Source organism: Tamandua tetradactyla, chromosome 5 (assembly GCF_023851605.1).
Source record: "Tamandua tetradactyla isolate mTamTet1 chromosome 5, mTamTet1.pri, whole genome shotgun sequence".
In the NCBI taxonomy this organism is placed as follows: Eukaryota; Metazoa; Chordata; class Mammalia; order Pilosa; family Myrmecophagidae; genus Tamandua; species Tamandua tetradactyla.
Genome location: NC_135331.1, coordinates 34,785,378 through 35,072,882, shown reverse-complemented (window position 1 = coordinate 35,072,882; position 287,505 = coordinate 34,785,378). Strand labels below are relative to the sequence as shown.

General features: G+C 48.9%; 4 protein-coding genes, 1 long non-coding RNA gene and 1 other non-coding gene across 16 annotated transcripts; 2 read left to right on the top strand and 4 right to left on the bottom strand.

Moving 5' to 3' along the window:
* Positions 1–48,746: 48,746 nt before the first annotated feature.
* On the bottom strand, positions 48,747–57,983 carry CRYBB2 (crystallin beta B2). Its single transcript, XM_077159127.1, has 5 exons — positions 57,930–57,983; positions 54,884–55,002; positions 52,153–52,285; positions 50,533–50,675; positions 48,747–48,915 (listed from the first exon to the last, which is right to left on the bottom strand). The coding sequence occupies exons 1-5, from the start codon at positions 57,981–57,983 to the stop codon at positions 48,747–48,749; spliced, it is 618 nt and encodes a 205-aa protein (XP_077015242.1).
* A 9,111-nt stretch (positions 57,984–67,094) lies between these two features.
* CRYBB3 (crystallin beta B3) lies at positions 67,095–72,650 on the bottom strand. Its single transcript, XM_077159126.1, has 5 exons — positions 72,576–72,650; positions 70,976–71,094; positions 69,512–69,644; positions 68,487–68,629; positions 67,095–67,358 (listed from the first exon to the last, which is right to left on the bottom strand). Exons 1-5 carry the CDS (start codon positions 72,648–72,650, stop codon positions 67,193–67,195), a joined length of 636 nt encoding a protein of 211 aa, XP_077015241.1. The 3' UTR covers positions 67,095–67,192.
* An 8,078-nt stretch (positions 72,651–80,728) lies between these two features.
* Positions 80,729–270,034, bottom strand: KIAA1671 (KIAA1671 ortholog). 11 transcript variants are annotated; one of them, XM_077160676.1, is made up of 13 exons: positions 269,981–270,034; positions 219,076–219,215; positions 215,628–217,220; positions 213,759–213,846; positions 208,737–211,544; positions 198,760–198,873; positions 97,034–97,152; positions 93,880–94,135; positions 90,335–90,509; positions 89,337–89,461; positions 86,015–86,157; positions 82,795–82,877; positions 80,729–81,443 (listed from the first exon to the last, which is right to left on the bottom strand). In XM_077160676.1, exons 3-12 carry the CDS (start codon positions 217,163–217,165, stop codon positions 82,799–82,801), a joined length of 5,445 nt encoding a protein of 1,814 aa, XP_077016791.1. In that variant the 5' UTR covers positions 217,166–217,220; positions 219,076–219,215; positions 269,981–270,034; the 3' UTR covers positions 80,729–81,443; positions 82,795–82,798. The 11 variants fall into 11 exon arrangements, with proteins under 11 accessions (XP_077016791.1, XP_077016795.1, XP_077016794.1 ...); XM_077160680.1 differs by having other exon boundaries at positions 269,977–270,024; XM_077160679.1 differs by lacking the exon at positions 269,981–270,034 and adding an exon at positions 267,355–269,210.
* Positions 106,551–106,622, bottom strand: TRNAE-UUC (transfer RNA glutamic acid (anticodon UUC)). Its single transcript has one exon. It is a non-coding gene; the product is annotated as a tRNA-Glu (tRNA).
* On the top strand, positions 242,284–243,372 carry LOC143684031 (uncharacterized). Its single transcript, XR_013175794.1, has 2 exons — positions 242,284–242,577; positions 243,254–243,372. It is a non-coding gene; the product is annotated as an uncharacterized LOC143684031 (long non-coding RNA).
* A 4,899-nt stretch (positions 270,035–274,933) lies between the features above and the next one.
* LHFPL7 (LHFPL tetraspan subfamily member 7) lies at positions 274,934–284,206 on the top strand. The gene is made up of 4 exons (XM_077159125.1): positions 274,934–275,002; positions 280,498–280,715; positions 281,640–281,778; positions 283,902–284,206. The coding sequence occupies exons 2-4, from the start codon at positions 280,515–280,517 to the stop codon at positions 284,162–284,164; spliced, it is 603 nt and encodes a 200-aa protein (XP_077015240.1). The 5' UTR covers positions 274,934–275,002; positions 280,498–280,514; the 3' UTR covers positions 284,165–284,206.
* Positions 284,207–287,505: the final 3,299 nt, after the last annotated feature.

The following is a 287,505-nucleotide window of genomic DNA, read 5'->3' as shown; positions in this document are numbered from 1 at the left end:
ATGGGCAGGCACTGGGAATTGAACCCTGGTCTCCTGCATGGCAGGCCTGCTGAGCCACCATGACCCACCCCTCCTTATTTTATAAGCCTTCTTCAGTGGCATCCCCTGGCTCTGTTGGTTCTGGTGGCTCTCATGGATCTAAAGCTTTTTCCAAAATGGGTCCCTCTTAAGCAACCCCACCTTGAATGGGTGGAGACACATCTCCATGGAAACCATCTAATCAAAAGTTACCTCCCACAACTGGGTGGGTCACATCTCCGTGGAAACATTGAAAAAGATACCACCTAGCAATACTGAATGAAGATTAAAAGCCATGACTTTTCTGGGGTACATGACAGATTCAAACCGGCACAGAAGTCACATACATACTTGTGATTTAGCAAACACTCAGAAAATTGTGGCTGCCACCCTCATCACAGCTATTGATTTTTCAATAGGGAACTAAATCAGGGAAATCCTACTTTCCTCGCCAATAATAAATGAGGAAATAATTGTCCCCAGTAGGTTGTGCATGCTGAAAATTAAAAAAATAGTTTTAATAGGCATTGATATAAAGTTATGGATATGAGAGTTAGGATGGAGTGGTAGGCAGTATTCTTTGTTCAAGATTTTTCCCCTCTCTCGCACCCTAGCTTAGGTAAACTGGGTGACTGATGGTGTCTTTTTCTTGAATAGGGAGTTCTAGGGGAGGGATCTGTTTATACATCTGTTTACTGGAGGGGGAGTTGGGGAAGAGAGTTTTAGATGGGTTGAGTTATAGGTATCTACAGTGGATTGGATTATGCCCCCAATTTAGACATACTCTCAATCTTAGCCCATATTCCTGTATGTGTGAACCCATTGCAAATAGGGTTTCTTGATGATGTTATTTTTAATTAAGATATGGTACAATTGAATGAGAGTGGGTCTTAATTCCTATTACCGGAGGCCTTATAAAGGGAAGAAACTGGAAGCCAGAAGTTAGAGAAGGCCATAAAAAATATATACATGGTTCCCAAGTAAAAAAAAAAAAAAACCCACACATGAAGATATTTTCAGATATTAGTATTTTCATGCCTTTTTTTTGCACAGGCAGGCACCAGGAATCGAACCCGGGTCTCCGGTATGGCAGGCGAGAACTCTGCCTGCTGAGCCACCATGGCCCACCTCAGATATCAGTATTTTTAAATGCATCATCTATGTTTCTCAGAATGCTTTTTATTATTACCTGGAAAATCAAATGTAAACCTACCAGATGAGATGAACAAATACTAAGCGTTTCAGTTTTCTGGCTGCTAAATCAAATACCATGCCATGGGTTGGCTTAAATAATGGGAACGTGTTGGCTCAAGGTTTTGAGGCTAGGAGAAGCCCGAAATCAAGGCGTCATCAAGGCGATGCTTTCTTGTGACGTTCTGGGGTTGGCCGCTGGAGATCCTGGCTCCTTGGCTTTTTCCTGTCACCTGGCAATGAACATGGAGGCCTCTCCTGGCTTCTCCCTTCTCTGCTGCGTTCTGTTGACTTTTCATCCTGGCTGCCTCCTCTGGCTTTCTCTCTCTCACTGTGACTTTCCTTATGAGGGTTTCTTTATTCTTTTTTTTTCGCACAGGCAGTCACCGGGAATCAAACCCCAGGTCTCCGGCATGGCAGGCGAGAACTCTGCCACTGAGCCACCATGGCCTGCCCCCATGAAGATTTCAGAAATAAGATTAAGACCCATCCTGAATCAGCTGGGCCACAATTAAACTGAAGTAACCTCACTGAGAGGTCCTGTTTACCAGGGTTTGCACCCACAGGAATAGATCAAGTTTAAGAACATGTTTTTCTGGAGTACATAGCTCCAAGCCACCGCAGAAGCGTCATTTAGACTTTTAGAAATGATGGGATATTCAACCCTGAAACTTGGAACCATTTTGTTTCCCTTAACAAGGGCTCGCCTGTCAATTTTCCACAGTTCCTAAACCCCAGTGCACAGCTTAAATTAAGCACAATGTCATTACAATTACTTAAATCAGTGAAATACGAGGTTTTTCTGTTTGTAGGCAGCTTCCTTTAGACATGAAGGCGTCTCAGAAAATCTTTATTTCCTCTGTTTTTTTTTTCTTCTGTAAAGTGTTTATAATGAATGTGACAGCACAAACCCTCGCCATGTCTGAAACCACCTTCCACAGATACACAAATAGAAGGTTCCAAGAGTAAACCTGCTTGTGGTTTTGGGTGACCACACCCCCAGCTAGAAACCTCTACCTTGCCTTGCGTCCTCTCCCCAGGTTCTCCCTCGTCGCTAGTTGTCTCTATGTTTTGTTGATTCAGGAGCTTAAGATCTCAGGGATCCAGCCCCTCTCTCCTCTCTACTTCGCCTCATTCCTCCACCAATGCGTTGCATCGCACACGACAACAGCCCCCTTCCTAATTTCCTTGCCATTCACCCTTCTACCACTCTCAATACAGCAACTGAAACAATCCTAGGAAATCACAAATCTGATCATTTTAAAATCCTGCTCAAACTTTGATGATGTGGTGGGATGGGGGGTGGGAATCTTTATTGTATGCATGATTATTCTGCAAACACACAAATTCTCTTAAAAAAAAAGAACAGAAAAAAAAAGCAGACATACTCTAGGTGCCATTATGAAGTCAAGTAATTAGATACTTGCTCATAAAATTACATCACCAAGACTGCAACCTCTGCATGTATGAGCTGTTAGAGGAGGGTACCTGGGCAACCGTATGTGCAGTTGTGATTGATGATACAATGTTCTAAAATAGAGAACTGTGGGCAAACTGGACAAAATAACAGCAATAACATTTCTACAGAAATTATCGTGTGCCCGGAACTGTTTTAAATACTACATACACTAGCTCATTTAGCCTTAAGACACCAAATCATTGCTGCTATTATCATTTTATATATGAGGAATCTGACACTCAGAGAGGTCAGGTAACTTGCCTAAGGTCACACAGCAAGCAAGTGGTAGAGCTGAAATTCAAATCTTCATAGCCTGGTTCCAGCATCTGTGCTCTTAATCATTAACCTGCTTCTTTTGACGTACACTGATAATGCATTTCTGGAGAATTCTGTGTATATTAAAACTTCCCATTAACAAATAAATGTGTATATGTGTGTAGGTGTAAATGGAAATCGATTCTAGTGTCAAAGAATTATAAACAGCTTTTTCAACTAATAAGAGTCTGATAGGGGATTCAAAACTTGAGTAAGACATAGCAAAATCCTTGGTTGGTTCTGACATATCTTAGGATCTCTGGTATCTCTGCATCCACCCACTAATTGCCAATCGCCCACCATCCCCCCATTCATTGGAACAACCTTAAAAAGCTCCCAATAAAATTCCGAAACATCTCCTGCCTGCGGTACCACATGAGATGAAGGTCACCAATGTGACCTGTAATCCTACTTTTGCCTAACGAGTTGCCTGACCTTGGACAAGTCACTTTCTATCTCCGGAGCTCAGTGTCCTAGGCTACTATTGGAAGGAACTGGGTTAGATCCAGCGTAGCCAAGTTAGATGCCAGCGGGAAAGGCAGGTAACATCAATCAAGGGGCGAGCCAAGTGTAAAAAAAATCACGTGGCCCTCTTGGTTCAATTCCTAGAATCCTATTTTTTATAGAGACATGGGTGGAGAAAAATAATTACTATTTTTTTAAAACAGCCACAACAATATAAGGCAAAAAAAAAAATTGTTGATGGTTTTCACCAATCTAGGAAGAAAAAAATCCTTCGCACGGTAAAAACACCTTTCCTAACAGTGCCCCCACTCCATTTTTTGTTGGTTCACAGAACTTCTAAGTTTTCCCCACTTCCTGCTGCCAGAGTATGCCAAGCACTTTTACTCCTTTCTGACTTTGCTCATACTATTCCCTAGTTGGAATGCGCTTCCCTCACCTGTCCATCTAACCAACTCCTACTCATCTTACAATACCCAAATAGCTTGAGGATTATCTCTTCTATTAATCTTTTTCATCTCCCCAAACCCAAAGTAATCCCTCCTTCCTCGATGCTTCTGCTACACTGCAGTCGGGTTTTAGTTTAGTATCTATCCTTCACAGTGGTGAAGCTTTAAATATCCACTTCTCATAATAACTGAGTCTCTTTCTTCTTTGCATCCTCAGAACCTACAAAGCCTGGCACACAGTGAGAAGTAACAAAAAAGCTTCTTTTTTTCATGGATGATTTAAACAATAAACCTGGAGAGGATTGTCTAGCTTGACAGGATTTGAATCCCAGGATAGTTTTTAAGTGGTTATAGAGATCTCGCAGGGAAGATCCTTTGGGAACAGGGAGGGAAGAAGAGGGGTTTCTTTGCTTCTCATGTTGGCTATAAAATTATTATATCAATGACCCACAATGTCACCTTTACAATTTAACCATATAATGCATGCCATCATTTTCCAATCAAGAAGGTTGGTTCTTTGTGATTTCCAGAAAATTAGAATGATCCTTGGATGTAAAATAACATGGTTTCTACATCTACTTTAAGGATGAGGAAACAGGTCCAGAGGTGTTAAGCAACTTACTTAAGGTCACACAGCTAGTTAGTGCTGGAGCTGGGATAGGAACCCAGGTGGTCTGACCCACACTTCAGACCCCCATGCTGCCTTAGGTTCCTTCACCACCTCCGGGGGTCTCCCACCTTCTTTTTTTTTTTATACCACTCTCTGTATAATGGCCAAAGAGCCTATGCCTCTGCTTCTCCATCCCCCTCTGCTCCCAAGCCCAGCCCTCCTAGCTTTAATGGTTCTAGGGGTGGAGGGGGAAATAAATAAGGGAAATGGCAGGGAAGCTTCAGGGAGTGCAGAGTCAGTAGGGGTGGGTGAAGGGGGTACTAATGGAGAGGCAGTTTGGAGGTGAGGACTGGAGAGCAGGACCTCCTAGCCCTGGTGAAATGACCACAAATGGTTCTTTCAGGTTCCTTCAAGATCCATGGACATTCAGAGACTCCAGTGGTGCCAGGCCACCAACTCCCAGGGGCTCTTGCCACCTCTCCATTCCTCCACTTCCCTGCTCTTGAAGCACACAGGCTGGGTCTATTTAGGCTCCACTCATGTTAGCCAGTCATCTAACACTTTTACAATGCATCCCAACCTCTGCTAACTATGTGCAAGTAAAGTTCCATTAATGGTAATCAGTTAATAAACACAGAAACCCCACAGTTTACTGACTTGCTTCCCCTGACACACACACTGGTTCCTGCAGGAACTCAGCTCCTTCTACTGTCCTCCACAGCGAAGTATTTCTGCCTGTCCCAAGGGTTGTGTTGGACGGGCTTACAGGTAACACGAATGTGTTCAGACAGCGCTGTCCTCACCAAGCCCCTTGGCCTTGCTGGGTCCAGCAGTCTCCATCTTTTGGTCACCGTGGAGACCCTGGACCTCCCAAAGGGGCAGAGAGGGGGGCCTGCCTCTCCCCCCTCCTCCTTGTGGTGAATAGCTCCCCCAGCAGTGCTCCTTGGGTCCCAATTTGTCACTGGGGTCAACCTGGAATCCCTCCCACCCCAGCTCTCAGTTGCTGCCCTCTCTCCCCTAAGCCCCAGACGTGGGTCATGCACTGGCCAGAGGGAAGAGAGCAGAGAAAGTCATCACCTTGCACTCAGAATCACTCCTGCCCTTGACCCAGAGACACGTAATTTGAGCCAAGCACGTTCTGCTGGTATCAGACCTGCCTGGATATGGCTGGACCTCTGCATGGGGCTAGCTTAGGGCTCACCCACAATGACTGTACTGGCAAGGGGGCCTCAGTGACCAGTACCTTCCCGATGGAGCAGAGGATGGCCATTGTACCTTGACTTCTTTGAGCCCTCTATGGCTACATCGGAGTGTGTGTGTGTAGGGGGCACCTTTTAAAATTCTCCAGGGAAATGAATGAGATAAAAGGCTTGGAAGTGTACAGATGAGAGTTCTCAATTTTCAAGTTGACTTAGGACCAGCCCTCTAGCCCCCTGCAGTACCTAAAAATATCTCCCTAGAATACTCCTAATTATCTGACATGACTAATTTTCCCAGGTCACATGTACTTTCAGTCCCCAACATGGCGAATTCCAAGAAAGCCTTGGCCTAGGGAAGCCTTGGCCTACATCTTAGTCCTAGCTCTGTCATTAATCAGCTGATTAATGACAGACCTTCAGTTCAGAGACTCAGTTTCCCTATCTATTTAACAAGAGGATTGTACACAAATAGCTTCCTTGCTGGTTTTAAATCTGTGGTTCTACTAGGAATTTTGGAGGAGGGGAGGAGAGAAGGTAGAGTAGAGGGAAGGGAGCAAATGGGGTGCTAGAGCCGGGTTGTATCAGCTTGTAAGAGCTGTTTGTACACATCCCTTCCCAGTTCTGCATCCTGCAATGTAGTATTGGTAGCATGAAATTGGCCATGGTGAGACTATTTTACACCATGGAAACTGGCAAATGCTAAATCAGAGCTTTTTTTTTTTTGAGAGCATATTGTTAAACCACTGGAAGGGGTTGAAAATTTATTGAGCACTTAGTGTGTGCAACAACCTTATGTACCCTCTGTCTTCTAGCCTCATGCCCAGACAAAAAACTTGTAAGGCTCCAAGAAAGGGAGTGTCTTGCCCAGTGTCACCCAGCGGTTAGGAGATGAGATTGATAGCCAAACCAGGGAGTGACTGAATCCAAAATCCCATGAGCACACTTGCCTCTGTGACTTTGGAAAGCCAGATGTGGTAAGAACCCACAAATTTAGCTAGGTCACACCCCTGAAAGTTATCCCAGGGATGGACAGATGTTGGGTAGTATTAGATGCTAGTACTTGTTCCTCTGCTCAATAAAAATCTCATGATAATCTCAATTTCCCTTAAGATTTTCCAGCTCACAGTGCTAATACAGAATTGGCCCAGACTTCACTTTTTCCATTCCACTCTCCTGGCAGCTTTGCATTACATGAACTTGCAGCCAAGTTATTTAGAGCCTTTGGCAAATGTCAATTTATGGGGCTTGCTTGAAGGTCAGTATATACTGTAATTTACTGCTGCTCAAAGCTGTTGGATATATGTCTCATAAGCCAATCAGATGGCATTTCCATGCAGTCTGACCCTAGATCGTATCCACTGCTAGTGATGGAGGGTTTCACATAAGCTAATTCGGGGGCAAATATGCAATTTCCTGTAAGCACACCACCTCCTCAGTTCATTAATGACCTCCCTAAAGAACCTTCTTTCTTCTTCCTTCACCAAGAGGAAATAGCTCTTGACTGGGTATTGCAACCCAGGAGAAACAAATGAATGATGGGGTCCATTATCAAAGGTGTTTCAAATAAAAGCAACATGCCCTGATTGAGATGAATTGAATGCCCAGAAAAGTGATCTTTTTTTTTTTTTGCAGTGGTCCCTGCAATTTCATGTCTGCTCATGCTCTCTCTCTCTCTTTTTCACAATTGAATCAAGGTGAGCTTATTGATTTTTCTGTGACCACAGGGATACCCTTCTTACTCCACACATGACTGACTTTTAATCTATGGCAGACATTCAGTGACTTTCTGGGGAAAATGGTTTCAGTGATAAGTCAGGTTTCTCTGGAAGGAAGTGTCTCTCTGGGCACTTACTGGTAATAAAATTGAGCAACATAAATTTTTCTCGTGGCCCCCCTTCCTACCCCTTAAACTATATTCCATTAAGCCCAATGAGCCCCAATTAAGTACGTGTGGGTAGAAATCCATAGTATTTAGATGCTCTCCCAGCCAGTGTGGCTGGCATCCTTGTTTGCCTCATTCAGCCACCAGGACAGAGGATTGCAGAGTGATACGTTCTGGCTCATTGGTAGCTGGTGTGGAAAGATTCCAAGGAAAAGATCTCTGTTGAAGGGTGAGTGGCTCAGGGGTGAGAAGGGCAGTGAGCTTCGTAGAGTTAGAAAGTGAAAGCCCAGGCATCTAAATGGGTCTGACCCTGATTCGCTCATCTGGACCTCAGCTTTTCTATTTGTAAAATATTGTGGTTGGGCTTAGCCAGGGGTGGAAAAAGTAAAATAGCTTCAAAAGCCAGGCAGGTAGAATAAACGAGTTTAGAGGGGTGGACTAAGCTGTTCGGGAAACCAGTGTGTGACGGCCCCACCTTGTTGGAGATTGGATCATGCCTCCTACAAAAGGCATGCTCAGCTCCAAGCCCTGGTCCTGTGGGAGTGACCCCATTGTAAACAGGACCTTTGAGGATCTTCTCGGTTCAATGAGGCCAAACTGAACGAGGGTGGGCCATGAGCTACCTCGTGAAGTCCTTATAAGTAAAAGAAATTGGACGCAGAAGGAAAAGGCATGGGGAGCAGTCAGAAGTTGGAAATCAGCAGAACCCGGAAGAGAAAGGACTGTCCTCCCTCCTGGGCCAGTGTGCCGGCTGACAGGTGAAAGTGGACTGGACAGATGCCCAGGCAAGAGGCAGGAAGGGAGAGGAGGCACAGGTGATGCTTGCCAAGTGTTTCCCAGTCCCCTGTCTGGGCAGGTGGTAGAACTGCTCTCCCCCAGACCCCACTCTCAGTACCAAGCTGTATTAGTCAGGGGTCTCTAGAGAAACAGAACCAACAGGAGAGATCTGTAAATGTGAGATTTATAAATATGACTCACACAAACGTGGGAATGGAAAAGTCCAAAATCCATACGGCAGACTGTGAAGCTGGCAGCTCTGATGAAGGATCTGAACCAATTCCATAGGAGAGGATCGCTGGGGGGGAGAAACAGTGAAAGAGCCTCTCTTCTCCCTTAGACACCTTCACCTGATTGGATTGTCTCATTGGGAGGAGACACGCCTTAGTTGATCACAGAGGTAATCAGCCACAGATGCAATCAACAGACTTATGATTTACTATCCCAGCCTTCCAAGTGATGAACCAGTCAGGAAATACAAAGAACCCAGAAGAGAAAGGACAGTCCTCCCTCCTGGGCCAGTGTGCCGGCTGACAGGTGAAAGTGGACTGGAAATAAAAAGAAAAAAGAAAAAATTCATAACTGTATCCCTTACCCATCCCTCTCATTGACCACTAGTATTTCTGATTATCCAATATATATATATTTTTAATTTGAACATTTATTCCGCCTATTATTTATTTATTTTTAATCCACATGTTTACTCATCTGCCCATACCATAGATAAAAGGAGCATCAGACACAAGATTTTCCCAGTCATGCAGTCATATTATATATAAAAAGACAACTGAAAAAAAATTCATAAATACCATACCCCTTACCCCTCTCTTTCATTGATCACTAGCATTTCAAACTAAATTTATTTTAACATTTGTTCCCCCTATTATTTATTTTTATTCCATATGTTCTACTCTTCTGTTGACAAGGTAGATAAAAGGAGCATCAGACACAAGATTTTCACAATCACACAGTCACATTGTGAAAGCTATATCATTATACAATCATCTTCAAGAAACATGGCTACTGGAACACAGCTCTACAGTTTCAGGCACTTCCCTCTAGCCTAATGCATCTTAATCTAAACAGGGGATATCTACTTAATGCGTAAGAATAACCTCCAGGATAACCTCTAGACTCTGTTTGGAATCTCTCAGCCACTGACACTTTGTCTCATTTCACTCTTCCCCCTTTTGGTTGAGAAGGTTTTCTCAATCCCTTGATGCTGAGTCTCAGCTCATTCTAGGATCTCTGTTCCACATTGCCAGGAAGAAGGTTTACACCCCTGGGAGTCATGTCCCATGTAGAGGTGGGGGTGGTGGTGGTGCAGTGAGTTTGCTTGCTGTGTTGGCTTCAAGAGAGAGGCTCCACATCTGAGCAACAAAAGAGGTTCTCTGGGGGTGACTCTTAGAGGCCTAATTTTAAGTAGGCTTGACCCATCCTTTGCGGGGATTAGTTTCATAGAAACAAACCCTAAGATTGAGGGTTCGACCTATTGATTCGGTTGTTCCCTGCTTGCAAGACTGTCAGTTCTCCAAATGGGAAAGTTGAATTTTCCTCCTTTCTCGCCATTCCCCCAAGGGGACTTTGTAAATACTTTTTTATTCACTGTTCAAATCACTCTGGGATTTATTGGGGCATCCCTCTGGACAAACCTACAAAATCTCACGCTCTATTCAAGGTTCCATATACTTATGTTGTTCAATTAACCTGCCCATATAAGTTATATTAGGAAATGCACTAGTCAAAATTTAATTTAATTTTTTTACATTCATTTTTGTATTGTGGTTTCACTTTTCTGAAGAGAGGGTACATGTGCCTTTCAGCAAATTTTCAAGAGACCAGGGATCCCAAAAAAAAGTGTTTAGAGTCACAAATTTACTTCAAAATCCTCTTCATTCTCAGTGGAACCTCAGGTTCCAGGGGTTGAGCTATATGAGTTTTCACTGCCCTTCCTGCTTCTTAAGATGCAAATGTTTATTTAATCCTTAAATTTTAAGGGGTCCAGGTTGAATGTGCTACAGGAGCTCTGAAAAGGGGGCCTAGGTGATGGTCTTAAAACCTCTTCTCAAGAGTTCCAGGAAGATGGCAGAATAGGATAGGCTGAGTTCTACCCTCCTCCAAGGAACAGCTAGAGAAGGGACAGGAGGGTGATGAGACAGCGATTCCAGGGTGTAAGTGACCTGGGAGGGTCTTCTATACCACATAGGGTGGTCCTGGTTGCAAAGCTGAGGAACTGAGATGCAGAGAACTGGAGATCATCTGGCTGGTGCAAACAGCCTAACGGAAGCCCAGAGCCCTCAGGCATGCATGGATGGGAGATGGGGTCCAAGAAGTAAGCCAAGCTGTATTCCTTGAATGCATTACCCTCCTAGCACAGCTCTGTGAACCACGACCCACCCCACACCCCGTGCACCTGACCCCTCCCTCCCCAAACTCCAAGCGCAACTGCCCCACCAACCCCTCAGGTGCATACTGGCCCCATACATCCCTGCCCCAGGCACGCACGCATGCCTGTCTCAGCCCAGCCCACCTCTCCTGTGCAAGTGCAGTCTCCCCTCTGCCCCTCCCGAGATTTACCTCCAAGTCCCAGCCCCCTGTAGGCAGTCAACAGTGCATAAAGGCTGTGGGCATTTTCCTCCATCCCTAGACTCCACCGCCTTCAGCTCAACCCCACCCCACTGCCTGTGAGCTCTGAGCACGTGTACATCAGTTTATGGCCCTCCCAGATCTGCGCATGTGCGTTCCCCCAAGTCATGCCACCCGGCTCTGGGCAAGCGCGGACCTGAACAGCCAGGCCACCTCCACCCCCAGCCCACACAGGCGCAAAGCAAGTGCACAAAGGGCCATGCACGCTAGACCAGCGCACACCAGGCCCCGCCCCCGAGACCTGTGCACCCGCACAGCCACTCCTCCCCGCTGCTGGACACCCACACTCACAGGCACCAGCGTAGCATCTCCAACCAGCACCTATACCTGTGCTGCAACATCACGGCACAGTCGCGCCCCACCCGGGGCCCTGCATCCTGCTCCACATCCATCCCACAGATACAAGGCTTTAGACTACTGAGGGAACTCAACTTCCAAAGTAAACCCATCAAGATGTTTATATGCCACGAGGACAGCAGAAGATCACAAGCACATCATGAAGCAAACAGACTGCGCCCTAATGACCAAGTTAAAACACCAGAGGACAGACAGATGTTGAAACAATTAATCAAAGATGTTCATACAACTCTACTAAATAAAATAAGTGGGATGGCTAATGATGTAAAGGAGATCAAGAAGACATTAAAAGAGCATAAAGAGGAGTTTGAAAAAATAAATAGAAAAATAGCAGATATCACAGAGATTAAAGGTGCTGTACACCAAATAAAAAACACACTAAAGACACACAACAGCAGATTTGAAGAGGCAGAAGAAAAAATAAGTGAACTAGAGGACAGGACAACTGATTTCGAACACTCAGTAGAGCAAATGGTAAAAAAAGATGGAAAAATTTTAATTGTATCTCAGGGAAATACAAGCAAATCAAATCCAACAACACATTAAGAGAATTATACCCAAAACCAAGTGGAGCTTATACCAGGAATGCAACAATGGTTCAACACAAGAAAATCAATTAATGTAATACAGCACATCAACAAATCGAAAGGGAAAAAATCACATGATCATCTCGATTGATGCCGAAAAAGCATTTGACAAAATTCAATATCCTTTTCTGATAAAAGTGCTTCGAAAGATAGGAATCAAAGGTAATTCCCTCAATATGATAAAGGGAATATATGAAAAACCAATAGCCATCATCATGCTCAACGGAGAGAGACTAAAAGCCTTTCCCCTATGATTGGGAACAAGACAAGGATGCCCACTGTCACCACTATTATTCAACATTGTGCTAGAAGTTCTAGCTAGAGCAATCAGGCAGGACAAAGAAACTAAAAGGCATCCAAATTGGAAAGGAAAAAGTAAAACTTTCATTATTTGCAGATAGCATGATACTATACTTGGAAAATCCTGAGAAATCTACAGCAAAGTTACTTGAGCTAATAAAATTGAGCAGGGTGGCAGGATATAAAATTAATGTGCAAAAATCAGTAACATATCTATCCACAAGAAATGTCAGTTAAGGGAATAATTCCATTCAAAATAGCAACTAAAATAATCAAGTACTTAGGAATGAACTCAACTAGGGACATAAAAGACTTGTACACAGGAAACTACATAACATTGCTAAAAGAAATTGAAGAATGTCTAAATAGGTGGAAAGACATTCCCTGCTCATGGATAGAAAGGTTAAATATAGTTAAGATGTCAGTTCTCTTTAAATTGATCTACAGATTCAATACAGTACCAATAGAAATTCCAACAACCTACTTTGAAGACTCAGAAAATCTAACTACCAAATTCATCAGGAAGGGAAAGAGACCCTAAATAGCTAAAAGCATCCTAAAAAAGAAGAACAAAGAGGGAGGATTAATATTTCCTGACTTTAAAGCTTATTATAAAGCCACAGTGGTCAAAACAGCATGGTACTGGCACAAAGACAGAAGCAGTGTCCAATGGAATCAAATCGAGAGTGCAGAAATAGACCCCCAAATCTATGGTCAAGTAATTTTTGACAAGGCCCCCCAATCCTCTGAACTGGGACAGAATAATCTTTTAATAATTAGTCATGGGGGAACTGGATATCAATAGCCAAAAGAATGAAAGAAGACCCTTACCTTACACCCTAATCAAAAATTAAATCAAAGTGGATCAAACACTTAAATATAAGAACTAGCCCCATAAAGCTTGTAGAAGAAAATGTAGGGAAACATCTTCAAGACCTAGTAATAAGAGATTGTTTCCTAAGCTTTACACCCAAAGCACAAACAACAAAAGAAAAAATAGATAAATGGGAACTCCTCAAAATCAAATGCTTCTGCACCTCAAAAGACTTTGTCAAAAAGGTGAGGGGGTAGCCAACTCAATAGGAAAAAATATTTGGAAATCACACATTGGACAAAGGTTTGATGTCCTGTATACATAAAGAAATCATACAACTCAACAACAAAAAGAACAAACAACCCAATTATAAAAGGGGCTAAAGATATGAATAGGCATTTTTCTGAAGAGCAAATATGGATGGCCCAAAAGCACATGAAGAGATGCTCATTTTCATTGGCTATAAGGGAAATGCAGATCAAGACTACAATGAGATACCACCTCGCACCTATAAGAATGGCTGCTATTAAACAATCAGGAAACTATAAGTGTTGAAAAGGATGTGGAGAAACTGGGACACTTATGCACTGCTGGTGGGAATGTATAATGATACAGCCACTATGGAAGACAGTTTGGTGGTTCCTTAGGAAACTAAATATTGAGTTGCCCTATGACCCAGCAAAAGCACTATTTGCTATATACCCAGAAGAGCTGAAAGGAACGACACAAACAAACGTTTGCACACCGGTGTTCACAGCAGCGTTATTCCCAATCGCCAAAAGATGGAAACAATCCAAACACCCATCGACAAGTGGATCAACAAAATGTGGTATATACATAATGGAATATTATACAGCAGGAAGACGAAACAACATTCTGAAGCACATGACAAGATGGATGAGCCTTGAGATGATATTGCTGAGTGAAATTAGCCAGACACAAAAGGATAGATATTGTATGATTCCACTTTTATGACCATGGTAGAGGTAAAATCAGAGGCTTATAATACAGACTATAGGGGACTTAGAGATACCCAGAAGCTACAGACGGGTGAACCGTTAGTTAATGAGGTTGAACTCAAATGTAAGGGAATAGATAGTGTGTCTCTAAGTATCATTACCATATTGAAGATGAACTAGATTGAAAGGGGTTGCCTAGACCTACGTGTTCCACTGATTCACACTAGAAATGTAAAAGTTCTTGCAAGAACTACTCCAAATGTATGATTCATGTACAAAGAGTGTTTAAGTCCGGGGGATATAGAGAGGAAACTGCTGTTGCGTGCTATGAGCTATGTTTAATAGGAAACCATCAGCACTGCCACCGCAACAGCAGAGGTAAATAATGGGGGGAGGGACAAGAGTTAAGAGGAGGTTTAGATTTCCTATTTGGTGAGAGGGTGTTTATTGGTTATCTTTCTCTTGGGAACAATGAAATTATCTAAAATTGAGAATGTTAGTGGACTTTGGGCATTAGACATGATGCCGAATGAATGCAGGTGGCTGGAGGACACACCGACTGAGAAGTAGATTGGCAAACAATGGTATATATATATCTGATCGAATATTGTGCTGCTACTAAAAGGAATGAAGTCATGAGGCACGCAACGATGTGAATGAACCTCTGGGACACTTGCTAAGGCAAAGTAAGCGAGAAACAAAAGAACAATTATGGTACGGTCTCCTTTAGAAAATGCTTATAAGAAAACAGGGGCCTAGATTGTAAGCTCTTTTAGCAATCACATTTATTTCTGGATTTTGAGAGGCTGCATTTAAAATACTTGGTATTTGGAGATAAAAAGGAAGCTGATCCGGTCAGGATTAAGGCAATTCAGAACACAGGGGTCAGGAAGATATTGTCTGTATTTTAGAACAGCACTTAATCTTTGAGACCAAAGGAAGAAAGTTTTATTTTGTCTGGAAACTAAATTTTCTATAGCATATAATCTTACTCAACCTGTCTGGATAGCTCATTTAAACAGTTGAAACACAGGGAACCCAGAATAAAAGTGAGGGTCTTTAATCCTGTATAGCTTATTAAGCTATAATACCTGGATACATCCTAGAATATATTAAGTAGCTAATCAAAAGGTATTGGCAAAATCCCTTAGGGATGGGGGGAAAAAATGGAACCATTAAACTTAACCATCAGGGAATCCCCTGATACTGTGTCAAACATTAGGGACACCCAAATCAATAGGCCAAGCCCTTGATCTTGAGGCTTACTCTTGTGAAGTTTATGTAGCTAATGGAGAAGCTTAGCCTACCTATAGGTATGCCTGAGAGTTACTTCTGGAGGACCTCTCTTGTTGCTCAGAATTGGCCTCACTCTCTCTAAGCCCAACACTGCAAGTGAAATTACTGCCCTCCCCCCTACGTGGAACATGACATCCAGGGGTGAAAGTCTCCCTGGCGGCGTGGGAGAGGACTCCCAGGGATGAGTCTAGCTCTGTACCATGAGATCAACAATTCCATCCTGACAAAAAGGGAGAAAAGAAGTGTAACTAATAAAGTATCAATAGTTGAGAAATTTCAAATAGAGTTGAGAGGCTACTCTAGGGGCCACTCTTATGCAAGCTTCAATTAGACATTGCTACCTACCATAACTTGCCGAACCATTCCAGCCAATCCTAAAGAACACCTAGGGCAATATGTAAGATTCTACAAGGGTTCCATGCACTAGGGTAACTTTCCAGAAACAACCTCCAGATAAGACCCTGGACTAAACAAGTCCTGAAACCTAGAGGGACCAGCCTTTCCAGAACATCAGCTAATTCCATCTCTCTAGCCTATATTACTGACAGCCCCTTCCAACATGAGAAAGTTAGAATGGCCGTAGCCCAAATACCCCTAAAGAGTGAGATAGAAAGATCAATGGTGATGGTGGAGTTATACAGAGAAGGTAGGATTTAACAAGCAAATACAATTGCTGAATCATTAAATTGATATTTCTTTTAGTCTCCAGTATCTCAGAGCAGCTAGAAGTAAAAACCTAAAATTGTGGAATTGCAACCCATACCAAACTCTGAAATCAGTGCTACAACTAATTGTTGTGTTGTGCTTTGAAATTTATTGCTTTTCTATTATGTTATTTTTCACAAAAAAGAAAAAAAAAGTTGATTGTGATAATAAAAAAAAATATTTCTTCCTCTAGCCTCCTATGTTCTGGAGAAGCTAGAAGGAAAAATCTGAGAGAATGGTATGGTAGCTCATAATAAACTCTGGGATCTGTCCTATAACAACTTGTTGAAGAGTGTTTGAAAACTATTGTTTTTTTCTTTCTTTGCTTTGAATATATGTTATATTATACAGTAAAAAAAGTTTAAAAAAAACAAAACTCAAAGGAAATCACATACATACACAAGCTCTCCTCAAATCCTTGGACTCTTAAAATTATCACTAGATACCAAAAAAAAAAAGAAAGAAAAAAAAATATGAAAGAGGGCAAAATATTAAAGTACGGGGAATCATTTTATAAAAATTTCCTCCTCTTGTACTTTATAACTTATCCATTTATCTTTCCAGTGGAAAGAAATTTTCTGTCCATGTCTGTGAAATAAATAAAAGCAACTCAATGTTTTGCTAGAGACATGAAAAATTAAAAATATTGTGCCCCAGTCTGGGTTGGCTTCTAGGTAAATAAATAAATACAGAATCTATATTCAACACCTCAATTATGAAAATTATATTAACATGTCACAGGACATTAAATTTCAAGACCCCTGGGCAATATTTTTAGGAATTTGTGAGTACACAGTTTACATCTTTGGGTCTGCAAGTTGTGAAGAAACAGCTCCAAGGACCTTTGGCAGAAGAAGCAAAGCCCCTGAAAAGGATGTGAAATGACCCAGCCAAGGCTCCATTTGTTTTATGCCACTGCTCATAAATATATTATTCAAAGCTGGAGGCCAAGTGAGCTACTCCGTCAGCAGTGCATTCTCCTGTGCGGAGCTCATCCCCTCGGACCTTATCTGCAGAGTATTTCAACACAGATGGCTCCTGCCCAGTCAGGGTGGCACAACTGAACTTGAACCAAGTCCAGCTGGCATGATTTCTGATTGCAAGATAGACCTGTGACTTTCAAGGACAGCAGAATTCAAATGGTAGTGAGGGAAGTGATTGGACAGGGAGGAGAGTGAGAAAGGGCACAGACAACAATAGCTGACTAATACATCTAAAATTGTATACCCTATAGTGTGTATTTCATTTTTGTATTCTGGGTTCACTTTTCACGCCATAATCCCAGGGTACATTGGCATAGGAGTGGGAATTTCTGGCTTATCCCACTCCACCTCCTTCCAATTAATGGCCAGATTCTTTGTCCTCTTGGGTTTTGATGCACCTTTTGTTCATCAGACAGCCTGGATTTGGACCCCAGCTCCACCACTTATTTGCTGTGCAGCACTGGGGAAATTACTTAACCACTCTGCGCTTCTATAATTCCACTGCAATATGGAGAAAATACACCTTAAATGTTAAATGAGAAGTGAAATGGGCAGCAAGTGTAGAGGTTAAAAATGGGCTACAGAGCCTCTGGCTAATTCTGAATCCCAGCTACAACATTTGCTTGCTGTGCAGCCTAGGACACATTACTTAACCTCTCTGTGCTTCTGCTTCCTCAGAAGTAAAATGGACAAGATAATATTTTTTACATTAGGCACTGCTGGGCCTAAGTCTAGGATCTTACAGGTTTAATAAGCTCACCAGGTAATTCTCCAGGAGGGAGGGGGAGCAGGGCATCCTTTTGAGAAAATTTTCTGTGCAACCTCAAATAAATGTCCTCCCTTTTCTGTACCTTGGTTTCTACACCTATAAAATGGAGGGATTGGGTTGAATGGTCTCTGAGTTGCCCCTCTAAAATTCTGTACTGTGTGGGCATGTACTGCTTCCTGCCTCTGTGCCTTTGTAGAAGTTATTCCTTCCACCTGCAGTGGCCACACCCATCCTGTCCATCTGGGGAATATCTTGTGCCTACCACGCTCCAGTCCTTATGTCTTTTTCCTCTGCAAACCCTCTCCATCCCAACCAAGTAAAGAGGACATAGCTTGGCTCTGGGCCCTCCACTCTTCCTTGGACATCTGGCCCCTGCTACACGCGCCTGCCTGTGCTGAACTCACGTGATACCTGCGGACCAGGTCTGTTTGAATTCCCGCAGCCTCACCCAGGGGACTTCCTTCAGGTGGGTTTAGCTCAATAGACATAAGTTGGACATTCCCCAGAGGCTGGGACCAGAAAATAAGTAGGGGTGGTGTAGGGAAAATGGTCCAGTGCTGAGAGAAGGGTAAAAGGTTGGGAGGGATGATAGTGATGAGATTGGCTTTTCTAGCTTGGATGAGAATGCAAAACTCTGTTGTAATCTGTTGTCAGGCTTAGTATACAGTAGGTATTCAATAAATGTTTGTAGAATGATGGAAAGAGAGACTGAGAAGTGAATAGATGGATGAGTGGAAGGGTGTGCACATGGATGGATGGATAGATAGATGGGTATGCAGATGGATAAATGGATACATGGATGAATGGGTGCACAGATGGATGGATAAATGGATATATGGCATATGAATGAATAGATAAATCCAGGGAGTCAGGCTGAATAACAAAGATGCAGACAGCTATCAGGGCACAGGGGCAAAGGTCAGAAATCTAGGAGGCCAAGATACAAAGGAAGGATTATTTATAATTGCCTAAAGACAGAAATTAGGGGAATCAAATGAACTGATCCCAGCATCACACATGAGCATTTAGGGTTTGGCATTGATCTGGAATGAATATGAGGTCTAAGCTTCTTCATAGCCGGGCCACACAATGGGATAAAATGTTTTCATGGTGGGAGGCCTGGTCACCATTTCAAACAGAGAGATGATGGCAGAAGGAGAAGACAGGGCTTCTGAAAACACTGTTTTCTCTGCCAAGAATGCCCCACCCCTCTCGGATCTCAGCTTTCATGTCTCTGTCTCCCGGAAGCATTTCCTCACCACCACCAGCCCCCCAAAGGCAGGTGAGGTGTCTCTCTTATATCCCTTTTTACATCTTTGTCACAACCTTTATCACAATAGTAACTATTGCATTTTTATCTCAATTGCTTTCCATTTTACCCCTTGCAACAAAGGGCACTCCATGAGGTCGGTCCCCTCTGCATTGCTTCCTGCTGCATCTCTGGCACCTAGCACCTGCAATCTGGTAGACATTCAATAAATACTATTGCGAATATTAGAATAAATAGCCAGACGAACCAGGGTAGTATAGAGTGGGGAGAACAGAATTGTGATTCCAGCTGAGTTTTTATTTTTTTCAAAAATCCATCCCGCTTGTCCCACAAAGCCAAGATCCCCCGTGAGCAACCCACCCACTTGTTAAAGTTCAAGTGGTACTCAGCTTTGGCTGCATGCTGGAATTTCCCAAAGAGCTTTACAACACTGGCACCCAGTCCCCACCCTAGAGACTCAGATATAGTGGGCTAGGGTGCAGCCTTCAGGATTTTTGAGAACTCCCCAGGTAGTCCTAATGGGCAGCCAGGGATGAGACCCACTTGGCTTGAAGGCATATAATCTCTGCTCCTCCTACTTCTAAAGCATTTTAGAATATCTATTTTAGAGAATCTGGGGGGTCTCATATTACTTATTTGCTTCTTTGAGTATCAAAGGCATGGAGCAAGGATTGCAAAATGTGCCGTGCCCAGTTTAATGCCTTTTCGATCTGGACGCATGATAGCGTTTCAGGATTTTTTTCTGGGGCAAACAGTCTCCTTAAATAAAAATCTACCTCCCTTCATTCACTTCCATAAAAAGACGCTGCTAAACCCGCTCCGTGGACAACCGCAATCATGCTCCTTCAATTTGCATATGAAATTGCTGAAATCATTCCAGCATCTTTCATCACAGTTGGGAAGGAGGCAGCTGCAGACACAAGAGCAGAGATTGTTAAATAACCACTCGCCCAGTGCCATGCATTCATTCAGTCCTCATAAAGGTCTGACCAAGTTCTGGCTACTAGTGTGTTTAACAAATCACCTGAGACTTAGAGGCAAAAACATAACAAAGAGTTTTGCGCTGCTCACGGGCTCTGTGGTTCAGAAATACAACCAGCACACTATGGGCTGTTTTCTCTTGCTCGAAGACACTGGAGGACATGAACACCTGGAGCCTGGAACTTTCTGGAGGCTTCTTCACTGACATCTCCTGAGGCTGGGCTGGGATTGCCTCGAAGGCAAGACACAATGGGGGAACTTGGACCAGAGCACCTACTGGGGTGGTCCTGGGGTCCAAGAGGGAGGTTTCCAAACCTAAGCATCAGAAGTCAGACAGCTTGATCAGAAAACAGTCTCAAGCCTGCCAACACTCTAGGGGAGGGAGCCCAGAACCCACCTGTCCACTAGAAGAGCATCAAAGAATTTGCAGCCACTTTCAATCATCACACTGGCTTACATAGTGCCATGTTGAGAACTCACAGGAGCCAGGGGACAAGGCTCAGAATTTTCTTATGGGATCTTAAGTTCATAGGGGAAGCCTAGGAGAAACGACCTTAGCCCATGGTTTTGGTTTGCTAAAGCTGCCAGAACACAATATACCAGAAATGGAACTGTTTTTAAAAAGGGGATTTATTAAGTTGCAGGTTTATAGCTCCAAGCTCATTAAAATGTCCAAACTAAGGCATCCAGATAAAAATGCCCCGACTCAAGAAAGGGTTGATGGTGTTCAGGGTTTCTCTGCCAGCTGGGAAGGCACATGGTGACATGCGCCAGGTTTCCCATTTCAAAAGGCTGCCCCAGGGGTGTTTTCCTTCTGCATCTCCAAAGGTCTCTGTGTGTCAGCTCTGAAGCTTATTCCAGGACGGTTCCCTCTTAAAGGACTCCAGTAAGCAACCCCACCTTGAATGGGTGGAGACACATCTCCATGGAAACAACCTACTCAAAAGGTCCCACCCACAATTGGGTGGGTTATGTCTCCATGGAAACAACTTAATAAAGAGGTCCCACCACAAACACTGTTGCATGTGGATTAAAATACATGGTTTTTCTGGGGTACACAACAGCTTCCACCTGGCACACTCCTCCAGGCCAGTTCATAGGTAACACATATCATTGGACACCTGCGTATTACCACCCCAAGACCCAAGCCTTTACAGGCATTTGGAGATGACTCTAGTGCAGGGTATTTCCCTCTGCCTACTCCAATACACCATAAACTAAAAAGGGATATCCATATAATGCATAAGAATAACTCCAGGATAACCTCTCAACTCTGTTCGAAATCTCTCAGCCATTGACATTTATTGTGTCTCCTTTCTCTCTTCCCCCTTTTTGGTCAAGAAGGCTTTCTCAGTCCCTTGATGCTGGATCCTGGTTCATCCCAGGATTTCTGTCCCACATTGCCGGGGAGATTTACATCCCTGGGAGTCCTGTCCCACGTAGAGGGGAGGGCAGCAAATTCACCTGCCGAGTCGGCTTGGAGAGGCCACATCTGAGCAACCAAAGAGACCAATGAAGATTTGAACATGTCTTTTGTAGGGCATGCGACTCAATCTCCAAACGGTAAAGTTTTGTTGACGTCTAACATACACCTGAAAGTATACAAACAAGAGTGCAGCTCCTTGCATTTCCACAAAGCAAACACACCCCTGCAACCAGCGCTGAGAAAAAGAAACACAGCATTCTGGTACCCCCTTTCAGAAGCCTCCTTGGGCTCCCAGGAGTCAGTGCCCTTTCCCTCTGTTCTGACTTCTGTCATGTAGGCCATCTTCTTGTTGTCAGCCTTTGCATAAACAGAACTCTTCAGTATATACTCTTCCACGTCTGACCTCCTTCACTCAGCTTTCTGTGGGTGGTATTTACCAAGTTGTTCTGTGAAGCGCTTGTTTGTTCATTTTTATTTTTGCATGGTATTCCATTTTATGAAAACACTGCACTTTTCTTACCCAATCTAATACTGAGGCACATATGATTTGTTTCTAGACTTTAGCTATTAGAGGAAAAAGCTGCCACAAGCATTCATGTGCAGGTTTTTTGGTGAACATATGCATGCATTTCTGTTGGGTAGATATCTCAGAGTAAAACCGCTGGAGTAGGTATGTGTGTCCAACTTTACTACCAAGTGCCAAACTGTTTTCCAAAGAGTTCCAGTCGGTCCACAAACTCAGGACACTTGGTTTTGCTTCTCAGGCATTTTGACAACCAAAAATACTTGAAAACTTTCCAAAACACCCCCCTAGAGGGTAGTACTGTCTTCACTGAGCAGTCCCAGGTCAAAGGATGACAGATGGTCCTGACTCCCTCCCTAGTTTCATCTCTCTTCCAAGCTTCCCACTGTCCCTGCTCCACCCTCAGACAGGCCTCCTTTGTGTGATGGCCAGACAGCTGTCAGCAGATGTAGGTTTTCATCTGTACAGCACCAAGTCTGATGGAAAATGAGGCTCATTTCTCTCCTTTTCCAGGATCTCCGGCCTAAGTTGAGGAATGAGCATTCCATGACATTTAGCTGGCTATCTGTCCATCCTTAAGCCAATCAGGGATGCTGCGGAGGGTACCACCCCCCTGCTTGCCCAAGTCTTGGTTGCAGGCTTATCTTGGGGTGGGGGTGGAGTCAATTGCATCCAAAGCTCTTATATGAAGAGGGAGGAAGGGGACTTTCCAGAGAAAAATCATACTGCTGTTACGTTGTGAGAATATCACATGTCCACTGCAAAGGTCAAGTGCTAAAATGTGGGATGTAGGCAGAGTTCTAGGAGAGATTGAAAATATGAAGGATTTCAGAATCAGGATCCAAACAGAAGTTAGGAGGCAAATCTTAGACGATGACATTTATAAGGGATAAATATGAAGCTTTATACATAGGTTTTAAAAAATCGCGCAAGTGTAAGATGGATTTTGCAAAAGCTCCCATAAGTAAAATGCATGGGTTTTTGCTCAGAGCAGATGCAGTACAAGTCAAGTGTGCGCTGTCAGGGACACAAAGCTAAAGTCTTCTTAGGCCACATTAACAGAGGCAGAGGGTCTAAACAAGGGAGGTGATGATGCCGTACTACTGACACTGAATTCTGTTTTGGCCCTCCTCACAATACACAGGAGAGCATGACACATGAAGGGAATTTGAGACCAGTCTGCTAAAGGTGGTTGAAGAAAGGGTGCTTTGCTTAAAGAGGAGAAGGATGGGACCTAGAGGGCAGAGAGACATGATAATTGTCTTCAGATCTATGAAGAGCTGATATTTGTGAGAAAAGATTAGACATGTACTGTAGGATCAAAGGATGTAAGCTTATGGATGCAGCTCTTAATATAAGGATGAAGGTCCTACCTGTTGTCAAAATAGAAGTTTTCCAACTCTGGGTCAAGGCTGGCTGACCACTTACCAGGAATGTCATAGCACACCAGAGGCATGCTTACGCTCTGGTTCAGCTTTTCCCAGAGTGTATCCCACAGAACTCTAGTTAAAAAGAGGTCAAGGGCGGGCCATAGTGGCTCAGCAGGCAGAGTTTTTGTCTGCCATGCTGGAGACCCGGGTTCGATTCCCAGTGCCTGCCTATGCACACAACACACACACACACACACACAAATGAGGTCAATTCTTCTTCGAAGACACTGGACACTCAAGCACTGAAGTGCTCCCTCTCACACTCACAACATATAATGGGCAGATGAAACATACCAACAAGACGTTCAATAAAGGGCCCTGTGTAGCTGTCATTATGATGGTATTTTCCAAAATTATTTGATTAAAAAAATTGATTCAAGGGGTGGGGAAAGAGGCACCACATCTTGATGGGAGGTGCTTCAAAGTCTCTTGGCTAAGGGCGTGGCACCTGGAGGCAATGAATTAAGCCATTAATGAGCCCAATCTACAACAAACATTGAGAAAGAAACAAAATTTTCCCTTTGTTTCCTTCAGAATTCTATCTATTCTTTTATCTTTCAACCATGCTATCATTTGTTACCCAGGACCAAAATTTGGAAGAAGCCTAAGGGTGTCTACCGTGCGGCAAGCATTAGCTCATGCTCAGGGATAAGAAGATAATAAAAAGGGCCCCTTCCCTCCATTCTGTGGCAGAGCCAGGTTTGCAAAAACCAAGTGATAACCACCATGGCTGAGCCATGATCAAAATTCTGTGGCAGAATCACAAAGGGAGTGTGTGATTAACTCTGTTCAAATGGGTCAGAGAAGGGGCCACAGAAGAAGAGATATGTGAACTGGGATGAATGAGGATTTTCTGGGTGAGCAAAGAGGGGAACAGCATTCTGAGACAGAGGGAACAGCATTTGCAAAGGCATAGGGAAGTGGTGGGCAGCCAGAGATAGGATGCTGTGTTCAGAACACTGCAGGTGGGAGCCGGGGAGGGGAGGGGAGATGAACTGGGGTGAGGGGCTTGTGGAAGGCTTTGGGTGCCCTGCAAAGAAGGTGAACTTTATCCTCAGGGTCCTAGGAAGAGGCTGAACGAGGGTATCAAGCAGGGGTCAAGGGGAGTGACATTGTCAGGTTTGCCTGCTGGGAGGGTGACTCAGGCTGCTGGGCTGGGGAGAGGCCAGAGTAGGAGCTGGGAGAGGAGTAGGGAGAGGGCAAGAGTTCTGTTTGGGGCTTGCTGAGTTTGAGGTGCTGGGGGGGGCATCCTTGGGGGCTAGTGGAGATGGGGGGGGGGGGTGGAACTCCTTGGATCAAAATGCAGGAGGAGGCTCTGAAGCCAGAAGCTGCTCAGTGCATGGGGGCTCTGGGGGCCAGGAGCACTGATCTTGTCCTTTGTAGGACTGCTTCACTCTGTTCTGGATCTCTCGCTTGGCATTTCTCTCTCTACCCCATGCAGGCATCCAGAAGGCAGAGCCCAATCCTTCCCCTACACTGGGAGAGAGGGAGCTAAAAAAAAAAAAAAGAAAAATCCACAGGGGGAAAAAAAGCAACTGCTCTCTGATGGACAGTCTTGAAAAAGTAACAAAGCCTCGAATCCCAGCCAAGAATCCTTTCCTTGCCCATTTCCCCAATACACGCACACACACACACACACACACACACACACACAAACACACACCCTCTCCCACAGTCTGAGACGCCAGTGTTTCGACATCTCCTTGCAGATCTGTGTTTTTCTCTCAGGGCCATCTGTCGCTGACTCTGCTATAAATCTTGTTGTGTTTCCTTGCCATATGGCATAATTAATTATATCAAGGCACAAAGGACCCCAAGGCTCGCAGGCTGGGAGCCAGCTGGCTCATGGGGGAGCAATTTGCCGTGATGGGGTCTGGCCCAGCTACTGTACCCTATCAACCAGCTCCCAGAGCAGGCCCCGAGCTGGCCAAAGCCCCGGGACCCTGTGGCAGCATCTGCCACCAGCTTGGCGGAGGCGGGACCCTGCAGTGACACGGAGGGCATTTATAGACGTGAAGGCCACACACCATCCATTGCCACGGAAGGCAAGTGTGCTTCTTTTAACTCAACTGGGATCCTCAAGAACATTTATCTTTGTCACTTCACTGCTAAGTCAAAAACAGTCTCTCTATTCCACTTGGGCAACAGTTTATTGAACTCTCAAATCTTTGGAAGACAGCTAAGGAAGGAAAAAGTAAAGTAGCTAAACACAACTGTGGAAAGCTGTGACCGCAAGTGACCAACTCCCTCCCCACCCACCCCTGAACTTTTAGCTTCCATATCTGTAGACAAGGATGGGATAAGCGCTCGGTTGCCTTCCACCTTGAGTGTGCCAGGCTTCACTTGAGCAGCCAACAAATATTCAATCAACCAACCCTGTGCTGAGTGCTGGGGATGGAGTTCTAACTAAGCGGATGTAGCCTCTGCTCGCACAGACCTTGCTCCTGGAATGGGAGAAATATGCGCATACCCACATACATAACACACACTGTACATAAACGGATCAAATAGTTGCAGGTGGCAGCCAATGGGATAAAGGACCGAATCAGCCAGGAGCTGGATTCGAGACCATCATGGCACTGCCATCAGAGAGAGAAATCACAGAAGATTTCTTTGAGGAGGTGACTTTTTTTTAAGTTGCCATATTATGCTATTATTATCATTGAAGTTGTAGCTTTACAGAAAAATCATGCAGAAAGTACAGAGTTCCCATGCTCCCCCACACACATGTAGTTTTCACTATTAATATTTTGCAACCAATTGATGAAACCAAATTATTATAATTATACTAATAATCACAGTCCATAGTTTACATGAGAGTTCACTATTTGTGTTGTATAGTACGATGGTTTTTAAGAATTTTTATTCTGGTAGCATATAATACAACCTAAAATTTCCAATTTCAACTACTCTCAAATATACACTTCAGTGATATTCATTGTATTCATAATACTGTACTAGCATGAGGAGGTGACTTTTAAAATACAGATTCATTAAGATATTCACCTACTATAAAGATCACCCTTCTAAAGTGTACAATTCTATGTTTTTTAGTATATTCATAGAGTGGCACAACCATCACCATAACTTAATTTAGTAAAATTTTCATCACCCCCAAAAGAAATCTCACACCCATTAACTATCAATCCCCCTTCTCCTCTTCTTCCTTACCCCTGGAAACAGTCTACTCTCTGTCTACATCTCACATTAACAGGAGCATAGAATATGTGATCTGTTGTGACTGCCTTCTTTCATTTAGCATAACATTTTTGAGATTCATCCATGTTGTAACGTGCATCAGTACTTCATTTCTTTTTGCATGGGCAGACTCTGGGACTTGAATCCGGGTCTCTGGCATGCAGGTGAAAATTCTGCCACTGAGCTACCGTTGGCACCGCTCCATTTCTTTTTAATTGATGGACAATATCCTGTTGCATGGCAATACCTCGTTTTGTTTACCCATTCATCAATTGATGGGTATTTGGGTTGTGTCCACGTGTTACCTGTGGGGAATTGTGGTGCCCTGAACATCCATGTACAAGTTTTTGTGTAGACATATGTTCTCATTTCTTGAGGAGGTGACATTTAACCTGAGCTCAGAAAGGTAAGAAAGCTAATTATGCAAAAAGTGGGGAGAAAATTATTATTGACTGTGGGGATTACGCATGCCAAAGTCTGGAAGTGAGATGAACTCTAAGACCCTTTTAGTGTCATGCAGATTTTAGAGAAGTTAAAAGAATATCTTATACGAGCTGCACAAATGTAACCCTTCGCTAAACTGTGTATACTCTCTTAGGTTTTGTCGCTTCCGCTTATTCTCTCTAAAGTTTCATTGTGAACTCAGAGGGAAATTCCTTGGGCAGGGTGGTTCTTTCAGGACCCAGGATTTGGGAGAAGCACAGGGGATCGTGGCCAGAGGAGTTGAAAGGAGTCATTCAGAATTGATTCAGAATAACAGCATGCATTAGAGGGGAAGAGATTTTAATGGAAGACCCTGGCACTGACATGCAAGCATGAAGCTACCCCTCAACTGCCGCAAAGCACATTCTGGTTGCCTGGCAGCGCATATTCCTCCTAGGCTCTCCTACGGTCTTGGCCACCGGTGAGATCTTCTTCACTCACGGGCATCCTTGCGAATGTTTTTAACCTGGCTTCTGGTCAACCAGGCATTAGGATCAAGAAGCTGAGCCCAGACTGGATTAAATACCCATTGGGAGGGTCCAGGGAGAGCAGTTTGTCCAATGCTGCCAGAGTGAGGGTCTCCCAGGACTGTGTTGAGACAGTAAAAGAAGGATAAATCCACTCGCCCCGCAGGGGTAGATGATGGGGCTGAGATGACAGAGCCAAAAAAAAAAGGGAAAAGCTGGCTCTTGAAAGTGGGTTTTTAGGTTTTTTGCAGCAACCTGTGGGCCCAATCCGTCCACCCATTTTCATGGTTGATACTGTAGGTAACTTTCTCTAGGTGCTCACAGGCAAGTGAAACTGGGCAGCATCCAAAATTCTGGACTTCAGGTTCCACAGATCTGAATTCAGATCCTGACTCCTTCGCTCCATGCTGTGTGAGTTTGGGAGAGACCCTAGCCTTTCTGAGCCTCAATTTCCACATCATAAAATCCCATCATATATTCTCACAAGCAGTGTGGACAACCAAAGCTATAGGCTGAGCCCCCAGTCTTGGGGTTTGTTCACATGAAACTTAACCCCACAAACGATAGGTCAAGTCTACTTAAAATTAGGCCTAAGAGTCACCTCCAAGAGAACCTCTTTTGTTGCTCAGATGTGGCCTCTCTCTCCAACCAACACAATAAGCAAACTCACCACCCTCCCCCTGTCTACGTGGGACATGAGTCCCAGGGGCGTGGACTTTCCTGGCAACGTGGGACAGAAATCCTGGAATGAGCTGGGACTCAGCCTCAAGGGATTGAGAAAACCTTCTCGACCAAAAAGGGGAAGAGTGAAATGAGACAAAGTGTCAATGGCTGAGAGATTCCAAACAGAGTCGAGACTTTATCCTGGAAGTTATTCTTATGCATTAAGTAGATATCACCTTGTTACTCAAGATGTAATGGAGATGCTGGAAGGAACTGCCTGAAAATGTAGAGCTGTGTTCCAGTAGCCATGTTCCTTGATGATGATTGTATAATGATATAGCTTTCACAATGTGACTGTGTGATTGTGAAAACCTTGTGTCTGATGCTCCTTTTATCTACCTTGTCAACAGATGAGTAGAACATATGGAATAAAAATAAATAATAGGGGGAACAAATGTTAAAATAAATTTAGTTTGAAATGCTAGTGATCAATGAAAGGGAGGAGTAAGGGGTATGGTGTGTATGTTTTTTTTTTTCTGTTTTCGTTTTATTTTTCTGTTGTCTTTTTATTTCTTTTTCTGAATTAATGCAAATGTTCTAAGAAATGATCATGATGATGAATACGCAACTATGTGATGATATTGTGAATTGCTGATTATATATGTAGCATGGAATGATCACATATTAAGAATGTTTGTGTTTCCTGTAATTTTTTTTAAATTAATAAAAAAATTTTTTTAAAAATCCCATCATACACAGGGGGGAAGAAGTGAAATAAAATAAGGACTCAGTGGCCCAGAGAGATTAAATAGAGTCAAGAGCCTGTCCTGGAGGATGCTTTTTTTTTTTTTTAATTTATTTTATTTTTTTGGAGGATGCTTTTATGCTGGCTTCAGTTAGATAGAGCTAATCGCCATGGTTTCCTAAACTCCAACCAACACCACGCCTGTTGACTGTTAAGAACAGCTAGGGCTCGAACCAAGACTCTATAAAGATTTCGTGCACTAGGTTTGCTCTCCGGGAACATATAATTCCCAGAGGGTCCCTTGGTCAGATAAATCCTGCAACTCAGAGGAACCAGCCTCTCCAGGATTATCAATTAATCACATTCCCCTGTCCTGTAGTGTCTATACCCCTTCTCAACACGAAAAAGTCAGAACAGGCATTGCCCAAGGATCCCTATAGACTGGGAGAAGGATTAGAGGAGAAGGAGTTGGTGTTACAGAAAAAATGGGATTTAACAAACAAGTCTGGCTGTTGAATCACTATACTAATATTCCTTCTAGCCCCCAGTGTTCTGGAGCAGCTAGAAGAAAAATCTGAGAGGGTGGGATGGTAGCAAATGACAAACTCTTGGATGTGTTCTGTAACTGCTTGTTGAAGTGTGCTTTGAAAATCATTGCTTTTTTCTTTCTTTGCTTTGTATATATGTCATATTATACGATAAAAAAGTTTTAAAAATCCCATCATACAGGTCACTATCAGTTAGCAACTGCATTCAGTAATAGGGATTCAAAATAACCATGGCACAAACAAGATGGGGGATTATTTCTTTCACCCCAAAAAAAGTTCTTCACGCAAGACCAGGTTCCTATTCCCTTCTGTTCTTCCTTTCTTAGCATTTTCCTCACAGTCCTAGATGGCTGCTAGAGCACAAGCCATCACATCTGTTATTACAGGGGAAAAAAGGATGGAAATGGCAAAACTTTTCTTATCTTCCAGTTGAGCTTGTCCATTAGAAAGAACTGTCTGGGAAGTTATATCCAACAACGTTTACTTGCCTCTCACCAGATACCTCTATCTGCCAAGGAAGGCTGGGAAATATGCTTATGAAGCCAGGAATATTGCTGAACCCTGCAGTAGAGAAAGGTCTGTCACTTGGGTAGAGGGAGGGTGGCAACTAATGGTTGCCCTTAGTCTTAGTTAAATGGCTTTCCTTGGCCACCCTTTCCAAAACAGCACCCCTGACTCTAAGCCTCTGTTCTAACAGGTTTCATAGAACAAATCACTCTTGGGGATGACTTACTTATTAGCTTCCCTATTTATTGATCAATTTTCCCCATTAGAACATAAGGTCCATGACAGCAGAAATCATATCTGTCTAATTCATCGTTGGCTCCAGTTCAACAGCCCGTGCAGACCTGCTGGGTGAGCCCGAATGGGTCCCCACCCAGAGCGGGGCTGTGATGGGATGCTCAGTGCACAGCTGAGGACAAAGCGCCGAGCCCCCCTTCGGGTACTCCCTGGGGGTGGGACCAACCAGTTGTTTGGAATACCACCTCCATCTTCTCCCGGGACAACCGCGTGGCCTGACAATGGGATGGGTCCTGGGTCAGCCGTCAAGCCCGTGTCCCCTCATTGGCCAAGGATTCAGCAGAGGTGCTCTAGACGGTGGCGACGCTAGCATAGAGAGTGGACAGCCCAGACCCTCTCGATGTCTGAACGACTACAAGGAACAGAGCCCCCTCCGCTCCCCCATCACCAGCCTGGGATGTGAGTGAGATACGGACAGTCATGGGGTTGAGCCGTTGAGGCTTGGGGCAGTTTGTTACAGCAGCATGTCATTAGCTTTTGTTGCATCTCAAACCACCCCCAAAATGTGTCTTAGAGCAACAACAACATCTTACGGGTCTTGAGTCTTTGGGCTATCTTCATAGTTCCTTGACCATTTTTCTCTGGGTTCATCCACAAGGCTGCATTTGGTCGGAAGATTGGGTCGCCTGGGCTGGAGGGGCGAAGACAGCTCACTCAGTGTCTGCCCGTTGGGCCTGGCTGGCAGCTGTGGCATCTCGAGTACCCTCCCTGTGGCCTCTCTCCTTTGCCACGTGGGGGTCCCAAATTCCAAGAGGGCAAGAGCAGAAACCGTAGCACCCCCTAAGGCTCAGCCTCAGAAGGCACAGAGCATCACTTTTGCCACATTCTACCAGCCAAAGCAAGTCGCACTTTCAAGAGGGTGGAGAAACAGCTGCCGTCTCTTGAGGCAAGAAGCAAGAGTAACATATTGCAAAGGTGTATGGACCCAGGGAGACTCCTTGAGGTTTCGTATTGGGTTAATCTATCACAAGGAGTTAACTTACCCTGATGCATATGATTACGCATCTCTCCCTTTTGCTCTTGTTCCCCAACCTGATGTAACTTTTATTTCTGCAGAGTCCTCATTGCACACATTTGGCGGCAGCAGGGAAACCAGTGGGAATGGAATCTCAGCAGGACAGAGCTGCCTTGACAGAGCTCATGAGCAAAGGGAACTGCCCTCTTGGGCTTGGCTCAGAGTCTGGAGCTCAGAGGAAAGGTCACTCGCTCCCCCAGGCAGGAGGTCCGAGCTAAAGACCTGTTAAACCAAACAAACACCCACCTCCACCGCTGCCCACGCAGACGTGACTGATGCTTTCCTTGAGAGTGAAAAGACTTCTCTTTGTGTTTGCAACTGTGACCTCAGCACGGGAACTAAAAATAATACCCATGGCGAGAGTGCCGTATGCTTCTGCTATTGTTCTTTGTTCTCATAGCTACCTCTGCCAGGGACAACCAAATGAGAGGGGAAAGAGAACTTGGGGATACGAGTGGAGGGGCAGGCTTGGGAATCAGGTCTTTCCGCCCAACACACTGACCTACGTCACAATATTGCCAGGAGCTGATTCTGCAAGAGCACACAGGTTAGCCAACGAGCCCTAAACTTGCAGTTAGAATCCCCATCAATTCCAGTTAGCAGAGAACCTGACCTGAGAAAAAGCAATTTATTGACTCCTGCATCTGACTAGTCCAGAGTCAGACCTTCAGGTGCGGCTTGATCCAGGGTCTCCAGTGATGTCACTGGGACCCTCTTTTTCATTCCTGGTTTCTCAGCTCTACCTCCTTGAGGTTAGCTCCACGTTTGGATCCCTCATTAAAAATGGCTTCAGCAGCCATTATACTGTCATCCCTCAAAGGGCATTCAGAAAAGAGATCCAGGCTCTTTCCTGGACCTCAAACCATGCAGCCAACTCTAATTGGCCCATTCCAAGACCATTCAGGGAGCTGGGAGATAGAATATACTAATAGGCTTTGCTTAAGTCACATGCTCCACCACTGCCCCCAGGGGAGGAGGGAAAAGGCTTCCTTGGAAATGCAAAGCATGAGTGTCAACACGAGGGGCATGCTCACCCTGACAAAAGTGGGGTGCAGTTGGTGCCTGAAGGTGGAGTAAAAGCTGGGTGCTGGGCGAGAAGAACCACACCCACCCACACACAGAGGGGCCTGCAATACCCTGGAGGGGAGATCCTCCTAGAGGCCTTTCTGAAGGGGATGGAAAAGGGGTGTTTTAGGGTTGATTGGATCTGAGACAAGGGGTGATGGGCACTGGTCAGGCAGGGGAAAGGGTCAGAGAGAAGCACAGTCAGAAGAAGACAGAGAGCTGGAAGAAATGTGGCAAGTGGGGGGGCTCCCAACATGCCTTGAGTGTGAGCACACAGAAATGAGAGCAGGAACCTCACACATCAGAGGGAGAGCTGCTCACACCGCACCAGGCTGATGGTGGGGAGCAACACCCTCAATCCAATCCCCTCCACACCCTTCAAAGTATCTGGGTGGGGAATTCCTCTCCTCTACCTGCCAGCTCATCGGTCTCCTGGCGGGATGTAAAGCATCCTAGTGTGGGATGGGGGCAGGGGGGCGGGTCTCAGAAGATCAGCAGAAGGGCTGGGGCTCCGTCTGGCTGGGCTATGGACTACCGAAGGCCTTTGTTGCAAAGTTCCAGGAGCACAAAAACCGGCCACCATCTACAGGGCAGGTGATACAAGTTTTGCAGGTACCCAAGCCGTGGCTTCCCAGCCGTCCTGCTCTCTGTGCATGAACCTGCCATTTCCTGGGCATTAGCTCTGCTCCCTGACCTCTTTCCAACCCGTGCATCTGCTTTCCTCACAACTTTTTTTCCCCAGGCTTCTGTGCTATCAGGGTGACCAGATGTCCTGGTTTATGTCTTTCTTTTGTGTCATTCATGACACCCCCATTCTCCTGGTGTCAGGGTCTGGATGACAATTTTATGGTCACTCCATGATAACTCTTAAAACCTGAAGCCACATTATTAGCTCCAGAAAAATCTATTCTCTCTCCAGGACAGTAGAGGAGACTTAGTCTTCAAAAACTAGAGTTACCATATCCCCGAGGTTTGTTTCCACCCCGTGCTGGGAAGGTGCCCTACCTGCAAAGACAGCTGGAGTGATTCCTTTTAAAGGAGCAAAGAAAAGTTTCCACATCAAAACAGCTCCAGTCCCGAGGGTTTTCCTGCCTCCACCCGCTCCACGTATCTGGCCTCATTTTGTCCTCACAATAAGTCCCCTGTTTTACGGTAACTCAAGTGGGTCTTTTTTTCCTTGCAACAAAAAGAGGTGCAACCAAAGTAGGCCAGGGCCTGGCCTGTGGCCAAATTTGGATGAAAATCTGGGTCAGGCAGGGGAGGGAGCAGCAGGCCAGGGTCCTTAAGGGTTGGGACCAGAGCAGCTCCTGCTGACGGGGCATCTACTCCATGACATGCATAAAGCTGTGCATTTTACAGACATTAGTATCTTATTTAATCCTCTCCCTTTGCTAGGTGGTGGGTACTATTATTTACAATTTTCGGAGGAGGAAACTGAGGCTACAGAGTTGGGATTCGGGGCTCAAATCTCACTCTTCTGACTCCAGTCTCTGTACTTTGGGGCACCAGGGCAGGAAGCTCAGCCTAGCCTGGCCCAGGCCAGAGCTCCTTGGCACAAGATGCTTCACTGATTTTTGAGTAAGTGTTAAAAGCAGGGAAGAGTCACAGACCATTGTGTCAACTCAAACTGGCTGAAATGGAGAAATGGGCTTCAGGCATGGCTAGATCCAGGAGCTCCCATGACATCATCATACTATAGAGCTGGCTCTTCTTTGAGGCAGGAAAAACAACCACAGGCAATCCCCAACTCTCATCCCTAAGGTTTGCAATCCAAAAGGAAAAGGGACCCTCTTGTCCTCAGCATCCAGTTAGGAATCCCAAAGAAAGGTTTGCACTGGCTCTGCTTGGCTCACATGCCTACAGGAGCAATCCCTGGGACCCAGAGACTATGAACCTGGGTGTTAGGACTAGCCCAGCATGCTAATAGGCCCTCCCCTGAGGTGAGGAAAGTGGGGGACTGGGGTTAACAGCCTGCAGGTTCCATGTCAAGTGGAGGAGGCGGGGTCTTATCAAGCATGGGATGCCAGTAAGCAAGAAAAAATGCACACATCATATTTAGAAAGACCTGTTAAAAGTGTAACTAGTTTAAAAGCTTTTCATGCATTGGTCTCTTTGCTCCCCTGGGTACAGCTGTTGATTGGCTTTGTCCTAGGTATCTATTAGTCTGGGAGAAATGATAATTTATTACAGAAAATACAAAGAGAAAGGGGTGCTGTTCTGCTTTTGACATTCAAAATCAGGTTATGCCCCAGACAACAGCCTTAAGGAAAGGTTGTCCAGGTTCCTTCCTCCTTTTAGCTTATCAGTAATTGTGCCCAAAGACTCACATCAAAGACTTTTGCCATGGGACAGAGGAGCTGTCCGTCCACTTAGGACCATGGGGTCAGCTCTATGGTGAAGAGAGGATATGATGTCATGGAAGTATGAAAAATGTCAACCCCTTTCCCAACTTGGGGATTATAGGAAGAAGTGGGAAAACAATGGAGAGCTCTTGATCCCATGATGCTTCTCTATAGCATGCATCAGTGGTTATCATTTTTTTTTTTTTTTTTAAAGGAAAGACAGAGAGAAGGAAGGAAGGATAGAAGGAAGGAAGGAAGGAAGAAAGGGAAACATCTTTAAACATTTTCTTGTTTTATTGTATTCTGTTTCTCCATTTTTGTTACATGGGCTGGGGCCGGGAATCGAACCGAGGTCCTCCGGCATAGCAGGCAAGCACTTTGCCCGCTGAGCCACCGCGGCCCGCCCCAGTGGTTATCATTTTTTGAGCACTTATTATCTACCAGGTGCTGTGCTGTGTCGGAGCTCATTCATCCTTTCAATATCCCTTATGAAGTAAGCAATTCTGTCAATCATAACTCTTGCCTCAATCAATTGCTACTAACTTAAAAGTGTTTAAGACAAATAAGAGAAGATATTGGCATGCACAACCTGGAAAACCCAGGACAAGTTCTCATACAGGCTTCAGGTATAGGTGGATCCAGGAGCTTAATGTTAATGAAGCTTGTCATCTCTTTCAGGTCTTCTATTTTTGGGGGGTGGGGTGCATGGTCCAGGAATCGAACCCCATTCTCCTGCATGGAAGGTGAACACTCTACCACTGAACTACTCTTGCCAGGTCTTAAACAATATTTCTTCACAGCATGCATATAATAATTGACACTGGCAACCTTGGCTTATATCCTTCCACATTTAGCACTCCAAAGAAAAACTAACATCCTCTTACAGCTGTGATCAGCCTCACTTGGGTCATGTAGGCTGTTCTGCCACTTTGGCCAGGGAGATGGCAGGGCTGCTATGATTGATAGGACACGTGAAGTGGGGCAGGAGTTCTACAAAGCTCCAGGCCACTCCAGGCAGGTGCTGTTATTTAAAGTAGCCCAGGATATATTCAGTGATCAGTCACTTACAAGCCTCAGAATTAGATAACATCCTGGCCAGAATGCAAACCCACATCTGTTCATGGGCCCTTAACCCTCACTCCACACCTCCTCTCACCGTTGGGTTCTGGTCACACAGCCAATAGTTTTTAACTGCCCCAACCCCTGGCTCTCACATACAGGGGTTTAAATGCCTACTGTGCACCTGACATACAGTAGGGCTTGAGCAATGTGCCCGCTTCCTTTGCCGCTGGCCACAGCCCTCAGAGGCTCGCTACAGGCAGCTCTTTTTAATATACTCCAGCCGGCCATTGTTGGGCTTCTCCTCCCAGCTCAGCCCCAAGGAGGGACTTGAGTGACAAACTCAGTCTGCCAGAGGGCTGCTCTCAACCCCCCACAGCTGTCCCAATCCTCTGATACACTTTCATTCTCTTTGAGCACCACCCAATTCGGGCAGCTGGAGAGCAGACGTTTCTTAATGACCACAGTTCACCACGGGCACTTTTGGTCCCCTCACCATGGCGGACAGTTGGGATTTGCTGGTTCTCCTCTCAGCACACAAAGCAGTTTCCGTCAAAGCCTCACTTGGTAGGATGGGCCCTGAAATGGCAGCAACAGGTTGCAGTAAAATCGTTAGACATCATATTGGTTTTCAATGGGTGCATCTCCATTTACCCCAAAGCTTGGCAGCTTCGATCAATAAACATTTGTCGTCCAGATCCTCTGTGGGTCAGGAATTCAGGAGCGACTTAGCTGAGGGTCTCTCATGAAGGGTGAGCGAAGCAGGAGGACTTCCTTCCCAGCTGTCGGACAGTGTCACCCTCTCCCCCAGACTGCCCGCGTGTCCTTAACGACGGGTGGCTGGCGCCCCCAGTCAGTGATCCCCAGGAAAGCCCGAGGAAGCTGCAGCGTCTTCTAGGACCTGCTTTGGAAGTTACCCACGTCACTTCCGCCTTGTTCTGTTCATTAGGAGGGAGTTAATAAGTACAGCGCACACTCAAGGGGAGGAGAATTAGGCTTCGCCTTTGGAAAGGAATCTCAAAGAATGCATGGGTATATTTTAACTTGCTCCAACCCTTTACCCCCTCTCCGCAGTCACACCTTGAGCCAAGTGACTTGGCAATTCCTCTGGCCAGTGGGATGGAGTTCATCTCCCCATCCTTTGACTTTGGGCTTGTCATGTGGCTTGTTTGGGTGAATAGAAGGAGGCAGGAGTGACTGCGTGTGTCCGGAGCTTAGGTCTCAGCAGGCTTTGCATTGTGCTTCCGCTTGCTTCCCGGCACTTTTGTCCAGACTATCCCACTAATCCCAGGAGACAGTGAGAGACACATGGAGAACAGAGCTGCCCAGCTGAGCCCAGCCTGGCTCGCAGTCCATGATAGACACATGAGCTAAAGAGATGTTTATTGTTCTATGCCACTGAGATTTGGTGGTGGTTGGAAATGCTGCAGTTTTGTGACTGTACTTTTCTAAGACAGGCACTGTGGGCTTAGGAGCCAGACCATCCTGGGTTCAAATCGCAGCTTCACCACTCCCAAGCTGTGTGGCCTTAGGCAAGTCACTTCATGTCTCTGAGCATCAATGATCTCATCTGTGAAATAGGGTTAATGATATCACCCCTCTAATGGGAGTTTTGGGAACATTAGGATCATGCCTATAAAGTGCTTAGAACAATGCCTGACACTGTTGTTGTTATTAAAAAAACAGAACTGACGGGTAGTCAGGGGTAATATTGGACTCTCCAGCTCTAGTACCTGCTGTAGCTCCCTAGGATCAAGAGTCCCAGTATTATCTCAAGGCTTCCTTCCTCCTCCTGTCATGTTTGCTATCGCTCTCTCACTTGCATAGGCCAAGTGACCGTTGCATATCTGAATACAGACCTCCAGTTTCATACCCCACCCTCCATGAGCTTTTCTCCACACCAGGTGACCACTCTGTCCTGGCTTAGCTTTTGTGTAACTGTGGGGCAGTCCTGGGTCACATAGTAGTTAATGTAGCAGGCTATAGAATCAGCTGCAGGAGGGTCTAAATTCTGGCTTCACCCCTCACTTGCTGGGTTACTTTGGGAAAGTGACTATGCCTCTCTGTGCTTCTATTTCCTCACCTGTAAAATGGAGACCATCACAGCACTGTGATGAGATTGTTGTGGGTACTTGAGCCTTTCAGACCTGTACATGCTTATCCCTATGCCCGATGTGTTTAAAGTGCCTGCAACAATAGTTAGCTAATAATATTATGAAGACTAGATTCGCCATCTGGAAATGAGGGGGATAGATTTATCCTGAGGTCCCCTAGGACCTTGGAAATGGGTGCCTAAGGGCTCCCACAGATTGGGGGACAAGGTGCAGAGCGCCCCGTGGGCAGAATTCCAGGCCCCCACATCTACTCCAACCTCACAGCTCTCTCCTCTGTCTTACATATTAGGGTGCCTCATGGTGGATTATCCAGAAAACAGTTTTCTTGCTTTAAAAAAAAAAAAACATTTGGCAGGCACGGCATATGACTGTCTTCCAAAGCCTTCTCAGCTTTACATTTGGGGATTTTATTGCAAGAAGCTGAGCAGGGGCTGAGCAGTGAGTATGAGGGGCCTCGGCACTGACGTCCAGCCCCAGTGACTTCAATGGCCAAGCTGCAGCCACTCCTCTGACTTAAGTCATGGCCCGGTGCCCAGTCTAGTCGGCCACCTCCAGAACACCCACTTGCTAATGGTTCCTCTCCTCCAGACCTAGCCATGCTCTGTTTCCTTTTGTATATTTTAAACTCCACTTCTTGGCCCCCAGCCATGGTCTGCAAGAGGAAAACAACTTGTGGGGGCGGGAATTCCTTTAAATTTGGAGAGACACCCCAGACCAAATCAGCTCCATGCACTGAGAGCCCAGGAGTAGGAATCTGCCGGAGAGGTGGGCTGCTTTGGGGGGAAGGGGTTCTACTTCCCTGTCCTTTTTAATCTTTTCTTAAGGACTTGTTTTGACTCTACGATTGCCGTGATACGGGAGTATTTGGTGGCTGCTTCTGCGAGGCTACGTGGATGGCTGTCTGTATCAGTTCCATCTTGTGGCAAGAATACTCAGGTGGCCAAGCTTTGGGTCTAAAAGGGAGTGGGGGCCACAGGAGAAAGAGGACTGGCCCTGTGGATCTGGAGCGATGGCCACTGGGAGCCAATTTAAGGATGATGCTAGCTGGGAGCCCATTTGCCTCTGACATGCTGTGTGACCTACAGCAAGTTCCTCCACCTCTCTGAACCCTGGCCTCCTCTTCTGTCAAAGGGATAGCTTTAACGTAGCAAGAGTAAGGAAAAGGAAGTAGGGAAAGTGAAATGAATTATTATTGAATGCCCCCTGCATGCGATGCGTCATCTCATCTCATCCGCACAACAACCCCGTTTTACAGATGGGGAAACTGAGACCCAGAGAAGTACAGTGATTTGCCCAAAGTCACACAGCCTGGAAGAGGAGGCTTTTATACAGCTGCACTCACACTTTCTCTTATGCTCCACTTCTAACAGCATAATAATGTCAAACACTTGCATTGCACATAGCTGGGCATTATTCTAAGCACTTCATGCATATTAAATTGTTTAATCCTCAGACAGCCGGGACTGCTATTATCCCCATTTTATGGATCAGAAAACTGGGGTGCTTTAAGTAAGTTGTTCAGTTACCCAGCCTGTAAGTTGTAGAGCTGGGATTTGAACCCAGGCGGTTTAGCTGCAGAGATCTTGCTGAAACCACAAAGCCAACAGGATGCTCAAGAAGAGATTACATAAATAGCTCTGACTGCACCAGATATCCACTGAAGCATGGTGTATGGTATTACACAACTGGAAGCAATATAAACGTGCGTCAATACGGGACTGATTAATTCACTTGCTTTATATTTATACAGTGAAAAGCTAAACACCAGTAAAGATTCATTGATCTAAATCTATTACATGCTGCAACAAGAATAAATCTAGTGAACATAATGTCGACGAGGAGGGTAGGTTATTTGCAGAATGATATGCAGAGTATAACATTCATGGAAAGTCTAGAAACAATACTACACACTGTGGATACCCCCATGCGTAGTAAAAGCAAAAGTAAAGATATAGGTGGTTACCTTAGGGCAATAGGAGGAAAGGGACTGGTTTCAGGGGGTACACGGTGGGCTGCCACACATTTTATGCCTTATACAAAACGTTGGAAGCAAAAAACGAACAAATGTGTTTTGAGAAGTATGAAACACTGGACGCCATGGAGCACTGGGCAATGAGGTCCCCAGGTCCACCATACAAGGAACAGATAAACTGGAGAAGTCCCTTTCCATAGCTTAGCATAGTCCACATGCTGAGACTGCAGGCTGCTGGCTCTTACTCAAAGACAACAGCCTCCAGCCTCTGGCCCTCCCTTGCTCAAGACTCTTCCATGGCTCCCCAGTACCCTCAGGATCAAGCCCCAACTCCTTTCTATGGCCAGCATTTCCCTCCACAACCTGGGCCTTGCAACCTGGCCAGCCTCACCCTGCACCATTCTTATCCCCTGCCTCCACTCCTGCAGAAGAGACAGTTGACTCATGCAGAACCATCACCACTTCTACCTACCCACTTAATTTTGCACATGGGATCCCCCTTGCTCTGAGAATCCCTCCCTCCCCTACCCAAAGCTGAACGCCTAAATGCAGTATGCAGCGTCCTGGGAGAAGCCTGAAGGGATGTGCCAAAAGGTTCCTTACATAACTCTCTCTGGCTGAAGGGAGAATGGGCAATTCTCACTCCCCTTCCTAATAGGGTCCTGTCGTGGTTTTCTGTTAACAATTCACATATAAAATCTAGGGTACAATTCAGCTCTTTCCCCAGAGCAGTGGTTCTCAACTGGGGGTGAGTTTTCTTCCTAGGGAGCAGTATCAGAAGACCAGCTTATAGGGTGCTACTGGCACGTAGTGGGTAGGGGGCCAGGGATGCTAAAATTCCTGCAATGCACAGGACAACCCCCCTCCACAGTGTCAGTCGTGCCGAGGTTTGCTTTTGCCCTAGAGTGAAAGAGTTTATTGGATATTTTTCTTTACCCTCTCTGGACCGAGGTACCTGGAATGCCCTGATGGCACCCATGGTAGGAGAGAACACTGAAAGTTTAAGAAAAAAGAAGCTACATCTATTCCATAGCAGCCAGGCACCAGGTCCTGGGCTTGCCACCTGGCAGACTCCTTCTTCTGGAATAAGCCTCGCTCACCCTGTTTTCAGATGAGAACTTTGCGACTTAGGTGCTTAAGGCACATGGCTATGAAGAGCTGGGATTCACAGCTTGACTTGACAGAGCCCCAGGTTTACGGTCTGGAAGGGACTGTGGACTCAAGGAGGAAGAAGCCTTTGCAGTGAAGCCTGAATAATGAGTTGATGTCAAAAGAAGGAGGGAGCAGCACAAGCTAAGAGAGCGAGACAAGATTTTGGGGCCCGCTGCCTGATTTTCACCCAATGGGCAATCTGGTTTCTCTGTGGCCTTTTGCCTAGACGGAATTCTAAGGGAGCTGTCCTGTTGGTTATCCTTTAAGTGCTCGGTCTGACCACTCATTCACTCATTCAGTAAACATCTGTTGAGCCTCTGTGTTGGAGCCTGTGGGCACGTGGTTCACAAAATCAGGACTAGCTCCTACCCTTGTGCAAACTTCAGTCTAGAAGGAAAGATGGAAATGGATCAAGAGTCAGACAAATAAATATTAAACTACACATGCGAGCAGGGCTTTAGAAAAGAGATGAGCAAAGCAGAGTGTGCCTGTCACAGGGGACCAACCTGGCCAGATTCTGAGCTGAGATTTGAAGGCTGCATAGGATCTAATTAGGCAAAGTGAGACAAGAAACATTCTAGAAAGAGGGAACGGCATGTGCAAAATTCCTCTGGCTGGAGGGCTCATGACAAGTACAACGGATAGAAAGAAAAGTCACATATGTGCTGGGAGGCTCAAGAGAAAAGGCAGAGATTATGCCATTGCAGGCCTTGCAGGCCAATGTGTATTTATTTGAGGGCAATGGGGAGCCACGGAAGGTTTAAGCAGGGGAGTGTTATGAACAAATTTGCACTTAGAGAACTCTATGGCTGCTATGTGGAAATAATTAGTTGAGGGAAGACCTGTGTGGAGGCTGCTGGGGTTGTGTGAACAAAAGAGAAGGTGGCTCTGGAGCAGGGGATGGAGTGGAGGTGGTGAAGAGCAAGTAGTTTTAACAGAAATGCAGGCAGTCAAAGAGTGATGGAAATGCAGGAGGTCATGGAGAAATCAGACCCTTTTCCATGCAGGCATCAACTTGAGGCAGCCCTCCCAAAGCTTCCTGCTGCCCGATTCCATCGCCAGATCTACTCCGCTCTCTGAGATGGGAAGCAAGCATGTAGCTTTAGGAAGATGCTGGTTTAATGGACTCTGCCTCTGATCTGGCACCTGGCCTCGCGCCCACCTCCCCCGCACAGCCAGTCCAGAGAGGTTGCAGGACATTGGGCCTCCCTGGAGCAGCAGCCCAGCCAGCATCAAAGGCACAGCGAGGAGGAGACACGGAAGGCGCTATTTCGGGACCCCTATTTTTAAAACCAGGGTCAGAGCATCCAGCCCATAAACATTTCCAACACCGGAGGCTTTAAAAGGCATCCCCTGCTCTACCGCCAGCCCGGCACCTGGGAGAAGCACGGGAGGTTGGAGGGGGAGGGGGTAGTTTGCACAATGACCATGGGCAGCTGGGATAAGGGACGCCAGAGAGGTTGGCAGAAGTTTTGAGTGCGGACCCACGTCAGCCCAATAGGCTGATGACAGGGGGTTGGAGAGAGTCCTGGGTTCAAATCCCAGCTTCTCCAGCCTCAGTCGGCTCATCTGTGAAATGGAGATAATGGTTGTTACAGGTAAGAGATGAGTAAAGCAACTAGCAACATCCTAAAGCACAGTACGAGGTGGGAGGGATATACCAGAGAACAAGATGCGTCACTGAGCTGTCATCCTAAGGAGCAAACCGACTCTGAGCAAATCATTCAACTGCCATCCAGAGTGCTAGGAAGGCATCAACATTTTGGGGAGGGAGAGGAATTAAGAAGGAATCCTGCATCTGTCTGTGCAGCCATCTGAGCGCTCATTTATAGGGTCAGCCACGAGGGAAGGGGCAAGCAGAGGGGCCACCGTCCCATGTGCTCGGTACAGACAAGTACACAAGAGCGATTTAAGCAACTGAGGGTTACTTCCCATTCCATGGGCTATTTCCAGGGCTTCCCCGCGGGACGGAGGTGAGTCACTGGGACACACGCTCAGATAGTGAATTTCATGCACCTCCTGTGTGTCAGGGGTCATGGGGTCGGGGTAGTGAGCAGACCCTGTCCTGGTCCTCCCGAGCTTACCGTCCAGGAGGGCAGCAGGGCCAGAGGAACTGGGAAAAACTACGACTGCACCTGCAAAGAAGGAGAAGGTCCGTGGGTAGGTATAACGGTATGTGTTTGTGAGTGTGTGTGCATGTGTTTGTGCATGTGTGTGTGTGTGTGTAACAGTTTGGTGGGGGCTCCCGGGGATAATAATGACGACCAAAAAACTCCTTCTCTGTTCTTGGAAGAAAAGTGGGATTTCACCAACAGCTGCTCCCTTCCTCCCCAACTTTTGGACAGAAAGTGCTGCCCCGGAAAGCAGCAGTGTGGCACCCAGCTGGCCGCTCCTCCCTCCCACCTGGATGAGTAGAGAAAGTCGGGGTATATACAACTCACTTGATTTCACTTTCTTTAATAGAAAAAGAAAAATACTGTAACTTCGGGCAATAGGGCATAAATCATCGACTATTCTCCGAGAGTGAACATCCTTTTAAAGGAAGCAAGGTGCAGAAAGGGAAACAGCGTGAAGAAGTAGCCGAGGGTGGGGATGCTCAAGCCCCTCCCCCACTTTCCCAGACATTCTGATTCAGTGGGGCTAAGGTGGGAGCTGAGAATGTGCATTTTGAACAAGCTCCTGGGTGGGTGCCACTGCTGCTGGCCTGGGGATCCCCCTCTGAGAAGCACCTGCTAAGGGCCACGAGAAAAACTTTGGAATTTGGAATCTGGTCTCCACACAGGAGGGTTGGGGGGGCGGGGGTTGAAGTACATTCCCCCATAAAAGCATGCTCAAGTCTTCAGTCGCTTTCTCGGGCATGTGAACCCCTTTGTCAATAGGACCTTTGAAAATGTGGTTGTGAGTTAAGCTGTGGACTCATTTGTGAATAGGACCTTCGGAGATCCTGTTTAGATGAGGCCAAGTGGATTCAGCGTGGGCGTTAATCCCTATGACTGAGGTCCCCAGAAGCAGCGGGACAGGGGATGCAGCCTGTTTCAGTTTGCTAAAGCTGCCAGAATGCAATATACCAGAAATGGATTGGCTTTGGCAGAGGGGATTTATTAGGGGACAAATTTGCAGCTCTAAGGCTATGGAAATGAATGAATGAAGGCATCAAGAGGGAGATGACTTCTCCGAGGAAAGGCTGCTGGTATGCGGGTATCCTCTGTCACTTGATAAGGCACATGGCCACTTGTGCTGGTCCTTTGCTCCTGGATTCTGGTTTCAAAATGGCTCTCTTAGCTCTGGTGCATCTTTCTGGCTTCTACTGGGGCATTTTCTTTCTCTGAGCTCTCTCTAAGATGCCTCTTCCCTTTATCCTCTCGTAAAGGATTCCAGAAAGGGGAGTAAGACCCATCTTGAAATGGACGGATCACATCCCCATGAAAACAACCTAAACAAAAGGTCCCCCCACCACAACAGACCTGCACCCACAGGGATGGGTTAAAAAAAAAAAGGTTTTCTGGGGTATGTAACAGATTCAAAGCAGCACCCAGTCCATCGGCAGGAGCCAGGAGTCCAGTGGCAATCAGAGGAGCAGACGTGAGGTGGGGGAGCTGGCCGTGTGCTGGACACAGGCTCCCGGAGGAAGCAAGTGCTGCCAGGACCCCGATGTTAGGGTCCAGCCTGCCCCACAAATCAATCCCTATTGTTTAAGCCCACCCACCATGTGGGGCTTCTCATAGCAGCCCTGGCAAACTAAGACAAGCAGAACGGAAGCCACTCACCTTATCATCCATTCCCTAGGGTCAGAAGCCTCTGGGTTCCAGTTTGATGCTGGGAGGAGCTTGGGATGCTTGCCTCCCCAGCCAGCTGCCCTCAGATTCCCATTTTTACCTAATCACTGGAAGCTCGCATGCACTTAAACCTGCAGAGCACGTGGCTCTCACCTGCGGTGCGTGTTAAAGCACTTCAGCTAAACCATGCCTTTTCCTGGACCACAGCAGCTCCAGAGTGCTGCTGCCTCAAGGTGGGGGGGGGGTGGGGGGCCAGGTGGGAGAAGCGGAGGGGGTAAAAGGGGGGAACTTGCACCCCATCTTCCCAGGGGATTCTGAGGCTTTGTGGTCCTGGTGGGTGCTAGTGGGACACCCTCCAGAATAAGCACTCATCTGAAAGGGCTCCTCCCACTTTTTTTTAAAACTGCCCCTTCAGCTCAGTTCAGCTTCACCTGGGCTGCTCAATTTACTGAGCTCACCTTTTGTAGGTTCCTTGTGAAATGGGTTTGTTTACCAAAAAAACTTCAAACAGCCCCCAGAGGCCAGAGATGGCCCCATGAAGCAGAGAATAGAAGCCCCTCCTAGAGGGCTAACGATGGGGTCTTCAGCTTCCCCCTGTGGACGGACACCCCAACTCCACTTCCATTTTCCAAGGCTCCTTTGTGAGGTGGGGTGGCCTGCAGATCTCCGCCAGGCAGGCTCCAGAACGGCTGCACATATCCTTCCAGAGTTGTTTGCTTACGAAAAAATTAATTTCCTGGAAATTTGAAAAATGTGCACAAAGCAAAAGAGGAATAACCACTCTTTTCCCAGCACCTCAAACTAACCATTTTTAAGAACCTGGTACATTTTTCTAGTCCTTTGTTAGAATGGTATGTCATATACTAACATATACCTTTTAAAATGGTATGTCATATACTAACATATTGCCCTTTTGTTTAAAGGAACAAATAGGGCGTTACAGATAAAGAGAAACCTCTCTGTGATTTTAACCCCAATTAGAATTGTCCCCTTTTCTTAGAGGGAGAAACTATGAGGAATGCTTTTAGAAAAAAAACTACATTCACTTATGGGTAGCATCAGACCATTGATATCTCAGGCACCTAGAGCAGCGTGCTGCTGCCGAAAAGCTCCCCAAACATTCATTGGTGAATGAATGAATGAGTGAATGAATGAAAGAAAAGTGAGAAAGGAAATGGACTGATATTTATTGATATACTTAGCACCAGTTGGCTCTTAGGGGTTGCTGTGTTATCAGGATGTATGTGAAACAACACCTGTCAGCCTCATTGTTCAGATGAGGACACAGAGGCTCAGAGAGGTAAAGTCGTTTGCCTATGGTCACACAGCAAGTGAGGAGCAGACCTGGGACTTGAAACTAGATGTTTCTGACTTCTCCTCCTTGTGTGCCCTGCCTGTCCTAGCGATGCACTGCGGCTCCCTCCCCGTGCTGCCCGGACTCCAGCACCCTTCACAGGGCTGGGCCAGGCTCCTGCTCAGTCCAGCTCAGGATTTCCGCTCCCTAGAACCCAGGGCTCCTAAGATGGACTGCTCGCCCTCCTCAGGCCTGCTTGGACACAGGGGTCTGGACACGTCCGGAGCCCACCTGCTGCAGTGGCTCCACCCCTAATCGCACTGCCCCTGAGGTGGCCAGGCTGGCTCCCCGCTGGGTTGCTGGCACTGAGCCGACTCTGGGATCATGGCAAAGAAGAGGAGCCAGAGAAGAAGGAAGGAAGGAGCAGCAAGGGGAGAGAAGAAAAGTGGCCAGAAAAGAGGAAATCAGAGGGCTAAGGGGAGAAGCTGAAAAAATGAGGGGAAGAGGGGAAAAAAAGCAGCAGAAGGAAAAGAAAGGAAGGGAAAGAAAAGGCGAGGAAGAGGCACGGGACTGAGACTTTGCGATGCCTCCAATGACATAGCCGGTGAAAAGTGCTGAAAGCGCTTTCCCAAGGCAAAGAACTGTTGCTTTTTAATTATTATTATTGCTTTTTTAAAATCCTCCCATCAGGCTACGGGACGGAGAAATGCAGCAGGAGACGGGACCCTGGTGGCCTGCCCAGTCTCCAGGAGCCGCCCCGCAAGACCACGCTCTGTCTCGGTGCCTCGGTTTCCCCGCCTGCGGGGGAGATGTTCTGGGGCTCCGTCCAGCTCTGACTGACGGGGCTTGGCTCCAATCAGGGCCGGGGCAGCTGGGCCCGGCGGCCCGGGAGCCTGGAGAATGGTGTTTGGCTGACACCTGGTGGCCGTCGGGGGAAGTGGCGCCCTGAGGGCGCTAAGGCTTGCAGGGGCCCGCGCCGCCCAGTTGGAAAGAGGGGGGAGCTCTTCTTGGCACTGAGGGGAGGTAGAAGAAAGGGGAGGGACCGACAGAGAAATCCCCCCACCCTCACCCCCGTGACAAAAGCCTGGGTTCCCATCCTGGCCCCTGCACTGCCAGCTGTGTGGATTCAGACAAATCACTTGACCTCTCTGATCCTCACTTTCCTTGTATATCAGATTGCATAAGGGTTGTCTATAGGACTAAGTGAAGTAAGAAAAAGTCCCGCACGCAAAAACAGAAGGATGGGGAGGGTTGAGACAAAGAGAAACGAAAGCATCTTGAGTACTTACTAGAGGCAGGGCCCAGGGGTGATGTAACCTGGTTAAGTATGATAAGCCCGTGTATGTATGTACATGTGTGTGTGTGTGTTGTGAGCACGTGTGCGTGTGTGAGTAGGATATACAAACAGACTAAAGGAACAGGAAAGAGTGCCCCCAGATGTATGTAACCCCCCTATATTCGTGGCAATCTAATATATGACATTTCACCCCAGGACGGGTGACTGTGCTATTCAGTAAATTATTCCAGGACAGTTGTGATCCACCTATGAAAAGTGAAAAAGAAAGAAAAAGAAATTAGATCCCTAGCACACACCATACACAAAACTCAGCTCCAGAGGAAATAAGAACTTAAACGTCAAGAGTAAAACTTTGGAATTTTTAGGGGAAAAAAATAGAAAATATATGGTTAGAAAGAGCTTCTTAAAAAAGACAAGGAAGGCACAACCCCTGAAGGAAAAGACTGATGTTTGACTGCATTAAAATTTGAAATGTCTGCATCAAAAGCTACCTAAAACAAAGTGAAAAGAAACCACATCCTGAGAACAGATATTTGCACTACAAATAACGAGTAAAGGATTAACCGAGAGAAAGAAAACACCCAGATTATCTCATTTCACCCTCACTGCAACCCTATGACTAGATACTGTTACGTGCCCATTTTTCTAAGTGAAAACACTGAGGCTCTGGGAAGTAAAATGACTGCCCAATGCGCCCGGATCAGCCCTTGGAGCTCAGGCTTGTCTGGCTTTGGAACCCTAGTTCCATGGCTATGCTAAGTGATCAGGCCAAGCAAAGTGTGAATGAAGGAACTAATGAGCACACAAACCCAACCCTGAGGTGATGGGCCCTCCCCTGGGGTGCAGTGGGGGCTGCACAGCTCTCGGCTGATCTGACAGATCTGCAAGGCTCAGGGTGAGGACGCAGTAAAAGGGTCATTGCAGGCAGTGGATAAATGTTTAAGGATGGGACACCCCTGAAGGTCTCAGTGGCCATCTAAGAGGGACGGAGTCCCGGAGGTCAGCCTGTCCTGACACCCAGGGGGCAGGGGGCATGGAGGTCAGGTGAAGAACAGGCCCAGAGAGGGTGACCGAGGTCACACAGCGGAGGAGTTGTGAGACTCAGCGAGGGCCCTCATGTCCTATCCCAAGCCCAGACACTTCCTGGTTCTGTCTCCTTTACACACACACACACACACACACACACACACACACACTCACAGCACCCCAGCTCCCACTGAGGAAAGAAGACGCTGCAGCAGACAAGTTGCAAGTCACACTTTATTCACCGGTGGGGAGGATTTTTAGGGGGTACATCCCAGGTGGCAGACCTGACCCCCCTCCCCCGGGAGGGGGCTGCGGGAGGCACTAGTTGGAGGGGTGGAAGGAGCCTCGCTGGTGCCACTGCATGTCGCGGATGCGGCGCACGGACTGCACCTGGGGGTGGGGGGCCCCGAAATCCCCACTGTCCTTGTACTCTCCCTTCTCCAGCAGGAACTGTAGCCCACGGTAGCCAGGGTACTGGTAGCCCACCCACCTGCGGCACCAGGGCAGGGGGAGGGCAGGGGTGGCAGGCAGGTGGAGAGAGAGGGAGAGAGAGAAAGTGGGAGACAGAGACAGAGAGGATCCTTAAGTCACCAGGAAGAGCGGAGCCCCCAATTATTTCACAAGTCTTCAGGGCTGAGCCGATACCTCTGTCCACCCACCTCTCCAGTTTCCAGCCTCTACTTTCTCCCTTCTCTTGATGGAGAGCTCACTCCCTCCTAAAGAAGACTGGGACCTTGTTCATCTCTGCCCCCATCCATTCCAACCCCAAGCCCAGCTGTAAGGCCAAAAGAGATTGGGGGAAGTTCTGGGAGTCCTTTATAAGCCTTTCACTGTTTGAAGTCCTAACCATTTAGATTCACTAACTCCTTTGAACATCTGCTGAGAGGCACAGGCCTTCCATCCAGAAAACATCACAGAGTTTTTACCTGGCCAGCCCCTGGGGACCCCTCCAGCTCTACTTCTCAGTCTCATGCTCCCTACATCTCTGTGCTCCAGCTGCGCTTGCCTTTATCGAGTCCCTCGAACTCACCAGGCTCCTCTCACCCCAGGGCCTTTGCACATGCTATTCCCTCTGCCTGGATGTTTTTATTTCCACTACGTCCCTTAATTCCAATGTTCCTTGAGATCTCAGCTCGAGTCCTTTCTTCAGGGAAGTTGTTCGGATGTGTGTGGTTTTTCAAATCATTCACTATCTCCCGACACCACCCCACCCCACCCCCACCAGAGTGTAAGTCCCACAAGACAGAAGCCGGGTCTCTGTCAGCACCCTGAGCATCTAGCACAGTGCCTGGCACAGGCAGCATGCAATAAATTGAATAAATGCATGAGCAGATAAATGGAAAAATGAATAATGAATGAATAGGCAAATGAACACAGAACTTTGCACCCTATGTTAAGAGCTTTCCAGACCCCTCAAAGCCAGTGTGTTCTGGTAAACTGGCTTTCTTGGGTGTGGGGGCAGGGGGAGGAGAAAAAAGGCCTTATTGGTAGAATTTGCCAACTTTCGTGGCACAGATGCTCAGAGCACTACGGCTGGTTTCAAGTCACCGACAACTGAACAACGAGCTCGCAAGAATCCTGAGTATTTCCCATTTGTGCAAGCTGGCATGCATGCTCTAGCTCCAGCACACACTGCCTGCAACCCAGCTGAGGGCCCCCAGGGATGCCCCCCACCCCCACCATGCTGATGGCCAAGGTCGATGGACCTTGGACCAGCGGAAAATGGCACCTCCTGTTTCCAAATTCAGGAAACCCATGCAGCGAAAGCCCACCGTGGGCCGGACTGCCTGTCTCTCGCGGCTTCCAGATAACTCAACTCATTCCCACGCTCCCACGACCTCGGCAGCCACCTGAACCCGCCCCCGGTATTTACGGTCCCACCCTTGGGGTCTCTGTCCTCTGAAGACAATGCACTGTCCCCAAGGCGGCTCTGGACGGAGCCACAGGGCCCGCAAGCCACATAGGGGCTGATGGCTTCTCAGGCCACCTTCCAATGGGAAGGCCGAGGTCGGGTGAGTGCAGACGGCTGCAAGACCCCCGGCGGCTGCAGGGCAGAGCGGGACTGGGGACCCCCGAGTCGGGGCTGTGGGGCGGGGGCTGCACTCACGTTCCACTCTGCACGCGCACGGACGACACCTTCTCCTGGTAGCCGTGGGCGTGGAAGCTGGGCACGTCGTCGTCGGTGACCTCCATCTTCTTCCCCGTGAAGTTGGGGTTCTCATAGAGGATGATCCTGTGCTCTTGGCTGTCCTATGGGGGGGGGGCGCGGAGGCATGGGTGTGGGTGAGGCACCCGGGGTGCCATCGGTGTACCCCACCCAGGACACCCACCGCGGAGGGTCTGTGACAACCGCTGTCCGCCAAGAGCCGTTGGCTGAGTGCCTTCTGGACTATTTTTTATATAAAACAGATTCCCAGAATAAAGGTTAAAATAAATTGAGTAGATTGAAATAGTAGTGTTCGGTGAGCGGGAGGGGTAAGGCGTGTGGCATGCACTGAGTTTTTTCTTTTTTCTTTCTTTTGCTGGAGTGATGCAAATGTTCAAAAAAATGATCGTGGTGATGAATGCACAACTATGTGATGATATTGTAAGTCACTGATTGCACACCATGTATGATATTTGTATTTCAACAATGATTGTATGTCAAGAATGTTGGTATGTTGGTTTGTTGTATATAATAAAAATATATATATATTTTTTTTAAAAAGAGACTCCCAGAATCTGTGCTTTGGGGAATATTTGATTTTGAAAGCTCATTTCCCATCACACAGCCTGAATTTCCTTTATAAATGGTGGCCATGATACACACACTCACACTCACAACACACACACACATATGGGTTTATTATATAATTTACCTGGTTGCATTCAGCCCTGGGCCCTGCCTCTAGTAAGCACTTGAGATGTTTTGGTTTTCCTTCGTCTCATCTCTTCCCAGCCTTCTGTCTTTGGGTGCCAGACTTTTTTCTTACCTCACTTAGTCCTTTAGACAACCCTTATCCCATTTGACATACAAGGAAACTGAGGCTCAGAGAGGGAAAGTGATTTCCCTGAATCCACACAGCAGGCAGCGACGGGGCCAGGCTGGGAACCCAGGTCTGTGGAGTGCTAAGCCCAGTGTTCTCCAATCTTCCATGAAGCTCTTGCAAGAGGTGGTGCACGCTTGGGAGGTCTGAGGGCGTAACTGGGCATGGCTGGGCCCTCTGCCCTCCCTGGGAGTTTACACACTGGCCAGAATCAGGGCCAGAGAAGCACAGGAATCTCACATGGGCTTGAGTTTCAGAGAAGAGCTAAACCATCTTCTCCCCCGTCTCCAGAACCCAGACTTTCTTTCCATATTTATGATAGCCACCGTTTATTGAGCAATTACTCAGTGACAGGAGGTGCAAATCCCAGTGGGGCACCATTCACACAGACTAGAACCTGAAGAATGCCCCCCCTGGAGCATGAAGTCCTGTGAGTGGCACCCCCTGGCATTGTGCAGCGTGGCATCCTCGGGCTAAGCACACTGGAATCTCAGGACAGTGAGGGCTGATGTTCCCATTTCACAGATGAGAAAAACTGAGGCTCAGGGAGGTGAAGTGACTCGTGCAGGGTCACAAAGCAGGGGATACCCCCACCAGGCAGGAGGGGTTTAATGCTAGAGGAGAAGGTGCCTTCCTGGTCCTCAGGCCTCTGACACCAAAGGTGGTAAGGAGAGGAGGGAGGGTGAAAGGAAGGGACTTACCACTTTGATGGGTCTCAGGGAGCCGAGGGAGTCCGTCCTCCGGCTGCTGGTCCACGAGTCCCAGCGGGGGTATTCCCCTTTCTCAAAAACAAACTGCTCGCCTTTGCAGTTGGCTTGTTCAAAGCCCACCCAGCTGTGGTTGAGACACACACACACACACACACACACACACAGACACAAACAGAGCAAGTCAGGACCACGCCAAGCTTCCCTTGGCAGGACTCTGGCTACTTGCTCAGGCCCCAGGACTCACCGCCGTCCATCCCAGCAAGGAATTGGAGCCACGTCTAACCCAGACACAGCGAAGCCAAGTGAAGAATCACCTCCGTTGTCAAGAACTCAGCATTGTGCCGTCGTTAGCCCACTAGGACAGGGCCAAGAGGAACGAAGGAGGCCCAAAGGATCGCCCAGCAACAAATACAGAGCTATGGAACCCAGGCCCTAAAGCCAACGGGACACAGTCTTTGCCAGTTCCCTGGGTGCAGGCCCACCAGCCCTGGTTTCAAGCTACCACCGTCACATCACTGGATGTAGCACTGGGAAGAGAGCTAGAAAACCACTGTATCTAGAGCTCCAGAGCTTTATTCCTACAAGGCCCTCTCTTTCCATCTATTTCCTCCTTCATTCTTGCTGTTAGTCTATTGACTCATACTTTACACAGAACTCTCAAAGTATTCCATATTTGCAGCGCAAGATATAGAGTGTGCTAAAGGGTGTAGGATTATCTTCAGGTGGGGCATTGCTAAAGGAGGAGAGGGGAGACCAGGAAAAAGAAGTCCCAACTCTCTAAGTGCCTGGCATTGGGGCCATTCAATGGGGGGTCAAACCCTTTAGCATGGTGCAATGATGACTGATTAGAACCACATGCTAAGTCATTCTGGAAGGGGGAATCACATTGATTGCCCTGTTCTAGGAAAGGAGATACCCTTGATCCAGAAAACCTGCTTTAGGGTCCTGAGAAAGTTACCAGGTGCTCCCAGCCACAGGGATGTCCCTCATGGTGTTGTTTATAATACTAATAACCGAAACAATGTAAACATCCAACAGCCCGGACCTGGTTAAATAAAATAAATTATGGCACATCCAGTAATGGAATGCTACAAAACCATGAGAGGTAATGAGGTGGGACACTGGTTCTCAGACTTAACCGGGCATAAAGATCACCACGAGAGATTGTTAAATGCAGACCCCTGGGTCCAGACCCGCGAGTTTGATGGGGGGGAGCTGGAGCGGGGCCCAGGACCCTGCACTGCCCTTCTGATGCTGATTTATTTCAAGCCAACTCTGAAAAACACCAAAGTCAATGCTATCTAGTGGCATGGAGCGAATTCACAATAATAACATGGGCAGAAATCGCCGTTTTTCAAAAAATGAGTTATAAAATATTATGTGTACTGCCATGCAGGAGACCCGGGTTCGAGTTCCGGCCCAGGTACTCACCACCACCACCAAAAAACAAAAATAGCAAATGGTGCTGCAATCATGGGACGGTCACATGGAAAAGGAATGATATATGACCCCCACCATACAGCATTCAAAAAAACATACCATTATGTGTAACGTGGTCCAATTTTGGTAAAAATAATAAATAGATGCACAGAGAAGAATCTAAATTTATACCAAAATGTTAACAATGATTGCTCCTGAATGGTAATATTAGGATGACATTGTTTTGTTCTTTGTTTCTCCTAAACGTTATTTTCTCAATTTTAAACAATGAGCATGCATTGCTTATTTATAAATGGTATGTAAGGTATATTTTTAAAAAGAAAGCTGAGGAGTGTAAGATCCACTTGGGGAATTCTTCCATCACATATAACAAAACTGAGAATCAGACGTGGTGCTTACATGGTCATAACTTAGTTATTCAGAAAGGAGGCTCTCAGGCACAGCAGACCCCCCGAGGGTCAGCTAGCTCAGGCTTCGCAGGGCCGTTCCTTTGGCTCTGTTCCACATGTCCCCAGACCCTGGTTCCTGGGAACTCCTGCACTCTGGAAAAATCTGTGAGATGCAAATCCCCCGAGAGCCCCCGGCTAGCCCAGACGCACTGACCTGTGAGGTGGGGTCACCAGTTGGTCACCCTGATTCCTGAGCCTGCTATAGACAAGGGGTTCACAGGAAACCACAGAGAGAGTCCCTGCACCAAAGGTTGTGCCTGGGGCTGACTGCTCAGCTATGTGACATGGGCAGGGCAGAGTCAGTTTACATCAGCTCCTCCCTTCCTCTCTCAGGAGAGACTGAGTCAGGGGTCCTGGGCCTGCCCCATGTGCCAGACCCAGTATTGCTGGGACTTGGGAAGGAAGGGGAGTGACACAGACCTGGCTCATTCAATCTTAAACTTCTCAGGAAGGTAAGGACACTCCCAGGCCAGAGGTGGCTAGATCTGCAAAGATCCATAAGAGGTCACCATGTCCATCCCCCTGCCTCGAGGAAGTGGTTTTTCACAGGGCTTCTCTCCCATTATCCTCAGGAGGACATCATTATCCTCACTCTATGGAGGAGGAGACTGAGGCTCAGAGAGGGAAGTTCCAGGCCCAAGGTCACACAGCCAAGAAATGGTAGAGCCAGAATTCGAACGCAGCTCTTTCAGACTCCCAAATTCAAATTCTCGCCTTAAGCTGTCAGCTCCCAGATCCTGGTCCCCTGATGGCAAGGTGTAGAGGTACAAGGAGGCCAGACCCTCCCAACCTCACAGTCCGATTGCTGCTGCCCCAGCCCCCCAGGTACATACGGTCCAGCCTGCACCAGGACAGAGCCTGCCTTCTCCATGCCAGTGTCCTTCAGGTTGGGACAGGGCCCGCTGAGCTCATGTGAGTGGCCCTGGAAGTTCTCTTGCTCAAAGATGATGATCTGTAACAGGAGAAAAGAGTCAGACTTTGTCATGCTGGGGAGGAGTGTGAGCAGGGCAGTGGGGGTGTGGGGGGAGCTCAGAGAGCCTCAAAGGAGGCTCAAGGACTCTACTCTTCAGAGTCTAACTACACCTAAAATCCAGCAAGTCTGGCTTTGCCATTTACCAGCTGTGAGAACTTGAGTCAGTGCTTTGCCTCTCTTTGCCCCAGTTTCCCAAGCTGTGAAATGGAAAATAAACCCCCATCTAAGGGATTGTTAGAAAGAATTGCGGGAGCATAACGAGCCAGTAGATTGCCTCTCTGAGCCTCAGTTTCCCCATCTGTAAAATGGGAACTAAACCTCCTACTTAAAGCTTTGTTGGAAAGATTCAGGAGTGCATAATGGTGAGCCCACAGGATTTATTCTGTGTGTTTATGTGGGGTAATTATATTCACTAAGGATACAGACTGCAAGTGGGTACGTGGCAGAGCTGAAATTGGAGCCCAGGCTACCGTGATGCTGTTTCCACTAGAGCAGCACTTCTCAAACTCTAATGTGCACACAAAGCACCAGGGATCTTGATAAAATGCAGTTTTTGTTGTAGTAGGTCCTGGGTGCAGCCCCAGATTCTGCATTTCACCCCTCTCTCAGGTGATGCTGATGACACTATTCCATGGACCACATTAGGGCTTGCAAGATTCTGGACCACATTGCTTAATGTCTCCTGCTCCCATTAGAGCTGAGTCAGCGCCCTCCAAACATGTTCCTCACCCCCATTTCACCGGTAAAACCACACATATCTGGGCTGTTTCTTCAAGCCCCTACAGGACTTACCAGGTCTCCCTTATGACCTCCCCACTGGGATACTTCCTGGGGGGACTTCACTCCCTTGGTCTCACCTGGTCCTCTCACCAGCCCGAGGGACTGGCTGGAGCCCACCAGGGAGACCGAAGCTCTACAGTGTGGAGGGACCCACCCAAGGTCTCACAGTCAAGTGTTAACTGGGAGGCCAGCTGCCACCTTCCACGATTCTCGTGAGAATTCCAAGCAGGTTGCCCAGCCCCTTGTTTCTGGATGAAGAGGTGGGCTTAGGGCAGTGGACACCCAGGAGGAGCAGCTCCTGGGTGCTGACCATTTGGATTCTGGGCCACATGGTCAGTACCAGGCTGGGTAAACAGGTCGTTCTCTCCCAGGCCAGGGATTGGCTTGATAAAGGCAGGGAAGGGGGCAGGGGACCCAACAAGACTCAGAGATAAATTCCATGGACTCAAGTTAGCCTTCACGGTCACTGACCCTGCCACAGATGGGATCAGGAGATATGGGTTCTGACATCTCTACTGCATTCGGCTGAGCTGCCCTAGGAAGTGACCTACTTCATTGCTCTGTTCATTGGCCCTAAAATTGGGCATCATGCTAACTTTGCAAAGAGTCAAGGCTATGGAAGTGAGGGGCTATTTATTATTACCTGGCCTGGAAGACAAAGGAGGGTAAGGAAGGCTGGCCTCTCCCTGCATTTGGAAGGCCTCAAAAAGCCCAGGAAATCACATGTTATGGTGATTATTGTTTTATTATTATCCATCAGCATAACGAGGCAAAATTCCATACATGTCACATATGTGACATTTTAAATATGGTTACATATGGCTATTGAGCATGCGCAACTAGTTTGAATTCAGATCTGCTATAAGGATAAAAGTCTTTCATATTTTGAAATTTTAGTATGAAAAAAGGAATGTAAAGTATCTCACCAACAGTTTTTATATTGGTTATATGTTCAAATGTTCATACTTTTGCTATGCTAGGTGAAGTAAAATATAATATGAAAATCCATGTCCTCTGTTTCTTTTGCCTTTTTGCATGTGGCTACTAGAACGTTCTAAATTACACATGAGGCTTACATTGTGTTTCTACTGGACAGCACTGCTCCGTGCCACGTTACGCTCACTTTCTGGCTGTTCCTCAAATTCGTGCCCCTTGTTCCTGACTCTGGGCCTTTGCACGTGCTGTTCCTCTGCCTGGAATGCTCTCCCCACCCCCACCCCACCCCACCCCTTTTCACACGGCTGCTCCCTCACTTGATCCAGGTCTCTGCTCCAATGCCACCTCCTCAGGAAGGCCCTCCCTGACTACCTTAGCTAACACAGCCCTTCCTTGTACACGCTTACTCTCATGAACCCCCAACCCTACTTACTTCACATTTCTTCGCAGCACTACTCATTACTTTAACGCATATATTTATTTGTTTGTGATCTGTCTTTCCTCTAGAAAATAAGTCCCGGGAGGGACGGAATGGGGGTGAGGGCGTGACAAATGGAGAAATGGGCCTGGGGCTCCGGGCAGAGGAGGCAGCCAGGTGGCAGGTTGGAGGCTTGGGTACAAATCAGTGTGATGAGGCCCTGATGTTGAGTTAAGATCCCACGGCCCTGAGGGGGCGAGGACAATGAGAAAGCAAAGAAGACGCTGGGCTAGGGGTGATGCTGAGCCAGGTTTCTTTGCCTCTTCATAGCCACCCTAGGCCATAAATCCCACGACTCTCCCCATTTTATGGAAAAGAGACATGAGGTTCAGAGAGGTCTAGTGGCTGACCTCAGGTCACACAGCAGGTGCAGGGCTGGGATTCACACACATCCCCCCCTATCCACAAGCCCATCTCGGACAGAGACTGAGGGTTCATGCCAGCCTTGAAGAGCTCCCATGGGTAATGGGATGCAGGGGATGGGCACAGCAGACAAAATGCCTCTGGCCTGGGACTCTCAGCAGCCAGTTCTGGGTTGGAGGTGGGCAACCAGAATCAGCCCAACCACACGCAGGTGGGAGAGACCAAGGCCTAGGGAGGAGCAGAGGTGCAGAGGGGAGCCCCAGGAAGGAAGACATGAACCCCACTTTGCAGAAGAGGAAACTGAGGCTGGGAGAGGGGCACCACCCGGCCTGCCCTCTGAGGTACCCACCTTGGGGTTGAAGGGCTGAGGCTTGCTGGCCTGGGTCTGGTGATCTGAGGCCATGGCGGACTTTCCCAGGCAGGAATCACCTGGAAGATGTGGGAGAGGCGGCGGTTAGGATCCTCGGCCCAGGGGTGAGGGGTTCTCGGGGGTACCCTGCTGCAGTCCCAAACCCTGTCCTCTCTCCCTGGTTTCAGTTCATCCTAGAGCTGAGGGGTCTGCAGGTGGGCGCCTGAACGCCCACCATCAGCTCCACTTCTTTGCATCGAGGTCAGCTCCAGGAGAAAAATAATGGGGCCCCCACCAGAGCAGTGTGATAAACTGGAGCTCAGGCAGGATCCTGAGCAGACCCAGCCACGCAGCTCCAGCCAATGGAGGTTACCCAGAATGCAGAGTAACGAGACCAGAACTTCTGCCCTGATGCAGAATTTCTTGATTAAAATAAAACGTAGGTGCTCACAAAACCCACTCACACGCCTCCTGCGGCTTGTGGCTCCCAGTTTGCAATCACAGTCAGCACCCCCGCACCTTGCCCCCACAACCTCCTCCCCCAGGCCCCACTCCCCATTCCCAGTTCCCAGAATTCCCCTCTCCACCATCGGTCTCAGCCTCCCATCAGCGTGGGCATCTGTTATGGAAATCTCCATTACAAGAAAGCTTCAGGAAGCAAAGGGATTGGGTAACAGTGGAAGTTCAGGCATGGGAGAGAATTTCTTAGTTCTTGAGAACATCAGAAAAGTTTGGAACATTATCAGCCTCTTCTCACTTCCCCTGGGAGGGGCAGTCAAGGCAGGCTGCAATTTCCCAGAGGAAAGAGGGGAAACCTGGCTTCCTTCTCCATAAATAGCGCCCAGCTTCCAGAATCCCTTTCCCCATTAAAGGTCAGCACTGGATGTCCCCCAGAAGAAAGAAATTCAGCTGGGCTGCTTGGGGGGGGCCAAGCCTTCTCCCCCAAGAAACCCGTTCCCCAGGCCTACCCTATGGCTCGCCCCAGTCACCGGCATTCTTAGACTAAAGATTAAGCTCAGTGGGTTCAGCTCAGGTGCGAGCTCTGCTGCTTTCCAGCATCGAGGCCTCCTGCTGTTTCTGAGCCTTGATTTCCTGTTCTATAAAATGGGGAGAATAATGGTGCCTGCTAATACCTGGGCACAGGTTGCAAGGATTCAATGACATGAACTGGGAAATGCATGCACTTAGCCCAGCTCCCGCTTGGCTCTAAGGAAGGCATTTTTAGGGACATTTCTATCAGGCATTTGTGGCCCTGAAATCACCTGTCGCTGGGAGCTCCCTGAGAGCAGAAGCCGCTTCCCATCCCCCGAGGCTCCCCCAAGCCTGGGCACAGAGTGGGTGCTGGGTAGTATTTGTGCCTATGGAAGGAGCGGCCTCACTGCCCTAGAAATGAGGCTGAACCTTCGTCTGATGGATTCCTTCCACTTGTGAACCTCCGAAGTCAGTCTCCTCCCCAATTCCCAGTAAAATGAAGATGCAAAAGTTCTGTTCACTAATAATAAAGAGCATCACCCAAGCACGCGCTCTGTGCCAGGCAGCGTGCCGTTATATGTAATCCCCATGACAAGGGAGGCTTTCAACCCCTCTCCCCATTTAACAGAAAAGAAAACTGAGGCTTAAGTCATCGAAAGGTCACCTTGTGCGAAAGCAGTGGCACCGGCTTTGCACCCAGCGTTCCCACACTTCCCATCAGGGGTGAGACTGAGAGAAGAAGTCAAACAAGCAAGAGAGGCTTTCTTACCAGCGATCCCAGAGCCCGCGAGTGGCCGTGAGGACCGCCTGGCGGGAGGTGGCATTTATACCTTCTCCGGGGGTACCAGTGCCAAGACGGGTGACAGCCGCACCCCCGTGGAAAGCAGAGCAGAGAGAATGTGGGATTAAGCTCACACCAAAAGCCTGGGTCAGCGTTTGCCCACAGACATTGCGTCTCTGCACAATAATGTCATTAGCTTTCAGATTCGGTCGCGCCAGGGTGGTCAGGCGGCTGGGAAAGGAGGTGCCCGTTTTGCATGCATCAGCCATCCGGCTGCCAGGACTGGGGGCGCGCGGGGTTCACGGGCGCAGCCAGACGGGGCCCTGGGGCAGGTCAGGGATGGTGGTTTGGGAGGACCTGGTTTTCATTCTTCCATTCCTTCATGTCTTCAACAAATAGGCATCAGGCACCTGCTAGGAGACAGTGTCTACCCCACCTGGGCCATCGGGCAGCTCCTGGGGGGTCAGGGGAGTCAGCCTGCGGAGACAGGTGGAAGAGAGTTCCAGCTCAAGAAAGGGACACATGCAAGGGCCTGGCCTGTGAGGTCAAAAGGAGACCTGGAAAGAGCTTAATGTAGCTGACGTGTGGCCTGTGGCACAGGGGGACAGGGGCTTGACTGTGCAGGCCAGGCAGGTCGGTTGAGAAGGGGGACTTCAGGGGCCGTGGCTGACCTGGCACCAGCCGTCCCTCAGCACGAGTTTCCTAAGATCGAGAGAAAGTGCTTAGCTCCTTGCTGCCAGCCCGTCGCCTTCACTCACGCTCCTCCAGATGCCCCGTGTATGTTTCGGCTAAATCCAAGATCAGGCAGGAGAGAGAGGAGAGTGCTGGGGTTAGAAACTGGATTTGAGGGTACCCATTTCCCCCACTTTCCATTCCCCCTATTGCAAACACACACACACGCGTGTGCAAACACACACACACACAGAGTGCTCTAGGTAGGAGGTATCTCTCTGCAGCTCTTCTCACCACCTGACAGCATATTACATGTTTATCTTCCTTCCTTCCAATTGGAAGATAAGGACCGTGAGGGCAGTTATGTTGTCTGCCTGACATAGTAGGTCCTCAATTAACATCTGTTCGATGAGTGAATGCACTCAAGACCTGTGTCTCCTAATAGCAATAATTATAAAAAAGAATTCCTGGCATTCAGAAAGTGCTAGAGCTTGCCGTGAACCAGTCGCTTTCCATTCTTAATTCTTTTCACCTTCCTGACAAGTCCAAGAGATCCGGTCATCCCATTTCACAGATGAGAGAAAAGTTGAGGCTCAGAGAAATTAAGTAACTTGGCCAAGGTTGCACAGCCAGCGAGTGATAGAGGGTGTCATGGCTTCCCACGGGACCTTTTATTGGTCTCTCACTTAATTCAATCCTCACAACCACGGTTGAGGTAAGTGTTGTTAGCATTCACCTGACACAGGTAATGAAGCTAAGGCTCAGAAAGCCTGGAAGTGACGGGACCAGGACTTGAGATCAGTCTGACTTCAAGGTCAACGTATGTGTTCTTAACTCCTAAACACTTCCCACTAAGCTGTGCAGGACGGGGGTCAAGGCCGCTCCTTCTCCAGACCTCAGTTTCCCCATCAGAAATGAGGTTCATGTCCCTGAACCCTTAATTATTCCCATAGATAAAGCATTGTTAGGGCTCCCATCAGCTGATGAAAGTAGCAAAACAAACAAACAAACAAACAAACCACTAGAGAGTTTGGTCATTATTTCTATTTTTAAAGATAAGGAAACTGATGCTCAGAGAGGGACAATTTCCTCCCAAGAAAACACAACAAGAAGCAGTGGCGTTGGGACTTGAATTTAGAACTCAGGACTCACTGATTTCAAAGATTTCAACCCACGCTCCTTCCCACCTCTTGCCAAAGTTTTCTTACCTGAAAAATGAAGCCTCCTTCTCCTTCGTGCTAGAGAGGATCTAAATATTTTAGTCCGCAGATACTAAGGCATTCTTTGTCATTTTAATTACATTCTTTGTAACACGAGTCAATCTGTGGGAAGTCCTCAATAGAGTTTCTAACCCATAGACAGAACTCAGTAACTGCAGCTTGTCTCTTGTTACTCATACATCTGCGTGACTGTGATATTTTAAAAACCTTTTCTATTTCTTTCTTTGTCATCCCCTCACTCAAAGAAGGTGCCAGACTAGGGAGAGAGAGAGTCATCTAGGTGTTTCTCTACACTGTTCATTAATTTATTTCTCCATCCAGCAAATATGTCCTGGGCATCTACTGTCAGCTGGAGGCTCAGGGCTGAGTGACACAGGCAGGGTCCCTGACCCACAGACAGGGTGGGGCCGCCAGCCTATGCGCTGTTAAGATCTCAGAGGTCTCCCCTTTGGGGTGTGGTCGGGGCAATCCCTTATCTAGACAGTGACCTCCGGGAGGGGTGGACCAAGACTCACACATCTCTGTATCCCCAGAGACAGCTCAGGGTCCTGCCTAGAGCATGTTTGCTGGCTGATGGAATTAATTAATGAAGAAGAAAGGAAGAGAAGGTGAGGCTATCTTAGTTCGGGCTCTACCAGAAGCAGACCCGAAGACAAAGGTTGAAGTGCAGGTGTATTTGGGAGGTGATCCCAGGAAGCATCCACAGAGAGTGGGAAGGAAGACAGGGAAGGGAAGGGAGCTGCACAGGGTGAATTATAAGCAGCTTCCTACTGGCTCATTCAGGTTTATGGATGCCAAGCAGATGTGACAGGTGGAATTTCCAGGTTGAAGCATTTTACTGCAGGAGACAGACTTTTGGGGCTCTCTTCTCTTCCCTTGTGCTTAGATGGCAGAGATGGCAGGTGAGGCGAGGACGCCTCCAGCAGGCTGGGTCCCTGAGTCACTATGTGGAGAAGAGCCCCTGCCGAACTAGAATTACACATGTGCCATGAGTGAAAAACGAAGCTCTGTTGTTTCAGACCACTAAGACTCAGTGGGTGTGGTGCTGTTTGTTACTGCAGCATAGCCTGACAGATACAGAGAGACAAGGGGTTCAGATCTTTCTCTCCACCTCACCTTCCCACATAAGCCTTGGTGTCCCCTTGGCCAAACAGAGTTTAGTCCTTAGACATAAAGGAGCCAGAGCTGGGAGGAGCCTCTGAGTTCACCAAGTGGGAGAGGTTACCAGCTCTATCAGAACCAATGCTCCCTTCTTATGATAATTCTTCCTGACAGCTTATTTTATTTTTCTAGCTGCTAAAACAAATACCATATGACAGGTTAGCGTAAATGATGGGAATTTATTGGCTCGGAGTTTTGGGACTAGGAGGTGCCCCACATCAAAGTGTCAGCAAGGGGACACTTCTTCCCCAAAGCTGTGGTGTTTGGGGGCTGCCTGCAGGCCATCGTAGGTTCTTGGCTTTTCTGTGACGTGACAGTGCCATGTGGCAGCATCTTCTCCTTTTTCTTCCTGGTTCTGTTGATCTCTCTGGCTACTCCCCGTGACTTCTCTCTCTCTCTCTCTTTGAATTTCATTCTGCTTATAAAGGACTCCAGCCATCTGGATGAAAGTCCAAGATGATCCAGGTGGGACATAGCTTAACCGAAAGAACACCTAGAAGAGATCTTATTTACAATGGGCTCATACCCACCGGGATGCAGGACGAGACCAAGGACACATTTGAACTAAGGTGTACAATTTAATCCAGGGCACAGCCTTTTTACTCTCAAAACAAAATTGATAATATAATCCACCATTTTGGCTTATAGTGCTCCCCCCCCCCCCCAAAAAGAAGATATGTGGACGTCCTCATGCCTGAGAACTGTGAATGTGAACCTTATTTAGAAATAGGATCTCTGCAGATGCCATCAAATTAAAATGCGGTTGTTCTGGGGTGCACGGTGGGTCCGTGGTAGAAAGCTCACCTTCCATGCGGGAGACCCGGGTTCGATTTCCAGACCATGCACCCCTTCCTCCCAAAAAAGAAGTTGTTCTGGATTACGGTGGGTCCTAAATCCAGTGAGCAGCGACCTCATAAGGAGAGGGGGGATTTGGAGACATCAAGACACAGAGAACGCACAGGGAATAAAGATTGGCTTGATGCTGCTACAAGCCACCTAACATGAAGAATTGCTGCTAGGATGAGGCCAGGAAAGAATCTTCTCTAGAGGCTTCAGAGGCAGCCTGGCCCTGCTGACACCTTGATTTCCTCTTCTATCCTGAAGAACTGTGCAAGAATACATTGTTGCCATTTTAAGCCACCAAATGTGTGGTACTTTGTTACGGCAGCCCCAGGAATCTAATATATCCACCTGCATACATGTTTGCAAGATAAATTAATAATAAAATGCCTTAATGATAATATCTAACAGTAATATAAAGGAATAACAAAAGGAAACATGTAATAATAGGTATCTTAATATGAAAGGCTTAAATACAATAATACCAGATGATGGAAGGGTCATCTGTGCCTGTATATACTGGACAACTTTGCATAGGAAGCTAATATGCAAATGAATGTGTGTCTGCAGCTTTCATTCTTCTAGCCAGAATCACCTTGAACTTAATACAACTACGCGTGTAGACTGGCACAGAGGCGATGTGTTGCTAAACCTGTAAAGCGATTTCCTAGCCCAGAGCCTTGCCCTCCTCTAATTGAGAAAAGCTCTTGCTTTACTGTCATCTCAGGCTCTGTCCCTGCAGACCGAGTCAGTACCTAAGCAGGGGCTGAAAGCAGGGTTTTGGGTGAGACAGGCCTGAGGTCATAGCCCAGCTCTGCCCTTCCTGGCTGTGTGACCTTAGCCATCAGCATTCCCTCTCTGAGCCTCCTGGGGCGCTGAGAGGATGGAATGAGATAATACATGCTGAGCATTTGCAGAGAGAAAGAGATCCCTAATATGGACAATTATTACGGAGCTGAGGCTTTGGACAGCCCCTTGGTTGTCACTGTCTGTGTGGGTCAGTGCTAGATCTGGAGGCCAGTGGAACCTCTGCCTAGGGTCGGTGCAGTGCCAGACCTGGGAACAGATTTTGGCCCAAGGGAGGGAGGGGACCCTGCGCTGGCTGGGAGTCAGTGCCTTCCCTTGATCTGGGCTACCCAGAGGCCGGTAATGGACTTTCCTTGTGTTAACTAAAATCAGGAGCCTTGGCCCAGTGCCTGGAACATAGTAGATACTCAAGAAATGGTGGCAGTCACTGCTGCCACCAGCACCATCAGCAGCGGGTGCAGTAGGTTGGCCGGCACGGTGACAGCAGCCTGCAAATGAGGGGGTGAATGGCTGGGCATGGGTTTGGGAGCCAGACCTGAAACTGAGTCGTGGTCCCACCTCTGACAAGCTGGGACTCTGGGGGACAATTTACTTTAGCTCTCTGGGCCTCAGTTTCTTCATCTGAAAACAAGCATCGCTATTACCTGGATTTGAAGATAATGCTGTAGAGCACACAGTAGCATGTTTAGCACCCCACAAAGGATTTAGGATGGTTGGCTATTACTATTATTTTTCTTATTTTATTATTGATTTCCGTGGTCAGTTCCTATCCTGAACGGATCGATCTGGGTGCATGAGGCTAAGGAATAGATGTTCTAGAGTTGGCATGCAGGATTCAAATCTCAGCTACCACTTTGTATCTGTGGGACCTTGGGAAGGTGAGGCTGCACTCTGAACCTCCGTTTCTTCATCTAGGAAATAGGATTAATATCCGAGCCCACCTCCCAAGGCCATGCTTAGGATGCAATGAGACAATGTACAGAAGGGAAGCTGTTAGCACTGAGTCTGGCATTCAGTAAGCAGTGACTTATAGAGCAGAACAGGGAGGAGGGGATGGGTGCTGGAGGGAGGAAGGGGTGGGGAACTGGGGCTTATAGTCTGCCAGACCTGCTGCCCCTACACGGACCAAGTCACCTCTGCCTTACCCCTGCCTCGCTGCTGGGCGCCTCTCACCCACCCGGCTCCAGGCACTGCCCCACCCGTATGCCAAGGTAAAAATAATTCAAGATGATTTCTCAGCAGTGCATGCATTTTTTTAATTAAATATGCACGTTGAAGTGTCTAATTGCCATATTCTTTTCAACGTCTTCCTGAGTTCCCCGCACACCTCCCACACAGCAGCCATAGCAGCCGCCTGGGGAGGCTGCAGGTAGCTGGGGTGGGTTCCCAGGATGAAGGGGAGGGGGTGGGGACAAAGTCAGGGAAACGATGTGGGGACTGTGTGTGGAAGTAGGAAGGGTGGGGACAGGTCACTGGTGGCCAGGCCTGTGGGAAGCCAGTTGTCACCCTCTCCTCTTTGTGCTGAAGGGCAGAGGGGTTGCACATTTATGCCCCACCCTGCCGTGAAATCCCTATTGACTTTCCAACAGCCCCCAGTGCTCAGATGACGCCACGGAGGCTGAGGGCACTGATGGTCAGGGTTGGGAGGTGAGACGGGGCTCACTCCCTAGCTAAGGCTGTGTCTGCACCAGGAACAGAGACACTAATACATGGAAGGGAGAAGGTCAAGGGGAACCCACGTTGCCCATCGGATCACTGCAGTAGCCCCCGACTGGTCTCCCCGTTCCCCCTGGATCCCCGTGTCTGTTCTCTGCACCACAGCCAGAGCCATGCTTTATACCCTAAGGCGGATCACGTCTCTCCACCCCCCAAAGTCCCCCACCTCCCTTGGAAAAGTGCCAGAGTTTCCCACATTGGCAAGAACCTAAAAGACCCGCCCCCCCAGTGCTCTCTGAGCCCCTCCCCTGCACTTCTCTGCCTCTCACTTCCTCCATCCCCAAACCTGGCCTTCTCGCTGCTTCTCCATCACCAGAGCACATTCCTGCTTCGGAGTCTTCACGCCTGCTCTTCCAGAGCCTGGGGTCGTCTCATGTCGCATTCAGGCCTCGGCCGCAGTGTCACCTCCTGAGAGCAGCTGTCCCTGGCCTGCCGCCCCGGTCCCCTCCAACCCCCTTTCCCCACTTTATTGTCCTTCTTAGCACATAGCATTATGTGCCATTATACACAAAATCTGCTGGTTTCTGTCTTTTCTTGTCTCTTCCATAGAAGGTGACCTCCTTGAGGGCCGGACTTTGTTTCGTCTTCTGTTGTGTCCTCAGGACTTGTACATTTGTTGAATGAATTAATGGAAAGAGACTGATGGGTGGATGGACAGAGTGGGAAACAGACACGATAATGGATGGGTGGGGGGAGGGAGGGGATTATGGAGGGAGTGAGAGAGAATCAATGGATAGCTGGAAGGACTGACAGACGGAGAGACAGACAGAAAGAAAATCAGGACAGGAGGCATGCGCGGCTCCACGGGAAAGAAGTAGCGCCTGCAGAATGGACACAGCTCTCAACCCTCTCTTGGGGCTCTCAGAGCCCCCCAAGCCCCAGAATCCTTGAGCCCCCCTCCCAGCAGCCCCCCACCAGTCCCCGCCCCACCCCGACACTGAGTGACTCAGAAGAGCATGGCAGGTGTGGGACTGACCCCAGGCTTTATTGGGCAGATTCCAGGGAAGGGGGGACAGGCCGCTTGTCGCCCCAGGCCTGGAGACTCCTCTTGTCCGAGCTGACCCCGGGGGGTGGGGCCGGACCACCGTCGCCCTTCAGTTGCTCAGGAAGCAGCCTCGCTTGTGCCACTTCTGGTCACGGACACGGCGCACGGACTGCAGCCGTGGCTGGCTGGCATCCCACTCGTTCCAGTGGCGATACTCTCCCCGTTCCAACACGAACTGGCGCCCGCGGTATCCGGGGAACTCATAGCCGACCCACCTGCCGGAGGTGCCAAGCTCAGGGTGAGTTTGGTGAGCCTGCCTCCAGCTACACTCTTTCCCCTGCCTGAATTCCTCCTTGGCTCCCCAGTGCCCTCAGGATGAGTCCAGGCTCCTCGCCCTGCTCATAAGATATTTCCCAAAACATGGCTAACTTCACCTCTCACTTCTTCTCCTTCACACCCTGTGCTCAAGGCACTTTCATCCTGCTTTCTTCGAAACTGCTAGGTCTCTGAGCCTTTGCACACACGGTTCCTTCTTCCTGGAATCCTCTTCCCAACCTCATCGTCATCCCTCCCCCATTTTCACTCCCATTTTTTACACCTCAATCAGAGGGCTTCTCTTCCAGGCTGCCTCAAGCATCTCTTCTGGGCTCCCAGAGACCCTTGTGCATCTCTCATTACAACCTTGCTCACAGTGAATTGGAACACCTATTTCCTTGTCTGTCTCCCTGCCAGACTTGAGGGAAGGGGCTTGCACTCTACTATATCCCCGACGTAGATGCTCAGTAAAAATCTGTTGAATAAATTATCATCAGGGGGAGTTGGTGCCTCTCAAAATTCAATCCCAGATCACAAGCCCCCAGGTGAGATGAAGCCACTCACAAAGGGAAAATGAACCTAAGGTTGCATTAACAATGATATTAAACCTAGAAGGAAGGAGGTGATGAACTTGCTCTCTTATTTACCATCAGGCCATGCCTAAAGAACTACATACATCTTGGACCCCCCAGTAAAACAGAGCAGGATTGCGAAGGGACCAAGCCCAAACAAACCCCACCCCCACCCCCAGAATCAGTTCAAGGGCCTGGGGGTGTTCAGAAAATGAGTGAAGGCTCAGGTAGGGACAAGCATGGAGAACAGATTTCAGTTGATAAAAAAAAAAGAAATAAAAAATTAAAAACTTTCTACAAGGCAAGGCTGCCTGGAACTCCTGATGGCCCAGGAGTGCAAACAATGGGACATCCTCATCCTGGGGGCTGGGGGGTAGGGATGGGTGGAGGGGCAGCTGACTCAATGGTCCCTCTGGGTCTGGAGGAGCCGCAGACACCAGCCATGTAAGAAACTGTGGATGGAGAGGGTCTGGAGCCAGAGGCAGGACAGGGGCAAGGCTGGGCTGTGTCCCTTACGTCCCGTGGATGGCCTGGATGCTCGCCACGCGGTCCTGGAAGCCATGAGCCCAGAGGCTGGGCACGTCGCCCTCCACTATCTCCATCTTACGGCCGCTGAAAGCTGGGTTCTCAAACAGATGCAGCCTGTGATCTGGACCATCCTGGGAGCAACATCAGTGGGGTGAACCGGCTGCTCCTGAACCCCGAATGGGGGCTCAAGGAGGCTCCAGATGCAGGAAAGAATCAGTGAGCCACCCCGAAGTCCAACAAACAAATCACCCCCACCCCCAAACCTGCTAACTGAGTGATGCAGAGACCCAGGAAACTCCTCCATCCCCAACATGCTGCCAGAGTGATGGGGCCTCGGGAGTTTCTGCCTGAGCTGGTTGAATCAGGAATCCTAGAGCCACAGAGTATGAAACCAGGAGGGGGGCTTTCGGGTCTCCTTCAAGCCCATTATTTAACAGTTGAGGAAACTGAGGCCCACAGCGGGTGGAAGGAAGCCAAAACTGTTCGTGCCTGAGCATCCCTCCTTTCTAAGGTGGATTCTGATTTAAGGTGGACTCAGCTTCCCTCTTCCACTGCCCTCAAGTGGGAGTCGGCTACAGGGATGCAAACAAAGGGCTGGAGCAGCTGGCTGGGGGCCCCGTAGGTGGGAGAGAAGAGGTAAAGCTTCCCTGTGCAGTGTGCCCCTTCCAGGTGTTTGCAAAATGCAAGTGAAGCATTTGAGCTATTTCAAACTTATTTTTTTAAGCTATTTTCTGGACTCAATTTCTTTGACCCACAACTGGACTGTGAGGTTCGGGGTTGCAATAGTTACAAAGGGAAGCTCCGGGGTGGTTCATGCAAGATGTGAACCTGACCCCAAGCCCGGCGCAACCTCTTGTCCCACATCATCATTTAGGTTGGAAATAGGAAGGCCCCTCCCAGGCCAAGTCCTCAGGGGTCACGCCCTTGGCCGAGCTGGTAAAAGAGCTTGGCTGAGCAGCCCCCGGCATGCCCTGCTTCTCGGAGCTCCCTGAAGGGGCGGGGGCTGCACTCACAATGTGCAGAGGCCGGAGGGACAGGAGGCTGTCGCTGTGGCGGCTGTTGGACCAGGCATCCCAGCGGGGATAATCCCCCTTCTCCAGGACAAACTGCTCCCCACGGAAGGCCCGGCGCTCAAATGCCAGCCACCTGGGGGAGGCAAGAGGCTGGGGTCATCTCAGCTGCAGCTGAGACAGGACCCAGGACTAGTGAGGGGTTGGCCCGCGAACTGCTGGTCTTTGACTTCGCACCCTTCCCTGCCACAGGTCCTGCGCTTGTTACTGAACGAGCCCCTGGGACATCCTGGGAACCGTCTGAGCGTCTGGGTCAGAAAAGGTCCCTGAGAAACTATTGTCTGTCCAGCCTCTGGATACAGGCTCAGAAAAGCCCTGAGCATAAGGCCTGGCACACCTTCTCTTCATCTTCCTTTCCTTCCTCATATTGTTATTGTTATGATTATTTTGTTATCTGTTTACATAAAACGCTGAGGCAGGTACCACTATTATCCCCATTTTACAGATGAGCAGACAAAGGCCTCGAGTGTGAAGCACCCTGCCTGCCATCACCCAGATGGCCAGTGCCAGAGCCCAGACGTTCAGTCTGAAGGTGACAATCAAGAGCCATCCCCCAGCCCCCAGCCCTGGCCATCTGCTGGCCGTGTGGACCTGGACAGAACAATTAACCACCGGGCCTCAGTTTTCTCACCTGTGAAATGAGGCTAATAAGAACGGGCCTCTTCCCTGGGGCTATTGTGAAGGCTCAATGATTCAGTGCATATTAAATGTTCACTACGCTAAGTTTTAGCTGTTATGATTGTTATTTATCCTATTCTATTTATTTATTTTTATCTTTTTTTTTTTTTTTTGCAGGCTGTATGGCAGGGTCACATTTCATTCTTTTTCCATGTGAGTATCCCATTATTGCAGCACCATTTGTTGAATTTCTGTTTGCTTGTTTTTTGATTGCTTGTTTGTGTTTTGGGAAGAGCTTGGACCAGGAATTGAACCCGGATCTCTCATATGATAGGCAGGAATTCTACCACGGAACTACCCTTGCACACTCTATTTGTTTTTAAATAAACGCAGTATTTATTTAATTTTGGCAGTCAGAAACTTGTTTTCTATTAATAAACACTGAATATCTAGATTCTAAATAAGGGACTTATTCCGTAAACAAATGTAACGCACCATTTGACTTGATCCTAACTGTTATTTATATTTTTAAGTACCATTTATCAGGCACGGGGCTGGGTGCGGGGTTGGTCAGCCTTGTTCCCTTTCCACGGAACCCTGCTCTTCACTACAGAAATGTACAGCACTAGAGGATTCTCTGGAATCCTTCAAGTCCCTCCTTTTACAGATGGGGAAACTGAGGCGAGAGACGGGAAGAGAGTTTCCATAAGACCCCACAGCCAATGGAGAGCGCAAGCCTGACCCTCCTAACTCAGGGCTGGGAGGCGGGGCTGGGCTGCAGGTACTCACGGCCCCGACTCCACCTGGATGGATCCCACCTTCTCCAGCAGGCTGTCCGTCAGGTCGGAGCACTCAGCAGAGAGCTCACACCGCTTGCCCTGGAAGTTCTCCAGCTCGTACACGGTCACCTGCAAGGCCAGCGTCCTGAGCATCCCGCCCGGGACCGGCCCCCAGTCCCAGCCCTTGCCTCTGCCGGGTGGAGTCTTCCCTGGGGCGGTAGAGGAGGTACCAGCTTCTCCGTCTGGTCTGCTTTGAAGTTAGCACGCTGCAGGCCTGCACTGCCACCTGGTGGCCATTGTGGGGATGCCTCCCTCCCCAACCAATTAATCCATGGGAACTTCCAACCAATTAATCCAGGGGTTGCAACTCAGGCAACTGCAGGGGCCAGCCGGAAACCTCATAGGGTTAAGTGACCCAAGAGTGGACTGTGGGGAAATGGAATCATTTCTGGTCATAAGGGAACACGGACCCCATTTCAAAATGTTTAAGAGACGCCAGAACTGCGTCTTTTCCTTAAGATTCCGTTTCCCCATTAAAATAAAACTTTGTGCAGGACAATTGAAACATCGATTTGCACCCTCTGGGTTGAGCCTTCCACCTGCCCCAGGCTTGGGAGAAACGGGCCTGAAAGCACAAACTGTCATTGTACAAGGGCCCAGGAGAAATCTGCATTGATTGTTTTATATGAACCAGAGAGGATCAGAAAAGGTAAGTCACTTGCCCCAGGCCACACAGCAAATTAAATGGAGGACCTGGGATTCACTCTTTTTCACTAGCTCTTTTCTCTCGCCCATTGAAGCCCATAGATGACAAAAGGAGGCAGCAAGGGACAGTAGGAACACCTTCCCAGTGGGCAGCTGCCTCTGGGATTTGCCACCTCCTAGCACACCAGTAGTGGCCTTAGAAGCCACTACTCTGACCCTGCGGTGTTCCTACAAGGAAATCAGGGGGCAGGCAGGGCAAGGCTTGCCCAAGTCACTGGAGAATCATGCTCAGAGCCAGGCAGTCCTCTTCGCTGCCCTTGCCCTCAGCCTCCTGCCTGGCCTCATCCATTCTCATTGAAGGCACCAGAACATTCTGAGAAAATGCCCCTGCCCCTATTTGTCCCCTTAAGTCCACCTATCCTCAGATCCTGTCTCAAATTCAGGCCCCCAGGGATGCTTTCAAAAGAGCAAAGCCAACAAATTCGAAGTAGAACTCAATTTCTTGAGCACCTCCCTGTGTTAGCTGGCCACGTGAATAGCATTTTCATTCAGCTCTCACATCAGCTTTGGGGCCATAAAGATGAGGCTGCTGAGGCCTTTGTAGGAGGGCAAGGAACTGGACCGAGGTCAGAGCTTGAAGCCACAGCTCCGGAAACTCCAGAGCCTCCATGCTCCTGTTGAGGCAGACAGGGTGCTTGTGAACAGTCTCCTTTTGCAGATAAGGGGAGAGAGGAGGGATGATGCACAGCGGGGGAGGGACCCAGCCAGAGCCGTTTTCTGTTCTCCAGGCCTGGCTGGAAGGGCTGCTGTTCCCTTCCTAAGCGGCTGCTCTTGGCCGTGAAGCTGTGCTCTCAGGTTCAAGGGCAGCCTGGCCCTGGTGCCCCTGGCTCCACCCTGACCAGTACCTTGTAGCCGCCCCCAAGGCCTCCATGGCTCTTGCCAGCTGCAGCCTGCTCCGGCGCTCCGTGCTGCTCCGCCATCTCCTAGGAGCACCTCTGCCTTCGAATCAAAGGAAATGCGTCGCCAGGTCCGCCCCGGGAGAAGCCCGGTGGATCTGGAGTTGAGGAAGGGCTATAGGACCTTGCTGTCTGTGGGACACGGTTGGACCTCACCACTTACGGTTGGTCAGTCATTCAGCAAACACCCACTGCACACCCAGCATGAACCACGTGGACTGGGGCTGCCACTGCAAGACCCCCATTTGACAGAAGGGAACCCAGAGGTCCTGCGAAAGAAAGCCACTTCCCCGAGGCATGCAGGGAAGAAGCAGCTGGGGCTGGACCTGACTCCAAAGTCCTTTCCTCCCTACCTGGCTGCAACTGCAAACAGGGTTCTGAGAGCTCTATGCGGACACGCCCGCTCTGGGCCCTGGTCAGAGAGGGGCTCCGGGGGCCTCATCTATGAGGCCACTCCCACCTCACGTTCCAGCAGTTCCAGTTTGGTTCATTTATCCCATCACTCACCAAAGATTCATGAGCACCATCTCGGGCCCAGGCCCTGCGCTGGGTAATGGGACGAACCAGGAGACCACAGATGGTGGGGGATGGACAGACAGACAGACAGCTAGAGAAAGCATGACACAGAACCAGGTCCTCAGGTACCTGTTCCAGCCCAGTTTCCATGCACTCAGTTATTCATTCCATAAGCACGTGTTGAGCACTTACTATGCACCAGACATTTAGAGGCACAGACAGTCACCCGTCCTTGTCACGGAGATGTGACACACGTACCAGGCTCCTGCAGTCACGCCTGAGGATTCTCATGATGGTTGCATGGGCAGACACATGAGGATGGTTCTCCAGTTTATCAGCATGCACACACATAGACACACACAAACACACCTGCCCATTCCAGACATCTGCAGTTGTCCAAAAGGCACCACGTTTATGCCCCCGAACACCCCGTTACACACACGGCTCTCTGGCACGCGCTTCTGCTCTGCACAGCCATGGCCCATGCAGGAGGTGTGACATCTGCATGCATGAAAAGCCTGTGGGATGTCTGTGCCTCCGCAGGCGACAGGGCTTGCTCCAGCTCATGGAGGGCTCTTGGGGGAACTAGGCTGCCCCCAATTTCCCCTCTTCTTTCTCATGCATGATGTCTTCAGAGACCCCGGCCCCAAGCACATGCCTAAGCATTCACAGACCATGCTAGTCCCCAGCTCCTCCACCCCACGCTGGGCTCAGAGACCATCTCGGGTCCTCTCGCTCAGCTTCAACTCTTACGTGAATCCCAGCATTTGCAGCGAGCCAGCAGGGCATGCCCCATTGACGCTCGCCCAGGTCTGGGTAACTCCTGCCTCCCCACCAAACCACCCATCCTGGAATGAACCTGCTGCTGTGGCCTCAGGAAGAAGAACAGAGCGACCAGGACCGTCAGGAGACTCAGCCTACCCCTGGAAGGAGCGTCCTATTTATGGGTGCTTTCTGACAGCCCAGCACATCCTGGCCTGCTGAGGCAGCACCCTGTCCTCCCGATCCTCTCCGGATCATTTCACTCCAATAGCAGCTTCAGGGCGGCCTCAGAGCCCCTTTTCCTCAGCCACGGCCCCTGGTGACTCCCTGGGGACAGATGGACCTCATCAGCTTTGTGGGAAGCTGGATGATGCTGGGTGGCGGGGGGGGCATTGGGGTGCACGGCTCTCCTGTAGCCCCCCAAATCCATCCTGCGGTTTCTCGGTGCCACCATCTTCCTGCCGGAGTGCACAACACCCTTAGCAAAGCTCCAGTTCTCCTAATGAGGGGGCCCCAGAATCCCTCAAAGTGAGTTTTCCATGTGCCACGTGGCCTAAATTTTAAGTCAAACACATCACCTCCAAATTGGGTGTAAATCTAGCCAGGCATTTCCACGGGATGCTGGTACAGATGCCCAGCTTTAGTTCTTCCCCACGGAAGGCAGGTAAGAATAACAGCTGCAGTTTATTGAAGACCGGCTACATGCGAGCCGCTGTGCCAGCTGTGCGGGCTGTGTTTCACCCTCCCAGCCCCCTTTAAGGGAGGAATTCAGATCCCTCTTTTGTAGATGGTGAAACCAAACTCACAGAGATGGAGTCACTCACCCAGGGTCATGCAACGGAGAGGAGGATGGTGTGGCCTGCTCCACGGCCCTGCACTTAGCCACAATAGAAATAAAGGTGATTGCCACCGTCAGCTTACTCACGGCCAAGGGAAAAAGGATTCATGCATATTTATTTATTATTTTGGTTTATTTATTTGGGGGGCATGTTCCAGGAATCGAACCGGGTCTCTGGCACGGCAGGCGAGAATTCTGCCCCCGAGCCCCCATTGTACTATTCAATTCATGCATTTTTAAAGTGTCAAGCAATGTATAATTTTGCCTGGGATGGGTACTTAATAAATAATCACTGAATGAATAAAGTAGTGAGGGAGTAAAGGAATGAACCATTCAAGCAACAGGTGTTTTTTTGGTTGTTGTTGCTGTTTGTTTTTGGCTAAAAAAAATCCTTAAGTTGACCTAAAACCCAGGGATCCCACATCTACCAGGGGCAGGGTTTTGGGGGCGACAGCTGAACGCTGGCCTCAGACTGACCTGTATGATGTCTTGGGGGAGGTTCCTGGAGATGTCCGAGCCATGTTCTCTTCGTTCGTAAATGGAGAAACTTCTCTCCAGGCGAGTTATAGAGAGATGCTGAAGGCATCTCAGCACAGTGTCTGTTACTTTATTATTTTGATTCCCTGTGGAATCTAGTGAACATCAAGGAATGGACCACTTTCTGTGGAGGTCATGGGAAGCAGAGTTGGTTTTGACCCCTTACGTTGTGGTGAAGATGCCACCTGCCAGGAGTATCGGAAGGAAGATGGAGGTGGGGACAGCATAGCAGGTAGAGTCTCTCCCACCGGATTCTGGGCACATTCCCTCAAACCACGGTTCCCAACCTTGGTTCCACTGACGTCTGGGGCAGGACAAGTCTCTGTTGTGGGGGGGTTGTCCTGTGCATTGTAGGATGTTGTGTGGCATCCCTGCCCCGTGGCAACCAGTAGAACCCACCCCCTTTGTGACAACCAAAAAGCTTTTCTAGACAATGCCTCTAGTCCCATTTGAAAACCACTACCTTAAACTCTTGCCCAGTGTGGTAGTTAGATTCAGTTGTCAACTTGGCCAGGTGACGACACCTAGTTCTGTTGCTGTGGACATGAGCCAATGGTACGTGAACCTCATCTGTTGCTAATTACATCTGCAGTCGGCTAGGAGGCATGCCTGCTGCAGTGAATGATGTTTGACTTAATTGGCTGGTGCTTAAATGAGAGCCCAATGTAGCACAGCCCAAGCAGCTCAGCATTCCTCATCTCAGCACTCGCAGCTCTGCCCAGGCCTTTGGGGATGCAGCAAGGAATCACCCCGGGGAAAGTTGTTGGAACCCAGAGGCCTGGAGAGAAGGCCAGCAGAGATCACCCTGTGCCTTCCCACATAAGAAAGAACCTCAGTTCAAAGTTAGCTGCCTTTCCTGTGAAGAACTAACAAAGTAAATCCCCTTTTATTAAAAGCCAATCCGTCTCTGGTGTGTTGCATTCCAGCAGCTAGCAAACTAGAACACCCAGTAATGTCCATATCCCAATACGTTTTTGGTTGAGAACCAGGGCTCTGAGCTACCACACAGCCAGGAAGTGCTGGAATGAGGACCCAACCCCGCGTCAGAGTAAACTGAAATTCTGCCATGATTTCACAGTTTCCCATTGTGGTGGGGCATTCTCTCCCAGGGCACAGCCGCCCCTTCCTGCTTCCCCACCCGGGGCTCGGCAGGGACAAGGGTTGACTCAGCCGGCCAGGGGCTGTGCCTGTGGGCAGTCAGCCACACATTGATACACCAACGCCTCTGGTGCAATTTGCATCAAAGCTTTATTTGCTATTTTCATAGTCTGAATGCAAACACTTGTTCATGCAAAGGTCATCTTGTTTCCTTGTGGCCGACCAGCTTTCCTATTGCACCTCTGAGCATATGAAACCTTTTTACAGTTATAAAATATAAAAGCACTTGTAGACATCCAATACTCTGTGGGGTCCAGGAAGCTCCCTTTCCTTTTAACATGAAAAATATAGGCTTTTATAGATGAGTCCTCAGTCACAATTCTTGGTGGGGTTGGATAAAGTGCTTCTTGTCTGCCTTCCATTCAAACTTCGAGAGCTTGAGAGTTCATAAGGCAATTCCAAGAACACCAGCAGGCAGGAGGCTTAGCTTTCTTACGCAAAGAACTTGAGTTCATTTTCTACCCTGACTCAGATATCTGAGGAAGGAACCCAGAATAATGATTAGGAAAATATATACTCTCTTTATATATATATTTCCCATCTTACAAAGCATTTTCAGGGTCACAATCATCTGAGAAGTATGTAACTTCTAGGATATTGGTCTGATTTAGGAAACAACATAGTATAAAATTATCTTCCATAACACAATATATTACTTTTGTGAGTCCCTTATTTACAGGATCTCTAAGGCTATGTGGAGTGAGATCATTAAAAAGCTCAGGTTCGTCTTTAGACAGCAGAATCGTTAGTGGACGAGATGCTGCCAGATGCCGCCAGGGATTGTCAAGAAAGGGCCGGCCTAAGTCATGGGAAAAAGTGTCCGGCACCAGGTGTGAAGTTAGCTATGTTAGGAAGCGGGTTCTGGGAGGGCCAAGGGGAGAGGCTCAGAGGAGTCCATTTCCATCCAGGGCTAACTTGCTAGACACTTCAGCCTGCCTTTCCCCAGCAGAGAGCCTGGATTCTTGCCTCTGTCCTCCTACCCTCTGGCAGAGATCAACCCATGAAATAAAGAAGACTCTGGAGAGGTGATGGGGCCATAGGCGACGCAGCCTGGCTGAGACCCTGCATACGATGTCTACTTGCCTTATCGGTGGCTTTATGAGCCCAGAACGCCAGTGAGTGACTCTCAGGAGCTTCTGGGCACAGAAGCTTGGCTCCCTCATGCCCTAAGGGGATGGAGCCCAAGGCAGGTTCCCTTCCGGGTGAAGAGTGGGGGTCCTGTCCGCTTCACCAGCCTCCCTCCACCTCAATACTGCCCCTCCTACCCCAAGGAATCCCGAGACCATGGGACTTTGTTTTAACACATGGTGGAATGAGAGGGGAAGTGGGGAGGGAGAAGGCACATTCAGAGGCCAGAAGATTTCTCGATTGCCGTGGTGACCTGCCACCGTGTTAGCTTTTAAATTAGGGGACGAGGATCATTTCTCAGTGGTTGGAGCCTATCCCCCACTTCTGCTGTTCCTCTCAAAGCTCGCCCCGAATCCCACTTTACACGAAGGCAACAGTGATTCTGGCTTCCTGTGTTAAGGGACAGGGTTGCGTGGGTCCGAGGGGCGACAAGCAGTGAAGGAGAGGCTAACTGCCTTCCGTGAAGGCCGAATCACCTTTAAGAAAGTGTTTCGTTTTGGAGGTGATCAGATGGCACATGTGTGGATTTTCAGCTTTGAAATTATGCCTGACTCCCAGAGCAATGAAAATCTTGGCAGAATAAACCAGCAAGGCAGCTCTCGGCACGCTAAGGGATTTTCCAAACCTCTAGCTCAGCATCTAAGGTTTTGTGCCTCAGGCTTCTGCCCACGTCTAGCCTCTCTCCTTAGCTAGGCCCTGCAGCCTGCCTCACATCTTGGGATGCACAAAGGAAAAGACATTTGTCTGAAAGCATGTGACCTAACTCACAGCCCATGGAAAACACCTCCACCTGATTGTCGTTTCCCTGAATCCTGGACAACCTGAGGCTGTCAGGTCAACTTCACTTGCAACTTCCAACATTCTAGACACCGTGATTTCTCATACCAGGACTTCTCCGGCAGAACTGAGGGATTCTCCACAACAATGATTTTCAATTCCTTGCCACGGAATTTCACAGCCCAAAAGGCTCTGTTTCATCAGGCAAGATGAAGAAGGATATTTACTGGAGGGGTAAATGAAACAGATTTACGAAATGACAAGTGGCCAAAATGCTGATGAGCAAAGAGGAGAGAGAGAGAAGAGAGAGAGAGATGGTACATGGGTGGGAGTTTGCATTCTGTAAGACTCTCATTTAAGGAGACCAAAGGCCCAGGGAAGGAGAGTTGGGGGCGGGGGGCAGTGCTGGGAGCAGGTGACTTATGATTGCACACAAATGATTAAGGCATATTAAGTTAGTTTAGGAGACAATAGATTTCCAAAGAAGGCTCCAGGCATACTCAAGAAATCAGCACATGACACCTTGCTTAGTTCTTTAGAGCTCACCCAGTTTAGGAAGAGGAGAAGAAATAGGTAAGCTGCATACCAGCAAAGGTCCCTGGTATCAGTTACCTCTAACTTCATTGCACTTATCATAAGGGGGATTCCGAGGTCATAGAAAGCACCAAAGGGGTTGCTCCTAACCCATTTGATTTGCAGTACTGGAGGAGATGATGCTGCTAAAAATAAAAGGAGGGGCAAGGACTTCCAGGGCTTGCCCCAGTCAGTTTCAAGAAAATTAAATGGAGTTTAATTTCTAATCAAGGTGTGAGCGGTTAGGCAAAGGGTCACTAGGTCAGTCTCATTTCCAAGTGTCCTTTCCTGTCAGAGATGCTTGGGCTAAGACAGGACTAATTAAGAATGCACACGTTTGCATGAAGAGTCTCAATGCATTCACCAAACGGAACAGGTCCTTTACCATGGCCTTCCCACCTGAAGGAAAGAAAGAAGCAGCCAAGAAAAGAATTTGGAGTTGAAATACTAGGAGAGTGTCTTTGAAAGGGGGCTTATTGATTTCGAAAACCACCACATGAAAATTGTTATAAAGCATGAACTAGAACTTAAAAAAAAAATCAACTAAAGCAGTCCTTGGAGCATTTAAAACCCCAGTGGCCACCGAGAACGTATTACTAACTTAGGGAATGATCAAAATACAAACGATTATCAGTGTCCAAACGCAGATGCCTGAGGTGTCCGGCTGCAAAAGCTGAGCTAATGACAGGTTGTAAGGGCAACAGGGCTCAGTGGGAAACACCCGGCAGCCGCTGTCCGTGGTGCTGAACCGCTCTCCCCACTACCACCCACGGCACAGCGTTTTGGCAAAACTGGAGATTGCTGCTGACTCCAGCCTCTCAACTCCAAGAAGGTGAAAATGTGGAGAAGGGAGATAACAGAGGGGGAGAAGAGACAGGAGGACACATGGAGACTCTTGGAGAGGTGACCAGGAAGAACAAAACCATAGTTTGATGCCATTTGCAAATAATGGAATTTATCATGAAAGACTCTCCCCTTTGGGAAGTTGGGTGGAGGAGGAGTGACCCCCATCCAGCCAGTGCTGTGCCTGTGTCTGTTAGGAAATTCATCGCCGGGACCCCTCAGCAGTTATGAGCTTCCCCGTGAACTGCCTAGGCATATTTCTCACCTATGGCAGTCTCCCAGGCAAGGTTGGCACAGAGTATAGGACAAACTACAGGCATGGTGGGGGGCCAGTCAAGCAAGTCGGGGGGTGTTTGCTGGAGCCTTGGACATCAGAGGTGGAGGAGGCTGGTGTTGCGGATTTTCCAAAAGAAGGACAGTGTAGAGAGTGCCTGGAGGCCACAGGAGGTCTCAGAGATTCCTAGGAATGAGTTTATAGCTAGCAAGGAAAAAAAAGAAGACAAAGGCAAGTTTACCCTTCATCATCTAGCAGCTGGCACTTCTCCCCAGAGCGTCTGATCTGAAGCTACCCTCTTACCTGAATCTGAACCCCAAAAAGCATTTGGCCAGGTGGAGTTACAGGAATAGAAGAAAGAGGTGAGAAGAAAGAGAAAATACCCTTTACTCATGCATTTGTTCTGAGGCCAATTTGGAGTCTGCAGCCCAGGTGGGTGTTTTAAAAAAGACCCTGGTAGAAGAGAGAGATTGTCTGGGTGGGTCTAGTGAACCTATGAGGCCAGGGGGCAAAGGTCACCTCATAGAAACCAGAGTTCAAATGAAAAGAAATTGGGAAATATATACAAGGGTGACAAACGAGCCTTTTGTAAAAAACTAGGGATAAGATAACCTGAGGTGATTGGATACTTCAAAACAAACGATTCACACTTCTCCCCTCCCATCCCTTAACATAAAAACATATAAACATATCAAGTTTCAAAGGAAATTGGCTGAATTATTGCTTTATCACCTTCTAAAGCAAACAAAAATGATTTACAATGAAACAGGCCAAGGATGCCAGCAGCCCCACCAAAAGGATAAATAGGAGAATGAAGATGGGATGTTTAAAAAAAAAAATCAGAACTGCTGATTCTTTGAGGGGGAGGAAGCAACTTGCCAAAAAAACAAAAAAAAGCAATCAGAAACTCCGATCCGGGGGTGTTGCCTTGGTCTGAGGGTACAGCAGGAAACATTTGAATGGTTTGATCTTCCTTGGAAATGGCCTTTCAAGGGAGACCTGCCCCGGGATGTGGGGGCAGAGGCGCGATCCCAATTTGGGCTGTTTTTCAGAACCCAGAGAGGCAGTGCAGCTTTGCACTGATTTTCCAGGAACTGCTGACAACGTCTACGGTGGTTAGAATTGCAGCTTTTTGCTTCAAGTACACAACCACCAGCATGGACGTTCCGGGGAGCCTGGCTGCTCTCTGGGGGAGAGTCCAAGTGCTTGTGGCAGGGTGGCCTTCCTTTCCTGATCTGGAAGAATCTGTCAGGGGTGGGGGTTGCGGGGCAGCGCCCCCACCCCCCGCCGGCAGGTGGGCGGCCCCCAGGCAGATAAGCACTGTGCAGGTAGGGACAGCAGCGGCGCGGCCTCCTCTCCGGGGTCTGTCGGTTAAGGCTTCTGTTAATTGGACGTGGGCAGCGTGCCCTGTCTGCAGAGAAAGGGACAGTCTTCGTTCAGCAGTGAGAACATTTGGCCCCACCTCTTTCAAAGATTCGGCCTCAAAACCTTTTCTGATATTCTCCTTGAAAGCCAAACCCATCAGCGATGGTCTGGGGGCTGGGGGGAGGAGGTGTTCTGGGGAGGGTTTGGGAGAGGAAGGTGATGGGAACCCCGATACAGGGGACTGAACGTGCAGTTTAGGGTGAAATCAGGGTTCCAGACCTGGTCCTGACCTTAAGTTTCCTCAAATGGATTGCTGGAGACATATGAGCTCTCACTCCTGCAGAATACAGGATAAACAGAGGTCTATGAATCTTGATCAGAAACCCTTGAGAAGTGATTTGTTTGGGAATTTAGAATTTTTTTGGAGTTTTATCTATATCTATCTAAATCTCTATATCTCTATCCATCTCTCTCTCTCTCTCTATATATATATATATATGTATATACATACACACACATACACATACCTATTATATATATGCATACACATACACACACATATATAAAGCAACATACGAATAGATACACGTATATTATGCGAAACCTCACAGTCAGCTCATTATGAACCTGCAGTATACTCTGTGAATATTCATATAAAGTGCGGGAAGGGAAAAGAGTACAAATAGCATTATGTCCGTCCAGGTCATGTTGGACTGAGTTATAAAGCTGTTTTCAGAGCTTTTTGCATTTCAGGATTGAGGATAAGGGACAGTGGGTCTCTGGCGCTAATCATGTCCAAGCTGATATTTACAGAGCCTGCACCATGTGCCCTTATTCTGAGGACTGCCAGCACGACACTCGGCCCCACAGTTCACATGCATTCACACTGAACCCTCACAATCACTCGGTGACATGGGCACTGTCACCCCATTTTACAGATGAGGAAACTGAGGTTCAAGGTCATTTGGAACCTAAACCAGGGAGTATCTAAAATGTTTGATGTCTCAATAATAGTTATTCACAAATTAATTTCTAGTTACACAGGCTCTACATGAATACATTGCCCACATAAGCATTTGAATATATATGGATTAAATGAAAACTCCTGTAGATGCCCCTGCCCTTTCATTTTATAGAAGGGGATTGAGACACAGGGCTGGGCAAGTGGATGAGCCCAGAGCCTGAGTTATTTAATTTTCCCATTCAGGGCCTTTGATCTATCCCAGGCTACCCAACTTTGTTTTTTTCCCTAAATGGAAACAGATTATCGCCCCCTCTCCCCTTTCTGTAGCTTCTCTGTCTAGGACAAAATCACTGAAGCTTTGCCTCCTGCCTAGGCTCCCTGCTCCCTGGATGGCAGGCTCTGCACAGGTTTCCTCACCAGAGCCCCTTCTCACCTCGTCAAGCTTGATTCTCATACAGGCTTTGCCTCTTCTTGGATTTCAGCTCCTTTAGCCACTGGGGAGAGGGCTCTTCTGACCTGAAACCACAAATCCAGGGAGCATCAGGCATGAGCTAGACTGAGGGCTTCTTGTGGGTAGGGCTTTGCGGTGCCAGACTCGCCATCCTCTGTGACGAGCCTGCCCCACCCCACACCCCAAGTCCAGGTACTCACAGGTGGCCACGATGCTCACCTTAACAGGAAGGAAGGATTAACCAAGGTGCCCAGCAATGGGGGATGTTGAATAAATCATGGTACATCATTCTATGAAATATTCTGCAGCTATTAAAAATCACATTTATATAAAACTATTCCCATCTATCTCTCTGTCACCCAAACAGTCACCCTTCCATTGCCCTATCCATGTAAATGCCCATAAGACACTGAGGGATAGCATGCTTACCAAATGTTCATGCTGATTATTTTGGGGAGGTGAGGTCATCTTAAACTTATAAAATCAAAGTACAACATAAACACGCAGAAAAGTACTCAAATCCTATGTGCACAGCTCAATGAAGTCTCTCTAAGTGAATGCTCTTGGGTCACCACCATCTAAATGGTAACATTTTTGAGTGTCTTTTTTTTACTTTTCTTTTGATTTTCTATGTTGTCAGAATTTCTTGTAGTAAGAATGTATCATTTTAATAAAAATAAAACAATAAAATCATTATTCTTAAGATTTTTTTCCAAGGAAAAAATCATGCTTACAAAGACTGTTTAGTGGGATGAGAAAATGTTCACATGCAACATGAAACGTAATAAGGAAAAAGCACAGAGACATTGTGATATCAACTATGTCACAAACAAATGGAAAGCAAGCAAATAGAGCGGAAGGAATGATACCCAACATCAACAGTGGTGGTCTTTGGGTGTAGGAGTATGGATTTTTTTCCTGCTTTAATTTTTAAAATATTTTCTAGATAGGTTCTACTTTTGCAGTCAAAAACAATCATACAGCAGGCCACAGTGGCTCAGCAGGCAGAGTTCTCACCTGCCATGCCGGAGACCCGGGTTGGTTTCCCGGTGCCTGCCCATGCAAACAAAAAGAAGCATACACAGGTCCGGACTTATTTTGATCTCAGAGAAAGTTCCCAAGGCTGCAGACCTGGAGGGCTCAGGGATGGGCTGGCCGGTTGCAGAGGGGTGGTGGGGTGGTGGGAAGTGGTGACTACAGCCTGGGGGCCCAGGAGGCCTTGGGAATGAGGATGTGTAGGAGAGACCCCCTGGGCAGACAGGGGTCTAGGGTGCCCCAGACTTCAGCCAAGCCTTGCCTGAGGGTGAAGTCACAGGCCAGGCCTTCAAGGTGCCTCTGGGACTCTGGCCTGGGAGCTTCTCCAGCGGGGGAGGAACGCAGAGCACCCCAGGACTCTGGAGCTGGCCTTGCAATTGTGGCATTCCCGGAACAAGGGTGGTACCATCTCAGATGTGGCCCCAGCTCTCTCTCCCCTCCTGTCCCACTGCTTCTCCCAGCCTGTCCCATGCCCTGGGAATGTGCAATGCCTACGGCTCCCAGGCATACCAGGCCTCGTGCCCTGGGAACCTTCACGCTGCCCCTTCGCCCAGCCAAAGCCGACTGGCCCATCGTGACTCAGCTTGGGCAGCTCCTTCTCTGCAAAGCCTTTTTTTTTTTTTGCTTTTTAATAAAATGGATTTACTATAAACATATTTAGTTAAGGCAGCATATAGACTGAAAAATACAATTCACCATCATACATTTCACACAAAGGTATAAAAATAACTAAGTTCAATAGTTCAGGAAAAATAAACATCACGTAAACTACATCATGAAAAATGTCCAAGGAGTTCTGATCCATTAAAATACTCTATTTTTAGTCATTATTATATATATATAAAGGGGATCAAAGTTGGGCAGTTATATAGTCCTAGCGACAGGTCTCCTTCTTTCTTCATCTTTCTTCTCAGAATTCCTCCACCCTCAAAACCTCAACCCTGAGAGCCACTTTCAAAACTCCTATGACTCCACTGCATCTTGTGTTTTTGCTGTCCACACTTGGCAAAGCTTCTGCAAAGCCTTTTTGACATTGTGTTTGATGTTCTCAAGTCTGGGTGAGGAGTCTTTCCTCTATAACCGGGGTCAGCAAGTTTTTTTCTTGAAAGGCCAGATAGTAAATTCTTTTGCCTTTGCAAGTCATACGGTCTCTGCTGCAACTTCTCAACTCGGACGTGTGGTATGAAAGGAGCTACAGTTGTAGTGTGAAAGGCAGTATGAAAATGAACACATGTGGGTGTGTTATAGTAAGATTCTATTTACAAAAACAGACTTAGGCCAAATTTGAGGTGCAGGCTGCAGTGTGTCAACCTATCACAGCACTTACCCTATTGCAACACTAGCATCATGATTAAATGCTAAATTTTACACATGAAGAGGTAAATCATAATAAGAATCCCAGCTATCCTTCAGTGAGCACTTTCCCGTGTCAACCCCACTGCCAAAGACTTTACACACACTACCTCGTTTCATCTTTACAACGACCCTGGGAAGTCAGGATGGTTAGCAAGACCCATTTTACAGGTGAGATAACTGAGGCTCAAAGAGGTCAAGTGACTTTTTTTTTAAGGTTATGTAACTTTTAGGTGGCACAGCTAGGATTAAACCCCAGTAGTCAGATTTTAGGGCCCAGCTCTTAACCTCCACCCTAAGTTGCTGAAATGACCTGGTCTGAGAGCCCCAATGGGGCAATAACGCTGCTATGCTCATCTCTGCATCTAACAGGCCAAGCTTGAGGGCACCTGAACTGAACTAAGCTTGTGCAACCTCGCTGTGCCCTTCCATCCACCTTCCCACATCTCCGGGTTCTCTGGAGACAAAGTTGCTTTCCTGGAGAGGAAGATGAGAGAGAACACTTTAGCTTCACCTCTCTCTTGAGAGGCTTGGATCTCTCAGTCAATTTCCCAACAGCAGGGCTCTGGATTTCCATGCGGGTGGAATCAGGGAGGATGGAGGAAGTGATTCCTAGCCCCCTTTCCCCACCCCCACTGTATTCTTTAGATATTAGAGTATGGAGAGTTCATTTTGAACAAGGCTTCTGCAGCTAGAGAAGAAAAAAAGTTGAAATTCCCCTTCCATTCAGCTCTAAAACCTACTCAAACACGTTTGCCACAAATACATCCTGAGTTTGGGAGGGGAGGGGCCTTCCTGCCTTAAGCTCCCTCACCTCTCGTCTTTCTCCATGCTGGACGGCAGGACGCGGCTGCCCAGCACCCCAGGCTGGAAGGGGGACTTGGGGCTCTTGGGCTGGGAGTTCCAACTGGGGGTCTCTCCAGGACTGTCTGCTTCGTGCCTCTTGTGCAGCTGAGCCTGGGGAGAGAAGAGAGGCGAGTCTGTAGACTGGTCTGGGAAAGGGGCCCATGCATAGGACTGTCACTGCACGGCAAGCCCTCTGAAAAGGAGCAGGCCCCAGAGTCATTATAGACTAGGCAGAAAACAGGGGAAGTGGGGTGGGGAGATGCCGTCTGACCTCAGGGGCTGAGAAAAATGGGAGTCAGGCTCCCGTTCTAAGCAGCCACCCTTGAACACTGAGCTCAAATAATAACAACCCCCTGGAAATGTGACACACAAATGGAGACAGTTATCTTTTGCCAAAAAGTCACTATTTATGGTGTTCTGGCACTTGCCATGCCATCTCATTTAATTTCATTAGAATCCCGAGATGGAGAGAGTGGACTCATCTCAGAGATGAGGTCCAGAAATATTTTTACTTTTTCCTATATCCACATAAATGAAATGAAGGTTTTGACCATGCTACATTCCCATAGGAAAATGGATTTTCACCCATTTATGGAGGGTGTTTGGGGAATGAAATAACTTAAAGTGGTAGACACAAAATTCCATTTGGTGCTTACAACTCAACAACAAAAAGACAAACAATTCAATTAAAAATGGGCAAAGGACTTGAATAGACATTTCTCCAAAGAAGACATACAAATAACCAAAAAGCATGTGAAAAGATGCTCAACATCATTAGCCATCAGGGAAATGCATATAAAAACCACAATGATTTACCACTTCACGTCTTCTAGGATGGCTATTATAAAAAAAAAATGAGGTGGAGAAAATGTATTGTTGGTGGGAAAGCAAAATGATTACCTTTGCGGTAGAAAAAAGGTTTGGTGATTTCTCAAAAAATTAAATAAAGAATTTCCATATGAGTCAACAATTCCACTCTTAGGTATATCCCCCAAAGAACTGAAAGCAGGGACTCAAATACATACTTGGACACCAGTGTTTCCAACAGCATTAGTCACAATAGCCAAAAGGTGGAAACAACCCAAACGCCCATCAACAGATGAATGGATAAACAACATGTGGTATATCCACAGCAAATGAAATATTATTCAGCCATAAAAAGGAGCAGAGTTCTGATACATGCTACAATATGGATCAACCTTGATGATATGCTCAATGAAATAGGCCAGGCACAGAATGATAACACTTTTATGAAATACCTAGCATAGGTAAAGTCAGAGACAGAAAGTAGATTAGAGGTTACCAGGGGCCAGGGGAGGGGGAAAGAGGAGTTATTACTTAATGAGTACACAGTTTTGGTTTTGGGGTGATGAAAAAGCTTTGGTATTAGTTGACAGTGATGGTTGTATAGTGAAATACTTAATGTCACTAAACTGTACATTTAAACATGGTTAAAGAGGCAAATTTTATATTATATATATACATGTTACCATAATAAAAAGAAATGAAAGGAAAGGAAATTCGCTTGTGGGGGGGATCTGGAGAGCTAGGGTGGCAGCAATTCTGGCAATGCTGGGTTGGCCCCAGAGATAATAGAAATTTTCATCATCATCACAAACCTGACATCTCCATGTGCCCAACGTCCATTATTCATACTCTACTGGATGCTTGGCATTTGTTAGCTCATTTTTACATGCAAAAGACTCCTCTCAGGGTAGATACTGGTTCTCCCCATTTTACGGAGCAGTATGCTGAGGCTCAGAGGTTGATCAAAGTCACACAGCTTTCAAGAAGTGGGATTTGTACCAGGCCCGAAGGACTCCAAACCCAGGGTTCTTCCCAATACAACCTCGGCCAGCACCCTTCCACTGTTAACAAGTGCCCAGTGCTGCCAGGTGCTGCCTGCGGCAGAGAACAACCTGAGCAGACATGGCTATTTGGAGGAGAGGAGTGAGTAGGGACGAATGGACATCAAAAGCCTCATTTTCATAGAGGGCAGTGTATTTCAAGCTGCATTCAGGGATGCAGGGAGCTGCCTCAGGAGCTACCTTGGGGAGTCCAGATGGGAGCCCCAGGGCCCCTGTTCCCCCTATAACCAGGACTTTTTCTTTGTCTTCTAAGCTAAGCTGTCTTGTACGATTTCATTTCAAAGTCAGAGAACCTCTGGCTTAGTGGTTCCAGCATGCTTGGTATCGAGGGTCTGTATAATAAATTACAGAGACAAGCACTTTTTATTGACTTCTTATTCTTGCAAGAAAAAGACCTGAAAAACAATACTCCTATCTACTAAAGAAGCTATAAACTCGTGACCCTAACACAGGAGGTTTACACTGCCTGCATAGAATTTTAAGACTTGAGAAATTTCACAAACAACCCAGATTTCTCCACCTTAATTTCTTCCTCAATAAAATGGGAGGAAAGAACGACCTTTTGCAGGGTTCCTGGGGGCATAATGTGAGTTTGCAAATGCACAGTACCTGGCATAGAATATGGGGGCAAAGAGTCCCCTTCCTTGCTAAAATTAAATGCCATTTCCTTTCCAGGTATGTGGGAGATGCTTGGCAGAGCTGGGGGTGGGAAGGAGAGGACCAGCCCAGCCCATTCCACAAGGATTCTAAAATACAGTTGGGATTCTTATATAATTCAAGAGAGAGTCGAATCATGAGACTCTGGTGCTGACTTATGTCCTTCTTGGTATTGAAATGGTCTTTTTATGTGCCAGCCTCTCTGTTGCCCAGCAGGTGGAAATTCCTTCAGGCAAGGGCAGGAGGCTGGCCTTGTTCACTATTGCGTCCCTGATGCCCAGCTCAGGTGGGTGCCATATTATCAGCCCACTTTATGGATGAGCTAAACTGAGGCTTGGCCATGAGACCAATCAAGCAGCAGATTTGGGGGCTGAGGAGAGACAGGAGAGTGGAAGTTAAGGAACACAGAGCCACTGGTGAAATCCACGTAAATTAACAGTGTTGTTCATAGTTTGGCACCAGGGCCAGTTTTCTGGCTTTGACAAGGGACTGGGCTTGTGTGAGATATTCTCAATGGGGGAAGCAGGGGGAAGGGTACATAAGAGCTGTCTATGTCTTTGCAAACTCTTGTGACTCTTGCAGAAATAAGACACAGAAAAAGAGACAGAGAGAAAGTAAGAAAGACAAAAAGAAAGAAAGGAAGGAGGGAGGGAAGGAGGAAGGAAAAGAGGGAAAGAAAGAAGGCAGAAGGAAGGAGGGAGGGAGGGAAAGAAGCATGGGGTCATTCTCTTTGCTGCTGGGTGGCTCTGGACAAGAGGTCAGTACCTTCAGCACAGCCGGATCCACGCCGGGGAACACGGGCATCCTCTGTGGATGGCTGCTGGGTGTCCTCTCAACCCGGGACGGCTTCTCCTCTTCGTCGGACTCTTCCCTCCTGGGGGATTTCTCTTCTGTTGCAAAGAAAAGGGCACTGAAGTCATTGAGTGCTTCTCTTTACGGAGGGCCTACTATGTGCCAGATGCTTGGCACTGCATCCCCCCTGCCATCCTCCCAGCAGCCCTGTAGGGACGCAATTGTGACCCCAACATACGATGAGCATGAATCTGGGTCTGCCTACTTTCAGGCTCTCTCCATTTCACAACTCTGTCTCTTGCCAGAAGATACTGGCAGTAAGGCAGGGCAGGGTTTTCTCCTGGGAGAGGGCACGAACAGACCCACCTCCTGGGCTCCTGACTCGTGCCAAGTCAGGGAAATAGAAGCAAACCTTTGGCAGAGAGAGGCAGGAAACAGACTGAGATGCTTTCAGTTAACAATGCTTTGGGGGTAGTGCTCTCAGAAGAGAGTGGAGAGAGCTCTGTGTGTTTTGTAGAAGGGCTGCCCCAAAACTGAGTGGGGAAGCCATTTTTCTTACCCCCACTGAATTCCCCTCTCAGGACTCAACCCCATCACCATGCCTCAGTTTCATGGGTGAGCTGGGCTGTCCCAGAAAGAGACTTTGGGGCACTGGATTGTCCCTTCCCAGTGGCCCAGGAGTTAATGGTGTGGGGTTTCAACCACCCTGAGACCTGGATACCAGCGGGGACACTATGGAGTGGACAGGGGTGTGTATGGAATGGACAAGGCGAGGCCTGATCCTCTGGAGACCCCCAGCTCATCAAGGAGCTGGGCTGTGTTCAGGAAGTGCTCACCTCCGCAGGATGGGAAATGACAGTCTGCCATGGGATTCTGTTCTGATATCCTACAGCCTTCAGAGCCAGGAAGGTCTTCCCAGTATTTAAGCCAAAGCTCCTGCTGGTCAATGGAGGAGCAAGGGTGGGGCGTACCTGTTGAGTCCTTGAACATCCACCTGCTGCTGGCCTCCTCCGCCCAAGGGGACCTGCTCTCGGACTCGCTGAGTCGGCTGCGCCGGAGGGAGTGGGAGATGGGGGCCCGGCGGCGGCTCCTCTTGCTGAGTTGCACACGGGTCTTGAGGGCACTTGAGTCGAGGACTGAGGTTTGCTTTGGGGGCAGTGGGGAGAAGGAAGGACAAAGTAAGGGGACCATCCATTAGGGGAGGTCTACACAGCCTCTTCGATCCACCAGATACCTTTAAGGAGATCCATGGGCCAACATCTCCATATTTTAATGGTAATCTAATCATCCTAAACGCGGGTTTCTCCATGGAACATGCCATGCGGGCTGACTGCAAGGGTTGAATGGGACCGTGAAGCTGGGTTGTCCCCAGCATATAGGCGGTACATGATGAATGGAAATGCCTTCCCTGTCTCTCACTCAGCACAGGGTCCGTGAGCTGAGAGGCTCTCACCCTCCTCTACCCACAACAATTTAAGGCGCACGTGGGATAAGTGAAGCAAAGTCCTACCAAGCACCAGGCATTCATTTCCTAGCCTCCCAGATGACCCACACTCTGAGAAGAGGCAGGTGGAGTCAAAGTGACGGTTTCTCCAGTGATAGGGCTGAGATCACAAATGTCCCTGGAGGTGTGGGGGGGGGGGGGGTAGGGTTGGAGTTAGAGCTCTGAAACTATGCAAGTCAGCAGTACCCCATACAGGAACTGCTGAAAAAGCTGTAAAACTGATCAGATTGAGTAGAGATACGAATGAAGCTGATGCAGATAGGACTAAAGCAGACCAGAATGCAGGGTAAAGGATGATATCATCCATACTTCAAAGCTTCAACTTCTGTGTGAAACTAAAGGGAGAGATGTTTATTGGGTGTGAAATTTAAAATTTGGGTAGTGCATTTCCTAATTTAATTGTATGGTCAGTTTAGCTGAACACAGTAAGTACAGGGAATCTTGAATAGGGCGTGAGATTTTGTTGGTTTGTCCAGGTTAGTGTGATGCTCCAGTGAATCCCAGAGTAATTTGGGCAGTGAATAAAGAAGTATTTGCCAAGTCCCCTTGGGGGAATGGGGAGAAAGGAGGAAATATTCAATTTCGCCATTTGGGGAATTTCTGATATTCGCACAAGCAGTGGGAACAACCAAATCAACAGGCCGAGCCCTCTATCTTGGGGCTTACCACCTTGAAGCTTAATCTTGCAAAGGATAGGTGAAGCCTACTTAAAATGAGGCACCCAGAGAACCGCTTTTGTTACTCATATGTGGCCTCTCTAAGCCTACAAAGCCAATGAACTCATTGCCTCCCCCCTACGTGGGACGTGACTCCCAGGGATGTACATCTCCCTGGCAACATGGGACAGAAATCCTGGGATGAGCCAGGACCTAGCATCAAGGGATTGAGAAAACCTTCTTGATCAAAAGGGGGAAAAGAGAAATAACACAAGATAAAGTTTCAGTGGCTGAGAGATTTCAGAGTCGAGGGGTTATCATGGAGGTTATTCTTATGCATTATATAGCTATCTCTTTTTAGTTTATGGTGTATCGGAGTGGCTGGAGGGAAGCACCTGAAACTGTTGTGCTGTGTTCCAGCAGTCTTGATTCTTAAAGATGATTGTATAAAGATAAAACTTTTACAATGTGACTGTGTGATTGTGAAAACCTTGTGTCTGATGGGCCTTTTTTCCACGGTGTGGACAGATAAGTAAAAAATGTAGATAAAAATATAAGTCGATAATAGGGGGGATAAGGAGTAAAATAAATTGGGTAGATGGAAATACTAGTGGTCAATGAGAGGGAGGGGTAAGGGCCATGGTATGTATGAGTTTTTTCTTTTTTATTTCTTTTTCTGGAGTGATACAAATGTTCTAAAAAATGATTATGGCGATGAACACCATATGTGATGATACTGTGAGCCACTGATTGTGCACTATGTATGGACTGTATGTGTGTGAAGATTTTTCAATAAAAATATTTAAAAAAACAAATCCTGCTCAATTTGCATCCTAGCTGTGAGCACTCGAGCATTGGAGGTCAATGACCTGGCTTGGGTGACCTTGTTTGTAAAAAGGGGATAATGACAGAATTCACCTCATAGAGTAGTTGAGAAAATTCAGCAAGCTTGGGGATCGGAAGGCCTTGTTTCAGATAATACCTGACTAAGGCTCAAAACCCCAAGCTGTGACTATTCTTCCCAGCAAGCTCCTGTTCCATCTCAGGGCCACTTTCGAGAAATTGCATCACCCAAGGCCTTTTAAATTAGCAGTAATGGGCTAATTTCAGTGAATCATCTCCTAGCATTGGTAAGTGACAGACAGTGGGGGCCGGGAAAGGGAGCTGATATTTGCAAGCTGTTTCCCAAACACCTTGCCCCAGGGGAGTCCAGGGTGGGGACGTGCATGGGACCCGGGGAAGTGGGACACAGCCATGCATCATGAAGGGTCTGCTGCCCCGAAGAGGGGGCCATGCTTCTCTGACAACTTAGTAGAGTCAGCTTTTCAGGGTTAGAGCGTGGGAGTGAGCCCTGTCAGCCGAGGGTCTGGCTTGGGTCCTCCTAGCTGACGCGAGGGGGAAATGGATCCATCTCCACAAGACCAGCCCTGCAGCCTCAGCCTGGTACAGGGAGTGGATTCCTCAGTGCCTTGCCTCCTCTTTCAAGCCCACACCCTCCAAACAGTTCCCACGGGAAACCCAAATCATGGTGAGCATTACCCGAAAGCCTAGGTATTGCTAAATAAGCAGCAAGTCCCAGGCTTAGGGTCAGTGGCACTTGGAATCACTCGAGGCCCACTTCAGTTTCCTAATCTGCACAATGGGGTGGTGAGCTTTGCCTCTCGGGGCTGCTAAGCAGGTTCGTGGGCCAGGGGCTGATGCTCGAGGTGGATGGCTATTTACTGCTCTAACGAACACTGCGAAGGTGCAGTTTCAGGGTCTGGTGGTGGTGAGGCGGGGAGCCTAGCACGCTATGGCACAGTAACATCATTTGGGCATGTAAGGTGGAGCGACACCCAGCACATGTGGGAGCTCCATAATGTTTGTTGAATGAATATAACTGGACCCAGCACATACAGGAGCTCCATAATGTTTGTTGAATGAATATAACTGGGCACATCATCTCACTCAATCCTTACAATAACCCAGAGAGATGGGCATGTCTGTGCCCATGTTATAAAGCAGCTGGGTTCTTCATGCTTGAAGTTGTAAAACTTAGCCCAAAATCCCAGGGAGAGGAGGCCAGACTTCCTGCTTGCCTGGCAGGTGAGGACTCACACAGTTTTAATTTGAAAACACGACTGTTTTTGAGGGTGTGGAGCCCAGGCTCAGAGAGGGGAAGACATCTTCCCTAAGACACACAGCAGGTCCAAGATACATGTGCAAGGCAGTCTTGGCTCAAAGATACTCTGTCCCCTTTTCACCTGTGATAGGGATCCCTGACATATGCACTGCACCCCCAAAGGGGATATTTCCCCAGATTCAGGGCTTCCCTTTAAGAAGAAATCACTGTTTTCATTCTCAGCCAGCAACTTACATCGATGAAGGAGAAGTCGTCTGCTTTCTCTGGAGGGCAGGTGTCCAGTGGGGGCAGCCCCTCCGCTCCGTCCATAGACTCCTGGTCAGTGCTAGAGTGGCCCAGGCTGGTGCTCCGCTGGTCCCTGGCACTGTCATACTGACCCCCAGCAGAGGCGGGCTCCGTTTGGGAGGACAGGGAAGACAAGCGGCTGTTTGGGTGCTGTCTTCGCACGGAGGTGGTACTGCTGTCTGGAGATGGGGACTCGGGAGCTAAGCTAAGAGAAAGAGAGGGACGAAAAGACATGGTCGTGTTTAGAGAAATGCATTTTAGTAATGGCAGCAACAGGAAGCATCGTGTGCTTTTTACTCCAGGAAGCAACAGATAGATCATCCTGGCTAGAGAACCTCTCTGGAGACAGCACAAGCCAGGCCAGGCAGGCGCAGCCGGGCCGGGCACAAGTCAGCCTGGCTCGAGAGCCTGGTTCTCTCCATTGTGCCCTGCAGAGCGGTGTGGACTGGTGTGGAATGGGGGGGGGGGGGGTGAGTCCCGCCACCTTGCAGTAGCCCCTAACGCTGTGCTGTCCACCAAGGAGCCTCTGGCCACAAAAGTCTATTGAACCCATGCCATGCAGCTTGCTGAGCTTGCAAGTGGGAGCTGTACCCAATGGATTTCCAAGACTTTGAACGAAAAGAAGAAGGTAAAATGTCTCATCAATAACATTTTATATTGATTATATGTTGAAATGATACTTTGGATCCATTGGGTTCGATAAAATATACCGTGTAAACTAATTTCACCAATTTTTACTCCTGTAACGTGGGTGCTAGAATTTTAAAATTAGATGTATGTCTGACATTTGCAGCTTGCGTGGTATTTCTGTTGCATATGCTGCCGTAGAACAAATGATTACCTGGGGCGGGAGGATGGTGTGCATTGTTTTCATTCATTCACTCATTCATTTAATAGATATTTATTGAGCACTTACTATGTTCCAGGCACTTTGTTAAAACCATGTCACTTAATCCTCTCCATGACCTTATAGGGAGTACCCTATCATCCCTCAAATTCTATGAAATAGGATTAACCTTATTTTAAATATTAACCTCATTAAAGATGAGGCAACTGAGGCACAGAGATGGGAAGTAGCCAACTCGAAGGGGCAGAGCTGGACTCAAATCCATGCAGTCACGCTCCAGAAGGCATGTCGCTGCCCCACCCTACCTCTGCAATGTGTTGCCAACATAATGTGTTCAGGCTCCTCTTGGAAAACTGAACCCGCCAAAGACAAAATTTTTAAGAAGTAAGTCATTACCTGACATCCCACCCGTTCAAACATGCAGACATAGAAAAGACATAGAAGTTCAGGGCACAGAGCAGCCTCAGGGACTAGGAAACCTGTATTCTGAGTGAGGTTAAGGGGCATGCCAGCCACTACCTCCCTAGCAGGTGGGCCTGCCCTAAAAGGCCCCCGAGATGGACCTTTGAGCAGATCCTTCAACCGTTGTGTAAGGCAGTAATGCCTTTTTACAGCTTGAGGATGGTTTTATTAGCTGCAATGGGTGGGGTTTTGGGGTCGTAGGGTGGGATAGAGCCAAACCCAGCTGAGGATGAGGGAAGTACCGCAAGAGGTCAACAGATGGCGCCACTGGCCCAGGACTGGGCGCATAGAGGCTCCTTGAAGGTGAGCTGGTGGGGTGGCTGCAGGGCTTCTGGAAGACACGAGGGGGCGCCTACCCACGGGGAAGTCCTGGGTCTGAGTAGCCAGGTCCCACCAGGGCCCAGAGAGAAGAAGGAACTGGGTTTCCAGACTTGTAGTCCAGAGCTCTTGCAGGGCGTTCTTATGAAATTTAAGAAACCTCATTAACCACTTATATTTCAAAGGTGGTGGGCAGGGGCTTTCCCAGTACTACCAGAAACTGCTTCTTCCCTTTCTCTTTTGCTAGCCCACTTTCAATTCCATCAGTCTCAACTCAATTTCAGTATCTGCAATTCTCTGCGATGTAATCCAGTGGAGGGGTGTGGCCACTCCGGAATAAAGAGGGCCTGGGTTCAAATCAAGAACAGCTGTGGACGTGCTGTGTGACCAGGAATCCCTACCTTTCCATGAGGACACTGAGTCACAGGGTGACACGGCTTGCAAGTGGCCATGTTGTAGGTCCAGGCCAGCTCTCCCTGACTGCAAACATCACACGCCTCACTCTGCAACGCTGCAGCCATCAGCTGGGGAGGCGTGAGCTAGAAGCACAGGCAACGTCCCCCTGTTCACAAGGGAGGGTCTTGCCAGGTATCTAAACCACAATAGGCACATTGCATAAGGAACTATGCAATCACAACATGGATATCCTCCTAACAACCCCCTCTGGTGGGGTATCTCGGTTTTCTCCTCTGCCAAATGGATCAACAGGACTAAATGAGTTAACACATTCATGGGCTGAGAACACTGCCTGGCACACAGGCTCAATAAGCATCAGCTATTTTTATAAGCATCATTTCCTTTCTCTAGGGAGGAGGAAAATATAAGTAATTTACCCAACATCCCATAGCCAGTGAGGGTGGGGCTGGGATTCAATCTCCGACCTGCCTGTTTCCTGAATCTGGGTTACAATCAATGACCTTCAGGCTTCCACGGTAGATGTACTCTTCCCTCCTTGCTAAGCTGACATTTGAGGGTTCTAAAAGTCGCTGACGGTGGTGATGTCAAATGCAGATACAGCTTATAAAGCAACATGCATACTATGTTCCTGCATTTGTATGTGTGTGTTGTGTGTGTGTGTCTACCTGCTACACACAAATACAGACAAAAAATCTAGAAAGACAACAGGAAAGCTTAACAAAGGTATGTCTGCACGCTGGGTTAGAGGTGGCTGTCATTTTCTTTATTTTTTTTTTTTTTTTTACTTTTTAAATTCCTTTTTTACAACAAGAATGATTATGAACGCACAACTATATGATGATACTGTGAACCACTAATTGCACACTTTGGATGATTATATGGTATGTAAATATATCTCAGTAGAATTGCATTTAGAAAAACATATCGGGAAGAATAGAATGGCTTACTCTTATAATTGTGAACAGAAGAGGTTCTAATAATATAGAAATCAGGAGGTGGGGAGCCACACTGCTTCCCGCTCCGATGCCCCTTCCCGCAGCCGGGGTTCCTGCCACCTACCTCTCCCCGTTCTGGTGCTGGTCCGTCCAAGTTCCATACTGGCTGTCAGCCTCCTGCACTAGGGTGTCAGTGTCCTTGGCTTCGGGGGGCCGCCTGGAGAAACACTGCTTCAGCTGGTCCTACAAGGACAAGCCAAACGAGAGGTTTCTATGGGGGATACTTGGAACTCGAGATTTGGCTCACACAGATCACATAGTATCAGCCCCAGCTCCTACTGTTCCCAGAAGGGGGTCTAAACATCTTGGCTGGGCACCAGAATGACCCACCCAGTTTGTCTAAGACTGAGGTGCTTCAGAGGGTGCAGGCCTTTCAATCCTGAAACCAGGCTAACGGTCACCCAGCCAGCCCACAGGGCCTGGTTGGTGCTGCCCCCGCCCCTTCACTAAGTGCAAGCAGGCCACACTTCTTTCAGTCTCCAACCCTGGCCAGCAACGCTGCCCAGACTCATCCATCTGATGTGGGCACCCCTCACCCCACCAGGTTTACCACCGGCCTTTCCCTCAGCACCCCGAACATCCGTGGAGCATTTAACTTGTAATCTGGCCAGGTGTCAGGCTAAGCCATCCACACAAATCACCCCGCTCAACTCTGGTCCCACCACAGCCCCATGAGGTGGACCTTACCGCAATCCCATTTTACAGATGAGAAAACTGAGGCTTAGAGAGGAGAAGTGAGGCATCTCAGAGCAACAGTGAGTCAATGGTGGGTGGAGGCCAAACCTAAGCAGGGGGCTTGGACTCTGAGCCCAGGTAGCACTGCTGTCAGAGCAGCCCCCGCCTGTCTAGTTGTGGGTCTCGTCCTCGCAGGGGGACGGGTGGGCAGTGGGCAAGTGTCTTGGCTACCACAGAACTGGCCACAGGGCCCAGCCATGGCCTGGCTCACTGTGGGCAACCCATAAATCTCCATTAAATGACTGTCCTGCTTGCTTCCCTAACTCATCTGCTCAGCAAATTAAAGGCCCATTCCATGTGACGTAATCACGGAACCGGCTACCACTCAGGCCCTTATCTTATAGAGTGGGGAGAAGCTGGGGCACATGAGGCCATCACCCAACAACCAATATAGAACCAATCTTCACCATCTTCATCACCAATCTTCACCATCCTCATCTTTAATGGCTGACAAGCACGACCCTGTACAGGTCACAGCATCTTCCATTTAATTTATCCCCAAGTGTTGGACATTTAGGTTGCTGAATTTTTTCACAGTTATAATCAACCACAGGATGAGTATCTCAGAGGCCAAATTGTCTCACCTCTGTGATTATTCCTACAGGAGGAATTCCTATGAATCATGGGGCCCAAGGGCAGTACATTTCTTTAGGCTTTGGATCCTAATGAGGAAGCCAGCCTTGGAACAATCTGCCTCGTTTCCAAGTCCACGGGCAGACTGTGGGGTGGGTGTTAGCATGTTTCAAGGATGAAGTCAGTTCCCATTTGGGGAACCATTTTTTTTTTTCTTTTTTCTTAACCTCAGAAGGTCAGTTGATACATGAGGGCACCACACCCTTGACAGAATTTCCTGGGACCCAGGATTGGAAGTGGCCGTCTGAACGTGGTCTCAGCTGCTCACTGCTTTCAAAGCTGGGATGGGATCGGCCGTTCTCTAACTTAATTCCTTCCAGGGGTCAGAGTCAGAGGCCAGAGGTGGGCGCCTCAGGGGTTGGTTCGGGCAGTTGAAGGGGGGTGCATGTGGGATACTGGGCTGCTCCCAGGGTGAGCTAACTCAGTGGGGAGCAAAGGGCTGGGGGCTCCGGGACAGGTGTACCTGTCACTGCCCCGCCCTAGCTGTGTGGCCTGGGCAAGTGACCCCGCCCCTCTGAGCCTCAGTTTCCTCATTGGAAAAATGGGAGCTGCTTTGAGGCTTCCATGGGAAAATCTTTGGAACACGCTAAGTTCAGTGCCTGTCACGTACGGGTTTTCAGGAGACACGAGCCACTGGGATCGAAGCTATGATCATGGCCCTCTCCAGAGGCAGGCAGCGAAACGGGCCCTGGCAAAGCCAAGCCTGATCTCCTCCCAGGTCTTCAACACCCTGGAAATCCAGGGATTCCTCTCAGAGCGCAGTGAAAGGAAGGAATTTGTAGGTGTGGCTTTTGGAATTAGGAATGGCAGTTCTGCAGGATGCTGAGGGTGAGCTGCTTCCTGAGCTCCTGTGGACGGCGCCAGGTGGAAAAGGTGTTCAGCAGAAGTATGTTGGCTTCAACCCATTTCCTGTGGTTGGGTGGGTCCACCGCAGAGGTTTGTGATTCAAGCTGGGATCTGAAACCCCCACAGGCGCAGGTGTGTCTTCTCCCTCAGCAGCCTAACACTAGACTCAAGATTCCTGAGCATGGCCTCCTTGATGCCTCTCTTGCCCTTACCCTCTCACCAATCTGATCCCCAAGTTCTCAGAAGATTCCTTCCGCAACATTCCATCCAGCCCTGGCCAGCACTCCATCCATTCCGTGCAGCTTCTGGGTCTCCCAGCTTCCCTGACCCTCTGGCTCCCTCCCATATGCTCTCTTCCCATTCTGCTTCCTAAGACCCAAATCAAAGCCTGCAAGTTCCCACGGCCCTTGGGGTAAAACCTGAACCCCTTCAGGATGGCCTGCAGGACCTTCATGAGTGGGGGCCCTGCTGAAGTCTGCAAGCTCCTTTGACAGCACCCCCCTCCTCTACTGTACCTCCATCCCCAGGTCCCTCATAGGCCCTCCCACCAGCTGCTCCAGACCCTCTTTCCTCCCCTTTCCTCAGGTCCCTTGACTCATCTCCAGACCTGCTGGAGCAGCTGACACTTCCTACTTGTCCTTCAGGGTTCGGTTTTGTTAGCTTCTCCTCCAGGAAGCCTTCCCTGAATCCCTATCACCACTACCACCAACACACTGGCTCAGGAGCCCTCAGGCTCCCACAGTCTCCTAAACATGCATTACCCAATAGGTAGCCTCTAGTCACATGTGGCCATTTAAATTTAATTTAAATTTAACATTTAATTTATAACATTAAGAATTCAGTTCTTCACTCACACTAGCCACATATCAAAGGGTCCATAACCACCTGTGACCAGTAGCTACCTTACTGGACAGCGTAGATTCAGAACATTTCCATCAGCATACAAATTTCTATAGACAGCCCTGCTCCAGAACTTCCCACAGTATAATAATTTTAATTATTATAATTATCCTATTCATTATCATTGTCAATCTCCCTTAGACAAGTATTGGATTTGAATTCAGGCTCCACTACAGAGTAGCTGTGTGGCCTTGGGCAAGTTTCTTCAACTCTCTGTGCTTCAATGTCTGGCAAAAGGAGAGGTGCAGTCATTACTTTTTAACACAGAACTCCTTATTTGGTAGAATTTAGGGATTAAGGTTGTCTAAGGGAATTCATCTTATAAATGAGGCTTAAGAAAGGAAGTTGTTTATCTGAACTTTTCCCAGTTAGCATCCTGGTAATCTTGTGTGCATTACAAATTATTCAGGTCTCAGCACCCCAGCAGACCTTAGTAGCCTTTCAGATTGGCAATGCTTTGGCTTAGCTCCCAGGACAACAAGGCCTGGAGATCAAAAACCAAAAATATGCCTAAAAATCTTCTAGAAGTTGCTAAAAGTCAGTTCTTCTATTAGATTTAAGGGGAGCTGTTCTTCTAATTCGGTATCAGATCACAGCCTGCTCATAAAACCCTCATCGCCTACCTGGATTTACAAGGTTCTCTGAAAATGCAAATGATGAGCCATAAGGAATGCAGAAGAGCTGCTTAAGAAACACCCCATTTGGGCCACCTGCTGATATTTTTGGACATGCATCTTTGATCTGTATAAGCCGGCCCTAATCCAGCTTTCAGTTCTGTGGTTTGTCCTGTGACAATAATTGAATCGTATAATTTAGAGCCGAAAGGACCTTTGTTTTTGCATGGGCAGGAACCAGGAATCGAACCTGGGTCTCCGCCATGGCAGGTCAGAACTCTGCCTGCTGAGCCACCGAGGCCTGCCCTGAGAGGGCCTTTTGAGTCCCGTTCATCAGCTCTTCCTCTCCAGATGAGGAAACTGACACCCAGAGGTGACACTAGCTGTGTGGCTCTCCGACTTCACAGCCAATGAATGGCAGAGCTAGGGCGGCCGGGAACCAGTGCCCTTCCCAGTCCCCAACATCCTACCTGCCCCTGCCTTTTTGATGATGCTTCAGGAGGCTTTGATGGGGAAATGCATGTAAAAAGGCTCTTAAATCCCAATGAATGTGGCAGGTTTCAAAACCACTTGCTTAGACTAGCTCACCAAGCCCCAAAGCCACTGGTGGGTGAAAACTCTGATCCCTTGTTTGATTGAGTCTTGCAGGCAAAGACACCTGTCTTGGCCTGCAGCCTACAATGGACAGCTTCGTGACACCCGTGCTAGCTGGAGCCTTTAAGAATTGTGTTCAAACAAGCCTTAACACATGTCCTGAAATTTAAAATGTATACTCCCTTTGTTCAGCAAGTTCGTTCCAGAAATTTATCTCAAGGAAATCATTAAATATACTTGCCAAAACCTAAGAACACAGATGCTCCCTGTGGGATTGGTTATCATTGCAAAGTATTGGAAATAACCTGAATATCCAATAACAGGGGATTGGTGAAATCCAGTATAGTATATCCCCACAATGGAATAAATGTAGTCAATTAAAATGAGGTTCAGAAAGAATATTTCCCGTCACAGAAGGATGCCCGCCGTGTATTAGCAAATGTAAAAAGAAAAGGCAATGAAACAGTGTCTTTGGGTTATGATACCAGTTTTGTTAAAAAAATGCATATAAGTAAAAAACACCAGCTGGAAGTTCCCATAGTAAATTGTTGGCAGTGGTGCCTTCCAGAGGTGAGATGGGCTCTCTTTTCGTGTTGGATGATGATTTTATTTTTTGATACACTTGGACTTTATAGTTCCATATAATCAGATGATAAAACGAAATAAAGTTAATTAAATCATACTTTCTAGGACTACCTTGTAGTATTCAACATGAATTAAGAACAAACCTGAGGGGGTTCTTTATTTGTTTATCTATACCAGGCACCAGCAAATTTTCTCTAACCCCAGCACTCAGAACGATGCCTGGCCTATAGCAGTTGCTCCATAAATATTTGTCATATATGTTTCTGACATTGTGGTTGTGTTTTCGTCTGCAACGAGCAGGAATTAGCTATCTAACCAGAAAAGCCAACAGTAATGAAGAGGGTAGAGGAAGGTGAAAACCATTACGCCTGAGTGTATTTCGGGGTGTTTAACACAGCTCCCTAAGAGAGAACCCTGAGTCAGACCAGGCTCAGGGGCCCAGGGCTGACAGAGCAATTCTGAGCAATTCAAGAAGGGTGCCCCACCCCACCCCCACTCGGCAACTCTATCCTGCTGGCCCAGGCTGCTGTGGGAGACACCGGCTGCGTCTCAGGGCCCATACCACGAGGCACCTTCCATCCTGTGCCAGGGTTAGACCCACCCAGTGGCCAAGCAATAACAATATAATATTGAGGGCTAACCTTATTGAAGGCTGACTATGCCACTTAAGGCTCCCAACAGCCCTGTGGAATAGGAAGCATTGTGGACCCGTTTTTACAGAGCAGGAAACTAAGACCAGAGAGGCAACCTGCCCTGACCAAGGTCACGGAGAAAGGGGTGGAGCTGGGGTTTGAACCCAGATTTTCCTGATGCCCAAATGCAAGCCCTTCTGAGCTGCCCTTTCTCTTGGCTCTGACTTAATGAGAGCATGTCCCTCAGGGACCATTTTACAGGTGAGAAAACCAAGGTGCAGGAGGGGAAGGGATGCTGGACCAGGCCTAGAATCCCCTGACTCTCTGGCCACTCTCTGGTCACAGCGCATCCCTAAATTGGGGCCAGGGAGGGGAGCAGGGAAGGGGGGCAGCAGGCAAAGGATTGGCGGTGTCCCCAGGTCTGTCTCACATCCACCCTGCACCCCTCAATCCAGTCTTTCCCAGCTGTCAGGATGGTCTTTTCAAAAGTCAAGATGACCTCATCAGCCATCTCTGGAGGAAAGAGCTCCCTTCCCAGGGTCCTCAAGAGGAAGTCCAGTCTCCTTGCTGCAGCCTGTAGGGTCAGTGGTCCAGTGCCTGATCTCTTCTCCACCTCATCTTACCCTTACTCCCCCTCACCCCTTCTGCTCCAGCCACATTCACCCCTAAACACACGGGGCAGCTTCATACCTTCAGATCAGTTTGAGTACTGCCTCTTCCGAGAAGCCTTCCCAGACCCCAATTCAGGCCAGATGCACCCCTTTCAGAGCCCTGACCCCCGTCTGCGGTTCTAAGATCATTTGTGTGATTTGCTGAATGCCTGTCCCTCCCAGGACACATAACTTTCAATCTGTCACCACTGGATCCTCAGTGCTTAGTTACACTGCCTGGTGAACAATAAGTGTTCAACAAGTAGGAAGGAAGGAAGGGAGGGAGGAAGGCAGACGGGCTGGAAAGAAACAGCCGGGGAACAGGGCTGGCAAGGCTCTCTCCCAAATCTGCCAGCAAAGACTCGCATGACGTCATCTTCCTGTGGACTTGGGCCCCATCTAGGAGAGCAGTCAGGGCACTGGATAGCGTCTGGCTACAGTACAATCCAGGCCCTGCCCCTGCCCCGTCCTGGGGGCTGGGGGTGCTTCCCAGGGAAAGCTGGTGGGACAGCAATTCCTGAGCCCTCTCACTGGGCCCCAAGAACATGAACGCAGGTGTAGCCAGGTGTGGCTGGGCCACCTGGGCTAGTCGCCTGGTTGGAATCAGCTCGGGATGTGCCATTGATCAGCTTGAGGTCGTCTCTGAGGTTGGAGGAGAGCTTGGGGTGCAGAAGGGAGGGTAGAGAAGGAGAGATAGAGAGAAAGGTGGGCAAACCAAGGCAGAGAGAGAAGGAGCAAGAACAAGGCAGGAGAGACAAAGAGAGTGAAGCAGAAACTGAAAGGATGAGCCCAAGACTGTGAAACATAAAAACGGACCCAGCAATGGCTCAGAGAGAGGGAGAGGGGGGAAGAGACGGTGAAAGAGATGGAGAGGGACATGGAAAAGGGATGGAGAGAGACATGTTCAGTGCATGAGGGACAGAGAAAGGTGAAGGAGGAGGGTGACCCGCTCAGACGGGTGAGGCTGGCCAGCCCACCGGGATGGTGGCTCTGTGACTCTGCCCACAGAAACACACCTGCATCCACCTATGCATGAGGCTGGACTCCCTCTCCTTAACCAGGAGACTATGTCCGAGCACAGGTACTAGTCCCAGCTCTGCTCCACTCCCCGGGGGGCCTCTGGCAAAGTCCTTTCCTCTCCTGATATGTTAGTAGCCTGGGTTCCAAGGCTTCAGTGCCCTTTGCAGCACAAAAGCTCACCTTTGGCTGCTGGCTAATGTTCACTGTGGACAAAGCATGCCTGCTTTGTTGTTTCCAGTGGGAAAGGGCCTGGCTCAGCTCTGGAAACAAGAGAATGTTTGGACCATCTAACACTGCTTGCCCATCTAACTGATGATAGAATAATGGTGTTTACTCTTTGGGGCTTGAATAAAATCAATTTTTTAAAAAATACACTATGGCTAAGCTAACAGCTCCTAATGAAGCCACCTGAAGATGAGCAGCTAAAACCACAAACTTTCAGGTCACAGATGCAAAATGAACCTACGCAGAGCCTCCAACACACTGGAGCTCTGAGCAAGGGTTCTGCAGTCGGGCAGGCCGAGGCAAATCCAGTTCTGCCATTTGCTAGTTGTGGCTGAAACCTCTTTAATCTCTGATTTCACCATCTGCAAAATGGGGGGGGGGGGGGGGGGAATACTGAGAGGTGTCGGGAGGACGCTGTAAAATGCCTGGCAAAAGATTGCACATGCCCGTTTAATTCCCAATTTTAACGAATACTGTAATGAGATGCTAACACACCCCGAGAAGCGCAGCAGTCCCGCAGCCTGGCTGAGAGCCCAAAGGCTGCCTAAACCGGAGATTCATGAGTATATCTCTTTGACCTGGACATCAGTCGGAGTCTGATCAAAGAGCACCCAGAGGAAGGCCCCACAGCATAAGATGGTTCTGGGCCCCCAGCTCTGCTGGGCAGACTTGTCTCATCCAGGCCGGAGTCACCATCAGGGCCCACAGGCTGCCAAAATGATGGCTCTGGCAGACATGCTGTCTCCATGGGGCAACCATTACCCAAAGTGACGGGATACACATTTGCCGCTGGTCTGCAGAAGTCATGTTTGGATTCACAATGTTAGATGCTGGCTGGGGGCACCCGACCAGGCTGGGGTGAGGGACAGCTCTGGAGTGGGGCTTGCTCCCTCTTCTGACAGCCTCAGATGCTATAAACAGAAACGACAGCTGGACGGGACACCTTGGCTCCTTGGGCCTCAGAGGCTGGGCTCTCTCAGGACCAAGAAACCTAGTAGGCACGCTGGGGCCTGTGCTCTGGTGTCAGAGGTAGGCGAGAAGGTGCTAGGAATAGCAGTAACAGTGAACACTTATGGAGCACCAACTGTGTGCCTAGTATCTCATCAAATTCCTTACGTAGACCATCTTGTTCAGTTCCCATAAGAGGTACTATTAATACCTCCATTTCACAGACGAGGGAGCTGAAGCTCTGAGAAGTTAAATCATGAAACCAATAATAGACACTTATATAGCATTTATGGTGTGCCAAGCATGCCACACCGAGTTCTCCCCCAAACCCTAAGAGGTAGGTACTGCTATTATTCCTCTTTCCAGAGGAGAAGACTGAGGCACAGAGAGGTGAAATAATTTGCCTAGGGTCTCGCTAGGAAGTAGAGCAGACTGGGTTCCAAATCCAGGAGTCAGGCTCGGAGCCTGCAGTTTGTAACCCCCCACTCCACAAACTCCTACTGCTCTTTCTTCCAGGAAGTGTTCCTCTGGGATGCTTCCTGTCGGCCAGCCACTGTCAATGCTGGCCCCTGGCCTGCTTTGTACTTGTCCTTGAAGCATATCATAAGCATCACCTCCTCCAGGAAGTCTCTCCTGATTGTCCCAATGCTGGGCTCATCAAGGTCTCTCCTAGGGACCACCAGAGAGCCGCCTGGGCCCACCCCATCTAGAACTTATCACGCTGGCATGTGATTATTGTTTGTCTCCTCCAAACTGGGAGCTTCCTGAGGGCTGGTACTGATGTCTCTTCACCCTCAAATTCCAATGCCAAGTTTAGACAACCACAGAGGGGTCAGGAAGCCATTGAGAATGAATGAATGAACAAATCCATAAATAATCCCTTCCAACTTTCTAATGTCTACAAATGATTCTGCTGTTCACTCAAACCCTCTTGATAGTGCAGTTGCCATGGTTTTTTTTTTTTTTCGCATGGGCAGGTACCAGGAATCGAAGCCGGGTCTCCAGCATGGCAGGCGAGAACTCTGCCACTGAGCCACCATCACACCACCCATTGCCATGTGTTTTTACATATACTTTTAATACTTACTTTAAAAAAAAAAAAGTTAACCCATTTTTTCTTCAAATGCTATATTCAGTGTGCTCACAAGCAGTAAACACTAGCGTGGCCCGTGCGAATTTTTTTTTTTTCCTCTGGGGGGTGCATGGTCCGGGAATTGAACCCGGGTCTCCCACATGAAAGGCGGGCATTCTAACCACTAAACTACCCATGCACCCCCGTGTGATTTATTTTTTTCAGGTGCAAACAGAAGAGATTAATTATTAGGAAAGAGGGACTCTCCCCCAAATAATCAGGAGCCTTCATGCAGGGAGAGGGGACAGGTTTAGAACATTCCAGAAACATACTCTAGTATGGAAACAGAAAAACTCAATTTTCCTTTTAACTCCAAAGTTCTATTAGCAGAAGGAGTTCTACGTTTGTGAGGTTAAAATGAGCCAAGAGAGGAAGGAATTGTGTGGATTTTAAAATATATTTAACTTAAATTACAGAACCATAATGTGGAATCTGGTTTGTTAAAAGGAATCATTGAAAGGAATGAACCAGATATATATGTTTTGATAGGGAATAACCTCCAGGACATACTGGCAAGAGAATAAAGCAAGGTGCAAAACAATGGATGGAGTGCGTGACCATTTGTCTGTGAAGGAAAAAAGACGTTAATATTTGGAAATGCATAAAATATCGGAGAAGTTTCCAAGAAAACTGTAATGACTCTGTTTTCAGGGAGGGAAATGAATGGCCAGAAGGGGGGAGAGAGGGAGACATAATTTTTACTCAGTTGCCTTTTGTATTTTTGTAACATTTGCTATTCATAATTTAAAAAAAATAAAAATTAAAAATGTGCGATTAGAATTACACATGTTGCCACCCAGTTCATTCTAACATGCTTTCCAGCATCTCCTCTCGGTGGGATCCCTCTGACCCTGAAAGGGCTGCTCTGGGAGGGATTCTTTAAAACAGCCCAAGCCAAACTTGACTTTCTTTTTGGAAACATCATATGTCAGGACATCACTCTCACAGTTTATTTCAGGCAAGGGCTCAAAGCTGTCAGGTGGCAGAGCTGCGGCCCTGAAGCTTAAGTGTGAACTGGTGAGCAGGCAGGGAGCTGGGTGGGTCTCTCTGCAGACGCAGATCCTGGACCTTCCAGAGCGAGGCCTGGCGCCGTTTCCAGGCAGGACACGGCCACAGTCTCGGCCGCGATTGGTGGGAGTTCCCACATGCAAAGTCACAACATGGTCCACACACCCTGCTTCTGGTAATTCATCCAGCAGAAAAATGTACACACACACACTCAGATATACACACATACAAATAAAAAGACATACATGCACACAAAACACACAATACATACACCATTATACACGCATAGAAATGCACGCCCGTAAAAAACGCACAATACACAAAAATACAGGTATGCACACAAATATAGATACACAAGACACTACTTATACACAAACGCAAATATAAACACATACAAATGCATGCACACACAAATACATATACATATGCCAAATACAAAACACACACAAATACACATGCACACGAATAGACACACATACACACAATTACACACATACACATACATAAATACACACAAATGCACACACAGGGATGTTCACGGCAGCACCATTTTTGTGATGGCACAAATGACCCAACTGCCTTTCACCGGGGCATCTGATCATTAACCCGTGCTTTACCTCTGCAAGGGAATACCTTTAGTGTCTCTACGAAAACAACCAAGGAGAACTGATGTTGATGTGCTGATGTGGAAAGATGTGTTTAGGAAGAGCAAGGAGAAAAAAACTGCCTTAAATCCACCCCCATGCCCATCTCCCCCGAGCTCCCCTGATGAATGAACATTTCCTCTCTCAAGGCTCCAAGGACACGGTCTGGCAGAAGAGGGAGTGGGCACAAGGGGCTTGCAGCGACGGTGATGGGGGGCTCCGTGGAGGGCATGTCCCACGAGTAGGCTTGCCAAGTGGGTCAGGTTCGGGCAGGTGAGGAAAGCAGGGAAGGCAACACAGGCCTGGGTGAAGGAGATGGGGCGGACGGGGTGTGTCGTATTTATTAAGAGCCTGCCCGGTTGCGGGTGCCAAGCTAAGCACCTGCCAGTCCCTGACCCACCCACCCTGCAGGGCAGCCTGCGAGGCGGGCACCTGACCCCACCTGGTGGGTCAGGAGACTGATGTGCAGAGATGGGGCCTCTCTAGACAGGCCGGGCAGAAGCACAGGAGGCAAGAATTCGGGGCGCCTGAACACTGCGCCTCTTCCCTGGGTGGGGCCCCCCTGCCTGGCTGGAAGCTCACAGGTTCAGTAAGCATGGTGGCTCCTTTGGGGACTAATGCCCAACCCAGGGAAAGGAGGAAAACAAAACTGGTCGGTCGTGCTGACATTCCAGTGTCTGAGACAGAGCCAAGGGCTCCGTTTCCTTCTGCGCCCAGCCGGCTGGCAGCTCTGTTAGAATACCCTGCCCAGGGCCCAGGGAGGTGTCTGTTCTAACTCACAGATGCACCCTCCTTTCTTCCCAGGCCACCCCTCATAAACCAGAGAGGCTCCTGGTAAACACCGTGTGGATGGGGTCTCCTTTGGCTGACTTTTAGCACCCAGGCGGGTAGAACTGCCCTCTCTCAATGGTTGCCGTCCGTCCAAGGGAGGACGGCTCACTGGATCATAATTTGGTCACTGCACTCCACGGAGCCTTTGGAAACCCCAAGTCTGAGCTCCAGGAGGCGGGACCAGGCCCCACTGTGTCCCCAGGCCCTGCCCTGCTTATCAACCCAGAGCTCCATTTACATAGAAACCTACAAACGCGACAGTAGATCCACGTACAAGGATGTGTAGCTCACGCAAGCTTTGGGGAAGGTGGAGAAGCCCCAGGGGTTCTCAGGGGCCACTTCTTACTTGCTGGGGCTTCGGGGTCAGACCGAGGTGGCTCTGAAAGTCAGCCAAAGCTGCTGGATGCTGCAGATGGGACACCCAGGAGCCCGGGGAGTGTAGGTGCCGGGTGCTTGGGCATTTTGGTTTCACTTGTGCGACCTGCACCAGTCTCTAATGGGCCCCTCCCCAACCCTGCCAAGTGGGTCTGAGTGTCACAGCTGGACGCTAGATTGAAGCGCCGGGGCCAGGTGGCCTGATTAAAACTCTGGGGCCAGATACATCTGAAACTTGAAACTTTTCAGATCTTAGAAAGGCAGTAAGTGGACAGGCTGTACATGGAGAGAAACCCTGGGTGGAGGGGGTAGGGGGTGGGCAGGTGGGGCGGGGTTTCTCAGCTCTGTCATGGGGACTGTTCTGGGCATTGTAGGATGGTCAGCTGCAGCCCAGGTCTCTGTCCACTAGGGGCCAGTAGCACACCCCTCCCCCACCCCCAGCTGTGGCCACCCAAATCGTCCCCAAACACAGTCAAATGTTGCCTGGGGGCAAAAATCAGCTCTGCTTGAAAACTACTGGTCCACATCATGCTTTCTCTACAGGAGTGATATTGTCCCCAAGGGGATGCAAATTAGTTCTTGGAGGATGAAAAAAAATCTTACTCTCTTTGGGTCTAAAGCACAGTTACATACACAGCACTTAAATAGTCTATCTGTGGCAGTAAAATTTTCTGGTAGGGAGCAATTAGAAAGGAAAAAAAGTTTAAAAGTTTCCTGGTGGGGGGTGATAGGGAGAAAAGAGTTGGTCACCCAGCTATATGGCCCTCCCCACAAGCAAACACGTTACTATTTCTGCAGCGACATGTTCTCGAACAGTCACATCTTGTGGGATGAACAAATACCCCAAATAACCTCGCATCTGTACAGGGAAGTTCTGCCTCAATGAGAGCTCTGGATTTCTGAATGGTGGACAGAAAAGGGAATGCGAGACTGGGGCTCCACTTTGAAATAGAGGAGCAAACAGAGCAGAGAAGTTAAATAACTGGCCTCTGTGTATATGCCTGGCTATGTGTTGGGAAGTCAAATAATGTTTTTCTCTTCTTCTTTCTCATCTACAATGCCATATTTCTCTACAATGAGCATGTTTCCTTTGTGTAATTGTTTTAAAGCAAGAAAAAAAGAAAAGATCCAAAATGCACCCCCATACCCAGTTAGGCATGTACCTGGGGTCAGGGGAGCTAATATTGCTTGTGTGCCGTGCCCATGAGTGTGAGCTGGTGCTGGGCCTCTCCCAGACTCAGACCTGCTCCCACCCAGGTGTGCAACTGCAGTTGGGCTCTTTTCTCAGGCCTTGGTGTCACATGAGACCTAGTTAGGCAAGGGCTGACAAGCTGCGTTGGGGGGGAGGAGAAGACAGACTAGGCCTCAGAGAAGGCGGTGGGTGGCAGAGGGGCGTTGGGTGGGCAGTGTCTCCTGAGAATTTCCACTGCCCAGTGCAGCCAGGCCTGCCCTGCACCCCTGCCCCACCTTGGGTTGGAGAAGGGGCTTGGGGGTCAGCCAGACCTTGCTTTCCTGGCTATGCTTCTTATGAGCTGTGTGCCTTTGGGTAAGTCACTGCACTTCTCAGGGCCTCAGTTCTACCCCACACCTACCGTAAAATGGGGTCATCCCTCGGTAGCGGGGGGCCTTGCTGTCAGGCAGGGAGCAGCAACTCTTTCACACCAAGTGTTGTTGCTCCCAGTGGGACCCTATGGTCTACAATACAATACAGACAATACAATACATACAACACAACACATGGGTGTGCCTGGAGAAAGAGAATGTCACATAATCACACTGGAGACTTTGGAGCAGAAAGGGAGCTTGGAGGTCACCTGGAGGTATACCCGAATAATGAGCACTTATTGAGCACTTACTGTATGCCACAATTGTGCTAAGGGTGTTGAGATACCTCAGACATCTGCCCTGGGGAAGCTTTGAGTTGGGGAGATGGACCTATAAGCACATGATTCCAACAGACACGGGAAGGACACTGCAGAGAAGGGGATGGAGGTGGTTAGGGAAGGCTTCCTGGAAGAGGTGACTGTTGAGTCTTTTAAAGAGTGGGAGTTAGCCAGGAGCTGGAAAGAGGTGGTTACGGCAAAGGCAGAGGGAGTGAAATTATAAGGAAGCTACATATAGGCTAATGTTCATGAGCACTGAGCGAGAGATGGGGGAGAAAAAGGCAGGCACTGGGCCAGACAGATTTGGACTTAATCCTGGGGGTGATAGAAACCACTGGTGAGTTTAAGTAGGGAAGGGATAAGGTATAATTTTTATGGAAGAACTATTATTCCAAGGGCACGAAAACTGACACTCTAGCTGCTGGAGGGATAAGATAGGCCCTTGGGTGGCCAGTGGGGAGGCCACTGCCATTGTCCAGGTGAGAGATGACAAAGAGGCAAAGGGATAGAGAGAAACAGATGCATTTAAGAAAATGTAGGGATATAAAACTGGAAGGACTTGGGGCAAAGGAAGCAGGAGAGATGAGCCCAGGCTTCCAGCTTCAGCAACAAGGTGGAAGCTGGTACCAGCGGGGCTGGAGAGTGTCAGCAGGGCCTCCAGAGGCCAATGTTAGGGGAGGGGCAAAGCCGAAGGTCGTGGAGGAGGGAGGAGATGAGAGGGTAGACGCCAGGGCAGGAAAGAGAGCTCAAGGCAGGGGAGGTGACAGGGTTCAAGGCAGAGATGGTGACCAGCTCCTGGAAGAGTAAAGCCCGACCTTCCCCCTCCCATAAGCTTGTCTGCACCACTGATGAATTCCTGAAGGAGGGAAGAGGGACGGACAGCTGGTTCAACCTATGCTGGGATGCCAACTGCACGTCACAGGGACCCCGAGACAGAAGACAACAGGCTGGCAAACTCCAATCCTGGCTCTGCTGGACTTGGAAGCTGTGTGGCCTTGGGCAAGTCCCTTTGCCTCTCTGAGCCGCAGTGTAGCATAGAGTTGCAGCAGTGGCCAGGAGTGAGGCCAGCACTGCATGAGTTAATATAAAGGGCAGGCATTTAGGAAGTGACTCTTAAGTCAGAATCACAATGCCCAAAAGGGAGAATGACACAAGGCCTGGGGGTGGGGGGGAGTATTCAGAATTCTTGGTATATAGCTCACCCCAGAGCCACCTCCCGGGGCCGGGGTCGAGTCGGCACTCCCGTCAGAGGGGCCGGCAGGACTTAAAGGAATTGAAAGAATCAATGCAGGCTGACTGCACTCGGCTTCCAGAAACTCAAGTCTGAGTGATAAACGAAGTTCTCTGGAGGATAGACCAGAGCAATTGCGGGAGCTAAGATGCAATCAAGACAACACGAAGAGGCAGAATCCTGGAAGGGCAGAAACCTTGAGAGCCTTTGCTTAGCCCCTCCTTTTACAAGGTTCCAAGGGGCAAAAATCCCAGGCAAGTCCTAAACTCCTGGGCTTACATCATCCCCCAGTGACCGCATGCAGAGACAAGCAGTGTTGCATCGTGTCGCTGGGCCCTTCTGTCAGAATCCCCTTCCTTTCCTCATCTGCTGGGGGACTCCTACTTTACCGTCAAAACCCAGCAGTCCATAGCACAGTGGCATAGGCTCTCTTTCCTCACAACTGCCAATGCACTTGGGACCCTGGACAGCCAGGTTTGAGCTCAGCTCTGACAGCCCCCCCCACTCCCCGACTTAGTGCCTCTGAGGACCAGGGTCTCCTGTTTATCTTCCAAGGGCCAAACCCAGGGCCCAGCAAAATGGAGATGCTCCGTGAATGTTTGAGGAGGGAGAGACAGAGGGGTGGAGAATGGAGAGAGGTAAAGGAAGGGAGGAAGGAAGAGAGAAAACGAGTGAGTGAATGTGGACGGGAGGGAAAGAGAAAAGAGGAAGATAAGGATGAAAAAACAGAGGGAGGAAGAAAGAAGGGAAAGAAGAGAGAAGGAAAAGAGAAGGGGAGAGAAAAAAGGAGGGAAGGAGGAAAGGAAAAAAGAAGGGAAAAAGGGAGGGAAGGAAGGACTGCCATGCCCCTGGCTGTGGATGACATAAAGGTATAAGGACAATTTTCAGTGCCCTCATCTGCAAAATGGGGACAACAGAACTCACCTCTCCAGATATTACAAGTGAAAGGAAACACTCAGTGCAAAGCCTGTGAAACAAAGGAAGCCCTTCTTTTTTTCGCTCATTCATTTGAGCACCTACTGTGTGTCAGGCACTGTTCCAGGCACTGGGGAGAAAGCAGGGAGCAGCAGGGCAGGTAAGTCCTCCCTCTTGGGGAATTGACATTCTATGGGATAAAGAGAAGAAATTCACAACAGTGTAAATTACAAAGTGGGCTGCCAGGAGATAAAGGCTATGGAGAAAAACAAAGTAGGGAGGGGCAGAGCTGGACTCCAGTGAGGCCACGATTTTAAACAGGGCCATCAGGAGAAGTCTCTCTGGGAAGGTAACATTTGAGCAAAGACCTGAAGGGGGTGAGACCATAGCCAGAAGCTGGTATCCAGGAGGAAGGCACCGCAAGAGCGGGGAGCAGCCAGGGCAAAGGTCTTGGGGACCGGAGCTAGGGTTACAAAATGCACCATTTTTCATATTTGGCAAGCAGCGTGGTCCTGCCCACCCTTTCCGCTTTCCATCCCCCTGTCCCAAAGTCACATTCTAAACCTAGCATTCATTCCCTTGGCTGACTCTTAAACATGGAGCTTTCCAAATAAAATCATGGCTTCAGCTCACACAAGTGTTAGTTGCAGGGCAAAAGATAATCCACCAAAGAGGAGGCGGGGCGGGTCCCAGCAAGAAGAAGGCAGGAAGGAGGCCAGGGACGAGCTCTGCCCGGGTCACCCAGGTCCCTGGTTTCCACTCAAGTTCCCACTGCACTTTGTTTTCTAAACACGATTGGCATCTGGTCTACATGTCAGACCCTTTGCTTGGTGCATTCATAAACGTGGTCTCTAATCTCTTGGTTATTCCAAAACCAAATTAGGGCACTTTAGACATTCTGCTCCCCATGGGGTGGTGGAGCACATCATTCCACTGCCAGTACCCCATTTTCCAGATGAGGTTCTAAGGGAAGTGACCTGCCCAGGGCCATGGCTGGCTGAGCTGGGAGTCAAACCCAGACAAGCCCAGTCTCAACCATCACCCTGCTTCCTGTTGCCCCTTACATGCTTCTGCTTATTCTAAATAGCTCCCAGCCTGGCTTGAGCCAGCTTTGCCATGGAACTGCTATTGTTTCCAATATAAGTAACATTTCAATGACCTGCCGATAAGGCCTTTTCCCCGGGTTGGGAAAGGCAGGGTGACTTTTTATTTTAAACAAAGAATTGCAGGCAAGGGATTTGTTTGAACAACATGACAAAGGCTACGTGATGTGGAAGTCTGGAGCCAGAAGGATGTGGGTTCAAGTTCCGGCTCTGCTGGGTACCAGCTGTGTGACCTTAGGGAACTGGCTTCCTCTCTCTGAGCCCCATAAATGGGAGCAACTACTAGAACTTTTATTATGGTTGTTTCTGTGATTCTTAGTAGATTCTACCATTGGTGAGAAGTTGACTTTCCGCACAGGTAACTTCACAGGTAACTTGGAAAGTAAGTCATGCATGCGTATGTGCACACTTTCACACGCTCACTAGCAAAAGGTGTCTCTACTCTGCAGCCTGGGCTTTCCACTGAGTGCCTTGGAGCTGGTTGGGACCTCATTTTAGAGACAAGACTCCAAGGCCCAGAGAGGAAGAACGTCTGCACAGGTGACACAGACTGAGCAGCAGTGTTAAAAGGGGATGCTGGAGGCTGCTTCCTGCTGCCTCCCCCTCCTGAAGGGAGCACAGGTCTGTGTCGAGAGGATGAGTTCCTCCTAACCCCAGTTTTATGCCATGTGCCCCGGGGGTATGGCAGGCATGGCCAAACCAGGGCCACAGCAGGCCCTTGGGGAAATCATAATCACCATCATGTCCCAAGGGGCAGGTGATAGAAGGACTCTCATCTCCAAAATCCAGTTTTGCAGCCGGTGCTGCTGATGGCAATGGAAACGATGGATAACCTGGCCATGCCCGGGGCCACTCTGAAGTTTCAGATGCTGTGGCCATCTTGCCCTTTGGAGATTCCCAACTCTGTGATGCTGATATCCTGATCATTTTTTTCAATTCAACCCACCCCCACTGGGGAAAAGAGCCGGTGGCTATTTTTCTTCTTCCTCCAGCTTCCTATTTATAGTGTGTTGACAAGGCAAGAGACGGTTTCCAGCAATAATTAGGGAACCCACACTGGGTCCCAGGATTCAGGTGGGCCCTGCAGCTGGCAGGTGGCTCTGAGGACCACCAGGACCCAGTGTCCCTAAAGGAAAGGGATTCCCAGCAGCACCTGGGCAGAGGTGGGTCACACACTGTGAGAGCAACAAGGCGACCTCCCTGAATGGGGGGAGGGTGACTACTTTTCCTGACTACTTTTCCATTCTTGCACGGAAACATCCTCGGATGCTAACATGCAGGGACCCTGGCAAGGTCGGGGTTAAGACCGGTGCTGGAGGTTTGTGTGGGGATTCCCAGAAGAGCTAGGTTCAGAGTGGGATCCCCTGGTGTGGACAGGTCTGTATTCCAAGCCCTGCTCTGCCCATGCCCGGTTCCCTTAGTCCCTTCACCTCACCAGGCCTCAGTTTCCTCATCTATACAAAAGGGATAATAATCGTACTCGCTTCATTCAGCTTTTGGGAAGCTGGGGCAGATATTTGTTTTAGGTTTGGCAAGATTGACTCTCCTTATATGGGAGGAGGGGTGCCATGTGACTCTGAAAAGTGCTCCAGCCTAAAAGTCCACTCTCTGTTTTGCCAAAGCCTGCAACTGCTCTGAGTTTGCCCAGTGACCTCAGGGGGAAACATCACCTGTTGAGCTGGGCCCAGTGGAAGGGCAGTAGGGCCCTGGACTTTACAGGGAGCTGGGGGCTGCCAGCTGACGCAATGTTTACCAAGCAGGACACTGCCCCCTTCCAAGGTGCGTCAGCGGAGTGGGATGCATCAGCAAACCACTAGAGCCTGAATTACATGTAGTGAGTGCATTTGCTTGAGGGAGGGAGGAGCAAAGCAGGGAAGGCTACCTGGAGAAGGAGGTATGTGAACTGGACTTCAAAGGATAGGACATATGGGGGGTAGCAAAGGCGCTCAGGTAAAAGGATCAGTTGGCAAAATGATGATGTAGTAACACTTGAAGCATTAAAAGACTAGCTCAGACTACTTTATGAGAGAGAAAGACAGAGCATGACTGCACCTATGGACTGTTTTCTATATTCCTGTCAAGTCTTTCATAAGAATCCCCTCAAAAACCCTATGAGGCAAATACTATTATTATCTTTGCTAATTTACAGATGAGAAAACGGTGGTTCAGAGTAGTTAATTCATGTGCCCAAGGTCACACAGCATGTAAACGGCAAAAATAAGATAAACTTAGTTCATTTGAAACCCAACCAAGTTTTCTAGACTACCAGGCTTTCCTGTACAGACAGGGCTTGGGTCAATTTTGGCTCAAGAACAGAGAAAATGGGACAGATGATGGTTACAGGGGTGGGTGTGACAGTGGCTACAGTATGACCCATTAGAGGCAGATGTGACTGTCCCACCTTGGGGCTTCGGGGAACCCTGTCCCCCACTTTAGGCTTGGCTGGCTCCTTCCCATGTACAAAGCTTCTTCCTTAACATCTGGGAATTAGCTAGGACCCACCCATCTGTTTCCTTTCTAGGACCTTGCTGGAATTGTTTGGTGGGTTTTCTTGTTTCAAGGCTTTCCCCCTGGTCAACTGGAAATTTCGTAAAGCAGAGATTATGTCTACTCCACTCACCACTATCTCGGGGCACCCTACCTGGTGCCTGGTGGAGGGGAGGAGTGTGAAAAATATTCATTAAATGGATGGATGTTGGAGGAGAGTGGAGGGTCCGTAAAGAGGCCATCTCACACCTCACCCGGCCGGGCACTGGGCTTTGGAAACCATTTGCTCACATGACTTTAACAAAGCCCCTCCCATTGGAGGATTCCGCTGGCTGGGTCTGCTCCCCTCCCATACCCCACTTCAAAATTTTATTGTGGCAACACATTTACAACCATATTTATCAGTTTAACTATTTGTTAAGTGTACAGTTCAGCGGCATTAATTACATTCACCAGCACCACCATCCATTACCAAAACTTTTTCATCATCCAAAACAGAAACTTTGCAGCCATTAAGCAAAAACTCCCCCACGTTCTCCGTTCTCCACAGCCTCCAGTACCCTCTAATCTACTTTCTGTTTCCATGATGTACTTTCCTAGATATTTAATAAGTGGAATCAGACAGTATTTGCTCTTTTGTGCCCGGCTTCTTTCACTGACCATGTTTCCAAGTTCCATCTGTGTTGTAGCATGTATCAGGGCTCCATTCCTTTTTATGGCTGCATAATATTCCATTCTACAGACATAGCATATTTTGTTTATCCGTCCATCTGCTGATGGGCACCTGGATTGTTTCCACCTTTTTGGCTATTGTGAATAATGTTTCCCTGAACATAAAATACATACAAATATCGGTTGGTGTTGGCTGGGTCTGCTTTGGAAGGGCTGTTCCCCACCTGGTTTCCAGGTAAAGCATTGGGGGCACGTTGGGTGTCATCCCCAGTTTAACCCAAACACGGACAGATCAACGTCAACAACACCCTGTTCATCTCAGACCCTGTGGGCCCTAAAAAACCATTTCCAAGCCAGACCCAAGAACACAAACCTCTAAGGATTTCTCACTGCCAGGCAACCAGTGGCCTCTGCCACTGTATACATCCCGCCTGCCAGTATTTTAGCATGGCTTCTCGGGGTGTTACCGATGCTAAAGGTCTGTTGTAGAAACGCCTGATAGAGAAATGCGCAGCTCATTAATTCCTAACCTTGAACAAATAACAACCATGGCTTGTGGTGTTTTATAGCTTACATGGTGCTTCTCCTTGACTCATCCATCCCATCCATTTTCCCCCTGCCTCTATGAGGTAGGGGCTGTAATTACTCCCATGTTACAGCCAGGGGAAACTGAAGCTTGGAGAGGGAAAGGGGCATGCCCGAGGCAACCCAGCTCATACACGGTGGAGCTAGGGCTCAAATTCATGTCTACTGAAATCCTAAGTCTTGGAAGATGTCAGACACTTGAGCCTGTCGTTTAAATCAGAACCACTAGACCTCAGCTTCAGGACACTAGAGAATGCAAATCCAGCTTAGTGGACCATCCCTTTAGATGAGATATATGTAGGAAGACAGGTAGCCCCTAAACAGTTATACCCAGAAGGCTGGGGTAGAACAGGTAGAAAAGGGGTATGCCACCAAAAACGCTCTGGCACATAGGGTTCTTTTTCTTCCTGATTAGAGAAGTTATACATGTTCACTGTAAATTATAAATATAGATATAAAGAGTCATAGAATAAAGTCAGAAATTTATAAAGAAGAAATTAAAACTCACCTACAATCTCACTATCATGAGAAAAGCACTGTTAAAATGAGGGTTAATTTATTCTCCATAGGTTTTCTACACATTTTACAAAACAGAGATCAAACTGTAGGGGCAGTTTACTAGTGTGCTTATTTGTTGAGTGTTTGAGCTTCCCAGTAAGCTGAGGACCTACTATGTGCTAAAATAAGCTCTGTTCTCATCTTTTTACAGTCCCCATGGTCCAGATGAGGGATGGAGGCTCAGAGAGGTGAGGGTCTTACAGGAAGATCACACAGCAAGTCCCAGGAAGATCCTGAAACAGACAACTGGCTGCCCTTGGCTCCTCCACTGCAAGGAACTGAATTCTGCCAACAACTAAGTCTTGGAAATAAGTGTAGCAGCAGCTTCTTCCCCAACTGGGGCCTCCATAAAACACAGCCCAGCTGATATCTTGGTTGCAAACAGATAAGATCCTAAGCAGGGAAACCGTTAAGCTGTGCTGGATTCCTGATGTACAAAAACTGTGAAATAATACATGTATATTGTTTTAAGCCACTAAGTTTGTGGTAATTTGTTATGTGGCAACAGTAACTAATACACAGCCCCCCGCCCCTCATTCTCTAACTCTCCCTCTCATTCGCTGTTCCCCCAGCTACACAGGCCTCCATGTGATTTCTCAGGTGAGCCAAGCACATCCCTGACCTCTGGGCCTTCATACTTGCTGTTCCGTATTCCAGAATGTTTTTCCTCCAGATATCTGCATGGTCCCTTCCTTCACTCTATTTAGGTCTCTATTTGTATGTCTGTTCTTGAAAAGGGTTCTGGGCTGACCCTGCGTAAAGTGCACATATGCCGCCCATGCCTCTCTACACCCCAATCTCCCTTTATGTTCTCCGTAGCGCTTACTGCCACGTGACACTAGATATCATTCGTGATTGTGGCTTATTGTCTGCCGTCTCCATCCCAGCTACAAAGCAGACTGCATGAGAGCAGGGACCATGCCGGAAGTGCTCTCTGAGGTATCCCCAGCATGTAGGCGGCTCACTGCGGCCATTTGCTGAATGGATGAATGGTCTCATGAAGTCCTTTCAACACCTTTGATGATCAGAGCGTGCCAATGTTGCTCTTTTAAAGGGAGGAAACAGGCTCAGAGAGGCAAAGTGATTTACCCAAGGTCACACAGCAAGTAGGTTAGCAGAGACAGGATTCAAATCCAAAGGTGTCAGACAACCCCCTTCCGACCATAGCACCCGCCCTGCCACTTTGTAGGGCCTCCCCCGGTACTCCTCACTAGAGCAGGGCTTGAGGCAGCAGGAAGAAGCCTCCATCTTCCCGTAGCCTCTCAGGGTGAGCCATATTGAGGGCTCCCCCTCGTTCCTATGTAACTGCTCTGAGTACCCCAGGGAATGCATGTTTCTTTTATAGATATCTTCCAAGCAGCATCCTCAGAATCCCCAACTGAAAAAAGAGGAGCATAAATACACAGGAGATCCTTTAAAGACTCTGTCTAAAACCCATGTTACTTCTTCCTTAACTGCTTGGTAGGGGGGCTGGGGGAACAGCTGGCTGATGCTTCTCCCTGCTGAAGCACTAAAGCTGGCTTTCTTTTTCTCTTAGAGGAGAGAACAGGCAGGGGGTGGGACTTCTAAGTCCCCACAGACATCCCTGAGCTCTCAGGAGCCCTCCCAGAGCAGCTGTGTAACCACTGACACGCTCGTTCCGGCACGGAAGCATCTGGCACACAGCAGGCAGGCAGTAATTAACACCGTCCACCTGGACTGACATGGGCCCCAAGGGCCACTCGGCAGCACTTCACATGGTGGAGAGGTACAGGACTGCATTGCTTTAAGAACCCTGGTATTTGAAGGCCTTTCACCACTTCAGGTTGGCAGCCCACCTCTAGGTTGAACAAAAAGATGAATAAACAAAGTGAAGATAGTGCTGTCCTGAGAATGGGTTCACGTTCGACTCATGACTCCTTGATAAACCCAAGAAACAAGGGCAGAATTAATCCAATAGGGTGGCTCGTACTAGAGGGGAAAACAGGTAGACTCGTGCAAGCTCATTTGTACACGTGATTCCACATAGGGCCCAGAGGGACTGCGGGAGCAGTATAAAGGGACATACACATTCGCTGCCTCTCCCTATGGAAGGATTTATGCCCCTGTTGAGCTCTGACATGGTCGTGTGACTTGTCCTAGTCAATGAGACGTGAGTGGAAGTGACGTGGGTGATTTTCAGGCATGGTGAGCCATGTTCCATTGGCATGTGGCACATGGATGGCCATGTACCAGGCAGGCTGCTTCACTGGCCTGGGTCCCAGAGTGAAAATGACTTGGAATCTAGAACTAGCCAATGTCAGTGAACATATAAGCGTGCTTGAGAAATACATCTTTTTTTTTTTTCCTCTTTTAAGCCACTGAGATTTTGGGGTTTATTTGTTACTGCGGCATAACCTAGCCTATCCTGATAGACACAATATTTGAGACAGTTGCATGAAAAACGAACTTTCATGTACTGGACATCTACGGTGAGAGGGCCACATGCCTGGCCTAGTGACAGCAGGAGCTTCTGACTCCCCACTCTGTCACTTCCAAGCCGTGTGATCTAAGGGCACAAGTTACTTAGCCTCTCTGGGTCCCAGTCTCCCTCTCTGTGAACTGTTTACTTGCTACAGGAGGACAAACTCTCCCAGAAGTATTGGGAAACTTTCATTTTGCTTTGAAAGGAAATCATTTGATAAGGTTCGGCGGCTGATAACAGTAATTGAGCAGAAAGAGAAAAACAGACTTAAAGAAGTTGAAAACTACACCCTCCTTGACCCCACGATTCATACCCAGTTCTCCTATAACCAGTAATACACTCTGAAAATGAGGCAGCTTTAGAACAGTGCCTGTCAAGACACAGTAGAGGTTGATCTTAAATGTTCTTGTTTATTGCCTGCTTCTGTTAACTTCATCAAATGGCTCTTGTCAAATTCTCCCAAACTGAGAGAAACGAAGGACGGGTTTCATAAAAATAATGACAGTTCCATGATTCCATGTCTCTTTCCTAAAGCCTCTGCCTTCTGAAGAGAGGCCCTGTAGGCCTGGTAATGTGGGAAGCTGGTGGCTACTACGGTTGCTGACACGCATGCCCTCTCATACTGTGATTTAAAAAGAAAAAGAGTCATAATTTTGTGTTGGAAATACAAAAGATTACTTTTTAGAAAATAGCAAAGATAAAAGCAGAAAGTTAATAACTACACTTCCGTGCCCGTGGCAGACATCAGTAATCAGTTACAGAACTGAGCCCAGACAAGCCCTGAGAATCCCACACACAGCACCCCAGGCAGCCACTCACTGTTACTTGGAGTTAGCAAGTGGGTAGAAACATATTTGATCCCCTGCTAGAGGTTCACAAGGTGGTTATCTTTGATCAGAATCACACGGCTACAGAGCTGAAAGTTACTTGAGAGGACATTCTAAGTCAGCCTTGCATCTAGAGCATTGCCTATACTTGCTTACCTCCAGAGATAGGAGACTCACCACTTAACATTCTCTAAAGTTGGTAGTACCTATATAACCATGGATGGCCATAGTTTCAAAACTGTATCCCAGTGATGAGACAGTTACCACCTGTCTACTCCACCACTGGAGGAAAGTTTTTCTTTTGTTGATAAGTAAAACAAGTAAGTTGTGGTCAATCTAGGTTCTGCCTTAGGAGACAAACAGAACCTTCATCCTTCCCAGCCCAGGGACAACCTTTCAGAGGTCTGTATGTCTGCTCTGAGCTTCACCTTCTCCAGGACACACATATAGACATCTTTTGATATAATCAGGATACACATGAAATGTTAGCATGGGGTAGAAAAGGGGACAACCAGTCCCCTTCTTGCACAAATGGGTCAATGGAGATGGATAATAGGGACAGGATTTTCTCCACCTGAGATTCTGCTACAACCAGGACAAAGGGCCATGCTTCCTGAACCCTGATCTAGGGTTGTTTCCATGATGCCAAGCTCCTGAGTCACAATATTCCTCCCTCCTTTGTGGGGGCAAGATCATAAATACCATTGGAAAAAAACATGAGCTTCTTTGGAGAAAGCATGGGCTTGGAAATCAGCCAGACCCCGTACAAATTCTAAACAGAGACAGAGAGAGAGAAAGAGAAGGAGAGAGAATATACGGAAGAGGATGAAATATGAGAATATAGGTAAAGGGTAAGTGAAGCACAGAACAGTACACGAGGAGTCTCAGCTCCCTCGCCTTCTTCTTCCTCTTTAAATAAGGCCAGTGCAGTTTCCAATTTCAAGTAGGGTTAGCTGCAGAGTCTGCACCACCCACTCGGATAACATCCTGGTTATGCTCCTGGGTTCAAGTCCAACGCCCCCGCTCAAATCCTGATTCGGTGTCCTTCCAGCTGTGTGACCTTGGGCAGGTCATTTCACCGCCCTGACCCTCAGTCCTCATAGCTGTAAAGTGGGGTAATAATACCCATTCCATAGGGAGGTTTTGAGGATTCACGGCATTAAAGAAGCGCTAGAAACAGTACCCACCACGGGGTGGGCACTCAGTAAATGCAAGCCACCATTGCTGGGGGTGGCTGTTGTTGGGGGTGGCTGCTACTGGGGGGACGCTGCTGTCAGGGGGCAGCTGCTGTTGGGGGATGGCTGCTGCTGGGGGGGCCAATGCTGCTGGGGGCTGGCTGTAACTGCGTGGTGGCTGCTGCTGGGGGGTGGTTACTACTGGGGGGTGGCTGCTGCTGGGGGGTGGCTGCTACTGGGAGGTGACTGCTGTCGGGGTGGCTGCTGTCGAGGTGGCTGCTGTCGGGGTGGCTGCTGTCGGGGTGGCTGCTGTCGAGGTGGCTGCTGTCGGGGTGGCTGCTGTCGGGGTGGCTGCTGTCGAGGTGGCTGCTGTCGGGGTGGCTGCTATCGGGGGTGGCTGCTGTCAGGGGTGGCTGCTGTCTCACTGGGAGACATGAGACCTGAGAGGACATCCAGGAAGGGAGTGCTCTCATCGTCCATTTCCAGGGCTGCCATTTTAATGACATCTAAAAGGTCATATTTCCCCAATTAAGAGGCGTAATTAGTCACACATCTGCCTTCGGTTCTTTAGATTTAAAGAGTGGGAAGGAAATTTCAGAAGTGTGAATGTAGAGGAAAAAAACAAGCAGCGACTACAACTAAAAGCACATAAAATCCATGACAACCCCAAATGCCAACTATCCCTCAAGTCTTTGCAAATATAAAGGAAATGAGAAGGGGGGAGGGGTGGAATTGTAGCAAGTATCTAATCATAATGCTCTGCTAATCCTTTGGCGGGTTTCTGAGTGCTCCTAGGACTCAGAAGCCACACCTATAAAATAGAACGTATGCCAAGACAACTGCAATTATGACTAACATTTGCAAAGTATTTGCCATGACACTCTGCTAGGTGTTTTACCTGAATTATCTCACTTAATCGTCCAATTAAGACTGTAATGTATATATCTTATCCTGATCTTACCCAAGAAGAAACTGAGATTCAGAGAAATTGGGTGCACCCAAGGTTAGGGAGCTGGGATTTCAACGTCAGTCTGTCCAACTCCAAGCCTTGTATTTAGTCTATGCATCCCCCCACCCCCGCCAACACCACCTCCCCTCCCTACGTCCTACACACCAGCTTTATCTCAGCTTTACTGCTCCTCTCACGACCCCAATCTGGTTTTACAGTGCCGGACAAAAGAACAGATGACAGAACTTCTACTTAGGTCTGCCCACATCAGAGACACTTAATTCTATTTGCAGGGTCTCAGAGGGACTATTTTGTTTCGACAAGTTGATAAAGAATGCTAAAAACAAAACGCCGGCACTTTTAAAAACAAGAAAGGAAACCTTATGCAGTCACAAGGCTGAAAAAGGGAGAGGGGAATTAGATTTCAGGTAGTTCACATACACACACACACACACACACACACACACACACACACACACACACACACAAACAGAGCAGGGGTGGGGAGATGGGCCCAACCCCCTCCCTGTTCTTCCTGAACCGCCTGCCAGCCTTGCCCATGGTAAACACAAGAATTCAGCGGCCAAGCCCTCTGGCACACGGATTAATTAAACTCCACGGATTTGCTCTGTTCCCGGAAACCTTCACTCATTTCAACAATAACTGGAGGCCAAGCAGGCTCAAGCTGAGAAAACAGCATGTGAGGTTCTCAGCGATAGAAGGGAGAGGCAAAAGCAGCCAGGGCTGGGTGAGGTCCTGGGGCTGGGTCCTTGGCCAAGTCATCTCCTCCTCTAGGTCTCATCTCGCGTCTCTGAATAAAGGAAGGGTCTGTCTAGAGCAGACGGCAAGCTCTTCTTCTACAATCCTGGGGCCCCCTTTGCCTCTGGAGAGGACATCAGTGCCCCCACTGGGACTGACTTAATCTATACACAAATCTCCCTCTTTGACCAATAAAAACAGAAGAGGGAAAGAACTCCTGCTTAACTTTAGAAAAGCAGTTTTTGAAAAACAGTTTTTTGAAGGAAGCCGATCTGTAGCCATTTAAAGGGGAGAAAAAGTGGCCGGGCACATTTCCCCAAGTGTGTTATGCAAGCCATCAATTGGGGGAAATGCTTTGTGAATTCTACAGTCAACACATGCCACTGAATTCCTTTATTTGGAGGCATATTTTCTTTTTTCCAGATCTTTCATTTCTGAACGTGGATGTCTTACAGTTGGCGTGTACATTTATTATGGTGAGATATCTCCCAGGAAATCCACAGCACTTGTCTTCATTGAGCCCTCAGAAATACATCTCTGGAGGGTCATAATACAAATCTGCATAACACAAGAAAGGCTCTGACAAGTCCTGCATTAAAAACATTGTTGGACTTTGTTTAATCAAGGAACTCTTAAATGCATTGTCACTGATAGTCTTAATTCATGGAGTAGCCATCAATATGCCAAGTGTCCCAACAAAGATTTCTGAGAAACTCCCAGACTATAAAAGTGAGAAGGAAAACCAATAATACGTATCCTTAGAAGAGATAACGTGGGGCTCACTGGCAGGCTGGGTATGTGTAAGGTCCCTTCTCAGTGCTAGTATCCGGAGAACAGATCTGGAAGATGTCCACCTTTTGACCCATCACCCTTCTAAGATTTGCCTTTTTTTTTTTTTAACATGGGCAGGCACCAGGAATTGAACCCGGGTCCTCTGGCATGGCAGGCAAACATTCTTGCCTGCTGAGCCACCGTGGCCCACCCCTAAGATTTGCCATTTACATCAATCTCATGTGCCTCCCGACAGCCTTCTGAAATAACTTACAGATAAGGAAACTGAGGACCTGAGAGGCGTCGGTAGAGACACCCACTCACCAGGAGGTAAGTGGTAGATCTGGGATTTGATCCTGGCTCCGTCTTCCTCTGAAGCTGGTGCTCTCCTGGTGACGCTGCCTAATACTGGGCTCTTGCTTCTCTCTCTAGCCCAGTGGTCTCGTTAGAATCACCTGGGGAACTTTTAAACCATCAGATTCCTGGACCATATCTCAGATCAATTGTTTCTGACTCTCTGGAGGGGGAGCCTGAGCCTGGGGGCACCTGCATTTTTTGAGAATCTCCATTCTCTAACAGTGGTCTGCAAATTGGGAGGTGGGAAGGGGGTGCTTTACCAGAGTGAATGTTTTGGAAGCTACCTGAGCCCCTACTTGCAGATTATATGTACATGGTTTGAGTAACACTGGTTTAAATCAAGTGGGGAATCCAAGAAGGACCAAACGTGTACATTTTTTAAAAGTTTGACAAATCAGCTCTGGGAATGATAAAAACAACATCGGTAACCATCTCTTCCCCTGTAATAATACCCAGACTCATCAACAACAATGGCTAGCAGGCTGGCAGGTAGAGAGGGCTTCCTGAGGGCAGTTGACCTGCTAAGTAATTTCACACTGTCACCTCATTTCATTCATGAGTTGTCACCTGCCCGTGGCCACTGGGCCAGGCAGGACATGGCCCATTGGGAAGTGAAGCTAGGCCCAAAACCTGCAACCAGTCTGCTTGACAGCCTGAGATGCTTCTGTGGAAGAGGGGATGGTGTCACTCTGTTCTTGGTGGAGAGGAGGCCGTGAGTTCACCAACCACAGGGCCCCTCCCCATGCCCGCCCCACATAACAAACAAAACAGGGCACAGGCAGGCGGCAGGTGGGCGGGAGGCCAGGGCCAAAGGCAGCCCCCAGCCCCCACCCAAATGACTCTCTGGGTTACATCAGCCTCAAGCCGACACAAATGGCCCCTTCACCTGACTGGCCACGTGGCCGGGACCTGGAGGTGATTTCATCGCCAACTGCCCCATGGGAATGAGCAGCTCTGTGCTGCTTGCCAGGCCCTGGAGGGAGAAGAAACACCAGCCAAAGACCCTGGTCTGTTCAGAAGCAGTGGGAACCTGCTTCCACCTCCACTCAGGGCCTGGGGAGCGGCCGCTGTGTGTGGGCACATGCTGGACACCTTGTGCACATAAAATCCCCAAAACCACAGCACCACTCCAGCTCTGCAGAGGGTAAATCCCAGGGCCTGAAAACCTGTCTCTGTCACCTGGGCAGGGGTGTAGATGGGGAGAAGGAATCTGTTGTGGCCACAGGCATGCCTGCAGGTCTTGGCTCTCAATGGCTGGAAAACGCCTGGCCTGGGACCGTCATCGGCAGAAACACCTTGGGGATTTCAGAGCTCTGGGTGGAAAACCCAGACGGGGACAGTGGCTGTGCAACCAGGGGCAAGGCCCTCACCCCGTTTGAACCCCACCTCGTCTCTAATTGAGGGCAGGAGAATGCACCACGGGTAGTTTTCCACTTCATTTTTAGCTTTAGAAAAATCTCTTTAAGCAAAATCACAGAAATCTGATGTACTAAAAAGATGGAACCCTTGGTTTGGGGGTGTGGTGCGTAGAGCATGGGCTCGGAGCCCTAGAATCCCACCTCCTACCTCCTGGTCCCCAGTAAATAAAATGTCCTCTGGAAGCCTCTCTGCCTCCCACATTTGGCAGGTCTTGGACTCTAAGTTCCTATTTGCCTTGGAAGGGACAGATTTGGAGGGAAGTGGGGAGAGGGGCTCCAGGTGACAGGAGTGAGCTCTGAGGGGAGGTCCAGACATTTGGGGAACCCTGGCCTGCAGAAGGCATCTATCTATTTCTGATATTTCACCCCAATCTTTCACAGTCTCCTCCACCCTAATATGACAGTAATTCTTATTTTTTTAGCAATTCACCTTTATGGAACCCTTTCAAAGCATTTAATTAAGTTTTCATAGTATATGACAACTCTCATTTTGCCCTATTATCTCAAACATTTACATAACAGCTAATCAAGTTATGTAATGACAATTACAAGCACAACTTGCATAAAAGAGGTTTGGGATCAAACATATTGGATTCTTGGTAAGCATTCACTCATTCATTCATTCATTCAAGAAGCATTTATCAGTGCTGGGAGAGAGTCTGGGGGATGGGGGGCAGGGACAAGTGATGGTCATGAGGGAACTTTCTAGAATAATGGGAATATTCTAGATCTTGATAGAAATGTGGGTTACACTGCATTTCTCAAAATTCATCAAGCTGTATGTTTAAGATCTCTACATTTTACTGTATATAATTTCTTCCAAACCTTTATTTATAATGTTTTATATATTTATTTATAATACTGTTATAATATGGCAGCAGATATAACATTGATAACACTGATAATAAGCACTTCTGGGAACTCACCCTGTACCAGGGACTGTTCAAAGGTGCTTTACATACGGCAATGGGCATAATCTTCGCAATCACCCTAGGCAGTGCTATTAGAAACAGAAATAAGGAAACTGAGGCACACAGCCAGGAAGCAGCTTGCCTGAGTCACACAACCAGTAGGGTGCCAAGCCAGGATCCAAAGGCAGGCTGTCTGGCTCCAGAATCTGTGCTCTCAGCCCCTAGTACTCGCTGACCCTGCAACACCGAGAGAGGGCCCTGTCCTCATGGCACTTATGTTCCTGGGGGAAAGACAGAAAACACAGCACCTCCACAACTTGGCCAGCAGGAGCAGAAGTGCACAGCTGCGGCAGGGAGAAGCCCCCTGCCTAGGAGCCCCAGTGCCCTCCCTGTCCACTAAGGACGGCCACCTCCTTCCTCTCGGCCCCTTGGGGTCATTAAGAGGGTGATGTGATGTCAGGCCCGAGAACGCAGTGGTACCCATGCCTGCTCAGGGTGGCTCCTCAACAAAGGCTGGCTGAATAAATAAATGTACAGGGGCAGAATCCACACCAGCCAGTGAACCTCAGATTAGTTCCAACAGGATTCCAGATTAGCTCTCGGGAAGGGAGGCTGAAAAATCCATGCATACACAAAGATCTGTGAGCTTAGCAGAGCTGTGAGAATCTTGGGGTCCAGAGTGCTGGCTCATTGGTGGGGGAGGCATAGAAATGGGGGTGGGGGTGGGGAAGCAGTCAAGGAAACCCAAGTGGCCTGGAGGGGGTCAGATAGGGGAGTGAGAACAAAGCCGGACTTTCTCAGTTTGGTCAAGACAAGGACTGACCATCAAGTTCTTGAGTCTTGACCACGGCAGGCCCTGAGTCACCTTGACCTGTGCGGACAGTGTGCTGCTGAACAGGGAACTCTGGATTTATGATCGTGAGCCTCTCCAAACCAAGATCATAGCAAGAAAGCACTGCACTCCCTGCCCCGCCCCCATCTGAGCTCAAGTCATCCACCAACAAATCTGGCTGGTGGCCGCCCAGGGGCTTTGCGTGAACTGGCCCGTGCATTCCTTCGCCCATCGGGTATCAACGGAGCGTCATGGATGTGCCAGGTGCTGCTGGGCTCTCGGGACATAATACAGGAAACGTGGCTCAGTATTGCTTCGTTGGGAAACTGAGGTTTAGATAGAATTTGGGAGAAGGTGCAGAGGCACATCTACAATCAGAAACAGAAGAAGGGCTGCCCCATTCCCATGAGAGTATTAATGATTCACTCATTCATTCATTCATTCAACTGCAAGATGCTCGTGAGAGACTTTGCATCTGTAACGACAGTGTCCATGAGGGATGGCACCATCCCTGACTTGTTTCCCTGATGGAACACCAGGGCCTCGAATAGTGTCTGGCACACAGTAGGTGTTCAATAAATACTTACTGAGTGGACTGCTTTAAAGGACTGTTTCTCAAGGTGGTGGTGCCTGTGTAATTGCTTTCATCAAAATCACCAGAACAAAGGTAAATCTCAGATGCAGCCTCCTGGGACTCTTCTTGCTGAACCAGGACTGAAAGCATGCCTGACGCCTGTCAAAGTTTGAGATGGAGCCCCGTGTTTGCAGCAGGTGGGTGCTTTTAGTTCTTTTTTGGACCCAAGGGCGTCATGCCTTAGAGGTCAACTAAGATTCCAGAGACAGGAAGTGGCAGTGTCAGGATTCGAACCCGTCAAGTCAAGCCTGCCTGACTGCCCCGAGCCTGCTACTCTTTCCGCCCCTGCCTTGGCAGACAGATGCCACTGAACTGACACACTCCCCGCGATTCAGCTCAGAGACGTGGAAGAATTACATTTTCATACGATGGCACTGAGTATAAAATCCACGGGTCTCCACGTTATATGAAAAGATCAGGAAACTCGTTAAATGAGCTCTAACAAACTCCACTCTCCTTTTTTTTTTCTTCCTATCCATCCCCCAAAAGGGCTCATATTTACTCACGGGAAAAGTAAAAAAAAAAAAATTTCCAATGAAGGATATGAAAAATCTCCAAATGTTCTGCCTTCCCTTCTCCCACTGTCAGCAGAATGCCTCCTTACTGATCACGAACTGTTGGTTCTTTCCTAATTAGCGGTGGCTGTTAATGACCCCCCAATACTCTTTGATCATCAAGTAGCAACTAGGGGCAGGGCAGGGCAGGGGATCAGAGTGGTACATCTTGGGAGTTGCGTGGGGAGGGGCGGGGGCGGCAGGGTAGAGAACAAAGGAGGCGAGGAGGGTGAGCAGAAGCCAGGTCCGCAGGTTCTCCTTTCTTCTCCTCACTCCCTTCTCCTGACTCGAAACACCTGGGGCAAATGTGGGCGTCATTCCAGCAGCAAAGCAGAACAGTTTAGCTACTGAGCACTCACCTACAAGCCAGGTGCTCGGCCCAGAGTTTTACATTTGTTCTTACATGGGATTCTCCCCATCATGAGAAAAGTCTTAGGGTTCCCCTTTTATAGATGGAAAAACTGAGGCTTAGAGAGGAGGGTGGTTTGTCCAAAAGCCCACAGCTAGTAGAGAGTGGAGCAGGGATCTGAGTCCAGGCCGATGTCACTGCAAAGGCCAGAAGAGATCACACCAGACCCGTCGCCTGCAAAGGGGGAAACAGAGGCCCAGAGAGAAGAGATTGGGTTCAAGGCTGCACAGCTGGGATATGAACCCTACTATAGTTCACTTCTAAGCCTAGATCTTAACCACGCTGCTGAAAATTTCAGCAGGAATTGGGTCTCACTCATCTTCAAACACCTCACACCGCTGGCTGAGGAGTTGTGCAAACAGTAGGAGCTCAAGAAATGCCTGTTGCTCTATTCTGAGGGATATCACGGTGAAGAATCGCTTGGTCTCTGAATGCCCCAACTTCGAATTCAGAAACCCAAATTCCAGGTCCAGTTCTGTTTCCAACTTGCTGTGTGACTTTGTGTAGTGCAGGTCTCTTTCCCTCTCTGGGCCTCAAGTTCCCCACTTGTAACATGAAAGGGCTGGACCGGAATGATGCAGATGTTCTTACAATTGAGGCTCAAGAATTCCTCCGGGAAGAGGAGGGCAAGCTCCTGCCCCTCAGCTACCTGTTTACACTTGCTACCAGGGCCCATAAAAAAAAACTTTTATGGATAACGAAGTTGTTTTTACCCATCATCCACCAGGGCAGCTACTTTTGTACACTCCTCGAACCCAGCACCAGAAGGCCGAGAACCCTCCAGGCTGTTCCTGCCAGGATGTCCACAGAGGGCAGGGAAGGCAGCTGCCTCAACAAGGCCCCTACACCCACCCACACCCACCCACACCCACCCCTGAATCTCCCCAGAGCAGAAGGCAATTACCAAGAAGAAAAAAAACAGGCTTCCAGCTACTAATTGAGGAATTACGGATGCTAAATTATAGGTGTGCCCAGGGAAGAGACGTTTCTAGAAATGAAGCTGGTGAGTGATAGGAATGTAGGCTGCAGGTAATTTCTGGCTTTGGCAGAAAGCAAATATTTGGATTCAGAGCCCTGTGACATGAGACTGGGGAGTCAGTGCATCATGGGGGAGTACTCCAAATGTTAGAAAATATCCCTCCAACTCTCCCATTCAACAGGCAGTCACTAGAATGCCAATAACAGCAGCAGTTCATAAAGCACGGACAAGGTGCCAAGGACAGAGCTGACCCAGTTGACAATCACCTCGTTTCAATTTCATGACTCCAAGGGTAGACATCATTTCCTCCATTTTGTGGCTGGGGGAAAAGGCTTTATCAGAGTGGAAGGACTTGCCTGAAATTGTACCAGGAGTCAAAGGTCATTTTACCTAAAGTTGGGAAGTTCCAAAGCCCTACTACTAAAGTTCTGACATCCCTTGGGACTTGTCACAGCCTGGCAGAGACCTGAAAGCCATCTATACCAGGGGTTACCCACTGGCCCCCAGGACCAAGGTCAATGTCTGGAGATATTTTGTTTGTCCTGGTTAGGGTTTGCTACTGGTATTGAGTGAATGGAGGACAGGATGACACTAAACAACCTACGTGCATAGGGCTGCCCCTTACCACAAAGAATTACCAAGCCCCAAATGTCAATGGTGCACAGCCCTGTTCTGCAACACAATGCCTCTCAGAAAGTCACACCGGAACCCCCAATTCATTGCTCCAATCGGAGGGACAAGGAATCCAACATAAGCAGACCTCATATCCAAACCCTGGATTTGAGTCCAGGGTTTGCTGACTGTGAACCAGGCAACTCTGGGCAAGCCAGGTCTTCTCCCTGGCGGAGGGAGATAATAAAACAAACAAACTAAAAATAATACCTCTGGGGGTTGTTGTAGGAATTTAATAATATAATCTGCTTACTTCAGTGCCTGGCATGCGGTAAGTGCCTGAGCTGCATTTTTAAGCCTTCGCTTCCCCATCTGTAAAATGGGACAATAGCCTCGGTGTGACCTGCAGCTTTCTTCCTCTGACACTGCCACACAGAGGTCACTCTTCTCCCAGGTGTCCAGATGCTAACAACCTGGGGAAGTGGCCTTAGAAAGCCACTGGTCCAGGAGAAGATTTTTTTTTTAAACAAAACCATGTCATTTAGTTAGACAGGCCAATGTGGGCACTGGGGGAAGGGAGAAAGGGAAGGTCCTCTCAACTGCTTGGGATCCTTTCCCATTTGCAGCAAAATTCTACTCTTCTTTGCATGGTCCTAGCTATGTCCTCCAGGCAACTGGGCCAAGGAACACAGAGAGGAAGGGAAGAGAGTTTCCTCTGTGCTGCAAAATAGTGACGACCAATTCCAAACCAACCCCCCTCCCCTCCAATAGAACTTTGTGGACTGGAAGAAAATGGAAAAGAATTGAAAGAGTCAGGGCTAGAAAGCTAACGGCGAGGGACTCCGGTGGAAAGACCCCCTTTCTGTTTCCCCCAAGAACTTACTAGAGTGAGGGGTGGTAAGTGTGCTGGCCGCTGCCAAGGGGTTTCCCACACTACCTTTGGGTTTCCTACACCGGCAGGCCCAAAGGACCTAGCTTTCCTAGCTGTATCCACTTCTGCTCTAGACTGGCCCTTTTTGTCCATGCCTCTCTAGGCGAGAGAGCTCTGAACCAGGAATTCACAAAGAATCCATGCCACCCCTACCTTCACACATACACACTTTCCCACTGCTGAAATAGACACCAATTCCCCTTCAGGCCTTTTAAGACTTTTGACGGGGGGCAAAGAAGGGAAGAGGACACCAAATCACTGGTGCCTAGGAGCACAGATCCAGGGTTCACGGAAATGTGTTTGTGCATGTAGAAGTACGTGTGTTTGAGGAAAGAAGGCTAAAAAGACCTCTCGGGAGCTGCATCTCTTCGTTTCCTGAGCCCCTTCTTTAACTCAAATTCCATCGGCAGCTCTTCGTCTCCTCTGCCATGCCTGGGCCTGGACTAACCCATCTAAAAGAGCTGTTAGTGTTCCCCTTCCTTAACTGTCAATTCCGGCTTGCAAGCTTTTACTCAAGCTGTCTCCATCCTCGTCCTCCAAAACTCCTCTTTTCCTCCGTTAGGCTGGACAGGGGCTGGCGTCTTGTCCACAGGGCTGTCCCAGCGCCCTCGTCATACATGGAGACTGGGCATCGTTCTCCTTCCCCGGAAGTCCCAAGAACGCCCGGGAAGAAGTGCTGGAGAAAGTGACCAGAGCTGGGGGTGAGGAGGAGGGAAACCACAAACCACCTGTTTCACCGGCCCTCCTTCAGAATGGACATTCTTAGAACAGCTTTTTTTCTTAGCAAAGCGTGGCGGGTACGACAAGCAAAACCCCTGTGGTAGATGGCAGACCCTGTCCCAGGGAACTGTCCTACTGGGCCCTAACCCTCTGGGAGACTTCTCTGAACACCTTGACAAGTCTCAATTCTAATCATAACTTCCTTCTTGTCCTTGGTGGTTTTGTGGGTGACCCGAATGGGGGGAGCCTCATCTCAGCCCCACTCTACTCTGCCCTGTTGCTATACCACTACCACCTGACCACCTGCCTCCCCTCCCGGGCTCCTCCTCCTTCTCCCTGCTTGCCAGGTCGGCCTGACTTGGCCCCTGTGCTTCTAAAACTCCCTTCTCCCCTTCCCTCTCCAAGTCTTCACTGCCTTCTCCAGACCAGCCACTGCCACATTGTCCTGGGAGGACTGTTGGGAGGGTGGGGGTGGGGAGGGGGGAGGGGGGAGGGTCACTGCACCAGAGTCTGCCCATGGCCAAGTCCAGAGCCTGGGCAGGGCCTCTGCAGGTGGTGGGCCCTGGAGGGACCCCAGCAGCAAATTTTGCAAGAGCAAGAAATAAACATTTTGGGACAAGCCACTAAGAATTGGGGGTTCTTTACTTCAGTGTAACAAACTCTAACTTAATGCACCAAGGTTTTAAGAATAGCAGCAGCTAATATTTACCATACACTTTCTAGGTGCCCCACACTGCACTAGGTACTTTTTAAGAAAACAGGCTCAGGTGGAGTTAGCTGCCCTAAATGTCATAGCTAGTTAGTGGCAAAGCTGGGACTCAAACTCAGATCTGTCTGAGGGGAGAGCCAAGCTGTTATCTGCAATCAGCTAATTCTACCTGTACCCCTTTCTTTCTTGATCCAGAAAGCACAGTGGATGGTATCGAATCTATACTTAAAAGCAAAAATAAATCACTCACAAACTTTGCAATTTTTAACCTTTAACCTTATATTAGAGCAGGAGAATCCAAACGGGCAACTCGGGCCAAGAAATTGATGCTAAAGGGAAGCTACTTTTGTATGCCATACTCTCAAATCCATGTGTAGTTTATAGCGTTCACTGCCGTTTATAGCCCAGCTCTTAGGATGAATGTTTGATGAGTCAAATGGGGGTAATGAGCACTTAGGATACAGGAAATGGATCCCATCCCATGCCAGGAGATTCATGCCAACTCCTAAAAGGGTGAATTTGCTCAAAAGTCCCCAGGACCCCAGCCGAGCAGACCCCTTTATGAGCAAGAATCCACAGGACAAAGAAAGGCCTTCACTGAGGTCACTAACAGCTTGAGTTTCTTCCCTCTCAGTTTACTCATCTGCGACAGGAGGGACTGGATAATACCCCCTGACCTCCCTCATACTGTTTGGGGATATATGAGACAGTTAGTTATCTTGTGCTGTGTAACAAATGAGCCCAAAACTTAAGGGCTTAAAATAGCAGACATGATTCTTTCCACAGAGTTTCTGGAATTCAGAGATCTGGGCATTTCTGAACTCTTTTTGGAGTGGTTCTGGCTCAGGCGGCTTCATGAGGTTGGCGGTTGGAGCTGTCAGCTGGAGATGCAGACCTCATCTGAAAGCTGGAGGGCCTACCTCTAAGTGCATCCTCACAGTCTGGAGGCTGTGGTCTCTCCAGAGGGCTGCCTGGGTGTCCAAAAGGCATGGCTGCTGGCTTCTCCCAGAGCAAGTGACCAAAAGGCCTGCTCCAGTGTCTTTTATAACCTCATCACAGAAATGGCATCATCTCCCTGCTGTATTTTACTGGGTCACCACAGACCAAACAGGGACAACATAGAAGGAGATGACAAAAGGGTGTGGCTCCCAGAAAGCGAAAGTCCTTGGAGACTTGGGGACTGCCCACCACGCTACTTGAATGTGCTTTGTTAACTATTAATTGCCAAACAAATAATGATGAGGATGATCACAATCCTATCATGTGCCAAATGTGATATTATGTTTTCCATGTACACTACCTCAGCCACAGAGGGGGATAATATTACTAGTCCCATTTCACAAGAAAGGAACTGAGGCCCAGAGAGAGTAAGTAACTTACCCAAGGTCACACAGCAAGTGAGAAGCAGCATCGGGATTCAAACCCACAACTCTTTGACTTCATAACTCACTCTCTTAACCAACAATGGTGAACTAGCGTTGGCCTGAACGGAATGTTTATGGACTAGTTGTTAAGTAGAGCCATTATTAAAAATCAAATCATATAAACTTACAATTAAATGACTCATTAAAAACAAGGTAACAAACATTCAAAACTCATCACTTCCTAATTACTACACTGTACTATTGTCTATTATCTTAAGATCATTTACGTTTATTGTATCCAAATGGTGAAAACACTAAATAATAGCGGTCTAACGGAGCATCTCCTCCTAGCTCCACATTCAGTGACTTCTTGAAATTGGCCATGAGGGATTAGTTATACCATGGAAATGGTGAAATATCACAAATCATGGCTTTTCCCCCAAAGACTCAATTGTTAAAACATTTACCAGAGCACCATTATCACTAAAAACCCAATACATTATTTCCAATTGAAGGAATTATCATGATTACTTCTTGTTAAATACCCCATTTGTCATGAAATCCAAAAACACCACATTCCATGTGATAAATATCAATCCAGATGATTTCCTTCCTGAAGTTTCTGACTTTCGGATGGGGAGCATGAGGCATTTGAACAAAACTTCCAAGAGTAGGAAATGCTGAAAGAGGGAGAGATAGTGAGAGGAACAAAGGGGCCTTGGGTCAGAAAGAGGGAAACGAGCATATTTAACCCTCACAGACCTCTCAGAAATCCAGACAAAGAAGAGACTGCCCCCTGAGATCCAAAAATGGGGAAGGACCCAAATGTCCAACCAGAGGGCTTAACAAATTGTGGCTAATACAAACAGCAGCATGTTGCATAGGCATTAAAAAGGGTGTTTACTAAAGACATATAATACTGTTTTTTAAAAAATACTGACAGAAAACTGTTTAATACTGTTTAGGGGATACAGGGAGACATCAGGCTGGCAATGCTTGGGAGAGGTAGGAAAAAAGACAGGAAGGAAATGCATTTGAATGACGAGTAGTTTTAATCTTCGTTATCCACTTGAAGTTTTTATTTTTCAAATATAAAATGAGCACATCCTACTTTTTTAGTTAGGGGGAGGGGAGAAGAGGTTAAAGTTATTTAGGCAAGCAGACCCCATGGAGCAGCCAGGCCCTTTGCTGGCTGTGTCCTACCAGGCGTCCCACTCCAGGTCTCCCCCAGGGGCACCTATGCTGGGCAAGCCTTTGGCCCCATTTGGATCCATAAAGGGACTATTGTTCTCTGGGTGATATCATCCTGCCGCCACCCGAGTGAAAAGGAGACCTGAAATTGGGCGTGGCCTGCCTCAGAGAAACTGGGCCATTCTGCCTGCCCATCCAACTGGCAGGAGAGGATGCAGGAACTTCACACTGGCCTTTAGGGCTGGTTTAAGTCCAGCATCCCAACTTTATGCTCTGAGGTGCGACCTGAGAGGCCTGGGGCCCTGGCTGGGCTCCGGATGGGCAATGGCAGCATTTGGCCCAGATGGCAGGAGATGGAGGAGGGGACCATGGCCACTTGACACACCTTCTCCAAAGTTGGGGTCTCCAGGAGAAATGTGGGGACCAATGCCTGGCACGCAGTAGGTGTTAAATAAATGATAGCAAGAGTTATTATTCCATGCTTCCTTCCCCACACCCCATCCTCCAGACAGTGGCCAAAGGGCAGTTTAAAAAACGCAAATACGATGTGATCACTCCCTTGCTCAAAACCCTTCAACACTAAAATCTAAAGATCTTTCCAGGATCTCCTGCCCACTCTGTGAACTCATCTCCTACTTTCTTCCACTCACTTGCTCTAGAGAGGCTCCCAGGCCTCCTTGCTGTTGCTCAAACACAGCAGGCCAGTGCTGCCCCAGGGCCTTTGTACTCACTGTTCCTCCTGCCAAGATGTTCTTCCCTTTCTCAAGACTCATTCCCTTGCTCCAGTTAGGTCCCTGCTGAAATGTCACCTCCTGAGAGGACTTCCCTCCTGGCCACTTTCCCAAAATAGACTCCTGTCAGTCTCTGCACATTTTTCTTCAGAGCCCTAATAATTATCTGAGAATATCTATTCATGCATAGTTTATTTATTTGTTTAATGCGTCTCCCTGTTCCAGTGAACCCTGGGAGGGCAGAGACCATGTCTGGTTCATCCTCTACCTAGTACAGTGCTTGGAACAAGGAGGTACTTGATAAAAAAAATTCTTTGTGGATACATACATGTTTTTTATTCCCACTATATCTCATATTTTCCATTCTGCCTTCCCATGAGAAAAGAGTCCCAGGTGACCCTGGGTTGGAATCCTGACGGCAGCCTTTAGATGGTGTTCCTGGGCAAAATCATACATCCTCTCTGGGCCTCAGTTTACCCATCTATGAAATGGAGCTGGTGGCTGTAAGAATAAAGGGGACAGTGGATTTCAGGATGCAGATGGCAAAACCTCAGTGTCCAATGCCCTGGACCTTGTCCCAGGCATAACCAGGCAGCAGAAATCCCCAGCGATCACACACCTGAATTTCTAGTACAGGGGACAGAGAATAAACAATAAACAAGCCAAATGAAAGAAGTATGGACTGAGATAAGTGCCAGGAAGAAATGCACAGGGGCCTGGAAAGGAGGGATATGGGAGACTGGCCTTAGCTGGGCTGTCAGGGAGCCGTTCCTGCCGAGATGATGAGGCACGCCAGGGGAAAAGAGGGGGAAGGGCTTCCGGGCAGAGGGATCAGTGAGGGCAAAGGCTCCCAGCCTGGGAGGAGAATGGGGTGACCGACAAAGATAAGGAAGCCGGGGGGCTGCAGCAGGTGAGCAGGGTAGGAACAGTGGTAGGGGCTGAGGGCTGGAGCTCCCAGGGGGTTGGCGAGAACTCAGGCTTGAGCCATGCAGAGTGGGCCAGGGAATGACCTGACTGCTCCGCCGCTGTGGGGAGAATGGACCACAGGGGCAGGGGCCAGGGTGGAAGCTGGAAGACCGCTAAGTTGAATGGTGTCCCCCCAAAAGACATGTCCATGTGCTAATTCCCGGGACCCATAAGTGTGACCTCATTTGGACTTTATCCTCATTAAGCCAAGAATAAAGATAAGAGGAATCTGGATTGTCCACGTGGGCCCTGAATCAATCACAGGTGTGCTTATAAGGCACAGGAGACGCAGACACAGAGGGCAAGTCCGGGCAAAGATGGAGGCAGAGGCTGGAAATGATGCAGCCACAAGCCAAGGGACACCTGGAGCTGCCAGATGCTAGAAGAGGCAAGGAAGGGCCCTCCCCGGGAGCCTCGGGAGGGAGTGTGATTTTGTGGACAGCTTGACACCGGGCTTCTCTTCTCCAGAACGGTAAGCCAAAACATTTCTATTGTTTTCAGTCACGCGGTTTGTAGTCATTTGTTACAGCAACCCTAGGACATGGCTTCAGAGAGGGCAGTAACTGAGAACGGGACTTCCGAATGAACATCCTTTCCTTTAAAATTCTCTCCCACCTGTTCAAAAAGGTGAGGAGGGAAGATGCTGAGCTGCTGAATATTTTAAGCATCCATTTCAACCCATCATTGAATCAGAACCAAACACTCCCACTCAGTCTGCAGCTAAAGGGTTGAACGCCCGGCTTCGGCGCCAATGCTTAGATGGTGAACCCCCAGATGTGGGGAGTGATTGCGGTCTCCGCGTGGCAGATTCAGGCGTGAGTCCCAGCTGTGTGGCCCTGGGATTGTTGCTCCACCTCTCTGGGCTTCAGATTTCTCCTCCAAGAAATGGGTTATAGCGAAGAGACCAGATCCTCCACTGATGTCAATGAGAACGGCCCAGCTACAGTGGTCACCTCAAACCAAGCGACATGCAGCAGTGGTTCTCAGCTCAGGGCGTATCAGACACCCCCACCCCACCATAAGGGGACGCTGGCCATGTTGGAAGACATTTTCGGTTGTCACAGCTTGGGGTATGGGGCATCTACTACATAGAGTCCAAGGATTCTGCTCAACATCCTACAGTGCCCTGGATGGCCTTCCATCCCCACAGAGGACTATCCAGGCCAAAGTGTCCACCGTGCTGAGACTGAGGAACCCTGATATTCAGCAATTGATATTTAAGGCAGGCCCTTGATACAAATACATTACACATTAATGTGCTGACACATTTTATTCTCTGCCCATTAGAGGGCAGCTAGTTCTGCAAAGGCAGGGAGCTGTGTCCCCGGTACTAGACCCTCAGTATGTGGGAAAATATTTATTTTATGCAATAAGTATGGGTTGACTGAAAAGAGGAGAGAGTGAATGAAGATGCACATGTAACATCTATTTCGCGCTAAATGCACACTGGAGGTTAGCCAGGTTCTTCCTCTCCCTTCCTAAGGCACCAGCCTGAAAGTGATGTGGAATGGACACTCATCAAGCACCGCCTGTATGCTGGCAGGTGCACAGTTGACTGCACCCTGTTGAATCCTCACAACCACCGATGACTTGCCACGAATCCTCATTTAACAGATGAGGACACTGAGGCCAGAAGAGGAAATTTAGTATTGCCCAGCATCTGGTGGAGCCGAAACTCGAACCCAGCTCTATCCGACTCCAAGCCCCTTTTGCACAGCATCCTGTGACCCAGGAGAACTGGACGGCTCCCACTTCCTGCTTTTATTGCAACCTCAAGCCTCAGTGGAATCACAGTTGTTCCCAGATAATGCAATTCTCGCTCTGGCCCCCAGTTGGAGTCTACTTAGTTTGCACAGCCAAACTGAGCCTACAAGGTTTCTTTCTCAGGCACACACAGGTTTGCAGCACAAACCTGCCTCTTCCTGCCTTTGTAACTCACAGACAATGCATTTGTTTTCCCTTTTTCCCCCTTTTTATTCCTTGGACACAGAGGCAGGCCATTAGCAAATTATTTCAAGGTTAGCTTTAGAAAACATTTCAGGGCATGCCTTTGTGGGTGATTTTCTGCCCGCGATAGATTCTTCCACTGTGCTTTGAATAAATACAAGCCCGCGGCAGGATTCGGGGTGGAGTGGATTATTTAGATAAATTACGTACATGTACAAGGTTGTACAGTTTTGCCCCCTTCCAGTCCCAGCCCCAGATGTTGCAGCTGTACTTGTCTGTAGTTTTAAAGAGTTTCCTCCCATAAAGCAAATATTGAAGTGAAGTTCTCCAGTCAAAGGGGTGTGTGTGGATTTTGCAGTTCATTGGGAATCTGGGAGGGAATGGTTTCAGAGAAAAGGTTTAGTTGTCTCCGTAATGACAATAACTAAGTCTTAGGGCACGCAAACCACATGCTAAGTACAACTGCTTGCATCATGTCATCATCAGTGGTGCGATTATCCCCATTTGAGAGACAAGGAAATTGAGGCACAGAGAGGCAAAGGAGTTCACCTGAGGTCACACAGCTAGAAGGTGGCAGAGCCAGGATTCACACCCAGGCAAGCAGGTCCACAGTCCTGTGTCTCCATCTCTGTAATAAACTAGGGTTCACATCCAACTCTGCCCCTTGGACCTGCAGAGGAAGAGGAGCACAGCAACCACAGGGGGAAGGGGTGGAGATGTGCCCAGCCTCGCCCTGTGCTTGTTTCAACCTTACAACCCCATGGTTCTTCCCACCAGACAGAGGGGGAAACTGAGGCTGGAGAACAGGTCAAGGTCCCTCAGCCAGACGTGGTAGAATCTGATTCAAGACCTCAACCCCAAAGCCAGCTGGTGCCCAGAACACAGTGGGCGCCAAATAGGGGCTTGTTGAGCTAAATGAGAGGGAACTGGAAGCCTAAATTTATGTACCACCTATTTTATATTGTTCTAGGTGGTGCAACAGCTGGCAAAGGAGACAACGACCCGGCACACACAACTTCATTTATCAAATGGGAGCACAGGTCCTGTCAACGACGGAGAACGAGGACCAGGGGAATTCAAGCCAATGCCCAAAGTGACACATCTTCTGTGGGGGCAGACAGGGAACAGAGCCTGGGTGTCACCAAATCCCATGCCTTTAACTGCTCTACCATGAGAAAGTGCAAGAGTGCAATAGAAAAAGCCAGAGAGAGGCAGAGAAACACAGAGAAACAGAAAGACAGAGAGAGACAGGATTAGGGGGACAAAAAGAAACAGGAAGAGGGAGACAGAGAAAGATACACATACACGGACAGAGGGACAGAAAGGAGACAGGGAAAGACAGAGACAAAGAGAGAAAGAGGGAGACAGAGAGACATACACAAAAAGAGACCAAGAGAGAGAGAATGAGACACACAGGCAGGTACAGAAAGGGAGAGAGACCAAGAGAAGGAAAGAATGAATGAGAGGCATGCTCTCCCTGGGCCACAGGCTCATAAATTCTGGCCCCACTAACTTGTCTAGACTACAGAGGAGCAGAAATACGCAAGGGAAGGAGGGATTGTGCTATTGAGACATGCACTCAGCTTCTGACTTGGGTTTGTAACTGACTGCTCTGGTTGCTGTGTGACCTGAGGTGAGTCACAGCCCTCTCTGGGCCAGCAAGGGGATATCAAGTCCCTGCACCTTGCAGGGCCACCAGGAGCTTTCAGTGACCAGCTCAGAGCCTGGGCTTACTTCCTAAATGTTGGGGTCCCTAAATGGCCATCAATCCTCATGGCAAATCTAAACTCAGAGAAGGACTGGCTTAGCCCTTTGCCTATCCTCAGACGGTCCCTGCATATTGGGCCAACATAGTCAGGTAGCAGAAGTCTCCTATGTGAAAACGTCGAGCCCTCTTTTTTTTTTCCCTGAGGCTAGAAGGAGGAAATCCTTTTCCCTAGAGCTGGGCTGGAAAAAGCCGTGAATGGGAGAAAGAGCCTGGGGTTCTGGCTGCAGCTCTGCCCCTTCTCACTGTGCTTCCTCTGGGAGGTGCCTTTCCTTCTCTGAGCCCAATGCCACGGCTCCCCATAACATGGGTTTGGAATCATTAGCTATGGTTCCACCCGTACCTCCTGGGCCCCATCCAGCCTACCTAAATGAGAGACAGCGGAACCCCCAGGGCTCAACCAGGTTTCCCATCTTGGCCCAGGCACATCACACCCAGCCCCATGGTTCCTGGGGCCAGCGGGCTAACAAGGCCTCCACCTCAGGATTCCTAAGGCCCTTTCCTCTGGCAATCAGACAAGATCTTGCTTTTGCTAAGCCACAAAACTACTGAAAGCCACAGCCCCACAAACCCATGACAGACATCCTTGGTCACCCCAGCAGGGTGGGAGAAGGTGAAGCAGGTGCCGACTAATCCTCCCTAAAAATAGGGGAGGACGAGCACTTGTGTCAGAGGCTGGAGTCTGCACACTTAAAGATAAGTCAACCAGCACAGCCAGCCCAAGGCATGCGCCAGCCCTGCTGATACGGACGTGGAATCCGGTATGAATTTCCTGACCAACTTCGGGAGACAGTAATTTCACTGTCAGGGGAATCACCACTCCGTGCTCCCTCTTACTCGGCCCCGGGGAACGGAAACAGATGAGTTTCTATCTCCAATTATTCTGGAAGAGGTGGCTTCCCTGGCTTGATGTGGTGGGATCCCCTCCCCTGGGAAGCCCTGGAGGGGAGGAGTCACTCCTGTTGTTTCAATATTTTAAAAACATAATCAGCTTACACTATCCGCTGGCTCGGAATCCGTCTGCCTCTTCCTCAGAGAAGAAAATCTCTGCTGGCTGCGGGCGGAGAAGCGCCGGAAAGACTCCCGGCTCCGGGACGCCAGGTGGCGGAAGGAGGAGGCGCGCTTGAACGGGGCCCGTCCTGCGGGCGCCCCGCTCGTCCGGTCGTGGGCCACCGTTGTGGTCACTAAATTGAGGGCCTCCTGGAAGGACCGTCTCATGGTCCCCATCCATTGAGCCATGTGGGTCTGGGCTACTGTGAGTTTGTCTCCGAGGTAATCCATGGGGAAGAAGAAGGAGGTGAGAGAGGGAGCGAGGCAATTAGAAGGCCAGAGTCGTCTCCTCTCTTTCTCCCACTTTGCGATCCTGGAAGTTCAGGGTTTGCTTAGGGAGGAAAACCAGCAGCCCTTTTCAGCCAAACCAAGGGCGCATAACAACCATCGCTGGGCCAGCAGCCGGCAAGGATCCGCGGGGCGGCCCTCGAGCGCAGGGTCAGCCTCGGGGTCCACCGGGAGTTGTAAAGTAAACACACCGGGAGGTCGGGTTTCCAGTTCCAGGCGCTGGGTAGGCGGTGCGGAGGGCGGCGAGAACCAGGCAGCCGCGCTCGCTCACCCCAGGGCGTGACAGTGGACGCGCGGCGGCGGGGGAGGCGGAGGCTTCCCCTCAGGTAGGCAGCCTCTCCAAAGCGCGCTCCGCCGGGACGCTGCGGGCTGGCCCCCGCCCCACTGCCCACCGCCGGGCCCCGCTCACCTGGCCCCTGCAGGTTCTCTGTCCTCTGGCCGGAGCTTCCAAACCTGTCGGCTGCAGGCAGCTAGCTCATTTCCGGAGGCAGCCGCCAGGGCCCCCCGGGTCCCCCGGCTGAGCGGCGGGGATGACATCAGCCCCCGGCTTAGCGAGGGGCTTCACGGCCCAGGAATGCGGGAGGGGCCTCGGGGAGGCGGCTGTCCCACGACCTGACGTCGGCCCCCATTTTTTTTTCTTTTCCCCAAGTCCGGACACGCTCGCGGTCCTGCGAGAATGAGGGTGACTTCACGTGCCCGACGGCCCACCCACCCCGGTGCCCTCGCCGCAGGCGCAGGAGGAAACGCGCGCTTGTGTGCGTGTGTGCGCGTGCGTGTGCATGTGTGTCGGAGGCCCGGCAGGGCTGGGGAAGGTTCAAATTGTTGGGAAACTGCGTCTGTCTCTTGGGGTACAGGCGGCGGCATCTGAGGACCCCTGGCTGCTATCTGTCTCCCTCTGGTGGCCTTTTTCTCTGCCACTTTCTCAGCACTCCTTCCCTGTGTCTCAGTTTCCACTTGCTTGTCTCTAAGCTGGTCTCTCTTCCCTCTCTGAATCTATGTCTTTCTCTCCTCTGCAAGGCAACACTGGGCTAGGTGAAACAGTCCTGAGGCCCCCCAAGTTTCCCCAAGGAAGGATCTGCCGTGGGGTGTAGCTCAGCATGGGCAAGGTTGCCATGGTAACCCAGACACAGCATCTGCTCCATCCTGGGTAGGCAGGCACCACACAGGAGTTAGGGGAGTGATTTATGATTTACACTGGGTCTTGTGAGCTCACAGGGTTTTAACCCGCTTGGAGCTGGAGTAGAGGGGGTGGGGAGGTGGCATGGTTGGCATAACCATAGCACCTAAAGGCTGAGAGAGGGAGTGGTCTAAAGGGGGCAACAGTGGCATCCATCCTGGAGGGAAGGTATACTCATTGAATTCCCACAGAGACGCTTTCTCCTTCCAGCAGGGATCTGTGCTCCTATTTTACAGATGAGGAAAAGCAAACTCAGAGAGTTTGCCCACGGTCACCCAGCAAAAACAGCTCCAGGGCATGGGCCATTGCTGTTGGCTCTCTGTTGAGTTCCCTGGGTCTGATGTAGTGCCTGAAGCTCTGTAAATATTTATTGTTCAAATGCATGGTCCAAAACTGAAGACCAGATTGGGCTGACTGTATCCCATGTGCTTTGACCATCTCCACGCCTCAGTTTGAACAAATAGTTGCGCCCCCAGATACAAGTCCAAGGGCCTCCATTGAGACAGTTTTTCATGAAGCCTTCTCTACTGTGTGGCTAACATAGATCTCTTCCTTCTCTGGATTCCTGGCCCTTGTGGCTGTTCACTCACTCACTCATTCATTCATTCATTCATTCACTCTTTCATTTAATAAACATTCAGTGACGCCTGCTCTGGGCCAGACACTGGATACAGACCCCAACAACAGCAAGTGGTTACAGCCCATCAGGAGACTACAATGCTGTCTGAGTTTATTGAGCGTGTGAGTGTGCAAGGATGTGCTAAGTGTTCAAAGAAATTAACTCATGAATCTTAACATGAACCCATTCGACAGATGAGACTGAGGCCCACAGGGGTGAAGTAATCTGCCCAGGTTACCCTACATGGTAGGCAGCCTCCTAAAAGGCTCCCAAGGATTCTTGCCCCCTGTTATTCACAATCTTGTGTAGTCCCCACCCACAAGGAATTAGGGTTGGTCTGTGTGCTCAAGAGGTGGAGTGGGATGAAGCTAAGCCATTAAAGAATCACGGCTTCCAACCTGCCTTCGTAGAGGATGCTGGGGAAAGCCAGACGCCATGTTGTAAGGATGATCAAGGAGCCTTATGGAATGACCCATGTGGAAAGAATCCAACTGGTCAGCCATGTGAATGAGCCACTTTGGAAGCAGATGTCTAATCCTAGTCACGCCTTCAGATGATGGTAGCCTTGGCCAACTGCAACCTCATGAGAGGTCCTGGGTCACAGCCATCCAGTCAAGCTGCTCCCAAATACCTGACCCATAGAAATCCCAAGAAATGAAAAGACCCAGGGGTAGGACAGAACCTACCTGGCAGGAAACCAAGGGCTGGAGCAGAGTGGGGGCAGCAGGGGTGGGGCATTATCTCAACATGCAAATGAGAAAACATGCTGGGTGTCCCAGACCCCACCCTCACAGTTCTGTCTGGTCCTGGCCACCACCCATGCAGTCTCCCAGGTCAGGGAGCTTCTGGCCCCCAAGTTTCCTCCATGGCATATCCACTGTAAGCCTCTGCAGAAGAGAGGGTACACCACTTCCCAGTCCTTCTGCCTCACCTGGCAGGGCAGGGACTCCCAGGTGGGGGTGGACATGAGGGGTGGACGTGAGGAAGAGACACAGCCTCCCTACTGGGCCCCAGGAAAGCCGCATAAGGCAACACCTAGGGATCTGGAAGGAGCTGTGGCTTTTCAACAAACCATCTGGAGGCAGAGGTGGGAAATCTACTGGCAACAATTCTACCCCTTAGGAGGAAGAAAGTTAAATCAAAGCAGGAAGGAAAACCTTGTTAAAATGGCAATGCCTGGTGTTGCCAAGGCTATGGTGAAACAGACACATACAGCAGCAGCAAATGGAAATGTAAGTCAGAAGACCCCTGGAAGGAATTCAGACCCTAGATCAAATGTCTTAAGAGTGACCTGCCAGTTAACGCCATGCATGCTGAAGCACAGGGCTGATAGGTACTGAAGCTGGCAAAGGACTTTGAAATGCATTGAAAAAATAAGATAAAAGAGGTACTGAGAAATGGATAGGATGCTTAGATTTTTATAAAGAAAATATAGCAAACTGTTAGCAATTGGAGATTTCCTTATACGATTTTTCTGTGTTTGAAAATTTCCATAATGAAGTATCCGGGGAAGGAGACATGCCTACCTTTCGACTGGGCAGTTATCCAATTTCATATCACAAACATGTTGATGGGTATTTACCACAACTATAGAAATAAAACTGAAAAATTAGTATGAACCTAATTACCCAACAAAAGGGGACTTGCTCAGAACTGTACTAAGCCACGTTACAGCTAGTGGCTAAAAGAAAAATCAGTAGAGCTGACCTTGTCTTTAAATGTCTTTAAATGTAAAATGTTGACACCTTGCTTCTCATTGATTTTTTGCACTGATTATTTTAAAAAATAATGCATTCAAATACTGTTTATCTTCATTATCTTCTATTTGTGTCCCCTTAAATTTTGTTCCTGAGGTAAGTGCTTCATTTGTCTCACCCTAGTCCTGATGCTGGGCTTGCTTAAAAAAACATATGGCTAACTGATATGGAGCATATGGAGAACTGCTTCCAGCTCTGATTAGCTGTGTGATGTTGAGCAAGTTATTTAACCTCTCTGATTTTCAGAGATGAAATCATCAAACTCATCATTGTCATTGATCCCCTTTTCTGAGAAGTACAATGATCCTTCAGCTGCTGTGAATTTGGGATACTAAAAGTTCCCAGTTGTACCTTCTCTAGAGAACTTCCTTCCCTCCAGGTGAGGGGCCACATCCAGATGCCAACAGCCAATGACTAACTGATACAGTATCTAAAAGCCCCATTCCCTTGCCTCAAGACAGGACCAACTCAGTGGTGTAATTCATACTTCAGAGTTTCCCATGGGATCAGGCTGGGGCTAGACCTCAGCTGAAACCATACCTGGGCTTTACTTTCTTTTCTGCCCTAATCTGTTTCCTTCATTTTCTTACAAGTTTCTCTTGAGCGCTTTCCTTCAATCAATCACTCGCACAAGAATCTCTGTGTCAGTTTCTACCTCTAGGGAATCCAGCCTAAGACCACCACACCTATAGTTACTGAGCACTTAATGTGTAACAGATGGTGTTCTAAGTATTACCTGTATTATATCACTGGATCTGCCTAGCAATGAAATTATATTCATACTATGATTATTATTCCCATTTATCAGATGGGAAAAGCAAGGCAGAGAAAAGTTGTGACCAGTCCAAGGTCACATGGCTATTAAGTGATGGAGTTTGCCACCCACAGCCTCACACCTTCAACAGACAGAACGTGCCCTAGCCCATGCCAACTCATCCTGCATGGAAGACACGTGCCGAGCAAATCAAAGCTCAGATGGCAGGCAGGGTCACACAGTTCTGTTTCTTTCCACAAGACGAGGGAGGGGGTACAGACGTGGGTTCAGAAGTCAGATGTTTGCTGGCTCCCTCCTGGCTGCCTTTAAGTACAACATGGTCTGCAAGTATGACTATAAAAAGCGATGCTCCCTGAAAACTGGGGCAGCACAAGAGTTTTCCTCCCAGAGGACTTTTTCCGCAAACTCTTCTGTACTCTCCAGGAAACTCTTGGGATGTTGCTGGACATCAAAAAAGATAGAAACCCCCCTCTTTCTTACATAATTACTCCAAAAAATGTTGGAGAAGCTGCTGACATCCAGAAACAAACAGGGTTTTATCCACAATGTGAGGTAGGGCACAGAGATCAACATTCCCAGACAAGCATGTGCAGTTACAGAAATCAGAACATTTTAGTCATTCATTAATTCAACAACATTTCCTGCAACTCTGTGCTAGCTCCAAGGGGACCAAGAGTCTCTAAGGAGCTCAGCATGCTTTCTGATTTTCAGCCATTTGAGGTGGAGGGGGAGGTGGCAACAGACCAACTTAACCTCGGGTTATATCATTTTCTGCCAAAAGTCTGATAGAAACAAGCACACTCTTGAGAATCTCTGATCCAGTGGAAGAAACAGCCAGAAAAAAAAAATATGAACAAGTGCAATACTAATGCAAAGAACTATGATGAAAAAGTGAATAACTTGTTACGGAAACAGAGAGAGGGAAGTGAAATCTAACCAAGAGAGGAAGTGGAGGCAAGGAGAGCAAAGGGAAGACAATCATTTATTGAGGACTAGGATGGGGTTTTGGAGGATGAATAGGAGTACTCCAAAAGAACAGACAGTGGGAACAGCATATGCGAAGGCTAGAAGGTTTGCCCATACTCAGTCTTGCCTCTGAGCTTTGGCACATGCTATGTCCCTGCCTGGAGCTGCCTTTCCCTTCTCTTCCATATTTCCTGGATCCCCCTCCCAACTCCACCTCTGTCAATTTCAGCCTTTTCCAAATCTTCCCCCAGGAGGTCTCAATTATATGACACTCTTTAGGTCCTACTTCCTAATGGCATTCAGAGTGTATATCCTGGAACTATAAATATATTAATAGTATAGTGATGAGGAAGACGGCGCAGTGGAAATCATAACCACTAGTTGAGCATTTTTGTGTACCAGGAACTGGTACCTCATTTAATCTTCGCAACAATCCAGTTGGGTGAGTCCTATTATTAATTATGCCCATTTTGTAGAGAAGGACACTGAGGTTTGAAGAGCCAAAGAAACACGCCCAAGGTCACTGAGCTAATAAGGGCAGTGGGCATGGAGGTGGACGCCAGACTTGAACCTTGTTGTGTCCGATTCAGGGCTGGAAGCCTTAACTACCTCATTCCCTCCTCCTTCCAGGGCAGAAGTCAGATTCCACCTCTAGGACTCCATAAAATGGCAAATTCTGCCCCAAGCATAAGGGTGGCAGCTGTTTTGTTGGGTTCTCTGGGTCACCTCCTGTGAGGGTCGGGAAATGCCTTCTGAAGGACCTGGTGAGTTTGTAAAGCAGCCAGTTTAGTTTCCTTTTCCACCAGCTAGAGCCTAGAGATTAATTCCTGGGACCACAGGTGGGGAGGGCTGACTTGTGGATCCAGCTTAAGCCTGTTTTCTCTCCCTCCTCAATGGAGTGACCCTCTGGGAGGGCTGGCTGAAGGCTCGAGGTCTGCCCCCTCCACGGCCAGCATCCTTTATCCCCTGCTTCGCAGCCTCCTTGTCATAAAGAGGAGATAATAAAGCCTGTCCACTTGGAAAGGCGTGGTGAAGCAACAACTGAGGTCATTCCAGCCTGGCACGTGGTAAACACTCAGTAAATGGCAGCTACCAAGAATAATCATTTTCTGCTGTATTTCAAAGAATTTCATTGTTCAGACCAATCACAAAATCCAGGACTGTCAGGACGTGAGCAGCCAGCAGGGATAGCCCTAGGTCAGTCTTTTCATTTAACAGGCCAGGTCTTGAAGAGATGTCCCACGACTCCATGGTAAGTTTGTGGCAGGCTCTCTATGATTCCCCAGAAGAGTCACTCATGATTTGGCCTTGGACGGTCTCTTTGGCTTCGTTTCTCTCCTGTGCCCTCAGGTTCCCTTCACCCCAGACAGATGGAACAAAGTGCCAGCCAGGCATGTACCGCACTGTCTCTCATCCAGCCTTTCATGAGAACATGCTGTTCCCCTGTCTAGAACACCATTCTACCCCTTCCTCACCTGGTCAGCAGCTATGATCTTATGGCGCTCAGTTTAGATCCTCCCTTCTCTGAGAAGCCTCCCCTGGATCCCTGTGCCCAAGGGGAGTCACCCCGGGGCCCCCATGCTGCTTATATAACCCCTGTTCAATTTCTTCACATCCTGGGCTTGAGCTCTTGGTTTGCCCACCAGTCTCTCCTACTAGACTGTGAGCATGTGGGCGGCAGAGACGTGTCCCATTCGTCCTTGATTTTCTGCATCCAGCACTCGGCATCACTCAGCATGCCTACCAGGTGGAATGAAGAGCTCCTGAGGCTTGAACTCTAGTCACAAAGCTTTCAACATCCCTATCTCTAGGACTGTTTCCAAGGCAACAGGAAAAATAATTCTGATGGTGGGGGGGGGGGGGGGGAGTGCCCAGAAACGACTTGATCTTACAAGTCAATGCCATATTATTTATAAACTGAGCCCAAGACTATTTCCTCTTGTTCATTTAGCACATTCTTATTCAAAATAGTCATTTTAATGACCTAAGATGTCCCGAATTCACCTTGGGGAGGGAAAAACCATCTGGAAAGGAAATCTTTCTAGAAGCAGCCAGAAACCCATTGCCCTTCTTTATCAGGAATCACTCTTAACTCAAGTGAAAAGCAGCATTTTCCATCCAGGGGACAATCTGCCGTGTGGCCTCACCTGGCATGGCAAGGCCAGTTTGTAATTACAGTCCCTCTTCTGAAGGCTGAGGACCTAACACAGCTGCAGGTTTTGACCTCTGCCGAATAGAGACGGGGCTGCAGGAGGCCCTGCTTGATCCATCCCGGCTGGTGCCCGGTGGTTCCGGGGGCACCTGGCTTCTAGGAAGCTGCCACCCTGTCCTCAGGCTTGCTGGACGAAGAGGGGTGATCTGCTGGCTGACCTTTGTCCCACCACCTGCCTGGTGTTGGACGACACGCGTCTTTCCACTACGGCAGCTGAATTCCCATGTTTTTGGATCAGTGAACGAGAGCAAGATGTTCCCGGGGAACCACAAATTAGAACTGGGACTAGGCATATGTGATGTCCCCTAAGGAATGCATTTCTGAGCAGCAAGCTTGCTATACTTGGCTTCACTGCCTCCTAAGCAGCACCACCAAATTTTAAGGATGTCGGTGCGGATAATAAAAGATTGAAAGAACAAGTAGGAGGCTTTTCTTTCCCTGCTCCTTCTCTTCCTTCCTTCCACAAGCATTGACAGAGCACCTACTATCGACAAGGCACTCGGAACATCCCTGGCCTTCAGAGATGCTTTATTATGTCTCGTTTTTTTTTTCTTGTAACTATAATAACAAAAAAACCAAAACAAAACAGAGTTATCATTTGCTGGAAAGTTCTAATTACTTGTCCATAGGAGGAAATGGAGAGTCAGAATGATGTCATGGCTGCTAAGGGTGGAGACATGATTTGAACCCCAAACCCCTGCTTGGAATCACCAGACCCCTCTGCCCCTCTGCACACTCCTAGTTGCATCTCACTGAGGCTGAATTGTGGGGTACAGAACACCTGGACACGGGGGCAAAGGCCTCACCCCACATTCCTCTTTCACTCTCTCCACTCATCTCCTCCTCCTCGGACCCAGGCCAGCTGTGAACCCCAACTGCGACCTGACCATGAAGACCACAGGGGTGCTGCGATGCCCTTGGGGACCCCTCCCATCCTCAGTTCTGGCAAAGGCTCCGCTGTGTGGGCAGCTCCAGCAACCAGCAGAACTGGGGGACCTCAGGGGACCCCCTCGCATCCCATCCCTCTGTCCCAGGCTGAACTGAGGGGGTAATGGGCGGTCCTCAGACTGGAGACTCTAGTCCAAGGCCTGCCAAGTTCTGTCCCCAGCTGCTGTGGAGCCTGAGGCAATGCACCCCTCCTCTCTGGGCCTTGATTCCCCAGGAGGGCTGCACAGAAATATCTCCAGGAGAAAGTCCAACTCAAAACCCCAGCCTCCATCTCTCAAAGATGCCTGAGGGGTAGAAAGAGTCCCACAGAACAAGGTTCAAATATTACATGGCCTCAGGACTTGCTTTGCCCGAGGTGCCTCATCTCCAAAAACAAAGTCATGACACTTACTTCCCAGGTAATGAATGCTGCAAGCAGGAAGCACATAGTTGGCCCCAGCAATGGCCAGCAGACAGAGGCACATTCCAATGGGTGGAATTCCAATGGGTGTGAGAGCTTTAGCTCATGACTAAAGTGCTCACATTTTGAAAACAAATCAATAAAGCAAAACTGCCTCCCCAAAGGCCAAATCAACATTTGTTTAAACTCTGCTAGGAAGTGGTTAATATTTACTAAGTACTGACAATGTGCCAGGTCCAGCCTCAGAAGCACTGGTTAAGGTGCTTGAGTTCTCCCACTCCTCATTCGCTGTGTGACTCCCGGCAAGTGACTTGCATTCTCTGAGTCTCCATCTCCTTGTCTGTAAAGTGGGATAAAAAGGGTCCCCTCATTACAAGGTGGGGCTGAAGGTTATACAGTGTGTCCTGACCATCTCATGAGAGCAGAACAACTATCCCCATCTTACATTTGATGAAACAGGCTGCTAGAGGGAAGGCCAGGGGTTGCGTAGCAAGTTATTGACAAAGTCTGACTGAGAGGCCTGTGCTTGAGACACTGTGGGCAAGGGCTTGGAGGGCACTGAGGAATGGGAGCCTCTGACTTCCCATGCCCACCCCCTGCATTTCCTTCACTTAGCTCACCAGCCCCTACCCCCCAGCTCATCCAAAGTTACTGTGAGTAACGGTCCCCAGTGCCAACACCTCCACACACAAGTAGCTTTCTCTGGACCCGGCTGGAGGTCTATTGTGCTTGTACTTTCCTTCTCTGCCACCCAGAGAGCCCCTTCTCTCTGTGCTGCCCACGCTGTTCCAGGAGCCACGCTGTGCCAGGCAGGGAGGGCTAGGAAAAGGTGGCCAGGCAGCCTTGACACTTCAGCAGAGGGGCTTCAGCCCCTAAGTCCCCACGGCTGCCTTTGGGCACCAGGCACCGGCATGTCCTGTGGCTTCAGAGCCCTGGACCTCCGGCTCACCTGGACTTAAATCCTTCGGGATCCCCATCGCTGGGGTAATGGAGGTAAGACCCCAGCCTCCCGCTAGCCAGATGCTTCCTGCTGCAAAGATTACCCCAACCCCCACTCCAACAATACCAAAATGTCTGCAGCTCCCCACAGGCAGACATGATTCTTGTCCCCAGGTCTTGGTTCAAATGTCACTTGCACAGATAAACCCTCCTTGGCCACCCAACACAAAGGAGCCCCCAGACCCTCTCTATCCTAGCACCCTTCCACCTGCACTCCAATAATTACCATTACTTGGTATTTTCCTGACTATTTATTTATTTATTTATATCTCTCTCTCTAAGGAAGTCACACAAAACAGGAATCTTCAGTGTCATATTCTCTGCTTCACTTAGCACACAGGGGGCACTCAGTGTTTCCTGAATGAACGTGTGGATGGACAGATGGATGGATGAGTAAATGAAAGGATCAGGGGAAGGATAGGGGGAAGGGATGAAGAACAACTTTTCATGATGCAATCAGTCGATGCCTTCCCCTCCCCACCTTCACCTGGCCAATTCCTACTCACTTGTAACACTTCATGCCATGTCCCCGCCTCCAGGAAGCCTTCCCTGCTAGAATCCTTCAAATGAAGAGGGTCAATTTCTACACACCCTCTGCCCACCGGCTGTGAAAGTTAGGGCAACACCAATTTCATTCTGTGCCCCAGTGCCCAGGCTCCCCAAGCATATGGCAGATGGCTCAGTGATACAGCAGCAGCTTATCAACCTTACTGAAGCAGCATAAAATAGGACAACTGCAAGTCCCTGGTTTCCTATGCAGCTCTGAAAGAGTTAACAGACAACTGCAAGTCCCTCGTTTCTTATCTATCTCCAAAGAAACTAATACAGAGCTGTAAAGCTTCCTGGGACAAAAATTTCCCTCAAGCCCCCAAACCTCCCCAAACCATAAGAGTCTGTAAAATTCTGGGCCCAAAGCAAATGCTTAATGATGGGAAGCACTGAGTCATAAAGATTGCTAACCATTTGCCCAAAGACAAATTTTAGGTATGTGATAACAAACCACCTATCTCCTCCTAGAACAAAGTAGACACCTAGTATTCAAGGATCAATATGGAAACCGACCTGCTACCAACAAAATTTTCCTATAAAAAAGCTAGCCCACTCCACTGAGGATGTGTCTCTCCCTCGGGCATGTCTGTGTTAACTTCCTTTAACATGTTTTCTCTCTTTTTAATAAACTTTACTATTTATTCCTACTGGCCCTCTCGTTTCTAAATTCTTTTAGTTTTGAGATGAATGAAACTGGATCAGGGCTTAGCTGGCACCATTGCAGAGACCAGGCACAGGCTGAACGTTTATCAGATAATCAGATAAGGCATGGAATCTTCAGCTCTCCCTTGTAAGAAGGGCAGCATTTTTATCCCCATTTCACTACCAAGGAAAGTGAGGCTCAGAGAAGGCAAGCCACTACAGAGGGTCACACAGCAAGAACCCTGTGTGACCATGACACCACACCACCTTCCAGCCCAGTGGTTCAGGGCCTCACTTGACGGTGGGGGCTGGAAGGGGGTTGGGGGGGATGGCATCAACTCCAGAACAGGAACACCTAGTAGCGCTGGGACCTCTCTAGATGTCAGTAGATGCCTTTCTTCCTCCCCAGTACACCCCTCTTCCTTGACTGGATGTTTCACCTCTCCCTAGGATGGCTGGAACTGAGGCAGCCATTTGGGGACCATGAGGGAGACAAGATGCTGAAGAGAGAGAGAAAGATAGAAAGAACCTGGGTTGATTTACAAAACCAGGACCTTGCAAATAGTGTCTATTAAGGGCCAGACAGTAAAATTTTAGGCTTTCTGAACCACCTGTGGTCTCTGTCCCATATTCCTTTTTTTTTTCTTTTTCTAGCCACTCTTTTAAAACATAAAATGGATTCTTACCTCATGGGCCATAGTTTTTCTGAATGCTGTACTATACTCCCTGAACACACAAGTTAATTGTGAGGTAATATATGTCCTTACTGTTTAATTCATCTGTGCTGGTTTGAAAGGATGTATGTACCCTAGAAAAGCCATGTTTTAATCCTAATCCCATTTTGTAAAGGCAGCCGATGCTTCTAATCCCTATTCAGTATTGTATGTTTGAATCTGTAATTAGATCATCTCCCTGGAATGTGACTCAGTCAAGAGTGGTTGTTAAACTGGATTACGGGAGATGTGTCTCCACCCATTTGGGTGGGTTTTGAGAAGTTTCTGGAGTCCTATAAAAGAGGAGACATTTTGGAGAATGCGAGACATTCGGAGAGAGCAGAGAATGCTGCAGCACCACAAAGCAGAAAGTCCACCAGCCAGCACTTTGGAGATGAAGAATGAAAACATCTCCCGGGCAGCTTCATGAAGCAGGAAGCCAGGAAAAGAAGCTAGCTGATGACTCCGTGCTCACCATGCCCCTTTCAGTTGAGAGAGAAGCCCTGACTGTGTCCGCCATGTGCCTTCTCACTTAAGAGAGAAACCCTGAACTTCATCGGCCTTCTTGAACCAAGGTATCTTTCTCTGGATGCCTTAGATTGGACATTTCTATAGACTTGTTTTAATTGGACATTTCTCAGCCTTACAACTGTAAACTAGCAACTTATTAAATTCCCCTTTTTAAAAGCCATTCTGTTTCTGGTATATTGCATTCCAGCAGCTAGCAAACTAGAACATCATCTTTAGGAAGTCTTGTTAACTCACAATGACAGTGGCGTAATATGTGTTGGCAAGGATGTAGAGCAACTGGAATTCTCAAACTCAACTTGGGGTGGGGTGGGGGGAATGCAAAATGGCACAGCCACTTTGGAAAATGGTCCACCAGTTTCTTAAAAGCTAAACATACACCTACCATATGCTCCAGGCATTCTATTTCTAGTAGTTACCAGGGAAAAAGGAAAGCCTATGTCTATACAAAGCCCTACACAAATAATCACAGAAACTTTACCCTTAATTGACAAATGTCTATCAAAAGGTGAATGGATAAACCATGATATATCCACACAATGGAATATGACTCAGCAGTAAACAAGAATGGATTATGATATATACTACGACATGGATGAATCTCAGAATTGTCTGGCTGAGATCAAGTAGCCAGATTCAATGGCTCCATTTATATAAAAGTCTAGAAAATGCAAAACAATCAATAGTGACAGAAAGCAGAACCGGTTGCTTGAGGACAGAAATGGAGGAAGGGATGGATTACAAAGGAGGGCGGGGAAATTTGGGGGAGTGATGGATCTGTTCATTAGTTTCGTTGTGATGATGGTTTCACAGTATACCCATAGGTCAACCTCATCAAATTAAATATGTTAAATGTGTGCAGTTTAGCGTACATCAACTACGCTGCTAGAAAAAAATAACATTGGTGGTGCTCATAAGAAGCAGCACATGGAATGGGTACGTTTTGATCAAATAGGAAACCTCGAAGGACTAGGAGCCAAGCAGGGGGAAGGGAAAGTGGAAACCTAAGAAGCCAGAGGCCCCACAAGACATTGTCTGTCTCGTGTGAATGCAGGAGATGGGCTCTGCCACTTACAAGATGGACCTGAGGACCAGGGAGGCTGAGCCCGTAAACTCTTCTCAAGCTGGCACATGGGACACACAGAGGCAGCCCTCAGAGCCAGCTGGTGGGCAGGTGGCCTTAACTGCCACTCCAGGCCAAACTGGACCGAGGAGCCTCCACCCCCTCTCTGGGCTGTGTCGAGCACACAGGTTCACTCTGGAACCCCCCCAACACTGGAGCTGGTGCGTGGGGTGCCAGGTTCGCCGAGTTCCCCACAGATGGTCTCTTCTCGGCGGATGAGGCCCAGAGCACACGCCAGAGTACCCTGGAATCTCTAGATCTTTTTCCACCCATCGCCGAGAGGACAGGAAGAGCTTCCAGCCCGGCTTTCCAGCTGCCATCTGCACCAGGCAGGGAACAAGTCTGGCTCTGCAGTTCCAAATCCTCCCTCTCCATCTGATGCAGGGGACAGTTTTCTCTTGGTCTGACAGCAACAGGACCAGAGACAAGGGAGGAGAAAGCGAAAGGCTAATCAGAGAGCTCAGGTCAAGCCAAATGATAAAGAGCCAGGGAAGAGACAGAATCACAAAAGGAGAGAAAACAGGGTTTACCAACTTGGGTGTGCAAGGATGAGTTTAGTGAATTTCCAATTCACCTGTATTTCTGTGGCTCTTCACTTTCCTGTTCTTTAACGTTCTTTTAGAGACACAAGGAAGATTAGTTTTGGGTTTGAGTGTGTGATCTGTGGTTATTTTTGCTCCCAGATGCTAGGAAGTGATTCTATGCAGAGAATGAGCTGCATGGAGGTCTGCCTTTTATACGAACCACACATACCTTTTCTCATAGAATCTCCGAAACCTCACAGTGAGGTGGGCACTACCTCTGCCTTTTTACCGAGGAGGAAACTGAGGCTCAAAGATAACCAGCATTTGTGGTCAAGGTTACTCAGCTGGGAAGTGGCAGAGCTGGGACTTGAACCCAGGTCTGTCTGACATGTTCTCCTGTGCACATATCCTGGAGTGAGCATCTAAAAAGGCTTGAGATACCCCCAATAAGACTCAGCACTCTCACAGCTGTCTGTCTTGTTTTCCACAGCATTCCAGCCCCTAAGCGCCTCAATGAAGTGCTGCTGAATGAGTGGATGGATCTAGCAGAGGGCCAGGCATGGAGCAGGTGCTCAGTTAAGGTTTTCAGGAGGGAGGAAGGGAGAGGAGAGAAGGAAGAGCTGGATCTCCACAGCTCCAGACCCACCCAGGACACAGACTGTGGCCATTAAAACACCAAGTCATTGTTCAGAGAATAGGACGCAAACTTGGCCAAGGCTCAGAGGGTGACATATCTCTTCAAGTGTTCATTTTCACAGTTGCCTTTCTCAAGACACGGGTGCGTTTTCTAACAACAGGGCCCTTTGCTTTGATCCTACCTCCCTGAGTCCTTCTAGAAAGGGAGGGAGACCTGGAGAGGCCACAGGGAACGGGGGACATGTTGCATAAGCCTACACTAAAATAAACACCCAGAGGGTCTGCTCCTACTTATTGTCCCCTTGAGATGTGCTTTCATCCTTCTCACCTCTCACCGCCCACCTATGGGCTGGGGGGCAGGAGCCTGGGCTGGCCCAGCTCCACCCCTAAGGTGCTGAGTGGCCTTGGGCAGGTCTAGGGGCAGCCTGGGCCTCCCTCCCACCCTGCAAGGAAAGGGAGGCCACTGACAAGCTGCAAGGGCCCTTCAGGTCTAAAGCACCTCCACCCCGTCTCCAGAGGATGTGCCTGCACCAGCCACTGCAAGCTGCCTGGTGCCTCCGGAAAATGCTGCATTCTGGATTACACTGCCCAAGCCAGTGTTTAAGGAGTGGACATCCCTGCCCCTGTTTAATGGACCCATCCCTAGTCTCACTGCAGCAATAGAAAACACCCTGTTGGGAGCTTCCGCAAACAACCTCTTTTCTCCAGAAGGTCTGAGCTGACGGTTGGTTGGCTTTTCTCAAAACCAGGACTGAGGTTGTAATGTGGGATGTGCCTCTTATTTTCATGTTCAGATGCAAAAAATGCCATGGCAGGGTCCTCGAGGTGGCCAGCGGGGCTCTCCCACCTCCCTCCCATGTGGGGTGGAACTACTCAGGGGAGAGAGTGGAGGTTGACAAGGCACCTGCAAACCAGCGTCTCTGTCAGAAGCAGACAGGCACTGGGGGCAGTGAGAATGGGTGGGAGGGCAAGAGGGTCAGAGAAGATTCCGGTACTTCTCCATTCTTACCAAAACAAGTTCGTTTCAGGGTATAGTAAGAACTGCTCTCCCCACCCCTCCAAGTGTTCTCTCATATGGGAAATAGGACGGGGGCGGCAGGGATAAAGGGGATGCATCCATCATTTACACAACTACTATGCACCTAGCTCAATGTTAGGTGCTCTAAAGGTGCCACTGTCTATTATTTCATTGCTATTCCACCAACCATCCTACAAGACTGCATTTTCTCTTGAAAGATGAGAAACCTGAGTCTCAGATTTGGTTTCCAGAAGGTAAAGCATAGTCAGGCTACCTGGGCTCAACAACTGACCCCTTGGCCAATGAGCTGTGTGACTTTGGGTGACTCACTGCCCCTCTCTGAGCCATAGTCTCCTCATCTGTAAACGTGATAATAATAGTACCTGCCTTTAAGGGTTCTTGTAGGATTTGATGAGGCAATGCCTGGAGATGGCTTAGCAGGTAGTGAGTGCTCAGTGAGCATTAGTGCTTATTAACTTGTCAGTGGTCACAGAGCTGGATTTGACCAGGCCTGTGAGCTTCCAAAGCTTAGTTGATTCCCTCTTTCCATTAATCTACAACTCCCCCTTATCCCACCCCTTCCCCACTCAGCTGATGGCCTCACACCTCACTTCCTGGAAAGAAATCAAGGGCATCTGTGGCAGATGATTCCAGCTCCCTTGTCCCTGTATCTGGGAGTCTCCCTGCCCCCTCCAGCTGCAGTGGAAGAAACAGCTGTGCTCATCACCCTGGTCAGCTCCTCCTCCTTGCTCCAGCTGTCACCCGCTCACTGACTCAGTCATCCCTGCATCTCACTGTTCCTCTTCCCCTCAGCGGCATCCCTGTCACCCATCTGCTGGGCCGACCCTATCAGGGAAGCCTCAACATCACCCATCTTTAAAAGCCAGACAAGCACCTCCCTTGACCCCACCTCTCACCCACGTAGAATCTGCTTCCTCCCAACTCTCCTCCATTGTGCAAAGGGGGCACCACCCAGCCCTGAGACCCTCCTGAGTTACCCGTTTTCCCTTAACTTCCATGTCCAGTCAGGTTGGCTTGTCCTCAAAACTGTAGTCTGAACCCCATACCTTCTTCCCACTCCCCATCTCATATCATACCTGGATCCAAGTTCCCATCACCACTGACTGGACAACGTCACTGCCTCCCCACTTTACCTGCTAGCCCTCCGGCCCAACCTCCCCCAGCACGCTAGATGAGTTTTATACTCCTCCATAAATCATGCCTCCCCCACCCCCATCCCCGTTGAAAGCACTTCCCCAGCTCTTCATTACAACCAGAATTAACTTCAAATATTCTGCCCTGGCCTGTGGGAACCTTGCATGCCTCCTGCCTCACTCACTATTAGGCCAGTCACATTGGCCTTACTCTGCCACAGACTGTCTAAGCTGGTTCCTACCTCGGGGCCTTTGCACTTGCTATTCCGTCTGTCCAATTCCCCATGGCCGGCTCCTTCTATCCTTCAGGTCTCCAGTCAAAGGATACTTCCTCTAAGAGGTCTTTCCAGCTGGCCCTCCCTGAGTTTCTCTCCACCACTTTCATTGTTTTATTGCCTTCAGAGCATTTATCAGTGTTTGGAATTACTCTGTCTATTTACTTTATATATATTATCTTTCTTACAAGAATATATATTCTGTTAGGGCAGAGACTGTTTTGTTTACTTCCCACTGATGTTCGGTGCCTAGAACAGGGTCTGGCACAGAGAAGGGGCTCAATAAATATTTGTCCAGTGGATAAACAAATGCATAAATGAACGTATGAACAAATGAATGAAAACCCAATCTCAGAAGTCAAACTCAATGGGGCTCCATTATGAAATGGAGGTGGCGATTCCAATACCCATAAGACTGAGACAAAGACTGACCCCCTAAGGAAGGGACAGGAGCCCAGAAGTGATGCTTAATAAACACGGTGCCTTGGCCAGCAGGGATTGGGGACCTGGGACCTCCTCTTAGCCCCTCGCCGCATATGCTGTATTTAAAAACCAGAACTCTGTAATTGAGACACAACAGTTGAAGACCTAACGGAGCTCATGTGTGAGAACACTGCACTGCCTGGTAGCCATGGCAACTGAAATCTTCAAGTATAATCCTGTCTCACTTTAACTTTTTATGCAGAAATTTCTGGAGAAAATGTTCCAATTTCCTTCTCCGGTGACAATCTACAGAACAGAGATCCTCATCTGGCTCTGAGAGGAAAAATGCAAAATGTCAGATTCCTATGAGATAAAACCCATTTGCAAAGAAAGAAGAGTCTCATTTTAAAAAATGAGACTAGGAACGAAAAATGTTGCAGCTACTGCTGCTGATAAACAAACACCTTTTTTTGTAATGGAATGGACCAGTACGTTATTTAACCTTCACCACTTGTTCAGTTAGTCATTCAACAAACAATCATTGAATGTTTACTGTGAGCCAGGCCTTGGGCTGGGCTCCAGGGATTCAGAAGTGAACGAGACAGATGAAGATCCCACCCAATGGGATCGATGTTCAGTGGAAGAGCATCTCAGCAAGAACATCAGCTAGCGGGATTTTCTCCTTTAGCATGGAGCAACATGGTAGAAGAGAAAGGGTAGGCCTGTGGGATCATGCAGATCTACCATTCATTAGCTGTGTGACCCTGGGCAAGACACTTGACCTCTCTGAGCCCACTTCCTCATCATGAAATGGTGATAACAGTGCTGCCTGATGCAGGCGTTATGCCAATTCAATGAGATGACATACAAGGAGTACCTTTCATGGTGTCTGGTATACATCAAGAGCTCAGCAGCTGGTCATTTCTTTTGCCTAACAGAAGAAGAGGCCAGCCCTGGGCTGTCTCTCCCAACTGGGCCTTGGAAAAGTTCTCTGGGTACAGGTTTTCTCAAATGAATGTGCATGTTGTAAAGGATTGAGGGAGCTGGAGAAATATTTGGGATTTCAATATTCAAAACAAATGTGGGGGAAAGACTGGGAAAGAAGAAATGGGGTTTTGCCAGGTCTTTAGCCAACCTAATCTAAAAGCTGCCCAGGGAGCCAAATGGGGCTGTAGTTCTGGCCCTGGGAATGTTTCGGGTTGGGAGCCAGGCTGAATGGGCCAAAAGATGAGAACAGGGTGGTGCCAAGAGTTTCTGCCACTGTGATCCCCTCTCCAAACCAGCCATGCATTTGGTAAGACGAGGAACTAGGAGACTAAAGAGAAAAATCAATGTCAAGATTCAGACAGTGTTAGAGCTGAGGGACTCCAGAGCTCACCACTTCAGAGGCAAACCCTGAGCTCCAGAGTGCGGGAGGGTGCCACTGAGCAGACCCCCTTACAAGGGGCCACTTGTACCCCCTGGATCTTCACCGCTGGGGCAAAACCCTGGCAGGCCACGTGGCATTTGCTCATCGGGCCACAGCCTAGGGTGTGAGCGATCAAACCTTGTGTCTGAGAGAAGGCCACATTTTTCTCAGCTTTTAGCTTCTGTATCAGCACAAGTGGGGCCTTATACCTGAACACAGCTCCCTATCCCCTCCCCCACCTGAAAAACCCCTATTCCACCTTCGGATGACTGGGCAAGTCCACAGTGAGGGATTTCTCCTGCAGGCACACTGCATGAAAGTGTCTACTGCAGTATTGTTGAACGGTACACAAAACTGGAAACATCCTACATGTCAACCTAGAGGGGACGGATCAACGAAATATAGAAAAAACATGCAGCCATCAGAAAGAATGAGACAGACCTATATGTAGTGATAGGGAAAGATTTTTGTCATTATGAGAAAAAGAGAAGCCAGGGTATTGAACACCACGCACAGCGAAATGTGATTTGTATTGAAAATATGTATATATATGGAAGGATACAGATACATGTACAGATACAGTTTATGCATGCATACTTCTGGAAGGAGATCATGAATCTGTCACCAGCTTCTGGGGAGGAGAACTGCAGGTTGGAGGTGGCAGAGAGACTAATTTTTCTTTAGAAGACTGTTTTGCACCATTGGAAATGTTTACCATGTCTGTGTGGTACTTTCTCCATTACAAAAAAAAAAATGAGTTGATTGTTTGTAATGTTTGGCTGTCATCCATCTGGCTAAGTTTCCTTTCCCTACAATCTGGCCCCATCACCCCTTCTACGTAAGGAAATATTTTCTGCCATCCCTCCATGGGGCTAGGGATAGGCAGTGGCTGAGTCTGGCACCCCACGTGCAATTTGGAAGTGCTCCAGGAACAAAAGACACCCCAAATCCACTTCCTTCTTCTTTGGGAGCTTTTCATTTTTATCGTGTTACTATTAATTAGGGAGTGACTACTGCATGCCAGCCAATTTATACCCAGCATCTCATCTGGCCCTGCCCAAATGCCCGAGACCTGTCCCCAGACACTGGAGCTACTGGCTGCTCCAGCTTACAGCTGCCTCTTCTCCGAACAACGGGTCTTGGCCAGTGGAGGAAAAATCCCAGGCCCTGGCCTCAAGGTGGGGCATATATCAAGGTGCTGCTCACCTTCCTGAGTTCCTACTGCAGGAATCAGGCTGCGCTGCGAGTGGTCCCTTCATAAACCTAACGTGCACGTGAATCCCCATCTCAGGCTCTGCTTCTTGGGAACCCGGCCTGACACACTCCCCTCACTCAAAAGCAACTGGAGATTTTATATACATATATATAAACACAGTTGTTGGAAATCTACTGAATCTGGAATGGGCAGCCTCGGCATGGGGAGTTTGAAAAAGCAAAAGGCATAGTGGCAAGGTCGCAAAACAGCATCCCTAGAGAAAGGTTTTATTATACCCACTTGCAGATGAGAAAAACCGAGGCTCAAATAAGCAGCTTTGCTGTTGATGTTGTCTTTAAAGGCACAGAGGTAGATTTGAAGCCTGCTCAGTCAGACACCAATGCCTGGGCTCGGAGCCTTTCTGCTCAGCTGCTAGGGGTTAACAGGCCTGGCCAGGGTTGGAACATGGTGATCTTAGGGTTGGCTCTGAGTAGAACATTCCTCCTGCCTTTGCTTGCCCCTTGCACACTGCTCGGCGACTCTAAAATTAGAACCACTAACATGGTCAGGAAGAGGGGTCTCTGGGGTGTACTGTTCCACAGCCAGACGGCGCTGGGGCTTGGTGTGGCGCCTTGGTCCCACTCAAGGCCAGCCCGGCAGGAAGAAAATATGGGAAGCAGCTCTCGGGCAGGCCTTCAGGGATTTCCTGTCCACCTGTGCAGACCGGAACACTAGGAAAAGTCTGCAGTGGGGCCGGGAGGATGGGGCAGGGGGCAAAGCAAGGAGGATGAGGTCCATGTAGCCAGGTTCCCCTTCTGAATCCATTCACGGGGAAGGCTATGCCTACACAGGTCAGAGCAGTACACAGAGCATTTGCTAAGTGCCTGCTGTATGCCTGGCCTTGTGTTAAGATTTAAGGAAAGAGCCGAACAAGGCCCAAGTCCTACCTCCAAGAAGTTTCATTTATTCCTTCTCTCATTCATTCATGCATTTGGTTCAACATACATTTATTTTGCACCTACTGTGTTCTTAGAACTAGGGAAACAAATGAACAAGGTATGGCTCTACCCTCAATAAGTTTCATTTTTTCAATGATTCATTCATTCATTTTAACATTTAATAAGCACGTAGTGTGTGCAAGACCTTCTGATAGGAACTGGAGAGATGAATAAGATCTTGCCCTAGTGGGGAAAAGTTTTATTTACTCATTGATTCTTTTCATTCACTCTTTCTTTCATTCAGTTCTATAAACAGTTATTGAGCACTTGCTGTATATCTGGTCCTCAGCTAGGCATTATGGGTATAGATGTGAAATAAGGCATGGCCACTACTAGTGAAGACCTCACTTCATTCATTCATTTATTCATTCATTCAGGTTAGATTCATTGATGAAAATTCCTGGGCACCAAGCACCAAATTATGTGACAAGGATACAAAGATACAAAGATAAGACGGTCACTGTTCTCAAATGGTGTCACCCATCCATTCACTCCTTCATTCATTCAAGGCAACGAGCATTTATTGAGTGCTTACTGTGTGTCAGGGACACAGATGAGCATAAGAGAGAATCTCTGCCCTTGAATGGCCAGCCAGCCAGCCTTTCTTCCCCTTCATCATTTATTGGATCAGTTCACCAAACATATATTGGGCACCTACTGTATTATCAGGCCCAGGAGAGGCAGAAGAATGTACTTGGGACCTACCCCAGAAGAAGTCACCGAAAAATTGGTGCACCACTGGGCTCTTGTGTCAGGGCTGCATGGCCCCACCCAATGGCTCCTCAAAAGCTCCGAGAGCAGGTGGTTGGGAAGTCGGCTGCGAGCAGGAAGCAGCACGGTCTTCCCACGGAGCTGCAGGGTAGAGAAGGGGTTGCCGGGAGCAGAGGAACGGGAGGCATTTGGCTCACAGGGAGAAAGAAACAGCTCAAAATATACACAAAAGGGAGGACTGGGTGAGTGAGGAGGAGATGAATCAGCAGCCAAGTGAGGATTTTCAAGAACTCAAGGAATATTCTAAGTTTAGGGGAGGAAGGAAGAAAACAAGCCCAGCTCTTCCAACTACGGCATATTCAACAGCAAACCACCTGCGGCACTGCTGAACCCCCTTGGGTCTTCCATCCTCTCGGGTCAAACACTTGTCAGCAAAACAACAGGCTTTGAATCCACCACCCCCAGCCGCTCTTTGCTCATCTATTGCGATGTCCTCCTGTAAATTTATATTGATATATTTTTATTTACTGCTGTAATTTATTAACTGGCTTCATGTCCCAGGCCATGGGTTACACAAGGAATCCTAGCCTGAATTTCTCCCGTAGTGAATATTGGAATATGACCTAAAGCGACAATGATTCAACCAGTATGGTCCTGGAATAAAGAGAAACGGTCGGCAGGAAGACAGAGAAAAGACGGGGATGCAAAGATGAGACACAGTGCTGCTCCCAAAGGCATCACCCATCTATTTCTTCCTTCGTGTATTCATTGCAATGAGCATTTATGAAGTGCCTACTGTGTACAAGGGACACAGACAGGCCTAAGAAATAATCTCTGCCCTTGAATAGCCATCATCATCATTTGTTGGTGGAAGCACAGAAAAAGGCCTTAAAGTGGGACATTCAGGCCAGGGGCTGACCCCGTGTTGGCCAAGGGGGAGAGAGGGTGGGTCATGCCAGTCACACCCAGGGGAAACCCTACTCCGAGCCTTCAGGCATGGAGACAAGAAGCGCAAAGGGCATTTGACCACCTCATTCCCCGGCTGAAACTGCCCGAGGAGGAAGGTCCCGTTCTGCTCCCTGGTTATGGACGAGGAAGCTGAGGCTCGGGGAGGTCAAACCACCTGCCCAGAGCCACCGGGGGTCCTGCGCTCTACTGCGCACACAGCGCCCTCAACCAGGTCGTTAACGGGGACTTCTATGGGGATCCCTTCTGGGTTGGGGTAAAGGACGGAGCATCGATTCGGAAGAAAGAGCCACAGAGGCTGCTCAACTGTGAGGGCCTCAGACGATGAAATAATATCGGAAACAACAGTGGTTTGGAGTTATTGAGTGGTTACTGTGTGCCCGGCCTGCTGCTCACCACAAGGCTTCCTGACGGCTGGGGGGCAGCGCCGCTGGGCCAGGGGCAGGCGCTGGGGCAGCCAGACTCAGGGCAAACTCATCTTCAGACAGCTCGAAATGCCTGTGGATGGCGCCTGCCCGCGGGGACTCGCTGGCACTGGAAATCACACAAGACAGGGCACGTTCCCCAGGCAGTCTTCAAAGGTGGCGTCTCCTCGGACTGGAGAAGGGGAGAAGCCAACACGACCACCTTCCAGGAGGCGCCACCCCTTCACATGCATTATTTATGCATCTCTTCCTTCCTTCATTTAGTCATCTGTCCACCTGTGCATTCATTCATCCAACAAACAGGTACTGGTCTCCAGCTCCAGGCTTTGCCCTGTGCCAGGGCCCAGGTTATAGCAGAGAACATAATAATCTCATGAAGATAGCAAACCCTTGATCCTACCTACAATCCTGACAGGTGGCTGTCATTACCCCAATTCCTAGATGAGGAAACTGAGGCTCGGAGCTGGTGAGAGTCCACAGCGGATGGGGGGTAGGAGACCCAAAACCTAACATCTCCCTGCACCTCTCACTGCCTCCCAGAAAACCCACAACCAGAGCCAAGGTCCTTCCAAGGAGCTCTGAGATGCCGTCCTGCTCTTCCTTGGTTTCATGAGCAAAACGGTGATTTTCAATCCTCTTGGGACAGGAGACCCTAGCAGCTGCTGCTAGCAGGGCTTCAGAAGGGGCACCAGGTGCTTCTGAGAGGAAACAGATATGAAACGGCTGCTGTCCTAATTCCTGCTTCCCCTCTTCAAGGGAGAAGGGGTCTATGGGCAACTCACTGAGCATCTAAGGGCAAAGTTAGAGCAATTCTGATTGCTATCTCCCAGCTAGCTGTGTGGCCTTGGAGCAGTCAATGCCCCTCTCTGGGCCTCTGCTTCCTCATCTTTAGAATGGGAGGAATATAATAGTCACCTTGCTTTCATGAGATGAGATAGTCTAGGGGGCACTGAGATAATAGTAAAGGTTGCCTATTATTTTGTTTTAACTGAGGACTTTTTGCTGTCATCCTCCCTGTTGGATTTTAGGGGAGGAAGTACAGTAGAAAAGAAAGAGGGTGTGTCTAAAAATCGGGTCCAGGCTTAAATTCTGGCCCTGCTACTGACCAGAAGGATGACCTTGGGCGAGGATCTTCCCCTCTCTGGGTTTTGGTTTCTCCACCAGTAAAATGGGATGCTGCCGCCTGCGCCCTGCTGGGGCTGGGAGGACCAGGTGAGCTTCTAGAAACTGAAATGCTGTCCATACCTTCGGCAGCGTGGTTTTGAACCCACTTTTCAGCCATGACAAGCTCAGGAGAGAGAAGGAAATTGGGTCTTGCTTGACTCACCCTGCAAAACTCAAATTCAACTTTCAGAAACCTTCATCTTCCTGGCCAGGACACAGAGGTGAACGAGTAAGTGGTGATGGCTGAAACAGCTGTGGCTGGAACCCGACTTAAGCCTTTTAGCCAAGGTGCAGGGACAAGAGGTTCCCAGGCCAACAATGGCTTTGGGAAGTGGGGTTCTGATTTCCCGAGGTTCTGTAGTCTAACAGAACCCTCCTGAGAACATCCATATAAAATGAAGCCTCTCTGCATTATGCACATAACCACCCCCAAGAATCAACCCCAGAGAGGGGTGCGGAAATGACTACATTGTTGAAAACAGACCCAGGTCCCTGGCCCAGGCTGCCTCCCTACTCATCAGCTCTGTTCTCCAACATGGAAACCATGGAAACGATGTTGTCTCCTCCGCTCCAAGCCTGCGTCCCTTTTCAGCTCTGGAAAAAAAATCTCTCTGTTTGCCTGTGACAAAAGTGAGGGGCTGAGAAAGCGTCCGCCTGCATCCAGTTTTTCACCCCTCCATTTCCAGTGCTCTGAAGCCAGGTCTGTACTTCCCACCACACCCCCTTCCCTGACCTAGACGCTTCCCAGCTGCAACCGAACGCCAGGGGCTCGCCTGGGACACCCCACCAGGGCTAATCCCAGTAACCGTGCTGCTTTCAGGACTCCTGAACCGTGCTGGGTCAGCCTTGGGACTCAGGCAGCACAGGAGAGACCTCGGGGCTAGAACATGAAAAGCTCGTTCCTAGAAACCAGACTCTGGCTCTTCCTCCTTGTGCGACACTGGGCAAGCCATGTTTTGCTTGGTCCCCTCATCTGTTGGGACTGTCACATTGCCTGCCTAGCTGGGGTAGTGAGAGGGTTAAATGGTTAAATGTGCTCAGGGGTGTAAAAGGTGCTTAAATGGCAGCTGCTGGGCAGGCCACGGTGGCTCAGGAGGCAGAGTTCTCGCCTGCCATGCCAGAAACCTGGGTTCAACTCCCAGTGCCTGCCTATGCAAAAAAAAAAAAAAAAAAAAAAAGGCAGCTGCTGATCAGGGTGATTTATCAGAACGGGGCGCCCCCTAGTGTCTCAATCTGGAAACCATTCTGCTGGGGAGATAGTGTCTTATACAGTGTGGGTTCAGATAAAACTGTTGAGAATGGAATAATAATTTTTAAAAAGATAGCAGTTTCCACATAGTAGATGCCTACTATGCATTAGATGCTTTCTCTGCCTGTCTACACTCACGATATGCGGACATAATCTCCATTTTACAGAGAGGAAACTCAGGGTCAGAGACATGAAGTTGTCTGCCCACGGCCACACAGCAAAGATGGGCCAGTCTGGATTCGAAACCAGGTCTGTCTGATCCCAAAGCTCCTGCTCTTTACCAGATCCCAAGAAATTGGGGGTGGGGGGGGTTGAGCACAGGAAGAAACCTTAAGGATAATCCAGTCCCAACCTTTACTTGGTCCACAGAGAAACTGAGGCCCAGAGAGAGCAAGCAATTGCCTCAGGGTCCCACAGCAATCACATCCCAGACTTCTGGCTCCCACAAGCATACCCCTCCACAGCCTCCACCCTGCATCTGTTGTTCCTTTCAGCAGTCACAGGATTGACATGTCCCTTCTATCTGCTCCAGGCCCTAGAATGTCCGAAACCCAGTGACGGCTCCTTAGGGACAGCAAGGGCTGCCGGCCTGAAAGACCACCCTCTGAGAGTGAGGCCCATTTTAGCCAGTCAGCACAAAGTGCCCAACAGCTTGGGAGGGTGGCCAAGGCCCACCAAGGACCAGGAAGTGGCCTTTCAGCCTGTGGAACTGTTCTCTTCTCATTTTTTTTTGGTCAGGGGTAAACATGTTTTAGACATCAAGGATCCCGTGACCGCTGCTACGAGGGGCCATGATGGGCCATTAAAGAGGAATCTGGGATGGGTTCCACAAACCATGTGCCAAGGGGCCCTGGTTCAGCTGAATTCTCATAACCCCACAATGGAAACAGTGGCCTTGCTTGTGCTTCAGAGGCTTTGGATGTCTCCTCCTGGGGACTCAGAAGTGCTGGGATATCCAAGGAGCTAAAGAATCTTGTGGCTTGGACCTGAGGTTTTACTCCTTGGGGTGGGCCCTTTAAAGATCCCACCTGAGCATCCCAACCATCCGTAGACATGGGCAGGGCAGGCATCATCCTACCCATTGCACAGATGGGCAAAGCAAGGCAGGGGACGGGGTGGGGAGCTTATGTTGACACCAGGTGTTTAACAGACATTTCTACTCACCGAGGGCAAAAAATTGAGTCCTGATCTTCTCCCAGAAAACCCTGCCCCGTGCAAGTTTCCTAATGGAAGCTGATGGACACGCTATCCTTTCAGTTGTCAGGCCAGCAACCACAGCATCATCGTGATTTCCCTCCTTCTCTCCATCAGCACATCCCGGGGCTCCACCTCTAAAACAGACCCAGAACTCTCCCACTTCTTGCCAGCTCCTTCGCCATCCTCAGTCAGAGCCCCCACTAGCCCCCACCTGGACAAGTGTGGCTCTCATGAGCTTCCCAACCCCACCTTTTGCCTCTTTTTTGTCTCTACCCGGCATGATGTTCACAGGGATCCTTTCAAAGCCAAAGGCAAAAACAAACAAACAAAAAACCAAAAAAGCCTGAGGCAGATTGTGTCCCCAACGCAAACCCTCCTTATCTCCATTGCCCTCAGAGCACAAAGTCTCCCGAGTAGCCGCAGGCTCAGGCCCTTCACCTCCCTGACTTACCACCTACTCCCCTCCCCTTGCCTCTCTACTCCAGCCACGCTGGCCTCCGTGCTGCTCCACAAATGCATCTGCACGCACTCAGGCCTCAGGGCCTCTGTACAGGCTGTTCCCTCTGCCTCGAATACTCTTCCCTCCAAACCCTCTGGCTCTTCCCTCCCCTTGGTCAAAGTTTCTCTTCAAATGTCCCCTTTTTGGGCTCCCTGCCCTGTCCGTCCAAGTCCCCCAGGCCTCCAATCTGCTTCCTTTCCTTCTTTCCAAAGCACTCCGCAATTCTGACATACTGGAAATGCTCTTTTTTATCACTTATTGCTTGAACGTCACTCTGCCTGCCCACCCCAAACACGAGTCCCCACGGTAGGGTCTCTGACCATGTTGTTGGCTGGTACATCCCGAGACCCTAGACCAGGGCCTGGCCCAGAGAGGTACCGCTATAAGTCTGTGTTTAGCTGAATGGAATCGAGGGCCCACTGGGCATCCAGCACAGGCGTCAGCTGCTGGGGCGTATCCAGCACCTACCGTGTGCCTGGCTTTGTATGTACTGAGTCCTCAGGGTGGACCACGAGGGACATGCTCTCCTTATTCTAAAGGAAGCAAAGCCGGATTTCTGGAAGGCCAAGAGGTTTCCTTGGGAATTAGAAGGCAGGGGAGCTTGAGTCCCAGACCCTCGTCTTCCCGGCTCTGCAACGGACCCTAAAGGGAAACCCCTCCCCCACCCCAAGTCAGATATAAATTCTTATGACATAGTCCCGTGGCCCAAACCTCAAGCCCAACTCCAACAGCACAAAAATAGCCAGTTCTTCTATTTCAGCCACAGACACAGCAAAGCCAAACCAGATCCTTAGCACAAACTGAAGGTGCTGCCAAGACCCAAGACCTACTAATCACACTTACAGCCACGACAGTCATTTTCGGAGCACATATGGGCTCCAGGCACCATTCAAGTTCAAAGCCATTTAATCCCCACAAGGGTCCTGGCCAAGCACCAACCGACAACTATTACATGCCAGGCCCTGCGCCAGGGGTAAGGGATGCGGTGGAGGATGGGACAGGAGCCCCTCCTGCCCGGGGGAAGCTGAGCATAGAAACCAAGCATGCCAGCCTCGGAGCTGGACATCTCAAGCTCGGACCTGGCTCTGCTCCTTCACAGCCCTTTCGTGTCAGGGAGCTACTTCACCTCTCAGCACCTTGGCTTACCCATCTGTAAAACGGGAATAATATCTACCTCTTGGCTTGTCAAGGGGGCTAATCAGATACTACCTGTTGAAGTGATGAGAGTACAGCGAACAAGGCAGGTGGTTGCATTATTATAGTAATTATTGTTATTATACACTGAGGCAGTGAGAGACAGAGTGACGGATATAGCTGAGTAAGCAAGTAGCAAAAAACCGTAGGGATGGAGAGGAAGGACAGACTGATATTTAGATGTCTTCTAAGAAAAAGCCTGGTCATGGAGTCAAACAAACTCCATGGAAGGGTGATCTTAGAACACATGAAAAACAAAGTGCTTTTTCTCCATTGTTCCATGGAGACTGAGCCTCTCGAACTACAGACCTGGCAAGGAGGTGTCTGAAAGGGGCAGGCGAGGGACACGTGACCAGCCACATGGGGAGACAGTCCTGTGCCTCCAGGCCCCACATCTGGTGGTATCGTCCTGGAGAAGCTGCCAGAAGCCCCTGCGGGAGCTCACAGCCCACAGGCCACCACAGCTTCACAGCCCCTGGATGCGTTTGTGACACCTCGGTGGCCGTCTGCTGTGCTCTGAACAACTCCCTCTGCTGTGGGCGTTGTGGTGGGGGGAGTTGGCCGCAGGTCAGCCTCACGGGATCTCGGGGGGGGCAGAGCCAGGGGTGGGGTGGGCTCTCTGCCTTTATAAGATTATACCAGAGCCCACCTACCTCCAATCTAGATACTGAGATCCATTCTGAGTTCAGCCCGGTGCTAAGGACATTAGTCCCCCTTATCTTAATCCTTACATAGTCCTGCAGATGGAGAAACTGAGGCTTGGGGCAGTGACATGACTTGCCAAAACCACCCAGCCAGTGAGAAGTGGAGCTGGGATTCCAAGTCGGAGACCCCTCCCTCCAGAACCCAGCTTGGCCCAGTGCAGCACCCTCTATAGTCCTCCACCTTGACACAAAAAAAGAGTCTCCTGTTGACTAGCACGTCGCCTCAACCCTGTGGGCCTCAGTTTCCCTGCCTGAGAAATGAGGTTAGACTCAGCGGTATAGAGAGGGGCCCAGGTTCAAACACAGGCTCTGGCACTTCCTTGCTGGGGGAACTTGGACGAACTGCTTAACCTCTCTGGGCCTCAGTTTCCCTGCTGACAAAATGGGGATAACCTCCCCATAGGTTCTTGGGGGATACAGTGAGACACCGATGAGCAGCACTTAGCACAGGTACTGGATGCAGTCAGCACCCGGTGAGAAGGGCGGCGGCGGTGGCCGTATTTATTATTATCACTCTCATTGTAATTGAAAATGGTAAACCACCACTCAAGGCTGACAACCCAACGAGGCCAGAGAGGCCTTGGGATGGCCCAGCTGGGTGATCTCAGCAGCAAAGAAATTAAGTAACTCAAAACAGACATGGCAGCAGCCATCATCAGCTCCAATTACTAATGATGTGAAACAGAAACTTCATCTCCCCCCACCCAGCCCCCAGCTGACAGGGGACTGGCAGCAAGCAGGGCTTCACAGGGAGGACAGGTTTTCCCCCCGGGAGCAAACTGCAGCTACACGGAGCGCTCAGGCCGTGAACGGAAAGCTACCACATCCCACCAATAAACGACGGCTTTAAAGAAAGCTGCTGCAGTCCACGCTTGGCCCCGCTTCTAAGGAGCCGAGTTAGGAAGTACCTGAAATGACCAAAGAGGTGTGAGCCTGACGGCGTATCACTAAGTGACACATGATTGTGAAGACCTGGAAGCAACCTATGTGTCCAACCACAGGGGATTGGTTTAATAAATCCAGGTCGACGGCAAGCAGAAATATTGGGAGGCCATTAAATGCCATGTCCACATGGTGTTTTTAGGTGGTGTGGGTGGATGCTCGTGCTATTGATCGGTGGGCATGCACAAAATGGGTGTATCCGGCTGTCATGGTTAGGGACAGGTGTCAACTTGGCCAAGTTGTGGTACCTGTTCATCTGATTGGGCAAGCGCTGGCCTGTCTGTTGCAATGAGGACATTTCATAGGATTAGGTCATGATCACGTCAGCTACATCCACAGCTGATTCCATTTGTAATCAGCCAAAGGGGAGTGTCTTCTGCAATTAGTGATGCTAAATCCAATCATGGGAAGCCTTTTAAGGAGGACTCAGAGGAGACAGGTTGCATTCCTGCTTTGGCTGGTGAGCCTTTCCTGTGGAGTTCATCCAGGCCATCCATTGGAGTCATCGGCTTCGCAGCCTGCCCTGTGGATTTTGGACTCTGCGTTCCTACGGTCACGTGAGACACTTTCATAAATTTTATATTTGCAAGTGTTCCCTGTTGGTTCTGTTTCTCTAGAGAACCCTAACTAATACACCGGCATTCATTCACTTGTTCATCCTAGTGAGGCTCCGCTGGGGATAAAAGTTAGGGTGGCAAAATGCAATGAGGATCCTGGAAGAGGCAGAGAACACGTGTAGAGAAATGAGATGAAATCTGGATAAAGCAGGGTCTCTCAACCTTGGGGCTGTTGGCATTTTGGGCAGGACTGCTCTTTGTTGTGGGGGGGGCATCCTGTGCACTGTGGGATGTGCAGCAGCATCCCCCACCCACAAGATGCCAGTGGCACCCCCTGGTTGTGACAACCAGACACGGCCCCCTGGGGGAGGGCACACTGCCCCTTGGACGAGAACCTCGGGAATAAAGAGTGGTGTTTAGTACCCAGCAATGCACTAAGGTTAATCATCCCTTCCTTTGGACAAATGTACACGGTTATGGTAAGATGTTAGGGGACATCAGGGGAAACTAGGAGAAAAATATACAGGCATTCTCGCTCTGCAACTTTTTTTGAAATCTAGCAGTGGTTCTAAAATAAAAATGCTTGTTAAACAAATTTGCTAAAAACAAATTTTATTTTAGCAATCCTCCTCCTGGGACAAAGGAGGTTGGCAGGTGCTCTGTTTGAGACAGTGGTCAGGGAAGACCTCAAGACGAGGGGACATTAAGCAAAAACCTGAGGGAAGTGCTGAATTAATGGTAAGATGAATGAATGAATGATGCTCAACCACTTGAAGATAAAATGATGCTCAACAGCCCTACTTGCACCCACGCGAAAGTCCAGGTTTAGCCCTTCACTCTAAACCTGACAGTGTCTTTATGGGAAAGAGGAAGAGCTGACATTTGTTGAGCAGCTTCTAGGTTTCAGAAATAGGTAAAGGTTTCACACGAACGGTCCCAGCAAGTGAATGGGGAAGGTGGTGTCTTTCCATTCTGCAGAAGGGTAAGCTGAGGTTCAGGAAGGGAAAGTGTCCTACCCAAGGCTACCCAGCCTCGTTGCAATTCAGGTCCAAAGCTAGCGGTTGTTCCACATTCCCAAGCTTTCCTGGGAGCTTAACGAGCAAGAGTTTCTGGCTTAACGCACCAGACACAAAGGGCTAATCCAGGACCCTGGTCTGGTTACATGTGCCAGGCTGTAATTGGCGACTTGGAGGGGCAGAGGAATTGTGGGTAGCTGGCGAAGCCGGGGTGAGCCCATGTAACATCTCAATACTCCAGGACATGGTCACCCACGGGGGACTGTGTGGCCAAGTGGAAATCTCTCTTCGCAGCACATCTGGAAAAGACCTTCTAAATGGCTTCCCATCCCACCTCCTCAGGATCCACATGGGGAAGCCAAGGCCCAAGGTTACATGGAAAGTTGGGGCAAAGCCGGGTGAGGAGCTGTCCACCACACAAAGCTGCCCCCAAGGCTAAGCACCTCCTCTGCCCCCTCCATCTCACTGTTAACCAGTTCCTTGAACCCACCACAGACCTGCTGTGTGCCTTGCTCTTTCTCATGCCCACCCCAGCCCTTTGCACATGCTGTTCCCTCTGCCTGGCACACCCTTCCCTGGACCCTTCTCAAGCACCATCTGCCAGCTCCTACTTACCATCCAAGGCTCGGCCTCCTTAGAGAGGCTCTCCTGGACCCCAAATCATCCTGGATGAGACATGTCTCCCATACCACTGCACCACCCTATCACACCACCCTATTACAGCGTGCACATGTCTTTTCTTCCAATTATTCAGGCAAGATCTGTGTACCACAGGACCAGGAGCTCCACAAGTTTAGGGAACTGAGTGTGTCTTGCTCACCCCTGTATTCAAATATCTGAGGCTACTTCGCAATTGCTTCTCACTAAGTGTTGGTTGAATGAGTGTGGGATTGTTGCCATTCGTTGGCCCACACCAAGCTATGGGTTTGGGAGGCTGCAGACTGGATCTGAGTCACCTCTGTACCCCCAGCGGTGAGCCCAGAGCCCAGCACACAGCCGGACCTCAAGGACACCAGGTCCCTGCAGACGGCAACATTCAAAACTATGAAGGATTATGGGTGGTTCATTTTCTTCTTTGTGCTCCCCTGGATTTTCCAAGTGTTCTACTATGCCCATATATGATCTGGTCATGAAAAAAATACAAAACCATGAAACTAAAGCAAATCAGGAAACACTGCACATTAAAAACATGAAAATGTTCAAATGTCAGAAAGCAAAGGATGTGGACCAGGAGAGGTTGCTGGAAGAAAGAAGGCTGCAGGCACTAAAGTCTTATTTTTAGAGCTGCGGAATACTCCCTGGGTAAGAAGGCATCTGAAGTATTTGCAAACATTCACAGGGGGGAAAATAATATTTCCCAAGATTTTTCCCTTCTGGGCATTCTCAGTCCAGTGCAAATGTTCTGGAAAACTCCAAGATTCCTACCCCCACCCCCATGACAATGATCTAACAAGCCCCTCTGTTCACAGGGCCCTGATGAGTGTCACATGGCCCACGGTCACCGGCACCCACCCTCGGCTGCACAGAGGAGGGGGTGGAGGACCCAGAGAGGGGAAGTGACTTGCCCAGGAACAAACAGTAGGTTAGCCTAAGGGCCAGGAGTCAAAACCAGACCCGAAAAGCACTTCTGCGTGGGTTCCCAACTTTGGCATTTCACCAGGAAAAGTTTTGGGTTTTTTTCCCCCCATTAAAGGAGGTAGGAACTCAGTGGGAGGGTGCTCTCTTTTAAAGTTTGCATAGTTAAGTTCGTTGAAAAGACAACAAAATTAGCTTTTGCTTTCATCTCACAGAAGAAAGGACATTGTCATGCACACACAGAGGCAGGGCGGGTAGAACTTCCAAAGAAAAAAGGGTCCTTTAAATCAAAGAAATTTCACTTTCTGAAAAACTCGCTAATGCTCATCTCGCTTTCCTTCCCTGAGGACAGAAGGAAAATCCGCTTCTGTCTGGGAACTGTGCGCTGCGTTTGGGTTCAACACCCCATGCTTTCCGCAGCCCTGCTCTGACTCCCCCGCAAAGCCCCTTTCCCCCAACACGCCCTCCGCCTGGAGCGACCCCCGACCCCCGCGTCTTGGAGGAAACGGGACCACGGCTCACAGAGGGCGGCGGACGCAGGTGCAGGAGGAGGAGGGGACCGCGGACAGGCGGTTCGGGCGCCCGCACTCACCCAGAGGTACCGCAGCAGTTTCAGCAAGCTGGGGCAGTAGTAGAACTCCATGTCTGGCAGCCAGGCGTTCTGCCGCGAGACCTCTGCACGCCTCCAGTTTTCCTCCGGAGGGGGCGGCTCTTATTCCCGCGCCGCCTGCCCGACACGGCTGGAGGAATCAAGTTCAGGGCGGCATGAATCATTCAGAGGCAGGCTCCCGGCCAGGCGGCCGGATGGATGGCCCCGCTGACCGCTGCGGCTGCCTCCGGGGCGGAGACACGGCTGCTCAGTCACCTGAGCCCTGCCTGGACCATTTCTGGAGGCTCCTCTGGCCCGTGTGTGTGTGTGTGTGTGTGTGTGTGTGTGTGTGTGTGTGTGTGTGTGCGAGCCTGAGTCCACGTGTGTGTGTGTGTGCGCGCAAGTTTGCATCAGTGTATGGTGTATGTGTGTGAGCATGTATTTTAGTGTGTGTGTGTATGGCATGTGTGTGGTGCATTTATGTGTTGTGGCATGTGAGTGTGTGTGAGTGTGTATGTGTGAGTGCAAGTATGTGTGGTTCCTCCCCCAAACCACATGCCAAGAGGAAGTCCGCATCACTTCTTACAGGGAAAGAGAATAAATCAACTCAGGGTCCTCTCTGTTCACACAGTCCCTCCTGACATTAATCAAGTTCTTTCTGCCCCCAGCTAAGCTTCTGAGCAACCCCAGAAGGAGGGCTTGGTGGTCCTCATTTTTTAGAGGGGGGAACCAAGGCCCAGAGAGGGCAAGAGACTTGGCCAAGGTCACACAGTGAGATTTTAACTGAGCCAAGACTGGAACCCAGGCCTCCTAGCCATGAGTCCTGGGTTCTATCTAATCCTGTGGGTGGCCTGTGCAGTATAGGGGCAGGGGGTACGGAGGGAAGGACAGGGGAGAGAGGCTCGCAGAGACACCATCTGACAGCTACATGGCATGGGCTGGGGATGGGAACACCAGTTTTCAGGGACTAAAATGGCAAGTTACAGCGTCCCTATGCACCTAACGCCAATCCAAGACCAATCCAAGACTTTCTAGGCTGTTTTCTTCAAAAGAGCACGACATTGGCAATTCACTCCACTTCTCTCAGCTTCAGTCAACACTTCTGAAAACAGGATTGATTATCCTGCATTTCAGAGTTTAAGGATTCCATGAAGTAGGATAATGCCAATGCATCCGGTTTAGGACTCATGATATTATCATGGAGAGGCATGATTATCTCCACTGTCCAGACAAGGGAACGGAAGCTCAGAGTGCAAAGAGATGCCTGAGGTTACCCAGATACAAAACAGCGAGGCTGTGATTCAAGCCCAGGCTTGTTGGACGCCCCCCCCCCAATACCCCTCCCCATAAGCCAAGGTCATAATTCAGAGACCGGACTGGGTTTCCCACTCCTGGGAGAGCAGGAAAGAAGCAGGGAGGGGGCACGGCAGGACGGGGCTTGCTGGCTGGGGCTGGGGGTGGGGATCCCACCTTCCAGCTCAAGCTCTGCCCTCCAGAGTCACCCACCCAGACACCCCAGGCCCATCTGTGCTGCACAGACCAACTCTCGGGGGCTAGTCGAGCAGCAAGCAGGAAACCCAGCTGAACAGCAGTTGTGGGGAGAGCTGAGCTCAGCAGCCCAGGAAGCCACAGGGTGAACTTCAAAGCTCTCCAAAGCCGGCCTGGGGCTTTGTCACCTCTCAGAGCCCACATCCGGCAGGCACTGGTTCCCAGCTGCCGGCTGACTGATGATGGTCAGTGGAGGATTGGTCCCAGCTGATGGCACAGCTGACGGGACAGCCAGGGGCGCAGCTCACTGACTGGCCGGTTGTACAGGTGGAAGGCGGGGCCCCCCGACCGTGTAACTGGGGTTCTGGACCCCGCTGAGTGGCTGGGTGACAGTAATGTCCGGGACTCAGGCCCTGCTACCTGGGGACTCACAGAGCGGCTGGAGAGCAGGGCCGCACTGACCCACGCGCTGGCTGCCCAGCAGGAGGGGCAGAGGTTGGAATAAGCAATAGCTTCCCACCTATGCCTGCAGACAGGGGGCCTCCTGGGCCTTGTTCTTAGCTGGCGGGGGCCAACGTGAGCGAGGAGGCTGCTGGGGGTTGATGATTCAGCCTTCCATGGGCCTGAGAAGAAGGGAACGGGATGGGAGGATCGGAGAGAGCGAGAAGGCAGGGTGGGGAGGGATGGAAGAGATGCAGGACAGAGGGGCGGCGGGGAGGGGCAGAGGGGTCCAGGGTGAGCGGACATGGGGAATATGGAGAAAGCAGGACAGAGTGAAAAAGAGAAAGAGAGGGTCAAGAGAGAGGGAGAGAGGGGAGGGGCGGGGAAGGGAGAAGAGAAGAATGGGCGCTGAGAGGGAGGCATCCAGCACACGGAGCCAAGATGGAGAGAGGAACAGGCAGGAAAAGGAACGGACACAAAGGAAGTCGGAGAGAGCGAGTGAGACAGAGGGCGTGCAAGGAGGTCAGGATGAGGAGAAGCTGGGGGGAGGTGGCGTGGAGGGGAGACTGAGAGCCAGAGAGGCGGTGATGGAGCCGGGGCAGGGGTGCCGAGAACAAAGAGAAAATAGCCAGATGGGGCAGATCCAAGATGAAGGCAGGGCAGACCCAAGATGAGGAGGGTGAAGTGGGCAGGGGCAAAGATGGGAACTCAGGAGCCCTGTCTCCCAGCCCCAAGATGACCTGGGACTCGCCCACCCCAGGCCTGGAGCGAACCCCACCCAGTCCCTGTCTGCCCTCCACAACCCTGCCCTGTGGCCCAGGTAGCAAAGCCTGGGAGGTGGGGAAAGATGGAGAGGGGGGAGCTGACAGAGGAACAGCTGCCCCTCCCTGCAGCTGGTCTGGCTCTGCAAGCGTGGGCACAAGTCCTCGCAGGCCTCGCTGTACACCACGGCCCACAACAGAGGCTGGGAGACTGACCAGGTGCACCCCATGGAACCCTGCTCTGCCGGGTAGGGAACTGTCATGCCTGGCTCCCCATCACTCTTGGGAGAAAGTCCAAACTGCTCCAAGGCCCCTGAGGCCCCGCCCACCTCCCCTCCACCCCAGCCCCTCTGGGCGTTTCAGAGTTGGGCCCATGCCTCAGGCTCCTGCCTACCACAGGGCCTTTGCCCTTGCAGCAACTCCTCGGTCCCGAGTGGACTTCCCCTCTGGAGGGGGTGCAACGGTATGTGCATGACCTGGGATCTACACGTGTGGCCTTAAAAGGGTCTTTGTGAGGGTGCACGAGTGGTTCAGTGGTAGAATGCCTGCCTTTTGTGTGGGAGACCCCACGGGTTCAATTCCTGGACCATGCACACACACAAAAAAAAAGGTCTTTGTGGATGCAATTAAGTCAAAGATACTGAGTGAGATCATCCTGGGTCACCAGGTGGGGCCTAAATTCAGGTATGAGCAGCCTTCTCAGAGACAGTAGGGAGACAGGCACAGAGGAGAAAGCTGGGTGGATAAGGAGATGAGTTTGGAGCACTGTGGCCACAAGCCCCCGGAAGCTGGAAGAAGCATAGAACGATTATTCCTTGGACCCCACGGAGGGAGCCTGGCCCTGCCGACAGCTTGATTTTGGATTTCTGCCCTTTAGGACAATGAGAGAATACATTTCTGTTGCTTGAAGCCAGGAGATAGTGTTTGTTACAGCGGCCAAAACAGATAGCCCCCTCCTCTTCCCCTTTACCTGGTTAATTCCCGTCCCCGTTGGTGTCTCTAGCCGAGACCTAACACCGCTGCCCCCTCCAGCCACACAGCCCAGGCTAAAGCAAGACCTCCAGGCTCAAGGGGCCCCAAGCACCTGGGCGGTGGAATACCCCTCATCTCTGCAATCCTCTTCCATCCCTCACTCACACCTGACCACACGAGGTCCTCGGGCAATTTGTACTGATGTCATTCATTCATTAAAAAAGGACCAATGCACAAAGTACAATGCGAATCCACCGGGAGTGCTTAGCTTGTAGCAGAAACCTCTCAAAGGCAAAAAAAGATTGGGGTTCTTACAACTCACATCAGCATTCAAGGAAAGCAAGCCTGAATTTGGTTGTTTGGGTTGTCCGGGTTTTGGGGGCTGGGAGGGGAGAGGACAGGTGTACTATTTTATTTATTTTAATTCATTGCCCACATCAGAGGAATTTCACATAATAATGAAGATTTCTGGCTTCTCGAGAGAAATCGGGATGCCTTGTCCCACAGGCCTGCATTCCTGTTGGGGAAGGGCGGGGGCTGCGTGGAGGTTTCTGGGGACGGGCTCGGCCACATTCCCCCAGCTCTCCAAGGTCCAGGCAGAGATTCTGCTCTGGCTCTGGTGGGCTTCGGAATTTATGACCCTCTAGGAACCCAGGCAGATCACCTGTTCATCACACACACACGGCACACCTTCTGTGGTAGGGCTGGCAAAGACGGGGTCTACCCAGCTCCACGTGAGAAAGCAGGAGAGCCTGCTCAACCCCTGCATGCCCATTGGCCATCAGGGTCCCCCTGTGGTCAGTAGCCTCACTTCTTGCTTTGGCCTTCAATGCCCTGCACCTTATGGCCTCAACCTTTGGGCCAAATGCAGTCCTCCACCAGACGTGAGTCCTCATCTCCCTGCTCTCTGCCTGCAATGCCCTTTCCCTCTGTAGAAATTCAACCATCCTTCAAGCCCAATGCAAACGGCACCTCTTCCAGGAAGCCCTCCAAGCCAGGCACCTTTGATTCCATCTCAGGGGTGGGGCCAACCCACAGGGGCCTGAGGGACGTTATCAACTGTAGGATGATTGAAATCACTTAAAACACACAACTGGGAAGAAAAAAAAAAGCAGGGTATTTTCCATCCCCTCAGTTCCCAGCCTGACCTGGCATCGGCCTCCCAGGCCTCACTGGTTCTGCATATGACATGTAGAGGGGCAGACGGAAGGTTGAGTCTGGGAAGCAGGATCAAATGGCAGGAAGGAGCCAGCCCAACACAAAGGACTAAAGTACTGATGCATGCTATAAGGCAAGGGAAGTAAAAAACAGGTTCAGGGAAAGAGGCCAGACACCAAAAACACATATCATATTTACTGAAATGTATAGGACATGTATATGCAATATCCAGTAAAGGCAAATTTATGAGTCAGAAAGTAGATTAGCGGTTGCCAGGGGCTGAAGGTGACTGCTAACAGGTACAGATTTCTTTATAGGGTGATAAAAATACTCTGGAATTAAGGCAGTGGTGAAGGTTGCACAGTTCTGTAAATTTACTAAAAATTATTAAATTGTACCCTTAAATTCGCACACAGGTGAGTTTTAGAGTATGTAAGCTATGCCTCAATGAACTATCAAAGAAGGAGAGAAGGAGGGAGAAAAAAAGTAGACAAGGAGGAAGAGAGAAGAAAGGGGAGGAAGGGCCAGCCATATGGAAACCAAGGGAGGAAGGAGCCCAGCAGGAGAAAGAGCCACACACTGGGAATGCATGCGGCCTGTAGACCCTGAGCCCCACCGCAGCACTCTCTCCCCACTCATTTAGCAAACCTCAGTTGAACTCTGTAGAGTGTGGAGCGGTTCCCCCCACCCAGAGATGTGTCTACTTGGAACATATGGATATGATCTTATTTGGAAAAGGGGGCTTTGCAGATGTCATTAAGGACCCCAAGAAAATCCTAATTATCCAGGTGGGCTCTAAACCCAAGGAAGTGTGTCCTATGACAGGAGAGAAGACACAGAGACAGGGAGAGGCCATGTGAAGACGGAGGCAGAGCCTGGAGTGACACAGCCACAAACCAAGGACGGACGGCCACCCCCAGAAGCTGGGAGAGGGGCAAGAAAGATCCCCTGGGGGCCTCCAGGAGGAGCCCACCCTGCCTTCACCTGGATTTCAGACCTCTGGCCTCAAGAACTGTGAGAGAATGAACTCCCTTTGTTTTCGGCCACCCGGTTGGTGGTCATGTGTTATGGCAGCCCTAGGAAATGAATGTAGGCAGCTGCAAGGATTGGGCAGTGAAGCAGGTGAGAGTAGGTGAGAGCAGGGGTTCAACTCAGTCCTGGGTTCACACCCCCACTCTGGTCCCGCCTCAAGGTGTCACCATGGACAACATGCTTCTCTCTGAGCCTCAGTTTCTTCAGATGTCAAATGAGCCTGCTAACAACAACAACAACAAATCCATCCCTTCCAGGGCTGACTGTAAGTGCTCAATCAATAAAAGCCTGGAGCACTGAGTGCTGAGCACTGGGGACACTGGGTGAGGCTCCGTGTGGCAGGATTCTTGCCTCAAGGAGTGCACAGACTATGGGAAAAAGCACTTGGGAGTGAATTAGAGCACCGGAGGCTGCACGGCATGAATGGAGTGCTCACAGGAAAGGGTGCAACCCCGGAAGGCTTCTTAGAGGAGGTGTCATGGAGCTGAGGCTTGAGATATGCCAAAAAGTTCTTGTTTCCAATGGATCTTGAGTTCAAGCAGAAGAGTCAGTGTCTCTGTAAATACATCTGCTTAAGTCAGAAATGCTGTTTCTATATTCACAGGGGTTTCATTACAGGCTACCACCCCCCACCACACATGCCCCAAAAATAATTTGTTCAGAGAAGAAACATAATCAAGGAGTATAAATGGGGCAGTTGGAACAGCAGACGAATGTCCCAACCTCATCCCGTCAGCTCTGATGTCAGGCTCCTGAAATGGAAACTGACCCGGGGTCTGAAGGGGAATGGAGCTGAGTGAAATAAGTACCAGAATCAATAAACGGTCACGGCAAACTTGGCTTTTTCCAAGTTGAGAGTGCAGAAGTAAGTTAAAAATAATATTTAAGTAAATGTTGAAAAGAGACTGCCTCTATCCTGCCCTCTGGTGGTCACTTTTGAGCATTGCATGCAGGAAGCTTTACCTTCATTAATCTGGAAGGTGGATGGGGGAAAGATAGGGAAACTTGTTAGAACTGCCCGCCTCAAAGAGGCATGATCATTTCTGATGCCAGGGGAATGTGGAGGCTTCCAAAAGGGCCTGACTGCCCTGGGTTGAGGGTCTACACCTGGCACCTGCCAACTATGGCTGTCAGTTCACTTCCCCAAGCCTCAGTTTCCCCATGGGAGTTGTGGCAGAGATTCAGAGAGATGATGTATGTGAAACAAGATCTCCAATACCTGTTGTGTTCACTGAAGGCATCTCGGTGTGGTCTAACCCACACACCTTCCCTCACCAGTGTTTAAATCGTAAAACAATTTTTTTTGCAAACATATACAAATTGTGAGATTTCACATTAAAATCACGATTTTCAGTTTCACTTGAAAAAATTGATGATCCCATTATTTCAGGTAAGGGTGGGCCAGAATACAGGGGTGCTGACCCTCCCCATCCCTCTCTGGCCTCTGGGGTCCACAAATCTGGATTCAAAAACCTTGCTGTGGCCTGGATACATTTGTCTGAGGCCGAGCATTCAGGGAGATTCAGAGTGCAGTCTGGAACTGGTTTCTGGGTCCCTGAAGTCTTTTCCTTCAACAACATTATCCATTTACCCTCCGAGTCTTCCTCTTCACCCTGTGATGTGGTGCCACCTGGAAAGCATGGGGGTGGGGAGGGGGCAGAGGGGCCCGGGGCAGAGGGGAGGTCAGATTCCAAGCAATCATCTGGCAAGGACAACAAACCACTGCTGCAATACCAGCTATGAAGGTTCCCGGTGGTTGCTTGGGCTGGTGGTCCCTCTGCATGGATGCCTTCTCTGCCTCTCTTTACTTGGTGAACGTCTCCCCACCCGTCAAGCCCGTGTTAAACGGTACCTTGAGCTTCCCTTGCTGCCCCGCAACCAAGCCAAAGGAGAACTAACCAGTAACGCCCCCCCTCCATCGGGTGAATTAGCTGTGCACATGCCTGCCTTCCCTACTCAGCTGTTGACTTGCTCACTCATCCAACATATACTTATGTTGAAGTGATGGAGGATCTTCTCTGCGTCACTGTTCTAAGTACTGACAACACAGAAGTGAGCAAAAGAGTCAAGAATCCTGCAGTTCTACATTCTTGGAAGAGACAAGAAATCAGAAAAGAAAGGAAGTTAGAATGGTGAAGAAATCTAAGCAGTGGAACGGGATTATGAAAATGACAGGGGTATTCATGATACCCAAAAGTGTAAGAACCCAAATGTCCATCAAGAGATGAACAAAGTAGTATTGTCCTGTATCTACACAATGGAATATAATTCAGCAAAAAAAATGTTAATGAACTTTTGATACATGCTACAGCATGGATAAACCTTGAAATCATTACGCTAAGTGAAAGAAGCCAGATACAAGAGCCACTTAGCAAATGATTCCATTTATATATGAAATGTCCAGAATAAGAAAAAGAAGGTAGATTAGTAGTTGCCTAGGGCTGGATGGACAGGGGTGGTGAGTGGGCAGACCAGAAAAACCATACATTGCTGAGTGTCAGTTAGCAGGCTTTATTTATTTATCATTCCAAAAATATGGTTCCCAAACTGTTATAGTGGAATCACCTGGGGATCTATGAAAACTCCTGATGCCCATACAAATTCCAATAGTGGAGCATCCTGCAAAATACCTACCCAGTTCTCAAAACTGTCAAGCTCATCAAAAACAAGGACAGTCTGAGAAACTGTCACGGCTAAGAGGAGGCTAAGGAGATATGACGACTAAATGTACTAATGGTCTCCTAGATGAGCTCCTGGAACAGAAAATGGACATTAGACAAAAAAACAAAAGAAATCTGTATACAATATGAATTTCTATAGGATAATAATATATCAATTTTGACTCATTGATTATAGCAAATGTACCATACTAATGTAAGATGTTATTAATAATAGAGGAAACTGGGTGTGGGGTATTTGGGACCTCTTTGTACTATCTTCTCAAAATCTAAATTTGTTCTAAAAAATAAAGCCAACTTAAAAAAAAACAATTGATGCCCCCTCCCACCTGCAGACATTCTGATTTAATTGGTCTGGAGTCCAATCTGGGTGTCAGGGTTTTTGAAAAGCTCCAGAAGTGATTCTAATGTGAAGGAAATTCTGGGAACCACCACTCTAGAGGAAAAGCAGTACTTCAAGAGCTAGGAAAATAATTGGAAAGATCCAAGAGGATATTTAGATATAGCTTTTTAAAGAAAGGCCTTGGGCTGAACCAAATATATAATGCAGTCTGGAGCAAGAGCTCTTGGAATATTTCTGTGATTTAGAAAATCATAAATAAAAGAAGTGAGAGAGAGAGAGTCAATACATGCCTCTAAACCATGGTTGGCTAATATAGGACTCATATTCCATCCTTCCTGACCCATGGTCATGGCAGACATCACTAATCAATTACAGCACCACCTCTCCCAGAACTCACAAATATGCTGCTGCTGAAGAAAGCCAGACCCATAAGAGAACAAGCAGTGTGGTTCCATTTAAATGATGTTCCAGAACAAACAAAACTCATCATAGGGTGAGAGAACCGGAGGGTGAGTACGAGGGGGGCTTGAACTTCCCAAGAGGGCCTGGGACTGTTCACAGCTTGTTGTGAAGTTGGGTGGTGATGTGTATGTAAAAACACTTCAAGCTGTAGATTTAGGGTTGCTGTACTTACTGCAAAAAATTATACCTCAGTAAGAAGGAAATGCGTAAAGGGCCCCGATTTGGGAAGCACTATATGATGTCAACCTGAACACGTTTTCTTTGCCATGGGACTGCTTAGAGCCTTCAAAATACCTAAAAATACCCTGAATCCTGAATTATTTGACGGGAGCCCACACCTCGACCACCTTTTCTCCATCTCTTTTGCCTGTAACCAGTCCTGGAAGAGTTTCCCAGGCACACGGATCTGACGAGATATTAATGGCCTCATGGTATCCGTGAGTGGTTGATGCCACGCTGACCGGCAGCATCTCCTCCCTTATCAACTTCTCCTTGTCTGATCAGGTTTCCATTAAGGGTGCCAGGAGCCCACCTGGTGCATGTGACGTCACCCCTCTGGGCCCTGCCTCCTCACCTGTGAAATGGGGGCAATGCACGGCAGGGGATTCAGTGGGTAGCACATGGAGAGGGCGGTGGCTGAGCCGGCGCCCGCGATCCCGTACAGCTACCCCAGGGCGCGCGTGCACAGGTTGGCGGTGCGGCACCCCAGGGGCCACTTTGCACTGGGCGGGGGTGTTCTGGTCAGTCCGTTTGCCTCTACCCCGCAGGGTCGGCACCCAAAGGGGAGCTCACCGCGCCTCGGTCCTGGGGTACCCACCGAGCCCTGGGAGCGCCGGGCTGCGCTGGTGAAACCGAATCTAACTCGGCATATCGCCGTTCTTCTCCGGGCCCAAATCTCGCCCCTGCGTTGCTGTTTCTTCGTGGTGCGTCCTTAGGTTAGTCCCCTCCGGCCTCTGAGCCTCAGTTTCTTTAAAATACCATCTTCCTGGACCGGTGAGGTCAGTTAGGGAAAAAGTGCTGGCGGGGTAGGGGCCAGGAAACGGGGCTCAGCTAGTCTCATAAGGGAACTAGTTGGACAGTGAACACCCATCTCTTGGAGGATTGAATGGATCTTGTCTGTAGAATGCTTCCTTAGCACAGTGCCTGCCACTTGGAAAGCTCAATTCAAGGTCATATTAATTACAGCCCACACTTATAAAGCACCTACTAGGTGGCAGGCACTGCGCCTCCTGCCTTCCGTGCCTCACATGGTCTCTATCAGGTAGGGTCTATTATTATCCCCATTTTACAGATGGGGACACAAAAGGACAGAGATGTTAACTCACTCAAGGTCGCATGGCTGGGTAAGTGGCAGAATTGGGAGTCGAACCCAGGTCACGTGGCTAAGGATCTGTGCTCCTTTCCTCTTTTCTGCATGTACATTATATTGCAATTTAAAAAAAAAAAGAGTTTTTGTTTTTTGAAATAGTCCTGCTCAGAGGGCTGCAGCAGCTTCCTAAACGCCTCCCAGCCTCCAGCTCACATAGCCCCTCTCCCCAGTGTCCGCCAGAGGGCGCTCCTCGCCACGCGTGACTCTAAGGGTGTTTCTGTCCCAGATCTTTCAGTGTCCCAGGCTTAAAACCGAGCCTTGTGGACTTGGCCTGGCCTCACCCGTGCCACTGCCCAGGTGACCCCCTCGCGTCCCACCAGGCCCCTCTGTATATGCACATGCAAAATGATGCCCTTGCCTGCAGTGGTCATCCCATTTCAAGTCCTGGTATTTAAAGAGGGAATTCATACAAACCTTAGGAGTCCTAACTTCAGGCTTCTATTTTTATTTTTCTTTATTTTTATTAATAAAACCAATCAACATACAATATAAATATGAACATTCTTTTTTTCTTCATCACATACTTGTATATACATCATCACGATCATTTCTTAGAACATGTGCATCAGTTCAGAAAAAGAAATAAAAAGAAAACAGAAAAAGATCATACATACCATACCCCTTCTAACTTCAGGCTTTAAAGAATAGGGAGTAAGTCATTTTAAGAGATTGATGATAACATTGTCACCTATATTTGAAATTTTTTTTTAATAAAGATTATTGTCAATTCTGTGAAATCTCTTTTCCCCTACCCTCTCAAATGTACCCTAGGAATTTTGCCTAAAAGCAAAACATTTCTGGATTAAGATTTCTCTCAGTCTGGCAACTCTTTACCTTACATTGAGTGCTGCAGGTTCCATCATTTTTAAAGGACAGACATAAATGATAAATAATAGTATATAAAATTATATATAATTTATATATACCTAGTATATACTAGGTATATACAATCTACCACCTCAAAAAAAATACTGTTATGGAGTTTGGAGCCTGGAGATGCGAATATTGACTGCAGTTTTATTTTGAAAAGAATGCAACAACCTATGGTAGTTTTCCTTTCTCATGTTTATATTAAAAGAAAAGCTAATAAACTCTATTTTAATTTTTTTTTAATGATGCCCTTCCCTTTGGCAAATGCCTTCTTGTACTGAGTCGCGCTCTGACCTTATCCCGGATTCCTTTCAATGCTGTGGCGCCTCCCTTCTCTGTGCTCGCCACAGCACCCTGCACTTAGCCCAAAACAACCTCCTCACCCGTGGTCAGCAAGGCCCAGTGTGATCTGACCCCTGCCAGCTCTCTCAAGCCTTACTCTGTCCACTCCAGTCCCAATGACCTGCTTATTATAACAGCAATAATAAAAATTGTTTTCATTCAGCACACAAAGCCCCAGGACCTTTGCACTCACTATTCCGTCTGCCTGATACTCTCCCATTGATGCTTCCACCTGGCCAGTTCCTCAGTCTTCAGGTATCAGCTCAAAGAAACCTTCCTTGACCACCTAACATGACAGAGCCTCCAACCGTCCTCTCCCCATTTGCTTTTGATCTCAACAGCCCATTTTATTTTCTTCATAGCACTTGGTAGCATCTGGCAGCCTCTCTTATTTATTTTTTGTCTGGCTACTTGTTTAGTGTCTGTTCCCGATACTGGAGATCCAGCAGGGCAGGAACCATGCATGTCTTGTTCACTGCTGTATGGGAAGGGCCACATAGTAGCCTACTATTTGGATCTATGTGCATGGCACATAGTAGGTGCTCAATAAATATCTGTTGAATGACTTAATGGGTGGATAAATGAATGACTAGCACTTTATCATCCAGGCTTATGTTATTGCTTGATTACAGTCTATGAATGTCTGTAATTTGAGGACAGGAATAGATTTACCCATCTTTATATCCTGAGTATTTTGCATGTACAAATAAAAACTGGAAAGAAGATGGATGGATGGATGGATGGATGGATGGGTAGGTGGATGGGTGGATGGGTGAGTGGGTAGATGGTTAGAGAAAGAGATGGGTAAATAAGTGATTATAAAATACCTCAATGGATCTCAGGCACAATGGCCCATTTATATTTACGACCTAGAAAACAAAAGCTTTGGGGTCTAGCTGTCTTAATCAGCTGAGATAAAAGTAAAAGACTAGAAGCAATTAACACATGGAATTAGCATGTGTCAGTGAATTCCTGGGTGTCATAAGAGCCCAGAGCCCTGCCCAGACTCTGACCTCTAAACTCCCCACTCACACTCCTTAACCTGATGTGTCATCCTCACTCACCCAGGCAGAGAGGGTCACTCTGGCCTTTGGGCCAGCTCCCACCCGGCCTATACCTTCTACCTCAGCCTTCTTTGCTTCTCTGAACCCTGCTCCCAACAAACTGGGAGCCTTTAAGGCTGAGACTTGTGTCTTCTGTCTCTGCAACTTAGTACTCAGCAGGCATCTCATGTTCCAGCAGACAATCGCTTTGCATCTTTTCTCTCTTGGCTCTTATCCTGGTTTGGAGGTCCAAAGCTTCCTTGTCAAAGAAAGGAATCTAAGTAATAAACATATCATACTATATAATAAACAATGCTAGTTGAATGACCAATGGCCATTTCCAACTTGGTCAAATTCCATGGCAGTCTGGGAGATATAAGCATTCACTTCCCCAGACTCTCTTGCACGGTAAGCATGGCCACGTAAACCAGTTCCAGCCTACAGTATGAAAGTTGAAGTCTGCTAGAGGGTGTGTGCTGGTGTGAAAGGATGGGTGTCCCCTACAAAAGCCATGTTTTAATCCTAATCCCATTTTGTAAAGGCAGACGTTTCTTCTAATCCCTATTCAGCACTGTATGTTTCAAATTGTAATTAGATCATTCCCTGCAGATGTGATTTAATCAAGAGTGGTTGTTAAGCTGGATTAGTGACAACATGTCTCCACCCATTCGAGTGGGTCTTGATTAGTTTCTGGAGTCCTATAAAAGAGGAAACATTTTGGAGACAAGAGATTTGGGGAGAGCAGAGAATGCTGCAGCACCATGAAGCAGAGAGTCCAAAAGCCAGCAACCTTTGGAGATGAAGAAGGAAAATGCGTCCCGGGGAGCTTCATGAAACAGGAAGCCAGAAGGGAAAGTTAGCAGATGACACCGTGTCCGCCAGCCCTTCCAGCTGAGAGAGAAGCCCTGACTGTGTTCGCCATGTGCCTTCTCACTTGAGAGAGAAACCCTGAACTTCATCGGCCTTCTTGAACCAAGGTATCTTCCCCTGGATGCCTTTGATTGGACATTTCTATAGACTTGTTTTAATTGGGACATCTTCTCAGTCTTAGAACTATAAACTAGTAACTTATTAAATTTCCCTTTTTAAAAGCCATTCCATTTCTGATATATTGCATTCTGGCAGCTAGCAAACTAGAACAGGGTACTCTTGGGAAAGCTTTTGCTTTTTTGATTAAAGGGCAGACCTAGCTGACATGGCCCTTCTGGCTTCCTACTTACTCCTACCTGAAAGTGGACTGAATGCCTGGAATAGTGGCAGTCATCTTGGGACCATGAGGCACAAGACCTGGGGGAAATGCCAAGAGGGTCTCAACGATGCTGAACCGAGCCCGCATCTGCCCACCTCTGGGTATCCTGCTGTGGGAAGCAATTAACCTGCATCCCTGATACAGGCTCAAATCAACGTGATGTGAACATATATCCAGCATCAAACGTGGGAATACCAAACAACACACTATGGGGACAAGAGTCCGTGGGCTCGGCAAATAAAATGAAACATGAAATTCTTATTCCCAATTTGCATTTAAGCAGAATCTTTGATGATTTATGTCTAGTAACTCATATATAATCTCTCATCTTGAGCTCTCCCTTCCAGTTGGAACGCCTGAATCAACCAGCCGAAATTTAAAAGGAATCTGTACCTAAGACTAAGGATGTGTCCCTTGGAGAAGCACCTGACAAGGCCCCCCCCATCTCAAGTTGAATTACGTTCACAAGAACTACTATTTTTGTCATTAGAATCCAGACGTTTTCCCCTCCCACTTTCCACGCATTATAATAAAGTCATTGGGTCCAAATGCTCTCACACTTTGCCCTGGCAGACCCTGCACACAGAGGTTGTGGCATTGCAGCAACAGGGCTGCCACCCCTCAAAAACAAGGACCGCGATCCCATCGGCAACAGATGGGGCACGTCTGAACTCAGCAGCAAGACACACACTGGGGGCATCCGGGAACGAGTCATTCAACTCGAAACTACAGACCACGGCTTGGACTCCTGAGTCTCCATTTTTAAGGAACACAGTTTCACACCTCAAAACCTCTGCCTAAGCTCTTCCCTCTCAGGCAGGCTAGATAGGGGAGGAGGGAGGTAGGAGTGACCCTAAGACCCAGAACAAAAAGTTCCTTTTGGTGCACTCACACCTACCTAGCCCGCACACCTCTCTCGTGTCTTTATCATGCAAGGATCCTGACCTCAGATAGCTTCTCCTCCTTTGGAGAATGCCCACGCTCATCTCCCTTTAAGTGTGTACTTTCGCTATGTACTGAAGTTTTGAGCTGTACACACTGGTAGTCTTTGGATTCTTTGGCTGGACACACTGACTAGTCCTTGAGTTCTTTCCTGCAGCTGAGCCAAGAACCTTCATGGCGTCAGCCCTGGTGGAGGTCTTGACTTCTCCAAGAATTCCCAGGGCTCTGCAGCGTCCACCAGAGAATTCTCAGAGCTCTGTGGCATCCAGCCTAGAACTTGCGGGACACTCCAGCATCAAGTTTATGAAACTATTTGGCTGTATACACTGACTAGTCCTTGAGTTCTTTCCTGCCACTGAGTCAAGAAACCTCACAGCACAGGCCCTTAGTTGAGGTTTCAAATTCTCCGAGAACTCGCAGGTCTGTCCAGCATCATTCCCATCAGGGATAAACCACGTCTCTCCAGACTGCAACTATCCGGAGAACACCCACTCGTTCTTCCAGACTTAAGTCTTCCCTTCCTAGTGAGACCTCCCCACAGGGATGCACATACTCCCTCCTCTGAGAACCTTTGAATCTTGAGTGGATTAAATGAGGGAATGCATGTAAAGCATATGCTACAAGGCCTGGCACATAGTAAGTGCTCAATAAACACTAGCTGTTACATCCACTGCAAGTATTTAGCTAGGTCTTATTCATACATGCAGCCCTAAGCTTGGCCCACCATCTGGCACAGAGAAAGAGCTCAATAAATACTTGTTGAGGGAAAGACTGAAACCCTCAAACACGCCGCTCCGGCCAAACTGGTCTATTCATTGTCCTCCCAAAGTTGCCTCCTGCATCACACCCCCTCGACACCTCTGCATATGCTGTCCCATCCTTCCCATACCTTTCCTGTCCTTTTCCTTTGTCCTAAATAGATACGACCAGGCCATCTTCAGGTCCTCCCTGGATTTTGAGAGGCTGAATGAAAGAATCTACAGGGTCCACTCACCAAGTGCTTGGCACACAGTAGGCCCACACAGGAATGGACTCATGATGAAAGGAACCAACCAAATGCCACCCTGAGGACTTATGGATTTAGGGGGAAATTCTGGAGGTTACCAGAGACCTGTCTACTTGCCTCATTGCAGGGAACCTCCATAGCTGGGGAAACTTCATGATCACAGGAGGGGCTCCCAGGCTGAAATGCGACCGATGATCACAGTCCATGCCTGAGTCACAGTGTTTTATGACCCCCACGTGAGTGCTGACCAATGGCTAACTTTATGGGGGAGAGAGGGTGTGTCCACCCATGGATGAGGAGAGGCCTGGCACAGGGCTCGGGCTTGCCCCGGAGATCCAAGGTCCCCAGGTATACCGTTGAAAGGAACCAGGGAAGAGAAGCACAAGGAGCTCTGGTCAGTGAGTCAGAAGGCCAAGTTCCAGCCCCACCTCTGCCTCCAGCTGCTGCAGGACCTTGGGCAGGACACTCCCTCTCTGGGCCTCTGTGCTCTCAACTAGAATAAGTGGGTAGAGATGCTCTCCTGTCCCATCAGTCGCTCTTAAAGATAACTTAGTTGTCCAAAAGAACTAAACGCAGGTACTCGCACAGACATTTGTACACCAATTTTCATCATTCACAAAAGCCGAAAGGCAGAAGCAACCCAAGTGCCCGTCAACAGATGAATGGAAAAACAAAATGGTATATCCATTCAGTGGACTATTTTTCAACCATAAAAAGAAGTGATGTGCTGGTATATGGTATTATATGCATGGAGAGATATTAGTATGAGTTTGGGTTTGGGATGATGGAAATAGATGGTGGTGAAAGTTACACAATACCATCAATGTACGTAATGTCAAAGAATTGTGCACTTAATATGGCTAAAATGACTTTATGCTATGCATATGTTATACCACTAAAAAAGTGAATTACTGTTTTTAAAAAAGAGAACTTAGAAAAAAGAAACTGAAAAGGAAGTAATAATTAATAATGAAAGAATAGCAGCTAATATTTTTCAAGTAGTTACTCTGCCGAGTACCGCACTAAGAACTTTCTGAGCATCATTTTGCTTCAGCTCCCTCTTCCCACCACACCGCGAGTCAAGGGAATGGTAAGCTCAGCAGATGCTTAAGGGTGTGGACTCTGGACTCTGACCTTGGGAGAGGTACTCAAGGGCTCTGAGCCTCAGTTTCCCCATCTGTAAGATGGGGATAATAATAGTCCTTTCTTGGGAATTGAATTATGCCCCCTCTAAAGGCATGCTCGGGTCCCAACCCCTGTTCTGTGGGTGTGAACTCATTCCAGATAGGACCTTTGAAGAAATTATCAAAGTTTGCCCAAACTGAGTGAGGGTGGGCCTTAACCCAACATAACTGATATTGCTATCCTTATATGCAAAGGAAACTGGACAAAGAGAAGCCACAGGCAGCAGCCAGAAGCTGGAGGTTAGTGGAAGAGAAAGGAGACATTCCATGTCCACCGCCCTGTGACGGAAAAGCCAAGGAACCCCAAAGATCGCCGGCCAGCCAGAAGACACCTACCCAGAGAGGAAGAGAGCCTCCAAGCCTCTGAAACCGTGAGCCAGTACATTCCTGTCGTTTAGCCACTGGAATACCTGTGTGGTATTTGTTTTAGCAGGTGGGAAACTAAAACCGTGTCTGAGTCACACAGAAAGCACTGTAAGCATTGGGCATTGTGACTACTCAGGCCCCGTTTACGGAAGAGAGAGAAGCCCCAAGAGATACACTCACTTGTCTAGGGCTCTCGTTGCTGGCAGGGCCAGGCTGGTGTGACCTCCTGCTCGGGCCCTGACCTGCCTGGGGTCAGCTGGGTGTGGGCAGAGCCATACGAATCAGCCCTGGCAGGTCCCAGCACCCTTCGGTGGGTGGCTGCGGATGAACAGCTGGTGGCCTTTGGGATGAACAAATATCATATTCTTGGACCCAGCAGGCAGCCACGGGGCTCCGGGGTGTCTTGTTTCCTACTGCCGCCAATGCTCCCCACTCGGTGCTGCAGGCCCAAGGGGAAAGGGGGACTGGCGAGGGCCCAAAGCACTGCTCCATGGCAGGAAGGGCCCAGGCCAAGCCTGGAAATGAGACAGGCACAGTTTCTATCCCAGCTCCCCCATTCGCTAACTGTGAGGCCATGGGCAAACTAAGCCTCAGTTTCCTCCTCTGTGAAATGGGATGCGTACTCGCTAACGTGGGAAGGATTGAGACCCAGGCTCCAAGAATGGAGCTGAAGCTAAACTGGAAACCAGTAGCAAAACTCATTAATAAAAACCATGGCAGGAATAATAGGAGATGACTGTTACCGGGAGCTGGTGTCTCCATGCATGCCCTGAACTGCCTCACAGGATGTGAATGCAGGCCTGATCAACTTACCAGTGCACAGGGGCAGCCAGCAGGACCCAGCCGGCCCCAGGCCCCCAGGGCAAGTCACCTTGCCTACATCAGGCCTTCTTCCCAGGCCTCAGTTTTCCCACATATAGAAAGAGAGAGTCTGACTAGGAAAAGGGAGAGGAGAGGGATGAAAGGAGGGAAGGTGGAAGAGGAGGAAAAGTTAAAGAAAAGGTGTGAGGTTGGCGGGAGGGCTGGGGGATAAAGAAAAGCTATTACTGCAGCTAAAGCATGAATTGAGAATTTACCCTGTGCTGAGTGGTCTCATTTACTGCTCACAAAAATACTCTTGAGGCCAGATGGGGCTTTAAAGAAGAAAAAACTGAGATTCAATGAGATTCACTGAGTCACCTGCACAAGGTCACACAGGGGCGAAGCTGGGATTTGAACCTACTTCTTTCAGACTCCAGAGCTCGGTGCTATGGCCCCTCCAGTCAGCCTGCTGGAGCCACCAGGAAAGACACTGAGCCACACCTGGCCATGCCCCAGAATTGCAGGCATGAGTCCTGAAGACAGGGAACTGAGGTCTGAGCACCTCCCTTATCATATCCGGGCTAGAAGTCCCCCACCCAGCTGCCTCCGGAGGAGAGGAAATCAAGCAGGTGGTGGAGGGTGGAGCCTCAGAGGCCAGAGCAAGGAAGCCCAGGTGAGCTGCCCAAGATTCCAAGGACAGAAGCTCCTCAATGACCAAGAGGGAAAGAGGAGGAGCCGGGCAACCAGGGAGGATGCCAGCAAGCGGGGACTATAAAAAGACAGGTTTAAATGCCTTTCTCCCTGTAACCTTTGTCTTACACACACACGCACACAAAGTTTGAGTACAATCAGATAAGCTGAGCTGGTGCCACCTGAGAAGGAATGGAGAAAAGGGTAAGAAGGAAACCAGGGGAAGAGAACACGATGAACAAAACAACCGGGTGGTTGTTTTGTGGTTCCGTGACTGGGATCCAGGCACTTGCAGAACCTTCTAGGGGCTGCTCATTAGACCCCACGGTACAAATTCTTCCCCCGGCCCTGCCGTTTTACCCCAGGCACCCATGATGTCCAGGTCAGAACTCTGCAGGGGGACCTTCCTCATCCCTCTATTACAGAGGGGGAAACTGAGGTTCAGGTAAGTGAAATTCCTCACCCATGGTCATGATGCTAGAAGGCAGGATTTGAAAGCAGGATCTTATGTCTCCAAGACAGGAGGTGAGGCACAAAGCTCATGGACCCACATGGAGTTGTGCAATCAAAAACAGGACTTCGTGTGCCGAACTAGCATCACCTCGTTAAAGGAAAAGCTTGCCTTAGACGCCCTCGCACTGGCCTGAGACCCAGAGGCAAATTCATGGGTAGGCTTTAGAACTCAGCAGATCTCCAAGTACCAAGGCACTAAAATAAAAAAATTAAAAAAAAAAAAAAAATCACAAGTAATCCGAGGTGGTGAGGCCCTGAAACTCACCTGGGTAAACTGAGGCTCACAGAGGAGGTAGCTTCCCCAGGGTCCTGCTATATCATTTACCTACCTCCTTTCACAAGCAAGGACACAGGCTAAGAGTGGAGAAATGCTGGACCAAGGAGATGTAATCAAGTATAACCAAACAAAACCTGGAAAAGCAGAATACTACTGCTACACTGTAACAATAACACTCACTGCTGTGTGCCTGGGACTCATTTATGCACTGAGCCCCACATCAGCTCTGGGAAGTAGATACTTATGTCCCCATTTTATAGATGGAGAAACTGAGGTCAGAGACCTGTCCAACGATTCACGCCAAGGCGTGCAGAGCTAGGATATGAATCCAGGGGGTCTGGCTCCAGAACCAGCTTTCCACTGCTTCCCGTCATTACCACAACTATTACTTAACGAATGCATTCTTAGGCCCTGGGTCTCACACGCAATCTCAGCCCATCCTTGCAACAGCGCTAAAGAAACAGGAATCACGATCTCATGTTCCAGATGAAGAAACTAAAGCAGAGCGACATTAAATGAATTGCTGGGATTCAAACCCAAGACTTTCAGATGCCAACAGATGCTCTTTAAAGACTCCATGCTGGGCCACTGGGGTTACCTCCCGGCACTGGACCAGACGCCGAGAGGAGGGTTTCATGGTGGGGTAGGGCCTCAGACCTCATTGCCCTGCTCTCAGGCCTCACGCCTGCAATACTGGCCGAGCCACTGAATGCCCTCCATATCGTGAACCACAGCACACCTGTCAGGCAACACCGCATTCCGGGACAGCCACCTGCTGGTCCTCAGCCCCAGCACGTGGCCACAATGCCGACAACCTAGTGGGGCCCAAAGGCCAGCACTGCCCGAGCATTCGCTCTGGCCACGCCGGTGTCACTCACCACCAAATGTCCACTCCTTTTGTCCTTGCCGAAGCTGTGGCTTCTCCGGGGGCCCAGGGGTGGCTGCTCCCTGCTCTGGCGGGCACCCTCCTGCCCCAGGTCCTGCAACTGCACCTGAGGGTCAGATACAAGGGAAGAGCTGTACTGGGGTTTTTCTCAGTTGCAGGAGGAATATCACACCAAGAGAATTCATTCTGTACCAAAAGCGACAAAGAAGCAAATCAAACCACCAGAAATCCCCCCACAGACCAGCAGTCCACTTTAATGATATGGGGTAGGATTGGGTGCAGCAGGTCCGGGTGCAGCCACTTAATAACTGTGTGGCCTCAGATAGGTGCCTTAGCCTCTCTGAGCCTTGATTATCTGGGAGAAGAACAATAAGAAGAGTATCGGCTTCGGGCACTGATGGAAGAACCAAACTTGGTACAGCACATGGGAAGTGCGCGACACAGTGCCACCACCAGGGGGCGATATGGTCCAGCCCTGGGCACCCTGCGAGGGGAGCCCTCCAAACAAAGTTAGCCAGTCACATTGCTGCCACTGGTCATATGTGATGACCTCACTTTAGGTGTCTCTGCATGCATTCAAACACATGCACACACACGGAGATACACAGAGAAAATAGTTTACGAACAGGACTGTACTCAGTCATATATTCAGGATACATTCACACATCCACAAACCCAGATTCTAGAATTCTTTTGCATCCTAACCACCTCACACAGAAAGGAAGGCTCGAGAGGGAATGTGCTTAAGAACATACAGCATCAGTGAAGAGCAAGGCTTGATCTCTGACCCCTTACCTCATGGCCTCTCTTTTATTTTTTTTGATGCTGCATGAGATCCTCTGTTTTCCACCTACTTCTCTGGCTGCTCCTTCTCAGCCTCCCGCCTAAAGACACGTATGTCCCAGGCCAGTCCACAGAGCCCTTCTCTGCTCCTGTTTTGTCATCCCTTGGGGATCTTGTCATGCCCATGGTTTTAAGCAAATCCTATTTACACATGAATGGCCCCCAATTGTGTCTCTCTGCATCATGACTCCAGACCCACAGGTCTAACTGCCAACTCAGCGTCTACACCAGCTGCTAACACTCAGCTCAGACCTTACATGTCCAAAAGAGACCTCTTCTCCCACCTTGTCCTTCACCCAGCCACGCAGGCCAAGACTTCAGGGTCGCCCTCCATTCTCTTCCTTCTCTCTATCCCATCAGCAAAGCTGGGGCTGTACCTTCTAAACGTGCCACAGACCTGACTCTATATACCAAAATCAACTCAAAATGGATCAAAGACCTAACGTCAGAGCTAAAACTAAGAAATTCTTAGAACAAAACACAGGGGTAAATCTTCAGACTTTGGATTGGGCAAATGTTTCTTAGATATGATACCAAAAGCACAAGCAACAAAAGGAGAAATAGATAAACTGGCAATCATCAAAATTAAAAGCTTTTGTGCTTCAAAGGACATGCTCAAGAAAGTAAGAAGGCAACCCACAGAACGGGAGAAATTTCTGCACATTGTTTATCTGAAAAGGGACTTGAATCTAGAATACATGAAGAACAATTGCAGCTCAGTTTAAAAAGACAAAAAATCCGATTAAAAATGCACAAAGGATTTGAATACACATTTCTGTGAATAAGATATACAAATGGTCAGTAAGCACATGAAAAGTTATCTATTAAGGAAATGCAAATTAAAACCACAATGAGATACCACTTCACACAATGGCTATGATCAAATAGACAGATAACAAGTGTTCATGTGGATGCAGAGAAGTTGAAACCCTTATACATTTGGTGGGATTGTAAAATGCTGTAGCCCTTTGGAAAACCTTCTGGTGGTTCCATAAAAGGTGAGACCTAGAGTTACCATGGGAACCAGAAATTGCACTCATAGGTATAGACCCAAGAGAATTGAAAACACATGTGTACTGAAAAATTTGCACTCAAATGTTCATAGCCGCATTATTCACAATGGCCAAAAAGTTGCAACAACCCCACCATCTAGCAACTGATGAATGCATAAATAAAATGTGGTATATTCAAATAATAGAATATTATTCAACAACCAAAAAGAATGACGTTCTGACTCATGCTCCAGTAGGAATAGGCCTTGAAAACATGGTGCTAAGTGAAAGAAGCTAGACACAAAAGGTTACACATTGTATGACGGCACTTATGTGTAGTATCTGAAATAAGCAAATTCATAGAGACAGAAAGGAGATGAGTGGGTGCCGAAGGCCTGGAGTGGGGGTGTGGGTAATTGGGTTTCTTTTTGGGGTCGAGGATCTAAAACTGATTTTGGTGGTTGTTGCACAACTCTCTGAATATAGTAAACTCCAATGAATTGTACCCTTTAAATGGGTGAGTTATATGGTATGTGAATTATATCTCAATAAAGCTGCTACAAAAAAAAAAAAAAAAAGCCAGTGCCTTGAATTCCTGCACTTCTCTCCACCTCCGTGGCCAGCAGCCTGGAGCCGGCCCCACTGCCTCTCACCTCTTGTCTGAGAGCTGTGGCAGTCTCTGGGCTGGCCTCCCTGCCTTCCTTTCATCCCTCAGTCCACGCTCAATCTCTGGAAGACACAGATCACCACAGCTGTGCACAGACCCCTGGGGGGCTCCCCGGGGCCCTCTGCTGGGCCTTAGGCTCTGGCTCGTGCCCAGCTCTCTGTCTTGGCTGCAGCAGGCTGACCCTTGCTCACCTGACACCTGCCCCCTGGCCGCCTTGCTTGCCCCTCGGGCATCCACAGGCCACCTTCACCTGCTGTTTCTTTCTTTTCCCAGATTCTGGTCTGGCTGTTTCTTTCTTTTCCCAGATTCTGGTCTGGCTTTGCATCCTCATAGGGCACCCCATGGGGCACCACTTTTTTTTTTTTGCACTCACTCACTTGGCTGATGTCTGTTCAGTCCCCCCAGAGCAGCTGTTTACTAGAACTTTCTATGATGATGAAAACGTTCTAAATCACTTGCGCTGTGTCCGATGGCATCGTCCTTAAACACATGAATGCAGCAATGACAACTGAGAAAGTGCATTTTTAACCTTATTTCATTCTAATCCACGTAAATTTAAGTAGCCCCAATTGGCTAGAGGCTACTGTACTGGACAGCACGGCCAAGGCAGTGGGCTGGGCCCTCGTCTGGGTCCCTGCAGCAGCCCCAGCATGTGCAACAGGGCTGGGACAGGTTTAACACATTTATTTAATTTCTTAAGGAAATGCAAGGCTGGAGGTTAACCCTGAAGTGCTTTCCTCACATTCCCTCAACCCTCCTTCACCCCAGACCCTGTAACAAGAGGTTGGCCATACATTATCACGTTGATATTTCCTGCTCAAATCCAAGCAGGTAGGATCCCATTTCCATAGATAAAGAAACAGGTTCAATGAGGTTCGGCCAGATGTCCAGAGTCACAGAGCTAATAAATCACAAGTGAAGCCTTAAGATGCCACTTTGCAATTTGGGGCTGTTTCCAGTGAAAAGTAAAATCATAAAAGTGCAAAAGATTTCATCTCCATAATGAAGGGCTCTGAGAAATCAATGAACCAACATCCCCAAAGAAAACTGGGCAAAATGTTAGCAAACAGCTTATAGGAAGGAAATACAAATGGCTTTACATCCATAATAAGATGCTCATCTTTACTCAGACAGAGGAATGCAAACTAAACTATGTGGGGGGACAAGGGGTGCTTGTCAGGGGCCCCCAAATCCAGAAGTTGGCTATCACACTCAGCCTGGTAAGATTGAGGGCAACGGGCGCTTGCAGTTGCTGGCAAGCATGTAAACTGGTTCAGCTCTGGGGTGGCTGGCAGGGGTAACCCTGCAAAGCTACAAATGCACTTGCCCTTAAGCAGGCAATCTCCATTCTGAGCCCCAGCTATCCCTGGGCATGCATAAAATGACCTGCATGCATAAAATGACCTATATGCATGGTGCAAAATGGCAAAAGATTGGAAATAGCCCTCCACAAGAGAAGGTTAAATAAATGGTAACATACCCACAGATGACAATGCAGCCATCAAAAAGAGGATGCTGGCAGTGGGCTTAATCCAAAAAGTCCTTAAAACAACAATGTTATATGGAAAATAAATGGCAGGTGGCAAAACTGTACATATAGCACAGATGTCAGTCTGAGAATCCCCTGGTAGCTTTTTCTTTCTTTCTTTCTTTCTTTTTTCATATGGGTAGGCACTGAGATTTGTATCCAGGTCTCCAGCATGGCAGGCGAGAATTCTGCCTCTAAGCCACTGTCGCACTGCCCCCTGGTAGCTTTTTTTAAAAAAAATTGTTGTTTTAAATGTTTTTATTGAGACATCTTCATGCACAAACAATCCGTCCAAAGTATACAATCGATAGCTCACGATGTCATCACATAGTTGTGGATTCATCACCACGATCATTTTTAGAACATTTGGATCACTCCAGAAAAAGAAATAAAAAGGAAAAAGAAAAAACCCATACATCCCATACCCCATTGACGGCAATCTACCTAATTTTCTCCCTTATTCCCCCCCCCATTATGTATTTATTTTTTCTCCTTATTTTTTTATTCATCTGTTCATACCCTGGATAAAGGAAGTATCAGCCACAAAGTTTTCATAATCCCATGGTCACACTGTAAAAGCTACATGGTTATACAATCATCCTCAAGAATCCAGGCTACTCACTGGTGTTTATGGTGGCAGAGTTGATTTGTAAAGGATGGAGGTGGCCTAAGGGTACAACTGAGGAATGGAAGGGGGAACTGTGGGGTAAACATATAACCGACTACTGAGCGGCTGCAAGAAGGAATGAAGTTGTGAGGCATGCAAGTTTAAATGAGTAAACTTTGAGGATAGTGTGCTGAATGAACTGTCAGAAACAAAAAGACAAATATTATCATGCCTCATTACAGAGACTAACTATAATATACAAACTTGGAGAACTGAAGTCGAGAGCATGGGTTATCAGGTCGGGGCCCATTATAAAGGTTTCTAGATTGTGAGCTCTTACAGCAGTCACATCAATTCAGAATTTGTAACTGTTATTTCTAAATTCTGAGACACTGAACTATTTGTGCATAGCCTGGCCATTCCCTGAAACTTTGGGTATTTGGGTGACACCTGAGTCTCAGAGTTAGAGCCCTGAAGCTATGAATGTCAGAATTACCACATACAGCAACTATTAAAAAAGTTGAAAAAGCGATCAGACTTCAACTAGAGATATGAATGAAACTGATCTGGATAGAACTAAAATAAATCAGAATACTGGGTAAAGGATGATATGGTCTATATTTTAAAACCCCAACTTCTATGTGAGACCAAAAGGAGAGATGTTTATTTGGGGCAAAACTTATATTTTGGGTGGTGTATTATCTAATTTAACTTGTATGGTCAGTTTATCAGAACACCATAATTACATGTAATCTTGAATAGGGAGTGAGATCTTGTTGGTTTGTACAGGTCAGTGTGATGCCCCAATACATCACAGAGTAATTTGGGCAGAGAATGAAAAAAATATTTGCCAAATCCTCTTGGGGCACTGGGGAGAAAGGAGGAAATATTAGACTTCCCCATCTGGGGAATTCCTGACATTCTCGCAAGCAGTGGGAACAACCAATTCAATAGGCTGAGCCTTCATCTCAGGGTTCACCCCTATGAAACTTATTCCTGCAAAGAAAAAGCCAAGCCCACTTATAATTATGCCTAAGAGTCACCCCCAGAGAAACTCTTTTGTGGCTCAGATATGGCCTCTCTCTCTAAGCCACCCTGGCAGGTGAACTCACTGCCCTCCCCCCCCTACATGGGACATGACTCCCAGGTGTGTAAATTTCCCTGGTCCTTCGTGGGACATGACTCTCAGGGATGAGCCAGGGCTCAGCATCATGGGACTGAGAAAACCTTCTTGGCCAAATGGGGGAAGAGAGAAATGGGACAAAATAAAGTTTCAGTGGCTGAGAGATTTCAAACAGAGTTGAGAGGTTATCCTGGAGGTTATTCTTATGCATTATATAGATATACCTTTTTAGTTTATGGTGTATTGAAGTGGCTAGAGGGACAGACCTGAAACTGTTGAACTGTATTCCAGTAGCCGTGATTTTTGAAGGTGACTGTATAATTATATAGCTTTTACAACGGTCTCATACAGAAGTTGAAATTTTAAAATATGGATCATATCATCCTTTACCCTGTATTTTGATTTCCCTCGTGGCTTTTCAAACAAAGTCTGGGGCCCACCCCCATAAATTCCAATCTGCTTGGGTGGGGTGAGGCCCAAGCATTGGCATCTTTTAGGATTCCCCATGAGACTCCCAAATGCAGCCAAAGTTGCAACCACTTGTGTAGAAAATCCTCTGTTGTATGGAAAGGGAGGCAAAAATATAAGAATATGCATTCATATTTGCTTGGGTTCCCAGAAAGATACCCTAAAGGAATTTGGACAAAAAAGTGATTTTTGAGTAAAAAAGTTGTGAGGATCACAGATCGGGGGGTCTGAGGGGAATTTTCATTCTATGCCTTTAAGTATTTTTTGCGCCTTGTGAAACGACCATCTCTTTAAGAATTAAAATAATTAAATTAAATTAAATCCTATAATTAAGTCTGGCACAAAGTATCCATAAATGTTAGAGGAGGAAAAAAACTAATGAGTGAATGAATGGATGGATGAACAGATGAATGAAATCACCAATGACAATCATACCCCATGTGGGGTACGTGAGCAGAATAGACTGAATCAGGAAACCCTCACCCAAAGGAGCAAATATGTACAAAAACATGTTCCTTCGTTATGTCCCTGTTTCTAATGCAAAAGTTCAATACAACTGAAAATCCATCAGAAAGGGTCTAGGTAGATCAGTTGGGGCTCAGCAACATAATGAAATATTCTGCAGCCATTAAAAGTAATGAGGTGGGCGGTGCGACAGTGGCTCCGCAGCAGAATTCTCGCCTGCCATGCCGAAGACCCAGGTTCGGTTCCGGTGCCTGCCCATGTGAAAATAATAATAATGATAAGAATGAGGTGATTATGTATGTATCAACACCGTTAAAAAAGGCAAGTTGCCAGATTTTACGTAGAATGCTGCCATGTATCTATAACTATATATCTATTTACCTGCCTCCATACCTGTGTCCAGAGCAGGGTTTCTCACCCTCAACACTAGGGACATTTGGTGAAAATGATTCTTTTTTCTTTTAAGGTGTGGGGCTGTCTCCTATGCATTGCAGAAAATCAAGCAGCCTGCCCACTACAGGCCAGGAGCAACCTCTTACCCACTTGTAGACAGAAAAAAAAATGTTCCTGGACAGTGCCACTGTGTCCTGGGGGCCCAGATCACCAGGGGTTGAGTACCCACGGTCCATACACACAGCAAGAAAGCAAAACCTACCTGGGAAGGTGTGCCCTGGCTTATGTGCCAGGCTCAGGCTCATTGCTGTGCAGAGAGCCTTCGGGGAAACTCTCCTTCTAAATGATATATTTCTATATTTTGGATTTTGACGCAAGCTTTCACTATTTTTGCAATGAGGAAAAAGTGAGGTTTATAAATATTGGTTGGTAAGTGGCTGGTATAGTGTGGGGAAGTTCCAAAGGACATCAAAATTGTGACAGCAGCTGCATCTGGGAGAGGGGACAGGCAAGGAGGTTAGAGGGGGACACTCGCCTTTTATTTTATACCCTTTGTAAGGTTTGAATTTCTAGCAACCAACAGTTAGTGCTTCTGTAATGCTTCTTTTTTTTATTTTTTAAGACGAAGAACAGAGGGTCACTGGGCAAGACAGGAGAGAAAAACAGGAAGCTGGTCCAAGGCTCCCGAATCCTTTGGTGAGAAAGCGGATCCCCTGACAACCAGGCTCCTGGGGCCTGAGCGCCCCGGGCCAGCATCCAAGGCCGGGTGGGGCCCAGAGCTGAGCCCAGGCACCCCTCCCCCACTGTACGCCCCGACTCCCCCCTGCCAGTCCGCCACCGCTGCCCGAACAGATTAAGTATCACGTTTCCAGCTCATCCCTTTCCCATCTTTCCTCTCCCACGACCCACAATAGCAGCTCTGGAGGTGCCTCTGCAGAGCCCGCAGGCAGGGAGGGAGGATGAGCTGGACCTGGCCAAGAGTCACTGGGGTACCTGGTCCTTGCTAGGCACTTTATCTCAATTCCGCCAACTAGCAGTGCTTGGAGGCCTGGACTCTTGGTCACTCCAGGGAGGAAAAACTGAGGCTCGGAGAGGGGAGGTGCTCTGCTGTACGCAGCTGGTGAGTGGTGGGGGAGCCACTAAACAATCCTGACCATGGTGGTTAAATAAGTTTGGCCCCTTGGGGAAGGCACGTGGGATCCAAGATCAACTCCACTGCTTCCCCGCTCGGAGACCTTAGGCGAACCCTCATTTCACAATCTCTATTGCTATTACCATTTTCCTCTCCTATTTAGAGAAAAGGCCACTGACGCTCGGGGTGGAGAAAGGACTTGCCTCTAATCTCTCCATCAGCAGGTGGCAGAGGTGGGATCTGAGCCCTGGTTTGCTGATGACACCGATATGCTCTTACAACAACATCACACACGGGGCACTAAGCCAGCTTCCACAGTTCCCCAGAGCATGCCAGGCTTTTTCCCACCTCCAAACCCTTGCAAATGCTGTGCCCCTGCCAAGGATGCCCTCACCTCTCCTATCAGCCAATCCAAATTCATGTCCAGGCTCCAGGTGAGGCTCAAGTTCAGTAGCTCTTTTAGGACACTTCCAGGCCTCTTCTCCAGCCCTTCACTCTGCACTCTATCATTTTCTGGCCTTGGATCATTATGTTTCATCTCCCCATTGAGAGCAAAACCTCCTAAGGGTACATCCCATGCCTTAGATTTCTTCCCCACCTGCCACAGGTCCTCATTCACCACTCTAGAAAGCTTGGGCATTCGTCCAGACACGGGTTCAAACACTGGCTCTATCACTTGCTGCTGTGTGACCCAAGACAAGTTACTTAACCTCTCTTATACGGCAAACATTATCAGTACTTTGCCCAACACTCAAATATGCACCAATGGCAACAGCGTCCCACTGCATGAGGGTGTTCTCTCTACCACTGAACATGAGGCCAGACAGGATGGAAGCCTCCGAGAGTTAAAAAACCACAGGGACAGCTTCAGCCAAGGACAGATGGGAATTGGAAAATAAATACCCAGGTCCCTTGCCCCTTGGGTGGGACAACTCGGAAGATTGTTCTATGCTGCCTCCCAGAGGTATCCAGTGGGACAGTGCTTCTAGTTACCCTCAGTGACGATCTGCTTGAGGATGCATCTTTCTCACTCGCCTTTCCTATCCTACCTCACTGCTCCACTCCCACTGCAAGTTCTTCCTAGGGCCAGATCCTAAACAAACTACTTGCATCCAAACCCTTGTCTTGGGGCCTGGTTCCAGGAGGGCCCAAAGTATGACAATCACTCTCTGAAGGATTGCAGTGTGGCTCAAATAGGACCATTCATTTACTCATCCAACAAGCAGGCCTCAAATGTTCACAAAAGGTCAAGCATGATGCTGGTCAGTGGAGATGCAACAACGAACACGACAAGCATACCGGTATTCAGCAGGTGCACAATAAAGGGTACCGATAATATCATCCATTGTCCTAGGCCAGATAAGCCCACAGACTGTATGAAGCCAGCAGACAAATTTGGTTTTGCCAGACCAGCATATGTTAAATAAGTTGCCCTCATTTTATAATCGGGGGCAAGGAGGTATATATGAAAACCTGGATTTTCAGACTCTTGATAAATCAGATCAGCCTACACGGGGCCAGAATTCTTGTGTGTCAAGAATCAGTGGGACCCGAGCAGCAGTTTTCTCCTTCAGATAGGGCATGTGCTCTCCTTTTGCCACAATCCCCACCTCTCCCTAGAGTCTTACAGCCAACCTCACTCCGCTCATTTACGTGCCCTCTAACCCACACAGGATCTGAGGTTTGATGTCTCAAACTGGCCTAGATATTTGACCAAAGTGTAGCTGAACTGAGACAGCCTTTGTACTCACCTTGTGGCCGCCTTGAGTCCCCGAATCCTGCCAATAGGACCCCATGTTGGTCTCTTTGGTCTCCAAACTCCTTCCAGGGAAGCTGCGCCTCCAGTTGGGCTGCTCTTGTCTCCACTCTCTGGCTTTCTGCATGATGGACAGGCCCTCTCGGACCTGGGCTGGGGGACCCTTCTCAGAATAGGCCCTCTTGACATCCTGTGTCGCCCTTTCGGGGCCGTGTGGGTGGTTGCCCCACTGGGCCCCACTGTCCTCGTCTTCCCTCCCAGGGGATCTCCTTGGGGCCCCTTTCCTCAGGTCAGTGGGGGGTGATCTGGGTGCCACGCTGGCCTCACTGCTCAGGGCCTCCCGGCCAGGGGTCTTTGACTCAGCTGGGCGATTCTGACACTTTGAGCCATGCTGTCTAAAGACCCTTTTGTCATCCTCGGTGATTCCTGAGAAGCTTTTCCTGGAGCCCACGGGGCCAGAAGGGGTCCCCGGATATTTTTCAGGAGGAGCTGAGTACGGCAGAGCCCACAGAGGTGGGGTGACTCTGGTGTCCATTACTGCTCCGGGGCACTCTGCCGGAGGCTGGTCTGGGCTGGGGGAGGAACTGTGGCTCATGTCCGTAAAACTGGCTTGTTTCTGAAGACCCCTGGCCTGGGGTGTCTCTTTCAGACTCCTTCTACCCCGTTCCACCCCACCTGGCTGGCCTGGCCTCTCAGGAAGCGAGCTGCTGTGCTCTGCCTTGCCCTCCCCGGGGCCCTTTGCCCACTGGTCAGTGTACTCTGCCATTAGCACGTCGATATCCAGAATGCTGGATCTGTAGCCATCCTTGATTTTACCTGGGAACGTCTCGCTGACCATTTCCGTCCTCCTTCTGACCACGAAATCGCCAGCTTTCGTGTGACTTTTGAAAGTTGGGGTAGTTTGGGGGGCATTCCTGGGGGACAGCTTGATCCCACTCTCTTTCCAATCCTTCTGAAAACCGGTGACATCTTCCGGTGGCTGATCGGTCCACAATGCGTCGACATCAATGATTCTTTCGCTGGAAGGATCCAGAGGCCTGACCCTGAGAGATGACGCCCGGTGGTTTGGCTTCAGAGTCTTTGAAATGCTTAAGTTTTCACGCTCTCTGCCCTGAGCCCCGTTTTTACTGCCGAGGGTCTCCAGTGGCTTTTCGTGGTTAAGGGAGACCAAAGTAGATGCTAAAGGATGAGGAGACGGAGGGGGAGTCATCTTTCTAGAATGTTCCACCAAATCGGCAGGCCCTGGCTTGACGACACTCTTGGCTTTTTGAGTGTCAGGGATCTGATAGGTTACTGCGAAAAACGTCGCCTTGGGTTCCACAGGTGACCCTTGCTTTACCGCCACGAAAGTCCTGTCCTGTGCAACATCTGGGCTCACCTGGTGCATCTTCGCCCTACTGTGGGTTGGTTGAGGAGTTTTTTTAAAGTTATCGGCCGTCAGAATCAAATAGTCCATTCGTCTCTGCTCTACCTTCGAAGAGTCTTCTGGGGCGAGGAAGCTGAATTCATCAAACTTGACGTCGTGGGGTAACGTCCGCCGCCGCCACCGCTCCGTCCTCTGGTCCCAGCTCCCTTTCCGCATTGTGACGTCCGACGCCAGCGCCTGGACAGGCTTTGGCTCACCCTCACCGAGCGGGCCTTTCGGCATGGAGAACACGTGGGGATGCGTGCCTGCTTGCGAGGCAGAGGGCTCGTCCTTAGCCCTGGAAGGAGGATCCAGAGGGCACCCCTGGGGTGGGCCCCTTTCTCCCGTTAAAACGCTGCCTCCCGGCTGGCTCACAGCTCCTGCGTGCTGCTCCTCCTGGACAGCAGCCTTCACCGCCCGCCCAGGGGTAGCCCCCGGGGCACAGGGTCTGGCAGAGCGCTCGCTGGCTGCCACAGGACTCACCTCCAAGCCCTTCTGCTCCCTGACCACCACGGTGGCCTTATTCCAACTCGCCAACGCCCCGCCCATCCATCTGGGCGATGGGCAATTGCCACCAGGCGTATCCTTGGGTTCTCGACAGTCAGACTTTGGCCCACCGGCTTCGTGGGCCCCAAGGCCTTCCCAGATCAAACTGGCCCTTTGGATGGGCCCCACTGGGCCTTCCAGACTGCGCTCGGGGTCAGCGGGGGTAACCTCATGGGACAGCTGCCCTTCCCTCCACGAGAGCCGAGACCTGCTGCTTCGGAGCGTGACGGCCTTTCCCTCCGGGGCGGTGGAGACGGCCTCGCTGTGTGCGCGCTCCCCCACTGCGTGCAGGATGTCATACTTGGCCTCAATCCTTTGGAAGGTGGGGGGATTTTCCGAGGGCTTGAGGAAGGGGTTGCTCTGTTTTTCGCCCAGAGGGTATTTTTCCGGGAGGGGCATGTGATACCATTTTGGCTCACCGTTGGGAAAGGCTGTTGGCCCCAGGTTCTCTGCCTCGGGACTCTCCATCCACCTGGAGTTCTCCTTCTTGGGGTGAGCCTTTCCCGGCAGGACCTTCCCTGGCCAGGAGCCTCTCTCGGACCTGGGTCTGGACTCTGAGTCATGGGTCCGAGCCATCTCACCCGGGGTTGTGGCCGAGGGGCAGCGTCCAGACTGGCCGACCACAGAGTGTCTCTCCACGTGATGCTCAAACACTGTGGCCCACACAGTCCGGAAGCTTCCGTCATCCTCTGGAGTGACAGCATAAGGGCCCGGAGCCCCCACGGAGTTCTCACCCCGACCGTTTTCCGGGTCTTGGATAGAAGCATCTTTCTGCTCTGTCTGCCTGACCTCCTGCCGTGTCCAGGGTCTTCTTGGGACAGATGCCCCATCCAAACTGTGCTCTTCCTTTTGCTACGAAGAAGAAATAAATCCGATGTTAGAGGATTTAGAACGGAAAGGAAGAGGCGAGGTGACTGAAATGGCTGCTTATAAAATTAACACGGCAAGATACCATAAGCTGTTAAGGACAGAAAACAGTCAGTGTGGGGGAGGATGTGGCAAAAGGACACCCTCAGATGCCATTGGAGAGAACATGAAAGGATGTGACATCTGGGCAATTTGGCATCCTGAACAAGACTTTACAGTATTCATTTCCTTTAACCCGGCCAATTTCCTTCCAGGACTCTGCTTTTGCCCACGAGCGCAAGTCCATGGCAACAAAAGGGCAGCACCGCTTGTGAGAGCAGAAGGACACAGAGCCAGCTGAGAGGGCCATCGGAGGGCACTGATGAAATGCATTTTGAAGTCGCCAAGCAATTGCATACGATGCAACTCTGGTTTTAACATTGCCAGAATGTCCTGGTGTCAAAGGACTCTCACAAGAGATGGTGTTGGGGGAGAAAGGCAGATGCAGATTTACAATATAAGGCCATGTTAAAAAAATGTACAGGCGTCTCCGTGCATTTTCACACACATAGATAGAGTCTCAGGAAAAGACAGCAAATCAGACTATGAGCATCGGCTATGGAGGGGAGTGGGCGGAGGAGGGGAAGAACCCACTCTTAGCCTTACATGCTTCACTCCTATTTGATATTCAGGTATGACTTCGTTTTAAAATAATTTTTTTTATATTAAAAATAAGCCTACTTAGGTGAAATTTTGATCTATTTAAAGCAAGGTTTTCCTTACCAACTTTTCATTTCCTGAATGTTTTCAAACACACATAAAAGTACAGAGAAAATAATAAACCTCCATAGACCCACCCCCAGAGTCAGTGGCTGTGAACATTTTGCTTCCCTCACTTCACTGATACCTTTCTAGGACTGGTGCTGCTGCCATGGTGTTTTGTAATGTGAATATAAGGGGCTTAAATTGGACCCTCTCTCAACCATTTTCAAGGAAACAAGGTCCAGGCATAAAATGCAGGGTGGACCTCTGACCTGAGGGGTGCTGGGGCATTGGGGATGGGACAGATACCAACGGGCTTTGGAAGCCAGTTCTGGGGTTATATTTAAAACTCTGCGCAAGTATCTTAAGTCAAATACAACCATACAACCTAATCCAGCCATTTACTCCTAGGTCTTTAGGCAAGAGAAAAGAAAACAGGTGTGTGTGTGTAGTCTTGCATACAAATATCCATATAGCTTGATCTGTAAAGCCCACCTACAGAACTGGAAACAGCCCAAATGTAAATCAACAGGTGAATGGAGAAACTGTGGTCTGGCTGCATGATGGAATACTATGCGGCAATTAAAAAGGAGCAAACTATTGACATATGCAACAATGTGGATGAATCTCAACACAAACATGCTGAGTAAAAGAAGCCAGACAAAAGGGAACACATGCTGTTTGATTCCATTTGTAAAGAAAATGCTAACTCATCTATCCTGAGGGACTGCAGGTCAGTGGCTGCCCGGGGGAGAGGGGCAGGGATGAGCGATGATGCAGGGCAAAAGGAAACTTCTTTGTGGGTGAGGCAATGTTCATTATTTTGATTGTGATGATGGCTTCAGGGGTGTATACATATGTTAAAGTGCAGCAACTTGTACACGTTAAATGTGCATACTTTTCTGCAGGTCAACGATACCACAATCATTGTTTTTTTTAATTAAAAAACAAGATTCTGTAGAAAGCACCAACCATGAACCAGTTATACCTAGCAATTATTTTATGAGCTTTTTCTTACTAAACAGACTAAATAAAAATACTTTTTAAGCAATGTAAATACTGGGAGTTTTCCTCTTTCTTCCACTACGAGGTGACAGTTCAGGGTGGGGAAGGGGGTGGTAAATCAGAGGGGGAACTGAAAGGAGTGTCTATTAACAGTTTTTAACTTAAATTTTAGATGCCTATAAAAAGCAGGCACTTGTACAGGAAAACCAGGCCCCTCTGCCTTTCATGCACAAAAAAAAAAAATCAATACCTGACAATTCCATTGTTTATAAAGAGCGCTGACCAGGGAATGGGGAATCACAGCCTAGCATGCCACAAGGGATTTAAAAAGTCCCAACATTAAAGCAAATAAAGCTTTATCGTTCGCAACAGGTTTCCGATCCTTGGCTGGGTCTAGGAGATTACGGAAGCTCTTTTTCCACAATCTGTGCCAAAACACAACATGGGCCTTACCTTTTCTCTGGGTTTCCTGGGAAGGTCCTTATTCATCTCAGAACACTTCTCAGATTTGACTTCATTGCTTGAGGCAGGACCTGAAAACCTGGTACAGAGATCTGAGTTATTCTTACAGTACTAGAAGCTGTAACTCCCTTGGCCCACACCCCACAATTAGTTCAGGAGTCTTGGGGTGGGGGTGGGGTGGACGGTAGAATCACCACTAATCTCATCACAGCCCCATGGCCAGGTTTCCTCTGAGATAGGAAATTTCCCCTCCAGTACAGAGAAGTGGCACTGGGGAAAGCCTACCTTAAGCTCAGCATCATCAGGGAGCTCCAGACCAGAGCAGACCTGGGCACTACACCTGGTCTATTACCTCCTTGCTGCAGGAGCCTGGGTCTGGCTTGTGGCCCTACCTGAGCCTCTGTTTCTTCATCTATAAAATGGGGGATAATTAGCATCTCCCCATATGCCTTTATAGGGCAGATAAGAGGCTACCCAAGGCCCTAATTAGCAACATGAGGGCGTTTAGGGAAGAGTGAAGATGCGCCAGGAGCTATAATTAATGGTTGTACCTAGCAACCCCAGGTACAACAATAGCCCCCACCGCAGACCTGTCACGGGACCCAGGGGCAGTGGGCTGCCGAGGAATGTGTGGGGGCAAGGATCTGCCTCTGCCTCTCCCATGGCTTTAGCCAAGTCACTGTCCCTCTCTGGACCTGTTTCCTCACTTGCAAAGGGGAAGTGGGAGTGAGGCTAGGACTTTTCCATCTCTGGAAAGTTCTCTAGAGAAGATGCCTAAAGATGTAGCAAGTGTTCAGTTCAGCAAAGGGGGCTGCGGAGAACTCAATAACCCAGGTACGTTCCAGGAAATGGAAACGTCTGGTCCAGGTGCCCCTTTCTCCCTGTTACCCTGACTCAGGGGTTCTCAGGCCTGGCCTGGGAAACTTCTAAAAAGCACCAAACCACGGTTCCCTTCCCAGGCCAAGAGAATCAGAATGTCTGGGGTGAGGCCCAGGCATTAGTATTCTTTCTGGATGGTTCTATGCATTGAGGGCACACGGACGTCTGTGTGCCCTGGTTCCCAGGGCCAGGAGAGCAGTCACTCCAGAGACTCCACCCTATAAGCCCCACCCCAGGCCAAGTGTGTGAGTAGCAAGTACGTCAGCCACAGCTGGTGAATCACACGCAGTGGCATCTCTGTGTTGTGGCGCAGAAGCCACTTGTGGGAAAACAAGAGCTGTCAGAGGCAGGGCTAGGAAATCATTATTACCTCCTACCTGGAATAATACTATGATGCAGAGCCACACTGCGTGGAGGGCTTCCCGTGGGCCCAGCAGCTCCCAGCATAATTATCCCTCTGAGTCTTTACTTCACTCCTAGGAGTGAAGTCTTAGTACAGTTTCCATTTTCCAGATGAAGAAACTGAGGCTCAGAGAGGGGATGTGACCTGTGCAGTCTACCCGGACCCCTGTGATTTTATTTTGTGGGGTGCTCACAGAGGTGTAGGCCAAACAGCACATGCTTTCAGGCCGTAGGGAAGGAAGGCCTGGCTTTGGAGGCTGGCTGAGCCTGAATTCTTCCTTTCGCACCCTCCGCCTGCCCAACCCACCTCTGTGAATTGGCCTGATTTCTCCCACTTCGCTCAAACACCCCAGAGAAGAGAAGAGACTGGGAAATGGGGCCCCCAAGTGTTCCTCTCTCCCCCGCTCAGCTTCCTCCTCTGAGAAATGGACCCAAACACAGCCTCCCCGCGGGGCTCTGTGTTCATGGAGAGAGAGGGTGAGAAAGGCCTGGCATGGTGCACTGCAGGTCCCTTTCCCACGGGGTCTCCGGTGGGGATGGGGCAGCTCAGGGGGAGATCCCTGGGGTGCACCCACTCACAATTTGGTCAAATCCGCCGACAGCGGCCTTGCCTGGAACACCCTCCTCGGGATTTCCGGCTTTGCCTCGGGGGTCTCGCCAGCCCAGCCTCTGATCCGGTCCTGGACGCTCAGGCCCCCTTTCTCGGGCTCAGGGGCTACCTCGGGGGCAGCCGGCGGGGCTTTGGACCCCCCTGCCACGGCCGGGGCACTCGCCTCCCCAAACAGGCTGATGCGCCTCTTCACGCTGCCCCTCGAGGCCCACTCTCTCGGGGCTGGGCTTTCCCCTGCGGCCGCTGCGCTGTCCCGGGCCCCAGCAGACTCCTGGCCTTTTCTGGGTCTGGGCGAAGGGGGCTCGGGCTCCCCGTCCGGCCTGGCTCTCTCCTCCCAAGGACTCGGGTCACCTTTGGGGGCGAGTTTGGCTGGGCCCCCCGGTGCCCCGGGGCTGCCTGGCTCCCCCTGCTCGAAAAGCCCCTTCTCCTTCCGCTCCTGGGTTCTCCTGGCCCTCTCAGGGAAGTCTGTCTCCGGGCCCCGAAGGGGAGCCTCGGCCTTGTCCCAACGCGCCCCGTCCACTGTGGGCTCCGGCTGGGGCCTGGCCGTGTCCCGATGTCGGTCGGCGGGAACTGCCGCGGCCGCCCCGGGCCCCTCCTCGGCCGCCCTACTCAGCAAGGCCTCTTGGCTCTCAAACCGGGCGGTGAGGTCCATGGACAAGGGCCGGGGCTTCCTCACCCACGTCTTCTCGGGAGGGGCGGGCGGCGCTTTCCCCGCCATGGCTGGGGCCGGCCTCTGAAGCCCGAGGGGGTCGGTGAAGATGGCGGACACGGGCCTCCTCTTGAGGCGCGGCCTGGCCTCGGGAGCTGGGCCTGCGGGGCTGTCCACTCGGCTGGCCTCAGGAAGGGACCCTGTCTGACCTCGCTGCTCTTCGGTGGCGGGGGGCCTGGCCTCCTGCGACAGGGAGGCCGCCCAGGGAAGGGTCCCCACAGGCGTGTGGCCGGGCGGGGTGGGCTTGGCGGCCACCTCAGGCTGGGGGCCCGAAGGGGGCTCCTGAGATGCCCTCGGGCCCATCTCGGGTGCGCCCTGCTGGACCCCTTTCCCCAGGATAGGTCCCGCCGGGGTGGTTTCAGAGAGAATCAGGGAGTCGGGGCCTGGCCAGAGCAAGGCGGCCTTGTTGAACGGAGACAAGCCTCTCATGGTGTCCACCCCGCCGCCCGCCTGCTGCCCCCACGAGGCGGGCATCCTCACGTCCACCTCCACTGCCACCGCGTCCTTGGGGAGAGTGGCCGGCAGGCTCGGGCCGGACCGCAAGGGGGCAGCCGGCAGTGCCGGGTCCGGGGCCTTCTCCCGGGAGAAGGGTTTGGGGGTGAGTCTCGGCAGAGGGAACAAGCGGGCCGGGTTCCTGCGGGGGCTTTTTCCTTCCAGAATCCGCGTTGAGGGGACCCCAGAGGTGTCGCCCGCCTGGCAGAAGTACGTCCGCTTCAGGGTTTCCTCCTTGGCCAGCTCGCTGAGGCCCGGCACTCCTGTCAGGGGAGTGATGGCGCCCACCTCGACCCGGGTCGCCATGGTTACACCCGTGCATCCAAGGGGATGGAGGACGCCGGAGATGGAGAAGCAACGGCTGAAAAAGAGTAAATTTAAAATTCAGTCAGTGTCTGGGTCTGGGTTTAGCAAGCAGCTCTGGGGCGGGTGGCTGGGGGCACAGAATGGAGAACCCGGGTTCTGGCCCCAACTGCACTGACCTCCACTGGGCAACCCTGAGGTTGGTGCCTTCCCCTCTCTGGGCTCTGGGTGAGGAGAGTGGACCAAATGGCCTTCTCTGAAGTTCGTCCCAGCTCAGATGGTGCTGGCTTCTCCCCAGCGCAGAAAAGGCGCCAATATTTGCTGGGACTGTCCTGACTCAGCTAATCCTCGAGCCTGGCTCTTATGGTAAAATGCAATCCTCTCTGCTGTACAGAAAGGGAAACCAATTCAGAGAGGAAAAATCAGTGGCCCATCAGTCCTTCAGCGACTAAGAGGGCATGTCAGAATTTGAACTCAGGGCTGACTATAAAACTCACACCACACAGACCCAGCTGAGGCCCTGGTGAGAGTCCTTGGCTTCCCTTATTCCTATGACCCTACATACTTACATACAAATCTCACTGGTGGAACATTGAGCACAGAGAGGGTAAGTGACCAGATGCAGCTCCCACAGCACTCTGAGCTGAGTTCCCGAGGTCACAAAGCTGGCTAGGGGCCTTTGAACCCAAATCTCAGCTCCCTACCCTACCCAATAGGACATCCTTTATCTTTTCTTCACCAAGTTGCTTGGCTCCAGCTCGTCCAGATGCCTTAAGAATAAAAAAAAAAAAAAAAGCCCTTCTCACTTTTCTCACCCAACCTGCTGTTGTTACTTGGCTTTGGGTTCTTTCCTGTTGAACACCTATTTTATCCTGGCTGCCTTCGTGTTCTTAATGAGAACAGCAAGTGCTAACGGTGAGGGCTTACCATATGTGAGACCTCGTGTGATGCCAAATGCTTGCAGGTCTTATAAACCATGGCCTCCCATAACCTTATGAGCTGGGTTCAATTGTCAGACCCCACTTGCAGTGGAGGCTCAGGGAGTAAAGCCCTTGTTCATCTGGCCATGGACTCCCCTCTCAATCTCTCAATGTGGGAGTCCTTCCCTCTCAGTTAATCTTCCAACAACCCAAAGGGCATGAATCATCGTTATCACCATTATGGAGATGAAGGGAAAGGCACAGAGAGGTCGCCCAGCTTGTCCACAGTCACACAGCAGAAGCCTGACCTCAAGTCCTCAACCCATTCAGCTTTACTTTTTAAAAAATGATTCCTTATTCCTTTCTGGTCTTCACAAGTGCTGGGGAACTTGCTGTTTTTGACCCCCGCCCCACCTTCATGCCAGTGTCGGCTTTCCCTGCAAAGCTGCCCCCCAATCTCCATCTAAATGGACTAAAAGGAGAAGATATTTTAGTTCAAAGTAAGCCTCCTGCTTCTTCTCGGGGCGGGGGGGGGGGGGGGGGGGGGGCGGGCCACGACTCTGCCACCGGCTCTGACTCACTCAGCTGCCTCCGGGAGAGAAAGGCAGACAGATTTTGATATTTTCTCTTCCACGCTCAATGGTGCTAACAGATTCCGTCTCCCCCAACTGGAGAATGATGAATAGACCTGGCTAGAGGGACAGATATGGGGAATTTGGAGAATTCCATCTGCAAAAACTCGGGGCACTTCTCCAGCACCCAGAGTCCTGCCACAAATGAGGGCAGTTCACTTTCAGAGCCAGTCCCCGAGACTCCTTGAGCCACTGCTATGGGACACACATGCTAGCCTGGACCTGAGATGCAAGACAATGACGGGATCCAAAGGACAGAGAGAAATCCCCAGGGCAGAACCCCCAGGCGTCTCCCCCCCGCCCTCCCCCGCCCCCACGCTGCAGCTCCCTCGTGCACAGGTGGAGCACCGGCTCCGCTTACCTGCCTGGCTGACGATCCGTGAGAGCCAGAGGAAGCCAACAGTGTCACATCTCATCATGCCCAGGGTGTCTGCGCAGTCTCATGGCAGCTGCGGGCAGGGGATGGGGAGGCTTGTCCCGGTAGACTGAATTTCAGCAGGGCTGGGGAGACACAGGACGACATGCTCAGTCCCGGAGTTCCGGCAATATGTGCACAGACGGCGCAAAAGCTTCGGAGCTCTAAGTGCATCAGCTGGCATCCCCTCCCGCTTGTAAAACTCATGCTCCTTAAGGCTTTCCAGTGTTAGAGCCTTGCATATCCGCATGCATCAACAGTGCTGAGCCCACCATACGTGCTCAATAAAAACCTCCCCCGTTCCTCTGATACTTGTTTATTAAGCAGCTGGCAACTCTGAGCAAAGAAAAACGAACAACATCCCTGTATTGGGGGGGATCTCACCGTCTTGGGTAAGAAACACGCACACAAGCAGTCACAACTCTTGGGTCATAAACGGCACGGTTTATAAGGGGGAGGGGGGCATGGGAGCACAGAAGGAGGAGGAAGAGGAGGAAGAGGGCTAATTGCCCAGAAGCACGAGCGGCTCCTGGACGAGTCCCTGACCTGGAGGAGGTGAATATGGAGGGTTCGAGAACACTTTTGGTTCTCTCGCTCAGGCGTTTCTAGACGCTGTAGCTCTTACAGGTGCTTGCACTTATGCACTGGGTCCATGCACGGTTGGTGCCTGCTCTCTGGAGTCCCCTTCTTGCTTTCTCTCTTTCACATACACAGGCCCACCCCTCAGACCACGGCTTGGCTATCTCAGCCCTGCTCTGCCCCAGTATAATGTCCCTCTTATAGGGTCACAGAGAACCATGGACATTTATCTGTGTGTGACCCTTCAGCCCACCCCAGTGTCTCTCACTTAGCAGTAAGTCCCCAGAGGGTGCCCTGAAACCCCAAAGCTAGCACAGCGTCCGGTCATGTAATGGCCCCTGATAGATTATGGCTGTGTGGACAAATAGATGAATGAAGGCTTGTTCTCCTGACCCCACGCTTTGAAGCTCCTGAATATTCTTAGGTGCCAGGAGTCTCACGACTCTGAGCAATTGGGGACCTAAGATCTTCTGGCTATAGTGACAGCAAGCTTTGGGGTGGGCAGGGTTCAGTCACAGCTGGACGATAGAACCAACGAGCTGTGAAGAGTTCAGCTGGAACCCTGCAAGGAGGGCCACGGAGAGGGAATGGGCCACTGGCAGACACGGGCTTTGACCATATCAGCCCAGCGTGGTCACGCTCAGCTCCTCCGCCCCAGTGTGGGATGCATGCTTCTCTTCAGGGCCAGGCTGTCCAGTGGGCAGTGGTTCCCGAAATAGCCATCCCCTCCTGATTCCCTGGACCTGCCTCAGAGACCACGCTGCCAGGAAGAGAAGGGGGAAAGACGAGAAAGTACAGCTCTGTCGGCATCTGTCTTAACCAGAACAGCGCCTCTGTTACCTGCAATCTGTTTTCTCTCTTGGGGTCCCTCTCAAGTTTCCATTGAAAATGCCTGGCAAAGCCCACCATGTAAATAGAATTGTAAGAGTGGATTCACGAATTAATTCTTAAATCAGTGAACAAAGGGGGTGGGGGTGGGGGAGTATCTGAACCACTGTAGTAGATGGCTAAATGAATTTTTAAAGTCCTTCCCAAACCTAGAAGCCCATGAATCTCAACTTTCAATTAAACCCATTGTAAAATACAACGAAACGGGTTTAAAAATACGCTTTAAAAAAAATCTTACTTTAAATGTGTCGCATATGTTATGCTCGATTCAAGAGACGTGGGTCCCTTCCAAAACATTTCAGAAGCCTACTCACGCAGAACCAACTGCCATCTATTCCTGGGGTGGCCTAGCTCCCTGTTTTTAGATCTGTTAGCTGAGTACGTGGCCAAAGTCAGTTAAACGGGAGCTCCCTGGGACTGGTTGAAGAAAGAAGGGAAACCGAGTCTGGGCAATCACTGGTTGACTATGTTTTAATCATGAGCATAGGGGGACATGGGAGAAGCAAGTCACCTGTTTGGGAGGTCAGGGATGGCAGTGGACCAGGTGGGAGAGGACAGAAGTCTGACCTCAAACTGTGGCAGTAGCGATGGATATTTCTCTGCTGTTGCTGAACCTGCCAACTCCACAAAGCTTGATCTCCTTAAATTGATTTGCAAAGTTTGAAATCCCCATTTACTGCAATTTCATGCAGAGAAAACCAATTTCCTGGGAAGGGAGTCACCAACGGCAGGAGTTGCTAGAATTAAACAGGAGCCGTTCAACGTCACTCATTCATCCCTCCTTCCACAAACACTACTGTCTGTTTACCAGGTGCTGAGGGGTGGGGGTCGGGGAGAGGGGGTCGGGTATGGCTCTAGCTCAGACGAGCTGCACAGGGAATCCGTGAGAAGGTAAGAAAAGCACTTCCATTCAAAATCAGACTTTGGCAGCTTTCCTCCCAGACTCGGAGGCCTCGATTCATTCTAACAGCTGTTGATGATTTTTCATAATTACACCCTTAAATCCGATCTGGGAGCTCACCAGCCACTCGCTCAGCCATCTCTGGGTGCCATTTCCTGGGAATGCCACCATCTGGTGAGGGGTGGGGGACGGGGCCGGGCCTGACACCTTCCAGCACCTTCCAGCATGTGACCTCAGCCCCCCGTTCTGCAAATCCACCCTGTGTGGTGTGCTGCAAGAAGGGCCGAGGATGGACCGGCAGAAGGCACGCCCCCGTGTCCGCTCGGATGAGCAGGCTGGCCGCTCATGTACACGGTTCGCCCACCCAGAGACCCCAGATGGAAAGGGCCCAACGCAAATGTCATTCGAGCACATCCTCTGCTCTCTGTCCCCAGGCCTGCTGCCCTCGCACTGTCACTTATTCATTCATTCCCACACACACCTATTGAGCACCTACTATGTACCAGGAGCTGGGAAATACCACGAGGAGCAAAACAGCTAGAGAGAAGGGCATCCAAGAGGAGGGAGACAGACGATCGGCAGCCTGCCTGAGTAAAATACACAGGATGTCAGACAAGGGACAACAAGGGAAGGAACTGGGAGGGGATCGGAGATGGCCAACCAGGGACAGTTAAAATCAGCCTCGTCAGATCTTCCAGCCTCTGCTGGGGACTCCTCCCATCTATTCTAGCAGCAGCCACAGAGATGCTCCAATGTATGCTTCAAATCAATCATCAAGTTACTTCCCTGCTCAAAGACCACGCGATAAAGGTCAGACTCCTTCCCTGAGGCCCAGCAGGATCCAGAGTCTCTTTATCTCTCCAGCTTCAGTCTAATGACCAACACCTCCCCATCTGTCTGTCTGTCTATCTCTCACACAAAACATGCTATGCTCTTCCCTTGCCTTCAGGGCTCTGCACTGCTATTTCCTTACCACCTGCCTAATCCATTAGCATCCCTCAATTCTCAGCTCCAACACTGCCACCTCCAGGAAGCTTTCCCTCATGTCCCGGGGCTGGTTCAGTTTCTTCCTCTGTGCTCTGGTTTCCAACCCCCTGTGCACCCCGCCCTAACCACCTCTGCTTCCTCCACTAGATTGTGAGCTCCTGGCAAGGAGGGACCCGGGTCCTGTTCACGGCTGCACCCCCAGGGTCTTACCCCGTTTTGGGTATAGAGTCGGTTTGCCAAAAATATTGGAAGGAAGAACATCTCTGAAAGAAAAAATATATAATAACACCCAGTGCAGGCATGGGTGTTGGAAAATGGATATGCTCATATACGCCCTGCAAAAACATAAGTTATAAAAGCAATTTGGCAATCTTCGCTTTCAACTAATATTTTTTTAGACTCCACCAAGAGCCAGGCATCATATTAGGTGACTCCATGTACCTCTGTCTTCTCTCTGTTAATCCTCTCTACAACACTGTGAGGTGCAAAATATTACTACCGTTCTATGGATGAGGAAAACAGTTTGGAAACTGAGCCAGTCCCGAATCCTGGTACTGGTGAGGGGTGGAGCTGAGACTGAAATCCAGGGCTTCTGAAACAAACCAAGTGTTTTCTCTGTACATCACCCCCAAAACATTTCACTGTTTTCAAAAAACATATCCTATGGGTGTAATCTCTAAGCATAAAACAGTTATATCCACGAAGATGTCTGTCACAGTGTTATCTATATGAGTGGAGCCATATATCACACCCTGCATCTGGAGTGATAACCGCAATTTGAAATAAGCCAGGATTCATTAGCCATTGAATTGTCACAAAAAGGAGCAGCATTGCAGCAGGCAGACCCGCCCTCCAATTCCCAGCCTCCCTGGAACACCATAAGTGGCACAAAAATCCTGTCAGAGCCCCTGAGTTTGGGAGATTTGGGAAGTAAAATGGGGAAGATTGATGGTAATCCTGTCAGGGGAAGGGACTGGATATCTTTTAGCATTTAATAGTGAAGATTGTTCATGCAGATGGTTAAGTGGTCAAGGTGTGGAAGAGAACCTGGAGGAAAGAAGTAAAAACAAAACAAACAAAAAAACTTGGGGTGTGGGGTAGAATTATAGGTAACTTAAAAAAAATTCCTTTTTATTCCCATTAATGTTGTTTGTGCAATTAGAAATTTTTGTAAGCTTCAACACCTGAAATCTCCCACTGAACCACCTTCTCCCCATCAATTCAAACCCTGGAGGTGCTAAGGCTCTCTCCTGTCCCCTTTCAGATTTTTAAAATCTAAGGATAAAATAACTGTGATTTATTAAGCACATACTATGTACCAGTGTGCTAAGGGGTTGATGTGGATTCTCTCATTTTGTCCCCATAACAACCCAAGGAGGCAGTTTCCTCCCCGATTCACAGAGGAGGAAACCGAGGCTCGGAGGAGGGGCTCAACTTGCCGGTGAATGACAGGCCTTCTGGGTCTGGAATAGTGCTCTTCCCACAGAACAGATCCCAACAACCCTCCTTCCCTATGCGATTCCTTCCAAAGTAAGTCCACATGGGCTCGACTAGAATAGCTGCATTTTATGATGCTCAAATGTAAAGGAAACCAAATGGTTAGCTCTATGTGCCACATGACCCCAGCTCATGGGATCCCTGTACTTTAGACAAGTCTCATTAAAAACCCTCACGGGGCCAACGACTGAGCTGGGAATGAAGAGCCCTCCCTTAAACTCAGTGCAGCGGGATGGAAATCAAGCACCCTAAAATGCAGGCAGTGCTCTGATGGGGTCACAAGGGGGGCTATAAAAGCCCAAAGGAGGGGCTCGCTAAGCAGGTGAGTGGTCAGGATGCCTTCCTGGAAGAGGCAGCACCGCCACTGAGAGGTCAGAGTCAACTAAGCAGAGGAGGAGGTTGGGTCCTTGGCAGAAGGGACAGCATACGCAAAGGTTTAAGGGTGTGGGAGAAATACAAAAAGGCAGAGAGCGTGAGTCTGTTTCTTCATCCTTCTTGGGAAAATGTGAAGATGGCTCTCTTGGTGAAAAGTCCAAGCAGAGCAACTTTTTGTGAACTTGAGTTGAGGTTGCATCTGGGAGTAAAAAGAACTGGCCTGGGAATCACAGCAGGGGAGTTTTAGTCAAGAGTGATCGTGCATCTCAGTTCACCTAGGACAGACCCTTTGCATCCTCAAAAAAGTCCTAGATTGGATGGCAAATCGTACTATCACCCTAGTTTATTGTTTTATATAGTGGTAAAATACACACAACATAAAATTCGCCATTTCGACCATTTTAAATTGTAAAAAACAGTGGCATGTAGTAAATTCATAATATCGTGCAACCATCCAGAACCATCTAGTTTCAGAACAATTTCACCACCCTAGACGGAAACCCCGTATCCATAAAGGAGCCACTCCCCACCTCCTCCAGCCCCCAGCCCCCAGCTCCTGGCCACCAGAATCTGTTTCCTACCTTTGTAGGTTTGCCTGGTCTGAACAGCCCACACAAATAGAATCAGACAATATATCCCTCACCCTAGTTTTTGTCTCACCTCTTTCTCCAACTTGGAGTGAGAGCTTGAGCAAGTTTCTCCCTCACTTTGGGGCTCAGTTTCCCCACTGGTGAAACAAGAACTTGAACTAGAGTTCACTGAAGTCCCCCTAAGTGTAAAGATTCTGTCGTTGTGATTTCACTCGGTACCAAGACTCACTGCATCTGCATTATCCAGTTCTCCCTGCACCTGGCTCCCTCCCTCCCCGTCCCCCACCATTGTGGGAGACCAACTTTCTGGATTTTAAGACGTGGCTTCTAAATCTCCACATCCCCCAAGACTCCTTATAAACAGTTAGTGCCCAATAAAGTTTGTTGAGGGACTAAATGGAACGCCTACTCCCCTGCTTCCAGCTTAGTGGGGAGAGCTCAAGTCCCCATAGGGTCCCCATAGGGTCTTCCCAAATAGTCTAGTCCCCAAGACTATTTGGGAAGAATTGCCTTAACTAGCATAGTCTCGACTTGTTGTGTAAAAGGTCTCATCCAAGGTCATCTCACTTTTGGCACCCCAGAATCCAGAGGAACAGCTGGAGGTGGCTTTGCCCAAATTTTCTAAGGAACATCAAGTGTAAGGGGGGCAAGTGAATATCACAAAGGGATTCCATGGTTCAGAGTCTGGAAATCCTAGGTTCAAAATGGCAAACTGGTGTCTTTGCAGCAAGACTTTTCAGAGCCTTTAACATGCAGACTTTCATTTTAGAAACCCTAAAGCATGATCCAAACTGCTTCTCCCCAAAACCATCTTCCCGGGTGCCACTGCCCAGCTGGAGGAAGAATGACACATCTTGACGCCTCTATTTAAACATCCGCCTTTTCAATTTTCATTGGCGTGTTCCTTCCTACCATTTGCACTATTTTGGGATTGGCTGGACCACTTACGGAAGCCATTAATCAAGCTGCCTTTTTTTCCCTTGTTGTTTTACTGTAGACCTGAGAGAGATTCACTATGGCTCCCCGCTTGTTTTTTTAAATAAAGTTGTATTGGAACACAGCCACAACCATCCATTTATGTTTCTGCTTTCACAGTCCTACAATAAAGTTGAGTAGTTGCCACTTAACAAAACTATGGTCCATGAAGCCTAAATTATTTATTCTCTTCCCCTTTACAGAAAACGTTTACTCACCCCTCCTTTAGATTGTGGAGAACTCAGTTCCCCTGAGAGACTGGACAGCCCCTCTCTTTGAAGTATCCAAAGCTCTCACAATATTCTGGCTGAGACCTACCCGTCCCCAGACCTCTTTGGAAGCTCTACATGATAATTTCAGAAAGCAGTGAAAATACAAATGAGCAAACAATTTTCAAAATCCTTAATTCCCATCCAGATGTAACACATCTTTAGCATTCTGATGCATACCCACCTGGACATTTTCCAGTGTAAATTAGGAACTTTTTGCCAAAGTATAACAGAATCAGACCATGCATGCTATTCAGAAACTTGTTGGTTTTTTTTTTTTTTAATTTCAAAATATATCATGAACCATCATTCCCGTAGACAGTTAACACAAACTGTACAACCATTTCCAGTGGTGGTACAGTTTCCCATGGCAGGGATAGTTCCTCATCAGAAAAGGCATCTTACATTGTTGGATCTTCATGCTGTTTCCAGTCGTTGACCATTATAACCAACACTGCAATGAACTTCCACATGCAACAGTTTTCCCAGGATACATTTTGCTTGGAAGTAGGTTGGCCAGTTCAAAGGAAGAATATGAACTGGTTTTTGATACATGCTTTATGGATCATCACACCTAAGAAAAATACCTTTCTGCCCACTCAATTCAAAGCTTCTGAGGTCATGTTTCTCAACCCTGGGGCAGACCCAATAAAGATGTTTGGGAAGTAATAAACCAGTGTCCTCGACTGGCCCTGCCTCACTTAGAGCTTTGCTGGCTCTAATTTACCACATGAGCCTAGCAAACTTGATTGTAAAGTTTCCAAAGGCAATTAGAACAGCTCACAGAGAAAGGTGAGGGGCAAGAGAAGCCCAGCTCAGGAACGGGTGACAAACACTCCCCAAACTCAATTCAACACACATCTGTAAGTACCTACTCCGTGCCAGGAGTAATCCTGGCTCAGAAAATGTGACAACATGCTTCTTTTTTTTTAGGAGGTCTGAGAATTACATATTGCATTTCAGAAAAACAAAAAATAATTTCAAGTACATATTTCTGAAGGAATTAGATTATGTTGGCCCAGGAACTGCCTTATGTGCAAAGGTCAAACCCTGGGAAGATGTGATTATCTCACTCTTCAGCTCTAAAATCATCGATGGTTCCTACTGTCCATTGCCTTAAGGTTCCCCAATACCTAACCCTGGTCTCTACTGCAGGCCCTGACTATAATCCCAGATTCCCAGATGGGTCCCATGATTTTGGTGTCTTTTCAACCTTTTCTTCCTCATTCTAGCCCATGTCTTCTCTGTAGGCAGTCCTTTAACCACACCGCAATTCCCATATGCCCCAATTCCACTCATCTCTTTAGAGCAGTTTAAATGCCACCTCCTCCAGGAAGCCAATGCTGATTTCCCAGCCCAAACTAACTTCCAACCTACCTCAGCAATTTACTTGATCATAATGCTTTGTGTCAGAGATACACCCAAGGTTCTCCCCTTTGTCAGCTTTTCAGCCCCACTCCCTATTCCAACCATGCCTTAGACTCCTCCTCTCTGACACCTCCCTTCCCAGAACCTACTCAATACCTGGCACAGTGAAGAGAGAATAGGATAACACCGGGTTCCTCAGATGTGGTAGGCAGCCCACATGGGGCATTAAGTGGTTTTAGGTTACAGGATGCTTTGATACCCAGGCACAGCATTAAACTGCCTTGAATGACAGTGTATAAAAGCTGTTTCCTTGCTAAATCTCATGGAAGCCACTGATAAAATCACCTCTGCTTGGTGCTACTATGACTTTAACCCCTTCAGTCTCCATTATCTTCTTATCTCCCAAATTCAACAAAGAGAAAATAGCCTCAGAGCATGTGCCACATCAGATTTTTAAATATTTTATTTTCACTGTATTTAATTTTGCTCTTATTTTCGATATTAGGCAATTGACGCTGGTTTTCTGTTTACAACAGAGATTTATTTTTAAAGTTCCTTTAAAATAAATTCATTTAACTTCTGTAAAAGTGCAAAGTTTAAAAACAGAATAGCGGTGCAGAGGTTATGTTGATATGGTAAAAGTCCGCGAGACTGGAAATCACCAGCGGAGTGGAAAGAACATGGTACTCGAGTCAAACAGTGCAGACACAGGCTTTTCACCTAAGGCTACAAGCCAGAGACTCACTTTCCCAGCTTTCTTTGCAGTCAGACGTGACGACGTAACCCAATGCAACTAAAAGGACACAGGAGCAATGGGAGGAAGACTTTTACAGAGACTTTTTCTTTGCTGATAAAACAGGCAGATGCAGTCTGTGGAGCTGCCTCCCCTTTTACCTGCTGGGAGAAGGATGTGATGCCTGGAGCCATAGCAACTAGAGTGCGAAGATGAGGCCACAGCCACCACTTGAAGAATGACGGCATGGAAAAGACTTTGATGGCACAGTTGCACCATTGCACTAACTGAACTGCTCACCTACGGATTTAAGCCTTTGCTAGTTAGGTTTTTTATTACATGCAGGCAAAAGCTTTCCTGGCACCGACTGGGTTGGCACATGTTGGCCAAGTGGACAAACGTCTTCTGAATGAGCACAGTGAATATGGTACCTCGGACAAACCACGTCACCTCCCAAAGCTCAGTTTCTTCAAGGGTAGGTTAAATTCAATGACATCTACCCCAAAGGATTCTGAGGATTGAAGGAGATGGTGCATGTAAAACACCTACCAGCAGAATTGACACACAGTAGGTGTTCTGTAAATGTGTAATGGAGGAACGAGCGAATACCAAACTAAATATGAAGATTTACAGAGGTATTTGTGGGTTGGTGGGATTTTTGTAGGGGGGAGGGGTGCCCCCAAATTCTTGAAGAGCCTAAATTCTTTAAGATTCTTAATTCTCTCTAATTAAGAAATTTGGAAGAAACAGTGAGGCAGACGGTCTACCCTTCCCCACTCTCAAATGGTATCCCCGTTTCAAGGTTGGGGAAAGGGAAATGAAGAACACCTGGCTGAGATGTTGCTCGGAAGGCCAGCCTAAGGTCCAGCACTAGGCTGGTCCATTTATTCAGGCCTCGGATGAAAACGTGCGTGTGTTTGTGGCGGGGGGGGGGAGCCAAAGAATGCAAACACCAAAACAGGTTCAAGAAAGCGGTTCCTCAAAAAGCTGAATATAGAATTGCCATATGACCCAGCAATACCATTGCTAGGTATCTACTCAGAGGGCTTAAGGGCAAAGACACAAACGGACATTTGCACACCAATGTTTATAGCAGCATTATTTACAATTGCAAAGAGATGGAAACAGCCAAAATGTCCATCAACAGACGAGTGGCTCAACAAACTGGTATATACATACGATGGAATATTATGCAGCTTTAAGACAGAATAAACTTAGGAAGCATGTAATAACATGGATGGACCTAGAGAACATTATGCTGAGTGAGTCTAGCCAAAAACTAAAGGACAAATACTGTATGGTCCCATTGATATGAACTGACATTAGTGAATAAACTTGGAATATTTTATTCATAACAGAGACCATCAGGAGATAGAAATAGGGTAAGATATTGGGTAATTGGAGCTGAAGGGATACAGACTGTGCAACAGGACTGGATACAAAAACTCAGAAATGGACAGCACAATAATACCTAATTGTAAAGTAATCATGTTAAAACACTGAATGAAGCTGCATGTGAGAATGATAGAGGGAGAAAGGCTGGGGACATAAATGAAATCAGAAAGAAAGATAGATGTTAAAGATCGAGATGGTATAATCTAGGAAGGCCTAGAGTGTATAATAACGGTGATTAAATGCACAAATTTTAAAAATGTTTTTGCATGAGGAAGAACAAAGGAATGTCATTATTGCAGGGTGCTGAAGATAGATGGTAATTAATATTTTAAAATGTCACTTTACGTGTGAGACTAAAGCAAAAAATGTTTGTTACAAAATTTATATTTTGACTAGTGCGTTTCCTAAAAAAAAAAAAAATGAAAGAAAGAAAAGCCTGCAAAGATAGTCAAGGCTGAACCTGAATCCCAGGGATGCAAAATTTCAGATCCACCTGGTGCTGTGGCACAGCCCACTCTCCAACACCTCGTCCTCCCCATTCAATCCTTTTCCTTCCTCTGTGCAGCCCATGGCAATCAACCTGCAGCGCAGGCTGACATGTCCTGTCCTGACTTTCCCAGGCAGGTAACTGCTTCCCACGCCCTTCAGGCAACCGGCTGACTCCCTCCTCTTCTTGCAAATTTCTCGGCACACTCATAAACCTGTCAGGGCCTGGTACTGCCAGCCTCGGGGCACAACAGGCCCCACTCCTGGCATCAAACTCAGGCCGCCATGCGGCTGCAGAAGCACACCTGTCCCAGCCACCTGAGACAACCCAAAGAACCATCCAAATGTATTCAATTGCTGGGCCCTGGGAAGGACTGGTAATGATGAAAGGACTGGTAATGATGATTGTCATCAAATCACTGATATTAATTGAGCATTAATTTTGTGCCAGGCAGCACATCACTCATTTAATCCTTCCAACCACGCTCAGCGACGAGTGGCACAATTAGGTCCACGTGATGGAAGAAGACAACAAGGCTCGTGGAAAGTCGAGCACATCGCCCAAGTGGTAGAGGCGGCATTTGAACTCAGGCGGCCACACCCCAGAGTCCACCCTGCTAATCCTCAAAGCCGCCACGGCTGCCGTGTTATTAAGCGCTAACCATGTGCTGAGCACTTGTGCCAGAGATGCCACATGCGTAATTTATATTAATCCCTTCAACAACTCCCTGGGGTCGATACCAGAATCATCCCCCATTTTACAGGTGGGTAAACTGAGGTTACAAAAAAGCAAAGTGATATGCCAAGGTCAACCAGCGAGTTAGCAGATTGGGATTCCACGCAGGCTGTCTGACTCCAGAGTGAGCAAGCATTTTACCCCTCTGTTCCTCTACCCCTCCACTCTGGCCACAAGCCTACCTGGCACTGAGCAGATTTTTGGGGAAATTTTGGGGTGGGATGTCCTTGTCCTTGAAGCATGGTCTCATGGGGAGGCAGGCATGGCCACAGATGGTGACCACTGCAGTGTGAAGGGCTTCTTGGAGGAGGCAGCAGTGAGTTGAATGGCTGCCTGAGTAATCCCAAAGCTCATGTCCCAGGTTTATGAAGCGAAGGCCACCAGAGGCCTTCATGCCTCATTCCCACTTCTTAGGCCTTTTACAGCATTGACTCCTGGCAGGCAGGTCCTGGTACTGCGTATATCATGTGGCACTTAAATTTAAATGACAATGGATTAAAATAAATTTAAATAAAATTTCTAATTCAGTGCCTCAGTCCCACCGTTCACTTTTCAAGGGTTAAACAGGCAAACAAGGCTAGTTAGTAGCATGGCTGAGACCCAGACTGACCCCCAAGGGGATGCCCCCAGAAGCATCCAGGTTCTAATCCTTGAACCCTATGAATATGCTACCTTATATGGCAAAAGGAACTTTGCAGATAGGAAGATGTTAGGGATCTACTGGTGGGAGGTTATCCTGGTGGGCTCAGTGCAATCACAAAGGTCCTTATAAGAGAGGCAGGAGGGTCTGTGAAAGAGATAAAGGACATGGAGATGGAAGCAGAGGTCAGAGCGATGCAGGGCCATGAGCCAAGGAGTGTGGGCAGCCTCTAAAAGCTGGAAAAGACAGGGGAGACAATTCTGCCCTATAGCCTCCCGCAGGCATGCAGCACAGTAACCCATGCTAGGTTTCTAACCTACAGAATGGTAAGATGATAAGTCTGTATTGTTCAAGCAAACAAACTGCCGTCATTTGTTACAGCATCAATAGGAAACTAAAACTACTACAGAGCTTAACTTGGCTGGGGGGAGAAGGAGGGAAGGGCTTCCTGGAGGAGGCAGCAGTGAGTTGAATAGCTGCCTGAGTAATACCAAAGCTCATGTCCCAGGTTTATGAAGTTAAGGCCACCAGAGGCCTTCATGCCTCATTCCCACTTCTTAGGCCTTTTACAGCATTGAATCCTGCCAGGCAGGTCCCGGTACTGCATATATCATGTGGCACTTAAATTTAAATGGCAACGGCTTAAAATAAATTTAAATAAAATTTCTAATTCAGTGCCTCAGTCCCTCTGTTCACTTTTCAAGGGTTAAACAGGCACACAAGGCTAGTCAATGGCTGTTTTGTTGGACAGCACAGATGTCGGACACATTCAACACTGCAGATAGTTCTAACTGATGGCACTGTCCAATCTTGACACATGGACGGGGAAACTGAGGCTCAGAGAGAGGAAGCCACATGGTCAGGGGTGGGCAAAGCTGGCACTTGGGACAGATCTTGTAACTTCATTCTCTGCCTTCTCAACACGGGAAGACATGTGCATCTCGGTTGTTGTCCCCCACCCACCAGCCTTTATTTAACTTAACCAGCCACTGTAGGGAGACATCACCTCCAGTGTTGCTGAGAACAATTTATTCTGACCTCCGTCCCTCTGCCTTAAATGCAGGTGCACCAACAATTGAGGAGAGGCTAGTCTCCTGGTTAATGAAACGTTCTGCTCAGCTCAGGCTCCAGCAGATTGAAGTGGTTCGTTTCAGGGACCCAGCATCTGTGGTTTGGGCTCAGGAGCACCTCATGTTTGCAGGAGCAATCACCAGCCCCTCGGAACCTCAAAGCCATCTTCTTTACTAAGTAGCATGCAGGGTGCTAAGAAAATCGCTACTTCTGGGGCCAGAATTATCCCCTCCACTAGGGTAAACACAGTCAATTTCCATGGTGACCTCTGCAACCTAGAAAGAATTCTCTTAGGAGTCACTGATTGAAAGATAGTGATTGCAATCAAATCATTTACCGTTTGAGCCAATGTTCTGGAGCAGCTATAAGGGAAAATCTGAGAGGTAGCCCATGACAAAGAAGAGTGGGTCGAGAAGTGTGGGCAGCCTCTGGGAGCTGGGAAAGGCAGGGAAACGGATTCTGCCCTGCAGCCTCCAGCAGGCATGCAGCGCGATAACCCACACTGGGTTTCTGACCTATGTAACTTGGTAAGAAAATAAGTTTGTATCGTTCAAGCCAATAAACTGCGGTCATTTGTTACAGTAGCAATAGGGAACTAAAACTATTACAGAGCTTAATTGGGCTGGGGAGAGAAGGAGGGAAGGTTATGAAGAGGTTCAGGGTGGGGGGAATAAAATACAATTAAAAGTAACTGTTTTTATTTTGCATGGGCAGGCACCAGGAATCGAACCGGGCCTCCGACATGGCAGGCGAGAATTCTGCCACTGAGCCACTGTTGCATCGCCCAAAACTAAGTTTTAAATGAGTTCCCTCAGGTGTGGAAAATGGGTGGGTGGGGAACAGAGATAGGAGGGAGGCCTCTCCCAGTCCATACTTTGGTCACTTTCCATCCTGAATGATGAGAACATACTATCTGGTTAAATAAATAGAAGCCCATTGCAAAATGTTTAGGTCCAGCAGGGGCACTGAGTTCCCACTTTTGTGTTTGCTATGGGTGTGACACAGGTAGTATGTAAATATGAAGAAATGCATACTGATAGAAAGTGCTGGAAGACTAGATATGAAATTTTGACAGGGGTTATCTCTAAGGGGGGAAGATGACACCACAGAGGATTTTAATCTTCTTTTTGCCTATTTGTAATTTCCAAATTTTATACAATAATAACAAGAACAGCTTGTATTCATTGGATGTGTGACCAGTTTCTGGGTGAAACACTTCACATACAGAAGCTTTTTACTTCTCCCGGCAACCTCTGAGGCAAGTAGTAATTTTTTTCGTAACTTTTTTTATTGTATAATATAACAAAGCAAGGAAAGCAAAAAGCAATAGTTTTCAAAGCACTCTTAAACAAGTAGTTACAGGATAGATTCCAGAATCTGTCATGAGCCACCATACCATCCTCTCAGTTTTTTCCTTCTAGCTGCTCCAGAACTTTGGAGGCTAGAAGGAATAAATATTTTTTTTATCATCACAATCGACTTTTTTTTTCTTTTTTGTGAAAAATAACACATATACAAAAAAGCAAAAAGTTTCAAAGCACAGCAGCACAATTATTTGTAGAACAGATTTCAGAGTTTGGCATGGGTTACAATTCCACTATTTTAGGTATTTACTTAACTGCTCTGAGATACCAGAAACTAAAAGAAATATCAATATAATGATTCAGCAATCATACTGGTTTGTTAAACCTGACCTTATCTGTGTAACTCCACAATTACCTTTGATCTTTCTATCCCACTCTTTAGAGGTATTTGGGCTATCCCCATTCTAACTTTTTCATGTTGGAAGGGGCTGTCAGTAATATGGGGTAGGGAGATGGAACTATCTGATGTTCTGGAGAGGCTGGGTCCTCTAGGTTTCAGGACTTATCTGATCCAGGGACCCATCTGGAAGTTGCAGGTTTCTAGAAAGTTACTCTAGTGCATAGAACCCTTGTGGAATCTTATGCGTTGCCCTAGGTGTTCTTTAGGATTGGCTGGAAGAGTCCTGGTTGGGGGTTGGCAAGTTATGATAGGTAGCAAGGTCTAACTGAAGTGAGGCAAGTAGTATTTAAACCCCCATTTCTGCAGATGAGGAAACTGAGGCACACTGGCACTAAGACCGGATGCCCATCCTTTTTTGACCCCTTTGCTGAGCATCTTCCTATGAAATAAATGTGATGGGGATGAAGGAAAAAAAAATGTTTTACCCCCAAGGAAGTTTAAGCATGAAATTAAACACACTGGGTTTCTAAACCCAGTCCAAGGATTTCTCAAGGAGGGTGCCGAGAGCCTGCCCTATCCCTTCAGCATGCTCATCTGGATGCAGAAGTCTGCTTCCTGGGGACCCCACGTGGTTCTTGTTTTTCGGCCATGGGAACACACTGGGCCAGCAAGTAGCCTTCCAGCAAAGACCGAGGAGCACTGTATCCGTGCCCCAGCTCCCTGGCTCCTCTGCTCTGCCTCCCAGAGCTTCCCTGACCCTCTTGGCTAGATGGAAGCTTTCCCTTCCCTGTCTTACTTCCACGACCCCCCACCTTTGCTCCAGGGAAAAAACACTTGTGCTGGCACCCTTACCTCAGGGCCTGCCTTGGGGGGATGCCAGCCTAAATCAGGGGCCTCATCTTTGCAGGACTGTCCTTGCCTGGGAGGCTGCCCCTCCTCTCTGCCCCTGTCCCTCGGCTGCCAGGAGCAACACCCCCTCTCCTGCCCCGGCCGGTCATGGAGACAACCAAGTTTCCAAACCCTCCCCAAGTGTTTGGAAGAAGCTCCCCTGGATCATTAAACCACAACTCCTTGACATTTGCTGAGTCCAAAACTGAAGGAAGCTGATTGGATTTGGGGGACAGGACAATGGAAAGAGGCGATCCTAGCTATACCTGTGCCAGAGAAAATGCTTTTCCTAACCCAGAGGAGGGACACCTGCCAATCACAATTACAACTAGAACTCAGAGTTCCTGGTTAATGATGCAAAAAAAAATACATATATTTATATATATATATATATGTATGTATGTATGCACGTATATTACACATAAACACATATATTATATATGATATTTGATATTATTTGAAATATATATTTATATAACATATACAAATATACTACTATGTATATGATGTAAAAATTACTTTAGTCCTAGAGTTCTACAGTTGCAGGCTCTTCCAGCTCTGGGAATCCTGTGTTAGCTGCAGAAACAACTTCACAGCAGGCATCATCTGCTTTTTTTTTTTTTTTTTTGGCATGGGCAGGCACTGGGAATCAAACCCGGGTCTCCGGCATGACAGGTGAGAACTCTGCCACTGAGCAACCATTGCCCAGACTTAGCACCTTTTAAAATAGAAAGTGCCCTAAAGAGATCATGCCCCCATCCAATCCTATTCAATCTGCCTCTTACCTCTCTCTCTATACCCCACCCCCACTTCTTTCTATCCATCCCCACCCCCAGGCCAGACCCTACCACTGCCTGTTGCCTGGAAGGACCCATCAGCACCCCTCCCTGGCCTCCTGCAGCCCTTCTCTGCACAGGTGCAGGCACATCTTTCCACAAGGCCAATCTAAACCTTTCATCCCTGCGTAGAAACTTTCAAGGAGGTAAAGTAATAAAGTCTCAAGGAGAAAGCATGCAGTAAACTGATCTCAAGCAAAATTACGAACTTCTGTTCATCAGACACCATTCAGAGAGTGAAAAGGCAATCCACAAACTGGGATTTGAAACTATGTAAAAATACATGTATGTGTGTGTAACTCTCTCCAGAGTATATAAAGAACCCATCCAAATCAGTAAGAAGAAAAACAGACAACCCAGTTTTGCTTTTTAAATGGACAAAAGATTTGTACACTCACTTCACACACACACACACACACACACAGACACACAAACTCAATTAATCAATAAGTACATGGAAAGATGCTCAACTTTATTGGTCATCCGGGAGACACACACTTAAAACATAATAAGATATTACCACACATCTACCATAGCCAAAATTACAGTCTGACATTAGCAAGTGTGAACAAAGACACGGAGCAAACGGAACTGGTGTTAACTTGGAACCACTTTGGAAAACGGTGTGGCAACACCTACTAGAGCTAAATACGCATCTACCCTATGAGCCAGCAATTCCACTCCTGGGTGTTTGCCCAAAAGTGCTTAGGTCCACCAAAAGACATGTACACAAATGGCCACAGCGGCCCCTACCTGGAAACTACCCAGATGTCCATCACTAGTAGACTGAATAAATACATTGTAATATATAATGATGAAAAAAAAAACAACTACCAGACACCAATAGACATTATGGGGAGCGAAGCAAGCTGAACCCGAAAGTGTAAATACTGTAGGACTGCATTGGGATGAAGTTCTGGAGAAGGTAAAGCTGCTCTATGATGACAGTATAATGATTACCTTTGAGATCAGGGGCTGTAAAGGGAGCAAGGATGCTTTCTGGGGACCTGGAACTGTCCTATATTTTGATATGGGTGGTGGAACTTGGGTTTTATTGGAGATTGAATCACGGGCCCTAAAAAGACATGTTCAACCTTAAACCACATTCCTTTGGGTGTGTACCCATTTGTAATAGGACCTTTGAAGATGCTATTATCAGAGAAGGTGTGGACTCATTTGTAAGTAGGATTTTCAAAGATTCTGTATACGTGTGGCCACACTGAATCAGGGTGGACTTTAATCCATATGATGGGAGGATTTATCGAGAAAGAAAACATGGACAAAGTAGATAGAGAATCCGGAAGTCAGCAGAAACCAGGAGAGCAGGCACAAGGAGAGAGAGGGCTGGCCGTGTGAGAGAGGACCCTACCAGCCCTGGGAGAAAGCACAGCCTTGCCGACATCTTCATTTCGGACTTCTGACCTCAAAACAATAAATTCTCATTGTTTGAACCAATCAATTATGAGGTATTTGTCACAGCAGCTCTGGCAAACTAAGACGGGTGCACACATATGTAAAAATGTAGTTGTATACATACCTTACTTTACTGTACGTCAGTTACACCCAAGAAGACAAAACCAAACATTTCCAGTGGCTTCTAGGTGCTCACAAAATAAAGCACTGTCGGCCCACACCCACGGCCAGGCCCATCTCCTGACAACCCATCCCCACTCTGCTCCAGCCCCTCCAGCTTCTCGTTCCTCCTCCACGTTTCTCTTAGCTCCTAACACACTCATTCCGGAGTCCTGTTCGCTTTTTCTTGATTATTTTCACTTCCGCTACCCACCCCTCCTAGGCAAGACATAGGAAGAGTAAGGATCTGGAAGAATTCCACCCCCAGACTCAAGAGAGACCTATAGGAAATTGCCTGCCACCTTTCTCTTTTCTCTTAGGGATGCATAAGTAGCTGCCTCTTCCTCCAGGAAGGCTCCCTAGACTTTCCCCAATCCCAGGTGAGCTTTAGTTCCCATTACACCCTGCTTCTTCCTGAGCATGAACCCCACTGTTGTGTGTGTGTGTGTGTGTTGTGTCTATTTTCTGGTCCCAATATCCTTACTTTTGTCTCTATAAGATATGCAGAAGGATCCCTTCAAATCATTCTTGCTTTTCAGCTGCCAGCAAAAAAGCTCTAACAGGTCCCTCTAAGTCCAGAGAGGGCCTCCAACCAAGACATCCTGTCCAGTAAGCAGCTCTCAGAATAGCCACTGGGAGACAGGGATCAGCTCCCTGGTGATTCACTGAGGGCCCCTCCCCGGAAGACGATTTACCCAGCCTTAATACAGAAAACACTACACAATCTGCCAAATTCAGATAAACGCCCCCGCTCTCAGTTCTCCCAGACCCTAATCTTGCCCAGTGTAATCACCAATTACCCAACCAAGTACTCCAAGGGTGCTGTGGTCAGGGGAATATGCTCAGGACGGGCGTCCAGGGATCCCAGGTCTGTTCACCACATTGTGTCCCACTGTAGGACTGTCCAGGGCATGGATATCAGCTGGTTGGGCATCAAATCCCACATCCACCTCTAGCAAGCTGTGTGACCTTGGACAAAGCTCTTAACCTCTCTGAGCCTCGGTATACTCATCTATAAAATGGAACTGAGGGGATGCACTTCATTGGCTTTTGCGTGGATGAGATGAGATTGCATACATGAAGTGCTCAGCATGTGGTATCTCTCCTGCCCTCGTCAGCATTACTACTATGAGTCATTTAGTGAGGCTGGGAAGGGGTGAGAGCCTGTGGAGTTAGTTCAGCTTCTGCACACAAGCAGGAGGAGGCAGGGAAGCAGGAGAAGGGACAGGCTTTGTCCTGTGTCCCAAAGAACACTAGGAAGCAAAGAGGCTTGGAAAGTGTCTGTCTACAGCAGGCGCTCAGCTTGCATACAGGAACCCTAATTATTATAAAATTCCTCCTTGGAAGATAAGCCCAAGAGAATCGCCTCTCTTGGTTTGTGAGACTCTTTTATGCCCAAAGAGGTAGCTTTCTGCAAACAACCCCAAATCTGGAGCAGAAGCAAGTATGGTACCTTCTGCCTGGGGGAGCCAGCCAGGCTCTCACCATGGGAAGAGCCTGTCCAGGGGGAGTGGATGCTGTCAGAGCCCCACCCAAATTCTCTTGGTGCTTATGGACAACTATTGGGGGACAAATACCCCAGCTCCTTAGCACACAGGTGGGACAGTTTAGAAGCATGTAGGCTACACTCTCCTAGAGGTCCCCAGCACAGCTGGGCCCCAGTTGCCCCCAGAAGAAATCTGCTCATTAACATATCCTACCACTGCCCAAAATAAGTCATTTATATCATATCTTGCTTTCAAGCTCTGCTTCTGGGGGAACCCAATGCAAAACACCCCTCCTTCCTAGAATCACTAGCTCACAAGGGATGGATTTGTTCAAAATACCAGTTCTGCCCTAGGGTGTTGTGACACAATGCTGAGACAACCCACTGTGAAATGTGTCCACACATCCCTTGCCACCAAGGTTTCAAGTTCCAATGTCTGCTGAATTTTTAAAAGTTGCTCAGGGATGGGAAGGTACAGTTGAACTCAACAGTTGAGGTCCTTCATTTCATGGAATCCACAGCTGAGGTGGAGGTGGGAACAACAGGCAATGAATAAGCCAACATGCCAGGATAAAGATGGCAGCGTGGGATAAGAGAAATGAGGGGAATTGGGTCTATGATGTGAATCACGATTGGGCCCCACTGATTGGGTTATCAAAGAAGGCTTCCTGGAGGAGGTGACACTTCAGCTGAATGACCTAAAGGATCAGAAAGATTCAATCAAGGGAAAACCATGAGGTCTAGAGTCAGAAAAGAGCTGGGGGCACTGAAGGAACAAAAATGTCTGCTTGCATGGCTGGAGTGGAACGGAAGAGTATGGCCTGGGCTGAATGTTGGGAGGGAGCAATGGGCAAACCTTGTAGGACCTTGAGGCCATCTAATAGCACGGTTTGAGGCTCTTCCAGAACGGCCTTCCCTCACTCTGCCTTCCTTGCATTCTGATCTGCTTTCCTGCGTGGGAAAGGGTGGTATTACCGCCTTCCTGCCAGGAGCCATGCTGAGTCCCTCACTCCTGGGGATGCGGCTCACATATCAGCATCCTCCATCCTGTGCATCCAGGTGAGAACTCCTGGCTCCAAGACAGGCAGAGGGAAAAGCAGAGGGCTGCTGTAAGACCAGCCCTTGGCAAGTGGGCATCTCACTCAGAGGAGAACTTCAGGCAGCAGTTTATCGCACACAGACTTGAGTTCAAATCCCTGCTTTTATGAGCTTGGGCCAGTTTCTGAACTTCCTGAGCCTCAGTTTTCCTCACCTGTTCAATGGGTTCATAATCTACTTCTGAAAGTGGCTGGGAGATTTGCTAGGAACATGCAAGAAGCACTTGGCACTATGTGCCAGGTACCATGCTAGAAGACAGCGATTTAGCTGTGATCAAGATGGGTTCAGCGTTGGGTCTAGCAGGGGAGACATGAATGTTTACAGAAGTCAGAAATTACAAAGGCATAGTTTTACCAGCCCACATAGGTGTTCCCTCCATCTGAGGTTCCCGTCCCCCAATAAAAGCCCACAGCCACAACCTTACCCTAAGAGTTAACAGTCCCAAGTCCAGGAGGACACTCAGACATGGGTACCCATTAAGAACCCAGCTTTGTAGGGTTCACTCAGCTCCAGCAGATTCCAGGCTCCGGCCCCCTGCCCCCACTCCCCACTGGTGACCTCCCTAACATCAGCTGTGTGAATCATGCCCTACCCGGACTATAAGAAGGGGGTGGGGTCCACCAGACCCAGTAGGGGACAGACGGGAGGGTACAGGGCAAACCCCAGTCTCCGACCTCCCCACACTGGGCGAAAAGCAAGCACTCACTCCCAGCCCACATGCCAAGTGGGGTGCAAACATAAAATGCCCAGGGGTCAAGTTGCTGGTCCCTCACCATGAACCCTGTGACTCTGATGCTATTATTCATCTTCCCAGTCGAGAGAGGTGGAAACTGAGGCTTACAGAGATTAACTGCCTTGTCCAAAGTCACTCATCTGGTCGAATTCCGGAACCCAAAAGGCTTACCCGCTCTGCTGAGCAGGCAGGAAGGAAGAGGGGGCAATCCTCAAAAGATGAGAAGGGTGGATGGACTCCCGAAGGAGAGCTGGGGCATGGGCACTCCTGGGCCAGCCTGCAGCCAGGGGACACGGCAGAGCAAGGGGAGGTCTTTGGTCTGCCTTGTGATTTTTGGCAGTGTCACCCGAGCCTCAGTTTCCCCAGAGGGGCGAAAGGGTCTGGCACACCCACTGAGCCCCTGGCACCTTCCCAAAGATGAGGCCAGACATCCCAGCTATGGCAAGAGTCCGAGGTCAGCACTACTGAAGCTGCCCACCTGCTAGGCCGGGTCACCCAACAGGCGGCACCCACCCAGTAAGGAAGGGCCATGCCTGCTCACACCCAGAGCGGGGGCAGTTCACACTGGGGCCAGGTGAGACACGGCCGTCCTGCAGCCCAAACCCCATACCCTGACCTGGGGCTGCTGCAGCTGTGCGCACCCATCTGGCAGACACATACGTGTGCATGGACAAGTGCACGCGTGTGTTTGTGTGTGTTCATGTGCGTGGAGGAGGGGGCCTGGGAAACATGTTTCCAGGAGGATGCGTGGGTACGGGGTGCTGTGTGCATGTGGGGGGCTACGTTGTGTGTGGCATGGGGGGACAAGCCCAGGCACAATGGTATATGGTGCCAACGCCTGACGGCAGGCTGTGCCTACAAAGAATGGGCGTGGTGTGGAGCTGCAGACCCCAGAGGGTGCAAAGGGGTCGCAGGGAGTGTGGTGACTGTGAAGTGAGGGGAATGGGTGGGGGGCAGCCGTGGGGGGCCTGTGAGTAGGGCGTGTGGCTGTGAGTCTGAGTCTGAGCGTCTGTCTTTGTATATGGGGTGGGATAGCATTGTACTTAAGAGCATAGAGAGATTCCAGAACTTTCCTGCCTTGGTTTATAGCTTGCCTTGGCCACTTACGATCTGTGTGATTCTGGGCAAATGACATCACCTCTCAGAGCCTCGGTTTCCTCATCTGTACCATGGGACAATAATAGCCTCTCCCCAGAAGGTTGCTGTGTGGTTTAAATGAGTAAATATGTGAAATGCACTTAGCACAGTGTCTGGCACATAGTAAGCAACTGATAAAGAATGACTATTGTTATTCCTATGGTAACAATGTGTCTCTATGGTAACCATCATCATCGTAGCGTGGACCTTTAGGTGTGTCATGTGTCTTACTGAGGGGCTGGGTGGGGTGCCATATGTCCATGGGGATAATTTTCCTCTTTGCCTATGCTTTGGGGGCTAAAATGAAAAGGCTCCCCCGTCATGAGTAAAACTCATTCAACTCTTCCTCACTCAACCCAGTGAGGATGCAAAGGAAACTGAGCCCCCATTTGCACAACTCAAGAACGAATATCTAAGCAGCATGAAACAAACACTCCCCTGGACCACCTCCAGCGACCCCGAGCTGGACCCCGAGGTTACAGTGATAGCAGGCTTAGCAGACAGGTAGTGTCCGCCCTGGGGAAGCTCACAGCCTAGGGGGAGGTGGGGGAGACAGAAAGGATTCAAAGCAAAATCCGAGGAAGGTTTCGGTGCAAACTATGATGAAAGCAAAGGGAGAACATCAAGAAGGTACAACAAGGGCACAAGCAGAGGGAACAGCCTGTGCAAAGGTCCTGAGGAGGGGGCAGGGGGTAGGGTGGAGGGGTGTGTTGAAAAATGCACAGTACCCTAGGACAGAGAGCTGGGTGCCCAGGGCACCAGGGTTTGCAAGGCTAAGGAGCTAAGCAATCTAAATGTCCAGTGATTAGGGATTGGCCAAATAGATTGCAATACTTTACTCTTTATCAATTTTATATAGTCATTCCAAACGAAGTTTACAAACACCGGTGACACGAAACACTGGTTAATGGCATGACATTAAGTTTTGAGAAAAAACAAAGCTGCCAAGCTGTGTAGGACTCGGTTTTTCCAAAAACAAGCCAGCAAACAAAAAAAAATGTAATGAATTAGCCTGACCCATCTCTGTGAAAGCACCCCACAAAATAAAAAAAAAATCCCCCTGCCAAAATCTCACACTGGGTGTTCACTGGCAGTGGATGATATTTCTTCCTCCTGCTGTTTGGCATTTATAATGTTCTATAAAAATGTTTTTTTTTTCTTTTTTTATTCTTTAACAAAGAAAGAAAGAGAAACTCCCTGAAGCCTTCTGCCTGGATCCTGAAGCCCCGAGCTATCTGGAGCTGCGGTTTTCATTCTTTTTGTTTTTGTTCAACTCTCAAATAAACAAAAGTCCCTTTGGCTGAGATGTCCGCGGGGGGACAGACACACCCCAACCTCCCGGCACCACACTGCAGCTAAGACAACCCGGCTTATTTTCAGAGGGAGTGGGGTGGGGGCACTCTTGGATTCTTGCTGAGTCCCGGGCACTCTTCCCAAATAGCTCCTTCCCCACCCAGGAATCCTCCCTTTCCTGTGGCTAGGGGTCAGGCCTCCTCCTACACTCCTGCCTTGGGCCAGTGTTTCCCCCCTGGAGCCCTGACCAGCCCTGAATTCCTGGGAAATTCCTGGAAGCTCAGAGTCGTCCAGCTTAAAGACCAGCATGGCCCAGGACCCTTGTCAGGCCAGTGAGGAGACTTGAGCTGCCCAGGCCATCCAGACAGTTGTGACAGCGGCCACATGTGAACCCAGACAATGCAGGTACATTAAACACCCAACTCTGGACCAAGCTCGGGGCACCGGGTACCCTGTGCCCAAGCCAGCCAACAAGGTCTCCGCTCTGGAAGGCTGAGTTTCCAAGGAAACCCAAGAAGGAAATTGTCTCTGAGTCGACCAGCACTATGTGGGTAACAGAGCAGGGTGACCTGGGAGTCAGGGGCTGGGGTTGCAACTCTAGATTGGGGGAAAGGGAGGCCTCTCTGAGTGGGGGGATATCTGAGCTGGACGTGCAAACAGGCAGGAAGGAGCATTCCAGAAAGAGGGCAGGGAAGGCAGGGCCAGGTGGGAGGAGGGAAGGTGGGAAGAAGTGACGCTGGATGGGGAGGTGGGCCAGGCCGTGTCATGTAGAGCTTTTGAAGAAACGGACCTGGCTTTGCTGCTACACAGAACAGGAAGTCACTGGGGGGGCTGTCACAGGGCTGTGACATGTCTGAGCACCCATGCCAGCTGCCGAGAGGGGAGTGGACTGCTGAGGGCAGAGAGAACTAGGAGCCAGGGCAGGAGGCTGCTGCGGCCTTCCAGAAGGGGCACGGTGCACCCAGCTGGTCCAGTGGCAGCAGGGAGGAGAGAAGGGATGGCACCGCTTTAGACACAGAAGGCAGTACTGGCCAAAGGACAAAGTGTGCGTGTGCAGAGCGGGAAAACCCCGATTAGAAGCCAAGGGAAACTGGAACCGGAACTGAAGGGGCCCTCCCTGCCGACCCCCCGACCCCCCCCAAAAAATATCGTGAGCTTTCTGGGTCTGTTGAGTCAACACCTGCGTCAAGAGCAAGGCATCCAGAGGCCTTCATATTCCAGCTCCACCAAGCACCTGCTGCCCAACCACAGACAGGTCAACTTCTCTCTCAGCCTGGGTTTCCTCACCTGGGAAATGGGGCTAACGATGCAAAGCCAGATGGTCATGCAACGTCCCAGCCCAGCACTTGGCACAGCCCAGCTTGCTGCCCCCTCCAACCGACCAGTGGGTCTGGTACCCACCCACAGTACTCAGATGGGTTAAAGTAGCACCAAATCCCATTTCTGAAGGACAATCAACAGTGATTTCTTCCTACAGAATCATCAGAAGCAGATATAGGAATGCTTCCCACCAAGGGGGTTGGGGACAGACCCCTAACAACAGGCACTCTTTCTGTTCCAGGACTGGGCGCAGGGCAGGAGCCTGGACTGCCCCGGGATACTGCAGATGGAGCTCGGAAGGGCACAGAGAGCAAGAACGCGCCCTCTCTGAATGCATCGCGCCCTCTCCTCCCCAGGCTGAGGGGAAGCAAAGGCAGACACGACTTGGGGTTCACAGGCTCCAAGCCTGGGTGCAAATTCCAGGCTCTGCTTCAGAAAATCACTTCCCCTCCCTGTGCCTCAGTTTTCCCACTTGTAAGGCAGAAATGAGAGGCTCAGCCTTGTAGCGGTGTATAAAACAAGTTGTCTGGAAGTGCCTGGCAGAGCGTGGAAGCACAGGAGGGGTAGCATGTCTCTGGGGCTGGGGGGGGGGGGGCGAATAATGCTCCCCAATGTCAACATCCAGGTCCTAATCCCTGGAACCTAGGAACAGTCGCCTTATGTGGGAAAAAAAAAGGTCTTTGCAACCTAAACGTTAGAACTAAGACCATAAAACTTTTAGAAGAAAATGTAGGGGAGCATCTTATAACACTTGTAATAATAGGAGGTGGTTTCCTAGATTTACACCCAAAGCATGAGCACTGAAGAAAGAAACAGATAAATGGGAACTCCTCAAAATTAAACACTTTAGTGCATCAAAAAACTTTGTCAAAAAGGAAAAAGGCAGCCTATGCAATGGGAGACAATATTTAGAAACCACATGTCAGGTAAGGGTTTAGTATCCAGAATATATAAAGAGATGCTTCAACTCAACAACAAAAAGACGAATAACACTGTTAAAAATTGGGCAAACCAAAAACCCATAAAGAGAGGGATGGAAAGATCAAAGGTAATGGTGGAGTTATACAGAGAAGATAGGATTTAACAAATGAATATGAATGCTGAATCATTAAATTGATATCTCTTTTAGTCTCCAGTATTTTAGAACAGTCAGAAGTAAAAACCTAAAGTTGTGGAACTGTAACCCATGTCAAACTCTGAAATATTTTCTACATATAACTGTGGTGCTGTGCTTGGAAATTTATAGCTTTTTTTGTATATATGTTATTTTTCACAAAAAAGGAAGGAAAAAGGTCTATTGTGATGATAAAAAAAAAATTTAAGCCCTCCAGCCTCCTATATTCTGGAGCAGCTAGACAAAAAAATCTGAGAGGATTGTATAGTAGCCCACGACAAACTCTGTGATCTGTCCTGTAACTACTTGTTGATGAGTGCTTTGAAAGCTATTGCTTTTTTCTTTCTTTGCTTTGTATATATGTTATACCATACAATAAGAAAAGTTAAAAATAAAAAAAAATCAGGCAAAAGTCATGAACAGACACTTCTCAGAAGAGGAACTACAAATGGCTAAAAGGCACATGAAGAGATGCTCAACGTCCCTGGCTATTAGGGAAATGCAAATAAAAACCACAATGAAATATCATCTCACACCCAGCAGAGTGGCCATTATGAATGAAACAGAAACGACAAGTGCTGGAGAGGATGTGGAGAAAGAGGCACACTTATCCTCTGTTGGTGGGAATGTCAAATGGTACAACTGCTGTGGAAGGCAGTTTGGCGGGTCCTCAGGAAGCTAAGTATAGAATTGCCACATGACCCGGCAATACAATTGCTAGGTATCTATTCAGAGGACATGAGGGCAAGGACACAAATGGACATTTGCACACCAATATTTATGGCACATTATTTACAATTGCCAAGAGATGGAAACAGCCCAAATGTCCATTAATGGATGAGTGGCTAAACAAGCAGAGGTATACACATACGATGGAATATTATGCAGCTGTAAGACAGAATAAAGTCATGAAGCATGTAACAACATGGATGGACCTTGAGGACATTATGCTGAGTGAGATTAGCCAGAAACAAAAGGATAAATACTGTATGCTCTAACATGAACTAGCATTAATGAGTGAACATGAGGAATTTCAGTTAAGAACTGAAATCTTAGATTTCAGTAGAAATTGGGTAGAGATTGGGCAGGTGGAGCTGAAGGGATACAGATTGTGCAATAGGACTGATTGTAAACATTCATAAATGGATAGCACCATACCCCCTGATTGTAGCACAATAATGTAAGTACACTGAATGAAGCTGACTGTGAGAATGATAGAGGGAGGAGGGCTGGGGGCACAAATAAAATCAGAAGGAAAGATAACATGATAAAGACTGAGATGGTATGATCTAGGAAAGCCTAGAGTGTACATTGATGGTGATTAAATGTACAAATTAAAAAGAGTTTTTGCATGAGGAAGAAAAAAGGAATGTCAGTATTGCAGGATATTGAAAATAGATGGTCATCTGTATTTTAAAACTTCAACTTCTGTGTAAGACTAAAGGGAGAAATGTTTAATTTGGTGCAAAATTTATATTTTGACTAGGGCATTTCCTAATTTAACTTGTATGGTCAGTTTAGTTGAACACCATAAGTACATGGAACCTTGAACAGGGCATGAGATTTTGTTGGTTTGTCCAGGTTTGCCCTGATAAATCACAGAGTGATTTGAACAGTGAATAAAGATGTATTTGCAAAGTCCCCTTGGGGGAATGGGGACAAAGGGGGAAATATTCAACTTCTCCATTTGGAGAATTTCTGATCTTCTTGCAAGCAGTGGGGACAACCAAATTAACAGGCCAAGCCCTCAGTCTTGGGGCTCATCCCTATGAAACTCAACCCTGCAAAGGACAGGCTAAGTCTACTTAAAATTAGGCCTAAGAGTCCCCCAGAGAACTTCTTTTGTTGCTCCAATGCGGCCTCTCTCTCCCTCAGCGACATGGCAAGCGAACCCACTGCCCTCCCCCTCTCTACATGGCACATGACTCCCAGGGGTGTGGACCATCCTGGCAATGTGAGACAGAAATCCTGGGATGAGCTGAGACTTGGCATCAAGGGATTGAGAAAACCTTCTCGACCAAAAGTGGGGAGAGAGAAATGAGACAAAATAAAGTGGCAATGGCTGAGAGATTTCAAACAGAGTTGAGAGGTTATCCTGGAGGTTATTCTCACACATTATATACATATCCCCTTTTTAGTTTATGGTGCATTAGAGTGGCTAGAGGGAAGTACCCGAAACTGTAGAGCTGTGTTTCAGTAGCCTTGTTTCTTAAAGATGATTGTCTAATGATAAAGCTTTACATTGTGACTGTGTGATTGTGAAAACCTTGTGTCTGATGCTCCTTTTATCCAGGGTATGGACAGATGAGTAAAAAATATGGATAAAAAATAAACAAATAATAGGGAGAACAAGGGTTAAAATAAATTGAGTAGATTGAAATACTAGTGGTCAATGAGAGGGAGGGGTAAGGGGTATGGTATGTATGAGTATTTTTTTTTCTTTTGCTGGAGAGATGCAAATGTTCAAAAAAAAATGATCATGGTGATGAATACACAAATATATGACTATATTATGAGCCATTGATTGTACTCCATGCATAGAATGTTTTTATGTCAAGGATGTTTGTATGTATGTTTGTTAAGGTTTACAATAAAAATGTTTAAAAAAAAGAAGTCTTTGCAGATGTGATTAAGTTAAGGGTTTTAAATGGGGAGATATTCTTGGATCATCTGGTTGGGCTTTAAATGCAATCCCATGTGTCCTTATAAGAGTAAGGTGGAGAGAGAACAGACTAAAGGAAGGAGAAGGTGATATGAACACAGAGGCAAAGAGAGAGATTTGAAGATGCTACATTGCCGGCTTCGAAGATGAAGCAGGTACCACCAGCCAAGGAATGCAATTCTAGAAGCTGGAAAAGCCAAGGAAGCAGATTCTCCCCTAGAGCCTGGGAGGGAGCATGGCCCTGCTGACACCCTGGCTTCAGCAGGTGAAACCGACTTCAGACTTCCAGAACTGTAAGAGAATAAACGTGTGCTGCTTTCAGCCACTAAGCGGGCTGGTTCTTTTCAGTAGCCGTAAGAAGTGACTACAGGAGCTCTCTCCATTCCAAGCCAGAGGGACAGGTTCAACACTGAACAGCCAGATGCAGGCTGAGCTAAATGAGAAGTGCTGTAGGTGGAGCCCAGACACTGATATTTTGCAAGAACTCCAGGGAGATGGCAGGGATGGTCCAGCTGTGAGAAGCTCAGACCTGGGAAGTAAAGGGGTTCCCATGCACGCTACTTCTTCCACAGCCTTCCCCACATTCACCCCTTCAACTGTTGGACCTATCACTCCTCAGTCTCCCCTAAGTTCATGAGTACTGGGGAGCAGGGGCGCATCCTATCTCTTGCCCTTGACTCATCTTCACCAGGCATTTATTCGACTACATACCAAGCCTTGTGGAAACAGAAGGGAACAGACGTGGTGCCTCTCTGCAGAAGCAGCCAGCTCAGGGGAGGAAAACAGAACAAAGAGAAATGGCAAAACTAGCCCTAAGGGGCTCAGATGGACATCCACGGATGGGGCTGAAAGGCACAAGGGGAAGGAGGAGCAGAGGCTGCCGGAGGGAACAGGGAGATATCTGAGCTGAATCTTGAAGAATGCACACAATCCCTGTGCAGCACATGCTTTCCACATCTCATGCAAGACTCAGTTCACTCCAGAAATTTAGCCCTATGATGCTCAGCCTGAGATCTTTCTCCCACTCTGAGAAGCTAGGCGCAAGACGTGTCAGAAGTGGAGGGGAGCGAACACCCTGGCAGCTGCCCTCAGCCCATGACCGATGGGGGTGGTGCATCGCTACCCCAGCTTCCACTCCCCTGAGCTGTGTGCTCTACACAGTACCCTTGCCGCCCCCAGGGGTGCTGAGCCCCAGTTTTGCTCACAGAGATAACCCGTTTCTGAACACACCAGCATGGGTTACCTTCCCTTCCCTGCCACGTGACCCTGCTTCCTGGGCAGAATTTCTTAGCACTACCTCCCAATTAAACCTTTTGCACTATGATCATTGCCTTGGGGTCTGGTCTGGAGAGCTCACACACAAGCAGGTGATGTCAGGCCAAGGATGAGGAAAGGCCCGTGGTGTGAAAGAAATCAGCATTCTCATCCACGCCACTGACTGCCACCTATGCCATGAGCCAGGCGCTGCCTTCAACACTTGTCATGTATCAGCTCATCTATTCCTCCCACCAGTGCAGGAAGGTGCCATTATCATCCTCTTGTACAGATGGGGAAACTGAGGCTCAGAGACGTGCAGTCTTTGCAAAAGGTACTCAAATAACAACCAGGGGATGATTAATGCAGGACCTTTTCCCCACCCCACCGTATGGGGGGTGTGCGTCACTTGGAACTGCAATGAGTGAATGAATGAATGAATGAATGAATGCTTCAAAGGGAAGCTGCCCTGGTTGGAGGTTTGGGTCAACCCTTGGAGCAGCTCAAAGCCCCTGTATGAAGTCCCAAGACCAGAGTCTGACACCCCCCTGGGTGGGCATCCCCCCTATAACGCCAGCCTGGCCTTGACATCCCGTGAACCCAGAACTTTTAAGTGAAGGATGTGATTCATTCAGGAGGAGACATTTCACCAGGAGAGGAAGGAAACCGGCCTCGGATCCAGGAACCTCCCCGCACGCCACCCCAACACACATTCAAACATGCACACCGCGTGTCTCCACCTCCCTGGCTGAGGAGCCCTCCCAGCCAGCAAGCCTGGGTGCTGTCACCTTGAACTCTCTCCAGGAACACCACAACACCCCCCACCCTTTTTTTTTTTTTTTTTTTGGTGCATGGTCCGGGAATTGAACCCAGGTCTCCCACATGGAAGGCAAGCATTCTACTACTGAACCACCCATGCACGCCAACCCTCTTCCAACACACAGAATAAAAAGAACAGAAAAGAGAAGGAGAGGTTTCACTGTTGGAAAGCAGAGCGTTTTCCCTCTCTCTCTCTCTCTCTTTTTTTTTCAAAAGGCATGGAGACAAAGAGGGAACTAAAGCAGCAAACAAGAGACTGGGAGGAAATAAGGGCCTTTCACTACACTGGGAATTTCAGATCCAGCCCCAAGCCTGTCTCTTAGAAGGATATTAGTGTCCTCAGACCACAGAGACGGCATCTCATTTATGTTCTAAATTCTAGTGGGGGGTGGGGGTGCAGAGAAATTGCTATGTTCCAACTTCAGAATCTTTCATCAGAACAGATACATATTTTTTTACTTCCCCAAAAGAAAAAAGTTCCTTTCCATGTGAATGAATCCCCGAAGTCAGACAAACAGTGGCTTGAAGGGGTTTAAACAGTCGCAAATTATTCTGCTTTTCCCTTTGGCCCAGGATGCAAGATTTTATCACAACATTTAAAAAATGCTCATTGGTGGACAGGTTAGTGTTTACTGGTCTTTGCCTGCTCTTTCTCCTCTGGAGCTTTGTACTGAAGGCGACAGTCTCGGCAGCTCACAGATACAAGGGGTTTAATTTAATTCCAATCCTCGCTAAGCCACGGAAGCTACCATCTTATCCCCTGCTCCATGGCTAAACGTTTTCTTCGCTGGGCAAACAACAGGGCACAAGAGCAGGTGTAAAATCAATGCTCCCTGTCCTGGGGCATTTTCCCTGCCTTGAAATCCCAGCTGTCTTTGAGGATGGACCTCCAAGTTCCAAGGACCTTCAGCTTTTAAGAGAGCTGAGTGTGCACAAGGCTGAAGATGGCAGCGAGGACTCTGAGCTCCTGTCATCCCTGCTGAGTGATCCTGGGCAAACTGCTTAGCCTCTCTGGGCCTCAATTTCCTCAGAGGATAACAGTACATTCCCTGACCTACCTGTCAGGGATCTGAGGATTAAAACACTCAGCAGACTCAGATGTGCTGGGTAAACCCCCTTTCCATAGTTCCCTGCCCCAGCCCCCCAATCTCTCTGGCATAAGCCTCCACCATGCCCTCCCCCCACCCCCACCACCCCATGCTCCCTCTGCTTCTTTGCTGTACTCCTGCCAGAAAGCCTTCGCACATGCTGTTTCCTCGGCTGGGAATTCCCAGCTCCGACCCTTAGGTCTCAGCTTGAACTGAAAAGCCTGCCTGACCCCTCGGCTACCATACACCCCCACTCCCCCAGACTTTCTTCAAAGCATCCTGCATCCCTCGTTGCATGCCTGCCTCCCCCTCCAGCCCGTAAACTCTAAGACGGCAAGGATCTTGGCCGCCACGTCTTCTGCAGCCACAAGCACAGAGCCTGGCCACGGCAGGCACTGGATGAACCAAATAAAGTAATTCAACAGATGGCCAAGGGAAGCTCAGGGAGGTAAAGGGACTCGCCCAGTTTTACACACCAGGAAGAGGCCACTGGCCTCTGTGTGGGGTGCTCCAAGGGGCCGGGACACTGGGGCCCACACCTACAAGGGCTGGGGCCCTGCAGAGGAGCTATTCCTTCCTCTCGCCTCCCCCCCCACCAGACCCTGCGCCCACCACGAGCCTGGCCTGCTTGGTAAGGGCCTGTCTCAACTCAACACCACAGAGGGAAGGCTCTCGGTTCTCCTGAGGTGAGAGGGCAGCTGTGGGGCACGGGACACCCCGGCTTGGGTGGCCCCAGCACTCACAGGGTGGGCAAAGCCACTCCAGAAAGAAGACCTTGCCCACTGGCACCCACTCTCCTGCTCCCCCATCTTGCACTCTCATCCCCTGACTGCATTTGTGAAGGGCGGGAGACACAGGCCGAGGATTGGACACGAAGCAGCACTAATCCACAGAACACCATTTTTTTCTGGCCGGGAGAAAGTCTCTATGAAGTGCTAGTCTGTTCTTAACACTTCTGCAACACTTGGTAATCGCCCTTGGTAACGCAGAGAGAGCAAGGCCTCTGGCTCAAAACTCACACTGACTCACGGTATTTATTTAGTTGGAACTTGATGACTCTATTTGATCTCCTTGGTTTGTATTTTAAAAGCCGCCTTCTATTTATGGCAAACAAACTAGTTATTTCAATTTACAGTAATGATGAGTGGATTTGTTTGAGTAAGAATAGAGGGGCGATTTGAAAATTTTAGGTAAATAACAACATAGGAGGGACGTGGATGTGGCAAGAAAAAAAACGCATCACAAAGGTGTCGGGTGGAAGAGTATGGGAAATTCTGCACTAGTTCATTCATTCGCTCGTTCATTCATTTATTTGTTCGGTCGTTCGTTCACTCACTAGAGCAAAGATGCAGGCACACACCTGTACTGCGGGTAGTTCTGTAATAAATTCCTCAGGTTTCACCAGAGTTGAGCAATATGCCATATGGCAGTGCCTCTCAGGACGGGCTGCTTGCACAAATCACCTGAGGAGTTCTTTTATAAAACAAATGCCCAGGCTCCGCCCCACACCAATTAGGTTGGGGTCTCCAGGCAGTGGCCCCAGAAGCAGCGTTTTTATAAAGCTCCCCAGGGATCTCGACTGAGTGGCCAGGGCTAAGAACCGAGTCCCAGGGGCTCGGCTGCTTCTTGTTCCACACAGTGCTTGGGAGAGCTGTGTCTGGAGTGGCAGGAAAGCATCCTGGAAAAGTTAGACACAGATCTTTAGCATTTAGCCCCTCCAAAATAGACACATGCCTGGGCATGCCCTGGGTCAGTGAGAAGCATGTTCTTTAGTTATTTCCTGAGCATCTAAACCCAGGCCGGCCCTCTGTAGGGCATGGGCACGTCCTGAAAAAGTTCACAGTCTGGGGGGACACTGATGTATGATCAGAAAGCAAGCATTCTAACAGGAACTGGTCCACCGCCCAGCAGCTCACCCCGCATTGACGCAGCAGCTCAGCACATACAGATCCCAAGAATTGTCCCTTCAGCAACAGATGCTGAGAAAAGAATGCCCTCAAAATGCCCAAACACTGGGCTAAGGACTCTACGGGCAGCATCTTGGCCAATCATCACAATAGCCCGACGAGCTGGTTCTACTATCATTCCCACTGCACGGATGGGAAAACTGAGGCTGAGGAACGAACTCGTCTAAAGTCAGGCAAGCAGTGAGCTGTGAAGCCCAGGACTGCAGAGTTTAGCTGCTCTGTTCTGTCCTCTCTGCTGATCACGCGGCCATCTGTTGAGAGCCTCCTCTGTGCCTAATTCTCCAACAAACCTTTGACGTTGGGCACCACTAGCACACCCATTTTGCAGATATGGAAACTGAGGTAGGCAGAGGTGATGGAACTTGTCCGGAGGCAACACTGGAACTGGGGTCTGCCTCTTGTGGAGTCAAGGTCCTACTCACTAGGTTATAACTCCAGAGGGTCTGAAGGGTTCTGTCTGTACCCTTGGCATTTCAAAGCCCAGGCACCCAGCCTGGTAGCATTTCTCCTGCAAAGCTGAGTGGGTCTTGGGCTCAGCAGGAGGCAGGTGGCCCCACCACCAGAGCTGGGGTGGGCCCCATAACATGGGAAGCAGGCAGACAAAGGGCCCAAGCTTCTTCCTCTACCTGCCAGGGTGCTGACAGTGTGGTGTCCATGTCAGCAGCCCAGTGGGGTCTCCCCATCACCTTTGGGAGCTCCTGAGTCTGGTAGGTGGTCAGTGGGTGCTGATGCTGTATCCAGACAGCTCCTGGGCTTCAGCCTTCCTGAGCTGGCTGGGCTGTACCTGCTGGAAAGGGGGAAGGGCCAAGGACAGGCCCCCTGCAACCACGGGTGGAAAGACTCATGAATTATGGAGCTGAAATCCTGACATCTTGTCCCCAGCTCATGTCCCGGCCGGCCATGCAACCTTGGGCCAAACACTGACCCACTCTAGTCTTTTGTTCCCTCCCCTAGAAAGGAAAGACCTTTCCAAAAGAAAGGCATAAAAATCCAGGCGGCCTTGATAAGGGTCGGGATCCAATACCTGGCCCTGGGGATTCTACCGTCTTGCTCGGTAACTAGGGATTTGCTGAATGGGGAGCAATCATCCCTGGGGAGGGGGGCTGTACCTAGCTCAGTGTCCTGGATGCAGCAGACCCAGGAGCCTAAAGCCCTGGGTCAGGGGCAGGAATCAGGCTGTCTAGGGCCCTGGAGACCAGAGACTGGTGAGTCCCCAGCAGGCTGTCTCGTCAATGCCCACTGTTTTCACAAGGGACACGCGGTAGCCATGTGACGACCCCGTGCTGAATGGAGGGAGTGCGGATGATGCGGGGAAGCCCATCCCCGCTGCTGGACAAATAAACCAGAGCTCCCATCCTCTGGCAGTGGGTCAGCAGCAGCACCGCCAAGCGCAAAGGGAGGCCAGGGAGGCAAAACTAAATAAACAGAGAACTGGATGGAATCCAGCTCTGCACGGTGTGGGCTGTGTTTCCTCAGATAAGTCACCTCCTTCTTTGAGGCTCGGTATTCTCATCTGAAAAAAGGAATCTATATCACCTACCTCATGGGGTCACCCTGAGGTTGACCCATATGAAATGACAATATTCTACCATGGCTGACGTCCAAAAACGGCAGCTTCATAGTTTCCGATCAATTACTAGGGTAGATGTGGCACACAGCAGGAGGGTAATATATTCTGATCAAAACTGAACCCAACGGCAGGATTACTGTTTCCAAGAAGAGCTGTGAGCAGAGTCAAGGAGGAATTCAGACCTCTCCTCTGCTATAGAAGAAGAATGTGCTTTTCTTACTCACGGGACAAAGATACAAAACATTTTGGTGCTCACACCCCCAAATAAAACAGCCACACAACCGCACATTCAAAGTTCGTCTGGGTGACCTGTTAGTCTCTAGGGCTGGTCCAGGGACACTAGAGCGTGTCGTGTGTACCAGGGTGACACTGACAAATGCACTGTAAGTGACATATTTCCATACGTCCTGGATCAAACATAACTACAAGCCCATTGAACATCTTCCTAAACGTTTTTATTGAAGTTCACAAAGTGGGACACAGTGCAGGCCACACGTACAATGAAACATTATTTGTCTGTGAAAGGAATGAAGCACTGATACATGTTACAACATGGAAGGAGCCTGGAAGCATTACGCTGAGTGAAAGAAGCCAGACACAAAAGGCCACATATTGTGTGACTCGATTTATATGAGATGTCCAGAACAGGCAAAACCATAGAGACAGAAAGCAGATTAGTGGTTGCCAGGGCTGGAAGGGATGGGGGGATTGTGGGGTGAGTGCTAATGGGTATGAGGCTTCTTTTGGGGGATGATGAAAATGTTCTAAATTTCATCGTGGTGATGAATTTACAACTCTGTGAATATGCTAAATACTACCCAACTGTACACTTTAAATAGGTGAATTGTTTGGTATGTGAATTATACCTCAATAAAGATGTTATTTTAAAAAATGAGTCAAGTTCAAGAGAAAACGTTAACTGAATAATAGTCCAGGAGTCCCACAAATATGAAAAATTCTCAAGGCGTGACAAGATCAACCAGAGTTTGGGAAACGCTGAATTCTCCAATAGAGCTCAGAGCACAGGCTCTACGTAAGTTCAAATCCCTGCTCCGCCACTTCCTGGCTGAGTGATTGTGGGCTGGTGAGTTAAGCTCTCTGGGCCTCGGTTTTCTCATCTCGAAGATGGGAGCAAAAACAGTTCCTGGCTCATGAGATCTGAGAAGTAAATGCATCAGCCCCGTGCCTGGCACAACCTAAGCAGTCAATAAACGGGCTCATCACCACCATAGCTCGACAAAGACACTAAGGCCCATGGAAGGGATGGGACCCGCCCAAGGTCCCCCGGCTGGAGAATGCAGGGCCTGAAGCCTGAACCTCAGACCTCAACTGCACAGATGTCCTACCTCCTACCCAGTGCGAGGCCTCACCCAAGCCTGCCCTACCCAGACTCAAGTCCACCAATAAATCCTTCCCTCAATGTGAGCACAGTTTGAAAACCAGCCAGGGACTTGCTACAAGCCTGCCAGGTGGCAGGGTCTCCCAGAGCTGACACAACTCCTGTGGTGCAAACCAGAAGGGCAGGCAGGGGCCTGGCCAGGTGTACTTAACCCGTGCCTGCTACTATTATTATTTGGCCGTTGCTATTATTCATTCTCATTTTATTTCTGCCACCCAGATCTTCTATGGGATTCACTAGAATTATGCATTTGGAAAATATTAACTGAGTGTGCTTGCTATGTGCCAGGCACTGTCATAGGCAGTGGGCACATGGCAGGGTACAAAATAAAGTCCCCTGTCCTCCTGGAGCTGAGAGCCTCCTGGGGCAGATGGATAGTGGAGAAAGAAACACCCAGTTTTAGTCAACTGACTTGCAGACTGGGGTGTGCTGAGAGGACCAGGGTGGGAGGGAACAGCCACCGTGAGGGGTGCCCTTCACCTGCATGCACCACCCTTCATGTCCCTTAGGTCTTAGCACAAATGCCACTTCCTCAAAGGACCATTCCCTGGCCACTCAGTCTAAAACAGACACTGGTCTTTCACGCCACCCTCTTTTAACTTTTACCATCACTCTTAACCACTATCTGATTGTCTCTGTTTTATTAATGGGCTAGTGTGCCTGCTTCTCCCCTCTGGAATGCCAGGATCATGCAGGCACTGAATGCTGCTGCATTCTCAGTATCTAGAACAGTGCCTGGGACAAAGTAAGTGCTTGCTAAATACACTTGGATGGATGGATGGATGGATGGATGGATGGATGGATGGATGGATGGATGAACCACACAGATCTTCAGGTAGTTCTGAGATCTCAGTTCATGAGCACTGAGCGCAAATCCCTTGTGAGTGCTATTTTCTGAACAGAGAGCTAAAGCAGATAAAGCATTTAGTAAAAGCTCAATAAACATTAACCATGCTTATAATTATTATTTTGTCGTTGGTAACCATTGTCATATTGGTCTGGGTGGGAACACTTGGGATGACTTTTATTTCTTCTTTTTGTGTGTTTGTCTTTTCTAATTTATCTTCTGTAATAAGATTCCCCTCCCAAAGAGCTGCACCTAAAGTCAAGCGTAATCTTGGACTGCAAAGCTCCAACCAGACAGAAGGGAAACCCGGTGACTAGCCAGGATCTGCCTGTCCCTCTGTCCCTGCCCACCTCCCAGCAATGCACCCATCCTACCTCCATCCCCCTCACACCAGACCATAGTCCGGAATCTGAAGTCCTCCAGGATCGTGCTCCCTTTGAAAGCACTGCTCACAAAACCCCTCTGCCCAGTGCAAAGTTTCCAACCTGTCCGAGGAGGCATGTGGATGGCAGCTCAAGCCAGCAGTGGTCACGAGAAGCCCAGTCCACCTCTGAATCTCAGGCTACATGCCAAAGTCCTTCCTCTTTTGGGTCCAACCTCCAATAATAAAGTTTCTGGGTGCCAATTTGTTGCTACATCCCACAACAGCCGAATGGATCATCCCCAAGTTTGGGGGAAGCATTTGGGGTGTACACTGACCCTGGAGGATCCCAGGGGTACATCCAAGACTTGGCAGCCATCAGCCATCCTTCAGAGTAGCTGAAATGGATGAACATAAGGGCCTGGTGGGGGGGGAGGGCAGCTCATGGGGGGCACCTGGCATGGCGTTAGATGTCCCGAGCCATGGAAACAAGTAGCGGTTTTCACAATCAGCCCTAGAAACAGACTCACAGGGGCAGGCGCTCCAAATTGCAGATGCCCAGCAGCTGGCAAGGAAGCTGCTTCTCGCACACTTAGCTCGTAGGATGCCAGCAAAAATAACAGTTGGTAACCACGTGGCTGTCTTTTATTGATCACTTACCATGGGCTGAGGGTTTCACCACACACACAAACGTCTGAAGCCACTGTGGAATGCTACAGCTATAGTAGTGACAACAGTCCTTCAATTTAATAATTGTCACCACAATCTGCTTTCGGTGAGATTGTGCACAATAAGTACTTAACGTGGGGTTGGGCTCATTAATTTTGTTGTTGTCGTCGTCATAAATGCATTAGAGGATGGCGAGGAAGAAGAGGATGCACCAATGATGTGTTTGTTGCCGTGTCAGTCTGCGTGTGGTAGCACAACCCCATCAGTGAGACCTACTGTTAGCCCATTTTACAGAAAAAGCAACCGAGGTGGACTATGTAACCTACTCATCCGAGCCCACAGAGCTGGTAAAGGGCAGCACCACTTCCCTCCCATAGATGCCACCAAGCCCTAATTCACCTAGAAACCCAGACTCTGTTCCCCATGCCACCCTGTGGTTCCCCGACCCCCTGCCCGGCTCTGTCTGTCCTCTGCTAGGGCCTGGGTGCCATCCCGGTTTCAGACGTCCCTCTTGGACATGGCCAGCTGCTCCTCTCCCCCTCCCCTGGGAATGCCGGATCCATCCTCCAGAAGCAGCTGCTCCATCCGGGAAAAGAAGAAGGGTTCCCGGTGAGCTCATCTTACAAGGCTACCTCCAGCAGCAGCTTGGACTTGGAAAACGCCCAGGACTCGGCAGGGACAGGAAGGCTTCCTGAGCGACAACGATAAGTTCTTTGTGTGGGCCAAACTGCCCCGATCCAACCCCAATTCTAAGAAGTCTCCACCCCAGGAACTAACTCAGGAGGTCGGTGTATCCCCATATCCCCCCACTCCCATATCCAAATCTACCAGTTGTAGACAATAGCATTCTAAGAAAGGGCTAATTGCTTCAAAACAAAGGAGAACATAGATATGGATAAAATGTGCTAAGTATTTCAAAAGCATTAACCTCCTGTGATCCTCACAGTAACATCATTTTACTGAGCAGAAAATGAGGCTCAGAGACGGGAAGTGAGCTGCCTAAGGTCACACAGCGAAGAGATTACAAACCAGGATATGAAATCAAGCCACCTGAGAATAAAGCCCACATTCCAAACCCCAAAATACATGGCTGACATCTGTCAATCAATAAGCACGTAGATATGGTGCAACTAAAATGTCTAAAAAGCACACCACCCCATCCCCAAAATATTAGCAGTTGTCATCTCTGGAAAATGTGGGGTGATAAAATTCTTTTCTACTTTTTGTTCATCTGTTTCTCTATATGCTCTACAATGAAAATGCAGTGCTTTTTAATCAGAATGAAAAAGAGCACTGTAACGATTAATTTGGAAAATGAAATGAGGGTCGTTCATTAGTTCACTTCAACGATTACGTCATGCCAGGCATTGGGGTAACAGCTGAGTACAGCAGAAGAGCCAGCGAAAGGGATAAGATGATGTAGAGAGTAAAGGGATGGGGGACTCCGTGGGGGGGAGCTTCACCAAACATCACCACCCCCTGTCCTAGCAGGACAGCGTGGATACCGACTCCCCATTTGCCCGATGGTCACCCACATGACCTTGCTGCGAGCTCCCGGCCAGGCTCAAAGGCGGGTGTCAGCACCCCCGTTCAGCAGGCGTGGTCACCCAGGCACCGACAAGGAGCCACTCCAAGCACTGGTGAGAAAATAGTCAGGACTGGACCCCAGAGCCATTGGTAGCCCCAAGTGGTGTCCTGTGGGGCAGGCTGCTGCTGGGGTCCATTGAAGAGCCCCCTTCCCAGGGGCGGCACAGGTCTCAGACTGGGCACCAGTGACACGCTGAGAGCCCCCACAATGCCCAGCTGACCCCAACCATTTTCAGGGAAAATGGCCTGCACCTGCTGCACTGGTTCAGCCAGCATTCTGGGCACAGCAAACCTTCCTCCAACGCTCTTTGCTGCCTTTATTATTATTATTATTATTAATTAATGAATTAAATGCAGGAAGACAGGGGGCCGTGATGAAGCCACCTGGATAAAGACCCGGGAGCACGATGGCCTCCTTTCTGGAGTTAAAGGGGACAGTCACTAGGCATTTGGTGGCCTTCCAAGAAGCTACGGCCTCTTTGCCCATTGCCAAAGCTTCCTGCCTTCCCCAAGTCCCGAGCACATCAAGGGAAGCATTTTGCTTCCAGGCTGTGGGAAGAAAGGAGTGGAGGCCAGGAGAGTGGGATTCCCACACCACCAGTGCCCCCAAGGGCCCCGCGTGTCCCCCTGCGCTGCTCTCTGCCGCCTCATCTCACTCCCCATGGAGGGCACAGGCCATGTCCCAGGCAGCTGTGAAGCCCAAGAACCAGCCCAGGCCCTGGTACACAGCATTTGCTCAATAAATAACCACCTATCCTAAGAGAGGAAAGTGTATACTTGCACTGGAGGTTCCGAGGGGAGAGACGGTATTCCCTGTGTGATCCCGTGGGATTATTAGAAGGAAATCTGGGCTTTGAAGGCAGACCAGAGTCCAAATGCAGGGCTGCCTCTTCTTTCCCCAAGCTGAGTGACCTTGACAGGTGGGGGGCTTTACCTCCCCGAACCTCAATTCCCTTCTCTATAGAGGGTGTTAGTACTATTAACTGCCTGTGTAATCCTGAGGGCTTAAGGAGACAATGCATATGCAATACCACCCCCCTAGCACACAGTAGGTCTTCAGTAAGTGGTGGTTTTCCAAGGCCCCACCTCTAGAACGGCTGGTTTTGATTCCTCCCAGAAGGCGCAGCAGGAATAAGAGGCTCTGGGATCCATTCATCCAGTCCTCTGCTTCTCCTCCATGTAAAAAAGGCCCAGAGAGGGAAAGGGGTTTACCCAAGGACACACAGCAGAGAAACCGACACCAGAACCTAGGCATCCTAACCTCTGGCCCAGATCTCATTCTAATACACTCTAGATTCTCTCCCACGGCCTGGGAGCCCTTTGCATGACAAGCACAGACTCTGGCACATGGGTCGTCAGTTCTAGAAACAAAGACAGGAAACTTCCAAAGCTGGGGCCTAAAATGAAAGGGACAGACAGACTTGAGTCGCTTCCCAGGCCAAAGGGCCCTGGGAGTTCCCCAACCAAGTCACTCCCCAGCCCAGCCCAGAGCCCTGGGCAGGGCTGAGGCAGGCACAGTGCCCAGCGAGGGCCAGGTTCCTTGTCTGGGCAGGCAGAGCAGGGCAGGGCAGGGCCGGGCAGCTGGGCTGTGTGCTGAGTGACCTGGGCAGAACGGAGCGCCTGCTGTCTCCCCTCCTCCCAGGGGGCCCCACACGCACACTAGCATTTCCTTCCTCTAGCAGGGCCTCATCTCGCCACCAGTAAACAGGACGATCCCCAGAAAGGGCTTTCGTCACCGAGGAAGCAAAAAAGGAGAAGAAAAAGAAGAAATATCAATACAGAGTTAGCCAGGAGCCACAGCCCTGACTTTGGGTCTTTGAGAAGCAGCTGCACCTTCAAAGGCAGGGCAGCCCACGACCGCCGAGATTCAGAGGCAAAGAGACTCCAGTGCCCCTCTGCCTTGGTTTCCTCATCCATAAAATGCAAATAATACTAGCCCCTTTCCTCAAAGGTTGTTATAAGGATTCAATAAAATAATGCACAGAACCTTATGTCATGAACTGGACTATAGGAGGCAATAAACAATGTTAATTATTATTTTTTTATTATTACTGCTGCTGCTACTATTTCTGCTACCACTGCAAATGAGGAAGATTTATATTATGATTCATAAAACAATTCCTTGGGATAACTTACATGCATTAAAACAGTAATAATAATAACCCTAAAGTCAATCCCAAGGGGGAGGTGGTCTCCCATTTTTAAAGTGCCTGCATTGTGCTGGAAGCAGTAAAGAATTACCTGTTTAATCCCACAAGGACCCCACAGGGCAAATCACAACATTCCCTTTTGTCAGAAGACAAAACGGAGGCTCAGAGAGGCAAAGTCACTGGCCTAAAGTCACACAGCAACGATATGGTAGAGACAAGACAGAAAGCCAGGTGTGTGTGATTCCTGGCAAAGTTTCTGGTCTTTCTTTACCAACAGGGAGGCAGCAAAGGGAGTGATCCAGGGCACAGGGACTGGAGCCTGGCTGCACGATCCACATTCCCCTTTCCCAGCAGTGCTGCCTGGGGCAGGTGACACACCCTCTCTGAGCTTCAGGTCCCTGTCTGTCCAACTGGAGTGTAAGGACTGAGTCCGACAATACATAGGAAAGTGACGGTCACGGTGCCTAGGATGGGGAAACTAATGCTACATATTTCCTTTTACTATACATAACATCATTATTGTTTTCAAAAGCTAGGTGTCAGCAGATGCAGGTGAGGCAGGCTCAGTCACTTCACCCAGAATTCTGGAAGTAAAGGAGTTGGGGGCAGGAGCCACCAGATAGCCATGGCTCAAGAGCTGCCCTGTCTCCCCTCAACAACACCTTGGCCCACCTGAGGCTCATTTCACAGATGAGGAGGGAATGCTCAGGGTGGTGAAGGGACCTGCCCAGAGCCACACAAGAGGCCCGTGCCTCGGGCATCCCAGACTACTTATCCCGCTGCCCTCCATCCTCCTGCCCCGTTTCCCGCAAAATCCCAGCACTGCCGCCCAGCAGATTCCCACTTTCCCAGTGCATGGCAAGGGATTAGGATCTGATACACCTTCACCAAATGAATGAATGAAGTAGGTAGCGAGTGAATGAATGACCTCTATCCCTGTGCCTAGCTCGGGCTGGCCCCCAGCAGATGTGCATAGCCATGAGAATTGCTGAGCTTCCAAATTCAGAGCTCCCCGTGAGTCTTCCCTGGCTGGATCCAGGCTGCTTCATGCCTTGGCGTGCTGAATGGAAAAGGAGGTTTGTCCTTTCTGGGCCGGCTTGTTGAAAATACTTCGTATTCGGGGTGGGGAGCCCCGTTAACCGAGGGCCCCTCCTTCACCAGCAGAGAGGTAAAAGCATTCCTTCTCAGAAGCAGGGGTCCTAAAAGCCTCTCCCAGTCACTCCTCTCCCAAGGGCCTGGTGGCTTCCAGGAAGTGAAACCTTCTCTGCCATTCTAGCAAAAAATAATCATTATAATAATAGCTGACACTTATATACATCCATTAGTAGGCACTACGTATTAACTCATTGAACACTCATCAACCTTCTGAGGCAGGCACTAGGGTTGCGTCCATTCTTCAGAGGAGAAAAGTGAGGACGCGCGGCTGGTAGGTGGTGGAGCTGGCAGGCTGGCTCCAGATTCCCTGCAATAGTCCCAAGGAAATGGACTGCTGAATTCCTCATTCCACCCCAATCAGGACGCCCTCATCTTCACACCAATTCTCGGAGCCATCATTTGTTATTTGTGACCCAGGATGAAAGAGCCAGGACATGCTTTTCTTTGGTGACTACTGGAAGTTCAGGAGCTTGAGCGGGAAGCCACAATGCATCTGAAAGCTCCCCCGAACTGAGACAGTGTCACATCTACCCTCCTTCTCCTGACCAAAGTCACACGGCCAAGTCCACGTAGGGCAGACCTGAACCTAACCCAAAGCCTACTGTCCAGCCTGCCCAGCCCAGCCAAGAGCAGCCAAACCATCTGCTGACCCAAGAGCATGAAATAAATACTTGCTGTTGAAGACCACTGAAATTGGAGGGATGTTTTGTTACCTAGCATTATCTAAGCAAAACAAGGACCAAGAAGCCACGTATTTCCAGAAGGAAGCAAGCAGATTAGTGTGCACTTGGGAAAATGTCTTGCAAGACGCAGTCTTCATTAGGTTGGATTAAAATCTAAGAGCCACAAAATGGGTTGCCTGTAGGGCCTGGCTCCTTCCAGACAGTCACGCCATAGGCCACATCCCATGGCCACTGAGAAGAGAGAGCCATCCCCTGCTCCCTCTCTCTGAAACACACTAACAGCTCTCTCATGCACAGCCCTGGTAGGAGTGTGAAATGGTACAATCCAGCTAGAGGGAAACTTAGTAGGCTCCATTAAAATTCTAAATACTCTTTATCCCAATAGCTCCACACAGTAGAATCTGCCCTCCAATCTGCTGCAAGAAGTATGCAAAGACGCACGAACAGTGTTCTTTACTGCAGCACTATCTGACATAAGAAAAAAACAGAATCAATTCAGTGTCCATCAACAGGGGAACCAGTGAAATAAGGGCAGCTCCTCCACACAATGGAGCATTACTCAGCTTTCCAAAAGAATGGGGCAAATCAACACGTTCTGATATGGGAAAGTATCCAAATCTATTTTTAATTTATGCTTGGAATTCTTTGTTTTATTGTTGTGGTGGTGGTTAAAAGAGTATGTTTATACATATTGATTCATTTGTTTATTCCATCTTGAGTTACTGACCACCTAGTATGACCATCAGTATGTTAGGATCTGAAGATACAGCAGTGAAGACAAATAGGATTCCTGGCTTTTGCAGGGAGCAGGCAGTATTCATAATTTTCCACTACAGCAACTGCTAGTAATGGCAGTGATAATAATGTCAAAAATCAACACTTATTGAGCACTTGCCACATGCCAGGCCCTTACCATTTACTCCTTTCAGCCCCCTTTGGAGGTAGGTACCATTATTATCCCCGTTTTTTGATGAGGAAACTGAGGTTCAGAGAGCTTAAGTCACCTTCCCAAGGTCACACAGCTGATAAGGTGGCAAAGCCAGGACGAAACCCAGTCTGTCTGGCTCCAGAGTAGACATAAAAATAGCTTAGATAATAGCAGAGTGTGATAAGTGCCTGGAAGGATGTACAAGGGACAAACGTGTATGGAAAGTTGCTGGAGAATCAGGAGAAACTGCCAACAGTATCATTTCTGAGTTGCGGAACTGGGGATAAGGGGAGAGACATAATTCGATAGAATATCCTTTCGCCATCTTGGAAGTGTTTGATGCGTCACATGTTATTTTCATGCTACAAAAAGTATTTTAGTCTGTGTGTGTGTGTGACTGCACCAGCGTGCGTGTGTGTTTCACTTTTGACTTGAGTGATGTAAGCATCCAAAGATCAGGCTTTGGAAACATAATTTATGTTCTCAATGGAGACCAGGCTATAAAACATCTCGAAGGTTGCTTAACTGAGCAAATCTAACAGTGGCAGCCTTCGTCCCAGAAGTCTGAGTCCCTCTCAGATGACAATTATTTCTATATTCACCTCGCTTTATCTTACCTGTTTCTCCCTCTCCCTTCCTATTGACTGGAAGATTCCTAAGGGCAGGGGTTCCTTTGAGTTTCCCACAAGCCTAGTGCCTTGCTCAATGGTATAGTCATTCTATTGAAGGAAAATATGTATGTACATTCAAATATACGTACATATTTTTCAATTTCAACAAAGTTTATCAGCGTCCTTTTTTTTTTTTACCTGGGCAGGCACCGGGAATTGAACCCGGGTCCTCTGGCATGGCAGGCGAGAACTTTGCCTGCTGAGCCATCGTGGCCCACCCTATCAGCTTTCTTTCACATTACATGAGTTTAGTAGTGAAGTAGGCAGAAGCACGCCCTATGGCGGGGGCCACAGAATTGTGAAGCATGTGTTTTGGGGGCAAACAACTCTGGGTCTGAGTCCCAGCTCCTCGACTTCCTGGATGCAAGACGTCGGACAAGTCACATAATCTCCCAAAGCCTCAGTTTAAGACACTACAAAATCAAGGACTAGCAAAGCAGGTGCCTTCTGGGTTCACTGTGGAGAATAAATAAGGAACTAAAGGGCTTAGCCTGGACAGTGACACCAACAAAGAATGGTGGTTGTTATGACGCCCTCGGTCCTTTATCTACATTCTCTCCATTCCTTCCATTTTATTGAGGAAGAAACTAAGGGTCCAAGCAGAAGGCGGTTTGTCCACGGCCACACCTCTGTAATCTGAATGAGTGAAGCAGCAGGAGGGAATGTGAACTCCTGCCCTCTTCTCTGTCCCACATCTGCTAAAGTCTTCATGTTTGGGTATCTAGGGAGTGGCAAGAATGCAAAGAGAATTTTTGTTGCCAATGGTCTAATTTTTATTCATCCAACACATTCTGTGTTCTGGGCATGGCAATTATCACGCAATTCTCCAAAAGAGCCATGCCTCTGACCGATCTGGTCCTTCAGCCTAGATACCCTCCCCTCTCTGCCTCCTACCCATCCTTTAAGGCTCAGCTCAAGATTCACCACCGGAAGCCTTCTCCGACTCTTCCCCCACCATACACAGCAGGCTGGGTGAGGTACCACCCGCCTGGCACACAACGTGATGACCAGCTGTAATGATAATCATACCCACCATTTATTGAGCACAGTCCAGGTGCAGAGGGAGCAGGGGAGGGGGTATCCTATCAGGAGCCCATTCTACAGATGACAAAGCCTAGTCTCAAAGCAAGTACTGTCTCCAAGTCCACAGCTAGGAAGAGGTGGGGCCGGGGCTTAACCCTAAATTCTAGCCAAAGTCTCCCTCCTTCTAGGCCTGTCTCCTCAGTTCCCTCAGGGTCCCCTCCAGGCAACCACCTCCTGGAAGACTCCCTTGATTTACCCCTGCCATACCCCAACTCAACTTCACCACCCTTTGGTGTTTCTCTACTCAATCTCACGGCTCCAAATGTCCCCAAGAGGCAAGCGGGAGGTAAGTTCAAATCCTTGCTCTGCCACAATTACTTGGCAAACATCTTGAGGCCTCTGAGCCCAGTATCTATAAAATGGGGACGAAGAGCCTTTCTCCCCCACTTTATACTGCAAGCTGATGAGGATTATAAGTGAGAAGTCCCTGGGAGCTGGGGTATTTTATGACTGTCCCAGTGGGTGCTCAGGAAGGGTTGCTGACCTGAACATTGATACTTCCACGTCACCACTCCTGGGGGCTTTCCTTTCCCCAAATAGGCTGCCATGTCTTGAGGAACGAGTCTTTGAACTTAGTGGCTCACTAAACAGAACAATAATCAATATCCAAGCTGGCAATCAGCCCCCTCCAACCGCATCCCACTTCCCTCTGGTCTCCCACCTGGATTTTTCTGGCAGCTTCCTTAATGGCCTCCCATCCTGGCCTCTTTTCATGACGTTTCCCATCCAGTCTTCCCACAACAGCTGGGGCAAGCTTCCCCAAACACATCTGATCCCATCACTCTCCTGCAGAGAACCTTTCACCGCGCACTGCTGCCCTGGAATAAAGTCCAAACCCCTGAGCATGGCTGACCTGACCCCGGCCAACAGCTCCTGCCAATACCTCGCACTCCCTCCCCACACCCAGGCCTTAGCACAATCCACTCCCAATCTCCCAGCCCAGAACACCATCCTCTCCCCACTAGCAGGCTCTCCCGGAAACCCCAAGGGCCCCATCCCATCCCATGCTAGAAGGCATCAGCCCCTCCCCCTTTTACACAATTGCCTATTTTCTCAAAGGCATTCCCCACTTAAGGATGCACCTGGGAGCCTCATCTCTGAAGCCCCAGTGCCTAGCATAGTATCTTGAAATATTTGTCGTATGAAGAATGATAATTGAAGAAATAGAGTGAATGAATGAATGCACATGTAAAATTTTCCTCTGGAGATCTTTTTCTGAGTTGATCAGAGATAAATTTCGGTGCTGCTGAAATGCTCAGGACTAGATAGCTGGCTGTTCATTCTCCTGCCAACCTCAGCATTGAATAAATGCCAGCCCCCAGGACCTCCATAGGGGGCAGGGCTCTCTCCAGTCTTAGAAGCTGGGGTGAAGGCTGAATCCCCTAAATCACTAATCAGCACAGCTGACCCACTGGAACAGAGGGCAGGCTGACTGCTCTGAACACAACAATGTAATTCCAGGAGGACCTGGGTTGCTCTGAGCCACGCCATACTGATAAGTCCCTGGCAAACAGTAGGTGCTCAATAAATACAGGTTGACTGAATGAGCTGGCTCACATGCCCCGCTGAAACGTGTCAAGACACTGGACTGAAACGGCAGCTCTCATGGGTAGTTGCATCCTTGTCGACATACAAATCCTTTAAAGTGGATTCCCCCCCAAACCATCAAGATCAGGGTTCGTGTTTGCACAACTCCCTAGGGAACCATCCCTGACGACAAAGGAAAGGAGGAGACGCCAGTGTCTGGGGGTGAGTCCGTGTTTGTCCAGGAGCCCCAGTGGATTAGCAAGAGGATGGATTAGCAAAGGGAAAGCTGGGCCAAGGGAGGAGCCTTGTCCAAATGCCCTGGTTACTCATTAGCCAAACCTTAGAGCTTCTCTCTGCAAAGGGGAATCAGAGGAGCAATTAACCCCTTAGGAAGAAAGGCCAAGTTAAATATCTCTTTAATCCTGCGATTAAAAATGACAGCAAGTCAGACTTTTGGACCCTTCCCTTAGACATCACAGAGGAAGCTTCAGGAAATGAGACATGGGAAAGCTGGGGCCCTAGCACTAATATTTATAGAGCCCCCACCTGCTTCATACCCATCATCCTTATTAATCCTGACATACTCTCATAAAACGGAGGGATTGAGCACAAACACACACCATTTGCTGGAAAGAAAACCCCGGCTGGCTCAGAGAGGTTGCCCAGGGTCACAAAGAAGCTGCACGGAAAAAGCTCTTTCTCTGTGCAACAGGTAGAGCCCTTTCCTTTCCAAAAGGCGACGGCTGCTCCAGGCGAAAGTTCAGTCCGAACCATAAAGAAGCCCTGGCCACCTAGGCGGCGCGCGGGGCTCACCCGCCCCGCTTCGGACCGAAAACAGGGTTTCAGGGCGCGGTGCCCAGGTTCCTAGGCCAGCGTGAGCCGGGAGGGTGTGGAAAGGTCAGGCTCCGGTTGGGGTCAGTGGGCCGCTTCCCTTCCCGAAGGCCCCACCCGTGGCCCCGCATCCGGGCCTGCCTGCAAGCTGCCGGACCCAGTCTTAATCCCACGAGGCAGCCTGTGCCCTGGAAGGAGCGCGGAGTGGGGCGCAGGCTCCGCGGGGAGGACGCGTCCGGAGCCCCGGCACTGGGGAGGTGGGGGGCGGTGCGCTGCCCTCCTCAGGCCCCTGCTATCCCCAGGATCCTCTTGCCTTGGGCTCGGCCTCACTCGGCGCCCTCACTCCCAGTGTCCACCTCTGGGGCCTCCAATCCACCGGCGTCCAGAACCCAGCAGCTCCAGACTGGGTACTCCGGGATCCCCGGCGATCCCCCAGCTCCTAGCTACCAGATCTTTCCGAATCCACTCCCTCTCGGGCCGGCGTGAGAGAAGTGGGGTACTCTCGCTGCCAGTCCGGAATCACCCTCCTGCACCACCACCCCCAGGCCAGGTATCTAGTGGGATCCCGAGGCCGCCTCATCTGGGATCGACTCCCAAGTCTCTGACCCGGCGGCGCGGGATCCATTGGTTGCACTGTGCGGGATCTTCCCGAGGGATCGGCTCTTAAGCCTAGAGAGAGAGAGAGAGAGAGAGATCCCTGGCTCCCAAACGGGGGTGCCCAGCCCCGCAGACCCAGGATCTGGGGAGATCCACCGGATCCCGGCGCCCCCGCCCCCTTCCCAGCCAACTTTGCCAACTTTTCTCTCGGGGCCTCAGCCGGGCAGGAACTTGGCAGCCATCGTCCGCCACCGCCTCCCCGGACCCCCAGCCCGCCAGGGATCTGGGAGCTGACGGACGGCCCCCATCCCCCGCGGCCTCCGCTCACCTACCCTGGAGCCGCCGCCGGCCCGCGCCGCCACCTGCCCGCAGCCCGCGACACCTGCCCGCGCCTCCCGCAGCCGCGCGCAGCCTAGCCTGCTGGGGGCGGGGCCTCGGGCGGGGACGCGCCCCCGTCGCCATGGGGATGGCGGCCAGCGGCGCCTGCGCGGAAGGCCCCTGGGCGGAGCGCTGTCGGCGCGACCCCTGCCCTCTAGGCGGCCCCTGAGCCTGGGGACAGGGCCGCGGGGTCGGAGGTCGCCAGCTCACCCGGGACCCCCTTCCGGAAGCGTCCCCGCCCGCCTCGAGGCCTGACCCCGCCGCGTCCGATTTGGAACGTAGTTCCTCGGTCCCCGCCCGCGTCCCCGGGGCGACCACCGAGTTCCGACCCGGATGCCCCAGGGCCTGCAGCGACCCGGCCGCGGGGTCTGCACCCCCGAGAGCCTAATGAAGCCCAGGGGCACTCATTAGGAGGCACTCGGGAACCCCTAGTCCATTGAATCGCCTGCGTCGGGGCCGCCAGCCACCGGAGCAAGCGGGCCCTTGAGCGAAGTGCTGGCGTCCCCGCGCGGCACGCAGGGGGCACTGACAGCTCCCCGGAGGCGCAGGGCCCGCAGGCGGGGCAAGGGGTGTTCACCCCTGTAGGTGCCTCCAGCGTGCGAGGCCGGCTGCTGTACGTGTTGGGAGGGACGTTTTGGACAAAGAATCACAGGGAGTGGCCCCTGCATGAGAAAATGCCTATTAATTTTACTTTTCTTTCCTCATATCATTCAGCAGACCTTTATTAATACCAACTGTATGCTGACATTGGTGAAGGAGCTGACAATGAAAAACATCCATTGAATTGCATTTGTGACGCTTGATAGGTGCCCCTGAGGATGAGTACAGAGCGTGAATACCCGAGGACCTAAAACCCTATGTGCATTTATTGTACATCAGAACACGAAAGCGTTCAGAAGAGAGAAAAGAACGCATCATGTGGCTGCAAGAGAATTGGAGAGGAGCTCATTTGCTTCCTCTTTCTTTTAGGTTGTTGGGACGTGGGGGTGGGGGGTCAGCAATAAGAAGTAAGGGCAGCTCTTGTAGAGTGAGTTACCCACTATTTCCATTGTTCCTTTTCATTTGCAAAGCAACTTTTTAAAACCTGGGATCACCCACCCCTTTCTACCTAGGCGCAGCCTGAGGCTCCTTAAAGGACCAGCCCACAGTGATGGAGCTGTGAAGTCCTGAGATCTGATGTCTTAGAATAATCACCTCTACTGTCTAGATGTCTTGAGCACAATCATAACTGGATCTAACCTAGTGACTTTCAAAATCCACCTTGCCCCTCTAGCATGGCTTTCACATGATATGTGTGTGTTATATAAGCAAAAGGGAATTATTATTTATGGTCTACCTCCCTCTCCAGTGTCAGTTGCTAGAGGATGGGGACTTTTGTCTGTTGGGTTCACTCCTGATTCTCAGTGCTTAGAGCAGGGCTTGGCACATAGTAGGTGCTCCATAAATATTTGCTGAATGTATGAGAATGACGAGCAGCTGATAGTGTCCCACCTGCCGTCTCTCTTTCCTATCCTTAGAGGAACTTCCTGCCTCTCCTTGGCAAATCTCCATGAACCAGAACATATGAGCTGAGGGTTCTGTTTAACTGAACGTCCCGTGTTTCTGAGATCCCAGCCAACTCAACCCTCCACCTCCACAGCCCTTCCTTGTCCCAGAATGTCAGCACTGGAAGGAGAAGACGGGCCCACTGCTCTACCTTCTGCAGAGACCCCAAACCCAGACCTGTCCTCAGTCTGACCGTGCCCCCACTTTCCACTCCAAGAAGTGTCCAAACTTTGAGGGGATCCCAGAAATGCCAAACCACAACTCCCAGACTCCTCCTGGCCCCAGAAGGGGCAGGACTTCCTGGTTCAGTCCTGACTTAGCTGTTCTTCCTGCATTCCTGTATTTTCCCTCCCAGGTGAGAGACTGCCAGCCAAGACAGCCTGAGATTATACCCTAACCACAAGTGGTGTCAGGTTGTATGTTGTTTCCAAAGCCACCCCCTCCCCCAGCCTAGGTTTTCCTGAGGCTATGCCAGCTCTCTTTAGATTACCCACCCAAGGATTTTCCCAAGAACCCCTTCTCTGTTCACTTTCTGCCTCCACCTCTAGGAAGTCTGCCCTGATTGGGCTACTTGTTCTCACGCTCTAGCAACTCTATCCAATAGAACTTTCTGCAGTGATCAAGAAATTCTATATCTGCACCGTCTAACATTAGCCAAGATGACTATTGAGCATTTGAAATGTGGCCAGTGAGCCTCAGGAACTGAATTTTAAATTTTACTTAATTTAGATTTTAAATAGTCACATGTAGCTATGGCTACTGTTTTGAACAGTACAACTCTAGAACCCACACACACCCTGGCAAAGATCATATTCACGCATTTCCATTGATGCATAGCTGTGTGTTTTGTTTCTCGTATAATTTACCTGCCCTTGAGGGTGAGATCCGGTGTATTCTTTGAAATGTTCTCCCTCGACCCTGGGCCTTTGTCCGTGCTATGCTCTGCCTGGCACATTTCTACCTGCCCATTGCCTGGTTAAATAAACCTGGTCTTCGGATCTTAGCTTAATTTAACATCGACTCCTCCCAGAAGCCATCCCTGACTACCAAGGCTGAGTTAGATGCCATAGCCCTACCCCATATCAAACCACTGAGAGCATTGTAGTATAATTGCTCATTTACTTCTCTGTCTCACTTTCTAGATTACGAGCTGCTTGAGGGCAGAAGCTAGCACAGTACCTGAAACAGAGCTGTTATCCCATAAATATTCATGAAATTCATATTGAGGATATGTATTCACATGATAGGATCCAGTGCCTGGTTCACAGTAATGATATTAACAAAAGTGATGGTTTATTGAACTAAGTGCTTTGCCTGTGCCATCTCATTAAATGGACATAGCAATTCTCCAGGAGAGGCTGTATTTTACAGATGAGGGCTCTAAAGCTCAGAGAGGTTAAGTAAATTGTCCAAGGTCATACAGCTAGCATCTAAGGCTTAGAAAACAGAATATGAAGCAGACCTTAATTCCAAAGCAGCAAGAGTGAAGGAAAAAGAACTGCGATGCAGGGGAAGAGGGAGAGCAAATACAAGATGTGACTCACTGGGCTGGCTATAGCGTCTCAAGAAAACACAGCTGGCATTTCCTCCATGCTGGGCTTCTCTGGAGAAGCTACATGGAACAGCCCATTGTAGGGAGGAAGGGCTAGGACTCCATCTGCTGGCACCTCCCATGTCCTGTTCACCATGAGTCACAACACAACAGCTTCTCACTTCTAGGCTGTATTACCTCCCTCTCCAGGCAGCTAGGAGGGGAGTCAGTTTCCTACTCAGGGCTTCACCTGAGTCTGGAAATGGAGGCACCACAACCCCCAAAGAGTCCAGTCAGGCCAGCTTGGGTGACAGCTGCAGATGTTGGGAGCTCGGGCCACAGCATAGGCCATGTCCTTGCAAGCTGAGCTGCCCCAGTGGCTGCAGCAACTTACCCATGCTACCTTCAGGGGCAGGGGGGTTAGGCACCTAAAAGGGGCAGCATTCAAATTCAGTACAGCTAGTAGACATCAAAACAGAATTTAAGACCTAGGTGAGAGTAACTCCAAAGACCTTTGACAAATATTCATTGAAAGAAAAAAAGGAGTATAATTGAATGACTGAGCAAGTGGGGGCCAGCCCTGTCAATCCTCAATTCCAGACTCTCATTTTACAGATGGAGAAACTGAGGCCAGAGAGGCAGAGACACAAAAACTGAAGTTACATTGAGTATAGGTGGCAGAGTAGGACTCAAGTCTCAGGGCTCAGGATTCCAACTTCACCCATAGGTTTTCTGCACTGGCTGAAAAAAAAAACATCATAAACATGACACAACTGTACCCTCCTGCTTCCAACAGCAAAACTTGGTGTGTGCTTATTTGTTTCATAACACTTCTTGTTTCTCCCTGCCCAGCATTCATCCCCATCCCCACCCCCTGATTGGCACCTCAGGTTTCCTTCCGGGACATGCCTCACCCCTCACCCTTAGCCTAAGTAGTTTCAGTGTGGGGCAAATCCTATGGAATCCTCACCTTCGTCCCCTAACCCCAGGGCACAAGACCCAGATGTGGCCATTCAAAGCATTCCATTTCCCTAGCCACAAGAATTGGTTCATAGGTTAGGCATGTGTCCAAAGTTTGCTCGGTAAGAGTTAATCACAATACTTGCTGGAACTATGTAGAAAGAGCTTTCTCTTCTCTGGGGTTGCTAAGCCTCAGGATGTCAGAGTAGAATCAGCAGGGGGCTAACATTGTTAGAGATAATCTGCTTGAGAGTGAAGCCAACACGGCAGAAAATTGGAGCTGAGAGATGGTGAGAGAGAGAGAGATCCCAAAGACATCGTTTTTTGAACCTGGATCAGGCTGTGCCTGAAGCTGTACCATGGACTTTTCAGTTATGTGAGCCCATACAGCTAGCTCTCAACTCTACTTTAGCCAGTTGGAGTTGAGCTTCTATCACTTAAAACAAAATCAATACAAGAACCTACTGTGTGCTAAGCCTTATGCTAGATGCTGGATATAAGATATTTAAAATACAACACTACCAGGTCCCAGAAAAATATATAAGCCCGTTTCTTGGACTAGAGTTACCAAAGCAGAAAGGTAGAGAGCACAATAGCAAAAGTTCTAATGCTTCGCGTTTAAATGTAGGAAATTAATCCCTATTCATGCCTTTCCCTAGTCAGGAAACACAACACCTTCACCCCATGGCAATTTGGGCTGGTTTTTCCCTCTCTGTCCAGCCAACCAGCAGCCCAGAGTGAAAGGCTGTTGATTTAAGGAAGTAGGAAGGAAAAACTACATACACTCACACATATGCAAAGCTCAGCCCAGCTTATCACACACCCCAGTTTTGTTCACCCACCCGAATGCTTTCTTTGAAGGGAAGGAGAACTTTTGCAAGGTCACAAAGCTGGAGCCTGACAGAGGAGGCCACTTTGCAGGGGCTTGGCCTGAAGTGTGGTGAGTCTGGAGGGAAGAGTGATCTGAGATGAGGAGGAGGTGGTGGGAGGGATGAGGAGGGGGGGGTGGGAGAGATGAGGAGGGGGGGTGGGAGAGATGAGGAGGGGGGGTGGGAGGGATGAGGAGGGGGGGTGGGAGGGATGAGGGTATCCCCAAGCATCATCCGGGGACCAGAATGTGCTTCCTGGACTCCTTGAGCTCTTGAAGGTATAAACAGTACTGAGTATATGTGCGTGTGTGCCTGTGAGCCCACATTGTTTCTGGAGAGAGAGGATCCATTATTTTTAATCATATTCTCAAAGGTATCCATCACCTTCAAAAGGTCCTCCCATGGTCCTAGGACCTTCCTTTTATAGATAGGGAGATCTAAGGCTCAGCGCCTTTGCATAATTTGTCCCAAGTCTCACAGCCAACTTGTAACAGGGCCTAGAATAAAACCCACAATTGCACTTATCCGCCTGTGCGGCTGGAAGAATTAGACCAGGGATGCAAGTAAAAGTCCTACCCAGTTCCACCTTACTCATCTCCAGGTCTCAGCCTGCACATTGCTTCCTCCAAGGACACTCCAGTGTACTTCCGGGCTGGATTGGGTACCCACTTCTCTGTGCACCCAGCCCTCAGCATCACCTTGAGCTCTCCCAGGCCGTGGCACTCTGCCTGGCTCGTGGAGGGTACCACCTGCATATTTGTTGATGGATGGGTTGGCGTTGACGCACATTCCAAAGTTCACTGGTCCAATATCACGTTCAGATGCTGTTCCCTCCCCAACAAACCTGTTCTTCCTACAGTGGATCCCATTGCAGGTAAAGGCAGCTCCACCCTCCCAGGTGCCCAGGTCAGGAGCCCCGGATGCATCCTGGACCGCTGTCTTTTTCTATAAGCCCCAAGTCCAAATTCAGTCGATTAGATCATCATAAGAGATCCAGAATCCGACCACTTCTTGCCCCTTCAACACTCACCGGGTTCAAGCCACTGTCATCTCTCACCTGATTGACCGCAGGTCCCTCCTGACTGCTACGCCATTGCCCCCACCCCCTTCAGCCTGATCTCCACTCAGCAGCCAGTGTCACCGTTTCAAATATGGCAGGTCATAACCATCCCCTGTTCAAGACCGTCCACCGATTCCCCATCCCATTCAAAAATTACAAACCAAAAATACTATCATTGCCTCCAAGGCCCATCGCTCTCCTCCCTCCTCATTCCTCTCCAGTCACTCGGGACTTCTTGTTTCCTCAAATGTGCCAAACATGCTTCTACCTCAGGACCTTTGCACCTGCCCTCCCCTCTGCCTAAAATCTTCTTCCTTTACATATCCATGTGGCTTCCCCCTCGCCAGCCAATGTCTTTGTTCAGACATTGCGTTCTCATGAGGCCATCCCTCATCATCCCCCAATCACACACTCCCCCTTCTCTGCTTCATTTCTCTATGGCATTTATTAACATCTGGCATAGTATACATGGGCTTGTTTACTTCCCCCTACTGTCAATGACTACTTTGTTTACCTTGATGCTACATTCCCATCACCAAGAGTTCCTGGCACCTAGTAAGTGCTCAGTAAATATCTGTTCAATGGATGAATGGATGGATGGATGGGTGGGTGGGTGGGTAGACCATATTGTTATATCCTCTTTTTCTTTCTGTCTTTCTGTTCTTTCTGTCTGCCTACAAAACTCTAAGCTATTAGAAGGCGGGGATTAGCTTCCTTTCACTCTTGTATCCCAGGAAGCAGGCATTAAAAGCTGAATGGATGGTCAACCCCTTCCAGTTATAGATGAAGATATGAAAATCAGGGGAGGAGGAGGACTTGGCTTTGGGACCACAGCAAGTCTCTAGCACCCACCTCTAAACTCCTATATCCCAGTTCTTCTCCTGAGGCTCTGCCATGACTTCTGGGGCTCTCTGGGACCATCCAAGCTCCCTGCCCAGAGATGGTAGGTGGGCTGACCACACCCTACCCCTGGGGTAGCCCTGGGAAGGTGCTGTGCTATTTGGCTTTTAAACTAAGCCCTTTTTTGGGTCTAGAGTTGGGAGTCTAATTCCCTGAGTGCGAGTTCTAGTTCTGCCACTCACCTAGACCTCAGTTTTGTCAGCTGTAAAATGGGAGCAAAGATAACTATGCCTGCCTTGGGAGGTGGCTCTGAGACTTACACGAAACGAGGTGCTGAAAGTGTTTAGAATATGGCTAGAGCATCTACCGCTCAAGAATTGTCGGCTCCATTGAAAGTTAAGTGCCCAGTGAGCAGGAGGAGAAAATATCCAGTCCCTTTCAAGCTTCTCTTCGCTGGATTCCAGCTGACTGGGGACCGGCCGGATATGGTTTTGGGTTCTAGCCTCATTTAGGCTTCTGGGCACCTGGACAGTCGGTGTGATTTTCCCAGGTGACATTGAGCATATTATCTGGAGAACAAAACTCCTTTCAGATCAAAAAAGACTGGAAAGCCTCCAGTATGGCAAGAGAGAGGAAAAATCCTAGGCCTCATTTCTCCCCAGCTTCCTGGCTGCAATTACACCTCTCCAAATCCTGTCAATCCCACCTGAAAAAATTCCTTTTGATGTAGGGGGAAGAAACATCTCCCTCCTCTAGGGGCCCCCTGTCCTTGCCTCATTTGCTGGCCAAAAGCCTCCAGGGTTTTCCAATCCTGGGAGTGAAAAACTGACCCTGACCTGCCTGCCCAGGTTTATTCATGCCTCTCCCGCTGCAACACACACACACAAGCATTTTACACACCTTGAACCTTCACATCAACCTTCCCTTCCCAGCCCCCATGGCCTCTGGAATAGCTGCTCTGAAGGGTATCACACATTCGCATGAACAACGTGTGATACCCCCCATGCCTCAGGTGGTCCTCAAAGGATATTCAGAGGGTTCCTGGACTGAGCCTTAAGCATCATTAAATCACAGAGTATTAGAGTGATTTGCATTTTTCGCTTGTTTGTTTTTGCACTGAGCAGGCACCAGGAATCAAACCCGGGTCTCCGGCATGGCAGGCGAGGACTCTGCCACTGAGCCACCATGGCCCACCCAGAGTGGTTTGCTTTCCAGTTCTCTTTTAGTCCTTCTCTTTATATCAGAGAGAAAGCTAGCAGGTCCTAAATACTTCTCAAGCACCTGTCAATCTCCCCTTTAAAAAAAGACTGGAACCTTTTTGTACATACAGACAATATAGTCTAGTAAGAATTCTCAGATGTGGTTTGCCTTTGCTTGCCTTGTTTTGTGGTTTTATTTCTATTTTGGGGCTGATGATTTAAAGTCGCAGTTTACCTAAATAATAGCAGAGGTGGTTGGATAACGCTAGGGAGGCTCGGGAAGATGGTTTGCTAATGAGCAGCCTTATTGCATGGCCCCGGAATGAGGGCCCGTGGGGCAGAGCCTGCCCAAGAGCAAGCGGTGTCAGGAATGGTTCCAATGCAGGGGTGGCTGCGCTGCCAGCAAGGCCAAGGGCACCTCCGCCGAGTTCCAGAGCCGCTGCATTTCAACCTTGGGTTTCATTTTGGGGATCTAAGCTAGGCCAGCACTTAACCGTGGCAGAATCTTGAGCTCGGAGGCAGCCCAGTCACTCTACCGCTTCCCAGTGTGATCTGCGGCAAGCCACCCCACCTCTCTGGGCCTCAGTTTCTCCATCTGTAAAGAAGATTGTAAATCCCCTGGGGCAAGTAGGGTTGGGTTCAGTCACTGAGCAAGGTGATGTTGTAGAAAGAGGCAGACAGCCAGACCGGGGCTCCTCTAATAGGTTATATGACCAGGGGGCAGATACCCTCAGCTCTCTGAAAAATGGGGGGTGGGGATTACTGGGAAGGTTCGTGGGCTCCTTACAGTTAACAAAGATGGGTTCATTCCATTCCTCCGGGCTTGCAGATGAAAAGTCACTAAGTGTATTAATTGTGCAATGCATATTAATTCCTCGTCCTAGGGCTGTTATGCGGACAGCAGTAGCTGTATATTATTAGGCCACTGTCCACACTCACCTACTGTTGGCTTACTGGGTCACTTGGGGGCAGTCCCTGGGCCCCAGTTTTCCCATCTGGAAAGCAGGAGGAGATTGAGTCTAATATTTGGACACGTGGGTGCAAGGGAAATTGCCCGCACTGTGAAGAGTGTGGAAGGAGGGATGCAGCCTTCTCCAAGAGGGAGCTGGCATTTCTCACTTGCTCCAACACACAAGCACATTTGGAAGTCTCATTCCCAAATAAATCGTCGCGTGAGTCTGTGCCCAAGGGTGTTCGGTGTCTGCAGCAGAGTTACTTGTAGTGATGGGAAGAGAAAGCTCCTTGAGTTTTAGATGTAAAATGTGGAGGGTGCATTCCATTGAGTACTTTGCAACAGTTAGAAGCAGTGGCGGGGCAGATTCCATCCGTGTCCCACTTGTTATCCCTTAGTCTTTTTCACTTCACTGCACCCCAGTGAACCGCCAGCTGCCAGCACCTGCATTTGATTGCCTGTGGATTTTGCCTTCCTTTTGGAGCCTGTGTTACCACCCACACATTGTGACTAATCAAGGGCAGGCAAGAATCGGTGTGTAAACACCCCAGCTCCCTCATACCTTAGGTGGGATTACTCTGAGCCGACGTTTTAGATTATTGTTCAGAGGTTCCTGGTATGATAAAGCACCAGTTGTTTCAGCTAGAGCTGGCTTCCTAACATACTCTGCCTTCTCTTCCCACCTCATTCCTATTCTCCTGGATTACCTTCCAAATAAACAACTTACCCTCAAATCCTTGTCTCAGGATCTGCCTCTAGGAACCCAAACTAAGACAAACAGATTAGGTGTACAGAGAGCAACACAGATGGCTCGGATCCTAAAAACGTTATGCAAGGGCCCCGAGTTGGAGGCAGAAGGCAATATATAAAACAATACCATTTACGTAAATTAAAAGCACACACATAGCAAGCAAAAACGGTTTTCCAAAAATATCCCTGAACAAAAAGACACACGCCGGTCAGTTAAAATGGTTACTGATTTTGGAGGAGTTAGGTAATATCAGGGTTGCTGCTAGAAACAAGGCATTTGTGTGAGAATTAGAACAAGGTGCCTCTCTGGGTAGAAGTGACCCCTTGTAGGTAGGCTGTGTAAGGCTTGGTGAACTGAGAGAAAGAAAGAAAGAAAGAGAGAAAGAGAGAAAGAAAGAAAGAAAGGAGGGAGGGAGGGAGGGAGGGAGGGAGGGAGGGAGGAAGAAGGAAGGAAGGAAGGAAGGAAGAATGATCAAATCAAACGTGGGAGAAGTCTTGCATGGATTATGATCTGCCACACGGAGGGTGGGATAGGGAGTATTCTAAAGTTTGTCTAAGCATGAACATTTGTCCAAAACTTTGGGGTTCTGCATCTGGAACTTGAAAAGGCAAAGTCCCCCCTCCCCAAGTTATTAGCACCTCCGCCAGGCCTCAGGCTCGCCCTGGCTGAAGGAGAGCGGATGACATGGGGTCTGAACCCCCCAGGCCCTGTTTCTCTACCTACCCCAGCAGTCTCCATCACTCATCTTGGTCATTGGCTCCTAGGTCACCAACGCACCCTAATGGGGGGCAGCGTGTGGGCAGCTCTGGGGCTGTCCCTTACGTGCATCTCGGCCCTCAGCCTCATCTCCCCTGCCTGGTTCCTGACTCCCACCTTCTCCTTTGGCATCCTCGCCTATTGCTCCTGGCCTCCGGGCGACAACTGGAACCAGAGTTGTGTGACCTTCAGGTCCCTGGATACTATTCCTGACTTTGCTTGGAAGGTGAGACCTGGGCTCTTCAATTCCTGGACTTTTTGGGACATGGGCAAACCCATCGGGACAGAGTCACCAGCTCCTGAGTGCAAAACCTCGCTGCTTGGTGTCCTGTGCCTATGAGCCCACAGGGATTCTTAAACTGACAGCCCTTCAGAAGCACCTGCAGAACTTTGCAAAAATGCCAACTTCTGGTCTCCACTGCAAGCTGCTGACTCTGGTGAGGTGAGGTGGGGCCTGGCTATCTGTCTTTCAGCAAAAGCTCAGGATGATTCTGGAGGCAGATGCCAGTCCATACAGCAGCTTTATGCAAATTAGGGAAAGGTGCTCCTTCTTCGGGCCATGGTACTGCCATCTGCTGGAAGTGTGTTTGCAATTAGTATGCAAATCTACGATGGCTACAGAATCAATGGCAGCCCTTAGCGTTGTGCAGTATACAGCCTGCACATCTCTACCTAGCTGCCTCTAGGCATAGCTCGGGTGAAAACCACAGCTACAGTGGTTGGAAGCCCCTGTTATGGTGCACATTACCAGAATCAGCAACAGGGGATCGGGTAAGGGCTCCCGAATCCAGGCCTTCTAAGGAAGATTTCACGGCTATCAAAACTGATAATTACAAAGGTGATGTAACAGCATCTACCACGCGTCTCTCCTGTGATCCCGCCATACGGGTAGTTGGTACTCAATAAAGGGAGGGCATGGTACTAGACTTGGGTCTTAATTCTGGCTCTACAACTTACTAGGCTGTGCACCCTGAGGCAAATGACTCCAACTCCCTGGACCTCAGTTTGTGTATGTGTAAAATGGGGACAATAACAACATAGACCTCACGGGGCTGATGTGTGGATCCAGTAGCTGATCAACAAGCAGAGGAATCATCTATCTGCCTGGCCCACCTTAGCCAGCACCCTCCCTTCTCTTTCTTTCTGGCAGATCTCAGCTGCGATGCTCCTTGGAGGATGGCTTCTGCTGACCTTCAGTGCAATTCTCCTCTTGTCCTGGGCCTTGTCCCCCAAAAGACTTTGCCCAAGGATGAGCAGTGGCCCAGCTCCAGGGTTGCAGGCAGCAGCAGGTAAGTCCAGTCCACTGGCACATAGTAAGCACTCTGGACAAATTTATGGAATGAATGAGTGAGTCTGTGAGCAGAGCTTGGCCATCTGGGTTGGATCTCAAAGATGAAGCTTAGGATGGTAGACTTTTCTGGGCCTTAAGCAAGCCAGAAATTGGGGAGAGGGATGGTGGCATCCTTAATGCCACCCTCTCTTGCCCTTAGCCAACCCAGTTCTGACAATCTTTCCCTCTTTGTTTCACTCTCATCCATCCATTTTTTTTCCGTCATCTTCACTGGGGCCACCAGGCACAGCTGCGCAGGTTGTACTCTGCAAAAGGTTGTCCAGCTGAGAGACGAGTAGTCGCTGAACTCTAGCCCATGCTCCACTTGCTAAGCTGAGAACCTGCAGGGCTGCGTGTGCCCAGAAGGGGTGCCTTTCTCTAATTCACACAAAGCCTCCATATGGGCTTGCTTAGCCATGATTGCAGCCCGTGTCCAGTTAATTCTCCACCATCCCTCATCTGGATTATAACAATTAGCACTTCCCAGGTCTCCCTGCTGTTACCTTTGCCCTACAGTCTGTTGACCACACAGTGGCCAAACGGATCCTTTGAAACGGAAATCAGATCATGTGACTCAGCCTGGCTTCCCCACCCTCCCATGGTCTCCTACCACATAGTAAAATCCTAATTCCTTGCTGCAATCTACGAGGGTCTGTCTGACCCAACACTTTTTCCCTCACCGACTGCACCTTACCCTTCTCAGCCAGCCTCGCTGTCCTCTAGTCATCCCAGTTTGCTTTCTGTTGCTCACAGTCACCAAATTTGTTTCCTTTGCTTGGAATTCTTTTCCTCTAGATCTTCACCTGTCTCACCTCTGCCTGACTTCTTTCAGACCTCTGCTCAAATATCACTGCCTCAGTGAGGCTTTCCATGACCTGGAACTAAGAGAGTATGGCTCTCCTTGGATTTTCCACTGCGTACCTTACTTTGTATTTTTTTTTCATAGCACTTTCTCACTTACCTGAAATAGCTATCTTCTTACTTGATTACTGCCCATCTCTCTCCACTAGAATGTCATTTCCACGAAGGCAAGGACATGCCTAGCTTGGTCATCACTATGTCTCCAGGGCCTAGCACAGTGCCTGTCACATAATAGATGCTCAATAAACACTGTTGCATCCATAGATGAAGAGACGGTCCTAGGCTTGCTTAGAACCCAGGGATGGGAAGAATGTCATTCAGTTACGACTCAGTGGAACATTTGACCTGATGGGATTAAGTTACAGGACTCTAGGAGAGATTCCAGGAGTGCCTGACCCACTGTGGGCAGGTATTAAGAAAGGTTTCCTGGGGAGGGTATCAATTGAGCCAGGTCCTGAAGGATGAGGAATTAGCCAAGTATATTAGGGCATTTCAGGCGGTTGGGACCAGCAGGGTCAAAGGCATGGAGACAGAGAAGCAAGGCGTGTGCAGAAAACTGCAAGCAGACAGTGTTGCTGAGGGGCAACGAGTGAGGCTGGGGCCATCTGATTCCCCTGCATCGGGAGTGCCTTGAAAGTGGGGTGGAGCCCTCTTCAGCTCTATATTGTCAAAGCCCACTCCAGCAACTCTAACAGTTGTGATGAGTGAATGTATGGCTGGCTGGCTGGGTGAGTGCACAGATGAACTGATGGACAGATTTAAGGATATATTGGTTAATGGATAGATGGATGGACGAGTGAATTGGTCAATGCATAGGGAGAATGGGAAAATGGGTGTGTTAAATATGGTTAGATAGGTGAAGGGTGGGAGATGGATAAGTGTGGACAGTAGCTAAGTGAAAGGATGGCAAGATGGGAGTGAATGGATAGGTGGATGGAAGTATAGAGACAATGGGTGGATTAGAATATGGCTGGAGTGGAGAAATGGATGAGTAGATGGAAAGAAGAGGAAAGGGTGGATGAGTGAGTGGACTGAAAGACAGATGAACAGATGGATAAGTGGAGCAATGAAAGGATGGATGTGTGGGTGAATGGATGGATGGATGAATGGATGCATGGATGAATGGGTCTATAGGAGGCTGGGTGAGTGAGTCCTGAGATGGAAGGTTAGTCCAGAGCCCCTTGACTGACACCTTGGATTTTTTTCTCCTGCTATTTTCAGCCACTGCCACTGTTATGGGACTGCTGATTTTCCCGATCAGCCTGGCCTCACCATTTGCCAAGGAAGCCTGTGGAGATGCCTCCGTGTACCACAGTGGGCAGTGCCAGCTGGGCTGGGGCTATGTGACCGCCATTCTCAACGCAGTCTTGGTCAGCCTCCTGCCCATAATTGGATGGCCCCACACAACCCAGGTCCAGGGAAAGTCCGTTCTCTTCTTTAGTGATATGGAAAGAATCATTCTTGTGCCAGAAACAAGCAAATAAACCTGGCCCCACCCCAGTAAGAGTAAAAAGAACCCACTTTAGATTTGTCTGAGATCACCACGTACCCAGGTTCATATTCCACCTTGGTTGTTTCCATGCTGTGCGACCTCGGGCAAGCCACTTCACCTTTCTGGGCCTCAGTTTTCTCTTCTGTAAAATGGGGTTGGAATAATACCTACGTAACATTGTCATGAGAATTAACTTTATACTCTATGTAACTAAAGCACTCAACAGTGCCTGGCACATAGTAAGTACACAATAAATGTTAGATACTATTATAATAAGCTCTACCTCACAGAACAATGTAAGAATTAAATGTAGTGATGAAAAGTACCTTCAAAAAGGATCAAATTGTGCTCTGTTGAAATCCCTACCTGGCCTGGGTCCAATCTCTCACAATGTGCCTACTGGCTTAAAACCCAGAATGGCAGAGACCTGGGAGCTTGTTTTTTTGTTTGTTTGTTTTTGTTTTTTTACATGGGCAGGGACCAGGAATTGAACCCGGGTCCTCTAGCATGGCAGGTGAGCATTCTTGCCTGCTGAGCCACCGTGGCACACCCTGGGAGCCTGTTCTTGACTCAGTAGAATCAGTTGCAAACTGCAGAGTCAGCCTGGATGTTGCTTCTGCCAAGAACTTATGGCCCCACTACCCTTAACTCCAGTTTTCCTCAGTCACTCAGCCCAGGAGGGCTTAAAATTTACCCCCTTTCAAGTTCTCAGGTTCTTCCCCAGGTTGACACTGTCTAAAACCATGTTCTCTAAGTTTCCAAAGACTCACCAGAGAGTCTGTTTCTAGTTTGCTAGCTGCTGGAATGCAACACACCAGAGATGGATTGGCTTTTAATAAAAGGGGATTTATTTTGTTGGTTCTTCAGAGGAAAGGCAGCTAACTTTCCACTGAGGTTCTTTCTTACGTGGAAGGCACAAGATGGTCTCTGCTGGTCTTCTCTCCAGGCCCCTGGGTTCCAACAACTTTCCCTGGGGTGACTTTTTTCTGCATCTCCAAAAGCCTGGGCTGAGCTGCTAGTGCTGAGATGAGGAATTCCGAGTTGCTTAGGCTGTGCTACTTGGCGCTCTCTCATTTAAGCACCAGCCAATTAAATCAAACGTCACTCATTGCAACAGACACGCCTTCTAACTGACTGCAGATGTAATTAGCAACAGATGAGGTTCACATACCATTGGCTTATGTCTGCAGCAACAAGACTAGGTATGCTCACCTGGCCAAGTTGACAACTGAATCTAACTAACACAGAGTCTGAACAAGACATCAGCAAAGCACCGGCAAAGCATCAGAGGGAGGCGGATGATGGAACTCAGAGAATCTGGGTTCCCAACTAGGAAATCATCTCCAGTGACACTAGAGGGGTCCCAGACAAAGAGGGGGACCCAGAAGTGAGTCTAAAACAAATGGAGGCATTATTATCCCCATTTCACAGAAGTGAAAACTGAGGCTCAGAGATGTAAAGCTATTTGCCCAAGACCACATTGCCAGTAAGTGGCAGACCTGGGATCCTAAATCAGTGCTCCCCAAACATATGGAGAGAAGCATATGACATGATTTTAGTTGGGGTAGTGGAGAAGTCATCACCCTTTCAGTTTCTTTTAAGCCTACCAAGAAGAAAGGCTCAGTTGGTGCTAGTATGCCTTTAACCCTCTAAACTCTTGCTACATCTCTTTTACACAAAGAGAAGGGCCATTTGGGCAGGAAATAGTGTTTTTTTCTAAAATGTTCATATTTATTTTTACAATTATCTTACAAATGATAAGCACGAAGCTTAAAGTTTAAAAAGTATTGATTTAAAGAAAACTATTAAAGAAATGATAGTACAGGTGGTGTGCCAAAATGGTCCAAATCGTAGAGTTTGCAAGATGCTGTCATAAAACTTGGGGAGAAAACACATTGGTTGATGGATCTAATGAAAAAAAAATTAATCTGAACTGCTCCCACCTAATATCCCTGACCAAACCTCACCACCCTTCTTTCTCAGCTCCTGGAACCTCAGGCTTGGGAGAGAAGGAGAGAAGAGAATGAAAGAAGATGAAATAAGATGGTGCAAAATGGCTGCCAGCCATTCCAAAATGGGAAGATAGAACTCCCCAAACCCTTTGCATGAGAAGTGTTTCTCAGTTGCCCCATGGCCTCTCCCACAAGCCAAGGGGAAAACTCCTGATAAAAAGGAAATGGGGTATGGTTTAGAAGAGGGAAGCAGGAGCATCCAGAAGACCTTCACACTTTAGTCTGAATAAGAACAGCATAATTCAGGTAGGAAATGTGGGCCCAGTCCATGTCTAAATGCTCTTTGCTACAAGCAAAGACAGGAGGAGGAGAGAAAGAGGTAAAGAAAAGGAGGAAGCGTAAGAAGACGGTAGGAAGAGGAAGCCTCAATGAAAACTACATGTATGTTTCCATTTCTCACCCCCACTTGAGTCATGAAAATGTGCCTAGTGCTTCAAGTCTCATCTTTCTCCATTTTGCAAAGTACAAATACATGTGTTTAGGAAAGCCTTTAGAAAAGTCAGAGTCATTTCTTATGCTTTTTTTTCATAAAAGATGTCATCAGTTACCGGATATCAAGAGTGCACATACGCAAGCATTTGTGCATCTAGAACAGGTCCCCTGTTTTTCCTCAGGTCCCACGGTGTCCCACGGTGCCAGATAGCAGTAAACCATAATGGCATAATGGAGCCCTCCAGAAGGAGATCCACGTATACCGAGCTAAGGCTGAAGTCAAGGACTTGAGATTGGTGCCTCCCCAAGGGCAGTCAGAATGTCTAGATTGATCTTTGTTCTCAGAATCTTCCCACAGGCAGAAACAGACCATCCGACTAAGAGAGCTCCTGTTTGGGCAAAAGGACAGATCCCTACCTCCCTGCTGTGTGTAGCATTTTTGGCCTCTTCTGGGAATCTTCCAAGAAAGTGGTGAGTGGGTATATGCAGGCAGCCACCACCACCTGCAAACTCTTCTGCATTGCTGGCTTATTTGGAACTCAAACATTTCTATATCAATCTGAAGTTTTGATGGATGCTCACTGGATTAAACCAAGCTTTGCTTCTGTAGCTGAAAAGCAGTAGTTTCTCTTGGCCTATGTTTAGAGGCTGCTGGAGGTGCCCACTGCCTGAGGACCATGTTCTCAATGGCAGCCGTTGAGTAGGAACCGTGGATGTGGGAGAGATGAGCTGGCCGTCTATGGGAACTTCAGGGCTGAGAGATGAGCTAGCTCAGCAACGAGGCTGCAGAGAGGGGTTAATTTAGAGGAATGTTCCCATTTCAAACGGCCAACCATCTGCCACTCCTCTTATGCCGTGGACCTTGGGCGTGGTGGTGATAGACTGCAAA

Excerpts from the sequence above, each read along its gene's own strand:
- CRYBB2 (XM_077159127.1), bottom strand. The coding sequence starts at position 57,983 with ATGGCCTCAGATCACCAGACCCAGGCCAGCAAGCCTCAGCCCTTCAAC. Across the intron at positions 52,286-54,883 it reads GTCCTGGTGCAGGCTGGACC|CTGGGTGGGCTTTGAACAAG; the intron begins GTATGTACCTGG and ends TCTCAACCACAG. Across the intron at positions 50,676-52,152 it reads CCCTGAGACCCATCAAAGTG|GACAGCCAAGAGCACAGGAT; the intron begins GTAAGTCCCTTC and ends CCCCCCCCATAG.
- CRYBB3 (XM_077159126.1), bottom strand. The coding sequence starts at position 72,650 with ATGGCGGAGCAGCACGGAGCGCCGGAGCAGGCTGCAGCTGGCAAGAGC. Across the intron at positions 68,630-69,511 it reads CCCTCCGGCCTCTGCACATT|GATGGTCCAGATCACAGGCT; the intron begins GTGAGTGCAGCC and ends TGTTGCTCCCAG. Across the intron at positions 67,359-68,486 it reads ATCCAGGCCATCCACGGGAC|GTGGGTCGGCTATGAGTTCC; the intron begins GTAAGGGACACA and ends CACCTCCGGCAG.
- KIAA1671 (XM_077160676.1), bottom strand. The coding sequence starts at position 217,165 with ATGGCGACCCGGGTCGAGGTGGGCGCCATCACTCCCCTGACAGGAGTG. Across the intron at positions 198,874-208,736 it reads GGACTCAAGGCGGCCACAAG|GTGCAGTTGCAGGACCTGGG; the intron begins GTGAGTACAAAG and ends TCTGACCCTCAG. Across the intron at positions 90,510-93,879 it reads ACGACTTCTCCTTCATCGAT|CAAACCTCAGTCCTCGACTC; the intron begins GTAAGTTGCTGG and ends CTGCCCCCAAAG.
- LHFPL7 (XM_077159125.1), top strand. The coding sequence starts at position 280,515 with ATGGGGGGCAGCGTGTGGGCAGCTCTGGGGCTGTCCCTTACGTGCATC. Across the intron at positions 280,716-281,639 it reads TTCCTGACTTTGCTTGGAAG|ATCTCAGCTGCGATGCTCCT; the intron begins GTGAGACCTGGG and ends TCTTTCTGGCAG. Across the intron at positions 281,779-283,901 it reads AGGGTTGCAGGCAGCAGCAG|CCACTGCCACTGTTATGGGA; the intron begins GTAAGTCCAGTC and ends TGCTATTTTCAG.